Genomic DNA, 272,947 nt, shown 5'->3' on the forward strand with positions numbered 1-272,947 from the left:
TGGGGCCCGGCAGGTCTCCAGGGAGCCGTGGGGGCTGCTGGCTGGGGACACACACACGCGTCTGCGGTGGGTGCTGGGCAGGTTGTCCCACCGTGGGCGCTCCCACACATGCATGCAGTGTCTTGCAGCCCTGTGGAGGGGTCCCTGCTCAGGCCACGTGCTCATGCGTGTGACAGGACATGCGTGTGCTGCTGCACGCACCGCCACCAGCGTGTGTCTGGTCATGGCTGTGACACGGTGGCAGCTCCAGGTCCCTGTGCTGTGGCGTGTGCACGCTGGGCACACAGCTCCTGTGTGCCTGTCCCTGTGTCTGTCCATAAGTGTGTGTGCGTGTGTTCCCCACGCTGTGCCCGTGCTGGCGGTGCGGGCTGGCTGGCCATGCCAATGGTGGTCCCAGCAGGCCAGTGGGCCTGGCTGTGCGGCTGCACAGAGCGGTGGGAACTGGCGGGGCGCAGGGCTGGCGGTGGCAGCGTGCCCAGTGCCTGCACCGTGTCCCACAGTAAAACGTCCCGTGGGGCAGCCAGGGGCGACGCCAGACGCTGCCTGGCCTGGCCAATGATTCCGCCTGCGATTAGCTGCCCCGGGAGAGGCTGGCACGGGGGTGGCCTGGCGTGGGGCAGGAGGGGGTGGTGGAGCCGGGGCTGGGGAGGCAGCAGCCCAAAGGCCATGGTGAGGGTCCTGCTCCGGGTAACTTGATGTCCCTCAGCCGCCCTGCACCGAGAGGCACCTGGAGGTGCTGGGACCGGCTCGCACTGTGGGGACGGGATGAGATCCCAGGGGTTTGAGCCCCCTCCTCTGAGACAGTTCCCCCTATCCCTGCCCCACACTGCTCACACAGCCTGTGGGGTGCAGGGGTGTGGGGCTGAGGGGTCCTGACTGCACTTGAGCAGGCCTGGTGGGGTGCGGTTAAGGGGTCTGGGCTGCCCAGCTCTATACAGTGTGGTGGGGGCCAAGGCAGCAGTGTGGGGTTGGGTCCATCCCGTAGCGCGGAGGTGTGATCCCGCCAGCTGTTCCCTCGCATCAGCCTGATGGAAACGGGCCCAGAGCCGTGAGCTCATCTCCGGGGCTGGCCCCATCCGCCCCCGGCGGCGCGCAAACACGCCTGGGGACGCACGCACGTACAGCCCCTCACGCGTGTGCGTGCACACACATGTATGTGGGGCCGGCAGCCCCACGCTCAGCTCTGCTGCGGGGACCGGGGCCATTGTTTCTGCCAAGGCCAGGAGCTACGGGGTGACAAGGCCGTGGGGTGACACAGTTGCAGGGAGCAAGGGCTCCCGGGGGGGGGGGGGGGTCACTCGCTGTCATTCTGTCTGCAAACCCCACGGCTGCGGCTGCAACGCCCGGTGCGGCCAGCGGAGCCAGGGGGGAGGGGGGGTCGCCCCCCCTCCCCCCCGGCTCCGCTGCCCGCACCGGGCGTTGCAGCCGCGCATGCCCCACGCGTGTCGGCCCCGGGCCGCCGCTCCTACCTGTCAAATTAAAAGCAATTCCCCCCGGGTGATGCTCAAAGGCACTTTCAGGCTAAATCTCATTTCTCCCCCCCCCCCCTCAGCCGGGCGGCTGCGACGCGGGGGGGAGGGGCGAGACAATGCAATTAAAACCGGAGAAAATACCGGGGGGGGGGACGGGACACGAGGAAGGAGGGGAGGAGGGGGGAAGCTCTGCCTTCGGAAGTTTGCACCGGCGTAATTAGATCAGCGAGGGCTCATATGGATGCTGGAGGGACTGGCAGCCGCGACACACGCATAGCTGCGGTGACAAGGGGCCTCGGGGGACACCCCCACCACCCCCCCCCCCGCCAAGGGCAGGGAGCAGGCAGCTGCCCGACACCTCCAGCGGCCGCCCGTCACCGCGGACTCCGGGCGCCTCGCTGGGGCACCGTGGGGAGGGCGGGGGGCGCTGCCCGCGATGGAGCGGCTCATCGGGGGGCGGGGGGGGGGGGGGGGATGTGGGGCCGACCCCCCATCCCCCCCGGGGCTGCCCGCACCCCGCCATCCCCCGCGCGGGTCCCCTCCCCGCCCCCCCCCCCCTCCCCGGACCGCCCCGCTTATCAGAGAGTGACATCACCGCTTCGCGCAGTGACGTCACCGGGGCATGACGTCACGAGGGGCGGTGTGGATTCCACGGGCCGGGGCAGGTACGGGGGGGGTGAGGGAAGCGAGGTACTGACACCCGGCGCTGCCCGGGCCCCACTCGGGTTACGCGTGGGGCAGCGGCGCGGGAGTGGATCCGTCACGGGGGGGCATGTGCTGCTCCCCGCCTCTGGAGTGTGTCCCCCCCTCATACCCCCCCCCGGCGTCCCCGCGGGTCCTGCGCTCCCCCTGCAGCCGGCGTGAGGGTCTCCACGTAGGGCTGGAGACACGGACACGCACCAACACACACAGACACACCCCCACCCACTCACAGACACCCCATACACACCCGCCCCCCACTCCCCACCCGCAGCCGGGGTCCAGCGCCGGCTCGGTACACACGGAGCACGTTTGGGGGCAGCTGCCGGCAGCGCCCCCCTTTCCCCCCCACCCCGGCCCGGCTGCTCCCGCTCCGCGGGGCCGGCACCCTTCATCCCCTCCCCTCGCCCGGGCCCGTATCAAGTGACCCCCCCGGCCATTCCGGACCCGATGAGGGGCCCCTTCGGCTCTCGGTAGCGGGGGACACGGGGCAGCGCGGGTGCACGGGGGTCTGCAGCCCGGAGCGGGGGACGGGCGCAGCCGAGCCGGGGCAGCGTGCCGGGGGGAGTCTCTGGTGCCCCGTCCTCCGACGAGGCCCCCCCCGGCCCGGGTAAGCCGGCAGAGCAGAGCAGCCCCCCGGTGTGTGCTCACGGTCTGGGGGATGCGGGGATTACCGTTCGTCTGTCCGTGCGTCCGTCCCGTCCGTGCGTCCGTCCCGCCCGCCGCCAGAGCCCCTCCGCTGTCCTTAATAAGGTGTCGCCTTTATTCCAAATATTTACACCCGGGCGGGCCGGGCCGGGCCCCAGCTCCGTGCCCCGGGCTCTCGGGGCGGCGGGGCCGCGGTCGAGCCGGCGGGACAGACACGATAGAAAATAAAATTTAAAAAAAAAAAAAAAAAAAGGAAAGACGGACAAAAAAAAAAAAAGCGAAAAATTGCACCAATTCCCCCCGGGGCGGGGGCAGCGCGGCCGCCCCGTCCAGCCCGGGGGCTCGGTCAGTCTCGGTAGCCCCCCCGGCCTTCACCGTCGCCGCCTCAGTCCCCGACGTCGATCTCCTCCTCCGAGAGCTCGGCGGCGGCGGCGGGCGGCGGCGGTGCGGGTCCGGGTCCGGGTCCGGGACCAGGACCGGGAGCGGGACCGGGACCGGGTCCGGGGGGCGGCGGGGGTTCGGGCATCGCCGCCAGCTGCTGGAGGGCGGCGGGGGGCAGCGCCTGCAGGGAGGCCACGTCGGCCCGCAGCTCCTCCAGGTCCCGCTTGAGTTTGGCCCGGCGGTTCTGGAACCAGGTGATGACCTGGGCCGTGCTGAGCGCCAGCCGCGCCGCCAGCTGGTCCCGGTCCGCCGGGGACAGGTACTTCTGTCGCAGGAACCGCTGCTCCAGCTCGTAGATCTGCTGGTTGGTGAACGCCGTCCGCGATTTGCGCCGTTTCTTGCAGGCCGGGCGCTGCCCCAAGGCGCCCAGCGGCTCCCGACCTGCGGGGACAGCGGGCTCAGCGCGGCGGAACCGGCACCGGCACCCGGCACCGAGCCCAGCCGGGCCCGTCCCGCCCCGTCAACCCACGGCCGCCCGGCGACGGCCCCTTCCCAGCCGCGAAACGCCGAGACGGGTCGAACCGACCCCAGCCGAGCCGAGCCCCGGCACTGCCCTTGACGCCGCCCGGGGCCTGGTACCGGGAGCCGCGAGCCGCCCGGCCCAGCCCGGCCCGGCCCGGCGCCGCTGCCTCCCTCGCGGCCCGCCGCCCCCGCCCCGTTCCGCAGCGGCCCCGGTCCCGCCGGAGCCGCCGCCCGCTGCGCCGCGGGGCTGAGCCCACCCGTGTCCCGCCGGCGGCGCCGTCCGGGGCTCCCGGGGCTCCAGTCCGGCTCCTCCCCGCCGGCGGCTCCCCAAGACCCGGGCGCCGGATCGGTCCGTGATCCCGGCCAGCTGCCCCGCGGCCCGCACCGGGAGCCGGGAGCGGAGCCCCGGGCGGCGGGGCCGGACCGGCAGCACGAAGCCGGGGCCGCCGCCTGTGCTTTCGGCTCAACGATTTTCAGGAGCCCTGGTGCCGGCGGACCCGGGTCCGTGCGGGTCCCCCGGGGCCCGGTCCCCGCCGCCGCTCTCGGCACGGCCGCGTCGCAGCACCGAGGCCCCGATCCGGCCGCGCTCCGGCGGTACTGCCGGTGGAGAAGAAGAGAAAGCTCCGGTTAGACGCGGATCGTCTCCGCCCGCGGCGTCGGTAACGCTCCACAGCGGCCGCAGGCTCCCGGTCCCGGCCCGTTAGAACCTCTCTGCTGCCGGCGGGACCGATCCGCCGCTCGGTAACGCGGCTCCCGTTACGACGGGACCCGGTCGGTCCGTGCGTCCCCTGTTACGGCTCCAGCTCCCTCCGCCGCTGAGGGGTCCCAGGGCCGCCCAGCCCGTCCCTCTGCCCGCGGCGGGGGCTCCGCATCCCGGGGACCCCCGGCCGCCGCCCCGACCCGCCGGGGGCTGCGAGTGGGTCCGTCCGTGCAGCGGCCTGGGTCGTTCGTTACCGGCGGCCGTGTCCGTGGGTCCGCCGTGTAACGGGGCTTTGCCTCACTCACGGAACCCGCGCTGCCCCGTTTCTGTCCGTCGGGGCAAAGAGGTGTTTTTTTTCTCGTTTATCACGGGAGCCCCGCTGTGCCCGGCCGTGTCCGTCTGTCCGTCCGGGTAACGGGATTTTTTACCTTAATTACGGGAACCTCGATCTGTTCTCTTTCTGTCCGTGTGGCCGTGGCTCCCGGTTCATTTCGCCGTTAGCCGCGGGCCCCCCGCCTTGCCCGGCCGGGGAAGGGATTTTATTTTTTTTTCGCTAATCACGAGAAGCCCGTTCTGTCCGGCCGTGTCCGTCTGTCCGGCTGGGTATCGGGGGTTTTACCTCCATTCCGGGAGCCCTGCTCTGTCCCGTTTCTGTCCGTCTGTCCGGCCGGGTAAGGGGATTTTTTCGTTGATCGCAGAAGCCCCGGTCCTCCCGTCCCTGTCCGTCTGTCTGGCCGGACAACGGCTCTTTTCGTTAATTACCGCAGTCCAGCTCCGCCCGGCCGTGTCCGTGTGTCCGTCCGGATAACGTTTTTTTTCTTTACCATAATTCCGTGAGCCCCGAGCTGTCCCCTTTCTGTCCGTCTGTCCGTCCGTGTAACGGCTTCTTTTCGTTAATTACAGGAGCGATGATCCGCTCGGCCGTGTCCGTCTGTCCGGCCGGGTAAGGGCATTTTTTTTTTTCGTTAATCACGGGAGCCCTACTCCGTCCGTGTCCGTCTGTCCTTCCGGTAAGGGGGTTTCTTTAATTACCGGAGCGCCGCTCGGCCCGCTCCTGCCCGGCCGGGGAAGGGATTTTTTTTTTCGTTAATTACAAGAGCCCGGCTCTATCTGTCCGTGTCCGTCTGTCTGGCCGGGCAAGGGTTTTTTCGTTAACCGTGAGAGCAGTGCTCTGCTCGTCCCTCTCCGTCTAGGTAAGGGATTTTTTGGCTTATAACGGGAGCCCCGCTCTGTCTATCCGTGTCATCTGTCCGGCGGGGCAAAGGTTTTTTCGTTAACGGCGAGAGCCGCGCTGTGCCCATCCGTGCCCGTCTGTCCGGCCGGCTAAGGTGGTGGGGGTTTCTTCGTTAATTACGGAGCCCCGTCCTGTCTGTCCGTTTTTGTCTGTCCGTCCTGATAAGTTTTTTTTTCGTTAACGGCGGGGGCTCCGCTCTGTCTGTCCGTGTAAGGGATTTTTCGTTAATCGCGGTCACCGCGCTCCGCCCGACTGTGTCCGTCTGTCCGGTCGATGGAGGACTTTTGTCTGGGGCGGGCGGCAGGCGCCCGGTTGCCGCTCGGTCCGTCCGTCCGTCCGTCCGCCCTCACGGCGGGTTTCCCCGCTGGGGTCGAGCCGGGGACCGGCGAGGCCAGTTCGTTCCCGCGGGGACAGCGACCCGCCGCTCTGCCGGGCCCGGTGCCTCGGGGAAGCCGCCGCAACGTCCGTGAGCGGGGAGCGGCTGCCCGATCCCGCCGAGAACAGCGCCGGTTCTCCGGGCCCGCCGGTAACGGGTTTCTGCCCAAGAACCGAGGCCCGTCCGTATCCGCCGTTCCCAGCGCCGGAGCCCGCCGGGGCTCGGGGACGCCGGCGCCGGTAACGGGTTTTCGTTGCCGACGGGACCGATCCGCAGCTCTGCCCCTGCGCTCGGTCACGGTCACGGTCACGGCTCGGCGGGGCCGGGTGCCCCGCTGTGCCCGGTTCAGCCCGGCCGCCGCCGCAGGACTGATCCACCGCCCGGTACCGCGGCTCTCGCGGCCCGAGGCCGGGTCGGTCCCCGCGCCTCCCGGTAAAGCTGCCGGGCCCAGACCGGCCGGTCCTCCCGGAGCTCCCGGCTGCTCGCCCCGTTGTCTCGGTCCTGGTGGCAACTCACCCGCCGCTGCAGGCCGGGGAGCGGGCTCGGCCGGGGCTCGCTCGGGCTCCCGGTGCCCGGCCCCGGGCCTTGCCTCCCTGCGGGCCTCGGCCGTCGGTACGGCTCCGGGGAGCGGTGCCGGGGCTGCCCCGGCTGGGCTGCCGTGTACCCGCGGCCCCGGGCGAGCACCGGCCCCTTCCCGGCCTGCGGCCGCCGGGTCTCTCGGCCGACGTCGCCCCTCCGGGACACGAAGGAAACTTACCGGGACCGCGCCGGGCTGAGGGCGAGGAGAGACCCCGGCCCCGCCAGGGGCCCGGCGGCGGCGCAGCCTCGCCCCCTCCCCGCCCGCCGCCACCGCCACCGGCACCTGCCCCTGCCCCGTTCCCGTGTCCCCCCGGTCCCGGCGGAGACCCCGCCGCCCCGCGCCGCCCGGTACCTTCGGCCGCCTGCAGCACGCCCAGCTCCAGCCCCTGGAAGGTTTTGCTGGCGAGCTCCTCCAGCGCGCAGAGCGGCGAGGACGGGGCGCAGCCGCCGCCGCGGGGCCCGGCCGCCTTCTCGGGGAGCCGGGCGGGGGGCGCGGCGGGGCCGGGGCCGGGGGGGCTCCCGCCGCGGGGCCGCCCCAAGATGTCCTCGATGCCGAAGGGGGTCAGCGGCTTGTTGGAGTTGGCGGGCGGCGGGAGCTGGTCCAGGGCGCTCCGCCGGCGGCCGCCGCCCGGGGGGTGCAGCGGGGGGGAACCGGCCGCCTCCCGCGCCGAGGTCATGGCGCGTCCCCGCTCCCGCACCGGGAGCACCCGCCTCAGCACCGCGTCCGCCTCATCCCGCCGGGGTCCCCCCCCCTCTCGCCGCCGCCGTCCCGCCCGCGCATCAAGCCGCGGCCGCACTTAAACCCCGCGGGCGCAGCCCGCCCCCTCGGCGGGGGCCCGCCGGCAGCGGCGGCGGCGGCGGCGGCGGGGAGCGCTCGGCCTCCCGGCGCCGGGAGCCGCTCGGCGGGGCTGGGCAGCTCCGCGCCCGCCGCCGCTCCCCCCCCCCCCAGCCCCACCGCGGCCCCGGTGCCGCAGCCTTAAAGACCCGGGGCCGGGGCGGCAAATCGGGCACCGGGAGGAGGAGGAGCCACCGACGGTGGGGGGGAGTTAGGGGGTGAGAGGGGGGGCACTGCTCCCTCTCCGCCGCCGCTACCGGGATGTAGACGGGGCGCCTCGCCCTTGTACAGCGATTTTAATCCCCCCCCTCGTGGGGGGCGGACGGTGGGTGCCCGCTGCCCCCTCCCGGCCGCCCCCCCCCAGCCCCCGCGTCCTCAGCGGGGCTTTTACCGTCGCGAAAAATTTATTAGCTCCCCTGCTCTAAAATGCCCCATAAAAGCGCAGGGGCCGCTGCGTCTGGGAGTGATTAGGCCGCTTCGGGTGGGTTTTGGGTTTCAGAGCGCGGCCCGGTCATAAATCCCCCCCCTCGCACTGCCCTCCCCGGTACAAATAGCTCCGGGATCCCAATCGCTCGTAAAAATCCTGGGGACGCCCGCACACGCAGGTGAGCCCCGGCTGTCGACACTGGGTCCGTATCCTCTGGTGGGATCGGGTCCGGGGGATGCCAAATCGCCCCAGGGGGGTGATCCCACCCAGGGCCCCCATGGGTCTGCTGCTGGGATGCTCTGGGCCTGGCAAGAGGATACCGGGGGGGGGGGGACACAGTGATGGTGTGGAGGGCGCAGGGGTCATGGCAGTAATGAGAGAAAATGAACCTGTGGGTGGGGGGTGGTGGGAGAATCGTGCCGGGCTGGGGGAGCAGGTGCAGGGGGACCCGGCAGTGCCGGTGCCGGGAGGGGTTGGGGGCTTCCAATCTTGCTGACAAAGGCAGAACGCGATCCCCTGGCTGGAAATTGGAGTTAGACAAATTCAACCTTGAAATTTCCCAGCAGCCGGAGCAATTAAATGCCGGAGCGGGTGGCGGGCGGGGGTGGGGAGGGGGCTCCGGCAGCCCGGGATTGAACTGATTTGGGAGAGGTTTACAGGCGGCACCCGGGAAGTGCCAGCCAGGGAGCGCGGTTGTCCCGATGTGGTGTCACCAGACGGGCCATGCTCCCACGGGCACACAGGGCCCCTCGCTCGCTGGCGTGTGGGTCACAGCAGGCCGACACGGTGGCGGTTGCACGGCTGCCTCGCATGCGGCTTTTGTCCTCTCCGGAGGGCTCGCTCGCATGGCCGGTGGCAACACGATGCGGGGAGGCGAGGGAAGATGGTGGAGCTGCCGCTGCTGCACATGTGTCCGACTCCCACCGCTTCTCTGAGTCGGTGCGTGTCCTGGGGTGCAGGAAAGCCACATCCACTGCTCCCGTCCCGGCTGCCGGCCCCACAGGAGCTGCCAGTGGACCCAGGCTCAGCTGGACCCCTATGAGCCGCGGTTCCCTGAGGCAGCACCACACGACATGAGGGCACCGTGCCAGACATGAGGCCCCTGGCACCCAGCAGGCAGGGGCAGGGAAGGGGCACAGCCCGTGCACAGCCCTTCTCCCCCTGGTCCCAGCCCTGGCTGGCGCACGCGCCCTGGGCTCCATCCAGCCTAATGCCCTGTGACACGCACCAGGAAATTGCCGCTCAGGCTAATTCCTTGTTCTCGCGCTGATCAGGACTCCCAGCCATCCTGCCCCACGGAGAAAACCCCCCCTGCAACTCCAGCTGCTCGGGGACCAGAGGGAGCTTTGCTGTAGTGTCCTGGGCCGGCATTGCCTGGAGCATTCCAGCGGGCCTGGGCCCTGGGCACTGGGCAGGGCAGGCAGGAGCCAGGCTGGGACCCAGGTGGATCTCCAGCTGCAGTGCTCACCCTGATGGGATGTGACACCACCACTGCCCCATCTCCCCCGCCCCATCTCCCCTGCCCATCTCTCCACAGCAGTTGGGGTGAACCCCCTGCGCAGCAGCCAGGTGCCCAGGGATGTTCCAGGGGACCAGACGCTCCTTGACCCCCACTCATGCCCCCTGAGCTGCCCAGTGAGGCAGCCCAGGGCAGTGCCAGGGTGGGCTGAGCAGCACGGATCCTGCCCGGCCCCCAGCCAGCACTGAGCCCCCGGCAGCCACTATGGGCAGGGTGAGGGCACAGGCACAGGCACAGGCACAGGCACAGGCACAGGCACAGCTGGAGGGACACAGTGCAGGCGTGCCCCCCACCAAAGCAGTGCTCCCCACCCCTGTGGCAGGTTTGTCACCCCAGTTGCCGCAGCCACCCCCTGGCCCCCAGCCCCAGTGCGGGGTGAGCCTTGGCCCCCAGCTCACCGCCGGGCAGGGGAAGCGTCAGCTCCAGCTGCCGGGAACACAGGATGGGAAACGCTTTTCACCCCTAAAGCAGGACACATGGTGGAAAACAAAAAGAGCGCTCTGAATTTTTGCAGGAACACTGGAGCTTCCTGCGGAGCGGGGCAGAGCGCCCTGCGCTGGCCGGGCGCCCGCAGACAGCAGGGACGGCGACGGGCACGGTTGCTTGGAAGGAGCCGGGGGCACTGCAGGGCTGTGCACCCCGGCATGGCACTGCCAGCCCCCACCTTGGCTCCCAGACCTCCATCCTGCTGGGGCCCAGGTCCCCCGGGGGTGGTCCCTGTGGGTCCTCTGAGGGTCTGGGACTGCATGTAAGGCCAGGGCCCTTGGCTCCCTGGCCATCCCCCAGCCTGCCATGGCTGCTGTGATCTCAGGGGGGTAGGTGGCAGCACCTGGATGAGGCGCGGAGGAGGGTGTCCATGCTCTGGAGACCGTCCCTGCCAGTGGCTGGGGCTGCCCTGTCCCCCCACTCAGGACACCCCGTCTCAGGGGCACCCACGGCTCCAGGCACCGACAGCTCCATGTGCCCCAGCTCACAGGCACCCACGCTGGTGGCACAGGGGCCACCCACCCCTGTGTGCCCACAGCCCCACTGCAGCCAGCCCCGGAGCAGGCTGGCGGGACACCTCACACCACGCTGGGGTGCCTGTGCCGTGCCTGCAATTCCCCATGCCGGGGTAACATGATTAGGGGCGGGAGGCGGTGGCTCAGCCTGCTAATACGCTTATGCCCCAGTACCGTGCTCTGCCCCTGATCTATTATTTAGCGGATCCATTTCAATAACGCGGCTCCGTGCCGAAGCGCCTGGCAGTAACTCGATTAGGGGCGCTCCCAGCCCCGCGCCGGAGCTGGAGCTGCAGAGCAGTTTGCACATGGAAATTGCTTGCAAATGAATTTTCCTTTAATAAGGCGAATAACTCGGTGCAAAATTAAACCGTCAGTAGAGCAGGCAAGCGGGGCATCACCGGGGGAGCCGCCGGCAGTGCCGCATCCCGTGCCGGGGGAGGAGACCCGGCCAATTATTGGCAATAAATCCTGACCCCGCTCGCAGGGCCGGCGGCCGCGGGCGAAGCCACGACTAATGGGATTACACCTCGCCCCGGTAAACGGGGATTAATGTGCCGGGAGCTGGGGGACGCCGGGGATCCCCCGCCAGGGGTTGTTGGCAAATGATCTATTCATTAACACGCGCCGGCCTCACCATGCGCACCAGAGCGGGGCTGACCCCGGCTTCATTACGCAGCGAGCACGGAGGGGAGCGGTGGCGGGGGTGGGAACGGGGATGGGGATGGTGACAGGGATGGCCTGGGGTGAGGAGTGTCGGGGGCTTGTGCCCCCCGGGAGTGCTGGGGTGGTGGTGGGGCTGGGGACATGTGACATGCGGGGCACAGCACGCGTCTCAGCTGCTCCCACACGCGTGTGCCGGCGAGTGCAGGTGGAGGCGGGTGCTCACACTCGTGTGCCTGGTGTGTTGTGTGTGCACAACCACCATCCCCCCCCCCAGCAGACACCCCCCCAGCTGCGTGTGTGGGCACAGCCATGCACAGGCGTGCGCAGGCGTGCAGCGGCCATGCAGGGAGGTGCTCAGAGAGCACCAAGACGCCAGCTCACGTGCAGAGCTGTCACATGCCAGTGCAGGCATACGCACACGTGTGGTGGCACACACACCAGTGCCGAGGCGCCAGAGACCGGCCACACCGGGGGCAAGAGCAAGACACAGGCCTTGGGGGGGCATTCATGCAGGGACAATGGAGGATACCGCGGGGACCCCCACCCAGCACTGTGCCAGGGTCAGGGGGTCCCGCCGTCCCCATCCCCAGCTGCCACCCGCCCCCACCCTGCAGGACCCCCTCCCCACTCCAGGGCCTCCATATGGGCCTGGGACAAACTCCAGCCAAATGGGCCAGTGGGGGGGGTTGCATTTCAAAGCCTCCGGCTGGAGCAAACGCTGCTGCCCCCCCGCCGGGCTGTCGCCCGCCTGCGCCCCCTGACCCCGGCACGGCAGGGTTGGCGGGGACCGTCCCATCCCCTTCCCCAGGGCTGATGGGGACGGTCCTGTCCCCCTTCCCCAGGGGTGATGGGAACAGCCCCCACCAGGAGTCCTGGGGCAGAAGCCGGGGATCCCTGCGTGGCCCCACACTGGGACCCCCGCAGGGGTCAGGCTTCCTCCTGGTGTTGATCTGGGGCTCGCGGCTGTGCTGGCCAGGGGAGAGGAGCTGCGGGGGGACACGCCGGGTGTTGGCGGGGGGAGCAGGCTGGGGTGGTGGGCCGTGGGAACCCCGTCCCGCCACGGGGCAGAGCCATTGTGTGGGGCCGTGCGCCCGCTGGCCACGAAGGCAGGGGGGCTGTTTGTGGCAGGAAGCGGGCAGGCAGCACCGTCTCACCGCCGCCGCTTCCTTCCCCGTGCCGCAAATAGCCGGGATGGGGCGGCCGGAGCAGGGGCTGCGCCGGGCAGGGGGACACCGAGGGACCACTCTCCTGCTGTGCCACCCCTGGCAGCCCCTGGAGACCCTGGCCTGCTCTCACTGGGCACAACTGGAGCGGGGTAGGGGGGGTCTGGATGTGGTCCGAGGGGTGTCTGCGTGTGGGACACCCTGTCCCCCTGATGGCCCCATGGCACCAGGACACCTGGGGGAACCCAGCCTCCATGGGGAGTGGGCACGTCCCTGGCCTTGGGGGTGGGCGTAGGGTGGCGGGGCCGGCACGACCATGCGGCCAGGCCATGCGGATTCAATTAGGGCGTGAGCGCGGGGGGCTCGGCTCGGCCCCGCGCCGGGCAGCGCGGTGAGGAAATGGCTCGTCTGAGCCGCTGACAGCCCGGCCCCGCGCCCAAGATGAACGACCGCCGGATTAAAGCTCCGCACGCTGACAGGGCGCACCTGAGCGAGGAGCACGGACGGGGCGGACGCGGGGGCGGGGGGACACCCCAGCCCCGGCGCTGCCAAGGGGCCGCTGAGAGGCCGGGAGGAGGATCCTGGATGGCCCAAAGGGTAGGGGGATGTGACACCGGGGATGGGCACCCATGGCCTCACGGGACCAGGCGATGGGTGGGCAAGGGTGAGGGTGAGCAGGGCACCCTTGGCAGCGTCCCGCGCTGGGTGACACACAGGGATGGCAGGGCTGCAGCAGCACAGCCCATTCCTCTGGCACGTGTCACCCTGTGGGAGCAGGGACCCCTGTCTGGGGCCAACTGGGGTGCCCACCGTGAGAGCATCCCAGCCTGCGCCCCCAGACCCATCCATCGGCCGTCGAGCTGGCAGCGCACGGGACTGGGGGGATCGATGGGCTGCGGCGGGTTGGGTCACCGATATCATTAACCTCAGGGAGGCAGCCCGGCCGCGCCGCTCAGAGGTTAATTAAAAAGAAAAGTGCAATGAAACGCGGCAGCGGTGGCGGGGGGGGGCGGGGGGGAGGTGCGACGCGGCGGCACTGGTGCGGGCAGCGGGCACGGTGCTGCTGGGGCTGCCGCTGATTGCATGTCCCAGCACAGGCTGTCACGTAGGGGGTTGGGGGTGCGGGACCTTGTGGGGGGAGCAGGTGACACCCAGGCTGGCCCTGTCCCACGTGTGTGGGGTGCCCAGGTGGGATAGTGTGGGGGGCTGTGTGTCTGTGTGTGCGTGCGTGCGTGTGTGTGACCATCAGTGTACGCATTTGGGTACTTGACACACATGGGCATGGGGACACCTGTGTGCCCCAGAGCCAGGGGGACCCAGCCATCCTGGTGAGGGACATGGTGAGGGCCGTGCCACGCCATGCCACGCCACGTGGGAGGAAGAAGAGCCGTCGCAGAGGAAGCCCCATCCTTCCTCCTCCTCCCATCCCAGCCCAGCTCTATTCTTAGCCCCGGTCTGTCCTGCATCCTCCCTGCCCAGGCAGGGTCTGGCCCTGCGCTCCAGCGGGACCCTCCGGGAGGGAGGCTGGGGGGGACCCCACTGCAAGGACCCCATTCCTCCCCGCTCCCTGCCCCCAGCCACCACCGTAACTCTAGACCCGGCAGCTGTCCCACAGCCCCCACGGCATGGCACCACACGGCACGGCATGGCACGGAGGTGGGGGCCAGCCGTCCAGCATGCCGGTGCAGGATTAGACCCTCCTGCCCACTGGTATCTACCCTTGCACAGACCCCAGCATTGCCAGATGTCCCCTGGCCTGTCCCCGTCCTGTGGGCTGGCTGTGGGGAGATGGGGGGGTCCTCTGTCCCCCAGAGCTGGGGGCATGGGGAGGGAGGCAGAGCCCCTGGGGCGGCGGGAAAGGAAGCATGTGGTAGGGGGGACGGCACATCCAGGGATGGTGTCCCTCCTTATGTGGGGACAGGGGATGGCACCTATCCCCGAACAGGGACCATGGTGGGGGTGATGACACCTCCAGGGATGGTGCCCCTCTTGATGTGGGGACAGGAGATGGCACCTATGCCCATATGGGGACTGTGGTGACAGTGTCACTCCTGTCATGGGGACACTGGGGACCCTGCTTGTCCAGGCATCCTGGCGATGTGCTGCTGTGGGTTTGGGGACCTGGGAACGCTGCCTCACTGGGTTTGGGGGCCAGGGGGCTGTTCCCCAGCCTGGGGCAGGGGCTGTGGGGCAGGGCACCCACCATGACCAGGTCTACGGTGGCCTGTCTGTCCACGATGGTCCGCGGTGACCCCCGTGTGGTGGGGCAGTCCCTGGGCCATGGCAGGGGTGGTGGGGTCAGCACGGCAGCGCCGCATTCCTGCTCCCAGCGGGGCGATCTGGTTACTGGCTGGCCCGGCTGTCGGCCCCGCGATTAATCTTCCCGGGTGCCCTTTGGAATTTGCCGCCCGAGGCCCCACGGGGTGTGGGAGGTTCAGTTGGACACAGGCTGGGGCGGTGGTGCAGGGACCAGTGGCTAGCCCGGCACGGGAGCAGGAGTGGGCCAGGAGAGCAGGATGATAGATGGGGACTGGTGCGATCCCCTCAGCCCCCGCACCGTTCCTGGCACTGGTGGGGTGACGGCAGCCTGGCCAGGGCAGGTGGCATGGGCATGTGCCTGCCTGAGCTGGGGATGGGGACAAGGACAGGGATGGGGATGAGGATGGTGACGGGGCTCACCAGTTCAGCTTGCTGGGAGGACCCCTCCGCCACACTGGGGACCCTCCCTGCCCCCCCAGCCCCTGCACTGCAGCGGGTGCGCGGTGCCACCGAGCTGCTGGCAGAACCACCGGGTGCGGGTGCTGCGTAATCGTGGAGCGGGAGAGGGGCCCGCGCCGCCCGCGTGATTGGGGATCACATGCAATTAGCCGCCAGACGGAGATGCGGCGTTTCAATAACGCACTGAATTGATTTAGGGAGAGCGGGACCGGGCGGGTGGCAGCCGCCGCAAGATGAGCCTTGTCCCCACTGGGAACGGGGCTCCGGGGACACCCACCGGACCCTGCCCGCCCCGTGGGCAGCAGGACCCCCTGCCCTGGCTGGGGATGGGCTACAGATGGGTGCGGGGGGGCCTGGAGCCCAGCATGGGCAAGGGGCAGCATTAATGGGGGGCTGGAGGTGGGGCTCGCTGCCCTCCCGTGGTACCCTCAGCCTGGCATCGCCCAGGGGTCTTTCTGCCCCATGGGGGTCGGGCATCCCTCACACCCCCCCCGCCTAGGGATGCGCCGTGGCAAGGCAGGGATCTGCCTGCTCAGCATCCCCTACCCACTGCCAGGGATCCCGCTCCTGCCTTCCCAGTTGGACGGTGACGATGGAGCTGTTGTGGTGGGAGTGAGCCTGGACCCTGCCTGCAGCCCTGTCACGGCCTGGCAGAGCCTTGGCTGGACCGGGAAAGGGCACATGGATGCTGCTGGGCCCCAGCACGCCATGATGCCGGCACACTGGGGAGGGCATTGATGCCAGCACGGCTGCAGTGGGGCCTCAGCCTGGTGTGTGCATGGAGCATCCATGATCACTAAGCCCGGTGATGCCCTGGCAGGGCTGGGGGTCTCATGGCACATCCCAGTGCCCCATCCCCCCAGGTGGGCGCTGCCGCTGGTAGCTGCCAGCCAGGAGTGGGAATGCCGGGGAGCCGTCCGTGATTCTGCCTGTGGCGCAGCAGGGAGCAGGACGGGAGCATCGTCCTGCTGGGCACGGAGCTGCCGGCTCCACCGGGACCGAGGGCTTCCTGCGAGGAAGGTGGGACAAGGAGGGGAAGACAATAAAACCCAGGAAATGCTCTGAATAGCCAAGGTAACCGCTGCGCCGGGCCCGCGCTGCCGGCACTGAGCCCAGCCGGAAGCCTCGGGGTGCTGGGGGCGGCTGGACAGGGAGAGGGGCAGCAGGGACCCTCCGGCAACCCTGGCATGGGCAGCACCGCGCGGTGTATTGGGCTGGGTTGAGCCCTCACTGTCTGCCCGTGTTCCCAAATTTGCCGTGATTTGCCCTAAAAACCCTGACCGTGGGTCTCTCCCGTTGAACTGCAGCATGTTCTACTGGCAGGGGGTCAGTGTGGAGCAAGGGGGTCCAGTGGGGCTGTGGGGAAAGACCATGGCTGGTGTTGTCTGTTCCCGCAGTGCCGGGGCAGGGTGCCGGCACCGGGGGTGCGCAGCCCCACGTATGGGAGTATGCACGGGGCCAGGGGGCAGGGAGGCAGGAGCACCCATCCTGCGTCTCCCACCCTGCCTGGGGCTGTGGAACGCCCCCCCCCCAGCCATGCCCTGGGACCCTGCAGGGGAGAGGGGAGCATCCCTGGCTGGGATGGCTCCAGGGCAGCCGGCTGCCCGTGCCCACGGCTCCTTTGCTGGGGGCGAAGTGTGGCCGGTTGGAGCTGAGGGCACCAGATGCCATCCCACGGTGTGTGTCCATGTGCTGTCTCGGCAGTGCCGTAAGGTTCAGGCTGGGGTCCTCTCCTGCCCCGGGCAGGTCCCAGGTGAACATGGGCTCGGCCGGTGCCCCTCACCAGGGCCGTGTCCGTGGGCGTGCGGTCGGCCGCGCCGAGCTCCCCCGAGCCTCCCAGCGCCAAGTGATTTATGGCCGGGGGAAGCGCGCGGCGCAGACAGATCGGGCCATAAAACCGGGGCAGGAAGTCGCCCAACTTCAAAGGCTGCGCGGGGCTGCGGCCGCAACAATAGTGGGGCCAGTGAGCACCGTGCCGTGGCACCCACACCATGGCACCCACGCCATGGCACCGATGCTGTCCCAGCCCTGGGGACGTGGGTGGCACCTCCCTGTCTGCCAGCACCCCACACCTGCACCCTGTGCCCACCCTGTGCATCCCATGTGTGCATCCCGTGTGCATCCCGTGTGCATCCCATGCGCACAGACCGTCAGGGCACGGGGCTGGCTGTGGGGCCCCCCTGTGGGCGTTGAGACCCCCCCTCCATGGTGGTCCCATCCCACAGAGCCCGGTGGGGCGTGCCGGGGCGGTGGTCCCGTGGTGTGAGCACAGCCCCGGCGTGCATCCCCTCCACACTGTGCCCGACGGCACGCAGGAAGGCCGGGGGGGGCGCGGGCAGCCGCAGCCTCGCAGACAAAGGGCCGGAGGAAACGCCGCCGTCCAAGATAAACCGGGAAAGGTGAGGGGGTGCCCTCCCGCCCCCGCTCCCACGGCCCTGCCGCGCGTCCGCGCCTGGAGATTGCTGGGGGCACCCGCCCTGTCGCCACCCAGCACCTGGAGGATGCCGGGCCCGGGCTCTTCCTTGCAGCCGGGGCTGGGGACGCCAAAGGGGACACTGGCAGAGCTGGTTGCTGGGTCTGGGTGCCATGGCTGCTCCCATCACCAGCCCAGGCTGGCCCGAGCTCCCCTGGGTACTACACCAGTCCCAGCCCCCTGTCCCATGGTGGGGACAGCATGGCTGCGGGAGGTGTCAGGGTCTTGGGGGCTGGTGGGGGCTGCCAAGTGGTGAGGGGGCTCCCTGTGGCTAACGCCACTTTCCCAGATGCCCACAGCCACATCCCCCAGGGCCAGGACAGGACCCGCTGCAGCTACTCCGTCCACAGGAAGGTGCCCCCCTGCTCCACGTTCCCACGGTAGTGGGGCGTCCCGGTGCCAGCGCCGGTGCCCATATCCGCGGGAAGCCGGCAGGAAGCCGGGTACTGCTGTTCCGCCTGCCCCGGTCCCGCTGCCTCCGCGCTGGGCATGGTGGGGGCCAGTCGGTGCCGGCACGGTGCCGGAGGGCGTGCGGGCACAGCATGCCGGCCCGTCAGAACCGCACGGCGTCGTTTAAAGACGATCAGGCGGTGACAGGAATTAAATTGTGTTTTGATTTTCTCATTAGCCTAATCTCCAGCGTGCCTCGTTACGGGGTAATTTCCCCGTGCCGACATGACAGCTCATTCCCACCATGACAGCCATATGCCAGCATGCCTGTGCCATGCGTTGGTGGTCACCGGGGTGCCCGGCAAGGACGGCCATGTCCCCTGATGGGTCCGGTGGGCGCTCCCAGGGTGGGCTGCAGCATGGGACGGGGGTCAGGGTGTGGGGTGATGCTGTCTGGGCCCTGTCACATGTGTCTCCACGGTGCCCATCCATCCTGCACCCCGCAGAGAGGCACTGGCAGGTCCCGCTGTGCCGCGGGCTGGCAGATGAGCGGGGCCCTGCCGTGCGGCCCGGCAGCTGGCCTGGCAGCACGGTGCTGCCATGCCGGCAGTGCCTGGGCTGGAGCCGGGAGGCCATGGTGATGCCGTGTGTGGGGGTCACGGGGCTGGCCCCATGCACCGGGTCCCCGGGTGCTGCCCCACTCACCCCGGCAAGGGGGTGTGAAGGTGGTGGCAGGCGCGGGCGGCTCATTTGTCTCTGTCAGGAGGCAGCGCGCGGGAGACAGTGCTGCCGGAGCGTGGTGGGGACCGTGGAGCCGGGGATGCTCAGCATGCCTGTGGCAGCCCCACTCGCCTGTGGCACGACCGGTGCCAGCACCATGTGCCGGCTGCCCAGGTGGCATTGGGAGTCTGGCCCCTGTGCCCACCCGTGGGACCCCTGGGGTGAGCACTCATGGGGCAGCTGCTTTACATGAGCCCTTTGGAGGGGGCTGTGCTGTGCCCCTCTGCTGGGCACCTACAGAGTCTTGTGGGGGTCACCACCCCACAGCCTCCCCATGGGGACCAGCTCCCCAAGGTCCCACTGTCCCACCCATCACCTATGCCATGGGGCAGCAGGAAAGGGGGGATGAGTCCCAGCAAAGGGTGGTGGGGAGAGGCCGTGGGACAGGAGGGGGGCAGCAGGATGGGGTGCTTGGGGACCTTGGCATAGGTGATGGTAGTGGTGATGCCATTCCCCTGGGGTTTGTCATGCCCCCAGTGCCCCCTACCCTGGCACTCCATAGTGGCCCCCAGCCACACAGGCTGCAGGGCTGTGGGGGCCGTGGGGGTGAGGGGTCCCTCCGAGGGGTCCCTCCGAGGGGTCCCTCACGTCCTTCTGGCAGCCCTGTGATGAGTTAGTCCTCCTGCTGAGCTGCCCTGTTGCTGCTCGCCCAGGACGGGGGCTGCAGGACCTGTCTGCACCCACAGGCTCCTGGCTCGGCTGGAGCATCCCTGCAGCATGGTGGGCAACCCATGGCAGCACATCCCTGCCCTGGCGTCACCCCAGGGGCTGAGGTGGGGCCGTTTGTCCCTTCACCCGGCTCCAATCCCTTCACTGGACCCAGGACCCTCTGGGCTGGGGGATGCCAGTGTCCCCATTGCAGAGCCAGGGTCGCCCCAGGGACCTGAGGGCAGGTGAGTGGAAGCCCCAAGGGTGCCAGTCCCCTGGCCATCGGGAACCATGCTGGGGGCTGTGCTGTGACCGGGCCCTGCCCAGGTCCTCCCGAGCAAGGCTGCGCAGCCTGTGCCGCCCCCCAGGTTAGGGCCGGTGGAACGAGGGGCTCAGGTTTCCCTCTCTGCCGGGCTGGAGCCTGGGGCCATTAGCCCCCTCGGAGCATGACGGGGGACAGGATATCAAAGTGCCTTCACCCCGTGCTAAGCGGCGTGACCATGGCTTGCAGCTGGCCCCCACCGACCCCACGGCCAGACCAGGGGTGTGGGACCCCATCCTGGCACCTGTCCCTGTACCGCTGCCCCCTGGCACTGCCCGTGGCCTCAGCCTGTGCCGGGGACAAGCATCAGGGACCGGGGGCTCCCCACACCCCCAAGTCCATCCTCACCCCCGGGCTTCCTCTGCTCCCCTGGGCTCATCATGCATCCCTCAGCCAAGCTCTTCCTGCCCCCCCCACTGCGTTCCCCCTGTGAACCCCAATCTCCACGGCTGTCTGGGGCTTCCCCTGCATCCCCAGCCTCTCCCTGCCCCCTGGGCTTCCCCGAACCCCCCATCTCCCCTTGCAAACCCTGCACTCGGGGGTGCCCCACCACCACCAGCTGCCCCCAGACCCTGCTGGACTCCGGCACCCCACGGCGGCGGGGGGGGGCGGGGGGGGGGGACGGGCACGGTGCAGCCCCAGGCCCCGGCAGGCGATGGGGCCAGGCCGGCCTGCGGGCAGGGTCCTGCTGGCACCGACCCCCGCACTAGCCCCTGCTCCCGTCCCGGCAGGGGCTCATTTACCAACGTCAGCCCCGCAGTTGGTTTGAATTAGGCTCCTCCGCGGCCGGCGCTGATAAGTGAGGGGGGCGCGGAGCTGGGGGGGGGGGTGCGGGGGGCTCCCCGGCCCCGCTCCCGCTTCCTGCTCTGCCGTCTGTAACCGGCTGCCAGAGCCGCTGCTGAAAGACACGGGCATGGCCCCCGCCTGGCCGCCCGCCGCCCCCGCCGTCCCGCCATCCATCCATCCATCCGTCCGTCCACCCACCCGCCCGCTCCCACGCCCGCGCTGCCCTCCCCGCTCCTCAGCTTGCGACCCCCGCCTGCACCCCCACCCCGCGCCCCTCCGGCTGCCCCGGGGAGGGGGGTTTGGAGCCCCGGTGGGCGTCGGAGGGTGGTGTCGCGGAGCCCGGCCATCCCCTGTGCCGCGGGACAGGGTGGCGGCTATGCCCGGCCAAGCCGTACCTGGGTGCCGACGGGCGGCACCCGTCCTGGGGAGGCCCCCGGCACCGCGGGGCGTTTGTGGGGCTGGGTGGGGGCACAAAGCCCTCCCCCGCTCCCCACCAGCCCGGGGACCCCCGGCCGGCCAGGGATCCCCGTCCCGGGACGAGTGTCCCGCTGACCCTTGGCCTCTGCCCGCGTTTCACCACGTACTTAGCAGCGGCTTTCGGCACGGGGGGGCCGCGGCCGCCCCCGAGTGAGGGATGGCCGACAGCTGGGCCGGGGAGAGGGGCCGGTAACCGGATCCCCCAGCGGCGGCGGCGGCGGCTCGCGGGGTCCCGGGCGCGGGGTCAGCCCCGGTGCGGGGCTGGGGGTGAGGGACGGGCCACGGCCGCGGGGCTGGGGACCCCCGGGGTGGGGGGTTGCGGGGGGGGGGGGCGCGGGGCGCCTGTAGGGGACAACACGGTGCGGGGCTCCCCAGCAGGACCGCGGGGACGTCCGGCCCAGCTCCAGGACACCGCTCCAAGGGCACCCGTTGCCGGTGTTCAGGGCCCCTCCGTAGCCGCTTTCCAGGGAGAACCCGGGACAAGCGGGAGGCGGCACCTGTTCCTCCTCCGGGAATAGGGACGCAGCCGCCGGATCGTGTTTGCGGCGCCCGGGAGAGGGGGAGCACGGCGCCGGCTCCGGCCCCGCACCGGGGGACCCCCGCACCAGGGGACCCCGGAGCCGCCCCGCGCCGGCAGCTGGGCCCGGGGCCGCCGCACGCCCGACCCCGCCGCGCTCCGGCAGCGGCCCAGATGGCTGCGATATTGTCCCCACAATAGCGGGCTAATTAGGCGAGCGCTGGGGAGCTGGGTGGGGGGGGCGCGTCCCCCGTCCCCCCCCCCCTCCGCTCAGGCAATCAAAGGGCCCATGACTTTATTACGGCTCATTATGTGCGGGCGGCGGGGGGGCGCGCAGCCTGCGCCGAGGCGACAGGCGTGTTATTTCCCCATCACTCCTCATTGGGATTCTGGCACCGGCGGCGGCGGGGGGGGGGGGGGGGCGCGGGGGGCTAGGAGCGGGGGGGGGGGGGCCGGGACATGCGCCAGGCAGCCGTGACGGTGATTAATCTGTGCCGAGCGCCCGCACAACTGCGCTCGGCCGAGGGGCTGCGCGCCCCCACGCTACAGAGGAACGGGGGAGGGGGCTGCATCCCACCCCTGCCTCAAACCACGGCCCCAATACCCCCCCAAGTGCTGCACCCGCTGCCCTTGGTGCACCCCCCAACAGCCCAGCCACCCACCCCCAGAAAGCTGCACCCACTGTCCAGGGCCCCCCCCGCATTGCACACCCCCATAGTGCACCCCATAGCTCTTCCTCACCCAGTGTGGGTGTCCCGCCCCCAACCCTGCAGATGCACCCTACACCACCCCCAGCAGCAGCCCTGCAGGGGGGACACTGTCCTCCCCCCATACAGCCCCACTGCTGGGGGTCAGGGGGACTCAGCAGGTCCCCCAGCCCAGCCACATCCCCCGAAAGAGCCCATAGCAACCCCCCAGCACATCGCCCCCAGGACAGAGGAAGGACGCGGGGGGGATTTTCCACAGTTTTATTCAAAAAATAAACTCGAGGAGGAGGTGTATTAAGTTAGGGGGAGCGGGGCAGGGGGTGCAGGAGCAGGGCTGCGCTCCGGGGGGGCAGCGCCTGCCCCCAGCCCCTACCTCCTCTTGTCCTTGATGCTGTAGTGCAGCAGGAGGGGCGCGGGCTGCAAAGCAAGGAAGAGGGTCAGGGCTGCCAGCACCCCCACCCCAGGGCAGACACCCCCTACCCCAGGCCAGAATCCCGGGGTGGGGGGCAGGAGCGACCGCTCCCCACAGGGCATGCAGCATGGAGAGGCCTGGGGCTGCGCCATGAACTTGTCCAACCCCTTCTGGGACCCGTCACCCTCCTGACCCGTGCGGGAACCATGGGCAGGGATGGCTGCAGCATGGCCGTGGGCGCCCTGTGTCGCCGCTCCAGCGAGCGACATTAATCATCCTTGAGTCACCGATTCCTCGCTCCACCGCCGTGTCCCCAGCACAGCGCTGCCCCAAGCCACCCCTCGGGGAGGCTTCCCCCCTGCCGGATGCCATTGAGCCCCCCAGCCCAGGATAGGGCCCCTAGGAGCAAATTCCCCCTGTGGCAGGGCCACAGCAGCACGGGTAGCAGTCACGCACGTCCCATGGAAGGACACCCACCTTGCCAAACCAGCGTGAAAGCCAGAGCTGCTTCATCGTCATGTGGTCGGGGAGGGCCTCGTTGTTGAACAGGATCTGCACCTACACACGGGGAGGCTGTGTCGGGGGGGGGGCCCCATGATTCCCACCCAGGGCCCGTGACCCCCCCACCCGTTCCCCACCCCACTCACATGCTGCAGCTGCAGCCCCAGGCGGTGGCACAGGACCTTCCGCAGGTGCCGGATCTGTGCCCGCACGGAGCATCTCACGTACTTCTGCTGCAAAAGGCAGAGAGGGTCAGGGGGGTGTGGGTGCCCCCAGCCCCGTGGGACCAGCGCCGACGGGCGGCGAGGTCCCAGCTCCCCTCTGCCCACCCCACCTGGGACCCCACGCACCAAGCCGAGGCCAGAGCAAGGGCTGTGGGGCCAGGTCTGGGCAGAGCCTGGGGGCTCGGGGCCCGGTAAACCGGCAGGGCAGCCACACGGACCCCCGCTCACCTGCAGCACGGCCTTGCTCTTGTCCTTACTGGAGCTGTGGAGGGAAGAGAAGGGGCAGCCTGCCAGCAACGGCGCAGGGAGGCGGGGGGCGGCGGGACATACCCCCCTGCCCCTTCCCTGGGCACAGCCTGGTGCAGAGGTGTGGGCTGCCCCGGGCTGGGTGCCCCCCACCCACCATGGTGCTCCCCCTGCCAGCCCATCACGCACGCACGGAGCTGAGGCCGGCTGGGCGGCACGAGGCCGGCACGGCGGCCGGGACTGGCAGCTGAGCTGCAGCCATCGATCCCATTACAGCCCCCAGAGCTGTTGCTTATTGACTTTGCTGTCGGAGCCGACAGGCAGCTGTGCAGCGCCCGCTCCGACAGCTATTAACACTGGCAGCCGCCAGGCAGGGCTGTGGCCTCGGGGGGGGGGGGACGACACACAGAGTTTGGGCAGCTCCAGGGGGGTGGCAGGACCCTCCCTGGCTCAGGCGGGTCCCCCTTCTACCAGTGCCACAGAGGTGGGGGCGCAGGATGCTGCAACGCCCCAAGTGCAGGCCAGCTCCCGATGCCACCCCCGGCCCCCCTCCCCACCACGCCAAGGGGCAGCGGCGCTGCCGGCGTCCCCACAGCCCTGCCTGCGCTGCCAGCACTCACCTCTGCTTCTCCAGGCAGAGCGAGACGTGCTCGTCGTAGCGGAAGTAGTGGGCGCGGGAGTGATCGAAGGTGCTGTAGGGGAGCCCCATGGGGTCGCCCCCAACCGTGTCTGGGGAGATGTGGGGAGGGGGCAGGAGTCAGCCCGCCTCCGCCCCGCCGGCACCACGGCACTGCCTGACTGCCATGGCTGGCTCCCGGAGATGCTGCAGTGTGACCCCCCCTGCTCCAACCCCGCTCTCCCCCTGCAGCTGGTTGCCCCCAGACCCCTCCACGCCACCCCCCGAGCGTGCCCACCCTCGCCGCTGGGCTGCGTCACCCGGTCGAGGCCGCGGGACTGGTAGAATTCCCGGATCCTCTTCTCTTCACCTGTGGACGAGAGGCGAGTGCTGCTCAGGGACACCCCCTTGCCCCATGTCCCCCCCACCCCAGTAGGACTTCCCGCACCATAGTGCCCAGATGTAGGGGTTCCCAGGCTGTCCCCGTCCCATCCTGCTGCTCTGACCTCAGCTTGGCAACACAGCCAACAGCCAGCGGCTCTTGTGGCCAGACCCTTCTTCATTTGCCTCCTCTGTGTCCCCGGGGGTCTCCACCAACACCCACTACAGGCCAGCAAGCCCTGTCCCTGCCCATGCAGACATGTCTCTGCTGTCATTGTCCCTCACACGTTTCCCCATTTTTCCCCTCTCTGCTGTGGGGCAGGGCACCAGGACCCACGCTGTGTGTTTGCTGTGCCCCTGTGTCCCCTCCATCCAGCCCAGGCCTCCATCCCTCTGTGGCAGTGCCCAGCACCCCGCAGCCACACAGCAGGCTGAGATTTCTAGAGAGGTGTCCCCAGCGCCGTCCCCATCCCCATCCTGAGTGACAGTGGCTAATCTCAAGCCCACCGCTGCGCCTGCGGTGCAGGGGCTGCCCTCCCCGCATGCTGCTTTACATTCACCACCACTGACTGTCGGTTCATCGCGCCGTCACTCAGCGCCTGGCCCCAGGGACACTGCTTGTGGAGACAGCTCCGACTCACGCAGCTCCCGTCCCCACAGCCCAGCCCCGCTGTGCCGAGCACAGCCGGCTGCTGGAGCCCGAGCACTGACATCAGGGACCAGAGCCGGTTAAACACACCCTGACGAAGCACCCACCTCCCTGCTCCGTTCCCCACTGAGCTCTGCAGCTGCTCCACCCACCAGCATAGCTAAGGGAACGGTGCAGAGCCCCGGTCCCTGCACCTGAACCTCCCAAACTGCGCAGTGCCAGTGCTGAGCGTCCGCCTTGCTCCGCTCCCCATCCCTGAGAAATCTGGCATGCTTCCTGGGCACGGTACCCATAGCCCCCTGACAGCCGCCTCTGTGAGTGGGGGCCATTTGTCATGCCTTCTCCCTCACTCTAGGGCTATTTTTACATAGTAAGATGCCCCCACTTGGCCCCACCTCCCCAGCCAGGCTGCAGCAGCCACCACAGATACAGTCAGCAGCATTTTGAAGACCCTGACCCACGGACAGAGTGTCCCACAGCCAGCAAAGAAGCACCTCCCAAAAGTCCCGTTCCTCTCCCTGCCCTGGGCCCTTCCCCTCACAGCTCCTCCCCAGCCTCCACAGGACACCCGTGCCAGGGACACCAGATCCTGTTCCCCTCACATGCCAGGACACTCACTCTCCTGCAGGCCAGGCACCAGTTTGTAGACTATGTCCTGCATGACGCGGTCCAACTTGAGGTTGAGCAGCGGCTGCGTCTCGTGGATCTTGGTGTTGCACATGGGGCAGTACTTGCTGGTCTGCAGGTACTTCACGATGCAGCTCTTGCAGACTGTGGCCAGAGGGAGGGGGTGTCAGGGAAGTCAGGGCGGTGGCACAGCCCCACACCCCCAGACACCCTGTGTTGACCAGGAGGATATGTCCCCCTTGGCCCTCCAGGCAGAAGCCACAGACCCGGGGCAGCGCTGGACCCACCAGCAGGTAGGGGAGGCTCTGCTGGCCCCCGCCTGGAGGGGACCCCACACTGCCAGAGCCACACAAGCAGCTGCTGCCGCCCCATGGAGACTCACACGTGTGCAGGCACTCGGTGATGGTGGTGGCGTCGATGAAATACCCAGCGCACAGGCAGCACACGATGTGCTCGTTCAGCTCCTTCATCTTCACCTTCACCTCCTCCTGCAGAGATGCACCATCATCACCTGGCCCACGGGGCTGGCACCCTGAGGGGCACCCTGCACCGGCGGGCCACACCACCCCAGGCTTTTGCCCTCCGCAGAAGCCCCTGCCTGCCCCACGGTCAGCAGGAACCCCCTGGGACACAGGGGCAGGTCCCGCAGAGATAGCAGGGTGGGGGGCACACAGGACTGTGGGCAGCTCCCACCCCTGCACGGGTGGAGGGATCCCCCCAGGTCGATGCAAAGGGACCTGGCTCCTGGGTCAGCAGCCCTGAGAGCCACCCTGTCCCCAGCCTCACCCCGTGGCCCAGCTCACCCATGGCTTTGCCCCACGGCCCGGCCTCGGAGCCCGTAACGGAGCTGCCACTGTGACAGGGTGGGGGGACGGGGCTGGGGCTGGCCCCTCTCTCCAGCTGCGGGGCCAAGCACCTGCAGGGACGGGGCCACCTGGCACCCACCGTCGCCGGTCCCACCCCCGGCCAGAGCTGGGCGTAAATTACCTGTGCCACACCCCAGCCCTGGCCCCGCCCCTCCAGCGCCTGGCCCCGCCCCCTGCCCCCTTCCCCGCGCCTGGCCCCGCCCCTCCCACCTGACCACGCCCCTCGTATGTGTCCCGGCCCCGCCCCCCCGCGGCTCCGCCTTCCCGCGGCGTGGGCGTCCCCCCCCGGCGCATGCGCGGGCCCGGCCCGCACGGCGCCTGCGCGGCCCCGGCGCCCCCCGAGCGGCGGCGCGGCGCCCTCTTCCGCCCACGCATGCGCCAGCCCCGTGCCCGCCGCCCGCCGCCCGCCGCCGCTCGCCTCGTTCCGGAGCGGATCCATCTTGTAGACGGCCTGGAGCTGGTTCCGCAGCCGCATGGCGATCGCCATCGGGCCCCCCTGAGGAGGCGACGCCATCTTAGAACCTCCTCCGCCTCCCCGCGCACTTCCGGGTTCGGGGCGGGGCGCGGCCGGCACCGCCCGCGCCGCCGACTACAGCTCCCGCCACGCCCCGCGCGCCGCAAGGCATGCCGGGAACGGCCGGGCCGGCGCGGAGCGCGGCCGCCCTCTGCCGGGCGCGGCGGGGAGCGCGGCCCGCTGCTGGCACGGGCGCTGACCTTGACCCCGGTGCTGACCCTGACTCCCACCCGCAGGGCCCGTCCGGGGCGCTCGGCGGGAGGGGACCCCCGACCGGCCCGGTCTGGACCGGCGGGGTGCCGTCCGTCTGCGGGCAACGGCCGCGGAACTGCCCGCAGCCGCTTTGGGGGGAGGGTGGGCACCCCCAATTGGTGGCCAATGGTGGGGGGAGCTCTCTCTTGACAGACAGCAGCCGCCGCCAATCACAGAGGCCCTTGCGCGGGCGTGGTGCCACGGGACGCCGCCAGGGGGCAGCAGAGCACCGCGGGGGCACCGAGGGCGGGGGGGGTCGGCAGTGGGGGGGGTCCCGTTTCGCCTCCACCCCGGTGCGGGCGAGTAGGGGGGGCCCCGCTGTGCCGAGGGGCGAGTCCCCCCGAGCAGTGACCCCGGGGGCTGCAGGGTCCGCACGGAACCGTGGGGGGCGCGGGGGTGAGGCGGGGGGGACACGTCGGGGGGCGAGCTGGGGGATGGCGGGCGCGGGGGGGTTCCACTGGGGCGGGTGGATGCGAGGGGGACGAGAGGTGGAAGTGGCTGTGCTGGGGGCAGTGGGTGGAGGGGGCTCGGCGGGGGGCAGAGGGCTGGGTTGGAGGACGGGGGCCCCGGGCTAGAGGGCGGTGGGTGCAGGGGCTGTGCTGGGGGCGGGGGGGGTGCAGGGTCCCAGGCTGGGGGTGCCGGCGGCGCTTGGCGGGGCGGGGGGTGCCGGCGGGGCGGGCGGGCGGTCTCCCTGGCGCAGCCCGCCGGAGCCTGGAGCCGCGCTAATGGGGGGGTGATTGGATCAGGGCTCTGGAGGGGAAGGAGCGGCCCCGCTAATGCAAAGCAGAAACCGTTAAAGGCCGTAATGGCTCGTTATGGTTACGATTATTGCTCCAATCCCGAGCAACAAGTGCCGTCTGGGGAGACGGCGGGGGCAGCCGGCGCGGGCGAGACCGCGCGGCCCCCGCCGGGACCCCGGGGCCGGCCGGGCGGGGGGTGGGGGCTGCTGCCGGGCGCGGAGTGGGGGCGCACGGCGGGACCCCCGGGCGGGGGCTGGCACCCCCTGCCCGGATGATAATATCCGCCCCTTCCCCCCCCGGCGACCCGGCTTTTATCGGCCGAGGGGCCGAGCTGTCGCTCCGCGCTCCCGGGGGGGGCTCCCGGGAAGTGATTAAATGCCCGCGAAGCCGAAATGCCGCCGTCCCACCGGCCTGGCCCGGGCAAACCCCCGGCACGGTGCTCCTCGGCAGGCAGCTGCGCTCCGGCACGGGCACCGGGCCCATCCGGGCAGGGGCAGAACTAACGGGGGGGTCTGGTCCCCCGCGGGGCTCCATCCCAGCACTGCCCGCAGGAGCAGCCTGGCTCATCGTGGCCACGCCGGGGATGCGACCTCTGCTCCCCTCGATCGAGTGTGGGAGGCCGGGGTGAGGCGGCACTGTCACTGTCACCGCCAGCCTCCCCGGCACACCAACCAGCCGGCGGCAGCCTGACCCCTCGGCTCCTGTGCTCCTGGGTGGGTCCCGGTCCCGGACCCCGGTCCCAATCCTGGTTCCGGTCAGCTCAGCTCCTCCTGGTCCTGGTCAGAGCATCTGTGTCCCAGCCCCTGTCACCTCAGCTCCTCCTGGTCCTGGTCAGCCCAGTGTGGCCCAGTCCAGCTGGCCAGGCTGGTTCAGCCCCCCACGACTAACCAGAATAGTTCAGCTTGGCCTTGTACGGTGCAGCCGGCACCGGCTGAGCCCCGGCGTCCTCCAGTGTGTCCCCACAGTGCCAGTCCCTCTGTCCCTGCCTCCTGCTTGGGGCCAGGCGTGGTGCATGGCTGGGCTCCAGCACCTGCACCCCCTGCATCCACGGAGGGGACCCCACTAGGAGCTGCACTGGCCCCCTCCCCAGTGCTGGGGTGCCCGTGGGCGGGGGGGGGGCAGGACCAGCCCCCCTACCCTGGGGGGGGCCGCGGCCCCTGCAACTTGCCCACCCACTGCCGGCCGGAGCCTGCCCGCCCCTCCATCCCATCCTTGCCGGCAGGTGAGAAATGAGGCTGGGGCCAGGGTGACCCCCGTGTCTAGGGAGGGCCTGGCCCCATTTGTACCTGCCAGCAGCAGTTCCTGGGAGGGACGGCCGGGTTGGGGGCTGTGGGGGTCACAGCCAGGCCAGTGCAGCCCTGGGGCAGGGCAGCATTGCTCACTGCCAGCGCCGTGCAGCACCCCGCACCGGCACCGCACTGAGCACCAGCACTGCACCATATTGACCACTGTCACCAGTGCCGGCACCGCACTGAGCACTGACACCACAGAGAGCACCAGCACTGCACCGTATTGACCACTGGCACCGCACTGAGCACTGGCACCGCAGTGGAGCACCAGCACTGCGCCAAGCATTGGCACCAGCATCCCATCGAGCAGCAGCACCAGCACTGCACCAAGCACCAGGACCCCACCATATTGACCATTGGCACCACGCTGGGCACTGGCACCACAGCAAACACTGGCACCAGCACCCTGTCAAGCACGGCACCGGCACTGGCGCTGCACTGGGCACCGGCACTACTGAAAGCTGTGAGCACGGGCACCGCAGCCAGCGCAGCCTGCCCGCTGCCAGCCCCGTGCATGCCCTGCGCACGCCCTGTGCCACCCCCGTGTCCCCCGCTCGTCCCAGACCAGCAGGACGGGCTGGTTGTGGTGGTGATGGCAGAGTGAGGCAGCGCTGCTGGGAAGGAAGGACCGATCCCTGCTGAGGTGGCACTGGGGCAGGGATGGGCATGAGTGTGTGCCAGGCAGCACACGTGGCCAGTGACCCTTGGCAGTCACGCCTGCTGGTGCACGTCACTGCAGGACCTGCTCACGCCGGCACGGGGCTCCCTGCATGCCGTCTCCTTGCATGACCCCCCTCATGCACACCCCCACGCTTATGGCAGCGGGTCCCTGCACATCTGCACCCACTGTCACCTGCACTGACACTCCCTGCACAAAGGACCCATTTGTGTGCACAAGCACATGTGCCACCCGCATGCTGCCCCTGCTTGTGCCCCCTGCACGGTCACACCAGCCTGACACCAGTGTTGTGAGCCCCCCAGGCTGTGGGGCAGCTCTAGCACCATCTGGGCACAGGACCCACAGGAATGGGGGGCTGCAGAGGGGCTGGGGGTCCCACAACGCTGAGGCAGGGTGCCCAACCGTGCTCCCTGCTCGTGCCAGGCATGGTGGCCGGGCAGCCTGGCAGCTGGCACTCCCCAGGGCCATGCTTGCCAGCCTGGCACACGTGAGGCCACGCAGCTCCATCTCTCCGTAAATAATTAATGCCTGGGCGGCAGCCGGCACTTCTTCCAGCCTCAGAGAAGCTCCGGGGCTGGGCAGGCCGGTGCTTTTAGCAAAGACCTGCTCAAATATTCAGCTCCATTTCCGCTGCAGAGCTGCGTGGGGCCTGGGCGGCTCCTTCTGGTAAGCGTCTGCTGGGGGCTTTCCCGGCCGAGCCCCTCATCGGGGCCGAGTGAGGCTGGGGCTCAGGCCGGACGCACTCGTGACCACAGTGGTGCAGGGCAGCAGCGCACCAGCCCCCACTCCCAGCCCAGGCAAAGTGGGGACCGCAGCCAGACCCGGCTCAGGGCATCAGGGAGGGTACACCGCAGCCAGAGCCAGGATCTCACCCCAGCGTCCCCACGGGGGAGTCCCCATGGCTGGAGCTGCTGTCCCAGCCCCACGCGCAGGGTCCTGGCCCCACGGTGGCTCCAGGGCCAGTGGGACCAGGGCAGGGCTGGTGTCAGCGGGTGCTGGGGCCGGGCAGGGTGGGCTGCGGTGCGGGAGGCCGGGGGGCTGGGCGGTTATGGACTGAACTCCTGCCTAATGCACCTGATTGGATTTGCAGAATCCAATTACCTGCCCTCGGCCTTTGATAACGAGGTTCTGAGCGACGGCTTCTGTCAACGGCCCTGTGGCAGCCACAGCCGTGGCCACCGGCACCCGCTGGCACCCCAGCCCGCGGGGATGGGCAGCACCGGCACCTGCAGCCCCGTGCCGGGCAGGACCCCCCAGCAGCCCCCTGGCCAGCACCAGGCCCCAGGGGAGATGGGGCTGGGACTGGGGGCGTGGGCACCCCAAGGGCCACCTGTACCGGCTGAGGAGGCTGGAGGGTGGGAGAGGATCCTGGCGGGACACTAGGTCCAGGATGGAGCTGCCCTGGCCCAGCTCAGTGCGTTTGCCCGAAGCTCCCGCAGTTCCCGTGCACCGGCCCCGCTGTGCTGCAGGACCAGGGCAGAGGAGCCGAGTCAGGCAGTGGCGTCGGAGCATCCCGCCCTGCCAGCCCCCGTGCCTGCCCAGCTGCCTGCAGCCAAAGGGGCACGGGGACCATGCGTGCTCCCCACTCCTGCAGGACCCCCTCCCGCTCCCCACTCCCGTCGCTCCTGTGAAGGCCCGGGGACTCGGCTGTCACCCTGCTGTAAGAGCTGACCATGGCGGATGCCCCCCACCCGCAGGGCTCCCCCAGCCCGTGCAGCAACCCCTGCCTGTGCCCCTCCCCAGCCTCCCCATCCCCTTGCTCGCAGCCCAGGGGAGCTGCCAGAACCAGGATTGGTGGGTGGGTTTGCAGGGGGGGCTCACGCTGCACCCCCAGCCCGGGCTCCCAGCGCTCTCCGGGCCAAGGGGGCTGCCCGGACCCCCGGCTCCGCTGTCCCCCACCTCGGGGGGGCTGCGGCCTGCGGACACCCGGCGGGGAGCAACCCCCCTCCCAAGCAGCTCGGGGCCGGAGTCACCCCGCAGCCACCTGCGCGTCCCCGTGGCACCCGGCTCCTCCTCCCCGAGGAGGCCGCGCAGACGCCGACGGCCACCGTGACGTGCGGCCGGGGCGGCTCCGGCCGTCGGGGCCCCGGGAGCCCGCGGTCCGGCCGGCGGGGCCGCCTCTCGCCCTGCGCGGTGCTGCCCGCGCTCTGCCCCGGCAGCTGCACCGGCCCCGTCCCGGCCCCGTCCCGGCCCCACCCGCCTCACCCCGCGCACCCCGGCCGGGTGCCGGCGCCCACCCCGGGGCGGGCGGCGGGGGGCACCGGGAGTGTTTCATGCGGTTAAGAAGTGTCTGATTGAGGCAGGAGGCGCCAGCAGCTCCCCCGGGAGCCGCAAGCCAAGGACTGGAGGACCAAATGCAGGCTAAAGTAATCCAATCTGGGCTGGCTTCATCTAATTAGCCCAGAATTAACCCAGCAGCCAGAGAGGAGCTGACTGTCCCTACAGTTTGCCAGCGGGTTTGGGGGGAAGCAGGAGGAAGAAGGGGACGTCCAGCGGTAATGAGATTACAGGGGGGAGCGGGCGGGAGCGGGCGGCTTGGCAGCATCTTGCCGGTGGTAACGTGGGGCCCTTCCAGGCCTCCGCCGCTTAATTGCCGTGCGCTGGCCGGCGTGCGGGGAGCGGGCTGTCAGCGGTGAGGGGCAGGCAGGGACCCGTTTTAATAACTCTTGCCCCGGCAGCAACACCTGAGCTTGGCAGAAGTCCCCGCGGGGGACTGGGGACACCGGCACGGCCAGCCCGCGGGGATGGCTGTGATTGGCAGCCCCGGGGCTACGGGCACCCATGGGCACAGTGGGGGATGCGATGAGGAGCTGGTGGTGGAGGGGAGGGTGCCACGGGAGGCCCGGCAGCTCACGGGGTGGCTGCGGGGACAGGCAGTGCCGCCGACAGGTTCCCTGTCGTGGAGTGGGGTGGGAACCAGACCCCAATGTGCCCACCCCCTTGCCTCCCAAGTCGGCTTTCGGGAGTGCTGGGGGGCCCTGGAGTGGCGTGGGGGGTCCAGAGCGGTGGGATACTGGGATGCAGCTGCACTCCACACCTTGCAGGAGCTGGTACAGCAGGGCCAGGTCCCACGGTGGCCACAGGCAGAGTCTTGTGGCCAAAGGCTGATTTCCCACCTGGAATCAGGCAAATGCCTTTTCTTCTGACGTATCCCCTCGAGCTCTCCCTGACACCCAGATGCCAGGTCACACTCCTGCCCTGGCCTGGGGATAAGTCCTCTGTGCCCTGTGGGGACCCCCAGGTGCAGTCCTGTGGGCAGGAGGGAACATGAGCCAGGGACCACAGGGGTGCTCGCAGTGGCCAAGAAATGAGGAGCAGGTTTGTACTGGTGTGCTGGGGGGCTGCACCCCTCCCAGTGCAGGTGCGTGGGGGTATCCCTGCCCAAGGCCTCGCTGGCCATGTGGTGCCAGGCTGGGGGCAGAGCCAGGGGAGCCTGCGTGTCCCCCCCTGTTCAGGCTGCACTCTGGGGACCCTCTGGGGACCTGGGGGACAGGGAAAGGGAGATGGCCCTGTCCCGGCTGCTGGTGGTGTGAGGGTCACTGGGCAGACAGGGCCAGCAGCATGAGGAGGTGACAGCAGGGGGTCCTGGGGCCAGCGGGGTCTCTGGAAGAGTGACCCCCTGCACCCATAGCAGCGGTAGCATGGGGCTCGCCGACTCTTGGAGCACCCTCAGACCTTCCCCCTGAGCCCTCGGGGCTCTCCCCGCCCTGCGCCACCTCGGAGCGGCCCTAATCACAGTGCTGGAGGGAGCTGGGCAGGGGTGTCTGCCCCAGCTGAGGGACTGTGTGTGCTGCCAGCCCCCCTGCTTGGTGGTGCCCGTCCCAGTCCCCGGCTGCAAAGACCGCCCATCCTTCCAGAGCCAGTGCCCGGCGCTGGGGTCCCGCCCTGAGCAGGGGTCGGGGGGAGCACCCACCCAGTGAGGCCCCGGCTAGGGGTGCTGCCCAGCAGACCCCCGTGGGCGCGGGGCGGACCGTGGCGCAGGCAGGCGCCGCATGAGCCCGCGCCGCCCCCGGCCCCATCACCTGCCCCCCAATCCATCTCCTGGGATCGGCAGCATTCCAGCCCCTGGGCACGACAAACATCTGCCTCCTGCTCCAGGTTTAATTAACCTGCTGCCGCCTCCCTCCCCCAGCACCAGGCATTTCCTCCCCACCACTGCTCGGGGGCCGGGGCAGGCGCTGATGGAGCCTGGGCCAACGCCAGCACCAACACCAGCACCAGCGCAACTGCCAGTGCCAAAGCCAATGCTGGCTGCACCCCACAGGGTCACAGCGAGCCCCTCTGCCATGGCAGGCCCACAGCTGGTGGCTCTCTCTGGGTGGAAAAGCTACAGCCGTGCCGTGAGCACGCAGCTGGAGCACCAGGCAGGTTTCTCCCAGCACCCGCCAGGCCGTGAGCAAAGAAATGCCGGGAAACCCCCAGGGCCCAGCCCGGCAAGGCCCTGTCAGGGCAGGGTCATGGTGCTGCAGGCTGGAGTGCAGCGTCCCCCTCCCCTGCCGAGGCATACGGGGACCTGCACCCTTGGCATGGGCCTTCCTTGAGAGCAGTGGGAAGGGAAAGTGCCCCAGGCATGGACAAGGGCAGCTCTGCACCTGCCCAGCACTGCGAAGGGATGCAGGCATGGCCAGCTCAGCATGACGTGAGGGTCGGGCAGGGCAGCGTGCCCCCAGCCTGGGCAGGGATGGAAGTGTGTATGTGTGTACGGGTGCATCCATGCTGTGCAGTGTGTGTGCAGCTGTGCTGTAGGCTGTGCATACACACACATGTGCAGGCAGCTGTACCCTGCTGGGATGTGTGTTTATGCATTGCCACCCCATGCCGCTGGGTGAGTGTGCACTGCGTGTAGCCCCAGCTGCCCGTGGCCCCACAGCCCGGAGGAGCTGTGGGTGCAGGGATGGTCACCCAACACTGCGGCAGGTCTGGCTGAGCCCGGGTCCACCTGGTGCTCCCAGTGCGTGCGGTGCCTCTGGGACGTGCAGTACATTGTGTGCAGTGCCCCCGGGATGTACAGTGCCCCCGGGGCGTTCAGTGCCCCCGGGGTGCGGCAGCTGCGGCTCCCGGTGCTGCCGTGATTTACAGGCGTAGGCCCCGGTAATGTCATTTGCCCCAGACCGGTGGCGCCAGGGTGGCCGGGCGGCCGCTCCCCCCCGCCGGCCCCTGCCCCGGAGCCGTGACCCGCCGCCCCGAGCCACTGCCCGCCCGGGAGCCGGGACCCCCAGCCCGGGAGCCGCGAGGACCGACCCGCGGGGGCCGCCCGGCCGCCCCACAGCCTCGACCCACGGGCAGACCCCTCACTCACGACGTGGCTGTCGCGATAGTCTCCGGGAGGCCCGGCCCGGCCTCTCTCCGGTGGCCGTTACCGCCCGCCGGCGGAGCAGGGCCGGTCCGCGGGTCGGGGCCGGGGACGAGCCAGCCCCGAGCGGCACGGTCGCACCCAGCGCCCGGGCACCCGGTGGGTACGAGCGTCCCGACGGGGCCGGTCTGGGTTCCGTGCCCGGGAATGACGGGTCGGGGGGACCGGGGTGGGTGTCCCGGGAACGGCTGGTTAATAGGAACCGCGGGTCCGCGCTAACGGGAACGGTGGGTCCATGCTAACGGGAAAGGCGGGTCCGTGGGAACCAGAGTCCGTGACTCGGGAACAGCGGGTCGGGGGAACGGGGATCTATCACCCGGGAACGGCGGACTCGGTGGGAATAGGATCCGTGACCAGGGAATGGCGGGCCTCTGGTAAAAGGGGACCGTGCTACCGGGAACGGCGGGTCCAGGGGAAACGGGATCCATGGCCCGGGAACGGAAGGTCGGCACAACTGGCGTCGATGTCCCGGGAACGGCGGGTTCTTGGGAAGCGGGGACCATGCTACCGGCAACGGCGGGTCGGGAGTAGCGGAGTTCGTACCACCTGGCAGGGCGGATGGGTCCGTGCCCCGGGAACGGCGGGTCGGGGGAACCGGAATACGTGTCCCCGGGAGCGCGGGTCCCTGCTACCGGGAAGGGCGGATTGGTCCGTGTCGTGGGAGCGGCGGGGTCGGGGGAAGCGGGCTACGCAGCACCGGGAACGGCGGATGGGTCCGTGCCCCGGGAGCGGCGGCTCGGAGGGACCGCAGTCCGTCCGGGAGCGGCGGCTCGGGGCAAACCCCGTGTCTGTGTCCCGGGAGCGGCGGCTAAGAGGTCGTTCTGAACGGGGAGGTCCGTTCGCTCCGCGGTGCGAGGGATCGATGGGATCGGGCTCGGTGCGCCCGGACAGCGGCGGCTCCGGGGAACGAAGCCTGTGCGCCGCGGGAGCGGCGGGCGCGGTGCCGGTCCGTGCGCCCCGGGATCAGGGATAACGGCGCCGTGGTCGGCTCCGTGCGCGCCGGGACGTGCAGCCGTTTGCGCCCGGGAGGACGGCGCGGCCCCGGCTGGGCGCCCCGACGCCGCCGGAGCCTCCGACGGGGCCGCGGGGGAAGCCGGTGCGCGGAGAGGCGCCGTTATCGCGGCGGCTGCGGTGGTCCCCGCGGCGCCCTTTCGTTGCTGCGAGCCGGAGGACGTCCGGCGGCTGCCCCGGCGGCGGAGAACGGGGTCGGAGTGCGGCGGGGCCGGGGGGCGTCCCGAGGCCGTGCGGGGCGTCGTGCGCTCGAGGCCCGACGGGCCGCGGTGGAGCCGGTGGGGGAGCCCCGGGCGGGCCGGGGCCCCGGTGCCGCGGCGGAGGGGGGGCGCCGGTGGCGGGGCGGAGCCCCGGGATGCGCGAGCCCCCGCCCCCGGGGGCGCGGGGCTGTCAATCACGGGGGGCGGCCGCCAATCAGGGCGCGAGCGGCCGGGATTTTGGCAGGTCCAGATGGAGCGGGGCAGAAAAGCGCGCGCCGCCGGGGCCCGCCGCGCACCCGCGCTCCCGCGCCGGGGCCGCCAGCAGCCGCGGGCCATGCCCGGGACCCGGCCACTGCCCCGGACCCTGCCCCGGACCCAGCCCCAGCCCCGCCGGGCCCGCACCGGGCGCCCGGAGCCAGCCGCCCCCTCTCCCGTCCCCGCCCGGGGCCGCCCGCCGCCCCCCGCCGCCGCCCCCCGCCGCCCCCCGGCCGCAGGCGGCCCGGCCATGCCCGCGCCCTGCCGGCTCTGAGCGCGGCCGGGCGATGGAGGTGGCGGCGCTGGCGAGGGAGGGCGGCGGCCAGGGCCCCCCGCCACACGAGCCCATCAGCTTCGGCATCGACCAGATCCTCGGCGGCCCCGAGCCCGCGGGCGGCGGCGCCGGGCCGGCCCGGGCGGCGGGGGAGCCCGACTACGGGCTCTACGGCGGCGGCTACGGGCCCGCCTGCTCCCTCGGCTCCTACAACCTCAACATGAGCATGAACGTGAGCGTCAACGTGACCCCCGCGCCCGCCGCGCCGCCCGCCGGGGTCATCCGCGTCCCGGCGCACCGGCCCGCGCCCGCCGCGCCGCCCGCCGCCCCGCCGCCGGTGCCCGGGCTCTCGGGGCTAACCTTCCCTTGGATGGAGACGACGCGCCGCATCGCCAAGGATCGGCTCTCAGGTGAGCGCGGCGGGACGCCTACCGACGGCTACCGACGGCTACCGGCGGCTCCGGCGGCGCGGCGGGCGCGGAGCGGGGCCGGGGTGGGCGCAGACAGGGGCCGCGCCGCCCGTGGGTACCGGTCGGCGTTGTCCGGGGGCCGTGCGCTCCGCCGGTTCCTCGCCCGCCGGCCGCGGCTGCCCCCGCCCCGCTGCGCTCCGCCGGGCGCCGCCGTGCCCCGGGCCGGGCTCTCTCCGCCGCGCCAAGCGGCTGCCGTCGGGGCCCGCGGAGAGCGGCTCGGGGCTGGCGCTGGCTTCGGCAGCTCCGCCGCCGTCCCGCCCCGGCTCGCGGCAGCTCCCGGCAGGGGTTGGCCGGGGTCCGGCTCTGAGCAGCGCCCGAGGGGTCCCGCCGTGCTCCAGCCTCGGGCTCGGCTCCGTGTTTGGTCCCTTCCTTGGGCCCGGGGGACACCGGGAGCCGGCTCCGTCTCACCCGTAACAGGGAGGCTGCCGGGGGCTGTGAGATGCGGGCTGGAGGCAGCGGCTGTGTCGGGAGCAGGATGCAGGGACCCGCCGTGGGGCTGCGGGGCAAAACCCATCTGCGTGTGGGGCTGGTGTGGGGAGCAGGTCCCCCTGTCCGGTGTGCCCCTTGGCGACGGGGCAGGCGGTGGGGGTCCCCGTGGGGCCCGGACGTGGGAGGATGGGACTTGGAGGCCCGTGTATGTGGGGACAGGCGCAGGGCACGGGGTGCGGGTGCTGTGGGAGAGGCCGGGCTGGTGAGTGCTGGGGCTGGGGAGGCTGGGTGGCGACGCAGGTGTCAGAGAGGCTGTGTGGGGGCCCGGTGCTGCCGGCAGAGATGGGACCTGAGTGCCCGTGGTGGGGGCTGGAGCACACAGTGCTGGCGTGAGGGTGCTGGTTGCTGCACCCCAGAGGAGAAGGCGTGGGGTGCTGTGGTTGGGGTGCTGGGCAGTGGGGCTGCGTGCCGGCCGCGTGCGGGTGCCAGGGAGCCCTGACGTGGCTCGGCTCGGCTCGGCTCAGCTTGTCTCCTTCCCAAGATGGCGGCACTGCCACGTCCGCAATGCGCGGCTCCATGCGGGGACGAGGCCGGCGGCCACGCAGGGCTGGAGGCCGAGCGTTGGCTGCAGGGGCACTGGGGTCATGTGGGGTGGGAGGCTGGGGGCCATGGGGGCCCAGCCTGGGCGCCAGCAGAGCCGGGTTCGCCTCCTGGCCCACTCCGCCATCCCAGCGGTGACGAAGCACCGTCCCTGCGCAGGGGTGGCGGGTGACGTCCCCGTCTCCTGCCTGGCGCCAGCAGTGGGTGGACGGGGCGGCCCCTCCCCGGCACGGGGTCTCCCAGCCACAGCCATCACTCAGCGCCGCTGGCCTTGGGGTGGTCTGCGGGCTGTCAGCATCTGTTCCCGGCGAGGGGCCGCCCCGCGCAGGGAGGGGGCGCGGGGGCCTTCGTCCCCCCGACTGCGCGGCTCCACCTGCGTCAACTGTGTCCGCCCCCGCCGGCGGGCAGGCTGGCCTCCTGCCCGCGCTGCCTGCCTGGGTGCTGGCAGGAGGGAGGGTCCGGCCCCACGGGGAGGGTCTGCTGGGCGCCGGGCTGTCCCTGGGGCTGCTGTGGGGTCTTGCCCCACGTCCCTGCAGCATGGGGTGGTGGGGCCCCATGGTGGCCCCATTGGCCTGGCCATGTGCAGCCCTGCATGTGCAGTGCTGGCACCGACGAGGGCCGCCGTGCTGCGGGGCCGTGGCTTGGCCATGGGCCACCGTTGGAGCAGGAGGGGAGTGGGAGCTGGGGGCTGAACCCCTCCAAGCTCTCGCCTTCCTCCCCGCAGCTTGGCTGCCCTGATGCTCCCTGTGGCTCTGGCTGCATCTGGGGCTGGAATGTGGCACACTGGCCACGCCGTCCCTAACTCACACCCTGGCCGTGCAGGGACAATACGTTCCCCAGCCCCCGGGCAGCTGGCAGTGGCCAGACGGATGCTGCCAGCATGGAGGGATATGTCGGTCGCCTCCTGATGGCTTCTGGGGCCCTGTCTCCTCCCCAGGAAGGCTGGAAGCCCCGGCAGTGCTGCGGAGGCTCCTCTGGGGCCGCAGCAGGGCTCAGCACATGGGGAAGGGGGGGTTTGTGATGCCAGGAGCCTCGCTGGCTCCGCATCAGGTCTGGGACCGGGTCTACCCGGCCGCCCCAGGCTGGGGGAGCAATGGGGACATGGCCGTGGGCTGGGGATGGACCCTCTTGCCACATCTTGAGCTGCACCACGTGTCCCTGGTGCAGCTGGGGACGACTCGGGGTCTCCTCCTCCCCTCCTCTCTGCCAGGCAGCGCTGGCGGCCCCCCCGGAGCTTCCTGTCCCCATGGCCCCGAGCACCCCCCTGGGCTCCCGCCCTGCCGGGGCTGTGCCCGCTCCCGCCCTGCCCTCAGTGGGGGCTCTGCCCGTCCTGTGGCCCTCCCTGAGCCACCCCTCACCCCGCCTCTGCCCGCAGCCGCGCTGTCGCCCTTTGCGGCGACCCGGCGGATCGGGCACCCCTACCAGAACCGCACGCCGCCAAAGCGGAAGAAACCGCGCACCTCCTTCAGCCGGGTGCAGATCTGCGAGCTGGAGAAGCGCTTCCACCGCCAGAAGTACCTGGCCTCGGCCGAGCGCGCCACCCTGGCCAAGGCCCTCAAGATGACGGACGCCCAGGTCAAGACCTGGTTCCAGAACCGCCGCACCAAGTGGAGGTAACGGGGCCAGGCCTGGGGTGGCCGCCGCAGCCCCCACAGCTCCGACCCGCTGTCCCACTCCGGCACCACTGCTTCCCATGGCTGTCATCCCCCGGCAGAGGCTGGGCTGGGGCGAGATGGGGTTTCTGTCCCCGCTTCATCCCCTGTGTGTGGCTGGGTGAGGGACGGCGGTGCCGAGAGAGGGATGGGGCTGTGGGGCACTGCTGGACTGGTGCACAGCAGTGCCGAGAGAGGGATGGGGCTGTGGGGCAGAGGCTGTGGGGCACTGCCGGACTGGTGCACGGCAGTGCCAGCAGCAGGACGGACTGTGGGCAGAGGCTGCAGGTCGCTGCTGCGGGGCAGAGGCTATGGGGCATCGCCGTGCCGGCACACCATGGTGCCAAGAGAGGGATGGGTCAGCGGGGCAGTGCCGGACGGGCCGTGTGTGCTGGCAGGAGGCAGACGGCGGAGGAACGCGAGGCGGAGCGCCAGCAGGCCAACCGCCTGATGCTGCACCTGCAGCAGGAGGCCTTCCAGAAGAGCCTGAGCCAACCGCTGCCCCAGGACCCGCTCTGCATGCACAACTCCTCCCTCTACGCCCTGCAGAACCTGCAGCCCTGGGCTGAGGACAACAAGGTGACGTCCGTCTCAGGGGTGGCCTCTGTGGTGTGAGGTCCCCCGGAGAGCTGTGGACATGCCGGGAGGCGGCGGTGGGTGCCCGCGGTGGGGTCTGAGCCTGGCACCTCTGGCCCGCGGCGGGGAGGGGGCTGCTGCTTCCTGGGAGACCCTCCCCATTGGCAGCCCCCTCCCTGCCGCAGGCCAGCCCCCTTGGGCTCCCCCTCAGCCAACCCGCAGCTCCGAGTGGGCGGACGTTCCCCTGCCATTGGACTCAAAGCTCTGCCTGGAGCACTGCTGCGGGCAGTGCCTTGCCCGGACACCCCCGGGAGCCCAGGGCTGGGTCCCCCGCACCACGTGGGCCTCTGCAAGTCCAATTCCCCCTCCCCAGGGCCCCTAGCTCCAGGGGCAGCTCCTCGGGTGGTCCCTGCTCAGGACCTGCTGCCTGCCCATCAGCGGCTCTCCCAGCTGGGCCAGGCCCCTCTCCCCCGATGGCAGCCACAGCCCTCATCTCACCCAGGGTGGGCTGAGCGGGGTGCGTGGTGGGCCCCCGCATTCCTGGTGATGGGGGCTCCCCCTGCCCTCGCTGGTGGCCACCACAGGGTCTGCACCACCCGCACACACTTGCCTTATCCTGATTGGAGTTTGCGAGCTCTGGCTTCCAGCAGTGGCCACCAGGCTGGACGAGGAACCTGGCCCCGCAGCCCCCAGTCCCCCCAGCGGTGTGACAGACTGATGGACTGGGCTCATTTGCCCCGTGGGCTGGGCTCCCTGGCATTCTTGGCCCCCGCACCCACCAGTCTGACAGCTCCCTGCGGCCCTGGGCCTGGACGTGCCCCTGCAGCACCCCACGATGGACTTGGGGTGCCCCTGCATACCAAAGGACTGCACCAGCCCCCCCCCGAGCGGGGCTGCCCTTGTGCCTGCCTTCCCCCCGCCAGTGCCTGTCTGGCTCCCAGGACGCCCTTCACCTTGGCCTCGTGACTGAACCTTGATCTGGCGTGACCCACAGCACACTCGTGGGGAGGCAGAGGGGTCCACTGGGGGCTGAACCCCCCCCCCCCCCCCCCGCAAATGTCTTCCCACCCTCCCCCCCGCCCTTCCCTGATGATGCCCTGAGTGTGCCCAGCACTGGACGGGGACCCCCTCCTATACCTTAACCCCACTCCAGCTCCGGCTGGGGGCCCTGGTTGATGATGGAGGGGGTGGGTGGGGTCAATAGCGATGGCTCTGACCCTAAACTTGACCTTGACCTTGACACCACCCCCCGCCCCCACCCCCGACCCCGCCGCTGTCCATGGTGCTGCAGACGCTGCCTGGGGGCCGGCGGGAGCCTGCCCCCGTCCGCAGCCCTTGGGCTGCGGGCGGGGGCAGGCTCCCGCCGGCCCCCCACCCCCGCCCTGGCTACCGGGAGGAGGAGGCGGGCAACCGGTGCCGGTTCCCCGGCGGCGGGATTGGCTGCGGTTCCGTGACGTGGCCCCGTTTTTACCGGGGGTGTGTGGGGGGGCGGGGAACGGCTGCGGCGGCGCCGCCGCAGAGCCGCCGGGATGAGCGCGGCCGAGGGCTGGCCCCGGTCCCGGTGGGGGGGCGGCGGCGGCGGCGAGGCGGTGCTCCGTGCCCGTGCCGAGGCTGCCGGGTACCGGAGGCTGCTGCGCGCCCGCGCTGCCGAGGTGGAAGCGCTGCGCGGGGCCGTGGGCGCGTTGCACCGGCAACTGGAGGGGCTGCGGGACCGGCGCAGCGGGGAGCTCGCCAAGTACCAGGTGCGGGGTGTGTGTGTGTGTGTGTGTGTGTGGGAATGGGGTGGTGCCCTGGGGGGAGTATCTCGGGCGGTTTGGGAGGGGGCACATGGCTGGGTTGGGGGGAAGAGGGGGGCGAGACACCGGGATGCAGAGCCTGGATGCCCGGAGGAGTGGGGAGGGAGGGTCGGGATGGGGCTGGGAATCCGGATGGAACTGGGGAAGGGGGGGTGTGTGTACAAGTAGGGCAGGGGACGCCGTTCCGGGCAGGGCAGCGGGATGGGGGTCGGGATGGGGCTGGGAAGCCGGGTCCGTGCGATGCGTGGGTTGGGGTCCGGGGTTCCGTGGGGGGCTGGAGTCGGTGCAGGGGCCCGGGGGTCCGTGCGGAGCGGGCCGGGGGGGTCCCGGGCATTGCTGACGGCCCGGCCGGCAGGAGCGAGTGGCGGAGCTGGAGCGGGAGATCGGCGAGGCGGAGGCGGAGATGGCCCGGTGCCTGCGGGAGTACCCGGCGCTGCTGCGGCTGCGGATGGCGCTGGAGGCGGAGATCGCCGCCTACCGGTACGCGGGGCGGGGGGTGAGGGGGGGTGAGGGGGGGTGGGCGGGGCGGGGGTGGGCGCGGGGTTCAGCCCGAGCCTGTCTCTTGCAGGGAGATGCTGGAGTGTGAAGAGCTGCGCTTGGGCTGCCTGGCCCCACCGTGACGGGACCCCCGGCCCCGCTGCGGGACCCCACGCCCGGGCCACCAGACCTCGGACTTCTGCACCCTTGGGGTCCCCCGAGTCCCCACTCACCTGGGCCTTGGGACCTCCACCCCTGGATGCCCAGGGTATGGGACCCCTGGACCCTCTGGAATCCTGGTGCCCTGGTCCTTCTGTCCCCCTGTGCCATGGGACCCCTGGACTCCTGGGACCCCTGGCTACCTGGGTTCCCCAGACTCACACCCCTGGAGGCCCCATCTCCCCAGGAGGGCAGCGCCCACGGGGCCGCACACTCTCACCAGCCTCTCCGGAGCAGCAGCGGGGCTGGGGTCCCGGCCCTGGCCCGTGCGGAAGCACCTCAATAAAGCCCCGTGGCATTACCTGGAGCCAGCCTGTCTCTGGTGGTGGGGCAGCATCCTCCGGCCGGGCCCTGCTCTCGGGGCACCCCGCTGCACTCTCGGGGTCTGCAGCAGAGCAGGGGCCTGGAGTGGCTCCGTGGGAGCCTGGGTGCCCAGCCCGTGTCCCATGGGGGCTGCCTGGCTCTGGGGCCTTGACTCCTTCCCACCTGGCTGCAGCCCCTTACCCCCAGGCTGGCCACCCCATGGGGATGCCAAGTGGGACACATAGTGGGGGTCTGGCCATGTGGTGGAAGGGACTGTGCTCCACCAATGCTGGTGGGTGACACCCCCACCATGGCCGTGTCCTGCCCCAGGATTGGCATTTCTAGGGTCAGGCAGGAATCCTGCACCCTGGGATGGGGGGACAGGGTGCTACCCCCCAGGGCATGCCCCCTTGGTGTAGGGCAGCACCTCAGCAGGGGGTTGCCACAGAGCAGCCCCCACAAAGGAGGCAGACCTGGGGGGTTGATGAGGAAAAAGGGCATCCAGAGTGCCCGTGTGGCCCGGCAGACAATTGGGCAGGGATGTGGGGTCCTCCCACCCAGGATAGGACCATCTGACCTGGGCTGTCCCCAGCTGGGCTGGAGTGTGTGCGCTTGTGTGTTACATGTCTGTTTTCAGCCGTGTGTAAGGACCCCCCAGGCTGAGCCCAGCAGCCTCAGGGAGTGGGGGCCCCTCAGGGAGCTGTGGGGCAGTGGGGTCCTTGCACAAGCCTGTGGCTCACCGTGGGGCAGGGGCCAGTCTGGGCACCTTGAGCAGAAGGGCAGGGCAGGCAGGAGCCCTGCCTGTGGTGTGCCCAGCTGGAGCCCACAGAGTCTGGGGGCCAGGTGGCCCAGCACCCCCCCACCCCACACAAAGACTGACCAAGGTTCATCGTAGTAAAGCCCAACACAGCTCTTTTTATCAGAGGTAAAATGCCTCTTCCAAACCACACGAGAGAATGGGAAAGTTGGTGTTGGCTGCCTGTGGCTGCCACACCCGGGGGGTGCCCCCCCAGCCCTGGGTGTCCCCATGCACAGGGTGCAGTGGGGTAGGGGATGGGCACAAGGGGGAAGGGGGTGTCTGTGCAGGGGGTCAGCGCCCTCGGAGCTGGCGCTGCTGGGCAGCATCGACATCCTGCCAGGCGCTCCAGGGGCTCCAGGCGGGGTTGATGTAGGGGTCCTGGCAGCTGATGCGCACCCGCTGCGCACGTTCCTGCAACTGTGTCTCCTCTGCGCCCTCCACGTACTTGTCGACCTGCAAAGCGGGGCAGGTCGTGGCCTCAGGGAGCACCCCAGCACCGGGGGTATCTGGTATGGGTACTGAGGGAGGCGAGGCTGCGGGGAAGGTGGGAGAGGGCAGGAGCAGGGCTTGGTGCTGGGGGCAAAGGAGTGGGAGACACCGGCACCTCCCCAACCCGGGCAGTGATGCTGCCTTGCGTGGGCAGTGCAGGGAGGGGTGGGCAGCAGAGGTGACGGCCAGGAGTGACAACTCACCACCCCAAGGAGGGAAGCAGCGCAGTGGGGAGGGGGCCATTGCTGAGCCCCCCAGCAAGTCCCTGTTCCCAATGGCACCCCTGGGTGGAGGGAGGAGTCCAGGCTGGGGATGGGGCTGGGGCTGGGGCAGGGAGAGGATGGGCACAGCAGAGCGAGGACATGGGGTGGCACACGCAAAGACAAGCTAGGCACAGGCATCCCACAGTTACCTGGGTGCCGTTGGGGAGCTCGTACTGCAGCCGGTAGAGCAGGGCAAAGTAGGATTTGGGGAGCGGCCAGGAGGCCGGGGGGGCCCAGGCCAGGTAGAGCTGCTCCCCCCGCCGCTGCACAGTCAGCTCCTGTGGCGGGTCGGGCCGCACTGCGGGCAGAGCAGGGCTCAGCATGGGGCAGCACTGCCCAGCCCCAGGGCTGAGCCCTCCCACGGGGCACTCAGTGCCCCGAGAACCACCACCCACCCCCCCCCCACTGGTCTGAACTCACCAATGTCACGGATGAAGAAGTGGATGGAGAAGTTGAGGTAGGAGGTGTCCGAGAGCCCCTCCAGGTGCAGCTCCAGCGGGCGCAGCTCCTCAGCGAAAGGGCAGAAGGAGGGGTCCACAAAGCTGGCGCTGAACTGGCCATGGTGGCCGGTCGCTGGCACCCACTCCCCCGAGGAGCCGTCGCTGTTGGGGGGAGGCAGATGTGAGGGCTGGGTGGCCACGGGGCTGGGGCTGGGTTGGGGGGTCTCTGTGGCACCCACCTGCGTGTGAGGCGGGCGCGGAAGACAGCGGAGTGGGGGCCAGTCCAGGAGCAGTGGAAGGAGCCACGGTAGGATTCAGCCTGGCAGGAGACGTTCATCCTTTTCTCGCCTGGTGGGGCCAAGGGGCAACACCTCAGGGGCTGCCTCTTCCCTGGCACAGGTGAGGCTGCCCCATGGCTGGGCTCCCCCTGGCCCCCCTCAGCCCTGCCCAGTGCATCCCCACAGCCCCAGGGGCTGGGCACAAACATCTGCAGATGCCAAGAGCATCTCCTGGTCCCCAGCCTGTCCCCAACTCCCTGCATCGCCCTCCCTGCCCCATCACTCCCCATCCACCCCCTTGCTTCCTCAGTCGCGGCTCCCCCACCCGGCCATGCCAGCCCCCTCATGCATGCCCGGCTCCACGTACGGGGTCTGCTGACCACCAGGTAGGTGGCATCCAGCAGGATAGTGCCAGCCCAGCAGCTGTAGTTGCCCGTGGCTGGCAGGTCCAAGCCAGAGATGGTGAGAGTCTGTCCCTGAGCGTCAAACTCGGCCATGAGCTCCATGTCCCCGTTCTGTCTCCAGGTTACTTGCTGCTCCGAGGTGTTGCATTTCAACACCACGTTCCCGTTCAGTTTCCCCACCTGAACTGGAGGTGAAGGGCAGAGACTGGGGTCAGAGATCGGCTATGGTGTGGGCAGCCTATCTCCCACACCATCTTGTCCCAACACACCGCATCTATCCTTCCCCACAGTCCCCACCCTTCCTCATCACACCACATCCATCCCACCCTGCCCCATCACCCCACATCCACCCCATCCCCACCTTTCATGCGCTTTCATGCCCATCTTCTACCTCCGCACCCCACCAGAAGGGCTGCCCCGATGGGCTCATGTTGCCCCGTATCAGAGGGATGGAGGATGCCGGCGCTCCCCGCTCCCTCCAGCTGCTGTGGGGGTCCTGTATTGTCTGTCTGTCCCCCCGCCCCCCTCCCCGGGGTGTCTCCCCTCCAAGGCCTCCCCTGTGCCCAGGTGGGGCAGGACTCACACTTTGGGGGGAAGGCAGTCAGGGCGTCCGCAGGAGCGAGGCACAACATCAGCCCCACCAGCACCAGCATCTGGGAGGGGAAGGGCAGTGGTAGGGGAAGGGGAAGGGCAGCCTCATGCCGGGGAGCGGTGGACAGCCGTACCCCAGGGGAAGGAGACCCGGCCAAGATGGGATGCAGCCAGCAGGACCAGTAAGGGCAGGGTAAGACGGGGAGCGGTGCAGTGTGGGGAGAGCCCCACACAGGGCCAGGCAGCCGATGCGACACCCCAACCCTTCCCACTGTGGCCCCCTTGGGTGTCCCCCCTGGCAGGGGGCTGCAGTGTCCGCCTGGAGCAGCACCTTCCCGGGGGTCCCTGGTGCCCAAACCCTCCCGGGGCTGCAGTGCAAGCGCCCCCCCGGCAGCCCTCCGTGCTGTGTTTACCTTGTGGCCGTGGTGTGCGCTGCTCCGGTGGGCTCTGCATGGGCTGGGGGTGGCAGGCAGCTGGGTATATACTGAGCCGGGACCCCGCGGGGCTGCCCCAAGGTGAAGCCAAACCGCAGAAGCATCACAGTTCTCAGAAGAGGTGAAAGCTGCACGGGGAGGAGCTGCGAGCCAGGACCCATGCTCAGCCCCCGACCCACCCAGCCCCAGCCTTTCTGGGACTCACCATGGGTACTTCCCAAGCCGGGGGGCTCCGGGGACCCGCTGGCCCTGCCCTGACCGTGGGCATCATGGGGGCAGTGAGGATGGGTCTCCTCCCCAGAACAGCCGGGCACCTGGGATGGTGACGGAGCTCCGGGTGCTCCCAGCTCCCACAGAGCAGTCCTGAGCTTTTAGGGTTTTCACATCACTGCGTGCCACACGGAGCACCCACAGCCCCTTGCTGTGGCGGAGCAGGGGATGGGGCGTGGGGAAGGGACCACCGAAGTCCAGCAGAGCCTATCCTGGAGGTCCGAAGAGGGGCAGGCGTGGTCCTTGGCCCTGGCCAGTTGGGCTGCGGTGTGTCCCTGAGGAGAGGGGTCCCTGCAGAGGCTCAGCGTGCTGCACCCAGCCAGGCACGGGTAGCACTGGCTGTCTGGCCCTTTCCCTCCCTCCCAGGGCCACGCAGCTGCGCTGGCCGCTTGTCCCACAGAACGCTGTGCCGGGACAGGGACGTGGGGACAGAGGCAGCCACAGCCACCAGCCTTCTCTTCGCCGTCCCCGGGAGCACTAGCCCAGCTCTGCTGCACGGCTGCCTCCGCTCAGCCCGGCGAGGCACAGCCCCTGTGCCCACACTGGGCACCTGCCCCGGCCCCCAACGCCTGCGGCCCCAGCCCAAAGAAAGGGCACAGGGCAGCCCCCCCATCCCAAGGGCAGGCGGCCCGAGGGTGAGGAGGCGTGAGTTGCGCCCTGCTGCTCCCGCTCACGTACTTTCTGCAGTTCCTAGAAAGCGAAGGGGAAGTTCGGGCTCTGAGGAGGCTGGGGGGAGGCCCAGCCTGCACCTTTCCACCCCAACTTCGAGGCGCTGCGGGTAGGGACAGGGCAGCGGAGCCTCCAGGCCCCTTCCCGAGAACAGCGGAGCTCCCACATGTGGGCTGCGGGGAGGAAAGGGCGGAGGGAAGGAGGAAGGAAAGGAGAGGGACAGGGGGTTCAGCTGCTGGGATGGAGCAGCCCCATGCCCATGACAAGGGGTCCGTCCTGGGGTAGGGGCTGGAGCACAGCACCCATGCTTGGACCCCCAGCCCCCCAGGCAGAAACTCATCCCTTGGCTGTGGTGCCAGGGAGCTGCAAGAGGAGTGGGACTTGCAGGAAAGCTGGAGAGGACCCCAAGGCAGGCAGGGGGACCCTGAGGAGGGGGAGGGAGGGGAGCACCTCACCCCGGGAGACCACCCGTGCCTTGTCCCATCCTGGGGGGAGCAGAAACTGGCTGCACATCCAGACTGCCACGCGCCCCCTCCCGCCACTGGCCGCAGCTTCCCCTTCACTTCTGCAGAAAAGCGCGCGACCAGGGAGGGGAAGACCCACCACAAAGGCCAGGGCTGCCCCTCGGCGTGTCGGCGTGGCCGGTGACAGTGGCACGCTAACCCAGAACCGGAGGCGGGAGGTTAGAAAGACCAGGGATGCCTCATGTTCAGAAACCCCCCTGGGAGAAGGGAGTCTTGGTGGGGGCGGGGTAGGGGGCATAGAGCTGCCCCACAGGGGCGTGAGGGCTGGGGGGAGCACGCACTGGATCTCTTCTTGGCCGCAATCACGACGTGAAGCCAGGAGCAAAGATCACAAAACTTTATACAGGAGAGACCCACAAGCGGCCCCTCAGCCTCGGGGCGCTGCTCCCCCACCTCGGCGTGGGGGGAGCGGGACAGGCAGGGCCGGCAGCCCCAGCCCCGCAGCAGCCCCAGGGGAAACACGGGGTGAAGGAGCCCAGGTGTGGAGGGCCTGCACGACTCCCCCGGTCTGGGGCCAGCGCTCCCCCGAACTGGGCTCTGTCCCCAGGGGAGATGCCGGGGGCCGGTCCCGTGGCCACTGGCACGACGACTGTGGCGCAGAGCTGTGGCAGCAGCAGGCTCTACCTGCGCCTCCCTGGGCATCGGGTCGGCCCCCACAGCAGCACAGCCCCCCCGGGGCTCTCCTGTCCCTGGCGGTCACAGCCAAGCCCAGGCAGCCCCGACACAGGAGCTCCGGTGGCTCCAGCTCACTGCAGCACGCAGACTTCCCTCTCCTCATCCTCCTCACTAGCCACCTCTCCCAGCGGCTCTGGCACTGCCGGCACATCCTCCACGGCCACCACCTTCTCCCGTAGCTCCATCAGCAGGTCACGGCTCTCGCTGGGTGGCAGGTTGCTGAGATAGTACTGGGGTGCCAGCTCCACCAGCCTGCAGGGACAGAGGGTGTCAAGGAGGGGCAGCCAGCTCCAGGGTCCTCCCTAGAACAGCCTCCTTTGCTCCCCCACACGCTCCACCTGCCCACAGGAGAGGCCAGCTGGCCAATGCCAGCTCCGGAGCCATGCACAGACACAGCCCGGGCACAACCTGTCCCTCCCCATCCCCAAGATCCTCACATTTGGGGCTGGATCTCTGAGACTATGCGGAGGCAGTTGTCCTGCGAGATGGTGAACTCATGGTAGAGGACCCAGGGGGGCAGGCGCTGAGGGGGCTGCCGCAACAGGTAGCAGCAGGCGGGGGGCAGGTGGGCCACGTGCTTGTGCGTCAGCATCACGTAGTTGCCGGAGCCGTCGATGTCCCGGGCCACCTGGGGAGTGGAGCAGGAGGGGAGCAGGGCTGGCTGGCACGACCCCCGGCCCCGCAGCCGAGCCCCCTCTAGCGCCCCGGCAAACCTTGAGGAAGTAGCCAGAGATGAGCGCTCTCTGGATGTTGAGCACGTTGGTGTCAGTGCCGAAGGCGGGGGGTGAGACGGGCAGCTCGATGCGCTGCATCACCTCCAACAGCTCTGCCCGCACGATGCCCGCCAGCCGCAGCGCTTCCCCGCTCACCGCGTGCTTGCGGCACCAGCCCTCGTCCGCTTTGTCTGCGGGGAGAGCGGGGTCAGCAGCGCGGGGACGGGGTGGATGAACAAAGACCCCGCACGGAAGCAGGTGGTCTGGCTGGGCTGGGGGCTCCCAGGCCATGAAACCAGGCACCGCTGCACCCTTAGACCGTGTCCCCTCAGTGCAGCGGGGACAGGGACTGTGCAGAGAGCACGGCCCCCACGCTGGGGCTGGGACCCCTTCACAGCCAAGGCTGGGGCACCTGGATGGGGTCACAAATGTGGCTGCAGTGCTTGCTTGCTCCTAAAAGGAGCAGGGGACGCGCGAGGGAGCTGTGGGACACCCGCAGGGTGTGCAGCCCGCCAGCAGTTGAGCCCCTGCCTGGCACTCACGCTGCTGGAAGGCGTTGAAGATGTTGATGAGGGTGAAGTGGTCTCCGTCCGGGTGAAGCAGGGCGCGCCGGCGCATGGTCACCGCCTCCTCCAGGTGCGTGGAAGGGGGCACAAAGCAGGGGGAAGCTGGGGATGGCACAGAGCAAAGGTCACCACGTGCCCGCCAGCATAGACCCTGCCAGTGCTGGCTCTCTGTGGGCTGCATCATGGCCTGCGCCAGCAGCAGAGCAGGCTCCAAGCCCCTCGGCATGGTACCTGTGAGCATGGCAGCCAGGCTGACCATCTCCTCCACACAGTCGAACTCGCAGGAGGCGATGAGCGCCTTGGAGAGCTGGGGGTCCAGGGGGAACTCTGACATAATGATCCCCACCTCTGACAGGTTCCCATCATCATCTAGGGCGGCCAGGTAGTCCAGGTCCTCCAGCGCTTGCATCAGCGACTCCGGGGCTGGGGCAGGATGTCAGCCAGCTGTCAGGACCAGGCAGCCCATCCTCCTCCTGCACCCCTGGGACCTTCCAGCCCCTCTCCAGAGACAACCCGGGCTGCAGTGATGGCCACAGCCATGCCCAGCCTCCATCTCCTCCCACACGGCTTCCCCTATTGCACCTCTCTGCTCCAGCCCCGCCATGCCATGCACAGCCCCTCCATGCCCCGCAGGCGTTACCTGGCCGGTCGAGGAAGTCACATTGGCCCATGTCGGCGATGTCCAGGCGCTTCAGCAGCAGCACGAGGCGGCTGAGGCTGGTCTCACTGACGTGGGGCGCGGGGCTGGGGGGCAGATGCTGTTCGTAGAAGGCCTCTGAGTAGAGGCGCAGGCAGGTGCCTACAGGAGAGGGGCCGTGAGCCACGATGGTGGGAGGGATGGAGCCCAGGGACAGGGCAGCAAGCACGGGTGGGCAGGGAAGCGTGCTGGGCCACAGGCTGCCTGGAGCCCCAGCGGGGTGGGACAACAGCCCTCTCCCGCAGGAGGCACATTCAGGGGACACGCGGGCAGGGGCTCTCACCTGGGGGGCTGCCTGCGGCTCGCTGCATGCGCGACTCTGCCTGGCTCTTGCTGATGGGACGCAGCACCTGGGACTCTGCCCGGATGCGGGGGTTGTAGACCTGCAGGTGAGGCCATGAGAAGAGACACCTGCAGACAAGCCCCTGCCTTCTCCCAAGGCCCCTCTGCCCCACTGGTGCAGTGCTGCCACTGCCACCTCCCTGGGTCAGATCCTGCCCTCCACACAGTGTCCCCCAGCTTGAGGGGGGAGGCTGGCAGGATGTGGGCTGAGCAGACAACACAGACTGCTGCAGCCCCATCGCCCCCTCCCCAGACTCGCCTCAGCCCATGCTGCTGGTTGTGCCCCAGAGCAGAGCCACCGCTCGGCTCCCCGTCCTGGTACCCCTGGTGCAGGCTGGCACACTCACATTTCGCAGCTCCAGCCCCGAGTCGATGACAAAGCGCACTGTGCCCAGAGAGAAGGACGAGTCGGCAAGCCAGTGGGTGACGATCACCCGCCTTTCTCGGCTGCCCTCCTCCAGCACCTCATACACCTTCTGCGCTGCGCGGCCCACGCCGGGGTGCAGGGGCAGGACCAGCAGCGGGCCCAGCCCCGGGTTCAGCGCCATGGCCTCGGTCTGGATGGCCCTGCAGCACTCGTCAATCTCCTGTGGGGAAGGACAGGGGCACATGAGTCCGTCGATGACTGGAGCGGCCCCATCCCCAGGACAGGGTGCTGCACCGTGCCCTGCGGCTGCCTCCTGGTGCCCTGGGGAGAAAGACCCCACACGATGCGCATGGCACCTCTGCAAAGGAGCTCCAGCTCCTGCAGTTTACTCCCCAGCAGCAACCCCTGCTGTCCTCAGGGCTCCCCACACACAGCTGAGATAGATCCCCAGACCTTCCCCCTGCCCCCATTCCTGCCTTGTGGCATGGTGAGTCCCTCAGGAAACAAGCCTGCAGCCCACCTGCTCGCTGGCCAGGAAGAGCAGGATGTGGCCAGGCTCCTGCCGCCGGTGGATGTCCAACACAGCTTGGCAGGCAGCTGCGACGTGGCCACGGGCTGGTGGGTCCCTGTAGAGCAGCTGGGGAGGGGGACCAGGTCCTGGCACCCGCACCACCGGGGGGTCCCCGCAGAAGGTGCGGAGCCGCTCCTCCATGGCTGGCGAGGTGACCACCACCACCTTCAGCGCCGGGCGCTGGCGCAGCACGTCCTTCAGCAGCCCCAGCAGCACGTCAGTGGGCACCGTCCGCTCCTGTGCCTCGTCCAGCACCACCACCCCGTACTGCCGCAGCAGCGGGTCTGACGTCATCTCCCGCAGCAGCATCTCATCCGAGCAGTACCTGCCATGGACCAGCCCTGTCAGTGTAGGGCAGCCGCGGGGACCCCCAGCACCGTGGGCTGCACCCCCACGGGCATCCCTCCACACAGCCCTGGGGGAGCATGACTTGCCCCCTCCCCAATGGCAGGAGCCCCCACCGCAGCCCCAGGAGGGCCTGGGCAGCCAGCAGCCTAGTTCCTCACTCCCCAATGAGGCCAGGCTGGATTAAGAGATTACGTTGCCGCTGGGGAGCTCAGCAGGATTAAAGTGTGGTGCAATGGGCACTGTCGGCACAGGCAGCCCGGGGAGGGGGCACCCCCGTCCCTGTACCTGAGGATGGTCTCGATGGTGCAGCAGTCCTCATGGGGCACGCAGTAGCCAACCTCGTGGCCCAAGTTGAGGTCCATCTCATCTGCCACGCGCAGGGAGAGGCTGAGGGCGGCCAGGCTGTGGGGCTGGGTGCAGGCCACCAGGCCGTGGGCGAACTGCAGGGAGAGGGCATACTCCGTGCACCACTGCGGGATCTGCAGGGACAGAACGCCGGTCAGGGCACGCGGACAGCACGGCCACAGCCAGGAGTGCCAGGACGTTCCTCTCCCCATCATGGAGCAGCACCTGCCATGCCCCTCAAAAAGGGCAGAGGGACCCTTCTGATCACTTCTGAGCCCCAGCAACCCATGACACAGACCCCAAAGCCTCATCACCCCATCCCTGCAGCTTTCTGCCTTGATATGGGATGCCACGGCCCTGGCTCTTACAGCAAAGACATGGGACAACATTCCTCTCTGCCTCCACCTTGCCAGGAAAAATAGGTCTGGAGGGTACGTGCTGCGCTGCCTTTGCCAGAGCTGCCAGCTCAGACAGAGCGGTGCCTCCAGCTAACGCCTGCCAGGGCTCAAGAGGCATTTGGACGATGCCCTTAATAACATGCTTTAACTTTTGGTCAGCCCTGGAGTGGTGAGGCAGTTGGACCAGATGATGGCTACTGGGCCCTTCGGACTGGAGCCATCCTGATCTATTCTAACAGGCCCCCTACTCCTCTCCAGGGAAAGCTGGGCAGGTCCCCGGTCAGGTTCAGCACAGAGCACTGGTCACTGGCTAGGTCCATGAGACCCAGACCTTGCAGCAGCCACAGGCCAGGGCAGGGCCACGAGCAACCTCGCATGGGGCCAGAGGGATCACACACCACCCCAGGAAACCTCACGGTGAGAAACAGGGAAGGAAGCACCAGGGAGCTGCCTGAGCTCCTGGCCAGGTGGTGTGTGACAGTCCCAGGGCCGTGTGGATGTCCCTTGAACAGTGGGGACCAGAAATCTGCTGTTTAACTGCTTCCAACACACATGCCCCCCTTTCTCACTCCTCCTGCCCTATGTGCCCCCCAGAGCAGGTGCCGGTGCCCCTGTGTCTGCCCAGCACCCGAAGTCACAGTCAGGCAGGGTCCTGCCCAGGGGCTGCCTCCAGAGAGCCCACCTCACAGCCGGGTGGGAGAAGATGGGTCACCCATGTGCCTGGCAGTGACCACGGGTGGGCATGCAGCCTACTCTGCTTCTCCACCTGACCCCACAACTGCCCCGTGGATAAGCTGTGCTCAGCTGTGTCTCCGTGCATGGCTCTGCACCCTCCCTTCCACCACCTTGCTGCCTGCAAAGACTGGCGAGGGCAGCAGCACAGGACACAGCCAGCCCTCGGCCATGAGAACAGTGAAGGGACCCAGCTTGTGCATCAACTCTTCCCACTTTGGGTGGCAACACCGTGTTTGAGGGGTGCTGGTACACTAATGTGCAGGATCAGATGCTCCATGTGGATTAAGTCACATCCTCTGGTCTGCTCCGGGTACGGTGGTCCCAGGCCCCCGCAGGGATTGCAGTCAGGGTGTCTGCACCCAAAAGCAGCCCGACCCTGGGGCCATACCAGGCCAGGGCCCACGCAAGGGCTTTATTCCCCAAATCCAGCACCCTGTGGGTTGGCCGGTGCTGCAGCCCAGGCCCGTGCTGCAGCAGGGTTACACCCAAGGGAGGTGGTTCGGGCAAGTGGCCCCGAGCCCACTGACAACACCCTGATAGCCCCAGAGGCTGGCAGCTGCCACGCAGTGATCCAGCCCGTGTCCAGCGCTGCGGAGGCCATGGCTGCCCCCACAGCTTTCAGGTGATCCCTCCCCTGGTCAAAGTCTGCATGATGACGTCTCCGGCTGCTGCGCCAGGGGCTGTCAGATGGGAGCAGCTCCCTGGGGCGGGCAGGCAGGATCCTGGCACCCCGGACCCACCACTGTCCACCCACCGCCACCCTGTACACCTGGGCCCAGCTCTGGGAAGGGGCTGTTTTCCCCTCCCTGCACCACATCCTGCACCTGCCTGATACCCTGAGCTGCTGCAGCAGCCACTCCCGGGGCTGTCATGGCAGCACTTCCCGGCTCGTGCCGTGGCTTTGCCCGGGGCCCCAGCGCCTGCCCCGGCACATCCTGGCATGCGACCGCTTGGCTCCACACTAGCCCTGCCTTATGCCAGGCTCACCGCAGTGGCACGCTCCCAGGTACCGTGGCGGAGACGAAACCCTGTGGGGCCTGTTGTCTGCTCTGTCCCCCCCACAAGCTCAGATGCTGACATGGAGTCAGGGAGCTGCCTCTCGACTGCAGTCCCATCTCCATGCTTCTGCCCACAGCTGCCCAGGCTCCCACCTCCCCACTCCACCCCAGGGCCTGTCAGCCCACACTGCTCTGTCAGGGGCGAGAGCCTAGTGGCTCCTGTGCCGCAGGGTTTGTGGCTCGCTCAGCCTCGAGGCACCACCCAGCTGCTGCCTACAGCGGCACTGCAGGTGTTTTGAGAGGGAGGGACAGGACGCTCAGCTGGGAATCCAGCAGGCACGGCGAGAGCCTGTCAGCAGGACAGCTGGTACCACAGCCCTGTGCTGGGCTCCAGGCAGCAGCATGGCCCTGCCCAGCTGCACGCAGCCCCCAGCAGGGCCGGATGCCCTGACATGGCCCCCTACTCACCTGGGTGCTCTTGCCAGTGCCGGGGGGACCAGACACCAGGATGATGCCGCTGTTGCCTTCCAAGTGCTCCATGAAGCTGTACTTGGTGGTCCAGACAGGCAGCTCCCGGCGCTGCCGCAGGAGCTCATAGTAGCGGGAAGAGAAGGGCAGCCCATCATAGGGATTCACCTCCAGGTCACCATCGCAGCCCAGGGCTGGGTCATCATCTTCCTCCTCCTCCTCCAACGTGGAGCCAGGGCCACTCTGCCGGGGCGGGGAGCCAGGGGCCCCACAGCCGGCCATGGCGGGGATGCCAGCACCGGTGCTGCAAGGGCAGGCAGGAGGTGGAGCGGGACCTGGGGGAGTCTGTCACTGACCTACCCTCGCCCGTGTCCCTGGAAGGAGGCAGCCTGGTGCGTCCCACCGTCCTGTCCCGCTGGGGTGGGGGGGACCTGTGGGGCACAGGGGACGGGGACAGGCAGGCAGGTGCAGGCAGAGAGGGGCAGGGACAGGCAGGGCTTTGACACGGCCTGGGCGTGGGGAGCAGGGACAGGCAGGTGACAGGGCTGGGGTATGGGGGATCGGGGGCAGGCAGGGCACCGGAGGGGTGGTCAGAGGACTGGGGAGAGCACGGCAGGACCGAGCAGAGTGCAGGGGACCGGACCGGGCTGTGCGTGGGGGACCGGGCCGGGGGGCAAGGGGTGTGGGACAGGGCGGACACCTTGGAGGCGGGCGAGCAGCACAGGGCCGGTCCCAGCAGACGGACCCGAATGGCACGGGACGGACCGGTCCGGGGGGGCACTAGTACGGGACGGACCAGACCGGCCCGGGCACCTGAGCACCGGGACGGGACCGGGCGGACCACACCAGACGGGACGGGTCCCCCGACTCAGCCCCCCGAGCCGCGGCTCCGGTTCCGGTTCTCGGTTCCGGTTCTCGGTTCCGGTTCCGGTTCCGGCCCGCCGCGGCCGCCGCTCACCTGCGCGCGCCGCCACCGCCACCTCGGGCCCTGCTTCGGGAGAGCGTCAGGTGACCGCGGCGCCGTCACGTGGCCCTGCCCGCGGCCGCCAATCAGCGCCGCGGGGGCGTTCCCCGCCCGCCGGCGCGCGGCCCGTTGCTAGGCGCGGCTCTGCCTGCGTGGCGACCCGGCCGGGCCAGAACGGGCTTCGGGGCCGCTGGGCAGCGAAGGGACGAGCCTCCCGGTGCCCAGCCTGCAATGGTGCGCGGTGCCGAGCCCACTGATATCCCGTACCGGTGCCGGGCATCCCGTCCGCGGGACCCTGCACCCGAACTGGGCGCCTTCAGCCCGCGGCGGCTCCCGGCGTGCGGCCGGTCGGGACCGGCAGGTGGAGCTGCCAGACCGGCAGACGGCCCGGCCCGGCATCCCCCGAGCGCGGAGTTCCCGTCGGGGCCGTGGGGACCGGGCAGCGGGGCAAAGGCCGGCAGCGAGCCGTGCCGTCCCTGCTGGCCCCGGGACTGCGCGCCGGCGGGGTCCGGGAGTCCCGGCTGCCGGCGGAAAGCGAAACTGCGAAGCCGCCTGCAGTTACCGCTCTGCCCCCGCAGCTCCGGCAGTGACCCGCCGGCCCCGGCCCTGGGCAGCGGCTCTCCCGCATCGAAGGCCCCTGCTGCCGGCTTCAGCGTTGGCACGGCCCTGCGTGCTGCCCCAGCGCGCTGTGCTGGCACCGGGTATTGCCAGCCCGGGCAGGGAGCCCACCGTGCCACCGCCCGGGAGCAGCTGCCCAGGCAGCGGGGAGGGTGCTGGCGGAGGGGTGATCTCTGGGTTATCCCTGCCAGCAATCTGGGCAGAGGCTTTGTCCACAGCCTTTGTGCTCAGAGGCCCTTAAACCTCCCTGGCCACCTCTTTGCCTCTGGGTTCCCCTTGTACGCCCAGCTCACTGAAACCTGCTGAAGATCCCTTTCTCGTTGTGCTCCCCGTCTGCCTCCATCGTCTTTTCCTCAGGCTGGAGGGGCTGTGAGGGCAGCTTGGAGTGGGTTTTGGGACAGGGGTGACTGCCCTGGAGCTGGGCATGACCCATGGGATGGGAGAGCTGCACTCGAAGGTGACCCCGGTGTAGGCTCAGGCTGGCAGGGGGAGATGAGGGCCTGAAAAGGGGGTATGGGCAGCACAAGGAAGGAGCCTGATGCTGCCTCAAAGGGGCTGATGGAGATGTGGTTCAAGCCTGGCTGCAGGAGCCCTGCCTGGGCTGGCCATAAGCAGGTCTCGGGGAGCAGGGGGTGCCACAGCAGCATGGCCATGCAGGAGGAGAGGGCCTGGCCCACACTGGCTCGAGGCTGAGCAGGGCCAGAGAAGGAGCATCCAGACCCTGTGGAACCATGGGTGCCGGACAGATGCGGTTTGCAGCATGAGGAAGGAAGTGGTTGATGCTGAGCTGTTGCTTCGCTTACTCTCCTGGTGCCGCAGGGAACAGAGAGCTGGGCATGGGCCTGCGGAGGTCTGGGCACCATGCTGGCATTCGTGCTGCTGAGCCTCGTGCACCAAGGAACGAAGACGGGCCAGTGCCGGCAGAGGAGGCAGAGGCCTTGTCCCAGTGGTGCTGGTCCACAGTGGTGCAGCTGGCCTGAGTACACAGCTCCCTGCAGCTCCCTGTGCCATGGGGTCTCTGGGGCTGTCCTTGCTGCAGGCTCCAGCCCTGTGTCCCACTGGCTGCTGAGCTCTGGCAGCGGTGCTCAGCCAAAGGGGCTCAGTGGTGCTGCAGCATCACCCGGGGCCAGCAGTCCCATTGTGCCCCATGGGCAAGGCCAGTGACCTACCCAAGCCTGGGCCCCTAGGAGGGTGGCATGGTGGGATGCCAGGGACTCCATCTCCACCACCCCTGCCCTGGTGTGTGTTGGGGTGCAAGGCGGTCGGATGGGTCCCTGCAGCCCCCAGCTGCGCGTTGAGGAAGCGGAGGTTTGCACAAGCCGGTGAGATACACGTGACCTGGGGAGCGCGGCAGGAGGAACCAGCAGCCGCCCCACGCAGGGCCCCGGTCCCCTGCGGCACAGCTGGCCATGGCCCCGTGGCTGCCCACCAAGGAGGAGAAATATGGCGTGGGTGAGTGCAGGCTTCAGGGCTGAGCGGCCAACGGGCCTCGCTGGGCTCCTTGGCTTGGCGGAGGAGTGTGGGGCTGGCAGGATAGGGCGCTTGTGGCCAAGGTGGCACTGCTGTTGCCCCCTGGCTGCGGTGGCTCAGTGGCAGTGGGCTATAGAGGGGTGGGCGATGGCGGCTGGGTGGTGGTGTGGGTCTGCGGGGTGAACGGTGCTGGTGGTGCCGGGCTGGGTGGGGCTGGCGGCGATGCTCAGCGGTGCAAGGTGGGGGCTGGGTCCCTGCAGTGCCGGCACTGGGTGGGCTGGGGGATGCAGGAATGAGCTGGGTGGGCTTGTGATGGGATGCCCTGTGGGACCAGGGCTGAGCAGGGCAGTTGTTAGCGGGACCTGTGCACCCAGAGCTGAGCATGGTGTTGGGTGGGGATGAAGAGCTCTGGGGCTGAGCCAGAGGGGCTGAGTGTTTCCAGTGCTTGGCACAAAATCCTCCTGTCTGAGCTAGGGGTCTGGGCTCAGCCTGGCTATTGAAGTGTGGAACCCTCCACCCAAGGGGTGGTTAGCTTGTTAACAGGGATCGTTAGCTCATGTATGACCTGCTCTCAGGAAGGTGCCTGGCAAGCCCAGAGCCACCCCTGTAATTTGCCCCTGGTCCTGGCTGGGGCTTTGCTCTCAGCGTCTGCATCAGTCATGGCAAAGCCCTGGGCAGCCCTGTTCCCCGCACCACCCCCCAGCCCCTGGTGAACACACGCTCCCTGTACCTTGCGCCAGCTCTCGCAGCCCTTCACCTCTTCCCGTTTCTGGCCAGGGCTGTTTCCCGTGCCCCCCATCTTGCACTGACAGCAGCACCCAGAGCAAGGGCTGAGCCCCTGCGGGGTCCTGGGCAGCACTGGGAGCAGGGTCTCATCTCAGTTCCTGCTTGTGCCCGATGGGCACTAACCATCCTGTGGGGGAAGCCTGGCCCAGCTGGGGCCTGGGGGGGTTGGGAAGGGGCTGGAGGGGAACAAGCCTGGACAAGGGTTGGGTGCTGCTCTGGGCTAGCTCAGGGTCCTCCTGCGGATGGCAGGGTGGCAGAAGGGATACTGTGGGACCTCAGGGCTCCTGATGCTGCAGGGTGTGCCAGGCCAGCATGAGGGGTCTCAATGAGCGATGAGGGTCTGGGGGTGTCACAGTATGGGTTGGCCCTGTCCAGGGCTGGTGGTGGGCATGGGCAGTGCCCTAGCAGGGACCCCCGGGTGCAGGCATGGCTGCAGGGGACTTGTCTGCTGGTGGAGAACGCGGCCAGTCCTGGGGCCAAGCCAGAGCTGCCTCCACCAGACAGAGCTGTCACTGTCCCCAGGACCAGAAATAGCAGCAGGACTAACCACAGCCTGTCCCAGTGCAGCCCGTGCAGCAGCAAGAAGTGTCTGGCTGACAGCAAGCTCCTGTGTTGCCACCACCCCGCTGCCTCCATCACCCCACTGCCCCCACTACCCTGTTCCCCCACCACCAGCTCCTACTGTCCCTAGGGACTGGCCTGCATGTCCCTGAGCTGCCAGCCCCAGGAGGGCAGTGCTGCAGCTCCAGGCAGGGGCTCAGCTAGCATTTACCTCCCTGTGCCATTTACAATGGGAGCAGGACCACCAGACTCACATGGGTTGCGGGTGACAGGCAGCATGATGGGGACAATGCCAGGCAGGGGACCCCCATGCGCTGGAGGAGGGGGGGCTGACAGCTCCTGCTGTGCCTGGCGCCATGCAGGCTGTGGTGCAGCTCTCCTGGGGCCTAGAGTCCCCTCCCCAACCCTGCCCTGCTGTGGCCAGTGCTGCTCTGCCTTGCACCGCACCTCCTCAGGGGTCTCATGCCGTTTGTGTGGGGCTGGGACCCTGCACTGTCTCTTGGGGATGAGCAACGTTGGTTGAGGTTGCTCTGCCCCATGGAGGAAGGCCAGCTGTGGGGCACACTGCCCTGAAGGGCATGGGTACGCAGGGCCCCAGGGAGGCTGTGCTGGGTGAGGACGGGTCCAGGTGAAGGACCCCTACACACAGCTCCTGGCTCCTCTCTCCGCAGCTGTGTGGAACTTCCCGCGCACCAGCGAGCATCACCTCCCGCTGCAGATCGGGGAGACGGTGCACATCCTGCAGGCTTCCGAGGGTAAGGGGGTCCAGCAGCCCTGGCCAGGCCCCGTGCCATCCCCTGCTGGGGAGAGGCTGGGCTAATACTGGGGTGCATCCTGACATGGGTCCTCCTGCACCCTCTCTTGTCTGCGCTGCAGGCGGGCACCCAGCCCTGCCCTGCCCTGCCATGGGCTGCTGGGTCCCGAGCCCAGCTGATGGTGTCCCCTTCCCTCCCTTTGCAGGCTGGTACCGCGGGTACTCGCTCAGGAACAGGGCTGCCCGGGTAGGTGAGGGGCTGCTGGGGACTGTGGCATGGTCGGGGGGTGCGGGCATGGCTAGTGGTTCATCCTGCTGGGGTCATTGCCAGGCTGGGTCCTTCTGTGGGACCCTTGGTCCTGGGGTGGGGGCCCCTGGCTGTGGCCCCCTGTGGGGAGCTGTATTGTGCCTGGCCCAGCTCGTGTGTGCTGACAGCTTTGGCTCCCCCAGGGCATCTTCCCGGCCTCGCTCATCCACCTGAAGGGCGCTGTGGTAGAGCGCAGTGGGTAGGTACCTGTCACGGGCACAGGTGGGTTGGCCCCATCCACCTGCCTAGCGTGGGGGCCCGCATGGTGCTGCGGGGCTCCAGGACTCCCTGCTCCTCTCCCCAGGGCGGCGGAGAGCGTGGTCCCCGCCGAGATGCCTATGGTGCAGGAGATCACCACCACACTGCGGGAGTGGGCCACCATCTGGAAGCAGCTTTATGTGGTGAGACCCGGGGGCCGGGAGGGTGGGGGTCCTGGGCTGGTGGGATGCCCACGGTGACCCTGCACTGTTGCCCACAGGCAGGGCAGACGGAGCGGTACCAGCAAGTGATGCAGATGATGTATGAGCTGATGGAGCGGCGCTCGCAGCTGCTCTCAGGGACGCTGCCCAAGGACGAGCTCCTGCAGCTCAAGAAAGAGGTGACTGGCAAGATCGACTACGGCAACAAGTGAGAGCAGGAATGGAAAGCGGGGTTCCCCGAACATCTGCCCCTGCCCCAGGCACAGGCTGTGCGATGCCAAGAGGTGCTTGGCCCCTCTGCTGCAGTGTCCCTGTGTCCTCATCATCCTGGCTGTGTGTCCTTGGGGCGTCCTGTGTCCTTGCTGTTCTGGCTGGCTATCCCATGGTGGCTAGGGACAGTGAGTGTGCTGGTGGGTGTGCAAGCCACCTGGCCAAGGGCTATGCTATCGCCGATGAGCCCTGGCTGGGACAGGAGAGCATCCCTGGTGCTGCCTGGATGTTTTCCCTTTGCCAGGGCTCTGCTGCTGGGCAGGACCTATCAGGATCTGTCCTACCCCTACACCATGCCTGCATCCCCAGACTCCATGCCAGCCCGTGCAAGGGCAAGAGGGTCCCGGTGGAATGTGCTGGGTCCTGCCTCACCCCATTCCGGCCTCTGCAGGATTCTCGCGCTGGACCTGGTGGTGCGGGATGAGGACGAAAATATCCTGGACCCCGACAGGACCAGCATCATCAGCCTCTTCCAGGCACACAAGAAGGCTGCACAGACCATCACAGAGCGCATCCAGGAGGAGACGGTGAGAGCCAGCGCTGGCCTCGGTGCACCGACCCCTCCGTGCCAAGGCCCTGCTGCCCCCTGCGTGGCTGTGCCATGACACAGGCCGTACTGTGGGGCTGAGCTGGGGGGCTGAGTGGCCTTGTACCCCGCAGAGCCCGCAGCAGAGCGCGCTGCGCTGCAGTGCCCGTCTGGCGGCTTCACCCTCCCACAGCCTCTACCTCTGCGTGCGCAACTTTGTCTGCAACATTGGCGAGGAGGCACAGCTCTTCATGGCGCTGTACGACCCCGGCGAGCAGCGCATGATCAGGTGGGGCCCCAGCAGTGCAGGACTGGCCTCACTCCCCGACCCCTGCCACCGGCTCAGCCTGGTGCCCGTCACGCCGCTCCATGCAGCGTCCCCGAGTCTTGTTCCCCCTGTGTGGGGAAGCCTCTGCCCCTTTGTACCTGGCTGCCCAGCCCGGATCCCCAGGCTGCCCATCATCCCTAGCCCAGCTGTCTGCCCAGCTCAGCAGGAGCTGGTGTATCTCACTGAGGGGAAAGAGGGTTGTCCCTTCCAGCCAGATTGTCTCCTCTGGAGCCGGAGGATTTATCAGCAGTGTGCAAGGTGTGCAGCTGCATCCCGTGGGACAGCCGTGCTCGGGGCTGTGCATGCCCAACGTGCTGTGGCCTGTTGCAGGTGTGCTGTGGTGTGCTGCCCTGTGCTGATCTGCCCGCGGCCCCATGGCAGGCAGGAGCCAGCTCAGCCCACGCCAGAGCCTGGGTACCACTGGCACAGCATGCCCCCCTGCAAGGGGCCAGTGAGCCGGTGTGCCTGGAGCAGCTGCAAGCAGCTGCTGGGGGTGGCCAGACTTGGCCAGTCCGCGTGCTGTGACTGGGGCCACTGGTCAGACAAGGGGTCTGTGTGGTGGCAGCTGTCATGGACTGGGCACACAAATGGGGGCCCGAGCAGCGCCCTGCCCGTGGCTGAAGGGCTCCAGCCCATGTCGTTGTGTTTCCTTGTGGGCGGCTTGCTGGTAGCCCCTGCCTGGCCGGCCCTGCACTGTGCAGGGACCCACCGAGCTCCGGCTCTGCTGTCCTGGTGCCTGAGCCTGGCTGCGGGCTCCTCACTCCCTTGCCTTCCTCTTGCAGCGAGAATTATGTGATCCACTGGGCCAGCACGGGTGTTCCCCAGGACATCGAGCTGCTCAACAACCTCAAAGCTGTTTTCACGGTGAGCGCAGACCCCTCAGGAGCAGCGCTGCTGCTGCTGCTGCCTGCCCGTCCCCTCCTGCAGAGCTGCCTGCTCCTCCTCCCCTCCCTGCTGCCTGCAGAGGTGCCCCCCCACCCCGCAGCATTTTGGATGCATCCAGCACAGCGCACGGTGTCCCTGAGGCCCTGCTGCAGCCTGTATCCCCCTCCAAGCAGCCAAATCCACCCGCTCCTCCCAGCTGCTGTCTCCATGCTGCTCGTTTCTTTTGTGCCCCCCAACCCAGCCCACCCCACAGGTCCTGTGCAGACCCCAGTCCTGGCACCGGGAAGTGGGCACCTGGCATGGGATTGCCCCTAGTGGCCTCCTCTCCCAGGTGCAATGTTGCTGGGGATGTTGTGGTGCCTGTGCCCCCATTTCCTCTCCAACCCTCGCCCACAGCCGGGCTCAGTGGTCCCTGGCCGAGGGCAGGAGGAGGCGCAGGCAGTGTCTGCTGACCCAGCATTTTTCCCGCTGCCCCAGCAGAGCTCAGCTGACCCTCAGGACGGTCCAAGAGGGGCCATCGATATGCAGATGAGCTGGGAAAATCAATGCTAATGAGCAGCATCAGCACTTCCAGCCCCAGGGATCCAGCTCCCCCGGCTCTCGCCCACCTCTGACCCCTGCCTGCTGCTGGCTTTGGCTGCATGTCCCCATGCACTGACGTTGTGACCCTGCCCTGTGCTGCAGCCCCACAGGAAGGTTCTTGCACAGGGGCAGCACCCGCGGGACCTTGGTCCCCGCAGGGTCTCCGGAGCTGGGGTGTGTGGCCACCCCACCAAGCCCTACGCCATGTCAGACCTGCTCTCTCCCAAGGCAGTGTGCCCCCCTTGGCTATGCTGCCTGGTCTGTGAGTGCCCCATGGGGAGACTGGTCTTTACCAGCCCTGGTATTGTCCCTGTTCCTTGGGCTTGGGGCTTCCTGGGGTGCACAGAAACCCCAGGCTCCCTGGGGCAGCAGGGCTGTGTGCCTGCCATCTGAGCCCCTCTGTGGGGTACAGCAGCAGGGGGACTCCCCAGCTCCTGAAGGCAGAGCCGGGGTGCTGGGCACAGGGGCCTGTGGTGGCTTTGCACCCGCTGGTTCATCCTTCTGCACAGTCCCGGTAGCCTGTGGTTACCCGGCACCGCCAGAGGCGCATCCCAGCACAGTGCTGCTGGTGCCCAGCTTACACAGTCCCTGTCTCCCCCCAGGACCTGGGTAGCAAAGACCTGAAGCGGGAGAAGCTTTTCCTGGTGTGCCAGATCATACGGGTAGGACGCATGGACCTCCGGGAGTCCTACAGCCGCAAGCTCAGCACGGGCCTCCGTCGGCCCTTTGGCATCTCAGGTGAGAGCAAGGTCTGCCACAGGTGCTGGGAGGAGACCCCCCAGTGCTGCCCACACCAGCACTCCCCAGCACCCACCTCTCAGCCACCATGGGGCTCACTTGCCATGGGTACAGTGGTTTGGGGCAGCAACGTCCCAGGGCTGCTCCTGCTTCCAGCCAGGCAGCCTCATCCGAAGTATGGACACCAACCCTTGCTTGCCTCTGCATGGCCATGTTCTCCCCATCCCCCCAAGCTCGCTGCCCTGTCTCCCCCTCACCAGCCTGACCCACAACCCCCCATGGCGGGGCAGGGTCTTCCCCATGCGTGTCTGGTGCTGGAGTGTGGGCAGGGATGTGGCACAACTGCTCTGTTCGTCAGGAAAATCCGTGCTCCTGTGACAACTGGAACCAAGTGCTTCCCTTGACTCCATTGTGTCATTGCCCACGGGCTGGCCCTGCCCTACCCAGCAGATAAGAGGGACCGGGGTGGCCCAGCCATCCCTCCTTGCTGTGTGGTGCAGGGGACCCCCCAGCCCGGCACTGCCAGAGGTGCCCCCAGGAGCGGCCCTGGGCCCCTCCTCCACCTCCCATGGTCCTGCTCTGGATATTGATCCTCATTGGATGGGCTCACTCGGAAAGTATTGATTTTACTTGGCTGATTAGTGTGTGCTAGGACCTCAGCCACAGAAGAATTACCAGGTGAATTGTGAACATATCGGCATGTAATTGCACTCTGGGCTGTGCATCAGGACAGATGGATTGTCCTGGTGCCCACTCTGCAGTTCCCTGTCCATCCTGCACCAAACCCCCTGCCTGTGAGTGATGGAGAGTTTCTGGATGTGGCTTATTTTGGCTAAAATCTGCCCTGGAGCTTTGAGGTCACCTGTGGTGACTGTCTGGTGACTGCCAGATCCCACCCTGTGTTGGCAGCATGTCCATCCGCCATGGAGCCATGTGGGTGTTGGATTTCTTCCTGCTGAAAGCCCTGTGCAACTTGGTGCCATCTGGCGTGGGGTGGCAGAGGGGTCTTGGTGGGGCACAATGACCTCCCTGTGGAGCACCGGCCAGGGCACAGCAGCGTCAGTGCTGGAGACACAGGAAAAGTGGTGGCTGCACGATGTGACAAAACTGTCCTGGGTGCTGGTCCCAGGAGGATTTGGCACAGAGGGTTCTGGCGCTGGGGGCTGGGGCTGCCAGCACCCATGGCAGCCGCTCCACGCTGCCGCCTCTGTGCTGCTGCAGTGATGGACATCACGGACATCACCAAGGGGAAGTGTGAGAGCGACGAGGACAAGCAGCACTTCATCCCTGTGCACCTGTGAGTCCTGTGGGGCTGGGCAGCGGGCAGGGGGGGAAGCTTTCCATGGGCTGGGCAGGCACCGGGACAGTGTCTGTGAAGGGGCAAGAGGTGCTAGGATCAAAGAGAAAAGATTTCTCCATTAAATGTGGCTTTGCAAAGGGACTGTGGATCCTTGGGACACAACGTCACCGGGTCCAGGACCTCAGTGAGGTTAGAAAAGGGGTATTTCTATGGGCAGCAACATGCTCCGAGATACTGAAGCCCCCACTGGATCTCTGCCTCCCAGCCCCTTGGGGCACACATGGGCTTAAGATCCCAGGTCTGCTGTGGGTGCCATCCTGCACCTCCCTCCTGGCAGGCTGGAGGCCAGCAGGTTGGGGAGCCACAGCCGGATCCAGGCTGCTGTTGGGTTTGCTGGTGGTCGGTGCCAGGCCATGGGCAGCAGCCATGGGGGGTTCCCCGTCTGCGCCTGGCCAGGAGCCCCTCCGAATCGCCCTACTCTCGTGTTTGCAGGGCAGCTGCTGACAACGATTTTCTTCACAACATGATCAGGAAAGCGGTGGAGGCAAAGGACATCAACCACAAGGGACAAGGTAGAGCCCCGACCTGTCCCCTGCTCTGCGTGCCCGCTCTGCGCTGTTGTACATGGTGGGGGACGGGGTGAGACCCCTCCCTGACCCATCCCACGTTTTCCTGTGCTGCTGCTTGTGCTCAGTGACCTGGGCTGCCCCCTGGCCCCCGCACTGGGGCAGTCGCCCCATGCAGCTCCTCACGGGGTCTGTGGGCTTGCTCCAGTCCCTGGCCGGCCCTGGGCCCCTTCCCGCAGCAAGGGCTTGGTGTGCAAATTATCCCAGCAATCAGGATTGGAGCTGTATGGGGTTGTGACATCCCGCACTCTGTCCCGGCAGGCTTCTGGGTGTCCCTGAAGATGCTCTGGGGAGACTTGAGCCAAGTGCGGAAGGACCATCCCCACCTGGTGGACCGCAGCACAGTGGTGGCACGCAAACTGGGCTACCCGGAGGTCATCATGCCAGGCAAGCAGGGTGGTGGGTTGGACCATCCCTGGATGGTCTCTGGGAGTCCCAGTGTGGGGTTACAGGGTGCTGTGCTGCAGAGTGGACCCAGTCTCACTGACAGGGCTGTCCCCACAGGAGATGTCAGGAACGACATCTACCTGACGCTGGTACAGGGCGAGTTTGACAAGGGGAACAAGAAGACACAGAAGAATGTGGAAGTGACGGTGTGCGTCTGCGACGAGTCAGGCAACGTTGTGCAGGTATGGCAGGCACTGCATGAGCCTTGGGGCGAGGGACTGTCCTCTGCATAACCCTGTCTTGGGCAGAGGCAGCAGCTCCACAGTGTGCAGATGCTGGTGTTGATGCTGGCACAAACGAGGTGGCGTAGCCTCTTTGGCTACTGGAGCCCCTGAAGTTGCCCCAGGGATGCAGCCCCCACCTCCGTCTCCTTCCCTGATAGGGGCAGCATAGGCTGCCCCATGCTATTCCCATGGGGCAATGGAAGCCAAGCCATGACTGTGCCACAGAACGTTGCATGTCCCTTGCTGGCTCCTTTTGGAGGCTGAACCATGCCTGGTGGAGGTGGAGGGGATGGAGAAGCCTTTCGCTGCCCTCTGAGCCCAGCTGGGAAGGGACAGTCAGAAAGATGTCCCCATGCCGGCTGGGTTGTTGTAAAGGGGCGCCTGTGCTGGGGGGGCTTGGGCGGGGGCTGCCATGGTGTGGGCAGGGGACAGCAGCTTGTGGGGGGGCTGGACCGCTCAGGGGCTGGCCCAGGTTAGCAGGGGATGCAAAATTCTTCGGCCCTTCAAGTCTATTTGATCTGTAACAAGTAATGTCAGGAGCTGACTGCAAAGAATCTTTTCTGCTGCTGCTTTCTCTGCAGAATGTGATTTACCATGGCGCAGGGGACAAGCCAGCAAGCGAGTACCGCTCTGTCGTCTACTACCAGCAGCGGCACCAGCGGTGGATGGAGACAGTGAAGGTCTGTACAAGCCATGGGGCATAGGGACTGAGGTGGGACAGGGGCTGTGACCCACCAAGGCTGCGTCCCTCCCTCCTGCGCAGCAGGACTGAACTGCCACAGGGTAGCTCCCCACCAGGGCTGGCTTTTCAGGGGGAAAAGTCCCCGGCTCAGGGAAGACGGGAGATGCTGCTGATGTCATGGCTTAACTCCTGGATGGAGACCCAGGGCAACCTGCAGCAGGTCCCGCAGCAGGGAGGTGATGTCTGCCGCCCCTGCCGATAAGCAATGCAGGGGCTCTGGGTGCGCTGCATGACTCCTGCCTCTTCCTGCAGGCTCATGGATGTATGCCGCCAGCTCTGCACAGACACCCGTGTCTCTAATTCAGCCTCATTAATTGAAAGGAAAGCATGTGGGTTTGGATTTAAGCAACCGACAATTCAGCACAGCCTTTACCCAAGCACAGAGGGGTCTTGGCCAGCCAGGTCACTCAGCCCATGCCCTCCTGTCCTCATGCAGGCACGTGTTCTCTTTCTCAGATTGCTGTTCCAATTGAAGATGTCCACAAGACCCACCTGAGATTCACCTTCCGGCATCGCTCCTCCAGTGACTGTAAGTATCTCCTTTCTTCACGTCTTCCTCCACTAATGTTCCCAGCAAGGGCTGCGATGGAGGTGGGCTCTCTGCAGCTCAGGAGCTGTGGGAGCAGGAGGGCCCTGTGAGCAGCCCTCATCTCACACCGGGTGGGGATCCATCAGCGATGCTGGATTCATGTGTGGGGGCAAGGAAGCTGTCACTCCTGTTCTGCTCTGTCCCTGCTGCCCGTGGTGGGCAGCAGATTTCTGGGAAACCGCTGCCTTTTGCATGCAGCTGCTTCCCGGGTGCCTGTGCTTGGCTCTCTGGAGCCCTGGCTCTGCGTCCCACGGTGTTTGGCTGCAGCAAAGCTGCAGTGTGTGGCCAGGAGGACATGCTGCTCCTGGAGCAGGGGTGCTTCTGTCAGTGCCTTCGCTGAGCTGAAAACCACACGTGATGGGATGCGCTGTGGCATGTCCTGTGACTGTGAGGACCTTCCCCAGGGCCACTGTGGAGTCCTGCAGCTGAGGATGCTGCTCGCTGGTCTGATCCTGCGCAAGCCAAGCCTTGCCTGCCCCAAACCCATCTTGTTCCCACAGAGGCACCTCTCTGATGGCTGCCTGCCCCAGGAAGCACATGCTGGCAGCCCGGCAGCTCCTCTGGCCACCCATCAGCTTGTTGCTGCTGTCTCTACCCCCATGAGGTTCCCAAGCACCACAGCAGCCGCTTCTCCCAAGTGCCCTGGGGAGGGTTTCGCTGTGCATGGGCACAGCTGGTGGACTCCAGGAAAAGAAACACAATTTCCCCAGCAGCCCCCTCCCGGACCCACTCTGGCTGCCGACTCAGGAGGATCCCCCGGATGACCTTCCCTTTCCCTGCCCACACAGTGTGTCCTTGGGCTCCTCCTGAGCCAGCTTCACCTCGCCCCGTTTTTGTCTCTCCCAGCCAAAGACAAAAGCGAGCGGATTTTCTCCATGGCCTTTGTGAAGCTGATGCGACCGGACGGCACCACGCTGCGTGACGGGGAGCACGACCTGGTTCTGTACAAGGTATGGGGGTTCAGGCAGACCCCCATCCTCGAAGTGGGAAGGCTGCAGGATGGCAGCTCTCCTGGCACCTGCCTGAGCAGGGCAGGGGTCCCAGTCCCTGCTGGAGCTGCTGCACAGGTGACACGTACCCAAAGTCCCCCAGAGGGTTTCCAGTTCCTCCCTCCCTCCTGTCCTTTCTGTCCTTGGTGGCGGGGGCTCCTGCCACAGCTCCCTGCACACAGCATCTCTAATCTCCGTGCCGCTCCTTTGCGAATGACAAGTTTTGTTTAGAAAAAGGTAACTTAAACATATCTGACTTGGTAGGGAACGTCCCCATGAAGGTATTTGCTAGACTTTACCTGATTTCACCAGCGTTTTTCTGCTTAAAACTGCTTGGTTGTTCTTTTGAGAGAGCAGAGAGAGAAAGTGAGGAAGGAAAATTCACTATTCATTTGGCAAAAATGCAGTTGGCCTTGATGCCGGAGTGTGAAAGACCCCATAAACGTGCTGCCTCGCTTTGTTTTGGTGTCACCCTGGGCTGGCCGTGGCGAGGGAACCAGGAGGGTGCGAGCTGGTCCCTGCTGCAAGGGTGATCTTAGGACTCTTCCTCTGTGTGTCCACACTGCTTTATTGTTCCTTGCCAGCAATGGTGACCTTCCCACCTCAGCCCCTTGGCTGCTCTGGTATTTAACTGAAGATTTTTAATTTCCTTGCTGCTCTTGGCGATGAGACCACAGTTACTCGAGGTGGACCCATCTCCATTCCCAAGTTCTGCATCTTTCTGGGATGAGCAGGTCTGTCTCCCACATGCTGTGGCAGCTGTGCAGTTGGCCTTAGCCACTGCTTCCCATGAGCTTGATGGAGGAGCTCCTTCTCTTCATCACCGCATTTCCTTTAATTTTAGGGAAGCCCTCTTAGCACCCCAATGCTGCTTCTGCAGCTACGTAATGTCCTGGCAGCAGATGGGCTGCTGCCAGCACCTGCTGTGCTCACTGTCGTCCCATGTCAGACTGTGTTGTGGGTCTGACGCTGTGTCATCCTGGAGCACTCCTGCTCTGTGCTCACATAGATGCCTCACTGGGAGCCACCTGCATGCCCTTGCAGGTCTCTGCTGTCTGTCTGTCCATCCACACCAGGGCAGCCCTGGCCACCTCCTGCCCCATCCTTGCTCAGGCATGCTTCTGCTGACAGGACAGGCTCACCCCCACCCAGCCAGCCTGTCTGTCCCGGTGCTGCCCTTACTGGTCCTCATCTATTGCTCTTGTGATGCCCGACCTCTCTCCCGCAGGGAGCCCGTGTGCCCTGCCCAGCCTGGGGACAGGGACAGACCCGCGCTTTTCTTCCTCAGCAGTTCCTACACATTTGAAATTGTTATTGTGTCCTTCCTCCCTGTTCTTTTTGGGCAAAACACTCAAATTCTTTAAATAATGCTGTGGCCTGCAGAGCTGCAGACATGATCCCTGGCTCTCTGGGGGACTGTCCCCTCCACAGCCTGCATAGTGGCAGGAGCACTGAGCACCTTCGGGACTTGCCGGTTCAGGCTGGGGCAGCGAGATCAAACCCTGCGCACCTCCCTCCTGGATGCATTTCCTCCTTAAAGGGTTGTTGCTGCCCTCGCTGAACTGTCACATTCGCGAGCATCCTCCAGCCCTGAGCAAGTGAAAGCTGACGTGCTCCACTTTGTCTTCTCCCCGGCTGACTCCTGCTCTTCCCGGCAAGGACCTGGGCTTGATTCTGGGAGTCAGAAGCTATTTCATCGTTTTATCTTCGTTTGCCAGAGGAATGTGAATGATATGCTTTTAGCTCCTCAGACCTCTTGATCTCACGTTGGTCGAGAAATGTCTGAAATTAAGCCAGTCTAACCTACGAGGGTTTAGCTGCCCTCGGAAGAAGTGCAGTGCCTCCTGCGAGTCAGTTGGCTGATGTGGGTATGCTCGGTGGAGAGAAAACCCAACAACAAACAATTTTGCGATCTTTGTCTGACCTTCAGCAGAAATAAGTTTATTGTGTAAGGTTGCAGGCAGGGGAAGATAAATGCCCTATTCCAACCTGTAAGTGAGCACGGGCGAGCTCGGGGCAGCACAGCTGTGGTCCATCATTCGCCTGGTGCTGGTTGTGGGGCAGGGGGCCGTGTGGGGTACGTCCTGGCCCAAGACCCCCAGCCGCTGGTTGCAGCCGACCATCGCATGTCTGTCCAGCTCTGGACATCCACCGCATCCCAGTCTTGTAAACGACCATGGAAGGATCATTAAGAAAGTTACCCCAGTGAGTCCTCCTAGGTGTAATCTCCTCTTAATTCTTCAATTTAAGAGTAGAGGATACACATGGCTGTTTTGCCATGGTAAGGAGAGATCCAGGTGTGCCCATGCAGGCAGGAAATGAACCATTGGGCTGGTGATAGTGGTGCCGTGGGACTGTGCTGGCCACCTGGACAATGTCCTGCTGCAAGTCAGTCCCCACGGCAGTGCTCAGGTGCATGTTTTATTCCTGGCGCCCTGCTGCTTGGCCCCAGGCTCCTCCGTGTCGCTGGCCTCCCCCAGGCTTTTCCACCCACCAGTTCTTTTGTCCTGTCTGAGTAGCACCAGCTGGGATCCGGTGTCTCTCCTGGCCGGTTGTCCCAGCCAAGCGCAGGTCCCCGCAGAGTCCCGCAGGGAGCAGCTTTGTTGGATGCTCTGTTAAAATGAATGTCAGGCAAGCCGGCTGCGCTGCCTGTGCCGGGCTCTGCACTGCAGGCAGCGATTCCCCTGGGCCAGCTCCCGCATCCCAGCGGCTCCCGCAAGCTGGAGGTTACCAAGCCATAATGATGCCATTAAGTGGGAGCCGCCATTACCTGTGTGTGGCTCTGCTGACCTCCTTGCCCTGCCCCATTCTGCACAGCAAAGTCCCCCACTCAGGGGACTTGATGTGGAGTGAAACCTGAACCCAAGGGACAGTCTTGTCCCATGGGGCTCTCGCGGGGCTGTGCTGCCCTGTGTGAGCCATGCTCTGCCTTGCAGGGTGACAGCAAGAAGCTGGAGGATGCCAGCACGTACCTGACCCTGCCCTCCACGAGGAACCTGTCGGAGCCGAAGCTCCTCTCTGGCTCCTCATTCCGTGTGAGCGGAGGTGCATCAGGCTTAACTGTGTCGGCCCGGGACAGCTTCCAAATCTCGACGCTCGTCTGCTCCACGAAGCTGACCCAGAACGGTGAGTCCCAGCTCTCCATGGGGGTGGTGGTGGTTCTGTGCCCCCACCCCACCAGTGTGTTTCTACCCGCTACCGCACTTCTCCCAGCGGCCGGCTCTCTGGCCGCTGTCTGCTAGTATGTGCCAGCCACCGTGGGACATGGTGCTGGTGTTGCTGTGCTGGCACCAGCCCCCTCCGGCACATCGCAGCCGGACTGGGGCTCACTCCTGTCACAAACAGCACCAGGACAGCATGCCAAAAATGCAGGGAAAGCAGGAACAGCGAGCGCTGAATTAGCGTTTTGACGTGGTCAGGACTGCCAAGACTAGTGGCTGTTCCTGGTGGGGCAGCACAGTCCCGGGGGCTTTGGGGGACTGCTGTCCCCTGGAGAGGAGTGGCAGTGAGCAGGAATGCCTGTGGCCCGGATGGTGCTGCCCTGCAGCAATCCAGGTTCTCTCCCGGCAATCCAGGTTCTGCCCCAGAGCCCGCACTGCTCGGTTGGGATGTGGTTTGCTGCAGGCTCTGTTTGCATATCGCTGGGTCGATAACTCTGGGCTGTAACTCAGAGAGTTTCTCATTTTTTTCCCTCATTTTTAATGAGGTTGTCTTTTGGCTTATCTGTCTCCTGAGCCCTCCTGAGTTAGCCGCAGATTAGTTTTCCAAGGCGAGGGAATGAGAACAAACAATAACAGGCTGCAAGTGTTTCCAGGCGCTCTCCCACCTTGGGGGTGTGGAGCCGCTGCCAGCAGCGGTGGGTAGTTAGCAGTTTCTTGGCTGGTGCAAACCCTTGCAGATGGTAATTAATCTGCTCGTGCCCTCGGGGGACTGAGCCGCTGCCTCCAATCTGGGAGCTGGAGCGACTTTCTGAGAGTGGCTGTTGAGGGTTCCATGACCTTCCTTGGACCCTTTGAAATCAGAGTGGGAATTGGGACTCCCTGTTTTTAAACCCTGTGCTCAGTCAGCTGGTGTGGGTGCTTTGCGCAGTTCGTTGCAGGGCAGCCAAGAGCCTACGTGCCACCTCAGCACAAGACGCATCAGCATTTGCAGATGGGATTTTGCCTTGTACAACATGTTTTGGGAGCTGGCAGAACAAAGAGGTGTCGGCAACCTTGAGCGGGTGCTGGTGGTGACCAAACTGCTGCATGTGTCCCCCTGAAGCGAGCGGGGAGAGCGGGGCTGGCAGCGAGCAGCCTGGCACCGGCCCTGTGGAAGGGGAGGGCTGATGGGGCTTTCTGAGTGCCCTTGCAGGCGTCCAGCTTGGGGGAACCATGGCGCACACACCTCCACCGTAATGGGGACAAGCAGCCCGGCCCTTTGCCAGGTCTAACCACGCTGTGCTGCGTGGCAGTGCCAGCCCTTGGGCCACGGCCACCTTTTCAGTGTGGGTGTCTGTGTCACTGCAGAAAGCCCTGCAGCTGCCCATCCCTTAGGGTGGGTGACATGAATGCCTAGAGGTAATGTTTCCAGCTGCCTGGAGAGTTAAACACTGCACAGGAGCACTGGCAGCCAGCGGGCACCGCGCTCGGGATGCGAGTGGCAGTGGTGCTTGGCCAGGGGAAGAGCAGGCAGAAAAGCTGGGGTTCCCTCCCGGCCAGCAGCGCTGCCTCTGCAAGGCCGGTGGATGGAAGCACTTCATCCTGCTTTTGCTGAAGTGCAATGACACAGCTGGGGAAACCGCAGCCCTGGCGCGGGGTTGGGGGCTTGGGGACCGCAGCCTCGCAGCTCAGGGGACGCAGTGCACGGTGACTCATCGCTGCCGCACTGGCAGGGTCTGGGGCCTCTGCGGTTCAGTGCGAGTGGGGCTCAGGGCCACTGGTGTTCATTTAATTCCCTTCCTGCAGCACAATTAGAGCTTCTACAGTAACAATCTTTTATTTCGCCGAGTTTTGTGCTTTTATGGTACTGCAGTCAGGAAGTTTTCTGTGCTGAGCAGCAGTTGCGCAGGGAGTCGGAGGTCAGTGGGGTCCTGGCTGCTCCTGGCAGCGCTGTGCTGACCACCGTCCGGTCCGGTGCCATGGCTGTGCTCAGCATGTGCCGCGGATACTCCCCAAGAGTGGTGCTGGGCCGTCGGCACAGGGCCCCGTGCACATCTGGGGCCAGCAGTTGGCTCTGCTTGGCGCAGGAGTGGCCACTGTGAGCGGGCATATGGCTGGGACAGTGGGGCAGGCACAAGGGGTGCGGGAACCCTCTCTGGGTCCCAACATGGTCCAGCAGTGGAGGGCACAGGTGTAGGGAGGGCACGAGTGACCCATGGCCCCCCTGCTGAGGTCTGTTCTCCGAAAGGTTCATGGGTTCGTGGGGAAGCCCCAGCTCCAACGCCGAGTCCTGCTGTTTCGGGTCTCGGTTTCTCTCTCGCGGGGGATGTAAAGAGGGTGGCAGTGCCTGCATGTGCGGCCGCATGACAGAAAATTGGGAGTTCAGGAATGATGGGTGCTTACCCTTTGCTTCCCCTGGCGTGGCGTCAGCAGTGAGCGGCACCCAGGATGGGGCTTCTCCGTCTGGCTGTCCTGGGCAGCAAGGGTGGGATGGGGGAGTGGGGGGGGTCAGTAACATTCGGGTCTGGCAGCAAGTGAAGCTGTGCTGACTCTCCTCTTCCTCCCACCCAGTCAACCTGCTGGGGCTGCTGAAGTGGCGCTCCAAGCCCAGCCTCCTCGCCGGGAACCTCCAAAAACTGATGAACGTGGACGGAGGGGAGGTCATCAAGGTACAGCCAAGACCTTACCCCCCGCTGCCCATGCCGGGATCTTCCCCCTAGCTCCTCCCTTCCCTGCTCCTGTGCTCCTGTCTGTCTCCAGCCATGTCCTCAGGTGGCTGCTCCCTGCGGGGCAGAGGGATGTGAAAGCTCCCAGAGGCGACAGTTGACACCAGGGGTTTCCTGGCAGCCCGGGCAGCTGCTGGAGCGCAAGGAGCCACCCTGGGCTGGGTCTGGAGTGGGCACACTGGGAGCATCCTGCATGGCCTCAGCGCCTCTTCCCCAGGGAGAGGTGCTGCCTGTGCCTGTGGTGATTGCCCTGTTGACCGCGGGGAGCCCTGCTGGGGCTTGCTGGGGCAAGCAGGTGGCCAGAGAAGCGGTGCCGGGCTGCCTGCCAGGGGACAGGCCGAGCTGGGGTGTTGCTCTGGCAATGGGCTGGATGCCCCAGGCTGAGAAAGGCTGAGGATGGGCACAGGAGCTCTGTGCCCAGGCAGGTCAATCCCACGCTCAGAAGTTGGGTCTGGGACGATGCTGGGAGTTAACACTTGAGCCCTCACAGTCCTCTTGTATCCCCCAGTTCCTCCAGGACACGTTGGATGCCTTGTTCTCCATCATGATGGAGAATTCGGACACGGATGTCTATGACACGCTTGTCTTTGATGCCCTGGTAAGCAGGACTTGCTTCCCTGCACACACTGAGCAGGAGTCTGACCCCACTGACCAGTGCAAGATGGGCCCAGGTCAGACTAGGGTGGGTTTGAGATGGAGCTCACTGATATGACCAGACAAGCTGTGCTGAGAGCCATGCAGCACCTCCGGCTCTACCACAGTGCCTCGGAACAGTAAAGCCCAGCCAACGTGGCACAGGGTAGGGCTGTGGCTCTGCAGAGACACTGTCACTCTAGGGGACAATTCTAGCAAGATTCAAAGATGTTTCTCCTACACTGAGACAAAAATGACCCCAGTGATGTGACCAGGGGAGCACTGGGGTCAGGGTGGCTCTTGTGGGACAGCCGGGGTCGGTGATGGTGTGAACTCTACACAAGCTGGCCATGAAGAGTCCTGCAGCTGCTGGGCTTGGGGCTCATTTTGGGCTTTTTGCCTTAGAGGTGTGCCCATCCTGGCAGGCTAGCTGGGCGTGCAGGGGACTTTGACGACCCCAGCAGCCCCCAGGAGGGATCAATGCCGCTCTGGCTGTGGCTGCGGGCACTCGGCTGTTCCCGGGCATCCCGCTGCCCGCACTGAACCGTGCCCACTGCCCACTCCCCCCAGGTTTTCATCGTGGGGCTGGTGGCCGACAGGAAGTTCCAGCATTTCAACGCCGTCCTGGAGGCCTACATCCGCCAGCATTTCAGTGCCACACTCGCCTACAAGTGCGTATCTGATGGCTGTGGCACAGGGAGAGACGGGACTGGGATGGCAGGCATGGGGAGGGAAGGGGCCGGAGCCTGGGGAGTGCCTGGCGGGCAGCATGGCATGGCTCAGTGAGTGGCTGACCTGAAGCCTGCTGAGCCCTGGCCACACGCGTCCCTGTCCTGCAGGAAGCTGATCTCAGTGCTGACACAGTACGTGGACCAAGCAAGCCGGGGGGAGCCCTGCGAGCCGCTCACGCGCACCTTCAAGGCCTTGGAGTATGTCTTCAAGTTCATCGTCCGCTCCCGACACCTCTTTGCCCAGTGAGTACCAGCGATTTCTTCCACTGCTCCAGGTGCTGCGTTCTGCTGGGCGGCTGCACCAGCGCCACTGGAGTGTCGATCCCTGGGGATGGGGTCTGTGGGAGGGAGGAAAGGAAAGGTCCCATGGTGGGGCCCTCTGCCACGGGAGCAGTACACCAATTGGTGCCAACCATTGGCTCTGGGGATGCGGCATTGGCACCTTGACCTGCCTGTTGCTGGCCGCTTGGGTCAGCTGCGGCACCCAGGGGTGGCACCCATGGCTCCCAGCACGCTGCGGGCGTGCTGCTGTGCCGGCCGGTCCCCAGCCAGGCTCTCTTCCACCACCACGCTTCCTCTCCCTGAGGTTTCCGTCAGTTTTCTGCTGCACGCCGTCCTCTGGTTGCTGCTGGAGCAGTCATGGTCTGGCACGGGTGGCAGGCAGTGCCATCCATTTCGGGGCAGGAGAGCTCCTGTGGTGTGAGGCGCTGTGGCAGGATGGGTGGTGTTGCACAAACTGCTCTCTGGTTGACGAGCAGCATTCACAGCGTTTGCAAAGTGCCTTGGTGGTGAGGCAACGCACCCATGTTAGCATGAAGCAAGCCTGTGGTTTACTGGCCATCAGGCTAATTGCTGCTGGTTCCTCCTGCGTGTGTGCTGATCGAGAGCCTGGGTGCGGGGTACTGGTGAGATCAGCTTTGGTGCCACAGCTGCGGGGTTGCCCACGAGCCCCAGTCTGGCACGGAGCCCATGCTCCCTCCCTGTGGCACCGGTGGCTTTGCTCCGTCACTGTGTGGTCAGGCTCTGCCCTGGCATCGGGAAATGCCCAGCTCCTTTGAGTACAGCTAACCCAAATGCCATGTGCGTAAGGCCAGAGGGACCTGCAGTGACCTCCTGCCTAAGGCAGGGCTGGCTCTGCACGAGCTGCCCCTGGTGGGTGGGTTTTTCCAACGTGCTCTTAAAAACCTCCCACAATGGAGATGGCAAAACTTCCCTGGGCAGCCTGCTCCCCTGTGTGGCCGGCACTGTGGCTGGAAAGGTTTTCTAGCATCCAGCCTTGCTCTTCCCACTCTCTACCTGTGCAGCTCCAGTGGCACACGCAGCTCCTGGGCTGCTCTCATGCTTCAGACGCTCACTGGGCTTTCAAATCCTTTCCAATGCAAAGTGCGAATTTGGTCTTGGGGGGTCCCTCGTGCTGCAGCAAAATGAGGTGGCACAGTGCCAGCCCCAGGGCCTGGGGGGCCTGGGCCAACCTCCCGTATTTGTCTTGGCTCAGGTGCTCATCCTCCCGCTTGGCACAAGCTCTAAAGGGGGTTGTAAGAAAGAGAGAGAGACTTTTTACTCATCTGTCGCGGGCAGAGTGAATAACTTCACTTGTAAGAGAGTAGTGAAACGTTTATTAACATAAAACAGTGATTTAACAAAGTTAGTAGTGAATGCGACAGTGTTTTACGAGATTTGATGCCAGGGTACACTTGATTATTTACTGCATAGAGGCCAGGGTCAGACAAGCTCTCAGGGAGACCCTCCCGTTGAGTCACGAGGTTCAGAAAGGACCCCCTCGCTTTCTAAACTCCTTCTCAGAGAGGAGTCTAGGGGCGGCTGGATCCAATCCTAGTCCCAGTCTTGGTCAACGGTTTATGTCTAAAGGATTATATATGCGCAATCAATCCTTATATCACTTAGCTAAGATTTCAAAGTTTAGCATGCTATTAGTCACTCACCGAGAATCTGTTGCGGCAAGGAATCTCTCAGCCTCGAGGAGAAGAACCTTAAGCGAGCGTCCCCACTCAAGGGGAGATCCTGTCGTGCAGCCTGCTGCCGTGCAGGAGAGCTCAAAGGGCTCTTGGGCTGTCCGCTATTTATGGAGTAAGATAATTGACCTATAGTCATATTCTCATGGGAACAAGATACCTAGGTTCCCACTCCAGACAGTGTTTTGGTTATGTTGTCAGCCATCTTCCGCAGTTCAAGAGCAACTCATAACAACTGCCGCTGATGGCCATGGCTTGAGCAGGAGCCGGGGGGCGAAAAAGGGGAGAGCACACCGCCACATCATCCTTTAGTGACAGAACAAGTGGTAACGGTTTTAAACTGAAGGAGAGTCGATGTAGGTTGAACATAAGGAAGAGATTCTTTACTGTGAGGGTGATGAGACACCGGTTGCCCAGAGGAGTTGTGGATGCCCCATCCCTGGAAGTGTCCAAGATCAGGTTCGATGGGGCTTTGAGCAACCTGATCTAGTGGAAGATGTCCCTGCCCATGGCAGGGAGTTGGATTGGACAATCTTTGAGGGACCCTTCTGACCCAAACTCTTCTGTGATCCTGTGATAAGCAGGGTAAGGGGCTGGGAGCCTCAATGGCTCCTCGTTGCTGCTGGCGATAAGGTCAGAGTCCTCCCAGGACCTCATTTTGTTTGTTCCCTGTGGGCACAGGGTTCCTGTCCTAATTGGTGTAAAGGGACAAACAAGCCTCCCCTGGGCAGGCGTGGGTGAGCTCGGCTGTGCTGCTGGGCTGAAGTGGAAAACCGAAAACACAACCGATTAGAGTTACCAGAAAAAGCAAGTTACGTTCCTCTTTCATTCCAAGTACCTGGCACCAAAAGCTGAAGTGTCCCAAGGGAGAGGCGGGTGGCGAGTTCCCTCTGCACACAGCATCGCCAGCCTACACTGGGGAAACAGCAGGGTTGCCCTGTGATGTGGGGCCACGTTTCGGCAGGCGGGTATTTTCCAGGGAGCGGAGCAGGAGCCCAGGGTCTGCTTCCTCCATCCAAAATCCTGAGCGCTGCGCAGAGGTGCCAGAACGCATGTCAGTGTCCCCATTGGGAAGCTCTGTGCCCCGCTTGCAGTGAGGAGCTGTGTTGGGTTCCCGGCATCCACAGGGACTCTCAGACCTCGTTTTGCCCCCACTTTGTCTTTGCCATCTCGCTTTGCTGTCTGCCAAGTGTTCCCTGTGTAGCTCATGCTGCCGGGTCTGCCGGCGTGCCCTGTCTGTCCTTTCTCATCGCTCTCATCTGCCAGTCCTTCCCAGGGTCTCATTCATGGCCAGGCAGCCACTCCAGACCTCTGGGGTGCTCCAGAATTTGACCGAGGTATCTACCTTCTCATCATATATGAAAATACAGAGTAAATACCCCAGCTTATAGAATTTCTGGCAGAGAAAATTAATTATGTGGAGCATTTTCAAACAGCCCTGTGAATTAGTTTGCATTGGAATGAAGACATCCCTGAAGACATTTAGTGTTTTTATTCATCTTCCCTTTATCTTAGTGATCTTAACAGTGTGATAACACGGACTCCTCAGATCTTCTAAATACTTTAAACAGTGCTACAATTTGTACACAGTCTATAATTTAAAGAAATTAGATTGTAATTATAATAAGTTATTGCAGATTGCTGTATTTATTTGATTATGTGTGCTGCTGCTGGAATTAGATGAGCAGTAGCTCATCCAAGTAGCTCATACAAAGGTCCCAGGTTGCTCTGAGGATGATCGAAGCGGGGCCCAGCTGGTGTGGGGCAGGAGGTTCATTGCCCGAGCCCCTTCAGCAGCTCTGTGGCCACTGCGTGGGGAAAAGGCTCCCTGATTCCTCATCTGCCTTGGGCAGGAGGCGTGGGAGCCGGTGGGCTGTGAAGGGGCCGGATGCTGACACTGGCCGTGGGAGCTCTGTGCCCAAAATGTGGGAACGTGCCCCCAGCCCTCGCTCTGCAGAGAAATGCCATGCCACATCCCCAGCCACCTTCCCCTTTGGCACCTCCCACACTGTGCTGGGGCACATGGGGTCCGTCGGAGCCCCCCAAAGCTCCCTGCGCCCTTCCCGATGTTGGGGACCTCTCCTGTCCCCTGCCTGAGCGGTAGTAACCCCAACTCCCCTCAGACCCCCCCTGGCGCCTGTATGGCTCCACTGCCTCAGGGAGGGGGCTGGGGCTTTGACAGCAGGGTGACGTGGTCTCCTGCTCGCTGCTTCCTCCTTGACACTTCCTCTGGCTGCTTCTGCTTTTTTGGCTACCACCGAGGGCGGCAAAGTTTTCTTGAAAGTGCTTGTCGTCACCTTGGAGCTCGTCCCATGCGGGGGCCACTCTCCTGCTGGACCGGGGGGACCTGGGGTCACTTGCTCTCTCTAGCATCCCTCTACAGCCACCTGCTTCGCAACTTGCAGCCCCCTCGCCCAGCCTCGCTCAGGCCCCCTGCTTCCTGCAGGCAGCACCCATGGGCTCTGCTGTGGCCCTGTTTGTCCCCTCTCCTGTCCCCGAGGCAGCCCGGCACCCCTGCAAGGACCAGCCCCTCACCCTCCCTGCCCTCTAGCCAGTCACTTGTGCCGCGTCCCCACTGGTGTCCCTCCTGTGGGGACTTTGCTGGGGTCCCCAGAGGCTGCTGGGGTCCCCAAAGGCTGCTGGGCTCCAGCTGCTGCCTGGCTGGAGGCTCCTGTGGAAGAGCTCCGGGGGTTCGCGGGCAGGGTGTCCCTTCCTGAGAGCCGCACTGACCCTTCCCAAGTAAATCACATACAGCACGGTTTTTATTGCAGTCTGTGCTGATTTGCTTAGTGAGGCGGTGGCTGGATAATTTTTTCCTGCCACTTCACCGATGGTGCTTGCGGGATTTTTGTGCCGTGCCTTGAGCTCGGTTGTGTGCTGGAGCCCGAAGCTGCAGGAGCCGAGGCGGGAGCATGCCTGGTGTCTTTACAGCCAAGAGGCATCAGGCTCAAGGACCAGGCTCTGCCTGACAGTTTTCCTGATGAAATCCTCCAAACCAATAGGTCAGTGATAAATTAAAGACCGGGCTGACCCATGTCTGCTGCAGCGATGCAAATCAGCCGTTATCTTGGCTTAATTGAGCTCCATGCTCTGACTGCTTTATATGGTGCTGGTTTGAGCCATTACACGCTTAAAAGTTCAGAAATCAGTGTTGACAATATGTCTTACAATTGTTAAAATAGCGTATCGTACTCGTGCATGCCCTCTTTAAGATAAATACAGACTTTTGTAGGCAAGAGTTTTACGGTGGAGGTGAGCTGGAAAATCCGTGCCAGTCGGTCGTGGGTAGATGCGTTAAAAAGACGGACGGTGAAACATCTAACAAATCTCGAATAATTGATGCTCATTGCATGGTATCATTGCTGTGAGAGTAGAACCTGTACGTAGACCTTCATTTCCTTTTGCTCATTTTAACACATGCAGACTTCTTTAAATTTCCCGGCCTCTGGTGGGGCAAAGGCTCCACGGCTGCGGGATGGGGCTGCGAGGAGTGGGGAGCTGCTGGGGGCTCCCACTCTTGTGTAACTTAACATAGGGGATGAGAGGGAGGGACCTTTCTTGAGTGAGTCTAAGCTTTGCTTTGACTCGGAAGTCGTTGAAGGACCGTAAACCAGCCGCTGCTCAGCCGATGCATTTGTCTGAGCACATCTGAGACGCCTCGGGCAGATCAACAGGCTTGTTACTGCTGCCAAACCTGCCGTGTTTCATATGTTCCCTTGGGCTCGTTTACCAGACAGGAAAGATGAATTTGAAAGGAGAACTAGCCAACTGTAATTATATGAAACAAAGGAGCAAAGTTTTTACGAGGCCTAGACTCAATAAAAATAGCTGTTAAGCAAAAAATGACAGACCTGGTTTGTTCTGCTGCTGTACGCACAATTAGAAACCAAAACACAATTAAGAACTGAACACGTTTCGCTTGCCGCGGTGGTGGTCGGTGTGCGGGGGGCCAGCTCAGGCTGGAGGACATGTCTGTCTCCGTGGCCGTGGGGAGATCAGCATTTTATCCCTCATTTTCCCCCAGCTGTACCTGCAAACCTCTCCCCAGCAGGGCTCACTGCTCCATTCGCTGTGTCGATGGATGGGGCAAATTACCTCAAATACAACCTGTTTTCCACAATGAGTTGTTACGGTCCCTTTATTCTTACGGTTATGCATTTATTTAGCAGCTTTGAAACTTTCTCGCAGTTTTGTGGGTCTCGTGGCTAAAATCTCGCAGGTGTTTGGTTTGTTCTGCGGCTGGTTCACGCAGGTCTTGTTCAGGCTGGAGGGCGCAGGAGGTTTCCTGCTCAGGTGGGAAGATACTAACCTCCTTTGAGAGGACTTCAGTGTACAAAATCATGTAGAAGAGTATTTTTTTAAAAAAATGTATATATGTGAGTATGTATAAGTGGCGTATATAAATACTGCAAGCGAGCAGATAGCAGTCTTTAATATGGGTAATTCTGCGCATCTGAAGCGTTGCTTCTGGCCGGCCCTGGGGCCAGGCAGTGGCAATGTTGGGTCAGTGGCCACGCTGGGGCTTGCTGCTAGAGCCAGCTATGGAAAACGGTCACCGAGGAGTGTAATTAATTGGGGTTGCAGGTGACACCCGCAGTCCCTGGGGGAAGGCGTGTTGTGGGGTGGCAGTGCGGTGACTCTGGCCATTGCAGGCTCTACGAGGGGAAGGAGACGGCTGAGTTCCAGCGCTCACTGCAGCGGTTCTTCCTCTGCCTGAACCAGCTGATGAAGTCCCCACTGGAGGGTCCCACGCTGCTCTCCCAGGTACGTTGGGGACAAGTGCTGCATGGGGGGCTCAGCTCTGGTGTGTGGTGGGATGGACGATGTCCCAGCGGGGGTGACACCAGCTGTGCCTGTGCAGGGGTGACACCGGCTGTTCTGTATGGAGACGTCCCCACGCACGGGGCGTCAAAGCGAGCTGCCACCCTCTGCGGTGACTCGCTCCCCCTGGGGACCCCCACTTTTGCCCCTGGTGCAAAGCTTCCTGAGGCTGCAGACCACAAAGCCCTGCATTGTGGTCGTGCCAGGGACCACAGTGTAGGTTGGGGCCAGCAGCTCAGGCAAATGGTCTCCCGGCCATGGCTGTGTTGATGCCTGGAGAAGAGGGTCTCAGGAGGGCTCCTGGGCCTCATCCCCATCCCGGAGCTGGCTTGGCTCCGCTCCTGCACCCTGGGACCAGGGGGGTCTGGGGGGAGCATAAATGATGCCCTTTGCACTGTGGGTCCCCATGGGCACAGCTGTGTCCTTTACCGGCAGCCAGTGTCGAGGTCCTCCAGCTGCTGATGTGATGGTATTGGGGGTGGGAGCTGAATGGAGGATGTGATGGAGCCACGTGTGCTCTGAGAAGTCAATTAATGAGAGGAGGCAGGAGCTGGTGCTGGGGCTGAGTCGGTCTCGCTTTGGTGCTGTGCCAGGGGGTGAGGATGGGGCCACACGCTGCACCTGTGGTCTCCCAGATGGGCAGAGGCACCACAGAGTGCAGGCAGGGACCTCATCTGCAGGCTGGGAGGTGCGGTGGCCCCAGGACAGCTGGCAGCTCCTGTGTTGCATTATTTCATGGCATTCTTAGATAATCCCTTATAAATTAATCTAATTTTTTAAAAAAGTAGTTTGAAGACAAACACGACAGCTATCCTCATGGAGAGGAAGAAGGCTGTCCTTCCTTATCCCCTCTCTCATCTAAACACGGATCATTATTCTGATTTCCATCTCAACGCCGTTGCTCTAGAGACTCCGTGCTATGGTAACCCCACGCGCTGCCGTGTTCCCGACTGCTGCACATTCACCTGTGCCATTTCTGCATCTCTCAGTACCTTGTTCAGATCTGCGGAAAATAATTCTTGCAAACGCATTCAGAGTAGAGCGGCCACTGTCCGGGGCAGAGGGGAAAGGTCTGCCCCGCGCATCACCAGAAAAGGCATCCCTGCAGCTGCCCTGTGGCTAAGATCAGGAATAGCAGGCAATAGCAATGGCAAATAATAGCCCGGAGGCACAGACAGTGCCCCCTGAGGCTTCAGCCTTGGCATTAGTTGGGAGAGACGAGGCTGCAGTTACCTCAGCTGGGCTGGTGTCTTGGTGCTGGGGGAGTCCGGGTCAGTCCCCGTCACATGGCCAGCGGCAGCTGCCCGTCTCAGCGGGACAATTTTCCAGTTGCAGCACTGTTGCCGTTCCTCCGGTGCGCTCAAGGCACTGTGGGTGTGTGCAACAGCCGAACATCTTTCAAAAGCAGACTGGAAAACGGTATTTCCTCACATATCGTTGCACTGCTGTCACTTTGGGGCAGGATTCCTTAGTTCAGGGAGGTGATTTGGCAGGAGCCACCCTCTGCCCAGAGCAGCTTAGGGGAAGCTGGGAATGGGGCTTGGAAATTTGCCTGCTTCTGCCAGGTTTGTTGAGCCTGACCGCTCTTTCTCCTGGAAATTCTGTAGTGGGATCCCAGCTGCCAAGCAGGAGCTTTCCCTGTGAAAATAGGTTTTCTGGTTGCTATTACTTTGTTAGAGAAAGCAGGAGAGACTGAAGCTCTCTTGCATGTCTGTGCGTTCTCTTTAGGGGAAATGTCCCCCTTAGAAGCCCCCCAGGCATCTGAGTAGGAGATGGAAATGGTTGCTCAAGGTCTCTCCTGACTCAGGAAGGAGGGAGCGTCTCATGAAACGGGCAAAGGCAGTGCTCGTTTATCTACTGTGTGGTGAAGCTGTCGAGCCCCTTGTGATGGTCTGTATCTGCTCCTTGGAGCAGTGTGTGGGTGCTGAAAGTTTGCGCAAGTTTGCAAACAGCTGTACTCATCTGTGGAAGAAAAATCTACCCAAGATTATTTAAATATAAAGACATTTCTGACTCAAGAGGCCCTGACCGTGGGAAGCACCACTGTGGGCGTGTGAGCCAGCAAGGCTCCATACTCTTCCCCTCTGAGCCACAGACCAAGTGCCTGACCTTGTGCTGCCTGGCTCCTGGTGCCTCTGCCTGGCCTTGCCATTGCTCCCCCATCCAGAGGGTCCCATGCTTTCCCTGGTGTCCTGACCCATGGTCACCCTGGCCACAGTTCTTGTGCTGCATCCTGCACTGGTTCCTGCTGGACCTCAGCCACTGGGTCTTGCTATATCCAGCCTCTCCTGAACATCTTGAGCAGGTACTCCAAGGAGAGAACTTTTTTTCCATGTTCTCTAAGTGGACTTTGTGGCTGCTTTACGGAACTTGTGGGCCCTCTGCATCTCCATCTGCAACGACCACCTCCCATCTAGCAGCTGAAGGTGATACCGAAAGATCTGTTAGTGGCTGACGTAAGCTTTGCAGCTTCATCCGGTTCTGCCTACTCTTTTTGTTAAAGCTGCAATTATCTGATCAGCCCAAGGCAGAGCTGATAATAGCTCCTTAGCTGCAACACTCCTGCAAAGGCCACCTCTCTTGTGGAGAGAGCTGTTCCCCTGTTGGACTACTTCAGGTTTGGAGGTTTTGTACTATTTTGTCTACTTGGAGCCGTGGAGAGGAGGCTGAGTCTCTTTTGGCTCTGCTTACTAGTGTCAGGCTGGGGGCCAGGGAAGAACCCACGGCGTGGTCCTAGCCAGAAAGCAGGAGCAGCTCTTCAGCCAAACACTTCCAGCATCCCCAATAAATGTTGTGACCTGGAGGGTGTCCCTGCTGTGAAGGGGGTGGAAGGTACCTGCTCCCTGTGTGCAGCTGCCTTGCACATCTCCAGCTGGGACATGAGGGCTTCTGCTGCAACCGCTCCCTGACAGAGCCAGAGGGCCCTTGAGAAGAGCTTCTCTCCTGGAGCCCTGGTTTTCTCTGGACCCAAAGAAGTTGAGTTTTGAGGTGGGACTGCGGTACAGACTTAAGGAAACAATTAGGGTTGTTCCAGCTGCCAAGGCGCTGAGCAAAGTAGAGCAGAGCATCACGCTGCTGCCAGCACAGTGTGCTTCAGGGGACCCAAAATGGGTCTTGTGCCTGGAGACAGCCCGCACAGGCATGCAGTGACGGCAGGTCACTACTCGTGGTGGGTGCACATTTCCCCTTGTTCATGCCTTGACAAGGACATCCTGCTGCCCTCCGTCTTTCCTCAGTTTAGGTCCAGGCAGCTCAGTGGGGTAGAGCAGAGGAGATGGCCCTAGCCATCTATGGCCCCTTGGAGTATTTGGGTTTGGGTTTGCATTTGCATTTCACGGCCTGGATCAGGGCCTGTGTTTTCCTGGGGGGTCCTCACGTGCATCCACAGTTGGAGCTTCTCTGAGGTTGCTCTGACTCTTCCCCTGTGGCTGCTGGCACATGGGTGGGTTTCTGCAGGACACCCTGCCACCAGTGTCACGCAAAGGTGACAGTTGCTGCCACACACACCAGAGGCAGGTCCTGCCCCAGGCCGGTGACCGCTGGGCTCTGTGCCCATCCCTGTCTGCACTGGGCTCCCTGCCAGCCATATCCCTGCCCACGACCACCGGACCCAGCGGTCCATCATCCAGCTCCACCAGAGCATCACCGGTGACAGCATGGACAGGGCAGCTGGTTCAAACAAACATTGTTCTTCTGCAGCTGGAGAGAAATTGGACACAATTTGTATGTCATGGCCCGGCTGACACACTCGTGCCGTGAAAAATCAGTGAGAGGGGGCTCATCCTCAGCGGTGAAAGAAAGAGGTTTTCAGTTTCTGCAAGGCCAGGCAGTTACCTCAGGAGCTGCAATAAAAGCCAGAACCAGTTTCTGGAAGGAATCCTTTCTGAGGCATAGATGCCGATATTTAAGAAGTCTTGTAACACTAGAAAAAATCCTGGGGAGTGGGAAAAATTCTATATTAGCTCATTTTTTAAAAGGTGAATCAGATGACCTTGCTAACTGTAGAACAAAGAGGCTGACCATTGATCCCGGCTCAGTCATGGAGAAGATGCAATCAATTCAGAGTTAAAGGATGGCAGTATAATTAACATTAATCACTCCGGCTTTACTAAGCGTGGAGTTTAATAAAAAAAAATATCAAATGTAGCTGTTACTTTTTTGAAGTTACGAATGTGACTGACTAAGATAGCTGACATAATAGGCGAGACTAACAAGTGTCTGACTTTATACAGTGTTCTGATTTAAAATTAGCATTGTGTAAGTTTATTAAAATAACTACTTTTAATCTCCTTAATATATATCTTCTCAGTTCTAAAAAAAAAAAAAAAAAAAAAAGGCGTTACGAATGGAGAACTGTCGTGCTGGGATGGGCATTTCTTTTGGGTCCCAGGGGAATCGACTCCCAGCTCAGACGACCCTGTGTGTTTGCTGATTTGCCAGACGTGGCTGTGGCTGTGGCCAGTGCAGGGGGCACAAGTGACAGTGGCAGTGCCAGATAACAGGGAAGCCTCTGCTCTGTGCCCGGGCTCTGCAGGCAGAGAGGTGCCGGGGAGGGGGCTGCGGAGCCACAGCTAGGGGCAGAGCCAGGAGCTGCCAGCAGCGAGTGGCCAAAGGCGACTCTGAGCGTGGCGTCATTGCAAAGAAATAAGTCAGTCCCTGGGTTTCTACACAAAGAGGCATTAAATGGAAATATCTGGAGGAGCACACGATGCGGAGGAGGCTGTTGGTGGACGATGCACCCAGCCTTGTTGCCCTCAGCTCCAACAGGTATCTCAAGTATTGGAGAAGGGTTTGTGAGAGCCGCAGAAATGACTCGGGGTCTGGTGTGTTTGATGGAAATTAACGCTATTTCAGTCAGCTAGAAGAGGGTGGTGGAGAATTCAACCACAGTCTTTGCAAATCCAGAGGGAGAAGACATTGCTGGAGCGTCGCTTAGTGCCGCAGGCAACGGCGGAGCCCACTCCGGCAAACCGGGCTGGAGATCACTGAGCTCACTGGGAATGTGGCGCTGGGCGGCAGGATGGGCGACCATCACCACTAGAGCCGGCTCTGGGCTGCCAGGGCCTCTGGAATGGAGTTTTTAATTGCATCTGGAGATCTTCACAGAGCTGCCCCAGCTTGGGCCGAGGGTCCGCCCTGCCCATTACTGCCCTGACACGGGCGGCAGTCACCCAGCAAGGGGTCAGAGCCAAGCAGGGGTTTTGGTCCATTAAAAGTGCGCCCAGGGCAAACCCCTCCAGGGACTCGCCCGGCCTGTGCCCATAATCTCCGTGTTCGCTGTGCTCCGAGGGATGTGTCCAAGGCCAACTAGTCCAGGCACTTTTCAAAACTAGGTGAATTTGCAATAGGTGCTGTTCTCTCAAATTCCTACTGTAACTCAGAGGAAGATGACAGGCTCCGTGTCGAAACCACTGTGTAAAAATTCCTGGAGCTGAATCGTGTAGTGGTCGGCCCAGTGTGGATCTGCAGGCATCAAACCTCCTGATACTGATGCTGAAGTGCAGAAGTGTGTGGAGACCACCTCTGGCACCTGTCTGCACCCAGAGCCTGGACGGTTCCTGGCACAGTTTGAAGCCCAGGGAAGCCTGAAGGACCAGCTACCCTGGCAAAGCTAGAGACGAGCAGAGCTTGGCGAGTCATTTATGCAACTTAGTCACATCATAAACATAATGAAGTAGATTTTAATGCAGAAAAAAATGTGGTCGGTGTGGTTGCTGTTCCAAAAAACAAATAGCCATGTGTCCCCTACCCTTGTAGCCTTCCAGCGATGGCGTGGAGCTGGGCTGGGTACAGGGCAGCCCTGCTCCTCCAGCAGCCTCGGCTGCGGGGCTGGAAGGTTTTAAAAGCAATACAAGCCAGGGCCTACATTTTGTAGGAGTTCATGTGGTTTCAAAGTAAAAGCTGGAGATAGTTATTGACAATGGTAGGGGTATGTGACCGTACTGGTTCTGAGTGCTTTGCTGGATGCTGGTGGCTTGGCAAGAGGAAGCTGCTCCCGGCTGGATGCCCCTTCCCCAGGGACAGCGAGGGTGATGGGCTGCGGCTGGGGGCCAGGCTGAGCACAGCGCTGCTTTAACAAGAGGTGGGGCTGAACGAGGATGGTGCTGGCTCAGCACCCACAACCTTGGGGTAAGCAGGAGGGGTCACCTCCATGCCCGGGTGGCATCCATCTGTCCGTCCTGCCCCACAGGCACATAGGGAAGCAGGGCTGGCCGCAGACAGCTCTCTCGTCTCTTTGCAGGGAGCAGCCCTGAAGTACCTGCCTTCCATCCTCGAGGACGTGTTTGGGATCTTCAACTCCTCTGTGCTGGGGTAGGGTCCCTGTCACCCCCGTCATCCCCAGCCCTACTCTGTGGCAAGCTTGGCACCTGCCCCAGCCACCGCTGCCCCAGCTGTCATCCCACGGCAACCCCCCCATCCCGGAGCTGCCAGCAGGGATGCAGGCTGACGCTGTTGAGCCGAGGGCAAGGGCAGGCAGAGGGGTCTGGGTTTCCTGATGCCTGGGAATTGCCTCCTTATCCCCTTCTCAGTTCAAAACCAGGAGAGGGGTTTGCTCAATTTTAGCAGTAGCCTGTGCTTCAGGCAGGGACTGGGCCTGGAAACCCTCGGTCCCAGCCAGGTCCGTTTTGGGCATTCAGGCAGGGTTTTTACACTGGGTGTCTCCGTGTGGCCATCTGTGGTGGACACGGGCCACCTTGTGGCTTTGTGCAGAGGGACCACCCTGCCCTGCACCTCCCCGCACAGCTCTGCCCACACCCAGCGGCTGCCCCCTGCCCAGGAGCCCCGTCCTAACCGAAATGTGGGGGCAACCGGTACCCGACCCCCCGCTGCTGCAATTGTCTTCTGCAGAAGGAAAAAGGGGCTGCAGGTGCTCGGGACTGCAAAACAAGCGGGGTTCTTGCAAGCCCCCTATTTAACACTCATTAAATCCTCTCGCCTGGACGGCAGGGCCTTGCTGCGGGACTTCATTGGGAACCTGCCGCCCCAGCGCCTGCTGAGGCAGAAGCTGCAGTCCCTGACCGACATCGTCAACAGCAAGATCTTCCTGTCCTATGGTGAGAAGGGGCAACGGGGGGTCCTGGAGGCACTGCCCATACTGAGCTCTCCGGGAGGGCCAGGGCATCGGATGGGGACAAGTCCCTGCCGTAGGGACCCCTCCTCTGCTTCTGAGACAGCGCCCATGCCCGGAGCGGCTCTGCAGGGGGAGGCAATTCCCTCTAGCTTGTCATGGAACCATGCGTTGCCCAGTCCCTCACCAGGGCACAGCCGGTGCTGTTGGAGTGACCATCTCCTGCTGCCTGCAACGCTGCCAGGCTGCAGAGGGAAATAGGGTTTAGCTGAAGCAATGCGCAGTCAGTGTGAGGGTGGTTTTGGAGTGGTGTTCAGGGAGGGGGTGTCAGACTGGAGGGACGTACTGAGTAGGATTCCCCAGCTCTGCCCTGTCTCTGATGCTCTTTGGTATTATTGGGCATAATCTAGATGATGGAAAAAAGAGCCAATTTTGCCCTGCAAGGCCGAAGCGACTGGAGGCACGCTGAAGGACAGACTCAGGATTTAAAATCAGCTCAAGTTGGAGAAAAGGTTTTGAAAGATATAGACCATATTTAAGTTAAAAAAAACTCATGTGAAAGCAATCACTGAGCAAGCAGAGGACGGAGCCCAGGGTGGCGGCAGTGCTGCAGGAGGGGTTTGGGGCTGGGGGAGCAGGGAGAGAGGGGCTCGGCGATGCAGCCTTCATGGAGAGAGCATCCCTTGGACATGAGAGTGCCCTGCACCCTGCTCAGCATCAGCAAGGCCTCGGCTGGGCGTAATTCCAGGTGTGGTTTCGGGTGGCACAAGAAACTTGTGGCTAAACTGGAGAAGTCCAGAAGAAAGCAGTGAGAGAAGCAGAGAAGACAGGGTGAGGAAGAAACGACTGAGAGGTTCGGGGCAGGAAAGGGCACAGGTGAGATGCAATGAGCTTCCAGATATCCAGAAAGCATCTTCAAAGAGAAGGACCAGTGGGGAGCTGGGCTTCAGCCACAGCAGGGAGGCTCAGGGGAGCAGGGGAGCAGCTCATCTGTGGGCAGCAGGAGCCGTTTTGTGTCTCTGCCTGTGGAGACTTTGAGAGCAGGCAACGTGAATGTGTCTAACTCAGCCATCGAGTGCGGGTGGCAGGTCACCTCCTGCCGCCTGCCCCAGCTCTACTCTGAGCCACCACGATCCCGTGAGCGTTCCCTGCATCCTTCTCTGCATCCTTCCCCACATCCCCCCTGGGTCCTTCCCCGCATCCCTCCCCACACCCCCGGGAGAAGGTACAACACTGCTCCTCCGCACTCCACAATGGCAGGTGGTCGTGCCAGCAAGAAAACAGAGAAGCGTTTTCCCCCACTTTCCTTCCACTTGTCCCCACTTTAATGGTGCCGCCGTAGTGATAAGCAGCAACGTGGCACCATCAGTGCAGCGTTGCGCAGAGGAACAGAGTAATATGTAGTAGGAAGAGCACAGGTTTTTCATATATTCAGCGCCAGAGATTCTAGTTTATCTAGATGGTGTCCAGTTTAAAAAGTGTCCATCTATTTAGTTAAATTGTAAGCACCTTTAACAGAGCAGAGAAGCAGAAAAAAGTCCGTCGGCGTAAGCTGAAGCGAGAGGGGTTCAGATGAAACTTTTCTCTTTTTGTTTAGTTTATTTTAGCAGAGAGGATAAGTAGCTGTGTAACAGGGTGCAATGAATTCTCTGTGTTGGAGCCTTCCCACCAGGATTTAATGTTTTTCCAAAACCCCTGCTCCATCCGAGGAGGAAGCTGACAGCTCCGTGCGTGTGGGTGGCAGCCCAGAGCAGGAGTCATGCTGGTCCTGTCCATCCCCTTGGTCCCTTCCCTTCCTGGTCCTCTCCTGTGCTGGGGTGATGCCGGTGCCCGCCAGCCCCACGCCTCCCTGTCCGCCCCAACAGAGTGCCGGGAGCTGCTGCTGCAGACGGCAGTGCCCATCCTGCAGGAGTTGATCGAGAAGGGGGAGGAGGAAGATGCCTGCATTGAGCTGCTCAGCAACATCCTGGAGGTGCTGTACAAGGCCCGGAAGGTAAATCCTGTCTTCTCTGCTGCCTCCTTTTCCCTCTCCAGTAACCGCCTTGGAAATGACCCGACTAAAGCCATTTGAGTAGGGCTAAGCACAAATTACTGGCCACGAGATGATTGGGACTAGTTTTGGTCCATCCAAAGTCAAAGGGGGCTGTTGGTGCCCACCATCCCAGTGGGAACCTGCCCAAAATGGTGGTAAAAACCTTTGGATTCCCACCTAAGCTGGTCTCTGGCAAATTCCTGACAGTGCCCATAGGTGAGGAAGAGGCCTCCAAGCCAAGGGTCATCACTGACCTGAGGGCAATGGGGTGCATCACCGGCCATACCTCTTGCTGTCCCTGCTCTGCAGGCCCGGGAGAAGGCAGTTAGTCAGCAATTGCTTGCTGGCCCCTGGGCAGCATTGCACTCCAAAATTAGCAGTCCTGGCCCTAAATGTGAGCCAGAGCCCCGCACCATGGAGATCCAGCCCAGCAGCGTGCAGCAGAGAGCTGACCATGCCCAGGGTTGCGGGGGAGCCCCATGTATCCCTTTCCCCCCACACTGCCCGCGGGAGTGGGGTACCAAAGCAAGAGGTCACAGTAATACACTGGTCCAGCTGCACTTGGGGCTGAGCGTCCAGCTGGGCATGGTCCTGCTGTGGGTGCCTGACTGCCCAAACATGACTGGTCCCAGGATGGCCTCTGGTGGGACAGGGCTGTCCTTGCTGGGCATCTGCCCGACTTTCCGGTGCACTGTTTGTTGCAGAGAGCGGAGGAGCTGCGAGCGCAGCACGGCACAGGCGAGGGACGGCACAAGGACCGTGGGGATGCAGAGCTGGTGAGTGCCTCTCTGGTGGCCTTGGCACTTGGTGGATGGCGGGAAGGAGCCAGGCACCCCTGTGCATTCAGGAAGGGCTCATCTGCATCTCACTATGGTGACAAACCCTGTATGGTCACCTGGGATCAACACGTGGAGCTGGGCTGCTGGTGGGGATGCTGCAGTGACGGGGTCAGGCCTGGGAGGTGCCCTGCAGGGCTGGGAGGCTGGGGGCGTGTGTGGCTTTAGGCTTGCTGTGAGTCCCCAGTGCCTCATGTCCCACCCTGGGGTGGGGGGTGTCTATGCCTAGACCTTCGCCCTGGCCCCCTGTGGCCTCGGTGCTTCGTCGTGCACTGGCGGGTGGGCTTGGGCTGTTCCAGCTTCTTGCTCAGGTGGGAAGCAAGTGAGGTCTTGTGGCTCTCAAGGGGCAGCAGGGTGGTCCGATAGCTCCAGAGCTAGTCCACACTGGGTCACAGCCCCGCCAGCATGGTGGCAGCCCCACTGATGCCCACTGGACTTGCTGCTCCCCAAGTGCTGGAAGGATAAGGCGTGGGCTTACAAAACTAGAAGCAGCATACAAAAGAAAGAGCACAACCAGTGACTGCCGATGGCCCCGGCAGCATGACCCGCGGTTGTAGGTCTCCTTGTAGGCTCCTGCCCTGGCACCGCGGGTGTTTGGGCTGAGCAAGTGGAAGACACAGGCATGAGCACAGCCCTCGCAGCTGTGCTGGCAGCTCCCTACCAGGGTCACCCTTCTCCTCCTCTGTTTCCTGCAACATCCCACCCCAGCACTATGTGGGATGTTGGGTCATGTCGCTGTGGTGCCAGGCTGATGGCCGTGGGGGACCAGGTGTGTCCATACCTCAATAGCCATACCCCTTTCCCCGTGTTGCCTCCATCCACCTGCCTTTCTGCAGCTAGCATTGGGCCATGTCCCAACAGGCCACCGGTGAGCCCATCACCACCTCTCCCCGCAAGCCCCAGTCCGCCCACAGTGGGGCCAAGCGGCTGAAAGTTGAATGGCAGCTGGTGGTGGTGGCTGTTCCTGCAATGTTTTGGGAAAGCACAGGGATCTGTGCTCTTGCCTCACAGGATACTTCCTCCATTTCTGTCCTTTTTAGGCCGGTCTGTGCTTTGGGGTCCCTTTCTGGGGATCGGTGCTGTGGAAGCTGAATTAGACACATGCCACCATGTCCTGGGTGGGCAAGGTGGCTGTGGAGAGTGGCTTGCTTAAGTCCCATGGCACTGGGAAGCCCAGGAAGTGGAAGGCAAAGCTTGGAAATTGTGGTTGAAATGTCTTGGTTTGACCTTAACTTTTTCACCTAAAATAGCCCTTAAGGAGAGGATGCTCAGGGTGCTCATGGGTGAGGATACTGCTCTCGTTTCAACCCTGTGTGAGCTAAAACCCACCTTCGTCTGTCTAGTGCAGATGAAGCTGTCCCCAGCTGGGTGGACGGCTTTGCCAGGGAGGCATACGAGGCTGAGCTGTAGAAAGACCCCGAGCCCCATTTTTACACCGGAGTGCGTCTCCTTGTTCCAGCTCCAGCTCCAGCTGGTTGCCCTGATGCTGCCAGCCCCCCATGCGGTGATTAAACGAGCCGTACTTGCTGTGCCGGCGTGGGCAAGTCTTTTATTTCAGTATTTTGTATAAATCACAAATCTTTAGAGTCAGTTTGTGATTTCCCATCTCCCAAGGTGCCGTGAGTGCTGAGGAAACTTGTGCCCCCAGTCCCAGCTCCCAGTCCTCTGCCACAAATAACTGCAGACACTTTGCAACCTCCTTGCCTGCTTTATTTGCTGAGCCACAGTAACTGTGGTCATGCCATGGGGCTGATCGCTTGTGTCCAGGCAGGTGGCATGTCCCCAGCCCAGCCTGCCAGCACCAGGTACCGGTGAGGACTGGCAAACGTATGCCAGCTCTGTGCCGTGGGGGTGATTCCTGTTGGCTGCAGTGATGGTGCTGTCACCTGTGCCCTCTCTCTTGGCACCACAGCAGGCGGCGCCAGGTGCTCAGGCATGGCCGTGACACCTCTTTGCCTTGCAGGTGAAGGTGAAGAAGCACATCCAGCTGATCCTGGAGCGGCTGCTGCACACCGTCAATCGGAGGGTGATCGTCCTGGACCGGGAGAACACCCTGCGGGTGAGTACCACCACTGCTGCCTCGTGCTGCGCCGGGTATTGGGGCTGCGCCGCTTCCCGCAGCTGCCTTTGGGCGATGCAGGAGATGCAAAAGGCGTCGCTGCTTTAGGGGTCTGGGACCGTGTCACCAACGCTGCTCCTCAGCTGGCACTGCAGCCTGGCACCCAGCTGTCTGGGGCTGGATGAGCGGGTATTTAATGCAGCAGGATGCATGAGAAAGGCCAAACAAGGGAGGGGGAGCCGTGCAGGTGTGGAGCAGAGAGTGTGTTGGGAGGAGCAGGCAGGGTGTTGGTGATGCAGGAAGCCAACTTTGGAAGCAGATGAGGGGTTTGGGTGGTATTCGCCAGAAAAACAAGTGACTGGACCCGGTGAACCGTCACAGTTTTACATTCCAAGAACATATGGAAGGAACGTGCTGGGACAACCACCTCCCGTGGGAGGGGTAGGCAGGTCAGAGATCTGCTCAGCCAAAGCTTTGTGCAGAGCAGCTGCACCGGGTGCAATGATCTAATCATGAAGGAGGGGGAAACAGAGCTGTGGCCAGCATGGGTTCACGGGCATTCTGGTGTGAATGTGGTGGCAGACCCAGCGTGCTTGGCTGGGCAGCGAGGAGTGGGCCTGATGAGCTGCTCTGGGTTGCGTGGGTGGGCGAGGAGCTAGGTCCGACCGTGTCCTGGGAGCCCGGACCGAGTGGCGGGGCTGTTCAGCAGTGAGGAAGCGCCGTGCTGTGCCATGCTGCGCTGCGTGCCGTGCCCAGGGAGGTGTGGGCATCCACAGTGGCAGCTCGGCCCTTTGCTTGAGCCTTCTTGGGATAAGCCTGCAGGTTTGCCATCCTATTCTTTGTTATCGTTAACAAAGACCTAACTAAACTGAGGCAATAAAGCCAGAGGGCAGGACAGGACCTTTATCCTCACTGGTCCTGCCCATGCTCTCCAGTGGATGAGGCTGCCCTGGTCTGTGAGCATCCCAGGTGCTGAGATTGCTCCCACTGATGTCCCGAGGCATTGCTGCGCCCTGCCCCATGACCCCTTCTCATACCCCAAAGGGCAGGGGAGGCGCGAGGTCTTCCCTCAGGCTCCCAGCTCAGCTTGCCCTCCCCTGTTTGCTTGGCCAGTGCAGCCCTGGTGATGTAGCCCCGTGGTGACATTTCCCAACAGCGGCTCCGCTGTCCTGGGGTGGCTTTACTGCCTGAGCCGATGGCGGGTGCAGCCCCCGGGCACAAATGGCCTCGTAGCCAGGCAGTGCCGCTTCGCCAGACGTGCCCATGGCTCTGCTGCCGAAAGCGGCACCGCTGGGGCTGTGCTGGGTGGGCACAGCAGGCTCTTGGCGTTGGAGTATGATTCACGTGTGACTCAGGCAGGAAACGCATACAGGGTTGCACTTGGTATCATCTTGCTTTTAGCCTTCGTTCCCAGGCTGTGTGATGCAGTGCCAGAGGAAGTAAGAGCAAAAGGAGCCGCTGGGCACGCTCTGCCAGGCTGTGACAGAGGCGAGGAGGGACGCTGGGTGCTGAAGCGTGGCCCCGTATACAGTGCAGGAGGAGGGGAGCGATCCTTTGCCTGCGCCTCACTCCCACGGCTTGTTCCCCTTCCCACACACTGGTCCTGCTGGGCTCCATAAACACGGTCTGGCAGCTTTCCCAGTGCATTCATGATTTCCATACTGCTGCCACAGCCCCTGCTTTCACCCCGGGGTCCGAGGCCCCTCAGCCCAGGCTGCTCCAGCAGCTGTGGCTGCCAGGAAGGTCTGGGGGGGACCAGAGACCTGTGTGCCCATGCTGGAGGCAGCCTCCATCCACCCTGTTGCTGCTGGGCAAGAAGCAGAATTTGCGGGGGAGGAACGCCCCAGATTCACCGTCCCAGGAACTCAGACCTCTCCTGCCCTTGCCTTGACAGCTCGGCCCAGTCCCACAGGGCTCCCCAGTGCCCTGCTGGGAAGGGACGACCTGCCACAGGAGAGGCTGTGGCTGAGATTTGGGTGACTGCTGCCAAGCGGGGCCGGCGCTGGCCGCTGCAGCGTCTCCCATGGCTGAGCAGCTGGGACTCCTCAGGACCACTGCCCCCCTCGGCACTGCTGCAGCCCCGCAAGCACCAGGTGGGTCCCTGGCACAAGGGATGGGGTTTAACATCGTGTCAGCTCCTGCTTTGGGAGTACTGTGGTGTAGGGCATTGGCCAGGCCTTCCCGTCCTCTGCTCCCCCTTGCCGGACTGACCTCTGTGTCTGCAACAGCCGCTTGCTGCTACCCAGGGTGCCCAGTGCTTCCCAGAGAAGGCTGGGCAATGTCCTCTCCGAGGCTGGTGGCCCAGCTGGGAGAGGCGTGACTGCTCCTGCTGCCGTTGGAGGCTGAGGCGAGAGCCCCAGTGCGGCATGCATTCAGCATCTGGGCTCTGGGGAGCACTTGCCCCGCGGCTCCACGGCGGTGGAGGGTGGTCAGGGCACGGCACATCCTGGTGGGCTAGGGGGAGCGTGGGGAGCACTTAATGCACCATGCTCAGTGTTCGTTCGCCACCCACTGCTGCCGCCGCCGGCCACTTTGATCCAGGACCCTCATTAAACTGATGCTGAATTTCTCTTCTCGTGGGCAGTCTTGCAGAGGCTGGAATATTTGAACTGCTAATTTCATTCTCCCTGTAATTAACCAGCATTTCCTGCAGCCAGGGAGGCCCTGCCAGCCGGCCACGAAGCGGGAGAGGGAATTTCTAGCCCCCACGGCTGCAAGCAGCCCCTGCTCCCGTGTCAGCCCTGGGTACAGGCAGGATGTGCAGGGCTCAGGCCCTGGCACCCCAGCCTTACTCAGAGATGCTCGCTGGAAGGAGAGCCATGCTCCCTGGGACCCCCACCCAGCCTGCCCTCCCACCGGGAAGGTCTCGGGGCCAGGCCTCTCTCCTAGAGACTCCAATCATTTTCCATTGTCTCTGACCGGGGGTGCAGGAGAAATCCTCGGTGCTCCTGGTTAACCTGCACGCAGCAGCTGGGGGGGACGGGCGAGCAGCCCATGCTGTGGGGTAAAGGGCCAGGTGCTGATTTCAGCCGGGGCAGGCTGGGAGCACCGAGGCTGCAGACAGCCCTCAGGGAGCTCTAAGGCAGCCCTAAGCCCTGCTCTCACCAGGGGGCTGTGGGTGCCTGGGTCTGGGTGAACGCTGCAGCCCATGTAGAAGAATGGCTGTCGTCCCCCTCATCCTCATCCAGAACAGAAGTGCACAGGCGGGAGAGGATGTAACAAAAATAGCGTCTCCGTAGAATTTATTGAATCCTCATTAAATACAGCCATTGTTCCCCTCGCCTTATTTACACAGGGGCTTCGATACATTAAACTGAACGGTTAAAAATATAAAAGCTGGTGCTACCCAAACCCTACTGTCAGAGGGAGGGAGAGGAGGAAGGAGACATGGGCAGGGGGTCAGTGCTGGGACAGTGCCCCCGTGCTCCTGGCGGGCTCACAGGAACCAGAAGCATTTGCGCCTGGATTTCTTCGCGTCCAGCTTGGCAGGTAGCTTCGTCACCGGCGACGGCTCTTGCCTGGGTGTCAGGACGGCCCCCGCCACCGCCACAGGGGAGCTCGGCGTCGTGTCGCCCTCGATATGGCTCAGCACCCGCTGGAAGCGGCCCTCCTGCTGCCGGAAATCATGCTCCACACTGCGGGCATGGAAGGGGATGGCATTAGAGGGCATCGCCCGCCACAGCCCCCCTGCTTGCCACAGCTCCATGCCCCCCCGCAAGTCCCTGGGGACCTGAGCCCCCCTCACATCCCCAGGGCCCTCAGCCCCCAGCATGTCCCCAGGACCTCAGCCCCCCTGCGCTCCTGAGACTGCTGCACGGGGACGGCACGCGTGGCCAGCCTGGCTTCGGTGGCTGCCATCCTGCAGCTGGAGGGGATGACAGAGCCCCTGGGAAGGGCAGGGGCCTCATACGCACGCAGCTGCCGGCTGGGAGCCTGCGGTGCAGAGTGGCCCTTTGGTCTTTCTCTGGCAGTTTTTTCCAGGGCTCCCGGCATTCCCCGGTGGGCAGACTTCCCGGGGTCACTGTGTGCCACTGCAAGGGAATGTCCTGCTGGTATGCCCTTCAAACAGCTTCTGCCCACCACCCTCACCCTCAGAGGCTGTAAGAGGGGGGTGGGGGACGGATATGGCCCAAACAGCAGTCCCGCTGCGGTCTGCAGCTGGGCACGTGGCACCGCACAGCTAAACCTGCTGTGCCAGAGCACCCAGGGACCTCTCCTTCTGGAGGGACAGACTGACAAACAGCCCCTGACCTGGCGGCAGGGGGTATTGCGGGATGGGTCACCCTCAGGTGGTCCTCCTGCACCTTCTGTCTTATCCAGCCTCAAAGCCTGGTGCTACCTCTGCTTTTCTCTTGGGCTTGACTGTGCTTTTTCCTCTGTTTCACCCGCTCGCCAGAGTTCCTTCGCCCTAAATGAGGACAAACACGCCAAGTCCCTTCTGGGGAGCTGATCTGCTTGCAAGGGGCCTCTCGAAGTACCAGGAACTTGTTCCCAGCACACTGTGCTGGTGGCACTTAGGTGGCACTCAGGCACCAGGCAATTGGTGTTTCCTGCGGCAGAGTCCGCAGCTCAGGAGTGCAGCGGCTCCTCTGCCCTGATCAGGCCATCAGCGACAACGCCTGTTAGTGCCCCGCAGGGACCAGTGGCACTGCTGCAAGGGCTGGCCATCCTTGGTAAGGCATTGCCAGCACGGCAGGGAGGGCAGAGGAAGGCTCCGGACATGCCGGGCACCCTGTAATCACCAGCCATAGCAGTGTGTTTCCCTCGCTGCTGGACTGTGATGTGCTCCCCCGAGCTGGACACAGCTTCTGGTGGTGATGCTCCATCCCCCCGGGGACTGCGGGGTCCCTCTCAGCTCAGAACAACACACGCTGAGACTTTGCTTGTGACCTGTCCAGGGCAGGGTGCCAGCCAACTGCCCTAGCTGGGGACTGGTGCCGTCACAGTGGGGCGAGCCCAGGGCCCATGGGACCCTGGTTAGCACTCAGCCCCACCGGAGAGGGTCTGTGTGTCCCTGGGGACAGGGCCCCTCGTCCTGCCACTGCTGCCACCGGCACTGCACCCAGCCGCCATGGGCTGAGGGCAGGTGCAGCATCAGGAGGTGGCACAGGCATACAAGGGCTGTGCTGCTGCCTGTTGCACCACTAGTGACACGAGGAATTAGGGTGTCCCCCCACCATAGTCCTTAGATTTCCTGCAAGTGCGGGAGCCCTCCGGTGTCCCCGCAGCACCCCGCAGTGCACAGGCTGGCTGCTGGCAGCCACGTGCCATGATGCTTCCTCACACGGAAAGTGCTCTGATCTCCTCACACCAGCCACGTCCCATCAGATCAGCAAGGTGCCGTGGTGTGTGCCCGGGAACACGCACGTGGCACGGCCACCCTGCACACGGGGAGCTCCCCACAAGCTCCCCCATGGCATGCTGACACCTCCTCTCACCTCCCGTCACCTTGCTCTGCAAGGACACGGATTGTCCCCAGCTATTTCTAGGATAAAGGGTGAGCCACAGCAGACAGCCCCCTAGCAGGGGGGGCAGCATGGGGAGGGACCCCATGTCCCCAGCACAGATGCGGAGGAAGGATGCTCAGGGCTGCTATAGGGGTGCACAGCTGGCGCATTCCTGCATGGCCCTGGGATGGGACACAGACAGGGATTCCCAAGGGCCAGTGCTGGGAGTGCTGCCCCGGCTCCTTGCACCCCATGCACTCTGCACTTGGCGCTGCCCCTGCTCCCCCCACACCATGTCCCGTGTCCCACTGAAGCCTCTCTCCTCTCATCACGCGGACGGCAGCGAAGCCCAGAGGGAGTCCCCAGCGGGAGCCTGGCAATTACAGGGAGCCACCCCCCCCCCACATGTGACATCTCTCCCCGCCGCAGTGCCGCGTGGAGACAGGCTCGTCAGACCCAATTAGCACTGAAGTTCCCCACGAGCTACAGCGGGGGAGTCTGTGGTGTAAATAAGCGGAGAACAAGAGAGACGGACGCAGCACTGCCACGGTTGTACGGATGCGCAGGGGTTGTGAGGATGCTGATGTGCAGTGGTGGCCGGAGCTGGGCCCCCCCAGCCCGGAGATGCCTGAAGGAGAGCGTGTCTATCCCTTGCACGGAGGCTCACAAAAGCACAGCAGTGGCTACACCGCCCCATGCACACACCACAGAGCGCTGCTCGGTGCCAGCTCTGCACTACACATCCCGCACTTCTGAGTGCTAGTGGAGTAAACCTAATTAATAGCAAAATGAGAACATGCCTGGCCAGCTACCTGCGTGACCACAGAGGGAGACAGCAGGCTGCACAGACAGAGGGGCAAATGGACACCCATGGATGCCTGGAGGGGCGGGCAAAGACTCGGGTGAAACTGCAGCTCCTCAGTTCCCACAGGGCTGATGGGGAGAGGGACCCGGCCACATCACCGCCTACACTGGGAGGGTGTGAGACACCTTTTCCCGAGACCAAATGGGCTCTGAGGAGAGAGCACATTGGAGGAAAGCACATCCACACCCCGACCCAAAGCTGACACCAGGGAAGCAGAGCCGAGACCCTGCAGTCCCAGACCCCGGCAAAGGGCAGGAACTCCCTGCACAACCGGCAGCCCCTCTGCAGCATCTGTGCAAAGCTGGCACAGGGACAAAGAGATGCAGCCTGGACTCCGAGCGAGCGAGCAAGCCCACCCACCAGCCATTAATGAGGCTTTCCCCAATACATTGCTTTTATAGAAGATAAATGCTCTGCCATCCAACTGGAGCAGCATTCCTTCCAGCTGCAGCCAGTCAGCTGTCCTTCACGAAAATCACCCCAGCTACTCCTGAGAGCGGGAGCTGCTCTCCGCAGAGATAAAGCGACCAGATTCAGGCCAAGTAACACCAGGACCCTGCTCTGGCCTTTCAACACGTGGTAGGAGCTGGCTGCAGAGTGGTGAGGTGCCTGCACCCATGCCGGGAGCCCCGACAGCACACTGGGGAAAGAGCTGGCACCAGTGTGTCTGAGTCTGAGTGATGGAGGAGGACAGGGGCCCCACCGGGAACGTGCAGGGGGCCAGAGCTGGCTCTTACCTGTAGATGATGCAGGCACAGTCCCGGCAGGTCCCACAGTTGGCAATGTCTTGCCCTGTCCGGTACGAGTGTCGCCTGCGACAGAGCAGAAGTGCTGTGAGCCTGGATACCCGGCCTCGGTCTGCCTGTGCCTCCCCAGCTGCCCCCAGGCACCTCATCTGCGTCTTGAGTTCATGCTCCAGCAGCCAGGAGCTGCCAACCAGCTCCTCTCCTCCCTTGGATCCAGATCCTGTCCTCCCTGGGATCACAGCTCCTCTCCTCTTGAGAGATGCCATTTGATGCCCAGGCCAAGTGCGGTTCCTCTCAGCTCCGCAGATTTCTCAGATGGTTGCAAACCAGAGACAGGCACAGCAGAAGGCCCAAATCCTTCACACGTCCTTTCATCTCCAACACATAGCTGAACCTCACGCCCGTGGCCACCCCAGGCCACCGTGCATCTCCCCACACACGGCAGCACAGAGGGAGCGAGACTGTGGGCAGCGCGAGGTCAGTGCAGGGGCACTCATGGCACACAGCAGTGCCCTGACTGATGGGCAGAGGGAGATGCTCCAGCCTAATCACCAGCCTACGCCAAACTCGGGATTTATCTTTTTGATGCTTTTGCACCAGAGAAGCATCCTCCTCCAGGGAAGGTGCATGGGACTCAAATTAAGCCGATGAGCCCCAACATTCAGCTCAACCCCAAAGCAAGTCCTCCTCCCTGATCTCTACAGAAGGTATCTGCACCCCAAATGTTTCTGCTGCTGGTGCCAAACACCAGTCCCGATGCATCCCCAGGCCAGCTGCAAGCTGCGCAGGGAGCACATACCCTGCTGCCCCGCTGGGCGAACGCCGGCTGCCTGCCCTGCTGCCCGGGGGGCAGCTCTGTGCTCTTGTCCCCCCATGTATACTGAGTGCCCCCGCTGTCCTTACTGCCTGCCAGCAGCACATCCCAGCTCCTGCCACTCTGAGTGTGGGGTGTCCACCAGCCCCAGTGTCCTGGCGTCCCAGGGGGCACCAGGGACCGGCAGCAAACCTCTCGCCTGGCCACAGCCTGATGCTCCCCTGAGCTCAGCAGCCTCCATATTCCACCGCCGGCCCTGGCTTTGGCTGCTGGTAGGAGTGCCACCACCTCCCTGGGGAAATGGTCCACTGATATCTCTCCTAGCTCAGCCGCCTGCAGCTTCTCTGAACAAGCTTGTCTGCCTTTGGCTTTGCCACCCTCCCAAGCCCTCAGGGTGCCGGGGCTGTGCCGGGGAGCTGCCCATGGACCCCTGGCACCCAGCACTGCCAGTGGGTGCTCCCCAGTGGTGCCCCAACTCCGGTTGCTCTTAGAGCTGTAAGAGAAAGGCCCTATAAAATGCTTTTGGTCACCTTTGTGGACTCCATCTCCCCATCTCCATTGCCCCTCTTAGGCAGTGCAGGCTACGGCTTTTGGGGGACAGCTGAGAAAACACCCCCCCCGTCCCACATAGCAGTCACATTTTCCTGTTTAAATCTTCCTCCTATTACTCGACCTTGATCATGACTGTTCTCAGTCCTCGAAAACTAGGTCTTTCAATGCACCAAATTATGTATTACAATTGGGATTATACTCTTAGCACATAAATTAGATCATGTGTATATATAAAAAAGTACATATATATGTGTGTGCGGTGGGGGTTATCCAATGCTGTATAAACTGCGCCTCTCTACCAGGATGAGATCTAATCCTGGGATAGGTGTTTGGTGTGGGATGTTGCCAGCGGTAGATGCCTGGACCCTGCAAGGACATGTTACACCGTGAGTGGCATCGGGGCTAGTGGCACCGCTCTGGTGCATGGTGGGTGCCTTGGAGCCGGACGCTGACCCGTGGCAAATGAGGCCATGCTGTTCCTCAGCATCAGGACACTAGGATAACTTTTTATGCGATTTCCTATCCCATCCCTTATGTCTCCAGGCATCTTGTTTGCTCATTTGACTGCAAGAGTATACAGAGCCGAGATCTTAATTAAGCTGCCCGCAGTGAAGCTAAATCAGCTTCCCAAGCAGACAAACTCAATTCTGACCGCGGGAAGAAACTTGAGCTCTCAACAGGCCCTGCTCTGCACATGCCCTCGCTGTACCCCGCAGGGACGAGGCTCGGCATGGCCATGGCATGGCTGCAGATCTACAGGCACCCTGGAGGGCAGCACCGCATGCAGGGGGGGGATCACTCCCTGGCCCTTCTCCTCCGAGCAGCCACATAACCCATGGGGGCAGCAGACCCCCAGGCAACCCTGACAGGCGAGGGGCAAGTGGGCTGTGCAGGGGGCTGCATGCTGATGCCCAGCAGTGGCAGCAGAGATCATGAGAGGGGCGAGACCTCGGCTGGTGCTGCTCCTCTTTTGGGGCAAACAGGGCCAAACCCCGGACCAAGCTCTCCTCCCGGCGGTGCTGTGCCAGGGCTGGAGTGGCCAGGGCACCCACAAAGCCGACTGGGGCAGGCAGCTCCCACACGGGCAGGGAGAGTGGGTGCTCAGAGCACAGGGAAGGGTCTGTGGGAGCCGGCACCCCAGGGCTGCTGGCAGCTCCTGGCCGGGACAGGCACACACAGGCTGCACCCTTGGCCAGACAGTCTGTGCCAGGGATGGAGCATGGTGCTGCACACTCCGCCTTAACGCCCACGTGGGCTTGCACGCTCTTGCTAACCCTCTGTGGGATCCACACCACCTCTGTTGCTCCTAATTGGAAGGAGGTACTGAGCAGTCATTTGCTTTAGGTAAAACAATTAAACACATGCGCAGGCACCAGAGCCAGGACTACCAGGAGCTGCCCATCTGGCAGGTCCAGATCTCCTCCCGTGTGCCACCCTGCCTCCCCAAAACCGCATGCCAAGTCAGACATACCAATATCACTGCAGCACACACTAAGCTCAGTGTCCCTGGCAGGCTGAGCCCCTCTCCACCTGTGAGGCCAAACTAACGAGCCACCAAACTGACAAGCTCTCCTGTCCCAGTGCCCCAGGCTGTCCCCACGCAGCTGAAGCACAGCACGGCTGTACCTGAAATGCCACCCCTAAGCAGTGCGGGGGATTGTCCATGGCACCGCAGTCCCCACCATCCCAGGGCCACCTCGCAGACAGATGGGATGGGCCAAGCTCCCTCTGGCTGCCTCCCAGCGTGGGCGCCCGGGCAAAGCTGCTGCCTCCCTGACACTGACCCAGGGCAATCATGGCAGGAGCTTAACGGCCTGAGGTACAGCCACTGCTCAGTGTCACAAAGGCTGCATGCACGTTTCTCTTCACCAGTTCTTGCCCTGCGAGGAGCAGAGGGCATGAGCTGCATGAGCACTAGAGACTGGGAGCACATTTTCACCACGAGGGTGGTCACAGACTGGGACAGGGGCCCAAGAGTTGGCGGATCTCCATCCCCCTGAACACTAAACCACAGCTGGGCGAGGTCCTGAGCAGCCTGTCCTGGCTGCACCCACCTTTGGTGGGTGTTGGACCAGAGACCTCTGGCAGCCCCTTCCCACCAGCGCTTTGCCAGTGCTTCAGTTACAGCCAACGCAGGCTTCCTTAGATGTAATGACCGGATCATTGCACTGCCCTGGTGGGAGCTGGCTGTCTCGGGCCATGGGGAATATGCCCCAGTGGGTTTTACGGGAGGGTGCCAGGACTGGCACGAGGTGAGCGGCTCCTCACATCTCCAGGGAGGTTGGTGGCCCTTGTGTCAGATGAGTTTGGAGGGTCTCAGCTCTGGGCCATCACAGACTAACCTCTTTGCTCCATTTGGCAAATCTACCTGGAAGGCCAAGGAAAATTGGCCCAGGGGATGCCCTGCCCCACCACCCATGGAGCAGGTCAGGACAGGGCTGTGTGGGCACCTCCCCAGGGCACAGGCGCGTCAGTCATTGGGGCACTGGGGGCTGAATTTTTGCCTTGGATAACTCAAAGGATGGGGTTGAAAGCAGGCGTGAGAATTAGGGAGGCTGTCCCTGGGGAAAGGCAGTTGTCCCTGGGGCACCCACCATGGCTGGGCTGATCCTGCAGTTGGGATGCGACATCCCAGGTCTCCGCTCCTAGTGACGGATGGGCACATCAGCCGCATCAGAGCAGGGGCGGGGGGGCCCAGCTCTCCTCGTCCCCCTGGCCTGTGCCCCCCTGCACCCTTTTCCTGGGCATGGGGAGGGCACCACGAGCACACGCAGAACAAGCTGGGGCGGGTGAGACATCACATCAAGACATGGTGTCGCATAAGCGTGGATGGCAGCTCTGAGTTTCTCAGAGGCAAACGTGTCCGGGAGGCGGCAGCACCCAAATCTCTGTCAGGGCGCCCCCATTCTCCATCCACAGCCCCCCGGGGGACATCGCCCTCCCCCCCCATCCCCTGCCTCCATCCCCGCCTGCTCACCCATCCCGCTGGGCCTCCTTCTTCTCCAGGTCCTGGATGACGTCCAGCAGCACCCGGATGGTTTGTTGGCTGGTCTCCAGCACCCCTTCCAGAGACTGAAGCTGGGACTGCAGGTCCCCCTGCTCCCCAGGCCCCCGGGGGCCCTCTCCCTGAGATGTCCGGGTGTTCTCGTCTTCCGCTGGTGGTCCCAGCGGCCCCTTGGCTGCCACCACCAGCTGCAGAAGGTCCTGGACGTGGCGCAGTGTCTCCGACTGCTCGGTGGTGAGGCAGGGCTGCCCATGCCGGGGGACCTCCGGTGCCCACATGGCTGGTTGTGTCCCCACACCGGGGCCCTGTGGGGCCAGGGGCAGCGGGTCCCCGGGCCCCTCTGGTCCTGCCCGGCCGTGCCCAGGCTCAGCGGCACGTAGCCGGCTGCAGATACCATGGGGGTCTGGATGGCTGAGCGCAGCTGGTGTCTTCTCCGGCACGGCGGCAGCAGAGCCGTGCCAGCCTGGCGCTGGTGGGATGGGGGCTGGCGAGGTGCAGCAGGGCCCCCCCCATGGTGTGCCGCAGAGCTGGTGCTGGGGTGGTGGGGGGTCCCGCAGGGGGTTGCCCTGAGCTGGCTGGCGGAGGCCGGGGGTGTCCGTGGCAGGGAAAGTCTGCTGGCGGTATGGCAAGGGCTGGGGCGGTGGGCGCCCATGGGGCAGGCTGCGCTCTGAGTCGCTCCGGCCGAGCCCCCGCGGCTCGGTGGGTGGCCAGGGCTGACCACAGGGCACAGAAGCCGGGCGTGGGGCAGCCCCACGGCTGCCCCCGGGATTCCCACGGAGCCGGGCGCAGGCAGGGGACGGCAGGCAGGGCTCAGGGATGCAACTCTGTGCTGGGGAGGTGCAGCGGGCAGCGGGGCACCCAGCTGTGCCTGGATAAGGGGGACAGGGATCCCTGGGTGGTGGTGGTGGTGGCACACGGCACACGGCGGCGTGCTGGGCGAGGGCTGCGGCATGATCGTGCACGGGGAGGCTGCCGGGTGCCCGTGGGGGCTGAGCACGGCTGGCACCGGTGGGCACGGTCCCCGCTGGGCACCAAGCGCTCCCCGTGGTGGCAGGCAGCACCGCATCCCCGGCAATGTTGCAGACGCTCTTGCTGCGTGGCTGGGAGGCCTGGAAGGGCTTCTGGATGCTGGGGGAGGTCTGGATGGCGGTGCTCATGCACGCCTTCCTGGGCATGGGCAGCGTCAGCGAGCCCGGCTGGGCCTGGGGCCAGCTCCGCCGGGAGGCACAGAGAGCCGCCGGCTCAGGGGGGTCCCTGGGGGGCGGTGAGGCACGTTGGGTGTTGGGGCCGTGGGCGGCCGTGGGCCCCGGGGGGGGACTGGCTGCCCGCTCTGCACTGCCCTCCACGAGGTCCTTGAAGCGGACCTGCTGCGTGCGGTTGCGCCGGCGCTTGAGGCGGCTCTCGATGTCGGGCGAGTCGCGGTTGAGCAGCACCGAGCGCACCGTCATGGCTTTCTCCTGGCCGCCCTCGCCGGCGGGGGCCGGGCCGGGAAGGGGCTCGCGGCTGACCATGGCTCAGGGCCCCGGGGCCGCTGCGGCAGGGCACGGGGGACCAAGCACCGGCGGCCGGAGCCCTGGGCTGCACCCGTGCCCGGAGCTGCCCAGGGCAGCGGGCGGCCTCATCCCGTGCCACCGTGGAGAGGGGGTGCTGTGTGGGAGGTGGGCGAGGGACCGCTGGGCATGCTGCCCACCGCCTGGCCCTACAGCCCCCGGCACGCTGCCCTGACAGCCCTGCCCGCCGCCATGCCTCCCCGGCGGTGCTGGCAGCCCATGGTCCTGTCACCGTCTGCCCTGGCTCAGTGCTGCCCGCAGCGGGCTGCCCAGGGCGCCAGGCGCTGGCAGTCCCTGCCCATGGCTCCTGGGGTCCCAGACCTGTGGGGACAGAGAGAGATGGGTGAGCCCCGGCCCCGCTGCTGCAGCCCCCCGAGGACAGGAGCGTCCCCCGTGGGGCCGCTGGCCTCTGCCCGCTCCCTCCCAGCCCCGCCATCACAAAACGCAAAGAGACAAGCTTTGATCTCCGGCGCTGCCTCTTCAGCACAAAGAGAGAAGGAAAAAAAGAAACCCCTTTAGCATAAACACGTTACAAGTTCACAGCTCAAATCAAGCAGAAGCAGCTGTTAAAAATAGCTCTGCCTCACTGGGGCTGGTGCCTCGCGTTTGTGGGGCGCTGGCAGTGGGAGGGCGGGAGTGGGGCAGGCACAGGGGGGGCTGCTGCCTGTGGGCATTGGGCAGAGCTGGGCTGGCCACGGTGGGCTCCTGCGTGGGACGGATGGACTTGGGGCATCCGCTCTACACGAGGCATGGACTCTGCGTGGGGCTGGACAAGGTGTGGGGCGCCCAACCTGTGCGGGTCATGGCTGAAGTGGACACAGGACCTGTCGTGCATGGGGCAGGGCTGTACTGGGGACCCGTCCTGTGTGTGGGATGACCGGAATGGGGACAGGGGACCTGTCCTGTGGGGCACATGGCTGGACTGGGCACAGGGGACCCGTCCTGTGAGTTGGATGATCAGACTGGGTACAGGGGATGTGTCCTGCATGCAGCACCCACCGGAGGTGCGGCAGGGCTAGGTGGGCTGCCGGCGTGGGGGGACCAGCTCCGTGGGCAGCCGGGGAGACCGTGGCTCAGGGACAGTGGGCCAGCTCGGGCATGTGAGAACCAGCCAAGATGGAGAACAGGCATTGTGGCTAAGACGGTGACTTCGGTGAGACCAGGGGACTGCTCCCTGCCCACAGAGAAGGGCGGTTGCTGGTATCTCTCCAGCTCTCGCCCTGGCTCTGCTGCAGGGCTGCCCTGGAGAGCGAGGTCTCCCTGGGGCATCGTACCTTCTGCCATCGCGCGGCCCCAGGCAGCCTGCCCGACCGCAGCTCTCTGCCCGCCCTGCCTCATGAGCAGGCACATGGCACGGCTCCTGCTCACAGGGCTACCACCAGGACCTGGCTGGAGGACCGAGGTCACGGCTCCTGCCCAGGGTTGTGTCCCTGACACCAGCAGCACTTCCTAGGTGTCGGAGGGGCAGGACCTAGCGGGGGGCTGGCCCTGCCCCTGAGCAGGGGCTCTCACGCAGGGGGGATCACACCCAGCCATGTCTCCGTCCCTGCCATCGCTTGCGCACAGCTATGCAGGGCTCCTCTTCCCGGCGCAGGCAAACCTCCCTCCTCAGCCCCGTCCTGGCCATATCCCCCCACCACACCAGCGCCAAGCCCCCATGCCCGCCGTGCTCTGCCTCTGTCCACCCTGCTCACCAGCTGCTACCCTGGCCTGTCACGCTGCCGGGGCATACAACACTGCAGAGCAGGGGTTGCACACTGGGAACCCTGCTTGGGATCCCCTTGGGATGGAGAGGAAGGTAACGGCTCATTTTGGGAAGCAGCATCAAGGACAGGGCGACAGAGATGGAGACGCCAGCCTCGACGGGCAGCGGCACTGCTTTGCCTGGCAGTTCAGTCTCCCAGCATTCGAGGTCTGCAGACATCCAGAGGTACCTGCAGCATGGGCGAGCCGCAGAGCGATGTGGGCTCCCCCGTGGCACGGACTCCACCATGCCATGTCCTGCATTCCGCATCCCCACGGCTGGCTCTGGCAGACCCTGCCCCGGACCACAGCCCACTGCTCCCCCAGTGACCCCGCGCCCTCTTTGGCACACCGAGACAGGAGCCTTTGCTTGCTCCACAGCCCTCCTGCCCTCACTGCGGACAGATACAAGGCATCGGCCAGCCCCCCCAGCCCCCCTTGCCGTCTTGCCTTGCTCCTGCTGAAACGAAGCGGCTGACTCAGCACAGCGGCCTGGAGTCACCCAGTGCTGGTAACGAGCAAACTTCCCGAGTTCTAAGCACGCCGGTGTCTGATGCTTCCCCAGTTCAGTGGCTTGTGGAGCGGGGGGCTCACGCAGCCCCCCCGCCCCAGCCTCTGCCCCAGCACCGCATACCCCGGTGCCTCTGCGCCCCTAGCATGGCATTAGTCAGGATGCTGCTCCACATGCCGCCCAGCCGCCCGGCGCTTTCCTTTCCCGAGCTTGGAGCCGTGCCCAGACACCGGGAGATGTTTGTGAGGCAGGACGCGACGGAGACACAGCGGAGGGATGGGGCACCTCGTTAGTATGGACAGCAACAGGCGGAGGAGAGAGCTGGCTCGGGGATGGAGCCAACGCCACCTGCCCCCGCGCCCCACACTCGCCGCAGGCTGCGTGCGACTCCGGGAGGAGCAGCCCCACGTTGACACCTGACAGTGGGTGCCTGACCCGGGGCGTGGGATGGGGCAGAGCCCGCTGGGATGGCAAGGGGCTGTGGGGCAAGCCCCTGCCCAAGACTCTGCAGCAGCCACAGGGTCACCTCTCCTCGCCCGGGGCCACAGCACGGAGCTCAGGACCCACTGCCCAGGTCCCGCTTCAGCATCCCTGGCTGCATCTGTGCCAGGGAGGCAACACGCTGAGCAGCAGAGCAGGGCCAGCTGGCACATCTCTGCGCTGGACCAGCCTCCTGAGCACGGCTTGGGACCAGTGTGGCTGGGCTGAGCGCTCCTGGAGGGCAGCCTGCATGTGGCCAGCCTCCTCCGGAGGTTTCCTTAATGAGAGCGCTAATGGGCACGGGGCAGAGGGTACCAGGAGCCGCTCCAAGAGCCGAGCATGGGGCAGGAGCACTACCGGCATGGTCTGAGTGCAGATGCAGCCCCCCTGAGCCTGCAGTGGGGATCTTGTGGAGCCACGGCCCATGGCAGAGCGAGACGAGGCCATTCCACTGCCTATGCAGCAAACGCGAGGCTGTCAGTCAGCGGGGTCTCCGCTGAGGCACCCTCTGCCTCCCGAACCGCACCGCTGGAGAGATCAGAGACAAGCCACAAGGACAAAGAAAAAGTCCATAAATTATACATGCACTAACTCCATTTGGGAACGGCTCGGAGGATGTCAAACACCAAAAGCTAGGACCCTCCCACTCATCTCTCTGCGTACGCTTTATGGTACAGTCAGATTTGGTGCTGTGTTCGGGCGCTGTTTGCAGCGTGCCGGCATCTTCGAGTGCTGATAATGAGTCCCGCTGTAGGACGGAATCAGGACTGTGCAACCCAGCAGCTGCTGTATCTGATGGTCGTCCCCCGCCCAGCCCCATACAGTAGCTGAATCCAAGGAAACTGCTCTGCCGATGGATCCGTCTGGAAGCGCAGCTCCAGGGACATTTTGGATGCACAGAAAGGGCCACCGGGAAGGGGCTGTGCAAGAAGCAGAGGCACCCAGCACCCAGCTGCACCAATGTTTTCCAGCTGCTATCCTCAAGCATATTTACTTGGAAATGGCACTCAGCCCTCCATTCCCGGGGCCATGCACTCACCCACACCCCCCACGTATTTGGCTACCCCAGCCAATGTAACCGTGTGCCTGGCACGCAGCCACACTCTCCGCTGGCCACCCCAATACGGTGACCCGGGCTGGTCAGACTGGAGGAGCAGGAGTAGGGATGTCTCCTGCTAATGCCACCCTACCCCAGAAGAAGGTACCTATGGGTTTGGCCAGTCCTGCAGTGCCGGAGGCTGTCAGGAAGACAATGTTGAGAAACAAGGGGTCCAGAGCCTGCAGTAGCACATTCCAGGGTCCGGTCTATCGGGAGCCCAGGGGTGCGGTAGCTCCTCTTTCCTGGGGGATGAGGGGGATGGAGGACAGAGTCAGGCAGGGGAGGGGATGGCTGAAGGAGACCTGTCCTAACTACTGTGTGGTGGCCGATGCTTGTCCTCAGGTGCCCTGTGCAGGCGCCCTGTGCAGGCGGCTCTCAGGAGATCCCTGCTAGTGACAATGAGGAGCAGCGGCTCCTGCCTGCCCAGCCAGTGCTCAGCCAGGGAGCGGGGCTGCGCGACCTCCTGAGGATGAAAAAGGAGGCGGGGGGCTGAGCCCCAGTGCTCTGCTCTTGCGCGCCCTACGGGGCTCTGCGCCTGCGGGACAGGGGACCTCGGGGTCCCCCCTGGGGCATGTCGGTGGAGAGTGGCCTCAGGAGAGCCTGGGTACGTGGGATGGGCCCTGGCCCAGGGGGAGCCAGGAGGGTGCGGGTGGGCTAACACTGGCCGGGGCATGCAACCGCCAGCCCGAGGCAGCAGTGAGGGAACAGGCTCAGAGCTTGACTAGTAACAGCTGAAGGACGGCAGCATGTACCAGCCATGCCAGTCAGCACAAGGCCATGGAGAACACGGCTCATCAAACCAATTTGCTGTCTGTTTTGATGAGGTTCCAAGTTTGGTCGATGAAGGTAAAAGCCTCGATGGAGCAGACTTGGATTTCTGTGAGGCATTTGACATTTTGACGAAGAAAGCAGAATAATACGAAAGCAATGTGGCACGCATTAAATGGATTAAAAACTGGCTAACCAGCGTGTCTCAAGACATAATCATCCAGTGATCATCGCCAATTAGCCGTGCTTCTGCCCAGGTCCCGCGGAGGGGCAGACGGGCCCTCACAGGAAAAAAAACCTCGTCACTGGGCAAATGTGTGGATTATACCAAGGCTGAGAGAAAGGCAAGGAAGGAAAAAGACAAAGCCAGAGCCATGAGAGGAGCACAGAGCGGACGCTGCGCAGGAGGGGCCTCCACTGCAGGAGCTTCGGGCTCCTCTCCGGCCGAGCAGGCAAAGCGCAGTGAAACCCGGCAGCTGAAAGTCGGGGGGGGTCAGCGTAGTCGGTGGAGCGACTTTCTTAAAACACGAGGCCAGTCGGCACTAGAGCAACTTGTAAAGGATTTACATGGTGGTGGATCCTCCGTCTTGGCAATTTTTTAAGGTCTGAGTGTTTTTCTCCTCTAGTTCATCTGGGAATTACGAGCTCCATGAGTAAGGTGAGACAGCAGGTCACATCAGATGATGCATAGATAAAACCAGACGCCAACACTAAAATGCAATAGATGACACGAGTACTTCAGCTGGGCTCTCCGTTTCAGCTGGGTGCTCAGCGCAGTTGGGAATGACGTCTCCTCTGCTGAATGAGCCCAGGAGCCAAGGAAGCATCAGGGACCTCTTCCTATGACCTGGCCACGGACACCGCTGAACTTCAGGTGCCGAATCCCACACAGTCCTCAGATTGTCCTCACTCCCCGCAAACATCAAATACTCCTCAGAACGACAGGGATTTGTGAGTAGTGCCAGGGCTCTGAATGACGCATCAGCCCAGCAGCCATCCCCAGCCTGGAGCCCTTTGGATCCTGCCATGCCACTTTGGGTGGTGGGATCCAAAACCTGGTCCTGCATCACCAGCCTGTGCTTTGCGCTGTCAGCTCCTATCTGCAGCCTGTAAAGGGTTTGTGAATCTCCTCCCTTGGAGAGCCAATGGCTCCATGATTGGGTCACTCCTCTTTGGCCAGTACTGATTGATGGCGAATTTTGTGAGAGGGGGGCACTGAATCTTCTGGTTTTGTATCTTGAGACTCATCTCTCATGGGCTGCAGCGTTGACCTCGGAGGAACAGAGCCCTGTTTCACACCGTCCTGTCCAGAAAGTTACCTACATCCACCAAAAATCCTGCACAGCGGAGGGAAAGTCTCCAGCCCTGCCTGCCTCCTCCTCCGGGGCAGCAAGGCCCAGCTCAGCTTTTCCCCCTGACTCGATGGACATCAGTGTCCTGCGGGAGAGACCAGTCCAGGACTTATGAGGTTGCTGGGCAGACCCCAGCTATGGCCATCGAACAGCAGGACTGCAGGCACTGATGGAGGATCCAGTTGCCCCACACACCCATGAACATCCCTACCCATGAACATCCCTGCCAGCTTCGGCCCTTTCTCCACCCATCCTCCACCTTGTCCTCCTGGTAATGTCTGTGGCAGAGGGAAAACCAGAGCAGACACATAAATCTTCTCCTCAAGACGCAGGAAGCCAGGAGATTAGATTTATGAGAGGGGAAGTCATATTCTCCTGGAACCGCAGAAGAGAACAGCTAATTACCCAGCTCCACTCACTGGGTACAACAGCTTCTCTTGGGACAAAACCTTTACTTTTCCTGATCTCTGGAAAGGAAAGAGGTGCTACTGATGCTGAGAGGGGTGGCACCAGAGGATGAGGCATTTGCTCTCAGCGGAGGACCGGGCAGAAGCCAGGTTCATGATACATCACTCAGCAGCAGAGCTTAATCCTGCTTTGGCTCCGAGAGGACTCAACACGTTTGTACTCGGATTGGAGCATCTGTGGGACCTGAGGATGGAGGACTAAGAGCATCTCCTCAGGCAGCAAGCAAACCTGAAATCTGGTTCCTCGCTGAGGAAGCTCCACCGTGAAGCCAGCTCATGCTCTACCCTCATGGTTCTCTTGGAGGCTCTTCCAGAGCCCGGCTGCTCAGTGGCTCATAGACCTTCTAATTTCCTGCAAGCACTTAATCATGGCCAGTTTATATCCGACTGTGCTCATGCCAATATAGTGCTTCCGCTTGAACAGCTCTACCCAGCGTTCAGCCCTCGTGCGTTCACAGCGAGGACACACGTTCTTTCTCTGGCCAGGCTTTGCAGTGCTCAGCAAGTCCGGCTCTGCCAGCGTCCCCCAGGGCCAGCTTCCCCTGTCTCCGATGATCCTCGCAGCCTCCCCCCACACCTGCAGCCCTCCACCTCCTCCCTCCTGGGAGCGTTCAAGGCAAGGTCTTAGGCTCTGCTTGAATGCTGTGGGGCTCCACCAGAAACACCCAGGCTGGCCCGGCTAAGGACGCCAGGCGCAGTCCCCCTGCCGTCGGGGCAATGCCCTGGGTTCCTTGTGCTCCACAGCAGCCCAGCGAGCATCGCCCGGGACCTCCGGGGAGCATCGCCAACACACGGGTCCTCCCCTGTGTCAGCCAGGGCCCGGTGCAAACAGCAGCTCGCACGAGCCAAGGGATGTTCATGCATCTCTATTTAGGTCACTGGCTGAAGTGCTCTGCAGGAAAATTAGTCACTCTCACAGCCACAGGGCCCAGGAGAAGGCTCTTGTTGCCCGGCTGCAGCAGGGAGCCCCTGACACCCACCTCCCCGCAGCACCAGCGCCCCCGGGCACCCTGCAGGCACCTCTCCAGGGCTGCCTGAAGCTCCCGGCTGCCCTCACCACACCTAATGCCCCATGGAAGGGATCCCATCAATTAGGGAAGAAGTAACAACACCCTCTTCCCAGCACGCAGAGGTCATCCACTCTCACTTGCATCGCTCCTCTCTCTTTCAACTGCAGATATGCTGGTGCTGTCAGATGGAGACTTTATGTGGTCAGGAGACACAGTGAAGTACAAAGCCTTTGTACAAAGCCTTCAGAAGCCTGCAGAAGCCAAATTATTCCTCTGTCTCCCATGGATGCTAATACAGCTGTCATGACAGTAGTGTCTCTGTTCTTACTGTTACCTGCTTGCTTTCCCGCCTTTCTTTGCCAGGTGGAGGAGCACTGATCTCACCATTTTAAATGATACATGAAGAGTAGGGTGACCTACCCAGGGGAACACGGGCAGACCGTGGCAGACAGCCCATACGGAGTGGGATGAGGTCAGGAGGAGTTTGTTTCATATCCCAAGTCTTCGTGGAAAAGCGGGAGAGCATCCCTTGCATGGTCTGCAACTGCTGCTGGGTGCTGCGATTCAGCATCTTTCCTAGGGGCTACAGAAGAGACCACTGCGGGAGGAAGCAAACGCCTTGTTTGGCTGCTTCCTTCCCAGTGACCGTGGCGTGGGCAGTATCACATTCCTCTGAGTCCCGGAGACGATGCCTTGCACGGACGCAGGAAAACACTTGACGCGGAAATCCAGCCCAGAGAGCAGAAGAGCTCAGCTGGTGCCCAGCACCGAAGCACACGGGCTCTGCTGGTGCCTCCGACACGGGCTATTCCTGCAGCAATTACAGGACAAGAGAAGTAGGACACGGCCCAGAGACTTTCGGCCACGGGAGACGCAGCTCATCACAAGACTTCCCGCAGCTCTGCGCCTTCCTGGGGAGGAACGTCCCACCTCTTGGAGAAATGCTCTCAGGCACCCATCTGGAGTCAAACCGCCCCAGCGAGCGGAGCAGCCGGCCGAGCTGGGGAGCCCTGACAGACTGGGACTCCGTGTGCTCCTTCGCATGCCAGAAATCTTATTAGAAAGCCACAAGCTGTCCACAAAGCGCATTTCTGGAAAAAGCTGGAAAGGCTTCGCCGCCCAGCAGTTCAGAGGCAACTGCAGTGCCCTGGTCAACCCTGCATGCCCCAGTCCAGACTCCCGGGGGCTCACCCCCGGGCGCAGGCAGTGCCCCCCCCCCACCAGATAGCCCCCCAGTCCCACCAGTGTTCGCCCGGCCGCAGTCCTGGCAGCCAGCACGGGAGGCCTCTGCGGCTGCAGCCTCCCAGCACAGATAGGGAGAATGTCGTTTCAGAATACAAATTCCTGCCTTTAAGTGGATTTCCAATGCCATCTAGCAGCCACCCCCCCCCCGCCCGCCTTTATCTTTATGCGCTTTAGACAACACTGGCTACCAGGGGAATTTAGGAATTAGCAAGTGTCTGTCTTTGCCGTGTGCCTCGGTTTCCCCACCCACCCACCAAACAGCCAGGATGATACAGACCACACAAGAAAGACCCTGTCTAAAAGCACCAGTTAAGACTGAAATAGCATTGTTACTACAGAACGGAATAGACCCACTAATTATTTGTGGCCTCTGGATGCTACCATGCTATTAAATAATTATAATAATTATAATTCATAAAGAAGATAACCTCAGTCTAAAGGAGCTTCTGCGGGTAAATCCACTCCACTCCTCCGAGCGCACTGGAAGGACTGAATGCTTCCTGCAGAGAGGAGACACGCCGGGAAAGGACGGCAGGTGCCAGCCTAAGCCCGTCTCTGCCTGGGAATCACTTCCCCGGCAGCTCTCCGGCCCCTCTCCACCAGCAGGCAGGGAGCACAGCCAGCAGTCCCCAGCATCCCCTGCCGCCGCGGCTGTCCCAAGGGGCTCACTCCCATGCCCCCCAGGAGGTGATGAGACCACCGGGAGCTGCAAGCTGGCAGGGAGCACTCTGCGCCTCTGAGAGCACACAGGCTGATGCCCGCTGTCCCCGTGCAGGCACACACTGGCAAAGCCCCGGCGATTACTCATACGTGTCCACCTCGTGCTCTGAACAGAAAAACAGCTCCATGGAGAGCCTTCCTATTTCACGGGGAACAGCAGACGCTGGACCCGGCTCCGCTCCTGCCTCAGCGGCTGCCAAAGCCCCACCGACAGACACAAAGGCCTTGAACACAGAGCACGGCGCTGGGAGCTGCTGGGAGCAACGTGGGCTGAATCCCTCCAGCGCGAGCAGCCGTACCCTCAGCCGGCGTCAGCGCGACGTGTGGTACAGAAAGTGACATCCCTAGGATCGTGTGTGTGCGTGTGTCAACCAAACACAGCCCTGGCTGATGGACGCATCTCCTAACGAGGGGGAGCAGAGCGCCAGCCAGCCGGGCTGAGGGAGGCAGGCTGCTGCCGGAGCGCAGCTCCCTCCCCGCATCTCCCGCGCGGAGCTGCTGGGCAAGTGGAGGTGCCACGGGCCGGGGCGGCACAGCAGGGCAAGCGGAGTGGGCAGCAGGGCTGCAGCACAGGGACGCCTGGCCCTCGGGGCTCTTCGGCCCCTCTATCACAGCAGCTCTCAGCACAGATTTATCTCCCTCAGCTGCACACCACGCCACTGCCTCCAGCATGGCTGTGCCCCCCAGAGACCCCTGCCATGGCAGCCAGTGGCTTGGCTCGGTGCAGGTTGCCACCGGCCACCTTGGTGCAGGGTGCCTGCTGTAGGGTGCCTGGCATAGGGGTGCCACCAGCCACCCGGGTGCCACCACCTCCATACCTCCCGCACTTCCCCGGGCAGCTCCTGCTCGGCGGCAGGGCAGAGGGGGGGACTACCCGGAGAGTGCTGCGACCGCCGGCAGCACGGGGCACCGGGGCGGCCGAGACCACTCGGGGCCGGGCACCCCACGCCGGCGGCGGGGAGGAAGGGGCACCGCGGACCACCCTCCCCTCGGCCACCCGACCCGGCCACCCTTGCCCCGGCCCCGCCGGCCACCACGCATCCCGCGGGCCGCTGCACCGGGTTCCCGGCCGCGGCTGCCCGCACCGCCCCGGGGTCCCCGCACCGTCACGGGGTCCCGGTTTCGGGGGTCCCCGAAGCGCTCCGCCGTTCCCGGCCCCAGGGTCTCCACACCGCCTCGGGTCCCCCACCCCAGGTCCCTCCGCCGCGTCGCCCCCGGCCGCGGGGCTGCCACGCCGCCCCGGGTGCCCGCACCGCCCGGGGTCCCGGTGCCGGCCCGTGCCCCGCCACCGCGGCGCTCCCGGCGCAACGAGCGGGCGCCGCAGGGCCGATGCCCGCAGAGCCCGGCCCGGCCGCCACCCCGCTCCGCTCCGCCAGTCGCGGCCCCGCTCCCCAGCCCGCCCGGTACCTGGTGCTCGGCGGCAGCGGCGCGGGTCGACCAGCGGCGGGCGCGGGGCACGGCGGGGTGGAGCCGCGCGGGCTCGCCGGTACCGGGGCGGAGCCGGCGGGGGCGGGGCTGGGCCGGGGTGGAGCCGGGGTCGGCGTCGGAGCGGCGGGTGGGCACTGGCGGTGGTGCTGGCGGGGTCCGGGGTGTTCGGCTACGCCGTGACCCGGAGCCCCAGTACCTGCAGCCTTTCGGGCTCCTCGGGCCGTGCGATGGCTGCGCGTTCCCGGTCCCGTGGTCCTCTTCCGGCATCGCGAGTGTCGGGTGGGCGGGGAGGGCAGGATCGGGACCGGGACCGGGACCGTCGAGGCTCTGGGCAGCGCCTGCCCTGGGGGCGAGGCGGGGGAGTACAGGCACCATGGCCAGTCCGGTGCTCGGGGCCGAGCACACGGTGGGGCACAGCCCCTGTCCCCCACTATCCCCCAGCCCATCAGCGCCGGGCCGGGAAAAGCTCCTGCTCGCCCCGGGGCCGGAGGTGTGGCGACAGGCAGCGTGGCCGTGGGCACCAGGGGAAGGCGGCCTTTGCGCCAGGCAGGGCTGCGGGGCGGCAGGAGTCAGCAGGCAGGGTCCCCGACAGGTCCGTGAGCTGGGGAGCAGCAGGCAGGAGTGCAGCACCCCCCCAGAGACTGCAGACCCTCTTCTCCAGCCTTGAGCCTGTTGTTTCTGCGGCCCTGCCGGGTGTCGTGGCCCTGCAGGGTGTCCCAGCCCTGCTGGGGCTGCAGCAGCTGGTGCGGTGGCTCTGGGAGGTGCTGGGTGATAGGACTGTGACCTGGCTGGGGGCCATCTGGGACCATCCATGTCTGTGACCACCCAGTGGGTTTTGGGGCCGCACACTGTGCTGGGCTACCCCTGGGTTCATTCCCCATGCACGCGCCATCCGCAGGACAAACCACATCCCATATGGATGTATCAATGCCTGGCTGTGTGGCTCCCAGTAATGTAATTTAAATGTAAATGCAGTTTCTCTTGAAGAAGGTGTAGCAGGCAGTGCAGGGAGTTCACCTGGATCTAATTCCAGCAGCCACCAGCACAGCTGTTTCCAGATGACTGAACTAATCTCATCAAATCCCCAGAAAAGACTGGCTTGCTGCAAGAGTTTCCTTCCCTCGCCTTCCTGCCTTGCCCCACGTTCCCCACGGGGCTGTGCGGGTCATGCAGTGCTTCTCTCTGTGATGGTGGTGGGTGACATGCACCCTGGCTGGTACGTGAGAAATGCCCCCCCAGAACCTCAGCCAAGGCTCAGGCTGCTCCTGCTCCGTGTGGCTGCACAGCAGGCTCTGTCAGTGGGGAAGGCGACCCCGGCTTCCACCACGGGCTCTCTCCTGAGACCGGGTCTCCGTGGCATTGCACACACGGATGCTTAGGCAACATAGGTGCATTTGTGGCACTTTTCCCTGCTTTGCCAGCACTTGGTGCTTGCTCCCTTGTAAGCAGGGCACGCCCTGCTCCCGAGCCGAGCCCTGGGAGCAGGCTGTGCTGCACAGTGAGGAGGGACTCGCCTCCAGCTTTGCGGACAAGTTCTGCTCACTCAGACTTGTGCAGGCAGCTGCGGGCAACTAGCAACCTGGGTGTCTCCGCAGGATGGCTGTGGACTCCCTGCATGCAGGTGCTGCTGACCCTCTGCGTTACAGTGATCAGCAGGGAAACCTCAGGTCTGTGGCTTCACTTTGATGCTAAAAAGGACTGAGATTTATTGGGTTATTTGGTATATTAATTAATTAATTAATTGGGTATTCATTTGCTGCTCAAAAGATAATTCCCTGCAAGCCTGCCTGCGCCCTGGATGTCGGGCAGGGCTGTCCGTGGGGCACAGTGCTTCCCCACGGCAGTCCCTGCTGCATGCTGCAGCCCTTCCCAAGGACATTCCCGGCCACACTGCCGGGGCTGCCCAGGGACGGGTGAGGCGAACCCATGGTCCTTGGTCACAGGCAGCAGCCAAGTGGCCCCTTTGGCCTCTGAATCCCCTGTCTGCTGGCTGCTCCATGAAGCTGGGAGAGCTAGCCCTGGGGCTGTGCTGGGGCTCCATCACTGCCACAGAGAGGGAATGCTGGAGCTGGTGGAAAGAGCTAGGAGGAAGCAGTTTACAATCCTGGGTGCACCCCCAGGACAGCTTCCCGGCTGAGCAGTCACACGCGGGCTACACCGGACACTGGTGGAAACTGGGTCTTTAATAACAGGAAGCAGCGGGCGCTCTCGTGGCCAAGCGTTCACCCCCTTTCAGCCCCGGTGGTGCCAGGTTTCCCATCACGCGGGTGTGACCTGACCTACCCGGGGCTCTGCCCGTCCTCGGCACGCCAAGGCGCTTCCAAAGGTGGTTGGGTTGGTTTGTGTTCACTCCGGAGTGCGCGGCTCTGGTGGTGGTGTGTGGGGTGACAGCACCCCGGTGATGGCGGCTGGTGCCGAGAGCAGCCAGCTTTCCCATACGCTGACTCCGCTGCTGCCCTGTGGGCGCTGGACTGGAGCTGCTGCCTCCCTGGGTGACTGGCTGTGGGGAGACTCCCGAGATCAGTTCCCCAGGGAGTTTCCCATGGCTTTGTCGCAAGAGCAAAGCTTCCTCTTCACAAGCCAATACTCCAAGTGCTTTAAAGTCTATTGCAGGCTCAGATTTTATGTTAGAAGTATTGTCAAGAAAACGTTGCACTGAATTTGGGACCCTTTGCTAGAGGCAGTCTAGACACATCGGCCTCCAGAAAGAAGCTGCTTGCCATTTTCAAAATGTGCTTACATCCACATACTGCTTTAAATTACCTTAAAATTACAGATGTATGCTGCAGCAAATATGCTGTATAGTTATGTCTGCGTGTTCCCCAGCATCACGGCAGGTGTCAGAGCTGTCCCGCCCCTGGAGCGGGATGCGTGGGACCGGGAGAGGAAGGGCTGGCTGCAGGAGCTAAGGCTGAGTGGGGCAGAAGAGATCTGGAGAGGGGGGGACCACGGCAGGTGGAGGGTGAGGGGCCTCCAAGGCAACTGGGCCTCCAGGGTAGGGACCTGCTGGAGGAACACGGGTGGGCGCACGGGTCCCTTGGGACCACAGCACACCCTGTGGTGCTGGCCATGGGGCCTCGGCACTGCCTGACCAGCCCCTCTCCCCCAGAGTCACTATGTGGCCTGCATGGCCGCCATCCTGAGCCAGCTGGACAAGGACCACTACAGCTCCTACATCAAGGCGTTCCCCTCCCGGCCCGAGCTGATGGTGAGTGCTGCCCACGCACCGAGACCTGGGCATCTCTGGCTTCTTCCTGTCTCTCCACCCCATGTCTCAGCTGAGGCATCCCACTCGTCCCAGCACCCTGCCTGCATCCAAGCACCTGGAACTGGTGCCACCTGCCCTGGACCCTGACACACTCCATGGAGGTGAAGCTCTCACTGTTGGGTGGTGAGGGCTGCTCCCAGCCCGGGTGCTCAGCACAGCATCACCCCGGGAGGGCACCGTGGTTGAGCCCAGCTCCTGACATTATCTCCTCCGTGGCAGGACTTCCTCATGGAGACCTTCATCCTCTTCAAGGACTTGATTGGCAAGACGGTGTACCCCTCCGACTGGATGGTGATGAACATGGTGCAGAACCGGTGAGGACCTCTGGGCTAGGGGGGACCTGCCGGTGGATGTTGGGGCTGGATGTTAGAACCTGGGGAGCCTTGTTGGGACCTGGGCAGAGGGCATGCAGGCACTGCAGCATTACTGTGCCAGACAGCTTATGGCTAGCTTAGCTACCTCCAAATCCCCCTCCAACAGCCCTGGGTCAGTGCTTGGGCTGGCTCAGGGCAGCTCCAGTGGTTCCCTGCTCTGTCCTGGGACAGCCTGGCCCCATCTGGGAGCTGGCTGGCAGGGCTGCTCTCTGCAGTCCCATCACTGTGCTTGAGGGGCTCCTGGGGGGCAGCGGGAAGCCGATGCCAGATGCCACATCCCTCCCACCCTGGGTGTTTGAGCATGAGGGGGATGCCGGGAGTGCAGGACCCGTGCACCCGGGCAGCGTTCAGTGGGCAGAAAGGACCAGCTGGAGCATGGATGTGGGCAGGAGCACGCTGACAGCCCCAGCCCCAGGACAAAGGCCCCCAGCCACCGCTCCTTGCCTCGCCATCACTGGGACCTGCCAGCCCGGCTGTTCCCTGGCTGCCATCCATCCCTGGCTGTGGGAGGGGGGCAGGCAGTGTGGCTGCCGTCTGCTGAGCTCCCCACGGCCGCTCACCCCACAGGGAGTTCCTGCGCGCCATCAACCAGTTCGCCGTGACCTTGACGGAGATGTTCCTGAGCAACAGCAGCTTTGAGCTGCAGGTGAGGGGCTGCCTGTGCCCTGTGAGGGCTGGGGGGACAGGGAGGGGACCCAGCCTGTCCCTCAGTTCTGTGGGCTGCCCCCTGGCCCCTCGTGCCACCCAGCCTGGCATTCGTCCCTGTGTTTTCTCTGCAGCTTTGGAACAACTATTTCCACCTGGCCGTGGCTTTCCTCACCCAGGACTCTCTGCAGCTGGAGAACTTCTCCCAGGCCAAGCGCAACAGCATCCTGGCCAAGTGAGTCACCCTCGTCTGCGCTGGCCCTCCCTGGCCCCACTGCCCGTCGGCATCGCCTCGGGGCTGAGCTCTGCATCTCGGCTTCAGGTTCCTGCCCCAGCCTGATGCCACACAGTGGGATTTTGGGATGAGCCAGTTGGGCAGTGCTTATGTCCCTGGCCTGGACACTGCACCCCACTGCACCCCATAGCAGAGCAATGCTAACCAACATCTGCCCTGGCAGGTATGGGGACATGAGAGCCACGATCGGAGCTTCCATTCGGGACATGTGGTACAACCTAGGTGAGCCGCAGCGTGGCTAGCCATGAGGAGGCTTGGCGAGTCTCTGCAGGCTGGCATTCATCAGCACCGTCCCCAAAATGGGTGCTGGGGAGCGGGCTGTGGGGCATGGGAGCCTGTAGGTGTGAGCAGGGTGTGGGAGCCTGCAGGCCTGCGAAGCTGCAGGTGTGCAAGCCTGTGGGACATGCCGTCTGTGGGATGCTATGGGATGTGCAATCTGTGGGATATGTGAGCCCGTGGGCTGTGCGCATCTGCAGGGGTGTGTGAGGTGCGCATCTGTGGGTGTACGAGCCCGCAAGTGCCATGACCAGGCTGGCGTCTGCCTGCAGCCCTGCCTTCCCATTCCCTGGTCCTGCGGGCTCCTGCCTTGCCTTGTTTCCCCTGCACGGTGCAGGTTGCGCTGCCGGCAGCATCCCAGGGCCAGGCAGGCAGGGAGGACACAGCATCCCGTGTTTCTGCCCCATGCCCCAGCAGAGAGCTGGGAGCTGCGGGGAGCGTGTGGGGCAGCCCGCAGCGGAGCAGTGACGGGTGCCCGCAGGCTCCTGCGTGGGTTGTTCACATGTGCCAGGGCTCCAGGATACCAGCACAACCCCAGCTGATGGTCCCATGGTCGAGTGTTGGCCGTGCTGTCCTGGCCATTCAGCATTACCTGCCTGACAGCATGGCTGCTCCAGAGGATTGCCTGGCTCTGCCGTGGCCACCTGCCTCGAGCGTGCAGACATCTTCCCGGCACCGCTGCTCCTCCTCTTCCACATGTTGCTGCCCGTTCGCCGCCATGGGGCCCCAGGCCAGGGCTGGCCCTGGGGAGCAGGCTGCAGGACCCCAGCCCCACCAGCTCTCCCTGCCCTCCCCAGGCCATCACAAGATCGAGTTCATCCCGGGCATGGTGGGGCCCATCCTGGAGATGACCCTCGTGCCGGAGCTGGAGCTGCGCAAGTCCACCATCCCCATCTTCTTCGACATGATGCTCTGCGAGTACCAGCTGACCGAGAGCTTCAGCCGGGTGAGTGCCCAGGGCTGCGGCTGGATCCTGCTCCTAACCTGTGCTGGACCGTCCCTTTTTGGGGTGGGTGGAGGCGATGCTCAGCCCCCTGCCCCATCCTGGGATGTGAGGCTGCAGGAGGGAGGGACAAGGGACAGAGGGAGCTGGCGGGGACATGAGGAGCAGGGAGAGCTGCCAGGTGACACGGGATTTCCCAGGGACGAGCAGGGACAGGTCAGGCATCACCAACTCAGCCAGTCCTGGTACTGCCTGGAAACAAGAGCGCAGCGGGAGGGGGGAGGTCTGTGTAAACCTCTGCATCTCCACTTGTCTTCCCTCATCGCTGTGAGTTTTCTCCATGCAAAAGGCTTTTCCAGTTCGTGATTAGGTGGCATTTGTCTCTTCTGAGCTGTAAGCCTTTCACCCTGTTGGGGTGTCCCAAGGGAGGAGAGGGGCTGGGACTGCCCTCGGAGCCAGGGATGACACACGTCCTGCTGGAGCCCCTTCCCCAGCCCCTCACTCGCGCCCGGCTCTGCCGCCAGAGGAGAGCTGCGTTGGAGGAATGGTGTGGGCATGGCTCGGCTCAGAGGACCTGAGGCTTTTGCACGGCATGTCCCTGAGCCATCCACAGGGGCTCTGCGGCTCAGGAGCCAACCATGGCAGTGCCCCTGCAACTCGGGGGACAATGTCCCATGAGTTTGGGATGTGCAGACCCTGGAGGGACCCAGCGTGGAGGCAAGGGGTACCAAGGGGTACCAGCAATCAGATGTCTGCTCCAGAGCCCTCCATCCCATATGGTGCACGTGCAGGATCCCCCAGGCTTTTGGGACCACCAGCTGCAGCTGGAGCACAAACCCCGAAGGCTGAGCATCACCTGGGAGGTGGGGGACCCCAGGCAGGCAGAGCCCTGCCACTCCAGGCAGGGAAGGCATTTGCTTCAGGGGGCAGAGGGCACTGTCCAGAGACCCCCGGGGTCATCTGGGCCCAGAATGCTGGGGGACGGCGACCTGGGAAGCAGGTCAGGGACCCAGACAGCAGGATGGGGCCCTGTCTGTGCTGAGGCAGTGTGGGGACTCATCCGCACCAGTGACCAGTATGGCCTGGGAGGGGGGACAGGGACCCGTCTGTGCTGGGCAGTCCTGGGGGAAGGGGCTGCAGCAGCCCAGCCTGGGGGCTGTTTGGGGGACTGAGCTGGCTCCAGACCCCGCAGTCCCTTCTGTCCCAGCACTGTGGCCCCATGTCCTGGGGGCTGCAGCTGCGGCAGCCTGGGGCTGAGCTCAGCACATCCTCGGCTCCTTGGCCACGCTCATGCACGTCTCTGCAGTTTGAGGACGAGATCCTGCGCAAGCTGGACAGTGAGGTGGAGGGCGGCCGGGGAGATGAGCAGTACAAGCAGCTTTTTGAGAGCATGTGAGTGTGCAGTGACATCCCCGCAACCTTCTCTCCAGGGCACGGCCCTTTGCTGGCTACCGTACTCCCACCCCGGCTGAATCACAGAATAGTTAGGGTTGGAAGGGACCTTAAAGATCATCTATTTCCAACCCCCCTGCCATGGGCAGGGACACCTCCCACTACACCAGGCTGCTCAAAGCCTCGTCCAGCCTGGCCTTGAATCCTGGCCATCCAGCTCCTCCCCATGCTGTGCTCTGACCCAGAGCACCCCTCTCGGGGGAGCGGGACCTGAGAAGAAGACGACTGCTGCCCGAGCAGCAACATGTCTGCAGCCAGCCTGCCCCTGCTCCAGGCAATGCCCCTGCCCTCCGCAATGCCCCTGCCCTGGGTGATGCCCCTGCCCTGCCCAGGCTTTACCCTTGCCCTGTGATGTCCATCAAAAATTCGTGTGCAGTGAGGCTGGAGCTGTCAGGTCTGTCTCCCATCCCTGATGTACCAGTTGGGGGCTTGCTCTTTCTCGCTGTAGACCAGGTGTTGCTTTTTGTCCCTTGTTTGGGGAGCGTCCCCGCCTCACCACCCCCACATCTCCCTGCACCTCCGGGGAGCTGAGCCGGGGCAGTGGTGAGAGTGTTGTGGAGCTGAGCGAGCAGCGAGACCCGTGACCTCCTCTCCTCCCCAGCCTGCTCAGCTGCTGCCAGAGACACCCTGAGCTGGCCAAGCCTGGGGAGAACTTCGTTGCGCTGGTGACCGGGCTCCTGGAACGGCTCCTCGACTACCGGGCTGTTATGAATGACGAGAACAAAACCTACAGCATGAGCTGCACCGTCAACCTCCTGGTGGGCACCTGCCCTGTCCCCCTAGACCCCCCAGGGCTCAGCCCCCTGTCCCCCCAGGTCCCCCCAGGGGCTGCCGTGCCCCTAGCACAGCAGAGATGGGGTGCACGTGGTGACAGACCTGGTGTCCCCCAGAGGTGCTTGCTGGGAGGCACCGTGCAGCTCCCCGCTGCCAAGGGCAGCCCAGTCCCTGTGTGGGGATGGACTCGGCAGGAAGGTGTGGGACCATAAGGGGCTGTGGCATGTGCCCCCTCCTGGGGCCACTCAAAATGGCCTTGTCTGCTCTTCCCCAGAACTTCTACAAGGAGATCGACCGCCAGGCCATGTACATCAGGTGAGTGCAGCCCCAGGGAGACTGCCATCGCCCGGGGGTGATGGGTCCCAGGGCCCCGAGCTGTCCCAGCCCCCTGCTGCCCTGTCCCCAGGCACATGGGATGGGGACGGCGGAGCGGCCGGAGGGGCAGGGTGTCGGGGGCTCTGCCCCCAACCTGGCTGCCCTGTTGGGGGAGCACAGGGTGGACCACAAACTGCCCTGGCCATCATTCCCCACACACGATACCCTTGCTTCCAGGTACCTGTACAAGCTGAAAGACCTGCATGTCAGCTACGAGAACTACACAGAGGGAGCCTACACCCTGTTGCTGCACGCCCGGCTCCTCAAGGTGGGGCACGGGAGGCTGCGGGGGCCATGGGGGCTGCCCAGCTGGGGCCAGAGGGCTTGGTGTGACGGGCTCCCGCTGCCTCCACGCAGTGGTCGGACGAGGCGAACACGGCCCCCATGCAGGGCTTGCACAGCCCCAGCCTGCACACCCAGCGCCAGCTGAAAGAGGCTCTCTACAACCAGATCATCGACTACTTCGACCAGGGCAAGGTGAGCGTGGCCACATGCCCCCGACAGCTCCCTCGCCCTGGCCAGCCATCAGGAGCTGGGCTGTCCCAGGGCGAGCCTGGCTCCCTGGCCACCGCTGCCTTCTGCTCCAAGCTCTGAGCCTCCAGCCACAACACAGCCCGTCCGCCCTCCCCACCACTGTGGTGGGGCTAGAGCTGCCTCTCAGTGAGCCTGGGATGGATGGTTCAACCCCGCAACCGCCTGGCTGCCACGGCTGTCCTTCCCCCATCCCATCCCATCCCTTCCCAGCCTCAGCCCGGTCACCACCCCGGTGCTGGCAGCTGGGCCACCCCAGCAGAGGGTCTTGCCTGGGCAGGGGGCTGGGCTCAGGTGCTGGAGGCAGTGGGAAGTCCTGCTGCTGCCCACCAGCGCCCAGCTGGACCACTAGCCGTCATGCGGAAAGTCCTTCCCTCCTCGCTGAGGAGCAGGGGTGCAGGTGGCCCACAGATGGGGCTGGTCTCCTCTGGAAGACCCCGGTGCCCCTCCACCCCAGCTTATTCCACACCATGGGGCCCCTGCCCTGGCCCCATCTCCCGCAGATGTGGGAGGAGGCCATCCACATCTGCAAGGAGCTGGCGGAACAGTATGAGAGTGAAGTCTTCGACTACGAAATGCTGAGTGACATCCTGGTGAGTGCCTGGCCAGGCTGGGGGGGTCGGCTGCTGGTAGAGCAGGTGAGGGCACGGCGAGCTGTGGGGAGAGACAGGAGTTCTGCAAGGCTCCTGTCCTGTAGTGGAGCCCCATCCCGTCCCATCCCCACTCCTTCCCCTCTCCCCTTGCAGCAGCGGGAAGCCAAGTTCTACAAGAAGATCCTGAAGGTGTTGCGGCCCAGCCCGGACTACTTTGCCGTGGGCTACTACGGGCAAGGCTTCCCCACCTTCCTCCGGGTAAGTGGCTCCTGGCTGCCCTGTGGCCAGTGCCGTGCCAGCAGCTGGCATGCTTCACCTCTGCCCAGGCCAAGCTTTGTGGCTACAGCTGTCTTGGGGTGTCACCCTGCGTGCTCAGTGCTCGCCTCCATGTCTGCCACCTCCATCCCTGCTCGCTGGAAGGGGTTGGCAGGTTCTCAAATTAAACCAGCAGCTTCACTCCAGCAGCACCGGGGGTTACGGTCCCTGATTACAAACAGCTGGAGACAGACTTAGGGAAGAAAAGCAAGGCATGGAAGGGTGTGGGTCTCTGTAACACACGATGAACGGGCTCCTGGACTGTGTCCTCAGCACACGGGGACGTTGTATCCCTGCTGGGCTGCCACTGTGCCCCATGGTGAGGTGGGATCTGCTCCATCCCTGGTGCGTGGCTGTACCCATGCTGTTTCATGATTGCGGCGCACAGGTACGTGTGTCTGTGCCGTGTCATACCTGGAGTGCAGGGACAGATGTGTGCTGTGTCCTACCTGTGGTGCAGAGATGGGCCTGTGCAATGGTGCTGTTTATGAAGAGATTCGGGTCCCTCTGGGGTCACTGCGGGAGCCCCACCGACCCTCTCCCTGCCGACCCTCTCCCCGCCGACCCTCTCCCCGTCCCTGCAGGGCAGAGCTGCAGACGGGGGTTTGCTCAGCACCTCTCCCTTTTCCTGTGCTCCCGGTGAACGGACTCCTGGCACCCACCCGTGAGCGCAGGGCTCCTCTTGCTGGACGTGAGCAAAGTGTTTCACCCCCGTTCACTCCTATTACACTCCTTAGCATTTTAATCCGTTCACAGGCATCCTTGGTGGGCTGCTTCCATCCAAAGTGTTCATCCTCATTTTCCTACCCCCACACCTTGTCACAGAGGTCACGGTGGGTTTCAAGGGCTCCATGCTGTCTCCTGTATCCAGCGACCACAGCCCCTGGTCGCTGTGAGCCTGGCTAAAGACCTTCGCTCCAGAGTCCTGGCTGTCCAAGCCAGCCAGCCCTTTAATTCCTTTTCATTCCAGTTGCTGGGTTTGGGGAAGTATTTTTTCCAAGGGCGCTGTCTCCTGCTCAGCTCGGGGCTCAGCCTTATTGGCGCCTGCACCCCAAACGCAGCGGGGCTTGCTGCAGCCAGAGCATGGGGCCAAGGGCTCCCCAGCCCCGCTCCGCAGCACACTGTGACGGGCTGCCCTCTTCCTCCCCCACAGAACAAGGTCTTCATTTACCGGGGCAAGGAGTACGAGCGCCGGGAGGACTTCGAGATGCGGCTGCTGAACCCCTTCCCCAACGCCGAGAAGCTGAAGAGCACGTCTCCACCTGGCCAGGACATCACTGGCTCCCCGGGGCAGTGTATCCTCCGAGCGTAGGGATGGAGCTGGGAGGGCAGCTTGTTCCCTTTGCCGTCGCCCCCCCGTGCGGGTCCCGCAGCACCTCGCCACGCACCCCTGGGGCTGTCTCCTGCCGGGCCCTGGGGTCCCTCTCCCCTATAGCCCCTGTCCCCTGCGGTGTGTGCCTGTGGCTCCTTCACTCCCACAGATATCCAGTGTTTCACTGTGCAGCCGGTGGAGGAAACCAAGGTCCGGTTCAAGGACCGGAGCATCCCAGAGCAGATCACCAAGTGAGTGCCCCGGTGCAGAGGGGGTGCACCTGCTCTGCTCCATGTGGGAGGGGACGCAACAGGGACACCACTCCCATGCTCTGCCCCTTCCTTCCTCTGCAGTTTCTATAAAGCCAACCATGTCCAGAAGTTCAGCTACTCACGGCCCTTCAAGAAAGGCCCAAAGGATCCAGACAATGAATTTGCAGTGAGTGCTGGCAGGGGCTGCCGGGACCCCCATCTGGGAGGAACAGGGAGAGCTGGGGGGCCCCTATGAGGAGCCAGGTGTCTAGAGGAAAGGGGATGCAGGAGAGACAGGGGTCCCTGGGATGGGGAAGGTGGTGGTCCTGTGCCCGTAGGAGGGGGAGGTGGGAGCCCCCCACCCCACAGGGCAGCCAGGGGTGTCCCAGGGTGATGGGGAGGAGGGCGGTGGGATGACTGCTGCCCTCCCCGCAGACCATGTGGATTGAGCGGACGACCTTCGTAACAGCCTACCCCCTGCCCGGCATCCTGCGCTGGTTCGTGGTGACCTCCACCACCACGGTGAGGAGGGGGCACGGGGGGAATGGGGCCTCCCAGGGTATCCCTCCCTGAGCAGCATCACAAACCCCAGATCCAGGTGGGAGCGGTGCCCGCAGCCCCTTCCAGGCTTCCCAAGCTCTAGTGGCTGAAGCTGGGGTGCAGGGATCACATCCTGCCTGGTGTCCCAGCCCAGCCCCTGCCCTGGTCCCTGTGTCCCACCAGTCCCTGCTGTCAGTGCAAACCTGATCCAGCCCACCCAGCACTCGAGCCCCAAACCCCACCACTGCCAGCTCCCTCCCGTGTCCCTGTGGTCCCTCAGGTGCGTGGCCCGGGGCTGTGCCTGCGGCAGAGCAGACCCAGCTCCCACACGTACCCTCCGCCTGCAGAGCGGGGTGCGAGCATGGCCCCCTTCCCTCTGCCAGCGGAGAGCCCAGCCAGCACCTCCTGCCTCCTGCCCAGAGGACCCTCCTTTGGCATTGCTGCCCCAGCTCCAGGGCTTGTCTTGGGCCTATGCCGCATGGGAATGCTGTCCCACGCCATGGGGAAGGCTTTCTCTGGCAATACTGGGCATGGAGACCTGCCCCCGCCCTCCACCACCACCCCCAGCACTCAGGGCATTGCCACCATCGGCTGGTGACGGTAGCATCAACCTGGTGGCAGGGACTGGTTTGCTTGGGTCACCCACCAGGACGCACATCTCCTCCGTGGGATGCAGGAGACTGTGTGCAGGGAGCAGCAGACCCTCCCCCCCGCCAGCCCCCAGACGATGACATTTACCTGAGTTTCCCATAAGCTCACTGCTGAGCTGCCGCTGCCGCATGCCTGTCACCTGGCCTGTGACCTCTTGCCTGCAGGACTAACCCTGCCACCAGCCTGTGTTCGGAGCCGGGGACCAGCACGGCCCCTGTGAGCCCTCGGCTCAGTTCCAGGCAGCTGGTGCCAGGGGTCCGAGGTGCTTTGTCGGGTGCGATGTGCAGCCCTGGAGCCTCTCTCCTGTGGGGCCGGGGAGAGACCACCCTGCTGGCCCGCAGCAGGACGGGCAGGTCGCTGGGTCAGCCAGCTGCTGACCTTCCCTCCCACCCTGGGCACAGACCATCATCTCCCCACTGGAAAACGCCATCGAGACCATGATGAAAACAAATGAGAAAATTATGAGTGAGATCAACCGGCACCAGAACGACCCCAGCCTGCCCGTGAACCCGCTCTCCATGCTGCTCAATGGCATTGTGGACCCTGCTGTCATGGGTGGCTTTGCCAAGTATGAGACGGTGAGGACATGTGGGTGCTGCGCTGGGGCTGGCACAGGCACTCTTGGGGCTGGTGACCACAGGCACTGGCACCGCTTCGTGCCGTCCCCTCCCTGCGTGGAGCTGAGCCAGCCTGTCAGTGGGTCTGACAGGGGATCGTTGCAGGCCTTTTTCCAGGAGTCCTACCTCCAGGAACACCCTGCGGACAAGGGGAACATCGAGAAGCTGAAGGATCTGATTGCTTGGCAGGTGCAGACTGCAGCATCCCCCTGGTGGCCGGAGGGGACAGCTGCCCTGGGGTGCCAAGTGCCCAGCGCCCCCCTGCCAGGGGAGCCCCACAAGCCCAGATGGACCCACCCCTGTTCTCCTGCAGATCCCACTGCTGGCAGAGGGGATCCGCATCCACGGGCGGAAGGTGACAGAGGACCTGCGGCCCTTCCACGAGCGCATGGAGGAGTGCTTCGTGCAGCTGCGGGCCAAGGTGGAAAGCCAGTATGGGGTGCGGGAGATGGTGAGTGCCAGGGCGGTGAGCACGGTGCAGGCACGGCCAGTCTGTGGCACCTGTGGGATGGCATCGGACAGGCCAGGTCTGGAGCAGCAGGGAACAGCTTGATGGGGCTGGAGCTGCAGCAGCAGGGTGAGGGGCACTGTGCATTGGAGACCTTGGGGGTCCCTGCCTGCCCTGGGTGGGGGGACAACACTGCCATGGGGTGGCTGGTACTGCCCAAAACCAGGGCAGGGCAGAGAGGGCACTGCTGGCCCTGGCTGAGCCAAGGGAAGGAGAGGGAAGGCTCTGCACTCTCACTTCTCCTGGCTCGCTCTCAGGCTCCCTGTGCTCTCAGGTCTGCTTCGAGGACCGGCGGAGTGGACGACCCCGGTCCATGGCCTGGGGACCTGACTGGGACCGGCTGAGCCACGCTGGAGACAGGCAAGTGCTGTGGTGGGGAGCGCTGGCCCCAAGCCATCCCCTCACTGCCCTCACCCCTCCCTGCTGGCCTCGCAGCGCTGAGCCATCCTCACTCTCCTCCACCCCAGACGCTTCTCTCCCACCTCCCCAGCCCACTGCCCTCCTGGCTTCCCTTTACACCAAGCTGCATTGCAGGGGTCCATCCTGCCATGCCACCACAGTGGCCCTGTCCCCGTGGGCTGTCATGGAGTAGAGACACCCATGTGCAGCTCCTACGCTCACCTGCACACCGCTGTCACCTGAGCCACCCATGCTTATCTTGCTGGCTTGTCCACGCTAAGCATCCACCACAGAGCTCTGCCGGAGATGGTGCTGGTGCCTGGCTGAGGGCTGCCACTCCTGGCCACAGTCCCCTGGCCCATGGCGTAGCCCTGCTCCCCATTCCCTCTGCCGTCCACCTGCCCCTCACCAGCCACAGTTGCTTCACAGCACGGAGGTAACCGCGACCCCAAAGCCTGCCCCTCGCACCTCCGAGAGCGAGGACCGCAGGAACGAGCGCAAGGAGAACCGCTCCAGCACCTTCTTCGGCTACTGGCGGCAGGACACGCGCCAGTCCATCTCGGAGCTGCCAGAGCCCAAGGTGATGCTCAGCACAGCCCTGGTGCCTCCCCTCCTCCCTGGGTCCCTGCTCACGCTCCCCCAGGTGTCTTGCTGCACCTGCAGCCCCTGGCCCAGCTGGCAGCATGAGGCCTCAGGGCAGTTGGGACCCCTTGCGGGGCTGGTGGTGGCCTTGGCTGATGGCAGGGAGGGCAGGAGTGGAGGCTGGTGGGGCACAAGGCTGGAGACCCAGGGCTGTGGGCAGGGGCTGCCTTTGGGCTGTGGGCAGGGTGCTGGGGAACATTACACCTTGCCAGAGGGTCCTGCGATGCAGCCTGCCCACACCCCACCACCCCGCCACGAGGTGCTGAGCCTCCCCTCTGCATCCCAGGATGAGAAACAGAGACTGTCCCGCAACATGAGCGACAGCAGCCTGGGCAGCTCCGACGGGAAACAGCCCCCGCCAAGGCGAGACTCCACTAGTGCTCAGCCCAGCCCTGCAGGTACTGCCCACCACAGCTGCCAGCTCGGGGTGCCTTCCTAGCCCCCCTGGCATGGCTGGGGGGCTCACCTTCCCTAGCCCCTACAGCCCCAAGCAGCACCCAGCCCTTGGCTCCAGGAGCAGGGCTGTGTCCCCACCCCAGCAGTGCAGGTACCAACACCCCCAGCACAGGTGCCCTCACCCCGGGCCCCATCCCCATGATGGTGCAGGCACGTCCTGTGGCAGGGAGCACAGGCAGACCCCACACAGCTCCCATGACCCCCAAACGCTCCCCATGGAGCTGCTGGTCGTTGATCTCAGACCTCGTGTTGCTGGGTCTCGGTGCCGAGATCAGCTCCCAGCAGGAGCCTGCTCCTGGGGTCATGCCCCATGCCACCCCCAGCCCCATGCCACCCCTTCTGCCCAGCCCCACCATGCTCCCGCAGGCACGAGAGCTGTCCCTGGCAGCCCAGGGCACCCCAATGGGCCCCACGGTCCCCCCTAGACTGGATGATCGGTCCAGCCCACCTCCCCTGCCTGCACAGGGCTGTCCCTGTCTCCTACTGGCTTCGGTGGCCGTGTGAAGAGTGCCAGCAAGGCCCCGCCGCTGCCCCGCAAGATCAGCCCCACGGTGTACGAGACGTTCCTGGAGCAGAGTGATGCTGCAACTGGAGGGAAGGTACTGCCCAGCCCAGGCCCCCGGTCCCCGCTGCTCCCCAACCCCGGTAACTGTGCTCTCCGCTCGCAGGCATCCGCATCACCGACAGCAGATGGAAATAAAGGGCTGAAGTCACCACCGCCCCCGCCACCCAAGTCCAAGCGACTGTCACAGCTCTGACCTGGTGCCCACCCGCAGATGCACCATCCCCTTGCGGCCACCCCAACACGGGGATGGAGAAGCCTTTGGCGCCCCTGCTCCCAGCTGGCTGATGGACAAAGGGCCCTGCTCGGTCCCTGCCTGCTAGACCACCCCTCGCCCACCTCTCTTGCAGTATTACACCAGAAGCATCCCGCATGGCCATGGGACTCCCTGAGCCCCAGCACTCAGGGTGGCACAGGGCACCGCTCTGGCTATTGCCACCCCCCAGGTGCCCCGCCTGGGGCTGGGATCCAGCTGCCCCCGGATGCTTCCCAGCCCCCATGCTCTGCATCAGCCCCCAGGCTGGGCTCACCCTCCTGCTACAGCGAAGCAGTTACGTCCCAGCCTGTGCCAGGACGTCTCTCCCACGCAGAGCCGTGCTGAGCTCCCATCCACGCAGCCCCTCTAGCGGTGTGACCACACTGCACCAAAGAGGACTTTCCTCCCTCCACCCTGCACTGCCATGGACCACGCCATGTGCAGGTCCCCACCGGCTCCCACAAGCCAGCTCCCCACCAGCATTTGCTGAGCTCTTCCCTCCTCCCCTGCTCTCCACCCCACGGGCAGCTCCTCTCCCTCGGCTGCCCACCCCATCCCGCAGCACCGGGACAAACAGGCACTGGGACTGCACAGGAGCCAGCCAGGTGTGTGAGTGGGCCTGGGCAGTGTCACACATTGCACAGTGCCACCTCTACCGACAGTACTGGGCTTTGCAGCCCTGCCTGTGCCAGGCTCGTGCTGCTGCCTCGGTCAGCCGTGCTGGGCTCCAGCCCCTGACTCCCTGCTGCAGCAGGCCATGGGCCACTAATAAAGGACTAACGCATGAGCTGGGCACCCTGCAGCGGGGCTAAAAACTCTGTACTCATCCCTGCCCATGCACAGCCTGACCAGGGGCCTTTCCACAGCCAGGCACCATGCCGGCACTGTGCCCCAGCACCCCAAAGAGCCAGGATTTGCCCTCCTGCAGCCTGGAGCCCACGGCAGAGAAAGCCCGGAGGAACCCGATGCTGCTGGGGAGCACGCTTGCTGTCCCCTGGTTGGGCTGTGATTGGCGCGGTGACTACCGGCACGCTGCTCTGCCTCCCAAGCTGGCACAGGGCTGTTTATTAGCACGTGGTGTTGCAGGCTCAGGAGTCGTATTTACAGTCTTGTGTTAAAGAGGAGGAACCTGGACCCGTAACCAAGGGATGGGGAAGGCTGGGGCTGCCTGCAGCAGGGAGCTGCCATCAGTGGGTTCCTGTCTACATGGGAGGGTAGGACCAGCTCCATAGGCCAGGGCTAAAGAAGGGACAAGGGAAGATGGTGCCTTGTGCCACAAACACGAAGTCTGGGACCAGATGGGCTGCGCTGGTGCCTGGGCTCCCTCCACATGCCGAGCAGGGGAGTGGGGCGGCAGAGCCACCTGTCTCTCGCTGAGCCCAGCTCTTCACAGCGGGTTTGCCGAGGAGGCTGCCAGCCGCTTTCCAATGTAGATCCTGGATTGGAGAGAACAACTGTAAGGCACCTGCACGGGGACAGCCTGCTTGGCCTCAGCGAGCCTGTAGTGAGGGAAGAGGGCAGCAGCCACCAACACTGTGGCTGCTAGGAGAAGCAGTGTAGGACAGCACGAAAGGATGAGCAGTCCAACTCCAGAAGCACTCCTCCACTTCCCACGGGGATAGCCCTCTGGGTCAGGGCAGCCAGAGGCCCCTGGACAGCCCCAGACCACACAGGCACCCGGCAGCACAGGGCTCACCCTGCCTGCACCCGAGGGGATGGTTCTGGCCAAGGCCACTTGACAGCACACGTCAGGCCTATCAGAAACTCACCCCAGTCCCAGGGTCAGCACATGGCTGAGGAGCAGCGAAGGGATGAAGAGCAGCAGCAGCTCTGAACTGAAAAGTCTCTTCTTTCTCCCCACTGCACCTCCCTGCAGGCTCCACAGCACCGGCTGGGGGGAGCACACAAAGGCAAACTCCCTGGGAAAAGTGCACGGTTAAAGGGGGCATGAGGGCAGAGCACCCAGGAGGGTACGGGGACAGCAGGACGGGGCAGCAAGGCAGACAGCAAGGGCGGGGGACAGCAGGACATGCTGCTGGGGGACACGGGCCTTACTTTGGAGACAGATGCGGAGGGCGGCGGGCACAGGTCCAGCTGAGGGATGCTGGTAGGCATCGCTCCTTCCACTCGGCTTCCTCTGGCACATCCCGCTAGGAGGCATGGGGCAGGTGAGGCCATGGCACGGCCAGCACGGGCGCAGGGTGCAGCGCAGGGGGCCGGCTCCCTTACCTGCCGGGGGTGGGGGCAGCCCAGCTGGGGCTGGCTATGGGGAGGGAGCAGCTCGCCCTCCCCAGGCTGCTCACTTGCCTGGCTGGCTCTGTCGTCATCCCAGGCCGGGGAGCCCAGTGTGAGCAGGGCACTGCAAACACAACACCCTCGGTCACCCAACACCCACCCTGGCCAGGCAGGACCCCGGGTGCCTGGATGACTCCTCTGGACTCACCTGTCGCCGCTCTCTGTCTCCAGCTGGGCCTCCAACAGCATCTTCTCCACGTCAGCGTGGCAGGAGGAGAACCGCGAGGGCTCGGGCTCCGGGCACCCTGGGCCACACCGCAGCTCCACCCAGGAGCCTGGGGGGGGCTGTCAGCCCAGCACCAGCCTGGGCCCCGCGCTGCCCAGCTGCTCTGCCCCGAGCCCACCAGTGCCCCCCACCCTGCCCAAGAAGCCTCTTTGGCTTGGCTTGGCCCATCCCGGCCGGGAGCCCTCCCTGGTGCATCCCGCACCACCACCCAGGTTCCACGACAGCAGACTCCGACGTGGGACGTCCGCCCACCCCTACCTGCCCGAGCTGCTCCTCCGTGTCCCCAGCTCCCCCGGGACCCCCATCTGCCTCTGCCCAGCCCCCATGGTGCACGTCACCCTGCCTCTCCACGACCCCCACTGATCCAGCCTCCCCCACCCCACTTGGGACCCCGGCGGAATCAGCCCTTCCCGGTGCATGCCAGCCCACCCAGGGTACCCAGCCGGGCTCCCCACTGACCTCCTCCCCGTCCCGGGACTCCTGTTGACCCGGACCCCCCCCCAGGAGCACGTCGGCCCACCCGGGACCGCACTGACCCAGAGACCACCCCCGCGGGTCACGCCGGCCCGCCCGGGACCCCCCCACTGACCTCCCCCCTCGGTGCACATCAGCCCACCCGGGACCCCATTGACCCAGACCGCCCCCCCCGCCCCGGGTCACGCCGGCCCGCCCGACCATCCCCCTCCCGGTGCACCTCAGCCCACCCGGGACCCCATTGACCGGTGCCGCACGGACCGTCGTCGCCGGCGCACGCCATGGCCCCGCGGGTGCAGCCGCCCTCAGCCCCCGCCGCTCCGCCCGTCACGTGACGCCCGCGAGCACTACCACCCCCCCCCCTCCCCAATGTAAATAAAACCACCGGCACCGGGCGCTCGTGCCTTAAAAGGGCCCCGTCTCCCGGCCGCCCGCCCCTCGCCCGGCCCAGCCGCCGCCGGGCCCGCCGCGTTGCCCCTTTAAGCGGCGCCTACGTGCGGCGCGCGAGCGGGCGGCGGCCGCGGCGCGTGTGGATCCGCACGCAGCCGGGCTGGCCCCGCCCCCTCACGGTGTCCCCGCCCCCCCGCCCCGGTGCCCCCGCAGAGCCGAGGCGCGCCGCACGCTGCCGACGTTTATTTCCGCCGCCAGGGGGCGCCCCCGGCCCGGCCGCGCAGGGCACGATCGCTCCCGGGCCCCGTCCCGCCGCCCCCGATCAGGGGCTGCCGCCGGCCCGCGCCGCGCCGTGCTTCTCGGCGAACCTCCTGCGGGAGGGAGAAAGGGGCCTCAGTCACGGCCGGGGGCTGTCCCGGCACCGGGAACCTGCCTCCGCCCGGAAACCCGAGCGGGGAGCTCCCTCCGAGCCTTGCCCGGAGAGGGGATGGGGAGGGCAGGGAGGAGAAGACCCCCATGGGCCGGGAGGGCAGGGACGGGGTGACCCTCATAACCCCATCCCGGGGTGATCCTCACGCTCCCCACCCCGCTCTCCTGTTGCCCGGAACGGATGACCCCCCAGCTTTGGGGACAGAGGTTCCCTGTGTCAAGGTTTCCCTCTCCACCGGCCCAGGCACGGTACCTGCCCACGGCCACAGTGTCCCCCTGGGACAAGCTCACAGGAGAGGGGAAGTGGGGGGGCTGCTGGTGAGAAGCTGTGACTGTCCCCACACGCGGGACCGCGCGGGAGCTGAGCCTTAACGCCTCCGTTCCGATGAGACATGCAATGCTCCTGGCCTCCGAGACGGGAAAAGGTGCCAGAGCAAAGACAGACTCCGCCTGGGAGAGCAACGGAGAGGTGACACAAGGCCACCGGACTCCCGCGAGCACCACCCTGCACTGACAGCCTCCCCACTTCCTCCCGCCCCCTCCTGCATGCGCTGCCGTGAAACTAAGGAATGAACCCCGCTCAAAACGCAAAATCCTCCCCCAAAACCAGCCACCTCTCGCGGAACGGCCGGGGCTCTCGGCAGCCTGGGCAGAGGGCACGTTCAACGAGCCTTTTTTCATCTTGAAATGGCCGAGCGACAGGGACACCACCGCCTTTCCAAATCCTGCTGGGATCCTCTCAGAGAAGTACAGAGATCCCTACTCTACAACCAGAAGAGCCTCAGAAAAGAGAGACAAAAGACCGCTGCACGGAAGAACAGCGAAGTCAGGCGGGGCATCCACAGGAAAGGATTTCCGCCTCCTTTTCTTCGCTGTTGAACAGATCCTGCCCGGTGGACCCAGCAAGAGCCCTTGGCCATCTCTGTGCTCGGGATAACAGATCTGGGGGACAACTCTGAAGAAGGAGCCCAACACTCTCTATGGCACACGACTATTCTGAGGTCTAATTCCTCGAAACCGAAATGACCTTTTGGTAAAACAGACCTATTTAAATTAAATTCCTGGTGACCAAGAGCTACCCGCTCTTTAAAGTCACCTAGGGGGTGACTTTAAAAATGGGCACTTAGATTTTGCCTAGCTTCAACTTCCAGACCTGGGAATTTTTTAGGCTTTCAGTAGTACAAAGAAGCCGATGGAGTGTCAAAAAGCCACAGGATCTCAAAGGTTTAACTGATGCCTGAGCCTCCGCAACCTTCTCCCAACTCCCAGAGTGCTCTGGAGCAAAGCCCAGTGCAACGCCCGTCCGTAGCACTGGCTGGGTTCTCCCCTTCCCAGCAAGGCCCTACCGGGGGAGGAGACCCGACCCTGCAGCAGCAGCCCTCTGGTCACACTGGACTGAGACAAACGCTCCATTATCTCCACCATCTTCTACAGCATCTTCTAAGGAGTCATCCAGGCTCACCAGGAGACACCCGGGCACTGTGAAGCCATTGTTTCTGCTGGAAGCTTATTCCACCGATTAATCGATTTCCTTTACGGAAGCAACTACCCCATTAGCTGTGTAAAGTCTGTCTGTCAGCCTACAATTTCTAACCATTAGTTACTGTTCTGCTTTTCTCTGCTAGATCAAACAGCCTTTCAGGACCCGGTTCCTTCACCCAAAATTATATATAGTGTGCCAGCTCATTTACAGTAAGTTTAAGAAACTTAACTTCCCCTCCAAACTCATTCTGAATTTTCTGTCTCTTCTCTAAAAAAAAAGTCCCAGACGCCACAACTGGACGCTTGTTCCACTATTTGCCTCATCAAAACCACGCACAGAGGTCAAACTCGCTCCCTGCTCTCCCTTATTCTCCACTTACACTGAGGAAGATTAATTGCACTGTCCCTGTTGCCGAACAGCAAACTTCTTCCTAAACTGAGTGTTCCACAGCACCGATACGAATTTCAAAGAAATCTGTAGTCCCGTGATGACTTCTATCACACAAATCCGTTACACCAAACAACCAAATGAGGTTTTTTTGCTAAGCCCTATTCCTCAGCAGCTGTGTTTCTGGCAAACAGCTTCTATCCCACCTAGTCCCCAAAAACCAGATGCCCCGTGGCAATTCAGGAGACAAGAGTGCTTCTCAGGAATGACAAGGGGCTACACGTTTGGAAGAGGCGAGGCAGACGGACACCTGCCTCCTCTCTCCTGCAGCCCTCGTGCACTGCCTGAGCCCCACCGTCTTGGGCCGGAGGAGAGGAACGGGAGGACATGAGGCAATGCAAGAGCCGACCCTTTCTCGGGGCATATCTGGGCACTGCTGGGGATGGGGTTTTGGGACATTGAGAGGGTGAGGTGTGGGTGGACTCTCACCTCCTGGCGTAGTCATACAATGCTCGTTTCCGCTCCTGCAAGGACAGATGCCGCTCCACAGGGGACTTTGCAAATTGCTTTGTAGCTGGCTGGAACAGAAAGCAAAAGAACCATCATGAGACAGACAAATCCAGGAGACCTCCTTAGTGGCTCTGCAAGGACCTAGCATAGCATCATAGAACGGTTCAGGTTGGAAAGGACCTTAAAGATTATCTAGTTCCAACCCTGCTGTCATGGGCAGGGACACCTCCCACTAGACCAGGTTGCTCAAAGCCCCATCCAGCCTGGCCTTGAACACTTCCAGGGATGGGGCATCCACAGCTTCTCTGGGCAACCCGTTCCAGTGTCTCACCACCCTCACAGGAAAGAATTTCTTCCTAATATCTAATCTAAATCTACCCTCTTTCAGTTTAAAACCATTACCCCTTGTCCTATCGCTACACTCCCTGATAAAGAGTCCCTCCCCATCCTTCCTGTAGGCCCCCTTTAGGTACTGGAAGGCCGCTATAAGGTCTCCCTGGAGCCTTCTCTTCTCCAGGCTGAACAACCCCAACTCTCTCAGCCTGTCTTCATAGCATAGGTGCTCCAGTCCTCTGATCATCTTTGTGGCCCTCCACTGGACCTGCTCCAACAGGTCCATGTCCTTCATGTGCTGAGTACTCCAGAGCTGCACGCAGAACTCCAGGTGGAGTCTCACCAGAGCGGAGCAGAGGCGTAGAATCACCTCCCTCAACCTGCTGGACACACTTCTCTTGATGCAGCCCAGGATGCGGTTGGCTTTCTGGGCTGCAAGCGCACAAAGCATGCCAATTTGGACTCCAATATAAAATACTCTGTTCCCCTGACATCATGGCCTGAACACAGGTCATCATACTCTGGCTGACAACCCATCAGACCAGAGGAGACAACACAACCACCCAAAGTACCTTGGAAGAAGGCACAGCTACGGAGCCCTGGATGCCAGAAGCAGCTGCAGCCTGGGAGGTAGACGGGGCAGGAAGGTCAGTACCAGCCTCCTTACTTTCAGGGAAGAAGGGTACTCTCCCCTCCAGCAAATTGGCAATGGTGGTATCCACACAGTTGGTTTGGGCTGTAGGGACAAAGAGGATCTGTTAGAGAGGGAGCTGCTACATCAGGACACTCACATCCTTGCTGCCACCGTGCTTCGCAGTGCAGCAGGGACAAGGTTTCTGCTTTCAGGTATCACAGAGACCTGGCATGGAAGGTGACCCTGTATCCCTGCTAATGCCCCAGGCATTGCTTACCCAGGTCTACCCTGATGACCTCCAGAGGCACATGAGGCAGCACCTCCTTGACCCGCTGAGCCATTGCCATGATCCTCACGTCCTCAGGAGCGACACCAGTCAGGCTGGAAGGCATCCTGGGCCTGGCTGCCAGGGGCTGGCTTGAGGCTGCAAGAGAAAGAACAGCGGGCACAAGAAGGTGGCCTAAAGGTGCACGGCCTTCAAGTTGCAACAGCTCCGCTTTCTCGAGTATGAAGTAGTGTGTTAAGAAAGCCAGACTTCCTGCACGCCACCATCATGTCTGTGCTCAGGAGTGGCAGTCCTCTCCCCGCCAGTCAGCTACAACCCCCAGCCTAGAGCACACAGGCAGCCCCTGCCCCCCAGGAGGATGTCAGACATGCCTTCTCCTCTCCCTCCATGCACGAGTAACCACGAGCAGACTGAGGCCTCCCCAAAGGCAAAGCCTTAGTGGCAGTTCCATAGTCAGGATACTACCGAGGACACCTACCTGGGGCAAAGGGGAGAAGCGACGTGTGTCTCAGCCTCTTCATGTGTTCGGATTTATCTGCTGCAGTGAGCCGTGTGGATACCACACCCAGCTCCATGGCCAAGAGCTGCAGAAATGTAGAGAAGAGTCACATGTACATGACCCACAACATGCATGACCCAAGCATTCCCGTCTTGCAGGGGAGTGTATCAGATGTACAGGCCTGCATGGAGCCACGTCGAGGGGAAGAGGACTGGGAACTGATTTCTCCAGGGCCTCAGTGATGCATTTCAGTGTTGCATGGAGCACATGAAGGACCAGGAGTAGACAATATCATCCTGCCAAAACAGGCTGACAGGGAGATACAAGATCTTTGGTACAGGAGCCATGAAGCACCCAGCATATAAGGGAAAAGTGGAGAAACAATCGCTTCATTTGATTTATAGTATTATGAAAAGGGAGTGAAAAGTTTGAACTAGATGGGGAGAGCCTTGATAACTGGCAGAAAGGATAATGGGGCGTAGCAAATAGGCCATGGAAAAACTGAATAATTATAAGGGGCAATAAATACGGGCCAGAGTTCCCATCATAGAAAGACACCCATCCAGAAATGCCTTTGCAACTCTGCTTGCACCCCACTCTCCTCTGTGACCATCCCAAATTCCAGCAGTCCTACGCATCCCTCTCCCAAGTCATCCTCCTACCTCCTGAACTCGGAGCGCAAAATCCTCACTCAGTTCTTCAGCTCGTCTGGGGACAGACGGCATCCACCTGAATGGGGACAACAGCACTGGGCTGACTGCTTCAAGGGCTGCTGGCGGAGCCAGCCCCATCTGGGATCAATAGTGCAATGGTACTATCCCCATCTCAGCTCTCCGTGCTCACCCCAAATCTCTCCCCAGAAGACGAGCATCAAACCTCAACACTAGCTTGCAAAATTAAGGCACGGCTCAGAAGACAAAACTGGCTCATAGAATCTTTATTAGCATTCAAGTGTAACATGCCAAGTATCTCCTAATGAAGTTCCCAGAAAGGCCCAAAATGAGGAGACACTGCATTTACATGGAAGTAGAAAACAGATCAGCAAGACTTGAGCCAGATACGGCTGGGGAAAGCTACAAGACTTTTCCTTACTGAAATACCCAACCCATAAATGTGACTCCAAGCCCCTTCTGCTGCCCATGGACCCTTATTATAGCAATGCTACTCAGCCAGTCTGGGGTCATCTGGGCCCTAGACAGGTGTCTGAACCACCTCTGCAATTCACAAGGGATTGCAGGGAAGAGACAGACACTAGAGGACTGAGCTGCCTGCAGGGAATCACCCATGGGACCTGAGCAACCCTGGGGTGAATTACAGCAGAGCAGCTGGCTTCAAAAATATATCCAGCAAACTTAACATAAAAGCCCTGAGAGACTCCTCTCCTTCACCAGCTGAATGCAGGAACCAAGCGCCCTTTCTACTTCAGAAGCTGGCTGAAGTTGGTCCAGAAGCTGGACCACACATGGGCCCAATAATACTGAACAAAGCCAAGCTGAGATATCACAATGAGGGTGTGCATTAGCACATACCAAAAGATCTCTTACTACAAGGGCAAAAAAGTCAGGCTCCCTGCCCACCCTAAACCCTGCCCCAAATGGAAGAGAGAGAGAGAGATAGTACCTTACTTGATAAACTGTGAAGGGAACGAAGAAGGTCCAGAGCAGCTCTGTAATCCAGGAGGAGTCAGCCACACTCTGGGGAAGAGAGTCCAATGACATCACGGCCCACAAAACATAAGCTAGTCAGGTCTCCATCAGAGAAGTACGTGGGCAGACGCAGCTAAGCCACAGCAGGGAGAAACAGATACACCGGCAGAGAGATGTGGAGGACTGGGAAAGAGGGAACGGCAAACGCAGCGCAGAGTGAGAACAAGCCCCAGGTTTAGTCTTCACCAGGCAGAGCAAGAGAGTCAAAGTTTTCACTGCTCCGAGTCATTTTTTTCCTCCCACTAGGACAGCAAGATTTTCCCTCAATATCCCCACATTCTCTACCAGACTGTGCCTTTAGAAAGGACCGAAAATGCCTTAAGACCTACTAATGCTTCCTTGGAATGATGAACAGTCCTCCCTTATTGTGATGGGAACAGCCCATGTAACGTCTCAACTCCCATAAACTTTCTCTCTTCACTTCCAAACAGGATGCACTGTGAAGTCTTAAACAGCTCTTCTCTTTGGAGATAAATCACTAAAGCTGAGCTGTAACTTATTACTTTCTTCTTAGGAAAAGGTTATTTACTAATTTTTAGAAATAGGAAGTACTGCGATGCTTGCCAGCAAAGAGCACTGCAACAGGCGCTCCAAAGCGGTGGGCTCTCCATCCTTCTACGGGACACAGCCCCAAGTAGCTGGACCATACTCATGGTGACTGAGAGCAGAAAGCTGAAGTAAAGACCTCCAAAGACTGCCCCCAACCTTCACTGATTCTAAAGAATTTGCTATTGAATGGATGTTGTTCCTAGGATTTTTTGTAGTTGGTTACTTTTATCCTGCAGTGCCCAAACTTTCCACAAGCTGGTGAGAACACCATCTCAAGATCTACAGCTCACAACGTAGCCGCCTCAGCTTCTTTCACACATGGCTTTGTCCTTGACCAAAGCAGTGTGGCTCCAAGACAGGCCTCATACCTGGTTTATTCCACAGCCCCGGAAGAGGTGCTGTGAGAAAAGCCCAGAAACCACAGCTACCAAGGGCAACATAAAGAAGCCTCCTCTCCTGGATAAACAGATTTAAGAAACTTAAGATCAAATGCCTTATAGTGACGCCAACAGCCAGACTTCAGTTACAGAACACCACCCTCCTTCAAGATTCCAGCCAAGTGGAGCTGGAAAAAATTACTTCTTAAAACCAAATTTGGTGGTTTGCTCAGCCCAGTGTCTGATAAATATCACGTTAAGCATCTAAGAAAGCTTTCTGCAAAGCACTGATCAAGCCATTCGAAGTATCACATCTCCAGCCCTCAAAAGTTTGAAATTACATAAGAAATCCACCAGGATTTACTTATCCAATGTACGCGAAGGGCAAAAAATCCTGCTTGACCTCTGAAGGCAAAAATCTGAGCCAAGAAGTGACTATAACCAGTATCTTCAAGCAGATCTGCAGTTATGTGCGTGCTGTCCTCCCTAACATTCGTGAAGGAAGGGACACACAGACAAATATGCAACTTGTCACATCTCACAGAATTTCTCAGAGGAGCCAAAGCCATACAAAGATATTCATTATGAACAGTCCAGAACAGGACAGCTCTCCCACTTCTCTGGGATAGCCATTCAAAAATGTAAAGTATCCTCACTGTTAGAAAACCGCATCTTAATCTAAAAGTGAACTTGTGCAGTATCAGCATTTAGTCTCAGCATGTGCAGACTGCTGCTGTGTGCTTTGTCAGAAAAAAAATAAATAATTCTCCACTCTTAAGCCTCTTCTCCAACACGCAAGCAGCTATCCACAACAATCTCTCTGCCTATTCTGTGATAAGCTGATTAAGCTGAGTGCCTTTAAGTTTTGCTCTCTGGATTCTGCATCATGCTTGTGGCCTCCTTGAACTCTCTCTACTACTGTCCCACTTTCTTGGCAGCTCTTGGGTTACCAGAGCTTCGCATAATATTTTAGCCGCAGTTTTCACCATTGCACACATGCAGCCAACACTGTGTTCCTCACCCCACCAGATATTCCTCTTGTTATGCACCCACAGGCCACATTAAACTTACAAGTAACAGCTGTTCACTGGCAGCTCTCAGTAGTTCACCGGATCAAAATCAATAATCTAGCTGCTTTGTTATTCACTAACCCAAACTTTACCAGCAGGGATCTCAATATCATTATCTGCAGCACCGATAAAAGCGCTAGATAGCACTGGGCAAAGAACTAATTCCTAACAGAATCTCACTTCAAAAACACCTGCACGCTGATGTTTTAGCATGGGCAGTGATGTTTTATTACCTGCTGGTAAGTGGCTTTAAATCTATCCACTGTGTCCTACGACCTTAAAAAGATAGACAATAGAGAATCAACTAAAATACCTGACAAACATAAAATGTGTCTTTTAATCACGTAGATCCATAAATCATATCAAGAAACAGGAAATTCAACAAAATCTCACTCTGAAAATAAGCCAAGAACAATTTTATTGCAATCTACTTAGCTGCGCTAGTATTATCATGATGAACTTTGCCACTTTTCTGAAGCTAATATTGCATCATGGTACATATCTGCATTTGGGAGACATGAGTTGGAGAACCTAATCCAAAGAGCCTTGTACAACCTTTGGCACATCAGCCACTCTCCAAGGTGACTGGAGCTATTCTTCCAAAGCACTTTGAAATAAGTGGACTAACAAAGAGGAAGTGAGACACAGCGATGCTACGATCGTGCAAGCCAGACGGCACATTGTTAGGTGGCTGAGCCACTAAAACGTTTATCAAAATTGCTGGTGTAACTAAAAGAGTATTGACTTAGCAGAAGTTCCCTGTGAAAGGCACGTGAAAAACAGAAGCATAGCTAGTCCTTAGGGTGACAGAACACAAGGCCAGGCTGCACTACCCACAGGCTTCAAAGCAGAAGCAGAATTAACAGCATCACCAAGCTCCTCACACAGTGCATGCCTCCACAAATCCTCCTTGCCCTACGTCCCTGACTCACCACAGTGATCAAAGGCCTCTGAACTTGTAGGGCAACTGGCTGTACCACATCCAAGATTGAGAACGGCCAAGAGCTGAAAAGGAAGAATTCAGCAGTGAATGACCCCAAAGCTAACACAAAGTGACGCCAGCCCCACCGCAGGAATACCCATTCCCAGTACCTGAAGCGGAGCAAGCCAGCCCGGCCATTAGTCGCAGCCTCCTCTGGGAACAGCAGCAGTGGTGGGTTTTGTCTGTGGGACGAATACACCTTCAGGGACTCCACCAGCTCTGCTCGGCTTCCTGTTACTCCCAGCTCCATGAATCCCCGTGACCAGCAGATGAAGCCAGGGGCACCATTCAATGCAGGCTGCAAGGGAAAACAAGAGTAAGGAAGAAATGCTGCCCTGTCCTCCCCTCAAGGCCTACTTTCCCAGATGACAGTGTGAGACAAAGTTCCTGCTTATTAACAAAAATGCCTCCGGGGGCTGAGGGAGCAACCCGTCTGCTAAAAGCACTAGTAGCAGAGAACACGTTACTGCCAGGCTTCAGTAACTTCTCTGGCCCGAATTGCCTAGGAATTTGATTACTAATCTCCAGTTCAGACCGTACTCTGTCTGCCCGAGAAACGAACTGCCCCCTTGTCCTGGGCGACAACCGTGTTTCCCCATGTTCTCTCTAGTAGTTCCTGACATGTTTGGCAAAGGATACGCTACTTCCAGGAGTTACTTTTCTCCAGGTAAGGAGCAAATCTACTGCTGTTCAGGATATAGGGCCAACCAACTCACTCCCAGGCACATTTAGAGCCTGTTGATTCTCCACACATAAGGAATTTCACAAGAGTGCAGGGAAAGTTACACAACCACCAGCCTGGCACAATAACCCAAGCACCACTGCCCCACCACGCAGCACCCCTCAGCACTCCTCCGCAGCACAGCAGCCTGTCCGCACCCACAAAAGTGGCACCCAATGCTGTGGGAAAACCCCACAGCAAATGCTGCTTCTGGCACCACCTATTTGAAAGGCCAGAAAAAGATACAGATGCTAGGATTCACCCACTCTCTTTCCATAAAATCAAAACCCACTGTAACATTTCCTGTTCTTCCTCACCCTGTTTCCATTTCACGTGCAGAGCCTAAAGCGTGACACTAAAACATGGAAAAAAAACCCCAAAGCATGTGCAATTCTGGGTTAATAAGGAAGAACTGAAGAGGCTCAGGGCTACACCTAAACTCTGAATGAGCCCTCTGTGCTCATTTCTTGGTGAGAGGTGTTTCCAGATGTGCCATGCTCTGGCTCCCAAGTTACTCACCGTATTACATGAGGTCAGGAGGTTGATGACATTGTGATCAAATTGTGTCACGTGGTTGGCGATATATACCCTCACGTTGACATCTCGAAGCCGGGGATCACTTTGCCGCACAAATAAGCCCAGCACTGAGCACATCACACGTACAATAAACCTGGGGGTGGGAAAGTGGTTTCCTCAAGTCCTGCAGTCTGAGCCATTGCTGGCTTTCACATCCAACAAACAGAACACAGATTTAGGAATTCGTGTGACTTAAAAAAGGACACTGGTACAAAACAGAAATGATATGACAGATATCTGGGACAGGAATTGTTGGGGGGCTGCAGTTGGGGCTGAAGGCTGCCTGCAGAGCTGCTGCATGAAATACGGGGCAGCGAGATACACAGAGAATTTCTTATCAGAACACCCGGCTAATCCAAGTGTCTCAGATCAGTCCTCGAGCACTCAAGAGGCAATTGCCAGCTTTGGTCTTGGCAGAGAAGGCACCTTCGAGGGTCCTGAGGGGGACAAAGAGTCCTGAAAGCACAGCTGCCCGTAATCCTCTGCATGAACCAAGCCACCATAGCTACGGATCCTAAATGGGTGAGGGCAGCCCTCCCGCCCCACGCTGCCCCACAGCAGTGTCTGCACACCACATCCCCACCCCAGGCAACTCTGCACCCTGGGGAGAGCCAGGCTCACGCACCGTCGCAGCACGCTGTCAGGCAGGGCACAGCTGACCAGAAAGACGTGTACGCCAATGAAGAGGCGCAGGACGAGCAAGCAGAGCCCCACGGGTGCGTAGAGCAGCAGGGCCAGAAGCAGGAACCCATCAGTCGGAAACCTGTAGGGCCAAAGAGCAGCATGGACAGCCTGAGCACGGCTGGGACACACAGAGGACGGTCGGACGCCCAGCTGCCCTCCCGGGCCCTCCCCAGGGACCACCCTGCGTCCCCCACTCTGCATGACCTCCGCGGCCTCCACAACGAGATACCCAGCCCTTCCCGGGCCTCCTGGGCACACCCGGGACTCTCACCGGTCGCCCCCCAAGGGACACCACGACCTTCCCCACGGAGCTCCCATGGGATACCTCTTCTCCCATTGGGCCCCCGAAGCCTCCCGCCAGAGACCCTCTAGCTTCCTGCGCGGGCCTCCCACAGGACACCCCGTCCCCGCCCCGGGAGCCCGCGGCCCACTCCCGCGGTCCTTCAGACCGCTACGGCTCTCACCGGTGCGAGTCGAAGAGCCGCTCAGGGCCCGGGGCTGCAGGAGGCTCCATCCCCGCCGCTACCAGTGCCTCAGGGCCGCCCGTCACCCGCCGCCATCTTCCCCCACGGCCGACGCGCCTGGCCCGCGCGGGGCAGCCTGGGAGATGCGGCGCCTTCCCGGCGTGCACCGCGCCACCGCGCCGCCTCCCCGCCTTGTCGTGGGCCCTGGGTGATCAGCGAGGCGGCGACGGCGGCTGGTGGGGACACTGTTCCCGCCGCAAACTCTGCCTGTCCTCCCCCACCGGCGGCCGCGTGACAACTACCGGCGTGTCTCGCCAGCCGGACTACAGCTCCCAGCGCGCCCCGCGGCGGGACTACAGCTTCCGCTAGGCGTCCGCCTCAGGACTACGACTCCCAGCGTGCCCCGCGGCGAGACTCCAGCTCCCAGCGTGCCCCGCGGGCGGGCGCCGTAGCAGCATGGCGGCGCTGGCGCGGTGGGCCCGGTTCCCACTGCGGCCGGGCGCCGCGCGTTGGTGCCGGGCTCTGAGCGGGGTCTCTGAGGGCCCTCCGCCCCCACCGCCGCCGCCTCCCCCCTCTGCCGGGGGCCGTGCCTTGGCGGCGGCGCTGGGCGCCGGCACAGCGGCGCTGGTACTGCTATGGGCCCGGGAGGGCGAGCGCCGGCGGCCCGCCTTGCCCGCCCTGCGCGCCGCTGTGCCCGCCCCGCCGCCGCCGCCCGCCTCCCCCCGCGCCGCCTTCAACTTCATCGCCGATGTGGTGGAGAAGACGGCGCCCGCCCTGGTCTACGTGGAGATCGTGGGCAGGTACCAGCACCGGGCGGCTCCCCCCGGCTCGGCCCTCAGCCTCCCCCCGCGGAGCCGGCTTCCCCGCTGCCCGACGGGGCAGGTTCCCTCTTGCCCCTGTCCAGGTCCCCTCCCGGCCTACTCCTCCGAGAAGGGTCTGGCCCTATCCTCCCCGCACTCTGCCGGGGAGGGATCCCCCACCCTCTGCCGTCTCCCGGCCACCTTGTGTCCTAGGCAGCCTGAACCGGGCACGGCACCCGGGTGGGGTCCCACCAGTGCTGCGGCACGGACAGATCTGTCCCCTTGCCCTGCTGTCCGCGCACGCATCTGGCATGGGGTCAGGCTTTGCCACGGGGACACGCCACTGCTGCACCGCCACCTTGTCCTCCAGGACTGCCTCGGCAAAGCTGCCTCCTAGGCAGCGGCCCCAGGCTGTCCTCCAGCACAGGATTGCTCTGTCCCAGGAGCACGACTTTGCATTTACCTTTGAACTCCATAATGTTCTGGCCATCCTGTGCCTCCAGCCTCTGAGTAGTAGCTCTGCCCTTCATCTTGTTGACTGCTCCCTCCAGTGTGGTGTCACCTGCAGACTTGCCGAGTGTGTGCAGTGTCCCATCCTCTGGTTCATGAATAAAGACGTTACATGGTGTTGGCCCTTCTCTCAGTTCCTCGGGCACGGTGTTAGTAGCAGACCACCAACTGGCCTTGGACCTTGGTGGTCCAGCCAGTTTTCCATACACCTTATCTGATTATCGGCCCTCATGTCACCTAAGTGCCTAGAAGGGTACCACAGGAGATCATACTAAAAGCCTTCTTAAGGTAGACAATGTCTGCTGCTCACCCCTTATCTGCACAGCCATTCACCTCTGCAGAAGCCATCTAGGTTGGTTGAGCATGATTTGCCATTGGTAAGTCTGTGCTGGCTGCTTCCAGTTCCCTTCTTGTGTGCTGGGAAGTGTTTCTGGGAGTGTTTGCTCTGTAACTTCCCAGAGGCAGGGGCGAAGATGACTGACCTGCTATTTTCAGGACCCTTTTTCTTGGCAGTCTTGCAGCCTAGTGTGACATTTGCGTTTTTCCAGCTATCAGGAGCCCCGCTTTACCACCATGACATTTGAGCACTCACAGGGACATCAGCCATTCCCATCGTGTGTATCGTGTCTAGTGCCATGCGCTTGTTCGTGTCCAGTTGGCTTCCGTGATCCCTCCCCTTGATCTTCTCTGTAATGCTGCATTCCCACAGACTCTGCCTCTGAGCACAGGGCTTGGGAGGCCCAAGGAACCAGGCAAAAAGGCAGTGAACACCTCAGCTTTTTCTGTGTCTTTTGTCAGTAGGTCCCTTGCCTCACTCAGCACCAGGCCTTCCTGCAGAGGTCAGGGTGATTGACATCCCCTGTGGGGACCAGGGCCTGCAATCGTGGGTGTTCCTTTAGCTCTCTAAAGAAGATGTACCCATCACCACCCAAATGGTTATTACCTGCTCTGAGACAAGGCTCTGTGTGTTCAGGCTATTTCCTTGCACAGATCACAACCCTTCCTACTTGCCTCCTTGCCACTCTTTCCCCAAGAGCCTGCGCCATCCATTGCAGCTCTCCACTCATGTAGGCTTCCCACTGTGCCCCTGTAGTCCCAGTGGGATCATACCTTTCCAGTTGTGTTCGGACTCCTGATTTTTCCTGCTTCTTCCCCTGTTGCATGCATGTTTGTGTGGACTCTTGAGATGGGGACCTTTCATGGGGAAGTGAAGGAGTCTCCCTCTGTTGCACAGACGTGCTCAGTATCCCACGCTTCTTTCTGGGCCTGCCACTCTGAGCCATCCAGCCTGCCTGGCCTCTGCTACACCCCCTCAGGGTCCCTGCCACCCCTCCCTGACCTGTGCCCACCTTGCAGGCATCCCTTTTCAGGCCGTGATGTGCCCATCTCTAATGGCTCGGGTTTCCTGGTTTCTCCGGATGGGCTCATTGTGACCAACGCACACGTGGTGGCAAACCGGCGGCGCGTGCGGGTGAAGCTGGCCAGCGGCGAGCAGTATGACGCTGTGGTGCAGGATGTGGACCAGGTTGCAGACATCGCTACCATCAAGATCAAGCCTAAGGTGTGCAGCACGGCTGGGGAGACGCTCCCTTCATTCCCTCCCATCCGCTCACCGTCCTCTTCTTTTCCAGCACCCGCTGCCCACCCTGCCCCTTGGGCGCTCCTCTGAGGTGCGGCAGGGAGAGTTCGTGGTGGCCATGGGCAGCCCCTTCGCCCTGCAGAACACCATCACCTCTGGCATCGTCAGCTCTGCCCAGCGGGGCAGCCGGGAGCTGGGCCTGACCACGTCTGACATGGAGTACATCCAGACTGATGCTGCTATTGATGTAAGATGAGGTTGCGGTGCATAACGGGTTGGCACCTCATCCTGGCTGCCCTCTTTGGGGAGGGGGGAGCTGGGGAAGGGCTGTGGGTGCCGTGAGGTCAGAGGAGGCTAGACACAGAGCACTGGGAGACAAAGGGATTCTGGCCTGTCACCCGGGCGCTGGCTGCATTTCTCGGCCTGACCCTGTTCTCTGGATTCTGCCTCCCTGCCGCGGGTCCTGCTTTGCAAGGATGTCTCTTTCATGGCCTGTTTACTGCTCTCTCCCCTGCTGCAGTTTGGGAACTCCGGGGGCCCCCTCGTCAACTTGGTAAGTTCTCCTGCTTGCCCGTTCGCTGGCTGGGGCAGAGGTGTGCCAGGTGCCCTTTGGTCTATGCCCCTTGGGGCTCAGTGTCCCTCACTGGGAGCACTTGTGGGTGCTGCAGCTGCCGGGAGGGAGGGACTGTGCGTGCTCCAGGAGGAGGAGCAGGGGATCAGCCCAGTGTGGGAGCCCTATGCTGTGTCTGTTTTGGGGAGCCTGAGCTGATGGGACTCCGGCGTGCCTGGTGAGGCCAGCATGGCTGATGCTGGCAGGGCAGAGAGAGGGGCTACATGGTCTGCAGCCCATGGGACCGGTCTCTGGCCAACCTCATCAGGGTCGAGCAGGCTGCAGAAGCAGCAGGCTCAGAAGAGATGGGCAGCACAGGCGGGACTGCAGGCTTGCACAGTAGTTCCCCTCCTCTCCACAGTGATGCAGGCTGGATAGCACAGTGCCCTTTCCCCTGCAGGATGGCGAAGTGATTGGGGTGAACACTATGAAGGTGACATCAGGCATCTCTTTTGCCATCCCCTCAGACCGGCTGCGGAAGTTCCTGCAAAAGGAGGAGCAGCGCAAAAGTGAGTTGGCTGCTTCCCTGCATGGGTGTTGGGGGAAGGAGCACAGAAGGAGGAGGATGAAAGAGGGAAACTCTGACACAGCTGGGCTCCAGGCCCTTCTTCTGAGAGAAGTGCAAGCAGAGCAGGAGAAAGGGTCTTTGAGGGTAAGAAGATGTCTTCCATCTGGCATGAAACTCCCCTCTGCCGTGGGAAAGCTGTGCTGCCGCTTCCCTGCCCACAGGGGCCTAACAAACTGCAAGGAGGATGCTGGCCTGCATCCGCTGCAGACAAAGACTTCTAAAGTGTCCCAGGTAGCTTGCACTTAAGTCCCCAGAGGTAGGTGAGGATTTTTTTTTCTGTTCGTCGGTACTTTTTATTAAATCTCAACATATGGGAAAATCAGTGGACCATTTGTTGGTGTTCAAAGGGAAAGGATGACCTGGAAACTGGGAGCTACTTAGCCTTGTGTGTGCTAATGGAAACGCAGGTGCAGGATTCAGCTGTATCATAGAGGACAGGTAGTTAATTTAGTCCTGCAGAATACTGCCTGGTTTTGTTCCTTTGCATTTGTGATAATTTATGTAATGCAGGCTGTTGCTATCTGGTTCTCACGTTGACATTCTCTGAGTGATATTCTCAGTCAAAAAATGACAACTCAAACCAGGAAAGTGAAGTACGCAATACCAATAAAGTTGTAACTGGTCAATGGAACTTAAATAAGCTGTCGGTAGGGAATCAGAATGACTCCCTCCGCATGCTGTCTGCCTTGAGGTGTGTGGGCTTTGTGACTCGGCTGGCTCAGCCCAGCCCTATATTGAGTGCCTGTCTGTTTTCGGCCTTGTCATTTGATATCCTTTCCTTTGACAGGCTCTTGGTTTGGCAATACAGAGACAAAGCGCCGTTACATAGGAGTGATGATGCTGACTCTAACACCAAGGTATGTGTTCTAAGGTTGGGGGCCAACAGGCTGGTCTTGTTGGAGCATGGTGGCTGTGTGATGGGGCGTTCCAAACTAACTATGAGTGCCTGTTTTGGGGAGGATTGTCTTCACAGCTTAAGCATCTCAAGTCTCTTTGTGCTCGTGTTGTGTTTAGACTCTAGGCTGTGTCAGAGGTAAATTAGAAAGTTTCTACACTTGTGGCAGAATCTGCAAGCAGATAAAAAGTCCCTGAACCTACCCCCCAGCATACCACATCAGTCTGTAATTGTCATTGAGGGGAATTTGATAAAGAGCCCTTGCAGCACAGCATGAATGAAGAGCCACCAGAAGCATTGTGTAATTAATAGGTAGGCAATGTACCAATTGAAAGTTATGATGAGACAGCTGGGCAAGTTGTACTGTCTGGGAGGAGGGATCTACCAGGTGAATTGCTGTGGTGCAGAAACAGTTATAGAATATGGGACTTGCAGAATAAGAAATGGCAAGTTTCCCTGCAGTAGAGTCGACTGAGGGAGGAGGTAAAGAGGTAGGAGAGCGGTCTGTGTTGGCACACACAGCGTGGCTGCCACCCAGAGGGTGGTGTGAGACTCCTTCCTGGGTTTCAGGAGGAAGGCTGCATGCTGCCTCTGGAGAGAAGTCATCATGGTGCTGACCAGTACAGCACTGCCAAGTGGGAAGAGGATGACCTGTGTGTCAGACTCTTCAACCTCATGGCTGTGGCTTGGGAAGGGCATTGTGTTACCTCTGCGTCTCAAGGAACGCTCTGGTCAGCAACGAGGACTGCAGACAGGCAACCAGCTTGGGTCTGATAGAAAGATCACCTGCTGCTCTTGCTTCTGCTGGTCCCCAAGACATGCCTGTGGCCTTGCCAGCCAGCCAAGCACCCTGAAACAGGTGCCCTGCAGGCAGTGGCAGTTGTGCCCTGCTGAGGGCTGGACAGCCCTGGTCAGGCCTGCACGGAGCTCTGCTCAGGGCTGCCAGCCCTGGCAGGGAATTGCTGCAGGATTATATATACCTGAGCGCCTGCCTATAGCCTCCTAGGTGCAGCAAGCGCATGTGTTAGGAGTGTGCTGGACCTGCACTCTCACCTCTGAGAGCAGTGCTCCTTTTCAAGGACAGAGTGTCTGCTCTGGTTCCTTGGCTCTTGCAGCCCTCTTTCAGGAGTCTTTTAATTGACTTTTGGGGCTCAGCGTGGTAGTGGGGTTGGTGGTAGTGGTGTGCTTGGCAGAAACGCCTTTCAGGGCTGCGTTCTGCCCTTGCCAAAACTGTCATGGCTCTTGCGTGTTGGTTGGATTTTCAGGCTGCCTGTGCCTCTGGACACCAAGAGCAGTCTCTGGAATTCCAGCCTGGGACACAAAAGGAGGAGCAGATGCTCTGTGCCTCCTGAGATTTGGGGCAGTGGGGTGGGTGGGGGAACACTGTCAGCATTGCTGGCATGCCCAGTAGGTGCCCAGATGCCCAGTAGATGGTGCTGGTACTCAGAAAAACCCTGGGAGGCGGGAGCCCAGCTTCCTCCTGCTTCACTGGACAGGCATGCAGGAAGAAGTCTGTCAGGGAAGAAGCATGAAATGCTTAGGACCTGGCTCCTAGGAAGCGGGTCCAGCTTCAGCACAGCCAGCGAGCAGTCTGGCAGCTGGTCCTTGGAAACCATCTGAGTGCAAGTCTTGTTTGTTCCCAGTTGCTGGGAAGATCTCCCAACAAGGGATTGCTTGCCTTGGAATCGGGTGATTACACTGTCTGGACACGCTCATTTGAAAGGCCAGAAACTTGCCCTAGCACAGGAAGAAGGTGAAGCTCCATGTTGGGTACAAGCTCCTCGGCATCCTGGTCGTGCTGCACAGATTGTCTGTCAGGCAGGAGATTCCCGAGACACCAGGCCTTTGCTCTGCTGCCTGAAGGGAATGGAGGTGTGCCAATGGCTTTGAGCTCAGCTGTGGTAGAGCTTGTAGGTACCCTTGCCTTGGCCACAAAAAGTCAGGGCCCTGGCTAGCACAGCCCTCTGCAGTCATCTTGCAGCATGGAGTAAGTAGGGACTGAGCAAAAGACTTTGAAAACAGCAAAGGGAAAGACTCTGATTATTGGGTACGGGTTCTACATGAAACGGCTGCTGGGGTGTGTTGCTGGTCAGGGCTGTTACTAGACGGATGTCCAAAACATGAGTTGGTTCTTCATACATTGTGTGATAGAACTTGCTGATGTTGTAGGGTTCAAAAGAGCAACGAGAAAACTTTACAGAAGAAAAGTCTTACTGGCTTTCCAAATGCAGAGATGCAGCTCAGGAGCTTCTTTAGCCAGGCAGCTGGAGGCCATGGGCATCTGGGGAACTGTTTCATCTTCAGCTGGCATTGTAGGTGATAGGGTGGTAGGGAAGATGGACCCCTCATGTGACTGACCTGTGGACTGGGTCTGGCTGGGATGGAGTTTTTTCTTCATAGCAGCCCAGGTGGTGCTGTGTGGTAGATCTGTGACCAGCACTGTTGGTAACACGCAGGCGTTTTAGCCGTTGCTGAACAGTGCTTCCATGGCATCAAGGCCTGCCCTGCTTCTCACTTGGCACCCAGGGAGGAGGCTGGGAGGGGACGCGGCCAGGACAGCTGACCTGAACTGACCATGTCCTATGATGTCATGCTCAGCAATAAAACTGGGGGGGAAGTTTTTCCAAGGTAGGCATTGCCTGGGGATTGGCTGAGCATCAGTCTGCTGGTGGGAGGTGGTCAGTGAGTGCCTTTGCATCACTTGCCTTTTTTTTTTTTCTCTTTTTTTTTCTTTTCTTTCTTTCTTCTCCCGTTAAACTATCTTCATCTAGACCCACAAGTTTTCTTGCTTTTGCCCTTCTCATTCTCTCCCCCATCCTGCTGGGGGAGTGACCAAGCAACTGGGTGGGGACCTTCCTGCCAGCAGGGGTCAACAACCCACTACAGCCAGGTGCAACCGCTCTAGTGCTATGTAGCCTGCTCTGCCTCCCAGCTCCTTACCACGATGCTGATTTTCACTCTGCAGCATCCTGACTGAGCTGAAGCTGCGTGACCCCAGCTTCCCCGACGTCTCCTATGGAGTGCTGATCCACAAGGTGATCATTGGCTCCCCGGCCCATCAGTAAGTGCCCCCCTGTGTCTTGGGGGGTGGCATGGGAGAGCAACTATGCAGGATGGGATGCATTTAGCTCAGAGTGTTTTGCTCCAGAGCAGCAGGGCTTGGGCCCCACAGCTGTCAGTCTGCAGCAGAAACCAACTGGTGGCCCTTGCCAGGGCTTGGTGTCTTGTTGTCCAAGATGCCTGTGTGGCTGGAGGAATGCCTGGTGTGGTGTCCCCTTCCTTCTGGGAAGATGAAGCCGAGTGTCTGCTTCGCCTGCTGTGTGTTCCTGTCATCGTTCTCCCCACAGGGCAGGGATGAAGGCAGGTGACGTCGTGCTGGAGATCAATGGGCAGGCGTCGCGCCGCGCGGAGGATGTGTATGAGGCAGTACGGACACAGCAGAGCCTGGCCTTGCTGGTGCGGCGTGGCTACGACACTTTGCTGGTGAGCGTCGTCCCTGAGGTCACGGAGTAGTGGTGCTGTTGCGCAGGCCGCTGCGGGCGCTGGCTGGCGGTGCTGGCCGAGAGCCGAGGACACAGGACTGAGCCGTGACTGTGCCGGTCAGGGAGAATCAGAGAGCTTGTGAGGGACTGGAAGGGGCCAGGCAGAGGGGACCAACCCGGTGCTTCGGTGGACTCGTGGTGCAACCGCTCCCCTCTGTACTCAAATAAAGCACTTTTCTAGGGACCCCTCAGTGCTGTGTGGCGTCCTTCCCGTGGCAGTGGCCTAGGGGAGGCTGTGCTGTGTGAGACCCTGCCCCCTCCTCTCAGTCCTCACATGAGTCCTTCCAGCTGGGGAGGAGCACACTGTGTGTGCCTCCAGGGATCTCCTCGGTGTTAGAGGTGCCCTGCCACCCGCTCAGCATCCACACAGGCTCTGATCTGACTCCTCCGACTGTAACACACGGGCACCCTTCGAGCCGGGGCTTGTGAGGGCACCTCCTCCACAAGTGAGAGTGGCCCTGGAGCTGCTCTGGGGCAGGCTTTGCCAGGGCGGCCCTCCTTGCCTCACTGGTGTGCCTGCTGAGCTGGCCCTTGGCAGCACTTGCTGTTGTGGCTGTGTCCACGAGGCCAGAGGGATGTGGCAGATGTCTGCCTCGTCAAAGTGCTTCCCCTGGGAGCACTGCTCTAAGGTCTGCATCCACATCTGCACCCATGAAGCAGCTTTCTGGGCCATGGTGGAAGCGGTGTTGATGCTGGACTCCGAGATGGCTGGGGCAGCATCTTGCTGGCCCTGATGTTCAGGAAGGCTGAAGGTGGGAGCCGGTGCTGGGGCCGGGGCAATGCCTCATTGGCCCTGCCTGTCCCTCCCCCAGCCCAGCATCTGTCCATGCCGGAGCACTGCTCTCCCACGCATGCAGCACGGCCCCTGGGGACAGTTGGGGCCCTCCCTGTGCTCTGCAGCTGGTGGCCAAGAGCCAGGCCAGGCCTTCTGGGAAGGAGCAGCTATGGCTGTTCCTCGCCTTCCTGGAAGAGCTCCTGCTCCGTTCTGGCCCCTGCCAGAGGCTTTGGGAGGCAGGCAGCTCTGCGGCGCGGGCTGCCTTGAGGGCCTGTGTCCGGTCCTGCTCCAGCAGGGAGGAATGCGCGTGTCAAGCCAGACCCTGCTTGTGACGGGACTCCCGAGCCCTCGCCCCTGCCTGTTATTTTTAGGAGATGAAAGAAGCACAGTTCCTTGGGGGTGCTGTGGCAAAGGGCGGCTCTGAGCCGCTGCTCCCTCCCTGCGCTCTTCCCGCCCCGGAGAACAGACCTCCTTTCAGGCAGCCCTGGCCTCGCCAGAGGAATTTGCTCCCCTAGCAAGCCCCAGCTGGCTGCTTGAAGGGGAAATAGCTGAGACGCCGGCGGCGTTTCTCGCATAGCTGCTCCGGCAGCGCTGACCACAGTGCTTTCCACTGCCCGGAGCCAGAGCCTGCCCCAGCCCAGCTGCCGGCTGCCCTTCTCTTCCTCCCCGGGCACGGGGAGGAGCGGTCTATCCCCTAGCGATGCAGAGGTGGCTGAAGCTGCCTCTCTGTGCTGCTCTCTGCTGCAGATGGGCCCAGAGCGACTGGCGGAGGTGGGGTGTCCCTGCCTTTGCCCTCCTGTCATGTCTTTGTTCTCTGTCCCTGGCTCTGCTGGGCTCTGCTCCCTTCAGGCCAGTCGAGGCAGCCCATCTCTGCTGCAAGACTGCAACCCTCGTGGGTCACAACCCCGTGGTGGGATTTCTGCTCAATACCATTTGCATTGCATCTGGTGTGGGGGAACCAGCACTTCACCGCATCCCTGCCATGCTAGGGTGGCCCCGTCTGTTCCCTCCAGGGCCGTGCCCTGGGGGTGCTTCAGGCCAGAGCAGCGGTGCTGGGATTCCTGCTGGCCCCTTCCTCTCACCCGCCCTCCCTAGAGGGCCAGTGCTGTCGTTCCCTAGCCCAGCACTGGCTGAGGGTGGTGCAGCCAGGTGAGGGGGAACTGCTGTGAGGCCGGTCCTCGCCCAGCCAGGGCGGTGTGGGCTGGGGGGAGCTTCCTGGCTCCATGTGGGTGTTGGAGGTGGGTGCAGGAGATGGTGGAGGGGCAGCTCCTGCGCTCTGTGCCGGAGGATGCCAGCCAGCCATGTGCTGTGCCTCCCAGTCCTGCCAGCCTCCTCGTCTCACCCTAGAGAAGAGCCGGCAGCCATTGGGGAAATAGAACTGACAACTTTATAGAGAAAATAAAATTACAACTAAGAGAATGGGTGTGGGATCCGCTGCCGGGCAGCTGGAGGCAGTGCTGCCAGGGCAGGGGTGGCCACGCCACCCCCAGGGGACAAGGGGCTCCCTGGGGCTCTGCGGGTGCTGTGCAGGGGTGCGAGTCCCTGCGTGGGCGGTGGGTCCTGGGCTCTGCTGGGGCCAGCTGAGGGCAGAGCCCTGGGGAGTGCCGTGGGGGTGAGAGGAACCAGGGCAGAATGGGGGAGCAGGAGGGTGCAGCTGGGACGGCAGCGACCGGGAGCAAAGGGGGGGCATGGTGGGGGGTACAGGACCTCCTGGCCCATACCCATGTGCCGCAGCCCAGGGGACGTGGGCGCAGAGTCTTCTGGCCGGTGGTTGGGGTGGTAGCCCCAGGCTGGGAGGTGCAGGTGCGCGGTGCCTCCAGCATCAGCTCCCCGAGATGGGGAAGGGCAGCTGGTGACGGTGAGAGTCCTGGGCAGTCCCCGGCAGGGCACGGTGGTGGCGGTGCCAGGCATGAGGCCTCCCCGCCGGCCCCCCAGCAGCTTCCCCCACCTGTGCGGGGCGAGGGAGGGAGATGCCCGTCTCCCCGGGGGCCAGGGCCCTATGAAATCTGGTTGTTGAGCTGACCTGGATACTGCTCAAACCGCTTGTTGGCCTCCTCACTGAGCGCATCGCCTGGGTGGGCAGAGGGCAAGAGCTGTGGGCTCCAGCACTGAACATCATCGCCTGTCCCCCCAGCCCCTCTGTTCCCACCCCAGCTGCCCCCAGCCCCTGCCTCCCCATGGCAGCCTGGCCATCCTGCCCCAAGCCCCACAGCCTGTCCCCAGCCCCACTGCTTCCTGCAGCCCCCTCATTGCCCTCCTCCTGGGCCACCCCTGCCAGGACATCCCTTGCCCCGGCGTCCCCTCATCCCCGCAACGCATCCCGGGGCTGTTACCGATGTGGCAGCTGTGCACCCAGATGCGGTGCCCGTCGTACTTGCAGTTGCATTTCATGGCGTTGTTGGTGAAGTCGCTCTCCGCCACCTCAAAGTTGGGGTTGATCACAACCTGTGGGGCACTGCCAGTGAGGGTCGCAGCTCCCTGCCCCACACCCGGCAGTGCTGCAGCCCTGTGCTGTGTCAGCTTGGCCTTCGCGGCCTCGGTGGAGCTGCTGCCTGTGGCATGGCCCCCAGCACCCCAGCCCTGTCAGGACCGGTCTCCCCAGCTGCACTGGGATATGCTGGAGGGCTCTGAAGAGCCAGTGGCTGCCGCTGTGGTGGGGGTGGCCCTGTCACTGTGCACCATGTGCCCACGAGCAGTGTTGCTCAGAGCAGGGAAACCCGGGCTGAAGCATGCCCGAGCAGTTCCCGCATGAGCCCTGCACATCTTCGGGCGGGAGGACAGGCACTGTCCCTCACCAGCACACATCCCACCAGCCCCACCATGCTCCAAACCCGCTCAGAGAGCAGGGGAGAGAGGGCCAGGTGGCGGGGGTGGTGGGAGAGCTGGGGGTGCAGGGGCAGAGGGTGGGAGGGATGCAGGAGGGGCCGGGGGCGGCTCAGCTGCAGCACCTGCAGGATGTAGTTGCCTGGCTTGACGTCAGTGATGTCGATCCACTGGCAGTCGATGTCGTGCCGGTACAGGTCCCAGCAGCCCACAGTGATGCCCTGCTCCCCAAAGTTGGCACACTCATAACGCTTGGCCACGTCTGTGGGGAGGAAGAGAGAGCGGCTCGTCCCTGCTGCAGCCCTCTCTGCGCAGCCCCCGCGTCACCCCGCCAGCCTGGCCCCGTGGCTGGGGACAGGCAGCCCCACAGTGGGAACATGGGCAGGGACGGTGCTGCAAAGCCCCACAGCGCCCACCTTCTTCACACTCGGTGTCCTCGAGGCAGAAGCTGGCCTTGTGTCCCTCCGCCACCTTGGTGCCGTTGGGGGTCAGGATGTCGTAGTGGGTGAAGATATCCATGCTGTGGTAGTGCCTGCGAGAGGGAGTCCGCAGCATCCCAGCTGCACCAGTGCCCTGGCACGGGGGAGCTTGGGCGGATACTGGGGGCAGAGGAAGAGCCCCACGGAGCAGACGGGAAACTCTGCAGCAGGACCCCCGCCGCCTGCCCAGCCCCTCGCTGTTGGGGGAGGTCCCCACAGCCCCTGATCTGAGTCCTGCGAGGTCGGGCAGAGCTCAGTCGTGCCCTAGGAGGGGACATGGCTGTCCCCAGCAGGACGGCCCAGGCAAGCAGGGGGGCTCAGCTGCAGGGCACAGCCTGCAGCCCCCATCCCTGCTCCCCCCAGGCCCCCCAGCCCCAACACTGCTCATCTAGGGACAGCCCTGAGCCAAAGCAGGCAAAACTGGACACTGGGCAGCAGAAGGTGCCGCACCCAATGTCACCCTCACCTGGCGTCACCCTCACCCGGTGTCACCATCACCCCAGTGTCACCATCACCCAGCCCAACCCAGCAGCACCATCACCCTCTCCCCACCCTGACCCCCCCCCCCCCGCCTCCCCAGCCCAGGCTGTCCCCCTGCCTGCATGCCCGTCCCTGCCCGTGCCGCGCACGCACCGGTGGCACTCATGCCAGACCCAGGAGTGCCGGCCGGCCTTGGGGCGGAAGTCGGCGCGGCCGTTGTTGTGGATCTGGGAGGAGAAGCGGAGCAGGCGACGGTGCCCGTAGGGCCAGTTGGCCTGGCGGGCCGAGCTGGAGAGGCAGTTCTCCTCGGCGGCGCAGTACAGCATGTGCAGCGGCCGGTCCTCGATGTAGGCCGTCTCCTGCACCAGCGGGGCGTGCAGCAGCAGGTCGGAGGCGGCTGGGGAGCAGGCGGCTGCTCAGGGACAGACGGCTGCCCCGCTGCTTGGCAGGCGGCAGGGACGGGGCGAGCAGCCAGCGCAGGCAGGGAGGGCTGAGCCAGCCGAGGGAATGCGTGCCCTCCCCACCGGCAGGGCACAGGCTGACCCTGCAGCCCTGTCACCTGCGAACCCTGTTGCCCGCAGCCCCATTGCTCACAGCCCCTTTATCTGCACCCCCCGGCCCCATTGCCTGCAGACCCCACCGCCTCCACACCCCATTGCCCACAGCCCCCATTGCCTGCAGATCCCGCTGCCTGCAGACCCCATTGCCCACACACCCCACTGCCCGCAGCTCCCCCCCGCTGCTCACTCTCGGAGCAGATGACACCTGCGGCGAAGCGCGTGCCCGTGTTCCTGCAGTTCAGGCTGGTGCCATGGTGCTGGCAGTGGCTCAGGGACATCTCGTGGCCGGCGCACTTCACCCCACTCAGCACCATCTCCGTCACGTTGCTGGCGTCCCAGTACCACGTCTCCTGGAGGGCGAGACAGGCTGGGTGGCAGGGCTGGCCACCATGGGGCACCCGGCTTGCGCACACACCCAGGCTACAGCCACCACCCAGCCCTGCCCACGTACCCAGGCTGCCCACAAGGGTCTCAATCCCACGGCACGGAGCAGCCACATCCCTTTGCCCTCATAGAGCCCCACAGCCATCGGGGAAGCACCGGTGCCTGTGCTTGCCGAGGTGTCACCAGGGGCTTCCCCGCCGGCACCTACCGTCACCGCGTGCAGGGAGTAGCCCAGGCCGAGCTGGCGACAGGCCACCATTGCCTCCTTGGTGGTCCAGCCATCGCTGCACACCGTGCCCCACTTACTGCCTCGCTTCACCTCCACGCGGCCCTCAAATGTTGTCCTCCCGCCGGCTAGGCGGATCTGCAGGGAAGCCCTGGGGCCGTGAGCAGGGACCCCACGCCATGCCACCTCCCACCCCATCCCTTGTCCCATGTCCCATACTGTCCCTGTCCCTGTCCCCGCGAAGCAGTGGTGGTGGTGGCTCGCTGCCCTGGCCAAGCTGGCGCTGGCACCTACTTGTAAGCCGTGGTTAGCGAATCCCAGACCCAGCTGGCGACAGGCCACCATCGCCTCCAGTGTACCCCAGCCTTCGCCGCAGACCAGACCCCAGCGGGGCTGGTCCCCATCGCCAGCCCCCACTGCCACCTCGACCCGCCCCTCGAAGCGGCTCCGGCCCCCGCTCAGCCGAATCTGCGGAGAGAGGCAGTGGCAGCATCATCATCGTCACAACTGATGCTCCCGCTGCTGGGGCTGCATCCCACAGGATGGTCCTGCCCAGCACCTGGCTGCGCACCTGGATGGGCCCTGAGCCCAGAGCTTTGGGGCACGCAGGGAGGTGGCAGCCAGGAGCTGAGTGGAGCCAAGCACAGCTTTGGTCAGCAGGGACCTCACCAAAAACAGCGGGTTTGGGGCCAAGAATTTGCTTGTGAGTTTGGGAAGTCTCACCAAAGCAGGGAAAATGGTTCATTTTGAAATGGCATTCTCATTTCAGAAATGATAGGTATGAGAAAGTTAAAAATTATTAAAAAGCCCAAAGCAGATGAAATGACAGGGCAGGGCAAACAGGAACATGCGGCTCCATTTGCTCATTTCATCATCAGTAAAAAAAAAAAAAATCTCTTTTGGTTGGCCCACAGTGATTTTTTTTTCTGGTGCTTCTGCCAGGGAGCTGGCATGGGCTGGCAGCAGGGAGAGCAGCAGGGAGCAGCTGCCCCACACCATCCCACACAGCGGGATACCACGGGGCACCCACACCCCCCCATGGCCCTCCTTCCACCCCTCTCCTCACAGGGGCAGCTTGGGACTCCCACCGCAAAATCCCCCAGGGCAGCCCTTGCCTCACACCAGGGGCAAATGCGTGGGGTGCGATGGGGTGCAGAGAAGGAGAGATGATGGGCCACCCTACAACACGTCCCATGGGCCCTCCCCCAGCAGCCCACTCTGGGGGCCCCGATGCCAGGATCTGCCAGGCACCGTGGCCCCATGGATGCAGGCAGCCCCCCACGGTGCGCACCAGGTTCTCGTAGCCCATGTAGGGGATGTTGCAGCGGACAGCCGCATCCTCCGTGTGCTTGCAGTCCTCCTGCGTGATGTTCTTGAAGGGGCAGCTCCAAAGGGACTTCTCAGTGCCCAGGCACTGCACCTCGTTGATGTGGATGGGCCCCGTCCCTGCCGGGGGGACGGCAGGGCTCAGGGCCCATTGACATAGGGACAGCCATGGCCATGCTGTCCCCATGGCTGCCCTTGCTCCTCAGCGTGCACCGAGGGAGCTCAGCACACTCCTGGCCCCCATTGCTGCTGCCCAGGGCAGCACGGCTGAGTGGCCACTGTCCCCTGGAGATGCTTGTGGCAAGCCCTGCACCACGTGCGAATGGCAGCCAGGAGCCCACGGGACAAGCGCAGCCATGGCTCCCCCCAGCCCAGCAGAGCCTTGCGCCTGGACAAGCGCCTCATCCTCAGGCAGGAGGGCGACGCCTGGTCCCTCCACCCCAGCACCCTCACCTTGGCCCATGCGTGCCCCGGTGAGGGCCTCCTTGGCGCTGCCAAAGCCCAGCTCTCGGCACACCACGCTGGCTGACAGCAGGTTCCAGCGGTCGTCACAGATGGTGCCCCACTCGCTGCTCTTGAGCACCTCGACGCGGCCCTCGCCGACCTTCGCACCACCCTTCAGCCGGATCCGTGGCTGCGGGGGAGCAAGGTCAGGGCACGGTGTGGGACAGCATGGTAAGGGACAGCACGGTATGGGACAGCACGGTATGGCACAGTGCAGCATGGCACGGCATGGTATGGCGCAGAGGTTGCTGGCCATGATACCTGGGATGTGCAGGGACCGGACACTGCCCCCACCTCCTGCTCCATGTCACCCAGGGACCCGCACACCCGCACTTGGGTGCAGCCCAGGGACAGAGCCCTGAAGTGGCCGGCTGTGGGCCACCGCAGGACTCATCCCCCTCCCTGCGGGGCTCACCTGGCCCTGCTGCTGTTGACGCTGCTTCTTCTTGTGGCCATTGCCAGTGGCAAAGAGGGGCCCAGGCACACAGCTGACGACGGCGGGCATGCCAGCCCCGCAGGCGGTCGAGGTGTTGCCCCGGTAGAACTCGAAGGCGCACATGGAGAGGTGGACCTCTGTCCCCGTGCAGGACACAGAGTGCAAGCGGTAGTTGAGCTGCTGCCGCTCCGTGAAAAGCCTGCAAGGAGAGAGGAGCCCTGAGAGAGGACCGGCACGGCCAACCGGCAGCGGAGGTGTCGATGGCCACCCTGCCTGCGGCTACACTCGCTGTTCGTGTCCCTTGCACTGTCCCCAAGGGAGAGATGCTCTGTGCCTGCAGGGCGCCCACCCCTCGCCGTCTGCCTGCCCCACACCCCCGGCAGCATGGGGACATGCACGGCACTGGTGGCACTGAGCGGGGCTCCTGGCACTCAGGCTCTCCACTGGAGCCATTTACCTCTTCTTGGGCCCTACGTCCTCCCTGCGCTTTTGTTTAGGCTGAGATTTGGTGGCCAGCCTGGAAAACAGAAAACAACCGTCAAGGAGCCTGGGGCCTCAGGCTGTCACCTCCGCCAGCTGCAGTGACGCAGGGAGCACAGCCTGCCCCGGTTGTCACTGAAGACTGAACGGGGCACGTTGGCCTCCCAGGGAGACTCATGCACGTCCCCTTCGTGTCACACATGGGTGCAACGGCATCATCTGCTGCCAGCAATGTGACAGAACTGCCCTCCACAGCAATGATGCGGTTTCCTGCCCACATCCCACCAGGAAACTGTGCCGGATGCAGCAACATCCTGCGCTGCCTTGTCACACAGCAAAAGATCAAACACCAACCGGCAACGATTTGATCTGTGGGGTGCAAGTGAGGTGTGCCCACGTCCTCATCCAGACACCAGACAACGTCACTGCGCTGCGCTCCGAGGGGAGCGGGATGCCCAGCAAGCACAGCACCAAGCAAGCAGCGCGGGAGGCGGGTCCTGTCCCCAGTGCCATGGGGGGCACGGTGACACTGGCTGCAGGCTTGCAAGGACCCACAGCCAGTGCGGGGAGCTCCCCGGGTGCATGCTGAGCGGTGCGGGGAAGAGGAGGCTGCCCGGGGCCTGGCACACGCGTGATGTAGGTACAGTCCCAACAGGCTCAAATGCTTTGCTTCACGCGGGGAGGAAGATGCTGAGCAGGGCCAAAACCCCTGTGAAGGGGTGAAGAGCAGAGGGGACTGACACTGCCCCTCACAGAGAGAAGGCAAAACCAAGCCCGGCAACTGACCCCACTGGCCAGCAGGTCCGTGTCAGCCCACACAGCCCAGCGAGCCCCAGGACACGGCAGCTGACAAGGAACCAGGAGTCAAATGGTTGGATGGAGGACATCAGTGCTCATTCGTGCTCATGAAACCACGTCTGGATCCTGCACCCAGTTCTGGATCCCCAGTGCAAGAAAGCCATCAGCTCAGCAGTGCGGGCTCTGGGGATGGCCACCGGGGCAATCAGGGCTGGAGGGGAGATGGGGGCACCGGGCTGTTCCAGAGAGGGGCTGAGATGGCTGGACCTGGACCTGCAAGGGGCTGTGAGGGACAACGGCTCTTCTAGCCACGGGAGGGAAGAGCACGAGAGAAAACCGGCCCGACCGGCAACGTGAGGTTCAGACTTGGTGTAAGGAAAACTTTCTCCCCGTTGAGGGCTGCTCAGCTTTGGAGCAGAGGCCACGAGGCCTCTCCATCCTCGGAGGTTTTCAAAAGGCAACTGGATGAAGTCTGGGCTGACAACAGCTGGCCCTGCTCCATGCAGGGGGTCGGACCAGGACTCCCCGGGGTCCCTTCCAGCCTGGATCAGCCCGTGACCCCACGTATGACTGCAGCCGTGCAGCCCCAAATTGATCAGCCCCAGCAAACCAGCGCGTGGCTTTTAGGAGACAGCTCCTGCTGGGGGCAGAGGGAAGGGAACGGACTGCAGGCTCATGGACTTCGCAAAGCATTTCATACAGTGCTGCAGGGGAAATACCTGCCCATTGGAAAAGGGGCAGCCAGCACCAAACCAGATGAATTACAGCACACTGCAGTGAGCAGGACCTGTCGGGGGGGGGGTTTGAGGAGATCCCATGGGCTGACCCTGTCTGGATTTCCATCACCAGCGCAGGCACGGCTGCAGGAGCTGGCGAGGATGCCCGTTGGGGACACAAAACTGGGAAGTGTCCCAACGAAGAGCTTGGGATGGGTCCAGAGTGTGGGGCACCTTCGGCACCAGGGAAGGCGGTGGGACTGGGGCAAGGTCGTGTGCTGGGGGCAGAGCAATGTCTCCGTGCAGCGCTGGGCTCAGGCAAGAGGTGCCATGCCATAGTCCAGAGAGGATGGGCTCTGGCTCCCTGCACCCACCATCAAATCGGGAAGCGGGGTTCAGGGATGGAGGGAAAGGACAGTCAGACCATCCCTGGGACTGGCAGAAAGGCAGCAAGAACGAGTGGGCAGAGGGTGCAAGAGATCCCGAGCAGATGCAACACTCATGACAAGACCTGCCACATCGTGCCCATCACACCGGTGCCCAGCACCACTAGCACTCCTGTGCCCATCACCCTGGTGACCAGCACTGCTAGCGCTGCTGAGCAAGTGCTCTCATGCTGGCGCCAGCCCACCCTGCGGGGAATGGAGGGGTGCGCAGCCTTTCCAGCTTCCCCATTGCCGCTTTCTGCCGAAAGCAGCCCATTTCCACAGCCCTCCCTCCCCATCCGCCAGGAGAGACAGCTCTCTTCCAAGGCCTCCAGGTCCCTGTGGGGCCACAGCACAGGACGCTGAAGCCCCCTCTGCACCTCCCAAGGCATCTGGCCCACAGTGGGTCTGCTCTGCAGTCCCAGATCCCTGTGCCAGGACTCCTGCCTGGTATGTGGGATGGGGGCTGCTCCACCTGGGGCATGGCTGGCCTGGGAGAAAGATTGTCTCTCGTGGCGGACAGGGGACCCCGGTGTGGACAGGCAGGTCCCACCGGGGTGGGGTTTGTCCTGCCTGCCCAGCACAGCCCCCGGTCTGCTCCTTTCGGATCCATTTGCGCCAGGATCCATTCCAACAGCAGAGACCGGTGGGGACGGACAGCCCGGCTCTGCCAAGGGCTCAGCAGATGGGGCACCCCGGCCCCTTACCTGCTGCCTGGCTTCAGGCGCCGGCCCTTCATCCTGGCTGCACGCTTCAACCGCCTGCGGGAGCAACACCGCGGCTGCCCAGTCAGGGGTGGGTGCAGCACTGGGCACCACGCCATGGGCATCATGCCCATGCCCACACCCCTGGGCCCCTCGCTCCAGCCATGGTGCTGCTGGAGTATCCCTGCCTGGCTCAGCTGCAAACCTCCTCTCGTCACAGGGACCCCACACTCCACGCTGGGGGGAAATGTGGAGGTGCACCACTGCCAGGGAGCAAAAGCTGCCCTCTTGGAGCAGCCTCTGCAGTGGTGCATGGGGCAGGTGGGCAACCATGGCTCCCCAAGCCATGCCATGGACCCCCAGCTCAGTTAGCGGGTGTCCATATGGCCAGCTGGGGCTAGAACTGGTGAGCAACAGGGATGGGAGGGATGCTGGAGAGCCACGATGCCCAACAGCACACACCCCTGCTGTCCCCCCAGCATTGCTCCGTGTCCCTGGCACTGTACCCAGTTCTGCTCCAACACCCCAGCCCCGTGGGCTCCCTGCGGCCTCACTCACTTGTAGAAGTTCCTGTTCACCTTCTTCTCAGCAGGGAAGCCCATCATGCCGCAGACGACACGGCTGTTCTGGCTGCTCCAGCCCTCGTCGCAGATCTGTGCCCAGCCATCCTTGTAGCGCACTTCCACAATGCCCTCTGTCACTGGTAGCTGCCTCCGGGCCCCGGACACCACCGACCGCAGGCGGACCTCCTCCACGTGGCTCTGCTCCGTCTGCAGGGCACAGGTCAGCACAGGCTTCCACTGCACCCCGCCGTCCCAGATCCCTGCCAGCCCTTTCCCAGGGATGCCCCGAGGATGCAGGCACCCGCAGGAGATGGGGTCCCAAGTTCCAGGTGGGGAACAGGGACAGCCAGGTCCTGCATCCCTGCAGGCCACATCTGATAGCCCTGGGGAGCCAAGGACTTAATCCCATCCCGTGCAGCCAATGCTCCACCTCCCCCTGCCCCCCCAGATACATCTCCTGTGAGCGGTCAGGAGAGCCAGCGCTGCCGTCCCGTTGACTCGGGACCCTGCACCCAGAAGGAGGGTGCCCAGACTGCCCCATGCCCAGTCACCCACCCAGAGCAGGACAGAAGCAGGGGGTGCCGGGACACTGGGCACAGCCTGCAGGACACAGCTGTCCATACCTTGCAGGAGACCTGCCATCCCATACCCAGAGCTGTGCCATGTCCCCACATTCAAGCCACATCCTGAGCAGAGCTTTGTCCTCCACAGGTACTGTGGCTGGCGGGGGGGGACAGGGGCCCCAGCCAGAAAGACAAAGGCAGCCATGAAAGTTGGTCTGAGAGACAGAGAGCCTGGAAGAGAGGGCGGGAGAAGCCGAGCATGCCGGAGGAGTGCGGTGTGGAGAAGCAAGTCTGGGGGTAAGGGTGTCTGGCAGGCGGGAGAAAGAAGAAAACAGGCTGCAGGGGTGTGAGACAGACCCCCTGGCCCAGAGAAGCTGCTGGGGGAAGTAGCAGCTCGGGATGCTCAGGGGAGGCCATGGAAGTGCTGTGCTCCCATGCAGGGCAGGGGAGGGATACGCCTGCTGCAGGGTGGCCCACCACAGTGCCGACTGCTCCCTATGGCCCCAGAGCCTGGCTGGACTGGGCGCACCCCAGGGAAATAGGTGCTTACGTGACTCAGGGTCTGGGGGGCCAGGGCAGTGGGGAAGCCCTGGGCACATGGGGACAGCCCATGTGCTAGGGCTCAGGGAAGGCACCAACAGAGTCCCCTGGTCCTGCACATGGGAGCCTGACAGTGTGCAGTGGGGATGCTGCCTCCCAACTATTCAGGGAGGACTGAGGCCAGGCTGGGCTGCCCCACAGCAGGGCTCCTGGCAGCTGGCTCTGCGGGATCTCTGCCCACCCTGGCCAGCAGCTTCCTCACCTCGATGATGTTGGAGTCCTTGAAGCCTGGGATGCGCTCGTCCTTGCAGATGACACCCGCATCTTCCTCGTGGCTGCAGTCGCTGTTCCCCCAGCCCCGGTGTTTGCAGTCCCCAATGCTCTTCTCACCTCCGGCACAATTCACGTTGTCCAGCCAGATCCGCCCTGCCGGACATCGGGGGTGAGGGGGGCGCCAAGCCCATGCAGCTTCCCCCGGGAGCAGGGAAGGTGCCCATGGAGCACAGCCGGGGACCACACAGGTGTTCAACAGAAGTGTGGATGTTGAGGTGGGGGCAGCCCTCCCACGGCCCAAAGATAAGGCCGGGGAAAAACCAAGAGTAAAGCCCTGAGTGGGGCATCTGCAGATGGGGAGCTTCCACCTCCCCAAGGGGCTGCTCTGCCAGACTTAAAGCCCCCATGCAATGTGCACCGCGGGGTCTGTACAGCATCTCGCCCGCAGGACAACCCATGACACCCCAGCACCACATGCCCACACCAGCCCAGACCTGCAGCCCCCCTGCAGCCCCCAGGGGCACGAGCAGCCCCACTGCTGTAGTGCCTGCAGCCACCCTGGGTACACACACAGCCACTCACACGCAAACACACAGTTTCCCAGCCCGCTTTGCATGTGCAACACACACACGCGTGCACACACACACACACACACACTGCTGGGCACCTGGCAAACAGAAGACCTGCCTGTCCCCCTGGCCCCCCCACGACTGCATGCAAACCTGCTGTGGCAGGCACACCACCCCATGGCAGCGGGCTGACAGCCCCAGCACATGCAGTATAGGGGGGGGGGGAGCTGTGTCCACCGCCCCTCTCTTACCGACGCCTTTGCCGTACTTGGCACTGTGGGCCCAGCCAGTGGCAGCCACGAAGCCGAGGTGCCGGCACAGCACATGCGCGTTGGCCAGCGTGAAGTCGTCATCGCAGATGGTGCCCCACTCGTCGTTGTAGAAGACCTCGACGCGGCCCTCGTTGTGCTTGCGCGGGTAGCCAGCCAGGCGGAACTTCAGCTGAGGTCCGGGGCTGTGCGTGGGGCCTGGGGGGGTGGGCTGAGCACTGCCAACCCACAGCCACACGCTGCTCAGCAGCACCAGCAGCTCCTGCCGTGCCCACGCGCCGCAGCTTCCCATGGCAGCCTGGCTCTGCAGGGGCAGAAAGGGTCAGGGTATGTGGGATGGAGGAGCCGTGCCGAAACACCAGCTCCCCTCATCCAGCTGGGTAAACCCCCGAAACACCAGCTCCCCTCATCCAGATGGGTAAACGCCCTGCTCACACGCTCAGTCTCGTCCCCGGATGGAGCCAGCTGGCTCTTGCCTGCAGTCCCCTGCACCGCCCCTGCACCCCCGGGGCTGCCACCGGTCAGGGCTCTGCCCGACGCCTCCCCGGCACCTCGCACCCCTCCGCCAACAGCCGCTACTGAAATCCCACCGCACCACCGGGTCGCACCTCCTGCGCCAAAGGGCAGTGAGGGCAGACAGGCAAAGGGGTGTGCGTCACCCCCAGGACGGTCAGTCGGAAAGGAGGGGATCGGCTGCCAGAGCAGAGGGAGCTGGAACGGGACCAAGGCCCAGGGAAAGCCCAGCTGGACCAGCCAGGAGCTTGATCCACCACGAGCAGCGCGGTGGCCACTGGCGGTGAGGGGCTGCCAGCCCACGCTCCTGCCCGCTGTGAGGAGCAGGGCAGCCGGAGCCTTTCACATTCCACTCTGTGCGGCATTTCTCCAGCCCTCCAATAACATCTGTGGCTCCTTGAATACCTGAGGGAGATGTGGTATTCCTGCACCAGCCCCACCGGCAAACAATGGTGAAAACACTTCTCTGTGAACCGCCTTCCCATGCTCTATTCCCATTTATCCCATCAGGGACCACTTTAACCCCACGGGTGCCGCCGCAGCCCAAGAACAGCATTTCTGCAAGGGCAGCGTCAGCCCCTGCTCCAGGCTGGGCTCGCTGTGCTTTTGATGGCAAAGCTGATGCCCACCCAGCACCACCGGCACGGTGACCCGCCTGCCTCCTGCCACCACAGCCTCACGTCACCCTTCCAGCCAGTCCCTTCCACAGCTGGGAAAGCACAACCCCAAACCTGGGAGTCCCTCTAGGACAGGCCCACCAGAAATACATCTCTGCGTCCTACATCCCCCACCCCAAGAGCAGATCCGGCACGCTGCACTCACGCAGATTGTGTCACACGGTTTGTCATTAGACAGTGTTAAAAAGAATAAGGTCTGGCTCACACACAAGTAGGGGTGATTTAAGACTCCAACATTTAGCTGCAGGGTTACAGAGGAAGGAAAACAAATGCAAACCTCACACATGGTCCCGGCGTGGGGCTGTGCCCCCGGGACCTTTCTCGCAGACCCTCCCCATGGTGCCAGGACACTTCCTTAGCCAGCACGCTGCCCTGCGAGCCTTCATCCCCACTTTCTTATGACTCGCTGCCTACGTGCCAGTTCAGTGGGATTGCAAGCGTGTATTGGGGCATCTTTGGGGACCCTGGCTGCTCTCTAGGTGCCGCGCTGTAGGAGCCCCTTTCCCTGGTCTAAGGTCTGTCCACCTGTTGCCCCTTTGTTCCTGGTCCCCCGGCACCTGCAGGGTGACAGCAAGAGGGACCTTGCTTTGGGAAAGGGGTCCTCACAGAGCAAAGGGGCTCTCACAGAGCAAAGGGGCTGGGGAGTCCCCCCTTGGACAGCACAGCCTCTCTGGGGCCTCACCATCAGCCTGGCCACTAACACAGGGCTGGGGGCCGGCATAATCGACCCACTGCCCCACCAGCTCTCGGGGCAGCGTTTCCACAGAGGCTCTGCTAGCAGGAATTGGCCCCGTTCCTGCTCTGTTCACTCTTCCAGATGATGGAGGCCAGGTCACTCCTCCAGCCTGTGGGGATGCCTCCTGGACCCAAGGCAAGGACGAACCAGGACAGTGACCAGAGACAGCCCCTTTTCCATGCCCATCACACCAACAAAACCTCCTGAAGACATTGCCCAGCCCTGCTGCCTGCCTGCCCCTTCGGGCATGCGCCACATCGGAGGTGCCACCAAGAGCAGTAAGTCCTTTGGGATGAGTGCCTGGTGGCCACAGATGCTCAGGGAGAGCGGGGGAGGGCTAACAATGACCAACAACACCAGTCCAGGACAGTGCAAGACATCGTGGGTGGAAGCACATCAACCCCCTCAGGGCAATCTCATCAGCACCAGGTCCGGCTCTCCTGTATCACAGCCTGGGGCATGGAGGACACCCAAGTGCTGCTGGAGTGCGCCCCAGCTCAGCGCAGCCCAGGAGCCCTGGGGTTGGTGGGAGCTGGCTCTGGGCTCCCCGCACCTCAGCTGCCTGCTTTGGCATTGCGAGAACAAAACAAAGCCCAGCAGGACGCATATTTGTGGGCAGGCAGCAGGGAAACGCTTAGCTGAACCATTTAATCAGCCTGTTATGGCAGGAGAAAGAGGAGGGCAGGTGCAAAAGGCCACCCCAGCCCTGCCAGCAGCTCGGGGAAGGGGGTCTCTGGGCTTGCCAGGAGGAGGCAGGGCAGGAACGCCCTGACCACATCTCTGCTCTGGCTGGAAAGCAGCGAAGGGATGGGCTTACCATCTCACAGCAGCAATAAAACACTTCTTATTCTGCCCATCAGTCACGGAAGGGACATCCTCCCTGCCCAAAAGAGGCATTATAAATCTTCAGAGCCATACCACTTTGAATGACACACAAGTTTGGGCCCTCTCGGTGCCAATTGTAACACTCCTTGGAAGACTGGGAAAGCTGGAAGCGCGTAAGGACTAAAAGCTTCACCGGCACTTGCACTGAATGAGCAGGATGACCTCTGCTGCCGTGGGCTGCAGGCAGGCTCCGGGCTGTTTTGCAACGGGGTCAACACAACGCTGAAGGACAGCAGCACAATTAATGCCAATCTCCGCGGTTCTGCAGAAATAACCTGTGTCAGAAAGCTGGTGTGACCTTTTATGAGATCACAGGTTTGGTTAATCGGAGTAACTGTGTTGATATAACAGGCTGAGACTGGAAGGCATTCAATTCATCTTGCACCACCTTTTAATGAATAATTATCACTCAACAAAATCAGTGCACCTTCTACTAAGTGGATTAAAACTGGTCACCTGCTGGAACTAACATGTGGCTACAACTGGGAAGTCACCATTCAGTGGGCTTTCTGGTGAGGATCACATGCTTTTCAAAGCAAAACCATGTCTGGAAGAGGAAAAAAGTCCTCTCCTGGTGCAGTCTGCAAAGACAGAAATGGGCAGGCGCGTGCAGAACTGTGATGGGAACAGACCTGGACAGCCTGGTAAAATGGCATCATGTAGCCTATATCCCCCACTACAAGAAAAATTTAAGCCTTTGCATTTAGGAAAAAAGCATGTAGGACCTGAGACCAGAACACGGCACCTGAGAAAGTGCTTGGGCTTTGTGCGGCAAAGCACCAAGTCCCAACGGAGCCCCAGTCCCCACCAAGCCCCAGCAGTGTGACCTCCAGGATCTGGTATGCTCAGACTGAACAGGATGACCGAAATCATCAGTGTCGGTGAGACCACTTGGCTTGATGACAGGTCTCAGACCCAGCCCTGCAGCAACATGGGGCAGCCCCACATGTGCCTGCAGTCTCACGGCCCTGCCAGACGAACACCTGGCCCCATGTCCTGCTGAGCATGGGGCGCAGGCAGAAGAGCTGATGCTGGGAGGATGTCCACGTCCCGAGAATGTGGTGGTTGGTGCAAGAGTCGTATGGCTCCAACCCCTACAGCCGGGGCAGGAGGTGCCCTGGGACAGGGCAGGGACATCCTGCTGCAGCCCCACTCTGGCACCCCCAGCTCAGCTGCGTCGGCCTCTGTATTTAAAAGCCCACCATGAATTTCTCTTCCTCACAGTCCTTCCGTTGCTTGTGGACCTGCTCAAACTTCTGCCATCCATTCCTGCATAAACCCCAGCTTGCTGCCACGCTTAGCACTCTTCTCCCCGGTCATGGCTTTCCTCTGCTCAGGCTCCAGCGTCCCTCTTCCCCACCGCCCTGCCTCTGCCCTCGCAGCTCAGCCTGTCCTCAGCTCTTGCCGCTCATCTCACAATTTTCTAGTGAAATGCCCTGCTGAGGTCTGCAGGGGCCAACAGCACTTCCCGCACCCAGGATAACCTCCGATAGCTGTGGGGCTGGCAGTGTCAGCTCCCCGGGGCGCAGCACGAGCTGTTTCCCCGTTTCTGTACTGTCTCCCTCTCTGAACGTGCTCCGAGTCCATGTGCCAGGGAGGTCAGGCTAACAGGGCTCTCATTGTCCACATCACTTTTTCCACGGTCTGAAACGCAAGCAGCGTTGAGTGCGTTTGCTCTTCTCCAGCCATGTGGCGCTGCCCGACTTCCCCGCTCTGCTGCCAGGCTTGGCTCCGGGGGGGAGCCCACCCCCAGCCCCGGTGGGGCCGTCCCGGGGAGCAGCGGCACAGCTTCGCAGGTCAGCGGACGGGGCTGATCCCTGCGCAGCATTTCCTGGTTTCACACCTGGAGCCCCTTTCCTCCAGCCCTGGCACAGCCTTACGAGACGGCAGTCCTGGCACGGCAGGAAGGCACAAGATCCCTGACACGGCTGGGGCTCTTCGACTGGGACAGACAAGCCGGGGGTGGAGGGGGTCCCTCCACCCTGGAAGGGCTGATCAACCAGCACAAGAGTTCCAAAAGGGATTTCCCATCTCCTTCCCATATTCGGCCAGGGGAAGGTGCACCACTTTGCCCAGCCTGGCAAATTCTGGGCTACTCCTGCTGAGAGCAAAGGTCCCCACAAGGGTGACAGCTCCCACCCTGTCATGGAACAGCTGTGCACCAGCACAGCGGGAGGACATGAGCACTGGTGCCTTCAGAAGACCAGGAATCTGCAGGAGCCACACACATCCCCTGGAGAGGGTGAAAGGCAGAGGTGGCCAGCCAGCACCTGCGGAGGGGCAGAGGGCTGGGAATCAACAGGGACATGGTGTCCAGGTGTGTCCCCTGGCTGCTGCCACCACACGCTTTAACAGGAGCCGGGCACAGTCCTGCCCGGCCATGCCTGCCCCAGCGCCCCGGCCGTCCTGCTGCCAGCTGCCTGCTCCAGCCAGGAACAGTTTCCTCTTGGACTGGGGCTGCTGCCAGAGCCTCTGGCCTGTGCTGTGCCGTGCTGAACGTGCCCACCTCGGCACACGAGCGGGCTCAGAGGCACAGCAGCCCTCACGCTAAAAAGTGGAAAGGGCTCGGGAGGACGGGCTGGCCCTGAGCGAACGCTGGGCGTGGGAGCCGGAGAGCAGCCCAGGTCCTCCCCGCTGCCCAGGAAACCTCAGGAATGTCCCGGCCGGGCGTGCACAGGGCCCCGAGCCACATCCTGGCCTGCGGCGCAGTTGGTGCTGGCAGCCGGGCATCCCAGAGCCCTGCGGGGCTGAAACCGCGGGGCTCCCCTCGCTCCCCTGGCCTCGGCACCATGCCATGCTGCCGAGGCCAGCACGGGCACAGGGACCCTTCAGTGCTGAGGGCAGCCCTGTGTGGCAGCAGGGGCCACAGCACTGCTTGACCTGCTCCCACACCAGCTCCACCAGCTCTGCCTGTCCCAATGGACGATGGGGGCTCCTGTGCTCCCCCAGGACCCCCCATGGCTCTGCGTCCCCGACTGCGTCTTGCACAGGGGCTGCACCTCCCAGAGAGGTTCGGCTGTGCCAGAGAGGCTGAGTGGTGCTGATGAGGGGTGCACAGAGCCTGGGGGGTCTCCTGGCTCCCAAGGGCTGTTCAAACCTGATGTGCCATTTGGTATCCACCAGGCACTCAGAGGGATATCGGTCTGCCCCGGCAAAACCCCAGTGAAGGGCAAACAGACCTCGGGAAGGGGAAGCTCCTCATGAACTGGGGCCCCCAGCAAGTTGGCGTGTTTGATCAGTGTGTGTTAGGGCAGCCAAGCGCAGGGCATCCTTGCAGCACAGGGATGACATCCCAGGCCACAGCAGCAGGGCCATGGCAGGCGCTGCATGCAGCAGCAACATGCTCTCTTAGCAGCAGCTTTGGACACATGCACGGGGACATGGAGCAACCCAGGCACTGACAACTGGAAGGACTCAGAGAAGAGCAGCACAAGTGACCGAAGACCTGGGAAACTCGCCAGCACAAGAAGGAAGAAGCTCCCTCTGTTTATCTTTCCTTGGGAAGCTTAAGGAATGACACAGCCACACTCTGCCGAGGCCCACACCAGGACATCCCTGAGAGCGTGGGTCGCGTCCCCAGCACTCGGGACAGGAGAAGGTCTGGTGGGTCCCATGGCTTCAGGCGCTGGTCTCCATCCCTCCCCTTCTCCCCAGGGCCCCAGGACGCACAGCCCAGCAACGGCCCTTTCGCAATTCCGGCTGCCTGGATGGGCCTGCTCCGCTATTCCTGCTTCCCGGCAGCCCTGCAGAGCCAGGAGTGTGTGTGCACAAGCTGGGGGAGCCCTGACACCCCCACCTTGCTTGGGCCAGGACCGGCTGGCTCCCTGCCTGCCAGGACCCCATGGGATCAGAGCTCTGGGGTGAGCACAACCAAAGTCTGGAGGGCAGCAGGGCTCCGCAGCTGAACTGGTCCCAGAAGTACCACGGAGCAGCCCAGGGCTGCAGGAGCCTGGCCACATTGGCAGGCTTGGAGACACCTCCCAACACCTCCTGCTGGCTGGGACCTCGCTGCCCCACACTGCCGAGAAGGTGGGGTGCCTGTCCACACTGTCCCGCTGTGTGGCCCCATCCCCGACAGTGACACTGCTGTGGACAGTACACCCCAGCTCCCGGGGCTGCCCAGGGTGTCAGCTGGGGCAGAGCACTGACTGCACACTGGCGCTGTGCTCCATTGGGCTACCTGATGTCCCCCTGTCCTGCTGTCACCTGCTAAGCCAGGGCAGGTCACAGTACAGCTCTTTGCAGTTCCTAACACCACCCAGTTTCCCCAGGACACAGCAGGGCCACCAGCTCTGCCAGGGGCTGCCTGCTCTGCTCTAGGGCTGCCCTGGGCTCCGGAGGGGCAGCCCTGGGAGGAACCAGCTGGAGGTGGGAGGAAAAGACCCCAGAGGAATGTGCAGACGCTGCAGCCATCAGCCACAGGGTCTTGAGAGCCCAGACAGGCTGAGGGGCAGGCGGTGGGGTCTGAGGTGCCCAGGCACCCCACAGCAGAGCTGCAGCCTGCTCGGAGCTTCTGGGAGCTATAGGCTCAGCTGCCTGCCTGCTCCTCTGGAGAGCAGCTGGGAAGATGCAGGGCCAGCAGTGAAGAGGAAACGCACCCCCAACCCTCACGCCTCACATCCCTTCATCCATCCTCTCTTCCAAGGGCCACGGCAAATTCCATCTTCATGGAAATCCTGAGTCTCCACCGACCTTTGCAAACCACAGCTCGGCAAACAAGCCTCCCGAAGCCCGCTCGGGGGTACGGCGTGGCTGCACCAAGCCCCGACGCGGCACCCCACAGACCTGCTGGGTCTGCTGGGCGCCCCTTCCCGCCGAGGGGGCGGGAAAGGCAGGATGCCCGCACCCTCTCCCACGCAGGGGCAGGCGGCAGAGCGAGCACAGCTCCCCGCCGCCGGCGGAGCGCACAAAGCGAGCTTTCTGCAGCGAACGCCGGGCACCCTCCCCACAGCCGCGGGAAGCTGAAGCCCGCACCCCACAGACACGGCCCCGACACGCTCCGACAACCAAGGCGGGGGCGGGGGGGGGCGATCGGGCGGTGAAACCGGCACCCCCCGCACACTCCCACGGCCCCACGCAGCCCGCCCCGGCCCCGCGGCCGCACAGGAGACACCCAGACCCCGCGCACCCGGCCCCGCTCCCCCCCAGCCCCACGCTGCCACGGCGGCACCCCCGCACCCGGCCGCCCCCGTTCCCACCCCCGCCCGCGTCCCGGCACGGCCAGACGGGCCCCGCGGGTGCCGTGACCGGCTCGGCGCACCCAGCCCCGCCGACGCCGGGACGGTGCCGGGACGGTGCCAGCCGCGCTCCCCGCCGGTCCCGCTCGGATGCCCCGGGCGGTACCTCTCGTCCCCGCGGGCTGCGCGGCTCCGGCGGCGCCGAGCGAGACCCTCCAGCCGAGTACCGGCGGGAGCCGAGCCCAGCCGAGCCGTGCCGAGCCGCCCCTCTCCGCCCCGGCCCGCCCCGCGCCGTGCCCAAGTGTCCGGGGCCGGCCCGCGCCCAGCGGCCCCGGCCCGGCCCCGCAACCGGTAGGGCGAGGACGGGCCTCGCGCCCCCGTCCCACGCCCCGGCATGGGGCTGGCCCCACCGGGGCCCCCGTCCCGACTGGGCTCCGCTTCAGGGCCGGCACCGGCCCCCCCGGGAGTGAGATTCTGGGGCGGGGGGAAGGGGGGCTGTACCCTGCGGGGGGGCAGCCCCGGGCCTTCCTGCGCACAGCCCAGCACTCCCCGCCCGCTCGTGGGGGGTCCCCGAGCCTTGCGTGGCCGTGGGCACTGGGTTCCACCGGCCCCGGAGCACCGAGCTCCCCGTCCAGTCTGGGTGACCCGCGGCAGCCCCGCGTACAGGGACAGGGCTGCTGCCACCCTTCCGAGCGGCTCTCGGGGCACGGCAAGCCATAGTCCTGGCAAGGGGCAGGGAAGGGAAGGGCTGCCCGAGTCCCCCCCGCTTCTGGTCTCTTGGCCACCCCTGCCCCCACCTCCTCCTCACCTCTGGGGCCAGCCGGCTCTGGAGGGCACGGAAGAGAAACCTTCAATGATGATTTTCTCCTTCCACCCTTCCCTCCCAGCACTTTTCCAGAGGCTGCAGCAGCATGGCTGGACAGACGCCTTCCCCCTTGGTCCTCCTGGCCGTCCTGGATGTGCAGCGGCCCCCAGACCCACAAGGCAGCCGTGACTACAGGGAAGGCCCAGGCCCCAGGGGGTCCCATCCCTCAAGAGAGCCCTATCTCGGGGGGGAGCCTTGCTGGGAGCACACGCTGCCAGCTCCTGGAGCTCCTTCCTGGCGCTCAGTGCAAGGGATGCAGCTGGAGAGGCAGATGTGTGGGGAGCTGCCTCGTTTGGGGTTACACAGGACCGGCTGCAACGACAGCCAGTGTGAGGCAGACGGACAGGGCTGCGCGGCAGGTGGGCATGAGGGTGTGAGGGGGACACGCTGGTACCCCAACACTTTCCCTCAGGAGATGAACCATGATGAGAGTCCACCAAATGCTTTATTGCCAAGGACAGCACTTCCCTCAGCCCCTGGGCAGCAGTGATGGTGGCTGCCTCACTGTGTCCCATACCGGATTGGTCCATACAGACAAGAAGGTCCTGGGTGCCGAGAGCCAGCCCCAGCACCAGCTGCCCAGGCTAAGGCTACACAGAGGATGGAGAGAGGTGGACAGCCCAGCCTGTGGGGCAGGGATGCTCCCTTAGCGCTAACACGCTCTGAGACCACTACCCTAGATACTGCCTGTGGGGGTCTGCAGGCAGCCTGGGGGTGTTGCTGGCTCCCCAGCAAACGTGGAGGGTGCTCAGCACGCAGGAACAGTTGGGGAAGGAGTGGAGAGGCCCTGATGCCCAAATCACCTGAGATGGCAGAAATACTTCTCTGTCGCCCAAGGACCCTCACAGCCTCGTGCCCTGCACGTATCCCAGTGTCCCCACACAGGCCGTGTCCCCCATCACGTGTACCTGCCCTGCTCAAGGTGCCCCTCTGCTCCCACTCCCTCAGGCTGATGCTGTGCGGGATGGGGAGGCAGCCTGTCCCGTGGCACTGCCTCCCCGTGCCCGCACCCGACGCGGTGCGCTCAGAGGAGACGTCCCAGGAGCCGAGCGTCGGGGGAGTTGCCCCAGGCCACCGGCAGGGCGACGAAGCCCAGCTTGCTGTAGAAGCTCAGCTGCTGCCGGTCAGCGGCACTGACCTGGCAAAACACTCCCCGTGACCCTGGAAGGGAGGTGAGAAGACGTCAGGCCCCTGGCACCAGAAACCCAGCGCTGGGGCTGGGGGACAGTGGCTGGGACCCCCTCCACAAGGGAGTCAGCCTCTCCGCTGCCCTTTGTCACTGGGTGCCTTCACCATGCCCTGAGACACAGGTCCACGTGTCTCCTGGTGCAAGGGGAGGGCACGGTGCATGGGAGCTGGGGCCAGACTGCATCAGAGAGGGGACGGGGAGCCCCGGTGAGGGCTACCCCAGCCCTGTGCCGGGAGCTGGGGTTCAGGTGGAGCCAGCCCCCGGCTCTGGGGTGGGCAAGGAACAGTCAGGATGGGGTTGTGCTGGATCAAGGGGGCCCCAGCCCCCCCCAGCATGGGGAGGTCATGCTCACCATTGGCCCTGAGCGCGCTCAGCAGGCAGATGGCCAGGCTGCGGCTGGCCCCCACGTCCAGCACTCGGGGGGCCGTGCCCAGCTGTACCAGGGAGGGGAAGCGCCGCAGCACAGGCAGGGGCACAGCCGGTGGCTCTGCGTGGAAGAAGAGCAGTGCTTCCTCCAGGGCATCCTGCAGGGGACAAATACAAGTGAGGGAACCCCCTCCACCCTCGTCCCCCATACCCGCTTCCCCTCTGCTCCAGGTGCCCCCTCACCTGTCCCAGAGCTGAGGCACCTGCGCCCAGGTCTCGGGGGTATTTGTGCCGCATGGCCAGCAGCCAGCTGCTGTCTCGCTGTTGCAGGAAGCCTTCAGCGCAGAGTGCTCCGGCTGCGTAGCCGCACGGACCACCCTCATCCTCCAGCACAAACGTGTACTCGGGGCTCAGGCTCAGGAAGCTGCCCAGCAGCCTGCCAGCCAGAGCAGGAGCAGCGCTGAGCTGCTGCCCCAAGCCCAGCCTGCCCCCGGGAAAACTCAGACCAGCCAGATTGCTCCTTCCTGCCCCGGTGGGACAGCACTCCACCACCCATTGGACCATCCCTTTGAGACCCCCCCTGTTGAAGCCCTCAGCCTTCTTGCCCGCCACCAGCCATGGTGCAGGCAGAGCTGGTCCCCGCAGGGATGTGAGGAAAGAAGCCGCTGCCTCACACCATGGCGCTGCATCGCCCTGCACACGGCTGGGCTCAGCCTGTGCCTGGCAAGAGGGAGCCCCCGAGGGACCACGTCTCACCTGTCACCGAGGAGATCAGGGTGGGCTGCAAGGATCTCTGCAACTTTGGGGTCACAGTCCAAACTCTCCTGGCACATTCGGTAAAGCTCTCCCTGGAAGAACCAGACCCACCTCAGCCCTGTCTCTGCCTGCCCTGCCCAATTCCTGCCCCACTGCTGCCCCTCAGCTGCCTGCTGCCCTGCCACTGGCTCTACCGCAGCACCGTGTACCAGCAGCTGCCCCAGTTGACCATAAAGAAGGACCATAACCAGGGCTGTGGCCTCCAGCGTGTCCTGGCCAGGGGAAGGTATGAAGGTCTGTGCTTCAGCTGTCCAAGGGTGCTGGCCTCCATGCCAAGTGATACACCATGCACCACCTTCTGCTGGCCTCCGAGGCTTGTTGCCACAGGACAGCAACACTTCAAAATGAGAAATTGCCATTCCAGTCAGGCATCCCAGAGCAGCAGCAGCCGAGGAAACGCTGCTCAGTCCCAGGATGGAGCATGCTCAGAGCAGCCAGAACAGCAGCGAAACCAATACTGAAACTCAAGTCTCCACGGAGCATGTGCAAAGTGGGACATCTCAAAATTTCTCCGTTTTGGTCAGATTTGAGTTTGCTGCTGCTCATGGGGATCGGCGAAAAGAACATCCCGATAAAAGCATTGCTTCTCAAAGGAAAGGCTGCCCTGAACACTGACCGGGAAGGGCAGGACAGTGCCCTTCTGAACGCCATTCCCAGAATGGGCTGAAGGGCTTAGCTGGATTTTTCTCTCGAAGTTTCAGTGGACACAGAGGTTCAGCTTGTTCAAGTTTAGCCTGATCAGATGAAATCTGACAAGAGGCAATTGAAAACAAGCTCTTGCAACGAGAATTGCTGGCAGCCGCAGTCTGATATTATAATCTGCTCTCATGTGCTTGCAACTCCTCCTCTGTTATTTACAAGTGCTGCAGCTGGGCATTGCCGGGTACTGTATTTAGCAGGGATGTGCAGTTGTGTCTGTGATGGCTGGATTTGCAGCGTTAGCATTTCCTTTAGCTAGGAGAGGCAGCAGGCTGAGGGAGCAGGGTGTTCGCTGCAGACTCGGTGGTACGTGGGGAACCCAGGGCTCTGCTGGATTTGGCAGCAGTTAAACATCTGTGTTCACCCACTTCCAAATTCTCCCTTTCCCTCCCCATCCCATGGAACTGCTGGGATGTCAAACAGAGCTGGGGAGGTGGGGGGCACTGGCAGCAAGCAGGCTGACCAGAGCCTCTCCAGCAGGGAATGATCCTGTAAACTGGATGAATGTTCGAAGAAGGGACTGATTTGAAGATGAACCTCAAGAGGCTCAACCAGAGCTGCAGACTGATGAATGCTGCAGGAAGTCGCCATCCAGACTTGTCCTGTTCTGGATCTTTCCTGGCATCCTTGCGGCCACTGCTGGAGATCAGTGCTGGGGATTCTCTGGAGATTGCCCTCGCAACATGGTGACCCCAAGTCTGTGCCAGTTGATCTGTGGCTATGTCTGCTGCTCATTTCTGAGCCAGGTCTCCCTCTCCTGCTGCTGCCTGCCAGGAGGGGCTCCGCCAGGGCGCTCGTCGCAGGGAGGCAGGTGATGGTCCCTGCCAAGGCCACTGGCCACAACACCTGCTCTCCGGCCCATGGGGCTGACACACTGCTGGACACAGCCCTGGGTGACCTGCCCCACCTGCTCTGAGCAGGGTCCAGGCCCCAGAGATCTCTTCCCATCTGTATCGTCCTACACTGCAAGCTCAGCCTTGGGGGTCAGCAGTAGACAAGCATGTATCTTGTTAGCGCACATTCAGCACAAGCCATGCAAAGGTAGCTCTGGCCTGAGTGATGCGGGCCACCCCTTCGGGCCGTGACTCTCACCTTGTCCAGAGGCAGCAGTGGGCGCAGGAGGTACAGCTGGCTGGATGGAAAGAGCGGAGGTGGGTGGTAGAAGAGATCACAGCTGTTCCCCACAGGCAGCAGTGCCTGGAAGAGATACAGTCCATCAAGGAGCAGGTTGTCCTGGCTCCAAACCTTGTCCTGAATGCAGCAGGAGGAGTGTCCCTCTGAGGGACCCTAAACCCCAGGAGCCGCAGCCAAGGCGCAGGGGCCCACGGCAGCTCTGCCTTCCCAAGCTTGCAGCAGCACAATGACAGGGCCAGCAGCAGCAGCTGGGATCCTGGTTTCCCAAAGGCTCCTTCACCCCCTCCAGATATGGGCATGCTCTCACCTGCAGCTCTCCAAAGAGGCCCCCCCGACGCGCCCAGGGCTCAGCGTCTCCCCCCAGCAGCATCGGGGCAGTGATGCTCTGGCACCCTGTAGGCAGCAGGAGACAGACAAATGTGAGGTGAACAAAAACCTCCTGGCCAGGGGAAGATCAGCCTCCACCACACAGCCACATCACAATCACACTGGCCACAGCTCCAAGGACCTGCCCCCACAGCTGTGCAGCCTGGGCACAGGACCCTGCCTGGGCTCAGGCAGCCAGCCCCATGCACTGGGGTCGCAGCATGCCCTCCGAAACAGGGCTTGAAATGGGAGAATGGGGAAAGGTATGGGCTTTCCTCCATGAAAGGTTTAAGGTAAAGACACAGCTCCTGGCTACAGCTGGGAAGCTGCAGCCTGGCACAGACAGCAGCACCTGTGCCTGTGGGAACTTGCCCTGCGTGCGGCTGCTTCCCTGTGGAATTGGTTCAAGACACCCAGCCCCATCCCACACTGGGCTTGGAGACCCTCTCAGGTTGTCATCTGGTAACACTTCATGGTTTGTAAGAGGTCATGAGGCTCACAGAGCAACCAGGCAATCCTAAATGAGAGGAACGGGGTCTCACAAAGTGATGCACAGGCATTCAAAATGCAGCCTCACCTCTGTCTCCCAGGGCATTACTGCTCCAAATGGCCCATTGATCCCTTTTACCAGAAAGGCTAAGAGGTCCTTGGATTAAAAGGGCTGAGGAACATGCCTTAGAAATAGGCATTCCCTCTAGACTGTGAGAGATGGTGAAGAGCTACTCTGATGACCGCTCTGTCCCCAGCAGCAGTGCCCCATCCTGCCTCAGCATCTCAGGGCACCCAGGGCTGCCAGGCTTCCCACAGCCATTCCCACTGCTCGGCAGGCAGGGCGCGGGAAAGGGCAGCCCGATGGCAACTGCTGGCTGCTGCTGTGGGGCTGGAGGTGATGGAGGGCAGCAGCCAGGGCCCCACCGCCCAGGCGGGTGAGCCAGGGCAGCACTGGTACTTACAGCCAAAGCAGCTTCCCCAGGTGCCCTTGGGGTCAGGGTCGCAGAGGAGATGGCCATCTGCAAGGGAGGTGAGATGGTGAGCAAGGGTCAGCGGTGGGGAAGGTGTCAAGGGTGTTCACCCCTGGCTGGACATAGGGACCTCAGACCTCTCAGAGAGGGTCTCAGGGCACCTTCACCTCTTTAGGGAGAGAAACAGTGGATCACCACAGAACAAGCTTCAGATGCCCCGGGTGTGCCACAGTGGCCGGGGACCTCTACACTTCAACATGGCTGGATTTGGCCAGGGTGCAAATACGTGCTATGAGGCCACAGGGGCTGGCTCAGGGCTGGCATCAGCCACCTACCCAGCCAGCGGACGAAGGCACTGGCGGCCAGCAGCATGTTGCGGATGTCCCAGAGGTAAGGGTGGAGGTCGTAGAGCAGCGCCCGTCCGGCACTGCTGACGAAGCGGCTGTGCAGGCGGCATGTCTGAGCGCAGAGCAGCTGGAAGGACTGGGCTCGGCTGCGCCACCGCGTGCTCTGGGGACGGACCAGGTGTCAGCACTACCATGACAGGCACCGTCCCGCAGCAGTGCCTGGACCAGCCTTACCTCACAGGCATCGGGTGCTGTGGCTGGGATGCCCACGCTGAGGCTGTTTGCCCGGAGCCACCGGAAGTGCTCCAGGAGATGCTGTGCCTGTGGCCCATGATGGTAGGGCAGGTAGAACAGCTCCACCAGCATCCGCACCTCCTCCAGAGTCAGCTGTGCTGTGGTGTCGGACCTGGCCTCCTTGATGGCCAGCAGTGCCGTAGGGATGGACCCAGCCTCCTCTGGGCTCAGTGGTGCCATGGGGATGGGCCTGGCCTCCTCTAGGGTCACTGGAGCTGTGGGGCTGGACCTGGCCTCCTCTGGGGTCACCGGCACTGTGGGGCTGGTCCTGGCCTCCTTGGGGGTCAGTGGTACCATGGGGCCAGACCCAGCCTCCTCTAGGGTCACCGGTGCTGTGGGGCTGGACCCAGCCTCCTCTGGGGTCACTGGAGCTGTGGGGCCAGACCCAGCTTCCTCTAGGGTCACCGGTGCTGTGGGGCTGGACCCAGCCTCCTCTGGAGTCAATGGTGCCACGGGACCAGGGCTAGCACCAACCTCATTGGTGAGCAGTGCAGAGGGGCCAGGGCTGGCACCAGCCCCATCAGTGAGCAGAGCCATGGGCCCAGGGCTGGCGCCAGCCCCATCAGTGAGTGGTGCTGGGTGGCCAGGGCTGGCACCAGCCCCAGTCCCTGGGGGTGTCTGGGGCATGTCAGCCCTGCTGGCCTCAGGCTGGGTGCCGCTGGGGGGCTGGGGGAGACTGTCACCCCCTGTCATGGCATCCCCTGGCATGGGTAGGGGAAGGTTCTGGCTGGTATTCGCCCCATTGCTGCAGCACATTGTGGGGTCTGGGCTGTGGAGAGTCTCGGTAGCCACTTGGGTTCCTGTGGACTGGGCAATCCCAGCTGGGCTGGGCAGAGCAGAGGAGGACTCACAGCTCTCTCCGCTCCCCGTGGTGAGCTGGTCCTCGTCCCCTGTGGGGCTTTGCCGACCACCAGCAGAGGTCCTGCTCCCACTGCCCTTCTCGGGCTCCGAGGTCACCTTCCTCCTTGCCTCCCCTGGTGCCATGCTGCAGGGCTCAGGGCCATGCTGGTCTGCCTCACTGGGAACAGAGTCGTGGGGCTTGGGGTCGGGCACAACCTCCTGTCCTCCTGCTGTGCTGGGCTGCAGCCTTGTTCCTCCCTTGAGGCTGACGCTGGGGTGTCCTGGGGTCCTTCCTCCTGGTGGAAAGGATGAAGGGGGCAGCCCCTCTGGCACCTGCCTGGAAACTCTGCCTGTGGGGCAGGACAGCCCAAGGGACAGCCATGCCAGGAAGCCCCATCTCCGAGCTGGCAGGGACCAGAGTACTGTACTCTGAAGTTTGGGCCTCCGTGGCTGGGGAGGCCACAGGCTTTGCAGAGGCAAACTCTGCGAAACACCAAGCACGCACCGGGCTGAACCCCCTCTTCCAGAGACGTATCATGGCCCAGGCTCCCATGCTGCCAGACAAGGCGATCCCCTCTGGGATGCAGCCAGGGCAGGAGCACCCACAGGGCAGCATGGCACAGTGGACACGCACGCCTGCCCACCACGACACACAGACCCCGTGGCAGCACGAGCCACAGCGCCCCATCCAAACGGGCAGGACATGGGGGTCCCTCACCCCACCCAGCTCCCAGAAGAGCTGGTCCAGTGCTCCGGGGGCAGGGGAGGGTGAGGGATGCTGCACCATGTGAGTTCATCACCTACCTGGCTCCAAAGCCTGACGGTTTATCTCAGCCACCCAGTCAAGCAGTGCCAGCTCCAAGGCCTCCTGGGGGCTGTATCTCCCCTCCTGCATGCCTTGGCTGTCCCCCAGGGCTGCGGCACTTTCCATCCCTAAGGAACCGGAGCTCATCAGCCTGGGCAGCCCCACTCTTTGCTTGATGGAGCTATCCCATGCAACACCAAGGGCGGGCAGACCCCCCTCCCTGCCCCAAGAAGATGTCCCCAGGACAGATCCCACGGCCCAGGATGTCAGGTCGTGTCCAGCCAGGTGAGACTCCTCACCCAGGCTGCCGTGCAGGAAAGCCTGCAGGGCCACGGCAAAGATAGGCAGTGATGGCCAGGGCCTTGTCCTTCGTGCACAAGCCCACTGCCAGTGCTGGGGCCCCACGCACAGAGCTGCCTGGGGCGCCGGGGACAGGTACCTGCGTGATCAGTGTGGGCACAGCTCCTCAGCTCGCTCTGAAACCAGCTGCCCAGTGTGTGTATGGGGATGAAGTTGGCCTGGAGTTCGCAGTTGGGGTTGAGGAGCAGCCCACGGAGCCTGGGCATGAGGCCAGGGGCACGTCCTGTGTAGGGGCCCAGGAAGACGCGTCGGCAGTCATAGTCGTTGGCATACAGGTTGTCCCAGATGACAGGGCGGCGCCGCAGGACACCCTCCACCTCCTCCAGCAGTGTGGCCGAGAGCTCCTGTGACACCACCTTTGGGCCTGGAGCATCACAGCGCACTCACAACAGGGACATGCACACGTCTGGGCACTCAGCATTAAGGCGAGGGTCAAGTCACCCCAACCCACACTCCCCAGCCAGAAGGAGTGCAGACCCACAGCCCGACCCACTGCCTGCCTGGCCGGGGCTGCACACGTCGACAGAGCCAGGCTGGACACTCACCTGTCCAGATGACACCGATCCCTGGGAGCAGCTCCTGGCCGAGGGTCAGCAAGTAGCAGGACTTGGTGGGGCTGGGAGAGCAGAGAGAGCTGCAGTACTCTGGGGAGAAAGCACAGAGCATCCCTTGAGGGGCAGAGAAACCGGGAGGGGAGAGGCTGCCTGGGATCAATGGACAGGGGCCAGGGAGATGCGCAGTGCAGGGACGCTGAAGCACCAGCCCATCTGCAGCCTGGTCCTGTCCTAGTCCTGAGATCTCCAGGCCTCCCACAGGAGCATGAGGGGGCTGGGGGAAGCCACAGAGGCTGTCAGGGCAGTCATCTGTCAGCAGACACAGGTGCTGGGTACAGCCAGCCAAAGGGCACCCTGGTCTGCTGTGGGGTACCACGGCTGGCCAAGCACCGGGCTCCCAAGTATCTGGGGCCGCATGGCTGCAGCTGGTACCTGTAGGGCAGAAGAGGAAGACGGAGGGTTGGCCCAGCTCCCGGTACACCTCGTTGGCCACAGACGCCTGAGCCTGCGCCAGGGAGGGGAAGACGTCTCTGTCGGCTTGGCACATGCAGGGGTCGATGTCATCGAAGAGCAGCGCGAAGGAGTGGCACCCCATGGCAGCCACCTGCGGGCATGGGCATGGGCTGCTAGGATCCCTGGGCAGCAGAGAGAAAGGAGGCAGCGAGCCCCGGACAAGCTCCTGCCGCCTGGGCCCCGTAAGGACAGCAGAGGTCTGGGGCACCTGCACAGATGGGGCAGGCAGAGCAGCCCTCGCTGCATCCCCCATGCCTGCCCAGCAGATGCCACACACAGCCCCACGTCCATGATTCACCCCACTCCAAGCCCACGGGGCAAACCCACTGTGCTGGAGGCTCTTTACCCTCCCTGGGGACTGGGGGCTCCTCACCAGCCTGCAACCAGCCTCTGCTGCTGCCCAGCAAGCCCTGGGGCTTGGCTGGTCCCCTCCTGCCCCCAGTGCTGCCCACTAGCAGCCAGCCATCCACGGAGCCCTCGGCTCTCTGCCACCAGGCACCCCACAGGGCTGCTGCCTGATGCACAGCAGCAGGAGGGGTTTACAGCCCCACACCAGCCTTTGGGGTGGGCATGGGGACCACGCACAAGCACACGTGCCCCTCGCCTGGGAGCAGTGGGATGAAGGAATGGCCCCACGGTACCTGCCTGAGTTTTTGCTGCAGCAGGAGCCGATCCCCGGCACTCGAAAACACCATGTCCTGGCCGGCAGAAATGGCGAAAACAAACTCCACACCCTGTTCTTGGGCAGCTTCGATGAGAGACCGCATGCGGGCTGGGGACAGAGCAGAAGGGGTGCTGTGAGCGCTGGGAGGCAAGGGATGGAGAGACACAAGGGATAGAGGGAGGGGGAACCACAGTGGCCTGCAAGGAAGGAGCTGAGGGCATCAGGAGGCATGAGAGAGCCTCTGGAGGGGAGGCCCAGGGGAGAGAGTTCCCAGTCCCTTGGGACAGAGAGGGCTCTCCGCAAGGGTCCGTGGACCCTGGCATATTTTAGCATATTGCTAGAGACCCATGCAAGGAGCTCCCCATGCTGGGTGGGCTCCTAGGCGATTCCGTGTGATGGGCAGAGTCCGGGGAGGCTCCTTATACTGGGTAGGGTCTGGGCGTCTCCTTGCACTGGGCAGTGCCAGCGGGGATCCCTGCAATGGGCAGGTTCCTGGCAGGAACTGGCTGAGATGCAGATCACGCTTCACCCTTAAGGACCCGGGACGCCTGCGGCCCACCCGTGCTGGGGCCCAGCAGAGCCGCTACCTGCCTCATGCTCTGTGTAGGGCTCTCGCCAGAGCAGTCGGTGCTTCAGCTCATCCTTGGGTGCGTACATGTAGCAGTTCAGCCCCCGGTGTTTCAGCCTGTGCAGTAAGGAGAAGAAGGGGTCACCCAAGGCTCTAGACAGGCTCTTTGCAAAGAGGCATCCGGGCAATTGCCAGCCCACAACACCAAGAGCTCCTCAGCCCTCTCCTTCCCTGGAGCTGCACCGTGTCCTGCAGGCTTCGAGCCTCTTCTCGCACAGAGCTCCCCCCCAAACTGCAGAGCCACAGCTCCTCCTCTGCACAGGGAGCCCTGCCCTGCGTACTTTTGACGGCCACACGAAGACATAAATCTCACCCAGTGCTCCCAGTGCTCAGCCCAAAGATCCCCCTTTAGGGACCTCCAGAAAGATAGTGCATCTGGACGAGAAAGACATCCTCAGAGACATCCTTGTTGCCTCCTGGGAGCTGGGTTGAGTTAACACCCTTGCTGCGGAAAAAGCAGGTGGGAGGGACCAGCTTAGCCTAAACAGCCTGTCACCTGTCTGGAAACCCCCAGAGTGCTGAAAAACGGTGACTGCTGAAGCAGAGCTTTGTCAGGGTGGGCAGCAGAGCTGGGCAAGCGTGAACCCATTGCAGGATGCTGCACCCGTGCAGTTTGCAGGTGACAAAGACCAAGTCAGTGGAGAATAAAGGAGCAGATACAGCACTCAGACGCAGCAATTTGACCTGGCTGTTAAGCAGGGCTTCAGCAAGCAGTATAATTCTTAACACAGACAAGCATAAAGTCCTACCTAGGTAAAAGAATACAGAAGATATGGTGTCTGAACTTAACATAACAAGCAATTAGTTGAACGTGAGTGTCCTCTGCAATGCCACTGGTAACTCAGCATAACAGAGAGCCTCGGATGAATCACTGCAGAGTGTCAGGCAGGGCTACGGAGATTCGGTGACCTCTGTGCTGGCTGCAGATGCTGCCAGAGCAGTGGCCAGAGCGTAGGAAAAACACTGATAAACTAGAGTGAGTCTGTCAAGGAGCCACACACACACACACAGAGGTGGAAAGACTGCAAGCAACAGAGTCTTGGAGCCCAGTCTGCTCATCTCCTCAGCGCTCTGGAGGAGAGAAAAGCCACACCCGGCAGTCTGGGACATGGTGGGGTCCAGAGGTGACTCATGGGGGCAGGCATATGGGCGAGACAGGAGAGGAAAGCTCTCCAGATGCTCCACTACAGTCAGAGCTGAGAGGAAGCAGGTCTGAGAGACATCAGGGCCTGCCTGCTTCAGATTGCACCGTCATAAGGCCCTTTCTGGCTTCAAAAAGCACAAACTCCTTCCAGAATCTCCCCAGCAATCCAGGACTCACTGGAAATTATCAGGACGGGGCAGACACCTCACTAGACAGCTCTTTTGGCACTCCTGTATGAAAGCCATCTGATATATTCATTTATTTTTATTTATCCTCCTTAGTAGACGATGTTTTACATTTTCCCACGATGAACAGACTGGGAAGCACTTAGTGTACCACATGATACAAGTGCCTCATCTTGTTTCTTTCCAGAGAAGAAAAACACGGATGAACATACTGCTCACATGTACAAACATGTGAACATACATCCCCGTCCAGCACCAGACAAGGCCATCATTAGACCTTCTCATTCCTAATATATTTTAAAACATCGCACCTTGTTTTCCTTCCTGCACGTTTCCCCCAAATTTTCTAAGCTACGTTTTTCTGTCTCTGCATCTCTGGTTGCTGTGCGATGGTCCTTACTTGCATTTGTGACCACCCACCCTGTCACCAGTGCACTCTCACAGCGTGACTGTCACATTTCCCACACAGTACGTGGCTGCCACTGCCATCACCAGTACAGTCACCAGCACACGGCCCTGCTCTGGCCCACTGCCCGGCCATCACTGGTGCACTGCCCACACTGTCACCAGCACACTGCCCACACTGTGACCAGCACACTCTCCACCCTATCCCCAGCGTGCCGCCCATGCCATCACCAGGGCAGTACCCACACTGACCAGTGCGCTGCCCAGACCGTCACCATCGTGCTGCCCATGCCAGATGCTCCACAGGAGGCTCTGCGTGTCCCCAGTCTGTTGGTGGCAGGTCCTGCCCACATCCTTCCGTCACAGGGACACATGGTGACATACAGACATACACGGGGACTCACAGGGACACGGGGCCCCCTCCACACCAGGCAGGGATGGCAGCCTCAGGCTAAAGGGGCCACCTGTGTCCACACTGGAGTGATGCGGGTTTGCTGTGCCATCTGTTTCCACAATGATAAGCCTGGCTCCAGCGAGGCCGGGCTGACTGGAAACACCTGCTTGGTGCGCTCGCTGGGAGCGCAGGATGGCAGGGACAGTGGCCGCGGGCAGGGCGAGCTGGCCGCTTGTAGTGAGTGGTAGTAGGCACGCAGCGTGCTGTCCTGTGGCCAGTGCACCCACAGGGGCTGGTGCCACGTGGCGCTGCCCATGCCTGCGTGGTTCAGAGATGAGGCAATGGGTGCTCGTCCTGCCGGGTCAGCACCCAAGGTGGGCTTCCAGCCTCCTGAACACTCCCATGTTCTCTCTCATGCGGATCTGACTTCCCATTGCTAGCCCCAGCCCCTCTGCCTGCTCCCCAACACCCCCCTGCGCATGGGCTGCCATAGATGACCCACACCATGCTGCAGTCGGGGCAGAGCAGCTTTTCTGGTGCCTCCAGAGGCAGCATCGCCAGGCTCCCGTAGCCCCCACGCTCCTCTCCAAACCCTTCCCAGCTGCCATTGCTCCTCCCATGGCCGTGGACAGCAGGGCCCGACCCTGTCCCACCAACAGCTCCCTGTGGGTCTGCACCCTCACTGGGGCACCAGTGCCAGCTGGGCAGTGCCAGCATGCAGGGGCTGGTGCCCGACCAGCCTCTTCCAGGCCCCATCCCCCGACCCCATGCCCTTGGAGAGCCCAGCCCTGCCCCAGGCCCCCGCCAGGCACATCTGTCTGCAGCTGGGCTGTGGCAGAGTCCCAGCACCATCTGCTGGCACAGGGCAGCACAGCCCGCATTTGTCCGGGCGTCCTTGGGCTGCCTGTCCACCCCGCAGCCGCCAAATCCAGGCCCAGGGCCGGGGGGGCGTCTTTCCCCAGGCTGGATCCGGGGGTTTAGGAGTACTGGGACAGAGGGGCACTGTGAGAAGTCTGACCCGCCTTCGCTGCCATCACCCCGGTGTTCTAAAGTCAGGGCAGCACCAGAAGCCTCCCTCCAGCAGGTTTTCCTCACAGCTCCTGCCTCAACAGCACTCTGGCTCCCACCTTGTCCCTCTGCCGCAGGCTAGTACTTTCAGAGAGGAAAGTTCAGGTACTTGCCATTGAAAGAGAAGTTTCCTCTGTTCCATAGACCACGGTCTCCCATAGAAACCTGTAAAAGGGAAAAAAAACAACCAAAATGCAGCCGTCAGTAACTGCCTTAAAACAGAGTCCTCTGTACTATCCCTAAGTGGCTGGTCTTAAACCCAGAGACCCACCAGGTGTTCACCTCGGGGCACTCCAAATGTCTGTTGCCCTGCTATGGTCTTGCTGAGCATTGGTAATCAAACAAGTGGGTACAATGTCTGTGGTTCCATCCTTCCCAGAAAGAGACATCTGTGAAGAATTGCACAAGGTCGCATTTAACCTGGGAGGAACCGGCAGAGTAAAAGCCAAGCCTAGAGGAGATGGCTGAGAGCTGGCTAGGTTCTAAGGCACTCTAGCATGATTTTGGGGTGTGCCAAAGCACAGAGCTATTGTACATCTATCCTAGAGTTTCCTGCCTGGGGATTTTCTTCTTTACAGCGACCTGCTCTGTGTCTCTGCATCTCTCTGTGTCTGTGCAGTGTCAGGCTCTGTCAAGTAAAGCATCATCACTCCTGTATGGGCTATAAAAGCTGCTCTCTCTGGCCTTAATCACTGCGCCACCCAAACGGCACCAATGCTGCACTGACACAGCTCACCCCTACGCCCTGCCAACACAAACCTGCACTGCAGCAGGGCAGGACTTTGAGGCAGCATCCCTGTCCCACAGCAAGCCATTTAGATCAGGAACACACAACCAACCCATGGGGATGCCCACAAGTGCGGGGACTGTGACTCCACAAAACATTTCACAGGCACCTTGTCTGTCCCCCACTGGAAAACACCATCCCCACAAGCTTGCAAAGGGAAAATCCAGCAAGGGAGAGCACACCAGGGAGCAACTTCACCAGTTGTCTGCTAACAAAGACACTCATCAACGAGCAAAAAGGCTGGCCGCAAGGACATTGCCCTTCCAGAAAGTTCACGTCAACAAAACCAAATGCAGGAACTACAGATCTGGAGTCAGCAAATTCCCAAGTGTTTCTTAACGTTTGCACTTCTGCTGCTTGCAGGATTTAGGTGGTTGTTGGGTGGTTTTTGGGCATCAGAATCTGACACAAGCTTGAGGCTGCAGCACCGCAGCAGCTGACAGTCTGCCCTGCGCTCTGCATGGCAGGGAACCAGTCTGTGACCGGATACACGCAGCACCCATTCCCCTGTTGGGACCGCTTTCAAGGAAGGGCCCTTCCTATTTCAGCATGTAGGAAGACCTGGGAGGGGCAGAGTTGTCTGCAAAGGCAGCAAGAAAGAATACCCAGTGGAAAGCAAGCCAGTTCACTTGGGGGCAATGGGAGAATAGGCAGGTAAGTGGGTTTGGAGAGATGCAGATTTGACGGCTTCTTGAAGAGGAGGTCGAGGGGAACCTGTAAGTATTCCAACCCAGACATTAAATTTATCAAGAGAAGGACCTTCAGTCACTTCAATTCTCTGCAAGATCTGCACATCTACAATGTGAAGTCTCACAGAAAATACTTTACGTCTTGAACAGCGATGGCAATCAGCCATCAAGGCAGCTTCCTAGTTTCGGATGGGCTCTGCATCATGGGAAACTTTTAAATCAGTCAATGCACTTTCTGGCAGACAAAGCCAACAGGAGCAGATATTCAGGGAAGTGAATGCATTCACTGAACCGGGCGGTGCACAAGGGCAGACGCAATGACTCTTAATTTGGGAGAAAGGACCAGCTCTCAGCATCTGGCACGAAACCAGCATTGCCCAGAAAGCACCCACATTTCCCCAGAGCACCTGAGTGCACAGGAGCTCATCTGCCTGGGAGGGGACCCCAATGCCCTGCTCCCTTTGGCAGGAGCCCCCCCTGCAGCCCTCAACATCAACCTGGGGGGGCAATGGCGTGGCAGGTTGCACCACAGCACACACTGAACATTATCTTCTTTGCAGGCAGATCTTCTCCCTGCCTGAACATTTCTACATGTTTTTTCCATCTACTCTGAAACAATATATATTCACCTTGCTAGCCATGCCCCAACATGCGTGGGGCCAAATTTGTGGCCACTCAAGCATCCCAGCAAACATTTCACCCAAAGAAAGTATTTCCATCATAAATAGATTTTCCATTTCCCAATCCATAGGAAGCCCTGCTCAGCTCACAGGGAGGTCCAGGAGTGCCTGTACAGCACCTGCCTGCCAGTGCCTCACTCACACTTTGCTGTGAACTGACACTGCCTTGCAAGCATGACACTCACCCTCCACACATGCCCTGCCAGCAGCAGCTCTGTTGAAAATGCCATCCTCGTGTATTCTGCCCAGTAAACTGGCTTAAATTGTACCAGCAAAATCCTGTCTGTACCTGCAGCTGCATCTCCAAAGGAGTGACGTTGGTGCTCTGTTTTTTTGAAGACAGATGAGCACCGATGAGTGACGCTGTGCGTTGGCACCTCGGCTCTCCCATAGCCCAAATCACTACATCAGTAACCCATCAACACCATTACTTGCCAAACTCTGGGCCATCTGGGATGACCCTCAGCAATTTCTTCACAACCGTTAGCAAAGTCCTGATGGACGCATTGGGAAGTAAAGTCCCTAGCCCCAACTGTTCCCCAGCTCCTCCTCTGTCCTGGGTGATCCAGATCCAGAGGTCACCCAGAGACATCAGTCTGTCCGTGCACTCTGGCTGCTGTTAGCAACATCCGGGGTGACAGGAGGGAGCAGGGTGCTCTGTCTAGGACACGCTACCCCTGGCTTGCCTTGGCCCTGCTACAGCCATACCCTGCTCAGCAGCCTGCCCGCTGCAGGACGAGCCTATGTTCCCTGCCTATGTTCCTGTGCTACCAGGGTAAGGGACACCTTTCCTCCCTCACTCTCTAGGGACCTCCTCCTCCCGGAGTCACCCTGCTGGCAGCATCTGTGTCCTTCCCTTTCCCACGTCAGCTTTCCGATATCAACGATTCTTTCCGACTCGTATTTCTTTTTACTGTCAACTTCCCCATCCCTGCACTTTCTATTTATTTTGTGCTTATTTGCATGGTGCTTTCGCTTCCTCCCAGGCAAGGCAGTGGACAGTGTGCTTCAGCGGGGTACTGTGCTGCCAGGAAAAGTAGAGATGCTTTTGCCTAGTGGGTGCCAAGGCCTGGCCCAGCTCCAGAGGTGCCGTGCTGCAGAAACAAGAGCTGGGGGCGAGGTGGGGGGGGAGCAGAAGGACAGGGCTGAGCCATATGGAGCAGCCACGAGAGACCAGGCTCTTCTTGGCCAGCTCTGGGCACGACCCAAGGCAGCGTTGCACTGCGGGCAGGGAGGCAGGAGGAGCACACACCGGGATGCTGCCCCCATGCCCAGGGCAGGGGAAAAAAACCACTGCAGAGTGCTGGAGGCTAGAGTACCGCATCCCCATGCCCCAGTGCAAGGGAGGCTTGGCTGTGCTGGGATGGTTGTGGGGTATAGCGGTGCCCTGGGGAAGAGATGGGGAGCGTCAATGGGGGGTGCTGGTTCCGTACCCCTGGGCTGAGATAGGGTGCTGTGCAGGGGCCCGGATCCCTGCCTCCCCAATACCCGGGATCCCGGGGGCGGCTCGGGTCCCGGCGGCCCTTCCCGGCCCCTCTTCGCTCTGGGTAGACCGGGCCAGCCCCTGCAATGCCCGGGGAGAAGGGGGCGCCGGCCCCGGCCGCGGCCCCGGAGGGACCTACCTTCCACCACGCCGCAGAGGAAGCGCGGCCGCCCCGCCATACCCGCGCAGGAGCGGCCCTGCCGGTGCTGGGGCGGGCGGAGGGGTGCGCGGAGGGAACGGAGGGATGCGCGGAGGGACAGAGGGATGCGCAGAGGGATGCTTAGAGGGATGGAGGGATGCAAGGAGGGACAGAGGAATGTGCGGAGGGATGCACGGAGGGACAGAGGGATACGCGGAAGGATGAGTGGAGGGACAGAGGGATGCACGGAAGGATACGCGGAGGGACGGAGGGATGCGCGGAGGGACAGAGGGATGCGCGGAGGGACGGAGGGATGGGCGGAGGGATGGAGGGGTGCGGGCGGGACTGGCGGAGGAACGGCTCCGCCGCCTGCCCTCCCCCGCGGAGACGCGCCCGCCGCAGCGCAGGGGGCGGCCCCGGCGGGTGGGGCCGCGGCGGGGCCAGTGCGCGGGGCGGGGCGGGGGGGGGGGACTCCGCGTAGCCCCCGGGCAAAACCGCCCCGTGGTGGTCCGGGCGTTTCAGCCCTCCCCGTAGATCGCCCCGGGAGCAGCTGCCCGAGCCCTTCTGCTGGAGCGGGGCCGGGGCTCCGGGCGGGCCCTCGGCAGTCCCTCGGTAGCCCCGCCGGGCCGGAGCCGCCGCCGCCCTGGTCACCGGGTGGGACCGGCCCGGTGCAGAGTCTGGTCCCGACCCGCAGCCCGGTGCCGGCCCGGGCTGCTGGCGCTCCCGGCCGCCGGGGTGCTGCTGGCAACGGGGTCCAGCCTGGTGCCCGTGCCAGCCCCCCACACTGTGTCCCCTGGTGTCCCCAGCTGCGGGTGTTCTCCCCATGCAGGCCCAGGGCAGTTATTTCTCCTGCCTTTGCAGTTTCCCAGGACCCGACAGCCCCAGCGCTGTTCCCCGGTGGTCGGGTGTCATTATCCCCTTGTATTCATCGCTGAGCCCGCACCTTTCCCACTGGTACCCTCATGCTGGGCCCAGGGTGTGATGCCTCTCTGGCTCGCTGGGTCCATGAGATCAGGACTGTTTTGCACTTGACTCACCTGCTTGCGTATGTCAGGCTGCTATTTGCCTTTTGTCACACTGCTCTGAGCTGTTAACACATGTTTGGCCTTGTGATCTTCTCTGTCCCACAGGTTCTGGTTTGCAGAAGTGCTGCCACGTCATTAGTTCCCTATCCTGCAGCTGCAGAGTCACTGGTACCTGCCTACATGCAGGACTGTGACGTCACTGAGTTGCTCTGCGCTTTTTCTGACCACTTTCCTGTTTGTCAGTCTCATTGTAAGGTAGACTCATGTTCTGCAGCATCCCCACAGCCTTTCCCAGCCAAATGGTGTCATAACCCAGAGAGCAAGTACACGACTTTGTTACCATGCAAGTGTGAGGGATGGAGCCAGGAGAGAGCAGAGGTGCACTCCTCCTGCAGGAGGCACTTCCAAGTGCCCTCCCAGCAGATGGCACCACCTGTAGCCATTTCATCTGGCCCAAAGGCATGGGCTTGCACAGGAGAAGAGGGCATCAGAGGCCTAGAAAATCAGGATCTGTGGAATCTCCCTCTTCCCTTTGCAGGTTAATGTAGTGCTATGAAGCCAAGTCATGGTGTCTGGGCCATCAAAGCAGCAAAGGAGCCCAAGAACGACTGTCCAGCAGTGACCTGGCAGGGAAGAGTGCACTAAGGGCTAGCAAGGTCTGCCCAAGGCTCAGCAGCACGGCATGGAGGAGGCTGCACAAAGCAAGGAGAGTCCGTAGCACTTAAAGCCTCAGCCCCTCAACCGGGGTCTCATAACCAGACTCACACACAGCAATAAAACCAGACTCATCAATAAAAACTCATAACCAGACACACAGAGCAATAAAAATTGTGTGCTGGGTGCAGGACAGAAAATGATGCTGTAGGAAAGCCAGCTTGGAGCTACCAGGTTGGGTTATTCACATGCAGTGAGCAATGACCGGGGCTTGCTGGGCACAGGCCATGCTCGTGCCTGCTCTTTGCCTCACGGCCCGCACCAGCCCCAGCTGAGTTTTGCTGCTGGGGCACGCTCAGTTTGAGCCTGGCCCTTGAGAAGGCTGTTGGGGCAGACTGGAGCAGCTGGCTATGGCAGGGGCAGTGCTGGGAGCAGCCCAGTGCCCAGGCACATGGCACAGTTAGAGGTAGAGATGTGGGTGACATTACCCTGTCCACGAAGACTGTCAGAGAAGGAAGTCAGGCGGGGCTGTGCATACACAGGTGTGTTTGTTGTGATTCTTCCCCATCCCTCTTGTCTCTGGGAGCACCTGCTTATTGGTTCCATGGTTTTCTTGGACTTTGAAGTTGAGCTAAGTGGCCTCTAACTCTTCACTTCCTTTTTTTTTTTTTTTTCCCTCAGAGCCAGTCCATATCTAGGGCATGCCCAGCAACATCTTCCTCTTCTGTGTTGGCTCTTTCTTGACAAGCTACACCCCCTACTTCACAGGCCAGTCCCCAGGGTGAGTTATGCCAGTCAGATCATCATTTTAGACATCTACAAAGACCCCCCACCGCAGTTGCCCATTCCCTGCGGCACTTGCGTAACTGCACCAGTACATGGGGCGAGGACCATGATGTCCTGGGGGTGATGGCCCTGGATGCCCACCTCCCAGGGCACTCTATGGACTCTGCTCAGGGGCTGTGGCCCCCAGCGCCCGCTCCCAGCTTGACCTTGCTCAGCGGCTGCTCGCCGGAGATGTGAACGCTGCAGGGCAGGAGGGCCCCCATGCCGGGGGAAGAAGTGGCGGGGATAAGGCCAAGGCTCCTTCCCCTTCCCGGCTTCAGAACAGTGTGGGACATGTCCTGCAACGGGCCTGGAAGCCGAGACCTCTCCCGTGGGATGCACGGCAGGGGCCAGCTCCTTCCCCGAGAGGCCGCAGCTTTCCCGCCGCTACCGGGGCACGCTCGGCCGCCGCCCGTCCTCCCGCAGCTTCCGCACCGGCACAAGGCAGCCGGGGCTGGGGACGATCCAGCTCTCCCTGCCTCTCCCGGAGCCCCCCGTTCCAGCCTCCCCCACTCCTTCCCTCCCTCCCGCCCCGACACGTGCGGCCCCGCCCCGGCCCCGCCCCGGTCCCGCCCCCCCGGTGGCCGTGGCGGCGGCGGGCGGAAGCGCGCGGCGTGTGGCGGCGCATTCGCGGCGCGGGATGGACCCGCCGGCCAAGGAGGGGCCGCTCCTGGTGCAGCACAGCCACAAGTTCGGCACCAAGGTGCCTCTCCGCGGGGCGGGCGGGGGTCGGGACGGGGACGGGTCGGTTCGAGCCGGGCGGGCTCTCTTCCTCCCTGCCGGGGACCGGGCGGTCTCCGCACCGTCGCCCGGGCCGGGCCCGCCGTCCCCGCTGCTCGCCGCCGCCCCGGCTGGGCGCGCTGCCGGGTCGCTGGTGCCGCCCGGCGACTGGGGAAGTGGGGCCGGGGCTTTGGCGGCTCGCCGGCCCCGGTGGGATGGTGCGCCCGGGGTAGGGGCTGGAGGGGACACCGCCGGGGCCGCCCCCGCTGAGCTGCCGTGCTGGCGGAGCATCCCAGGCGCCCCCCCCGCTGCTGCCCGGCGGCGGCCCGGTGTGACCCCCCGACCCCGCTGCCTTGCAGAGGTGGAAGCGGAGCTGGTTCGTGCTGTACCCGGCCAGCCAGCACGGCGTCGCCCGCCTGGAGTTCTTCGACTGCAAGGAGCCGGCGGCGCCGCCCGAGCGGCTGGGCACCAGGCGGCTGGACAAGACGGTGGTGCGGCTGGCCGACTGCACCAGCGTGGGGCCCGTGGCCGAGAGCGGGCCCCGGCCCGGCACGGCCGTCTTCCGCCTGGAGACCAGCGACAAGAGCTACCTCTTCGCGGCGGAGAAGCAGCAGAGCGAGGAGTGGGTGGCGAAGCTGTGCGAGATCGCCTTCCCGGTGAGCCCTGGGGGCGAGCGGAGGGGGCATCCTGGCTACCTTGGCCAGGGCTTGGCTGTGGCTGCCCGTGCATGGGTGGGGGGCGCGGACCTCGGAGTGTGTGGGGTGGTGCTGGTGGTGTGACCCCTTCCTACATGGCAGGACGGCCTGGGGGCACAGGGAGAGGGACCCCAAGGCATGTTTGAGTGGTTCCAGGTGGTCAGAGCACCTGGCCCTGGGACTCTGGTCCCTTCTTGATAGCTCCTGCCGTGCCAGCAGCCAAGTGGTTTACGGGACTCTGGTCCCTTCTTGATAGCTCCTGCCGTGCCAGCAGCCAAGTGGTTTATGGGACTCCTTGGTATGCTGTCAGTAATTCTTGGTTGCAATTCCAAATTTCAAGTCGGGCTCTTCTCCCCTGGCATGGAGCCCATCCTCGCCCCCTCTAGAGGCCTGGCGGGGGCTGGGCAATGGCTGAGGAGAGTTTCCTCTTGGCCCAACCACTGCTGCTTTTTTCCTGCCGCAGCAGTGGCGGAAGTGGAGCCCTGAGAGCTTGCGGTGCCTGGCCCCGGGACCCACCTGGCTCCTGGGGCCGGCAGCGTCAGCAGCTGCAGGGCCAGTGCACCCCCTTGACCAGCCTCAGGGCTCGCTCCTGCCTGCTGCTGGGAGCACCCCATTGGAGTTGTGCCTGCGGCACAGCCCCCCAGCGCCCCGTCCCCTGCCTGCGCCCCCGTAGCAGCTCTGCAGCCTTCGCTGGGGCTGGTGGTCAGTCGGCGCGATGCCTCCCTGCCAAGGCAGTTTGGACAGTGGGTGGCCTACAAGTATGGTCATCCACACTGCTCTGAAGAGCAGCCTGCGCCTGCCCTACCCCACAGGTCCCCTGCTGTCCCCCCAGGAGATGTTCGCGCAGCCCTGGGTTGTGCTCTAGCCGATTCCAGGCTTGGAGTGCTGGGCAGGGCCGCCTCGCAGGATGGCTGGCTGCACAGCTGACAATCCCAGGGTCTTCCCACAAGGATCTGGGTGTTTGCTGAGTATGACTTACTGAAGCCATTTTTTGTCCCTGCTTGCGTCTCCCTGCAATCCATTGTCAAGCCAAATGTGTCTGTGCAGCAAGTGCCCTACTGACCAGGCCAAGAGGCACTGGTGTAGTACTGGAAATGACTCCATGTCCGTGTCTGTTTGGTGCAGCTTTTGTCCTGTAAGTGGCTTTCAGGGATGAGCTTGGGACACAGCATGTGCCTTTGGAGTGGTGCAGGGTATTGGCAAGGCAAGGGGAAGATCTGCTCGGAGCAGGGGTGTGCTCATACCTTCCTTCACACGGCAGCTGTCAGTTGTATGCTTGGCGTCCAGAAGTGAGCTGACAGTTTAGGAAGTGGTGAGCAAAAGGCTGCAAGGATGGCATGTGTTCTAGAAAGGCCTGGCCTGGACCAAGAGGCGCAGGAGCTGCATGGGACCTCTCTGTAAAAAGCTGAGGATCCTCAGCTGTGTCTTCTGGTCATTGGCATGAAGAGCGTGATTTTGTTTCATGTTGTTTGCTGCTGCCCAGAGGGTAAGCGGGGTCCAATAGCTTGGGAACTGGGGCCGGGGATTGTTTGGAGTTCAGAACAGAATTTCTTTGTCTTCTGAAGATGAGGGAAAGTGCAGTCAAACAGGCTGTGTCAGATCGGCTGGCCATTGACTTCCTGATCCCAGGCTGGAACCCTGCTGTGTTAGGTGCTTTATCTGAGCAGGAGCTGCTGCTGTCAGCTCTGAGGATACTAGGTTTTATCAGTCCATGATCTATTTAGGAGGCAAACAAAAGGGCCTGATGGCCCTTTTTGGGCCTTGCCTCTTGTTAAGAAGCTCATGTGGCTGGGTTTTAAACTGAAACTGTGACAGCTTGCCTTCTGCAAGACGTATGCTCTGCTGCAACCCCATCCCACGTGACCCTGAGAAACAGCTTCCAGCTCCTGTCCAAACCCTCACGCAACGGTGCTGAAGGGTCCGTTGAAGCTGCTGAAGCACCTCTTGCAGGGCATCTGTGAGCCTTTGATTTGCCTGGGGCTTCCCGCAAGGAGGATCTTCACTGTTCGGTGGTTGCAGCGAGGGTGCATCCCCCTGCCACAGGCCCCCAGGGGACCCTGCTGCAGGGACACGGTGGCTGACGGAGTGCGTGCTTTGCACTTTCAGTTCTGCATGCGCTAAAATAGTAGTTCTTGCTTCCCTTCTGCGGGCTGTGCGCTGGTGCTGGCACCGCCTTCCTGCCTGTCCAGAAGCAGGACACAGACCCTTGCATTACTGGGTCATCCCGTCAGCTCCCTCCCTTGCTCGTACCTCTGGGAGACTGTGCCTGGGCCCGTTGCGATACTTTGGGCACCGATGTCGCCTCCACTGGAGTACATCGCTGAGGAGGCAAAGCCGTTCCCTGCCTCGGCACCAGATCACCCGCATGGCTGAGCCATAGTGGCCAGACTAGACAAGCAGCAGTAGAGTGGGCAAGTGGGACCCCCAGGTGCTGCCCTGCAGGAGGCTGTGTCTCAGTGCTGGCTTGTGCCAGGAGCTCCACGGAACCCCATTCTGCGCTTCCTGGCCCTCTCATCCGTGTTCATGTTGCCTCGGGGTGGGGAAGGCTGGGGTCTGTCCTGGCTCTGGGCAGGGAAGGGCTTGGTATGGCTGTGTGGGGCTGGGGGGCGCTGGTGATGTGGGACTGGGGGGACAGTGGCTGCAAGGGGACCCAGGGGCTGATGTGGGAAGAGGGGACTGGGGCTGATCTGCTCTTCCTTGTCAGGGAAATGGCCCCAGCGATGCTGGCGTGGCGGCCCGGCGTGGCAGAGAAGGCAGCGGGGAGGCACCGGCCCTGGAGATGGCCGTGAACTCCATCTACTACTCCAGAGATGAAGGTGGGACCTGCCGCTGCTCTGCCTTTGGGCCACCTTCTGCGGGGCCTGTCCTGCCACTGCCCCATCAAGGGCTTTGGTGGGCAGGGTGAGGCCTTGCCTGGAGGACATGGCTTCCTCCGCCCTGCCCTGAGCATCCTTGTCCCCACAGTGAACACCTTCTGGGTGACGGTGCAACGGACCGAGGCTGCGGAGCGATGCGAGCTGCGTGGCTCCTACGTGCTCAAGGCGGAGCGTGACAGCCTTGTCCTGAAGGACCCACGGACAAATGAGATCCTCTACGTCTGGCCCTACCGTCTGCTCCGGAGATACGGCCGGGACAAGGTGGGGGTACCCTGTGTGCCACGTGCTGAGGCCTGTTTCCCTGCAGGCTTTCCCTTGCCAAAGGTTAGGGAGCTGATGTACTCCACCAGCCTGTGACAGCTGTGCAGCAGACCCTGCCAAATGCCAGAACTGCTGCAGCCCTTGGTGACCACAGCAGGGTCCCCAGGGGCATCTGTGATGCCATCTGTCCTCAGCTTCCACCTGTGCCACCATGCAGGAGCGTGGGCTCCAGGACACCCGTCCCTGCCGAGGGCATGGCTGTGCAGAGCCCCGCTCTGTGTGGTCCTTGCCCAGCTCCCATGGGGACCATCGCAGCCCCTGCTGGCCCTTCTGTCAGACATCCCTGCAGCTGGCTTGCCCCCGTTCTCTATCCCAGCACTCCCCAGCCCATGCCGTGGGCAGGCATGTCCTTCCATGCTGCATGCAAGCTCTCCCTTGGCTCCCTGTAGTCCTGGCTCTGCCCTGGATTCAGTCCATCCCTCCTGAAGGATGGTGGCCGGAGCAGGAGGGGCTCTTTGAGACACCAGTTACTCGAGATGTGTTCACCTTACAGGGTGTACTGCTCTTAGCCTGGCTGACCTATGTAGGTCTGTCACCTCTGCAGTGTCCTCCAGCAGCGGGTCCCTGATCTGTCTTGCTGCTAAATTGAGCACGAGAGGTACCTGATGCGCTGGATGGGGAGGAAGTGGTCACCCCAGGGCTGCTTAAAGAAGTGATGGTGTCAGCTGCAGTCCGCTGATGGCGCTTTCTGTGGCACTTTACCAAAACAGAAATGTAAACCGAGGTGCTCTTGGGGAGGCATCTGGCTTGTCCGCAGGGTCTGTGCCAGGGTCAGGATGAAAGCTATGTGGTGTGAGGAGCGGGCAGCTGCACCCACAGGTCCCCAAGCAGTGATGGCTTGGCTGTGCTTGTGTTTGGTAGCATTGACTTACAAAGGGAAGTCTGGCCCCAGAGGCTTTTGCAGCAACCCCAGAGACTGCTGCTGCATGCGAGAGAGAACCGGTGGGGCAGAAAATCTTACTTGGATTCGGGGACTGAAGTTCAGGGAGGGTGTGGGTGTCTGCTGGTGGGAACGTGTGCATGAGTGTGTGTTCAGGCCTGAGGAACACGGCCTTGGTTCAAGACTTCTCTTTAAAGTACTTCATACCATTAACAGAGTAACGCTGGTAAGGCAAATGCTTTGCTTACCATTGGTAGCCAAGCTGCTGCTTCTGGCTTTCTCCTGTGGAAAGCTTTCTTCCTCCATCTTCTATCTCTTGCCTCTGGATCGCTTGCCTTCTGCTGACTGATGCTGACTTATCCAAGATGCCCATAATAGTTTCCCCCGCTGAACTGTCACTCATCTTCTCACCCTACTCTGTTCTCAGTGCTAACTGCATGTTATTTCCTAGACTATCTGGTGCCAGTTGTTGACCCTGCTCAGGTAAGGCAGCCGGTCTCCAGCAGGACCTGCAGCTCTGACCCTGGGGCATCTCGCAGCGATGTCTGCGCTCTGATTTCACAGCCTCCCCCTGACCAGCTGCTGTGCAGCTGCTGAGAGCAGCATGCCCCTGGGGAGGTGATTGCTAAGCTGCAGCCCTTGCCACAGGGAGCAGAAGGAGCGGGATGTTCGGTGAAGTCTCTCTTGCAGGATGCTCAGGATCAGTGCCGCAACCGTGCGTCCTTCAGCAGGAAGCACGGCCCGCACAGTGCACTGGGCCGCCCGGTGCTGGGCAGGATGTGACCCTTCCGCTTCCCCTCCAGGTGATGTTCTCCTTCGAAGCTGGCAGGCGCTGCGACTCCGGCCCAGGGAACTTCACCTTTGAGACCAAGCAGGGCAATGAGATCTTCCGCCTGGTGGAAGCCTCCATCCGGGAGCAGAAAGCGCAGGTGGAGGAGAACCGGCAAAGCTGTGACTCGCTGGATTCGGACAGCCCCAGCGTGGTGCTGATCCGCCAGGCCCTGGCCGACTCCCTGAGCCTAGAGCTGCCCGCAGAGGGGGATGACGCCCTGGCACCCAAAGTGGGGCTGGTGCCCAGGCCCAGTCTGGCGGCAGAGGAGAGAGACGCCACGTCTCTGCTGAAGACCCGGACTCTACCAGAGCTCCCTGTGCCACAGCCCAAGCCGGCGGTCCCGAGCACACCCCCGCGCTCCCCTCTGCCAAAGGCGCCCCGTGCCGTGCTGCCAGCCGAGGACCCGTCCAGCGTGTACTCGGAGCCCCTGGACTCAGTGAAGGGCTTCCGTCCCTGGCTGGACCCGCTGTACTCGGACCCCATAGACAGCAAGCCTGCGAACGGGACCAAGGCGCCGAGCGGTGCCTCGGACGAGACGAAGCTCCGGCTGCCGGCGCCACTGTACTCAGGCACATACGAGCAGGTCCGGGCTGAGGGGCGCAGCCAGGCCCCCGCCATGCCCGGGCGGAAGGAGCACATCTACGATGAGCCCGAGGGTCGCGCTCCCCGCTCATTGCCACCCCCCACCTGCATCTACGACGAAGCGCGGCCCACGGGTGAGGCCTGGCGCACCCAGGGCCACGATGGCAGGGGCGGCTACGAGTATCCTTACAACCCCAGCACTGACGACTACTCGGTACCTGCCTTCCAGGCCAAGGCCAAGGGCCCCAAGCCGCTACCTGCCCCCAAGCCCCAGGCAGCCTTTATCCCCAAAGGTGGCGAGAGGAGCGGGGACCTTAGCAGGCGGCGGGGGAACCCCGCTCCTGAGAAGGTGGCTGTCAAACCCAGCCTCAACAGCAGCAACAACAACAACGTGGAGGTGCTGTACAGCCAGGTGGTGAAGCCCCAGCCCCTGCAGAAGAGGGAGCAGTCTGTGGATGAGTGCAGCTTGTCGCCTGTCTACGAGGACCTAGGAGAGATATAGCGTGCTGCTGCTCTGTACCTGCCCGGGAGGGACTGGGGGGCACAGGCACGTTCCTGAGCAGTTGCCGGCTGCTGTCCTCCACGGGTCACGGGGGTGGCTTGGGGCTGGGGACTGTCCTGGCTCAGGCAGAGTGCGTCTTGCTCACCAGCGCTTAGGGGGCTGCCTTTCCCTGGAGGTCCTTTCCACAGCAAGAGCAAGAGAGCTGTGGCTGGAGCAGGTGCCAGCGTGCTTCTCCTGCTCTGGAGCTGGCTCGGCTGCTGCCTCCTGATCCACAGGAGGGCTGGCCGTATTACCCTGCGCCTGTTGCTCTGGCTCGGCGCTGGGTCCCTCTCTGACCAGGCTGCAGGGCAGGGATGCCTGTTGCGGTGCACGGAAGACTGCTTGCCATCAGTCTCCAAAAGTATTTTTATACAAGATTATTTTAATATTAAAATCTTTATGTCTCAGAGTGAAATGTTTGCCTGTGGCATGTCTGGGCTGTCAGGTGTACCAATGGGGAGATGCTGGCGCAGTGCTGCGGAGCCAGGTGGCCCGGCTGAGCAGTGTTCACATGGTGGCACATTCGTGTCTGTGCCAGAGCTACTGAGCCAAGAGGAAACTGTGAAGAAAGGTTGAGCTGTGGCTGGGATGCCCTGATGCCAGGGGATTAATGGATACAAGGGTCGGGCTCACAGGTACCTTTATGTGCTGATTAGGGCACAAACTGTTGGGATGGCCTGAAAATGTGTGTGTCTCCTCCAAGTGTAAGGCTGGGCAGGGCCAGGCTCCAGCTCTGCTTCAGCTCAGTGACTGTTGATTAGTCTCCTTCCCCAGCCTGATCCCTCTGCTGATCTCCCTCTCTCCCAGGCTCTTGAAAGGCCTGGGATGGACCCAGTCTGATCCCATTGACTTAATGGCAAAAACCGTGATCCCTGCTGTGTGGTCTGAGGCCAGGGGTTTGGCTGCGGTTGCTGTGTGGCCGGCCTTGGGCAGAAACCTATGCAGGGGAAAACCAGGTTGTCCTTTTGGTGCTGGTAATGGTTTTGAGAGATTTTTATGTCCCTTCTGCATGGGACTAGACGAGGCACCTTGGCATTGGCTGTCCCCGAGTCTGCACGGCGCTACTGATGACTTCTGCCGGTTTACCAGCCTGATGGTACAGACAGCAGGAAAACAGCCAGCTGACAAGCCGTGCTAGGATGTAGCTGTGCAGAGGACTAAGCATGACTTCTGCAGCCCCAGCTCAGACCAGGGAGCCACAAACCATTGTGGAAGTCTGGAGGATCAGGTTCAGGTCCCCAGACTGGTGAGACAATGACAAGGTGGTGAGCTGACTGGGTATTTGTTTGATGCCCAAGTTGCAGGAGGGAAGCCCCAGTCCTGTAATATTACAGTGCAGCTGTAGCCAGGACCAATTTGTGGCTGTTCTCCTGTGCTGGGTCCTCTTCACCACTGGGGATTTGCTGCAGAAGGGAAAAAGCCGAAGGGCTGGGAATCTGAGGGAGGCTGAGGTGGTTTCTGTCTGGGATGAGACGCAGGAGCAGCAGGCATCTGCTGCTCATGGTTGGTTGCTGGGTGGTCCCGTGCTTGTGTTCCTGTCCGTGATGGGTCCATGTACGCATCCCAAGAGCAGTTCTGCGCCCCTGCTCCAGAGCACAGCTCTGGGCATTGCTTAGCAGGGGGCCCAGGCCACCTGCCCCTAATCTTGCTTGTGACTTGAGTGTGAGACTCCAAGACTTAAATGATGAAGAGCAGCCTCCAAGGAGCGGAGCCCCAGGGCTCTCCCTTCCATATGGCCTTGGTTATTTGTGCATCTCCATCACGGCGGTCACTGTATCTTGGTGCGCTGTGTCTGCTTCCTCCCGTGGAGCTGAGCCTAGCAGACGTGCAAAGGGGCTGACCCAGCTTTCACTGAAGAGGGTGATGGTGAGGACGGAAAATGCTCCAGCATCTGTGCCAGACCAGTGGTCCCTCTGCAGCCCTGTGCTCCTCTTGGCTGGGAGGAACGGATATTTATTTTTCTTGCTTCAGCAATGACGTCATCTCTTGTAACAGCCGACTTGGGACTAAGACATAAGTGCGCAAGACAAGAGGAAAACTCCTACGCGTGGCCTGCTTTATTTATGCACCCTGCCATGTGACAGAGAAATGCGTGCAGTGGGGAAGGCTCTTAGCCTCTGCTGATCAGGAGAAACTGTCCATTCTTTCCTGGCTCAGTGTTGCAGACCAGACCTGTCATCTTGCTTAGGCTGCTGCTCTGTGCTTCACCTCATCTCATTTCTGGTGGCAGTTTGGGGTGTAATAGATGCTTTGGGAAAGCATAAGAAATAAGGTAAATGCAGTGTGAGCGGTTGGCTGGTCACAGCCTTCCTGTTGCCGAAGCAAAAGTCTGCAGTGAACCCTGACTTTAGGACCAGGAGGTGATCTTTCTGGATTCTGCCTAGATTAGGATTCCTTCCATCTGCCTTCGCAGAATCATAGAATGGTTCAGGTTGGAAGGGACCTTAAAGATCACCTAGTTCCAACCCCCCTGCCATGGGCAGGGACACCTCCCACTAGATCAGGTTGTTCAAAGCCCCATCCAGCCTGGCCTTGAACACTTCCAGGGATGGGGCATCCACAGCTTCTCTGGGCAACCTGTTCCAGTGCCTCACCACCCTCACAGTAAAGAATTTCTTCCTAACATCTAATCTAAATCTACCCTATCACCCTCCCTGATAAAGAGTCCGTCCCCATCTTTCCTGTAGGCCTCCTTTAAGGCTGCTATAAGGTCTCCCCGGAGCCTTCTCTTCTCCAGGCTGAACAACCCCAGGTCTCTCAGCCTGTCTTCACACAGGAGGTGCTCCAGCCCCCGATCATCTTCGTGGCCCTCCTTCTTTCCCTTTCCTTTGTCTCACTCCCACTGTCTTCTTACAACTAATTTCCATGTGTTGAACAGTGAAGCAACTGGGTGCAGCTCAAATGCAGCCATGGCACCACGTCACAGCAGTTGTGTGCCTTGGCTGAATTCAGTCTCTGTACTTGCAAAATGGCATCCTGGCAGCCAGTCCTGAACACGGCTTTGCTGAGGTGCTTGGGGAGGCATGGCTTATCCTTGGCTGCTTGCTCTGCCCCTTTTCTCACAGTGCCGAAATGGTCCTGGATGAGCAGCTTGCTTTGCTTCTGCCCAGTCCAGGTGCTATTGGCCAAATTAGGTGGTGTGGGGGAAGTCCTTTGGATATCAGACTTCCTCATGTGGCAACAGCCTGTGTGCCTCCCTGTTCTCGGCTAAAAGTCCATGCCCTAGATTAGCTGAGAAAAGTCAGAGTACTGGCCTAGCAGCTGCAGCTGGGATGCAACAGAAGCAGAAGTCTTGGTCTCTGTAGGCCAGGTGGCAGTTTGCACTGGGAGAAAATGACTTGGGAGCTGCTCAAAGCACAACCAACCTCTTCCCCTTGGGGCTGCCTTTTTCTGTTTCCTGTTCTGAAAGATGTGTCCTTTTATAACTGCTGCCTCCTCCCCTTTAGGGCCTAGCGTGGTGCAGGCATGAGACAACTTCTGCTAGGATATCCGTTCTCACACTGGGATTAGGGAAAGTACCCAAGTTCCCTCTGGCTGTCAGGAGTCGGTCAGAGCAACAGCACAGTTACTGCACTGCTTCACACTGTGGTCATCGGGTGGTGGGCTTTTCAACAGGGACCCCAATTTTGTGATTTGCTTCCCCTGACAGTCCCTTTTCCCTCTTCCCAAGTTTCCCCTTTAGCAGCTTGCTTCTATCAGCAATAAATCACAAGCTCCTGTTTGTTTACCCCTATCCATCGGCACGGTGTTTCGTTGACTTTGTACCCGTTTGGTATTTATGATATGGTTGCCAAAGTAATTTCCACTTACATCACCAGTTCAGTCAAGCTAATCCCCTGTCGTGTCCCCCACCCAATCTGCCGGATTTTGTAATTTTCATATTGTTGTCTGATTTGCATGCCCCAGGCTGGGCCATTTGTATGTGCATTACTGCCCTTTGCTACTGCTCCTTCCCCAGTTCCTCATGCCGTGAGCTTGTTAGAGAGGCGGGGATTAGCCACCAGCTTGCACACCCTAACAAACCCATATCCCTGTGCCTGCAGGGGTTCTGCCCTGTCCTCAAGGTACCTGCCCTTGACATCTTACCCCAAGCAGCTGCCTGAGATGCAGCCTCCTGCCAGGCATGGAGTGATCCCAGGGCATGGGAAGAGCAGGTCTGTGCTCTGCGTGGCTAGCAGGGCCTGTAACTGAGCTGGGATCCCAGGGAAAAGAGATGGCAATGATGGCTCTGCTCTCTTGCTGTAGCAGTCACCCCAGGAGCACGGTGTTTGCATTGTGCCCTTGGTCAACTGCAGCTGTTTCTCAGGAAGTATGGGTCAGTGCTGGGATTGCTGCATGCAATACACACTATAAACTCCAGGCAGTAAGTGAGCATTATGGTGGATAACTTTATTTTGAAATAGCTTGTCAGAACAAAGTAGAACCCAATGCCCTGGTGGTGCTCAGCATCCAGGAAGCCCAGTGGGACCACCCCACCTTGTCCTAGTCCAGCTGCCCTCAGCTCCTGCCCTGCCAGGGGCAGCTGTCCTATGTTTGCCCTGAAAAACAGGCTAGCATCTGTGCAAGGACTGGGCAGAAGCTCTCGGGAAAGCTCCAGGCCAACGCCAACCCCATCTTCTGAACCCTGCCAAAAAGTACCTGCCATGTTGGCTTCCAGAACAGCCCCATAGGCACATACAGGCCATGAGGAGGAGAGTGTCCAAGCAGCAGCTGGCTGGGGGAATGGTGCTGTGCTGCAGCTCCAGCTGCAGTGAGCTGTCACTGTGTAGGAGCCAGCCAGGGCATTACAGCTGGCTTGGCACTTGCTACAAAGCCCTTCATGAGCTGGAGAGTTGGACAGTGAGACCGAGACCAATTATGGAAGCAAGCAAATCGGCGTCATCATGGGTAGTGTTGCTCTCAGGAAGGCAGCGTTCTGGGCTTTAAGATTCAATTCAAAAGCCCTGTTTTATGCATATTCAGACCCCCAGCTGAACATGCTCCTGGCAGGATGACGGCAGCTTGACGTTACAGCCTACTTTATCTATCCGCCTGACTTCCTCACCACCCCGCTTGCAGCTTTTCTGCGCTCGCTGACAGTAATCTGTGGTTTGTGGCCTGTACTAGCCTAGTCTCAGAAACCAAAATTTGAGGCATGCTGGTGGTGTGTGCTGACAAGAATGGAAAATACGGGGTGTTATGGGGAATAGCCGAATCTCTGGACAGAGGGCCCCAGAGTAACAGGCTTCCTGCAGACTGACTTGGTGACTAACAAAACCATAAAACAAGGAGGAACAAACAATGGGAAGTGCCTGTCTGACCAAGGCCAAGCTTAGTGTCTTGCCTGACCGCTTCCGGCCCTGTGCGTAAGGCTTGGCAGCTGAGCAAGAAGCCAAGCTGTGACTGCACGTGAGCAGCTCAAACAGTGCCCTGGGCTTCACTGCAGAAACTCATCATACTCTTTGGGGAGCAGGGAGTGCTCACAGGGATCTCTCCTCACCACTGCTGGTCTGAACACTTGGACAGGAGAAGGAGCCATCGGAAGGGGCGCCACTGTGGCTTTGGCTCTGCTTTGATGCTGCAATACAGGGACAAAATACGAATGCACCTTGTGGAAGGAGGCACCGGCTTTTCCAACAGCGCACTGTCCGATTGTGTCTGCATGTGCCAGCTGTTGAGCATCCCTCTCCTCCATTGCATCAGCTTATGCTACGCCCATCCCTCTGCTGCAAGTGAATGTTGCCCCTGCCATATGCTGCCTTCCCTTTATCACGAGGGTATCAGGGAGCTGCCCTCAGCCCTTCTGTGGGAAGCAGACCAGAAGGGCAGAGCGGAGACTGTCTAGGCTAGCCAAAGGCAAGAGACATACCTGCTTGGGTTGATGCCGCTCTGGTCGCTGGTCCCTGGGCTGGGTCTGCTGCCTGTGCAGAGGTTTGTACAACATACTCTTCAGGTATTTGTAGAGGTTGCTTTTTAGGTGCAAGGGGTTATAAGCAACTTCCACTTCCAAGCTGTTCAGGGCGCTCTGCTCAGACAGAAGAAAGAAACCAGTGGCTATGAAATGTGACAGGCAGAGGCTGGGGGTTTTTATTGTTTTTAGTGTCGAGGGCTGTTTTTGCAGGGATGAGCATTACAGACACTCCATGCCACCCTGCAGTGATGGGAGAAGGGATCTTCGGCTGTGCTGCTACTCACAAAGACCACTCTTAGCTGTGTGTAGAACAAGAGACACCTGCAACCAGGTTTTAATGGATTTAAGCATTCCCTTGCAGGATGCAGTCCTGTCCTCCCCCGTGCCCAGAATGAGACAACAAGCTGGAGCACCCTTTCTGGGCACTGTCACACTCAACTCTGCTTCATAAGGCCTCTTCCCCCTCTCCCCAACAGACATGCAACATTGCTCCAAAGGACAGGCATTTGCTGTCCATGAAGAAAGCTGTAGGATATATTGGCTGCTGGGAAGAAGTGCTCCATTATATTCCAGCTGTCACTAGGCATTTTCACAGCTTTTTCCTCCTCTGCTTATCTGCTTAGACCTACAGTGAGGGCTCTGCCATTCCTGGCATGACCTGAAGCAGAGGCAGACAACTCAGGAGAAGAACATATGGATGCACAATAGGAAATGCAGAAGCCTGAATCTATTGGAAGAAACAGAGACACTTTGTGTATTGATTTATCTCATGCCTAAAGCACCTCTCTCTGCAGTCTGAGGAGGTTCATGCAATGAGGGAGATAGATACATCTTCAGCAGCAGCTGCATGTCCTGTGCATAAAGGCTGATCATTACTCTGATCCCTGCTTGTACAACAGGGGTCCTTTCCACAGATATTCCTGCAGGGCTGTCAATGACTTACCTCTATAGGGCCATGCACTCTCTCAGGATGTTCAGCAAGGAGGGGTGGGAAGGTTGACGGCAGCAAGAGCTCTCTGATGGCAACTGCTTTGACAAGTAGAGTGGCAGAGTCAGAAGGGACAATGATGTAGTAGGAATGCACCACGATGTTCCAGTTGTTTTGTGGCTCACGTTTGGCCAAAAGCATCCACTTCCTTTTCTAAATGGCAAAAGCCAAAACCAGTGTGAAAAATGGGCAATAGCCACTTCCTTCAGCACTGAACCCTGTAGAGTTCAGGAGCAGAGACATTCATACACATCAGAATAAGAACTGCATTACAGTTGAGGATAGTATGTTGTTTGGTTTTTTTTTTTTAATTGAATGCCAGACAATTATTAAGAGAAACATGCAATTTTGCTTTATGACTTGTCAGTAATGGAAAGTCCTCCACATCCCAAGCGTTTGTTAATTATTTTCACAGTTAAAGATGCACATCTAACCCCAACCCTGACTTTTGCATTTCATACCTCCAACCACTGTATTTCTGATAGGCTAGAGTCTTCTCTAAGGTTTGATGTGCTGCAGCATCTTTCCAGTGGATACATTGGCTTGAAGGATTTATAAGCCCAACTCTGGCCCATGAGATGAAGCTGCAGCTTTTGAAACATGTTTTCTGGTGCAAGCTAGACAGATCTTACTAGATGTGCACTAACTATTCCTTTCTATGGCAATCCTGACTACTGAGACTGCAATTTTCACACACTCACCAGAAGACTATGACATAGAGCATGGAAGCTATGCTGGTTTATCTCCAGTTCATCCCAGTCTAGCTGCCAGCAGCTTGTGGGCTTAATGATGAAGGGCAGGCCGTATAGTACAGACTCACAGACCCCTTCATACTTCAGAGCCCTGCAAATATACAGCTCATGTTAGTGAAGCACAGCCAACATGAGACCAGCAAGAAGACTCTATCAGGAGATGACTAGCTCAAGTGGCCATGGCAGTATCAGCTGCAATACAGCTACAAGCACTAATGTCTGTATTGGTGCGGCCTGACACTGTGAAACCTTGCAGAAAAGTCCAATTACAGTGAAAAGAGGCTTTCTTGCTAATTTCCAGACTCCTTTGCATCTGTGTTGACAAGAGCATGCCAAGAAGCAAATCCAATCTTCATGTGTTTTATATACAGAATGGATTGTTACTCTTGCCTTGTGGGTAATAACTCACCCAGGAAATTACATCTCTTCCTAAGTGATTTTTACTGGATCGTGGTTATCCTTCGCTTAAACTGACACAGAAACTACTCCTGCACAGAGCCAACATCCCACCACAAACACCACTACAGACTTTACAGTGCTTGACATTGCCTATCCATAGCACACTTCTGCTTCGTGACAGGGCATTATTAAGTAGCTTCAGTGCTACTAAATGGCTGTGGGCCATTTAGGCACAATTACTGAGTGCTCTTCAGCTACTGACAGGATGAGAATCATTTTAAGAACAACTGTATAGTTTAGAAATTACACAAAATTTTTCTTATAAATAAACCCCAGAAAAGGCACCAGAGAGCGTCACTCTTCTTGTTATGGTCTGTGCTTACCAGCCCAAAGACTGCTGATGGGAAAGTGAATAAATACTTAACGTGAAGTAACACAGAACTATGAGGCTTTCCTTGCCTTTTTACTACTAGTCAACTAGTTAGCTCAGGCTCTGACATCCAGTTAATTGCTGCAGCCTCATTAGGTAGTGAGAGAACAGCAGAATTATATATGGAGCAATGGCTTCAATCTACAGAACTTCACACTGAAGGAAAACCACTGTTGCACGAATAACATTTATACTGTTACACTCATAAAGTGCTAGTGTCATGGTAACACTGTTTTTGGCTCTGCGCTTCTGTCTGCATGTGTGGGATGTGCTGTTCCATAACACTAAGGGTTATGGGGATTGAGGGTATCTTACATGAGAATTTTGCCCACTAACACTTTGAGTCCCCAGCACTTTATGGTGATGTTACTAGGTCCTAGCTGAAATTGCACAGAAAGAGCGTAGGCTGTTATTATAGCTGCCTTCCAGTTGCCAAGCACAAAGCATATAACAACGCTTACTTTACAACCTGGAGTTTATACAGCACTGTAGCTGGCCAGGCTGCCATCTGGCAGGGTGAATTCAAATCTGCTGCTCTCATGGTGCCATCAACCGTCCCAGAAAGTAGAGCTGGGTCGAGCAATCTCTCCTGCAAATCGCACTTCAGGCACACTAGGAGAAGGAGGTTGGTTTAGATTGCTGGAAATGGCGATGTTTAGCACATGACATGCTCAAAGCACTTAGAAACACTAAGTTAATGTTTTCTAGTAAGGCAACTATTAATGGCAAAACAACGCTAAAGCCTGTGACACAAGGCAACAGTCTATCCCCATTTTACTCATGTGGGGAAATACCACTGCTTGGCATGTTAATGAAACAATGGTTGGTTGGTAACTGGGAGGCGAGTTCCAGTTTTGATGATGAGTGGCCAGCTGTAGAGGGAGCAGAAGCTTGTTTCCCAATGCCACACTGAGTACAGGGCCACACATTTCCTGCCAGCTTTTCTATCTGTGTTTGTGGAGAAAACCAGCACACTGATGACACTAACTCTGGTATAATATGATATATAGCTGCATACAATTTCTCTGGCCTTCTACAGGTTTCTTGAGTGTGGGAAGGTGAAAAAACCTGACTGCAGCGTAACTTGGTTTGTCTTGTTAGCTACAATAAGACAATGCATCAAGTATGAAATTCAATATACTGAAGAAGGAAAATCTACCTTTAATAAAATATTATAATTGCCTGTGCTGGTCTGGAGGCTGTTATGGTAGCTACTACATAAATAAAAAGTCGCACCAGGCTTTCTGATCTGCTTGCTAAGGAGCATATCTGCAAAAGCCATCAGCAATTCTATATAAGCTTTGCTTCCAGGCTGGAACTGGCCTGTGGATCACCAGAAGAAAATAAGTGCACTTCTGCTGTGATGGCAATGGGAAGCTGCACATGAGTACCATATTGGAGTGGCATGTAGTACCGTATTGGAGAGGCATGGAAAGGGGATTGCCCGAAGTGCATGTGCAGATTCTCATGGCAGTGCAAATGGTGACAATACAGTTAACAGCAGCTTATGGGAAACACCTATTTCTGCTGTAGTTGTTGGTGTTTTCAGTGCTCACCCAAGGATGGATTAGAGATTTAGACTTACACTAGTAAAGAAAAAAAAATTACATATTCCTTATATTTTTTCCCATGCATTATAACTGTTGGCAGCTCCAGCTAGAACATTAGCTATTTTAGTGCTTAATCAATAGATATAAATACATGCCAAATCCCTTTGTAAGACAGCCTTCATTTAAGTGGAGTTCTGGCACAGACTTCTGGTATCAAATAGAAGGAACAAAATTTTTAGGCCTATACAACTGAGACAGAAGGTCCTTGGCTTTCAGTATGTGAGGGCCCTTTTACCTTGACCAAGTGGCTATAAATTCACATCTCTTCAAGGAACATTTTTGCTGCAGAATGGAAATTAATTATGGCATCAGCAGCCACAGGACATGGCAGCAACCTGGAAGTGTTCTAAGCAAATGACCTCTCTCAGCCCTCTAGGCCTGAGACACCAGAAACCCCAGACAGATTTCAAAGTCACCCAGAGACCTTACTTGGGTCTCTAAATGTGAGGAAACATGCCCATAGGACAGGTCTGGCCAATCTTTAAGGCTGTGGGATTTAGGAGTTCCCTGCAGAGGGGGAGAGAAAATAAAATACTTAGGGTGGTCTTGGGTGCAGCAGCATGGCTGAAGCCTCCTGATGGAAGGAGGAGGTGGAGGTGCTCTCTCTCTGTGCCATAGTCATTTAGCCATGTTTTAAACAGCATCTCCAAGCTGATGACATTGTCCTCTACGGTTTGTACATCAATGTCCATTCCCAGGATTGCAATGTCTGCAGGAAAAAAACGCGAAAAAGCACAAACATTTTTAGCACTAGAAAAGAACATTCTTTTGCATTTTCCACTAGACCACACTATCCTTAGTCCCTCAAGTATTTTTGCATAATTGAGAAGCCATTACCATGCCAAGCACAGCACAGCATTATGATGTCCTCTGAAAAGGACATTGCTAGAAGCAGAGCTGCTCCACAGGCCACAGCAACACCGTTATTATCAATGGGGTGGGTATCAACACTGTTCTTATCAATGGGGTGGGTGGACTGGCTACTGCCGTCTTCAGAGGACTAGTTGTGACTGATGCACACCATCCTCTGCTGTGGTCATCTTAGCACTGGCCTCAGAGACTCTTCTCACAATTTTAAACCATTTCCACCTTTTTCCTAAGCAAGGGACACTGGATATTTGGTGCTATAAGAAATCGGAGAGACTGAAATGCTACACTAATGGGGAATTTTGTAGTAGTGATGGAAAAGTACTACTCCTCATACAGAAGATGAACGTTACTTCGTTACTTTGCAATACTGCCCCGTGACTAAATTGCCAAACATCCTCAATGTGTGTTTAAAAGAGCAGCTAGTTACAGACCTGAGAAGAACAGAAGCAAAACTTGACCCAGACCTGACCAACACAGAGGACATATTTCAACATGTTACAGTTGACGTGCTGCTTGATAACAGTAATCCCGCAGTAGATCAGCCTCGCAGATACAACAGTCAAAACTATCCACCACCATTACATTTCATTTCAAACAAGTGAAATGCATAAAATTTAGAGACTTGTTTAAAAGAAATTAAAAGGACAAAGTAAAAATGTTTGCAAGGACATAGCAAGTATATAAGCCACGATTCTGGAGGTGCAGAGCAAATGTATATGATCTAGCAACAACATTTTGGAATGGAGAAACGTAGACCGGACAGCAGAGTTAGGGAGGTCATAAACAAGATTAAACCCTTGCAACACCACCACCTCCCCGGCCCCTTGCAATAGGAACTCAAAGGTGCATCCAAATGAGAAGCTAGCACAAAGTCTGGCAGATTAAATAAATAAATAACATTCTAAAAAGGTAAAAGTAAACACAGAAGGAAGAGACAGCCTTAATAGGGTCACCATACAGCTAGGATGTGAAACAGGTATTCTGAGATGAATAGATAGCAGAAATAGCCGTTTCCCCCCATTGTGTTTACCAGGCCAGCTGAGGACTAAAATACAGTGCTACATCCATCTGCAATGAGAAATCTTTTCTTTACGCATTAGTATTTATAGTTTGCAAAAATGACACTATGCATCCGCTCCTACATTAAAAAACAAAACAAACCGACAGAAATTCATTAGTCTCCCTCTACATGGCAAATAATCTAGGGCTAACATAATGACTGTAATTCTTTAAATGGTATGCAACTTGCAAACGCACTTTTGTAGTATGGCCATCACAGCAGGACATACATTCCAATGGTCCCCACCATCCAGCCTTGGAGAAGGCATTGAGATCATGTAGGTTGTGCCTCTGCAGCAAAGAAGATTCAACTCCTACTTAGGATGGGAGGTCCTTCACACTGTCCTTGTTACTGAAATCCTTTCATTCTTAATGTCCGGTCTGACTGTCCTTGGCTGCAAGGACATTTCATTCCTTTTTTTTTTCCAAGTTATTCCCAAATCTGTACAGTAAACTGATTATTCCCTTCATTTTGTAGCAGCTTTTAAAAATTTATCTTAAGACTGCTATCATGCCTTACCCGAGTCTTCTCTGAGCGTTATGGAAATATGAGTTTCTACCCCATGGAGCAACGCTGGAGGATACTCTGGTGGAAGGAAAAATCCTGCTTTTCTCTGGAGGCTGGTCTTCATGAACAGAGCTATTACCACCATCAGTCTCTTGCCCTGATGCTATGAGTCTTGCTCTCATCAGTGCAGAACGCACTGATGCACCTGGAGAGCATGCTGGCTGTGCTTCAGCTGAAATGTGCTCCCTACTTTTTTTAGACTTAGGTTTCTCTCTGGGATATGCACTGCAGATGGCATTAACAGTTCAGAAGACAAAGCACCAGGAAATGCATGTAATTTACTTTAACAAATAGTGTACACACAGGAAACAAGGAGAATTATCTTTGTTTTGAGAGACTGTGTTTGGGGGCTGGTAAATGTTTTAGTTCTTTCCTCAGTAAATATTTTCCTATTTTTAAGTTTTCTCTTCTATAATAGATATGTAGCCACTTACACACCTTAAGTTGGCGCAATACATGGCAATTGTAAAAAGAAATTCACTGCATTCATTGCTGTCCATTCTTAGGAAGAACAGGTCAGGATGCTGACATCTACTGTGTGTTGGGTCTTAAAATTCCTGGAGAGCAGATATGCAGAGCCATTTAGTGCTCAGCCATCTGCAGAGCACATATAGAAAAAGGTTTCCTGGAACTTGCAGAAGACGGATTTTGTTCATAAAAAATGTATTAGTGCTTTATCCTCAGTGCTTTTTTTTTTTTTCCCCCCAAAGGAGAAATAGATAGTGCCAATATGTATATCACATACAAATATTAACCTTCCTTAGCAAATGGTTTGGCAATGCTCAGATGCTTTTAAGTGTTTGTAATGGAGTAGGGGCAAGATAATAATAATTCTCATGTTATCAATTAGAGGCCAGTCCGCTCGATCCTACCAATTACTCCCACACATCATTCTCACCACAGATGTTGTATGCATTGCTCTCTTTACGGGATTTATGTTATATCGTGATCCCTGTTCCAGTCTGCAGTCTGACAAGTGCTAACATTTTATCATTAAAGAAACATTGCAGATTTAGCCCCTGTCCCACAGAGGAGCTGCTGTGCAATTTTGAAAAAGCAATCCTTGTTGCTCATCACATGGTCTGTCTTTGTCTAGAAATGCACTCTCCCAAGGAGGTTGCCCCTGTGAAGAAAACAGCAAGCATTTTTCGTCCACAACAGGCTGTTCTTAGCACATTCAAAGCTATTCTAAGACTTGCCAACTGCAGGGCTTCAAAATATTGGAGTCTTTTCTAGCTGCATTAACCTGGAAATAAGCCTATGAGAGGGGATATCCTGATCCTGCCTGCCTTCTTTAAGTACCATAGGAAATTGTAACTGTATGTTTCTTTCCTCTCACCTCCCCGAGCTGAAAAATCAGGTGCTTTCTCAGGATGCAGATTTTGCATCTCCACATCTTCTTGGCTTTGGAAGAAGCAATTTGTAGTATAGTACTATGTGACAGTAAAATAACACAGATGGTAACATTCATTAGTGGTCCAGTAGGAACCCTTGCAGTGGATTAGGATCTCACTGCAGTAGCTGCAGTATAAGCAAGGCAATGAGGTGATCTGAGCCTTGAAGGTTTTACAGTCCAACAGAAGATGCCAAAGAAGGAAGCAGGGTAATACCATTTACTCCACAGAAGTCTAAGAAGAAAATGCAAGCTTCTCACTGAATTGTCTGTAAGAGTATCTTGAAATCATGAAATACAAATTCATTTTGGCTGGCAAGGTAACTAAGTGACATGTCTCACTGAAAGCCTGACCAAAGTGTCACAGCTGCTGCCTCCCCAATGGCTAAACCTCCAGCTTGTTGTCTATGCCTTCCCCAGTGCAAGTGTCTGTGGAGTATCGTCTTGAATACGATACTCAGCAGCATATTCGATGCTGTAGGTATTTTTTTCTTGCATAAATGGAAATTTCCAGCCTTCACCAGATACTTAACAAGCCCAGTTTAACAAGGTTGGTTCTGTCTATCTGGCATTTGCCAAAGATGTCTGCTTCATAGAGACAAAGAACTGCACAAACCTGCCCCAAAACCTGTTTTTTTCTCATGTTTATTTATTAGAATTTGTCTTATGCCTTTAAATTTCACATCCAAAATTCCTTGGAGGGTTGGGGCAGGAGGAGGGAGAAAAGCGAAGTATTTAATTCCAATAGCTATATCTCAATATAGGTTCCTTACTCACATAAACGGTCTGCAGATCTACAGGATTAAAGACGAAAAGAGATGATAGACCCTATAGCACAGATTTGCAAGTTAAGTGAAAACAGGTTCACTTTTTCTTTTCCCAGGGTGGTGTGAGCACAGACCAATTTCCTGATATCGAACAGTTTTGATGGAGGAATGGAACTGAGGGGAGGGATTTAGGACTGTTTCTTTCAATAACAATGGTTTATACAGTACACAAAATCATAATTTTAGTTGTTCCTGGAAATTTTGGCAATTTCTCTCATTCCAGTATGCCCTGAGTACCAAGTCATAATTGTTAACCAAGTCTCAGAGCATCCAAACATCCTTTTATCTAAAAAAGAAAAAAATAATCAAATTTTCTTTTATTCCAGTGATGTTCTAAACATGGAAGATAGCAGAAACTCTAAACATAAACATCATTTATAAACACAGTTTCCAGCTCCATAAGTCTTAATTTAACTGTTTTCCTGTGGTATGGCTTTTATATATAGGTATATATGTCCAATAATCTCAGTTTTGTTATCAAAGTCTTTGAACAATAACTGTGTTACAAGCGTCAGAGTGCGTCGGATTGTTTTTCCCTATCACATTGTGACAGTAGTTCTCAAGCAATATAACATCTCTTGCTGTATTTGCTGAAACAATTTTGTTAGCTGTTGCAGGTTTCTTCAGTGAAGCAGATGATCTAGTAAATGTTTGCAGTTCATGTAGTAAGCTGTCATGATACTTCCATTTTGAAAGCAAGCTTTTGTGATGCTTTTCAAAATGGCATTTAAGAGAAGTATGCTGTGCTATTAAAACACAATAAAGGCAAAGCTTTGTTTCCTATTCAATCACTCCATGTTTCAGCATCAGCCATTCTTTGAAATCCCACATCCTGCATGGGATTTCCAGTAAGTTTATTCTTTTTTTTCTCCTTCTCCTAATATATTTAGTCTGTGCCATTTTGAAGGTCGCTAAATTAATACAGTTTGGTTTAAATACACCACTACCTAACTTATGCTGTAAAAATCTTTTCAAATTGTGCTTAAAATTTCACTCTCATGTCACCTTAAATAGAGTAATCACACATAGCGAAGGAAATTATTGGCTTGTTTTTGAGGTTTGGAAAGAATAAAACTCAGTGCTACTGTTGCATGCAAAAGAACCGCCTGACTGCACTAATGTTCTATCTGAGTACTTACCTGTTATTTCGTTTCAGGAAGTCTGCCAGTAACAAAACTTGAGTCCTAGGGTGAAAAAACCTGAAATTCTCATAATTATAAAGAGCTACAGCTCTTCATTGTTAGAGTCAGTCCATATTTCTATTGCTTCCAAACTTGGCATTCATGCTAATGGGTGGCTGTTGCTGGTCTGTAACAGCCTTATTTCTTCACCTCAAAACTAGATGTCTTTCTAAAGGTTCTTGATTCTCCAGAAACTGTGGGCTTGATGCAGAAATCTAATAAAACTGTACCCCCATGTTATGAAAGGAACAAAATTAGGTCATATTCTTGAAGTTTGTCAGTATTTAAAAGACAAAACAAAAAATCCTTTATTCCAGTTGTGTAATGGCCAAGAGAGTTATCTACCAGAGGAAATATGACACGCAGGCTGTTAAACAGAAAAAAATAACACATCCAAGTCAACTGGGAAAGAAAGGCGAAAGACCAAACAGACCATTCTGGCCTATTCTACCAAGGTCTAGGTCAGACATTACAGACAGATGGTGGATGCATTTATGAAAGATGGGTGAAGCTAGGAAAACAACATGTTCCTGTTCTTGAAATCAGGAGTCATGAATATTAAGACGTGAGAGAAACAAACCCCTGATTTTAAGTACATTTTAATGGAAGGTTCTGGAGAGGCAGAATGTTTGGCTCAGGGAAGAACACATAAGGATTACCGCAGTGAACGTCAGAAGTCAGATATGGAGGCACTCAGCCTCTTCATACCCAAGAAACATCCATACAAGATCAAGGGGAGACATTCCATAACAGGTGCCTTCTGCCAAGCCTCCTGCCTGACAGCCTGGCTGTTTTGAAAGTAATACTCAGAATGGTTGGATAAAAAAATCAATGTGTGGTCTGGTCAAAAGGTACACTGGACGGGAGAGCTTCCTGATTCGGGGACCAGATTTAAATGATCCCTTTTGAAAATTTGGGCCAGTGAGATGAAAGAACTTTGAGGAAGCTTGGCTAGCAGGACACAACTAACTGATCCTTACAAAGCAGACATGATGTCCAGCAGCTGGAACAGCAGCAAGAGACAGAAGCCTACAATGATGCAAAGACTTTTCATGAAACCTAGTCAGACAGTATTTCCACTCGCACTGGTACACACGGAGGCCATTAACTGTTAAGACCTCAAAAGAAGGACTGACAGGGCCAACCAAGAAGAGAGCTCAAATCTAGCAATCTAACTTTAAAGCCCTAGAGCATGTCAGAAGAGATTCTGAGAGCCATTTACCAAAGCCTTTACAAATAGGTTAGATTTTTTCAGGCTAATCAGGTTCACAGCATTTTAAGATCTCTGAGGTCTGTAGTAGAGCTATATAAAACAATAACAGAAGATTTGCTTCCAGTAAGCTGAGATGGAGTGGGCACAAAAAAAATTCTCAGGCAGAGGGTTTAAAAAGAGATGATTTTCTGATATGCTCCAAATATAAATGCAGGATGCAATGTCACAGCAATGCTCTGGATATTAAAAATGTACGCAAGTTCAAACAGCCACTAAACAAACTAATGGAAGAAACAGTCATGGTGGGATACCCACCTCATAATTAATTGCTGCACCACAATGTTTATTTTGTAGTGGGGGATGTGCTGGAGTTGAACACAGCACTAATTCTTGCACTTCCTGCATGCTAGATCTTGCAACTTTAGTGTTCTTTACTGTAATTTTTTTCTAATACCATGAATAGTTTTTTTTTTGCAGAAACAGAGGTAAAAAATCTTCTTCGTAAATCAGCTGGGCTCCTTTTTCAAATTATTTGGACTATCCGTTCCCTGAGGCTCCTCTTAGAGAGCAAACACATCATCTGAATCTTCTCATAAGTAGAAGATTCAGAAAATTACAATTTCATCACCTGAAATTTCAATGGCCTTTGCGTCCCCATTTATGTTTTCATTCAATTTACTGGGTGAAAGGGCTACACAGCTTCACTTTTAAAAACAATAAGGTGTGGTTTTACATGCTCTATAACAGTCTTGTGACCAAGAGGCACACAGCACCTCCTGTTTTGTGGTGTTTAGTTTTTCAAGGCTTCCCCACGGGGGAAGCAGTGCTGTGCAGCACCAGCTTGCTGCAAAGTCCTGGCAGTAATCCTCCTCACTCGAGAAGCCAGCATTTGCAGCCACCCAAAATACTGTCCTCTTCCCACATGGACAAGATCGGTGCTTTTAAAGAATACCTAAGCCTTGGAGCTGTAGGCAACAGTTCCTTCCACAATTTTGTTACTCGTGGTTTTGGTGCAGTTTTGGCATATTAAATTATTTCTAAAGTCATGTTAGAATGACAGAACTTTGATCTTCTTCCTTAGGACTCAGTGTTCCCTGTGTTAGTGGTAATGGTGCTGGTCAGAAAGAGAAGATGGTCCCTTTCTCTGGTCAAGCAGCTTTACCTGCAGAGATGAGCACTCTCCCCGAGGCCTCTGTTTTCAAACAGGCAGAGTCGAGAATAACCAGCTATGTCTCATTGAGGGAGACTGCCCCTTCAGGGCAGGAAAATTTTAACGGGTAGTAAGACGGTAGATATACCTCTATGTGCTTGATTATACAACTCAGTGTTTGATTCAGTCGGCCACCAGATTAGTGGGATGCAGAGGCAGCAGGGATAGCAGTCATCGTCTGTAGCAAGATGCACCTAGTCAGTGCTGTGCTGTAGACAGGGGAAAACCAGCGTAAACTCCTGCTATTTATCAGTCATTTTATCAGCCTTGAGAAAGAGCTGAAATAACTGAGCAGATTTGAAAGTTAGGTTAAACGAAATACAGAAATGAAAGTTGCAGTTACAGCAGCATTGCAATGTACAGGATTTTACCACTGAAGCACTGTGGTGTTGGACTTTTGATCATCATCTGGCTGGTTTATTTAGTGTCTGCTCAGCGCCTTTTGCTTTGAAACAAAAAGTCTCAAAGCAGGAGCTAACAGGAATTTCTGTCTGTGAATTTCTCATGACTATAGCTTAAATTCTCACTGCTGAAAACTGTCAGACTAAGGGAGGAGTTCTTCAGAGACATGGCCAGGAAAAATAACATTGCAGGGTCTGGGGTGTATTCTCTCTTTCACTAATGAAGGATGTGGCCAGGTGTGCGAGGGACAGAACAGAAGGGAATCTGCAATCCACCTAAACATTCCCAGCCCCTCCTCTGCCAATTGACCAGAAATTTGTTACTGCAACCAGAAAACAGAAATCCTCTGTAGGATTATTAAAGCTGTAAATGGCCTGCCTGCTTCTCCTTTCCTCCCTTCTTCCTGCTTCTCTCTCCCCCAAATACCTGCTTCAAGGATTTTTTGATCAGCCAGTCAATTGCCCAGGGTGGTGCTCAGCAGTATGAGTATGTGTGTGTCTGAGAGTGTGCTACCCCTATAAACTGTGTGCATTTTTCTCTTTAATCTCTCAATAAATCTGTGTTGCACATGAAGTCAATTTTAGGTAATACCAAGAGATGCAGTAATGCATCTAGTCCATATGCTAATTTTGCCCAAATGTGATAAAGCCCCAGAGAAGTGCTGTGGTACAAACTTTTTGCCATTCCTCCAGGCACAGTAGTTCCACTTACATGGGTGACACTAAATGACACAAAGGAAAGTGGCATATATCAGACCAAAGCAAGAACTAGTGCTTGTCCTGCTGTCCAAAGCCGTAATTTCCCTGAGTCTTACACTCTTACACTCACCACTGCTGCTGGGCTCTTCTGCTGGCATGCACTGTTCCACGTCTTCAGGCTCCAGAAAGTCTCTCTTTAAAACCTCAATGACTTGTATTCTTCGCAGACTCACAAGGTCTACATCTTTTAACTTCTTTTCCAAGTGATTTACCATTTCTTTGTTGGACTGGCTAGTCAAAATTGTGATCTGAAACACAAATCAGAGTGTACAAGATCTGCCTCTGACCCTAATACTTTCTTGATAAGCGATGATGCCAGGTCTGTTTGAATAGCACAGGTCCCACTATGGAGAGAGGAGAGATATCTTGCTAAAATATCTCATCTATTCAAAAGCAAATGTAAAAACTTTTTTTTTTTTTTTGTGCTTTGGCTTATATTTAAACCAATATGAAATGGATTGAGAGGTTCACTGTAGGAACACCAACAGGTTTTGTGCCACTGCTGGAAGAAGATGGAACAATCTATCACTGTCTTATATTCTGAGCTTTGCGCTTACAGTCTGAGTCTGTCTGTGTATAGGAGGGACTCTGCCTGAGACTTTCTGAGGAACGGCACCACTTCCCATTACTGCATCAATTATAGTTCAAGTAGATTAAATTGTTACTTCCCATTTGAGGGCTGAGCTGAATGGGAATTATTTTTTTCTTTTTTTTAATAAATATGTAGTCTATCCTAAAGATGTTTCTTAAGAGAGCAACAGTAGGTGTGATTCCCACCTCCCAGTTTTGATGTAATACTGAGTGACTGCAAAGAGTTTCTTCATCGTTGACAATCAGCAACAGTTTCTAGAAACGTCAGGCATTTTTGACACCAGCTTCTACCCTCAAAGAGTAGTTAGGTGAGAAAGTTTTGAGTTCTGGCCTTGCCTGACAGTTAGTGACGGTGAAGTACTGAGTCTTCTCAGCACATCTGCTCATTGCTCCAAAGGACTATTTAATAATTCTAAAGCATAAGGTGTGTTTTAGGTGAGGCTGCTAACCAATGTCCTGTAGGGAGCATTTAGGGAAACTTAATAGTAGAGCTTCACAAATGACTTCTACTATAAACAATGCCAACAGAAGTGACAGTTCCAAGAGTTAGGGATTGTTTCGTGGTTGGTTTATTTTTGGGGGGAGTGTGTGTGTGTGTGTGCTATATTCCTGCTAGTGGATCTCCATCTTGCTCAGACAGAGAGGGGGGCAGGCTGAGGCCATTGGTGCTGTCTGTGTTTGTGTAAGTGCTCTGTCTGTCTGTCATCTGTGTGACCAACCATGCATGTATGTATGTGTTATATACATGTGCTCTGTGTGCATCTGCCTGCTGGGAACACATGCTCATCCTCAACTGGTTGGGCCATGGAGCTGTGGCAGCCTTACTGATGTCAGATCAAGCCTGATTTCCCTAACAAATTATACCTCCTTCAACTGAACGTACCCATAATGTTTGCCTCTGAGTTACTGGGAATGAAGAAATTATTATGGGCTCCTTTCAGGAGCTAATGAAAATGGCTAACAGGGACTATTCTTGAGCTGGGTGTAGCTGAACTGTCAAAGTTATAAATATCTTTTCTAGAGCTATAGACAGAGCATTTGCTACACAGAAGCACCTTTATTTGATCGAAACCATAACGGCATTACATTTGTAGCCTATCACCTCCAATTTACCCTTTTCACAACCTGAATCACGCTAGCACATGCTGGTCAGAGACCAGGAGAAATATTTTACCACATACAAAACCAGCTACTGTGACTTCCCTTCATGTTACCACAGTTTCTATATATAATCCTTTAATGTCATTATACTTCCTAATCTAACAAAAAATGGGCTACTGGTGACTTGAAAAAAACTTTTCATCCTATAGCACACTGGCCACATTTCCTGCCCTATAGCTGCTGCTGAGACGTAGCTTCACTGATGCTGATGTTTTTCCTCCTCTGAAGTCAGGATCTCAAAAGAGTAAGCATTTTCAATACTTTTTAACAAATATCTGGGTTTTAAATGATTGCAGTTTGTAACAAAGTCTGCCTCCTATGCTTACTAGTCAGCTACGAATACTCTTGCCTCTTTGCGGTGTAAGTGTTAGGAAAATGCACATTTGCCTAAAGGCTACACCTGATTTGCACAAGCAAATTGCCAGTGGCACTCTTGTATAAATACCGGCCATCATGGTCTCGCACTAAAGAAACTGTACTTCTAATACAACTATAACGCCTCCTTAAGCGCTTGCTTTTCTGCTAGTTCACATGTAGGCATACGTCATTAACAGCTTTTGATACACTATGTTTCTTCATCCTACTGCTGTTCACAGTCCTGTCCTGTCCTTCCTGCCTCTTCCTGCTGAGCCGCAGTGTGCTCTGCTGATTCCACCCTCCAGGTGTTGCCTGCGATGCGGTGGCAGTGGGATGGTGCCGCAGGACAGCAAGCGGCCACGCGCTCCTGGCGCGCAGCTCCGGACTAGTCTCTTCCCCATGGGTGGAAGCATGGGGAAAGCTTTTCGGTTTCACTTGTGTTGCTTTAGAAGCGTAACAGCAAAAGCAAAAAAGAGTGCTTCTTTCAGAAGAGAAGACTTCACAAACAGAAACAGTAACTTTCTCTGCTGAGATGAGCCAGTGCATCTCAGTGACAGGTCTGGCCCCTGTCTGGCTGCCTTTTCTCCTCCTGCCCAGCTGTGCACACTCCTTCTGCTAAGCATCTTCTCTCTGCTGCAGGATTTCACCAATAATGATCTTACTTGTTCCCAATCATTTACTCCTCAGTTGTTTACTGACTGTAATTATACGCCTGTAATTTGCTGTTCCAGTTACTGTATCTCAGTAATAAGGCCACTGAGATGTCAGTTTGGCAATTGGGCATTGATGCACCAAAATGACATACAGAGCATTAAATTTTGATGAATAACAAACACTCCAGATAAGTCTTATGTTAAATCTTAACTGCAAAATAATGGAATCAACTGATTTATGAGGGCACTTATCTAAGGCATGAAGCTCTTGAAACAGAGGGAAGAAATTGTATTGGTAGAACCTGACATCCCATCAAAAAACAGATGGAACTAGAGAGTTTAAAAAATTTGATAAAGCAGGCCTTATTTTCTCTTGTCCATGCCTTATAGTTCAATGCAAAAATGTTTCTCCTACTATGTTTTCTAATCATAGAATCATAGAATGGTTTGTGTTGGAAGGGACCTTTAAAGGTCATCTAGTCCAACTCCCTGCAATAAGCAGGGACAACTTCAACTGGAGTTTGCTCAGAGCCCCATCCAGCCTGACCTTGAAAGTTTCTAGGGATGGGGCATCTACCACCTACCTCTCTTGGCAACCTGTGCCAGTGTTTCACTAATGCTTTAAAGTATCACAGAAACAGAATTGCTACTTCACAGTGGACTAAATAGAAAATGCTTGTGAGAGATGAGAAGTACTCCGTCACCACATATGGTCGACCTGACACAGTTGAATTTAAGAGGGTAAATGCCTACTTTGACTGGCTTAAGTTATCCCAGCTTCACTTCCAAGAAGGTTGTGGGGTTTTTTTTTCCTTCTTCAAAAGATACTGTATCTCAACAAAAACATTCAAATGCCTTCTAAGAAAAAGAAACAGAAATAAAAATCCAACTTACTCTGCATAAAAATAATGCTTGTGACGAAAACAAAATTTCAGTCACGGAAGTATCTGAGGCAGAAAGCTGCCTTTTTATAAGGGTGAAATACCCTTCTGCCTTTCTGTGATCACCAGCTTTTATTTTTCAACAAAGGTCTGAGAATTGTAGGTGTTCTTCTGCTCACTTCTTGGCTCCTTAGTGATCTGATGGTGCATATTCACCCTTCTGTGAAAGACCAAGGCCACCCCTTAGATCCCATTTAGGCCTGTGAAACACCTTTTGTCAGGATTTGCAGAAGACTGAATTTCATCCACAGGTCACATTTACGCAGCATGCCGAACGGCAACGGGAAGGATTGCTAGCTTGGAGAGAAGTCCTTTGCCCTTGAAATTCTCCACAGAACTAAACTTTGAGCTAAAATTTCCTCACGACAGCCAAGTATGATGTTTTACCTTTTGGAAGCTCTCAGCACCCTCTCCAGTACCTCTGCTAAAATTATGTGTACTATAATATTTCAGATCTCTATGCTATTTCAGTTTTCTCTCTAGTTTTATTTTGGATATTTTTCAAATGAAATAGGACCACTATAAATTGTATCCACTAACGAAGCTACAAAAAAAAAAAGCTAGTCTTAATTTAATTTTTCTTTCCCTTTCCTTTATAAAGCATGCATTCTTGGAAGAAACATCTGATGCCTGTTACAAACAGCTCAAAAGGAAGTAAGGCAGCAGAAACAGGGAATGAAATGTAGTTAGCATGGAGCAACTCAGAGGGAAGACTAGAGCTGGCACATGTGACTGATGTCTGCAGTATTTGCTATTGTATGGAAACCAGGAAAATTCAAAGTCTCCAGTGTGGACATTATTTGAATGTGGTGAAGAAGGGAAGAGGATTATATGTTCAGCTGTCAGTGAGAGGCTTCTAGTTTACGAGGGTGGCAAGGAGCTCCTCCTACCTGCTCAACTGACCCTCTGCAAGGGTTCTCTAATACTGTAGGAGATATTTTCTGTCAGAGATTCTCTTTGCAGCAATTTAAGTACAGTTTGCTGCATGAAGTTTCTGAAGAATGGCCACATGTCCTGGGTTATAAAGTTCTTCTCCCTAAGAAATCTTTCAAGTTAGAATCCATGCATATTTGAGAGTGAGTTTTTGTTTGCTTGTTGTTTGAGTGTTGTGGTTTTGCTATTTGTTTTTTTTTTCCTGTTGGTTTGGTTTTTTTAATTCAAAAATCTACTACATCATTCTCTGATTTGGGTAGATTTGGGTATACTGGAATTAATCATACAACTGTTGGTCAGACTGCTGTTCCAGCTAGGCATGACAGCCAGCTCTACATCTTCTCAGATTGCCCTGAGCATTTTTATAAGGACTCTCCTCTAGGATCTTCTTTGGATGGGACTGAGTATACATACCCAGGACCTTTGCAGGGTCAAGGATAGTATAACAAGCCAGGTGAACTTGCTATTTTCTGGTAGCAGGAAGAAAAACATTTGGTTACCTATCAAAATTATCAACAAAGTGGTATGTGGTCAGATTAATTCTGAAAGAGTGGAGGACACCCAGTTTTCCAGGCTGATCCAAGTATACAAGAGCAAATACACATTGGCAAATTGTCAGAAGAGGAGGAATTAATGTTGCATCTATGTGCACCACTCCTATGAGAAAATGGAAGTAGATTGTAAAAACGGTGGTCAACACTTTCAACTAAGTGTATAATACCACAGCCTATACTGCAGTAGGTGTCTTACATCCCCTTGCAATGAAAAGCATAATATGTTTTCATAATCTAGAGAGACAAGGATCGCTTAGCGGAGTATAAACTCCCTATACTCATGGATAACTCTATTTTATTCCTTCAACTATACTAGAATATGTCATGGATTTTTGTTGTGTGTCGAAAAAGCTTTTGTCTCAAAAGCGTACTCTGTTCCAACCCCCCGCTTTGAAGTTAAAGCACAAATCACATTTGAAACGGTCAGGAAAAATACCTCAAGGCCCTAAGAAAACACAAAAAAAAGCAGTAAATCAGGAGAAAGGCTTCCTGAATAGACACTAGAATTGAGTCTTAATTACAGCTGGGAGAATCTGCCTAATCACAGCATGAGACTGGAAGAGTTTAAGGAGCTAAATAAAGAGAAGGACTGGGAAAATTTCACTCATGGGAGTCTGGATTCTTTTTTAGGACTGACAAAGCTCCAAAACCAGGTAAACCCTGAGCCTGGTGAAGTCTGAAATGAAAGACAGTTTGGAGCTGATGTTTCTTCATGTCCAGAGGAAAACACCATTTCTACCCGAGTCCTTCCCCTCTTGATAACTGCCCGTCCTTTCACATCATTTGATGCTTCTTTAAAAAAAATATTTCTTCCTGTGAACCTTACCCTCCTTTCTACATTTGCACATATGTTCTCATGTCTTGTTAGCAGCTTCCTTCCCACTTACGCAAGTACACACACCCAGCTGAGAATACAGCCACTAGCGTGCACCAAAATCTATTAGATCCTGTCCCAGGACTGCTGTACCTATAGTTTTCCCTAGATATATCCCCTTTTCTACAGGAATCTGCCCAGAGGGATTTGAGGACTTGATATATTCATGCAGGACTTCTGGACATCAGATCTCTGAGACAGCTAGATTGCTGAATACCTTAAATTTTCTAGCATGTTCACTGTACATAGGGTGATGTCAGGGCCACTGCTCAAGCTAAACAGTGACAACACACCTATGCAATTGGCTCAGGAAGCACTGTACAGACCTGCTGTGTACAAGTTCATTGCACTGAGAATCCTGGGAAACAAGACACCAGTATGTATGTGTACTGAAATCCCAGACAAACATCAGGCTGTCCTACCATACCAACTCATGTCACTAACCTGTCCAATAAGACTTATTTAGATAAAGTCCCTGTTCTTTCTACTTTCTCCAGGCAAATTCTCAATAGCCAGTCCCAAAACTTCACAAAGCCTGAGCAGAAAGGAAATGTTTGCATGTGTGTCCTGCTTTGAGCAACACAGGATTCATTTTTCTATACTGTAAAGTCAGTCAGCCTCCATAAGCAACTCAAACCTGAATCTGTCTTGTTTCCATGGGCATTCAGATTGCTACATGGGGTTTTTTTGGAGGGCTTATTTTCTTAATTACTCTCTCCCTCCCATGGAGCCTGGATACCACACAAACTATCATCTTAATGTGCGAACGAGAGTCAAGTCTGGTGGATGGCTCCCACTACCTTCCCAACATTTTCTTACCTCAACAGAACTATTTGTTGAGCCTCCTGCTGCTGTGTGTCTGCTGTATTGTTTGAACTGTTGCAATCCATCCTGCACAGCTTGTACCACTCCATTTCCCCCCTGTGGGAAACAGCCTTCTCTTGGTAGCGAACGGAGCTCTGAAATGCAGGCTTGAATTCGGGCAAAGTTTTCTCTCACTTGCTGCAAAATAGTATTCAATGACATTGAAAGACTGGAAATGTCAAACTGGTAATATGAAATATTTTTCCATAATGTGGAAGGAGGCTTTTGAATTCACAGCACCTAGACAAGACTGGGGGCAGGACCCAAGTCATAAAGCAGGGAACAGTGATATGAATCAAAACCAGTTATGCTACTAACAACACACACAATCACTCCTCAAGTTTTCAGCTGTCTACCTGTTTACTGCTGCTAGACAAAATGTAGTAGTTTGGTATGCCCCTCTCCTCTGGCCCTGCATAACAGAGAGGTAGAACTTAAGACATAAATAGGAACAGTGAGGCAGTGAGATATCCCCAGGCCGTAGTCACCCCTGCCATATCTGTGCTCCTCGACTTCTTGGGCTGTGGACCTCTGGAACCTGTGTTCAGGAGAGTTTGTAGTCAGACTGTGGCAACAGGTTCAAAAACGGGCTCACCAAACTCATGGGTAACATGTCCAGAAGCAGGTACTAAGAGGAATAGCCTCAAATGTATCCTTTATCATTCTTAATACAACAGCCGTGGAACTAGGGGAGTGTGAGGAGAATGAACTGCATAAAGTGATTGGGCTGGGGCACTCCCCCAAAACAGCTTTCATTTTGAGACTGGGCTGATGGACTGTTAGTCTGACTTAGGAGGGCATTTCTCATGCTCTTATACTGCTCTTTTAGGACATTCACCACAGAAATTATTATCAAAAAAACAAACACTGATGGAAAGTCTGTGGACTTTCCTGCTTCAAAGATGAGCTAGCAGAGCAAGTGAATATGAACCAGGCTGGCCAGGAAATTAATATGAACCAGGCTGGCCAGGATCGTGGCAGACCCCTCTCATACTCTTTCTCTGCACAATATCAGTTGAGGCTACCTGGTATCTATTACCCAGCCATGAACTTTCCTTAACATAGACGTGTCAATGTTAGGGAGCACCCAGGATCCAAAGATGTGTGGAGCATCTCAGCCAGCATTTACACAGATGTCAACTCCCGTGAGCTTCAACTCAAAGGAGTTTAGACATACCTAGCAGGTAAAATGGCAAAATCTGGCCATAGGAGAGATTATTAGTGAATTCTACCAAATCTGTTTGAAGCAATATAAGATACTGCTGCCAGAGGTCATCTTCTTCACAAAAGAGGCAATAGACGAACATATGACTTGTTTGCTTCTGATGCTTGGACCTCTGACTCACTGAACCACTCCTGAGCAGACATGGTTTACAGCATGGTCTTTCAGTGTGACTAAGTTATGAACCAGGGGGCTCAGACATGTTTTCACAGACAGCTCTGATGGTTCTGCAAATAAGGTTAGGAAGAAAGCTGGGATGGCTCAAACCTTGCCTCAGAATGGTGAAGAGAGCAGCCTTAAGGAAAGACACCACACTTTGTACTCTACAGTGCAAGAAGTGTCTGGCCCATTATGTCAGTTCTGCTATGAGGTTAGCAATCTTCGATAAATGCACCAAGCAGATGCAGCCAGGAGCTTCTTCAGAGCGCTACAGCAAAATTCCCTGCAGTTCAGATGCCTGCCCTGCAATCCCAGGAGGCAGCTGCAGCTCATACAGATGTAAACCAGCTGTCTCAGGTCAAGTATTGCTCCTAACTGGGGCAGAATAGGACTCAGCACAGGCTGCAGGGCAACCTGAAGTCCAGCTAAGTACCTGCCCTTTGGAACTGGCACCAGCAAAGTTAAATTTCTCTTGTATATGCATAGCTACTTTAAATGTTAACTTAGGCAAGCCTACACAAGCCGCAGTTTCAACTCTGGAATGTGCTTGGGACATAAGTTAAGCTTCTAAGCACAAATTGTGTGTTTAACTATTTCTAACTGCACCCCTCTTCTAGGCGCTGATAGTCAGCCCAGTGCCATAGGCCTTGACACGTCTCTTCACATGTGACACCTCCCCCTTCATTACACAACCACAAGAATTCATAACTTCACACTGTGCATCCAGCAAAAGTTTTTAATCTGCAACATTACGTTGCTTGCAGAGAAAAGCTACCAAAACAAAAGACCAAAGCTGGCCACGAGCTGGGGTAGAAACGGTGCTCACTGCCCAGTTGGCTCCTTCCACATGTTGTACCCTCACCTACTTCACTTTCTTAATTTGCTGGTCCGCGTAGTTAATGCCTTTCTCACTTGTTTCTTTTTCAGCCCTTTTTGTCAGGGAGGCTCTGGGAGTTTTGGGGGATGGCTGCCCATCCCAAGGGAAAACAAGTAGGAACAGAGCCCATCAGCTGGAGGTGCTCTGCTCAGAGTCCTTACTCAGTCCCATGTTAAAATTTTTTGACGCTTTAATGCTCACTTCCCCTCTTGTCACCATCTGTTGTCCTGCACCAAATAACCAAAGGTTATTTACTTTCTTCCTGGTTTTGTTTTCTTTTCTTTGGCAGCCCCCTGCGCTTTCCAGTGAAGCTCTTCGGACTTGTCAGAGTTAGGCCAATAGGGGAGACCAGTAGGAACAGACACCATAAACAAGTGCCCAGGAAAGACTAAGAAAAGGGTAACTATAAATGACGCTTCCCCATGTACTCTCCCAATTTCTATTTTCAGCTCTGGGGCTTTCCTGAATTCATATGATTTGTCTAATAAGCAACCTTTAATATAGCTCTGTCTTGGTTCCTCACTGAGAGGTATCAAGTTGTTCTCTAGCTAGACCAGAAAGTCAGTGCCCTGTTGAGACAAAGGGGCAAATTCAGGAGTACAGAAAAATCAATGAAGCCCTGGTATTTCTGAAGAACAGATGTTTATCAGATAGAAATGTAAAACCGCTCCTGATTCCAGAAGCTGCAGAGGACTATTAGTCACTATTAGTGAAATTAGGTCCATTGAAGAAGACAGTCATCTTGCTATACTTTACTGTTCCTAATAAGGAAAGAACCATTCTGAAAAACAGCCTTCAGTACAAAAACAGATGTCTAAAATAAAAAGATGGCTCACTAGGCAGAACATCCAAGCAAAACTGGGGAGAAGGGGTATCAGGGCTCACACTAGAGCTGACCCTATCAACTGGGTATGCACCACTGGCTCAAGACTTCGAGTGTGAACTTTGCTGTCTTGGACAAGTCCCAAAGAAACACAATATTATGGTGAATAATAGTTGACATGATTACCGGTCATGCCAACAGGAGGGGGGAAGGTATTTTTTAGCTCTCTGTACAGCATTCCTGAGTCCAGTATTGGAATGTAGCATGGGCAAAAACAGAAGAGTGAATACCTAGAAGGCCTTGGAGGTTATTAAAGGCCTGTAAAAATGCCTTGCACTTAGACTTATACTTTGTTCTCTTTCATTTACCAGCTAGAAGATTGAGAAGGGACCTGATCATGTTCAGAGAAAGAAAGTATACAATACAAGCGGGTTCTTCAATCTAGCCAAAAGAGGAAATATATTAACAAAACCCTGGAAGCTAAAGCCAATAAATGCAAATTAAAAACCAGGTGCAAGTTTCACAATGACAATGATTAACCCCTGGAAGAAATTATCAACAGAAGTACTTGATTCTCCATCTTGTAATATCTTCAGATCAAAACTAGATGTCTTTCTCGAGGAAGTGCTTTAATGATATATGGGTACTTGAGTGAAATATAATAGTTGTAATATGAAGGAAGCCAAACAACGATCTAAGGGTTCCTCTGTCTTTAAAAACTGTGATTATCAAAATGAAGAACTGTTGTTTAAATAAAAAAGACAGCCTATGGTGAGCAGAAGAGACAAATGATGGGGCAAGTAGAGGGATTGTGTCAAAGTGCAGTTGTGGTCTGGTGAGCCATGATTACCAAATGAGATCTGAGGTTGCTGTCAGCCAGCACATGTTGGATCAGTGTCAGGATATACCTAGCAAATACAAAAGCAGGTGTTTGCCCCTAACACTTAAAAATTCACTTGGACATAATGCAAAATCACAGAAAACAGGCCTGGAACCAGTTGTGAAACAGATTACCTAGACCATCCTACAGTGACATGCCAGGATGAATTACATGTAAATTCATCCTAGGAAGCAAGACAAGTGTCTGTTCTTAAAGGCTCTAATCAGGGAGATTTCACAACATCTCCAGAAAATGCTGCTTTGATATCCCCTTAGTTACCCTGTCACATTGTCTATCACCTATTCTACAAAATAAACACCAGCATTACCACAGCCTTCTTGCCAATCACATTTGCTATGATTTTTTTTTTCCAGTTGGCTTCTACCTTTCCTGAGATGTGAAAACTTGACAAAGTATTTCAGAATGTTTTCACCATTGCTGAAAAAAGTGGAAGGGTTAATACTGTGTGTTTACACTACATTGCGTAAATGAGAGTGCTCAGTATGGCTATTTATAATAGTATGACTTCATAGATTCTTGTCAATTTTATGATGTTTTGCAATCCCAAACTTTTATTTTAGAGTCATTCTCCATCTATATTTATTCTGATGCATATCCCTACCTGAATGAAATACTTGTTCTTACTGTCTCAAATCTGTATTTTTAAAAGATGTGTAGATGTGGCACTTAGGCACATGGTTTAGTAGTGGACCTTGCAGCGTTGGTTTACTGTTAGACTTGATGATCTTAAGAGTCTTTTCCAACCTAAATGATTCTACAATTCTATGATTTCAGGATAGTTATCAGATATGGCAAAAAATATTTTGAATTCTGATCCTTTCCCCTTAAATGTGAACGCCCCCCAAAGTGGTACTATTTGTGTAATATACAGAACATTTCACCATCCAAATTATTACAGCTGTAGAGTTTGATATTTTTAGTAGAAAAGCAGTACAGACAGTGGAGAAAGTAGCACATGAAAGGGAGAGATACGACAGATGTTTTAGAAGGGAAGAGCACAAAACCTAATTTATGCACATGAGCAACTTCACAGATCAAAAATATGACACTCCTCCTTTTAAACATTATTCATTCATAAAATTAACCTCTTCCATGAAGTCTATGAAACCATGCTCTTTGAAAATTATTTTTTAGATATAAATTTGTAGTAAATCATAACTTTCTTTACTGAATTGCAACCATGCATTGCATTCATGTTTGTTAGATCCCAAGAGACATAATTTCACGCATACCGTAAAGGGAAGCAGACACTCCTGCTGGTTCTGCACCACGTAGAGGCTCAGCAGGGGAACACGGCAGGGACCTGTCAAACTGCATGCCAAACAGAGTGTGTTCTCCAGAGCTTCAGAGAGTACAGAACAAGTGTTGGTCCAGGAAGGTGATGTGACATCCACAATGAGAATCCGCGATGGCTGCTGGCAGTGTACCTTTGTAGCAGGAAATGTTCTCCGTGTTTCTGAGAGCCATTTTCTGGAATTCATGGCTTCTGAGCACAGGTATTAGATACCCAGTCATCCATCTGCATCTGAACAGGAAAAATTAACAAATAATACCAGTGAATGAGACTCTTCCCATTCACTTGAAAGCAACCTGAGACATAGCAGATAGTAATGAATTAAGAGTCCTACAGCGTTCTCCAAAGCAATCATTATCCATATTCTAAGATAAACCTCCAGAAAGACAAGCAAAAATGCATACGGTCAGAATACAGAATGGTTCAACTAAAGAAAATGCATGGCAGATATACTCTTACAGAGGCAAACGGAGCAGTTAAAAATGTTAATAGTATAGCCTTTCCCAGCTCATGGATGAGCTGTGTGGTATGCCACATGATCCCTCAGTATGGCTCGGGTGTGTGACATCAGCCTCCAGCAGAGAAATGATCTCCAGCAGCTGGTGGATAGCAAGACTTGAACTCCTACTCCTATCTCTGCAGTGGCCAAGTGATTGTACCCAAACACCCTGAGGAGAACACAATTCCCACTCCTTGGTACCCAGTATGAGACAAGTAGCTGTCATATCCGACAAAGGCCAGCATGATGCAGCAAGCAAATGTTGCACATACATAAATTTTACTTTGTGGACGGTGGAGAACTGACCTTTGTCCCTCAGAGTATCTAACAGCTGGGGCTAGCTCTCTGCACTGACAAAAGCCTCAATGCACTAAGGCTGCCCAGCAGTCTCTCATACTGTTCAAGAACACGGGAGTGCTTCAAGCCTTAAAAAAATCTGTCATGTCAGAAGCTCTGACAGAAAGTATTTTCAGCCAAACAGCAGCTTTGATTCCCAGAGCTGCCTGGAGGTGCTGGGAATGCTGTGCACGGAGGTGGCTGGGCTTCATGTGTCACAGAGCCGTGCCAAACGACACAGAGATTTGTTAGAACAGTTGGGCGGTGCCGTCAGTGTGGCAGGTGACAGCTTGCACAAGGAAGGAAAGGCAAGAATCGTGGTCCTCAGTTCCCAGGTCCTCCATGTGCGTAAAGAGAGGTGGTTCTCGTTGCAGGGCCCTGGGAGACCATGGATCCCTTAGGCACACGAACAGAGTGTGGTCAGGACATGTTTCTCCCTCACCTCTTTCTCTATGTTTCCTTTCAAATATCCACCCTTTCACCCAGCAGCACCGCTATGTATGTCTGCATGCATAAGGCTCAGCTGGTGCTGTTTTGAGAGACTTCCTCACAATCTTTAAGAAAATTTCACAGTTTCTGTGTAACAGTAAGCAGAGAAGACGCGAGAAGCAAACAGGAGGAGTGTACTGTCAGGTCTTGTGTCTTTCCTGTGCCTCACATGTACGAAACAGAGCAAAACACTCAGCCCTGGGCCCAGAGTGAACACCTCGTAGTTTGGCTCAAAGGTTTAGAGGCAAAGTATTCACAGGCATTCATCCTCAGACCTTGAATATGACGTTTGCCCCCCCCCCCATTTCCCGTCAATGCATACATCTTAAGCACAAGAGGCAGCATTTTCCTGTTAGAAAACTCTTTTTCTTCCTTCATCGTGAACAAAGATCCTGCCTAAAATCTTCTCTTCACTAAATCGAAACATGTTTGCACAAAGCACTCAGTGCTGTTTCTAAGGATAAAGAAATGCTTCAAAAATGTGTCTTGGTCTTGGTAGTAACAGTAGTGTGTAACCATAGAAGTCTACTTATGCCCAGAAAAGCGTTTGTATAATTGCACGTACCTTCTCAATATGAACTAGAATAAATTCTTTCTTCCTACACCTGTGTAAATCCCCAGCAGGCTTAGTAAAAATTTGAAGCCACCCTGGATTTACATAGCTGGGCTCTGGTCAGAAGCCAGGCCAGTATGCGTTCCTGTAATTTGTGTGGTATGTTCAGCTGAGACAAAGAACTCCTTTATGTTCACCGAGGAGACAAGCTACTATATTTTCTACAGCCTCCAGCACTTTGGAGTAAGAATTTCTGTAAGTGTTGAAAGGAGCAAGAAATGCATTTCTATTTGATTGAAGTACCATCAGAAAAAAACCTCTGTATTTCTAGGATGTTTGTCAGTGAAGGCCAAACAAGAGTGATCACAGACTGAATTTCAAAACTGAGGCTAACTTTCATAACTGGCAAAAATGTTATATATAGAGAGAAAGATCATGTACGTATGTGTAGGTATCTTGCTTGGACTAGTAACCTGATAAAATACCATTGGAAAATGAAAAACTGCCAGATACCACTTTAATCAGCGTCTCTTCTGGAGCTTTACAATTTACAGGAGAGTTTACTAAATTACTTCAGTGAATCTGGGAAAATATTTGTCTGTCTGTGTTTTTCATGATGAGGCTTCACACTACTGAACTCTGCAAGCCCCCAGTGCTTTCTCAAACAAGGAAACAAAACCTGTCCCGCAGTCAGAAATCTAGAAGAGTTGGGTCTTTGATTTGCATTGGTTTCAGAGAGAAAAATGAGCCTTGATTCTAAAAAAGACCCAGTTTTCCTAAATTTGAATGAATTCCCCTCATTCTCGACACTGTACAGGATGATGCTTATTTTAAACTGCTTTAGTAAAACAGATCCCTCATCAGTTATGTTCTTTATCAACTGAATTAATTTCATTTCTTCATAACTGTGGTGTCTTAATTAATCTCTGCTTAGCAATACTCATATGACTTATGCGCAGTTCTCTGTACAATATCTGACACACAGTGTAAACTGCCCACTTCTCTTACAGCCTACACCAGTTACACTTAGCTGTGATGAGGCTGGATAACTGAAGAATTCTGTAGAGCCTCACTGGTTGCTATGGTAAAATCGTATCTTTGTTTAAGCGGCAAGTGAACTGACAAAGAGCTTAGCCCAAGGGATTACATCATAATTGAGCGTGCATGAGTGAAAACTGTTAGTTCCAGCAGCTGATATGACATTAACTTATTGCTCAATAAAACAGAATTTACCAACCGTCAGAGCTAGTTGGTAACGGTGATGTACATTTTGCTCAATGCAAGAAGACGTACATTTTTCAGAACTAGATAGGCAGGGACAGAAAAAAAACCTTTGCCATATTGAGTGACTTCTGAGTTCTGATGACATTCTGCAGTTGCATATTATCCTACGTGCTTAATTTGTTCCAGTTATGCAAAACCTCTAAATAATATCCAAGTCTGAAAAAGTGTAAATGAGAGGCAACACCAAAGCCACTGGTTAAAGAATACTAAGGATAGTCTCCATCTTCTTTCTAACATAAGAACCAGCAAAACTTGGATCCAACCTCACTTTAAGTGGCAATTAAAGAATGACAAAACTGTGAATAACGAGTTTAACTTAAGAATGCCTTACTGGGTAGCTAAGCCCTACAGTCCTATAGCTATGAAGGCAACTACTTTGATAGTGGTCTGTTTACAGAGAAGTAGGGAGTAAAACCAAGAAAACCTTGAGATGCAATAACAATGAATACAAGCTATTGGCAAGGAAATGCACATAAAATGGTAAACAAAAGGCACCAACAAACAGTAACAGTCAACAGGTTTAAGGACAATAAAAACTTAATTAAAGAATAAAAGCTACTCATTAAACACATCAAGAACATAATATCGAAATCGTATAAAACTTCTATTAGCTTAGATTTTGGTAGGATTATATATAGGCCTAGGTGGTCAAGACGGGAGTGTCATTTGCCTCTATTCAGCATTCCATTTAAACACACTTGCTTTTAGTCACCATATCACTATAAAAACGAGTCCCCTCAATTAATAGATTAAGAGCTTGTTAATGGAGAAATTGCAGATATCTATAAATGAGGATTATTCAGTAAGACGTTTCCACAGCAATCTATTTTTTACTTAATTAGGCAGAAACCAGATGATACGTAAACATTTACCTCATAAAATTTATAGAAGACACAAACACTGATGTTGCAAAGAAGAATCATTTATAAGGGCTTAACACAGGTGCTTATCAAACTGGGCTCATTGGCATACTACGCATTTTAACATAGGCGAATGCAGTTAACCAAAAGAGCAGCAGAGGTAGCTAGAGGAAGACAGGAGTTTATGTCACCTTCAACTGAGGCAGTTCCCAAGCTGTGAACAGTTGGAGGCAGAGAGAGCGGTCTGCGGCAGCATCACTGCAAACTCACCCTCTTCCTACACCCTTCCCAAAGCATTTGCTGTGGGCCCCAAGTTCATGGAGAAGAAAGATCTTGGGTCTTAACCTGTGTCACTATTTTCATATATTTATCATTTGGAGTTTCAAACTAGCTGATTTGAAAACATGCCGTTTTCTGATTAAGAGTCAAGAGTCAAGAATATTCCAAATGAATATTCTCATGTGGAAAACAGATCAAGCTGCCTAAATAAATGGATTTACTAGAGAATAACCCAGCAAGCCATGGAGAAGCCTGAGCTGTGAAGTGGCTATGCAGTGGGGATGGCCTCTGTTGTGTATCTTTTTGTCTACCTAGCCTAGAAAGGAAAGCATTTATTAAAAAAGGTCAGGATGAATGGAAAAATAAAAACAAACAAACAAAAAATCAAACTACTGAAAACAAAGTTATTTGAGATCCTATATAACAGAAGGTATTACATGTTTTTCTATACACCAGTGTTATAACCAATAATAAATCAGGGGCTTTACGCTTGTCCTTTTATTGACATAAAATCACCAAACCTTAGTAAGAATAGTCACTTTATCATAGTGTTAAAGTCACTCATTATAACCTTTATAGTGTTTTTTTCTTAAAATAAGAGGAATCGTAATGTTATAGGAGCTTATAAAAAGGCATTTTCTAATTCTGAATCACTAAAAATGATGCAGCGAATGATTGTGAACGCTTATCAACCAGTGTGTTGACAGAAAAAAGCAAAACAAGGACAAGCTGATGCATAATGCATATGCCCAAGTGCCCCTATAGAACAACCAGCTCATAAAACCCATCAAGAATGCTCTGAGGAAAGCCGTGTTATCATGAGGGACTTCTGTTTGAGTGATGTGCTGGAACTCTCAGAATTAAAACTTTTTAGGTATTGTAATATCTTTTTGAAGAGATTATACGTATGATTAATGAAGCCTCAGAGGACATATACTCTATCTTTCTTGGCATCTTGATTAAGAAACTAGGATGATATGAAGTCAACATACAGATTAAGCAGATAAAAGCCTGCATAATTCATAAGCCTCAAAACATAACTGTAGACAGGCAGTCATCACTGAGGATGCTTTAGTGAGTGTCCGTGAAATCATGGGATACATGCACGTATCAGAGCAGACTAGAATTGCCCTCCACAGTAATGCCTTACAGATAGGCTCACTTTTATTTCTTTCTTTCTCCTACTCCCTGACACAAGGCATCTTGAATCCTTTTCAATGCAATGAAGCAGGATGGAGCAAGAGGGGACTGTTATTTCCCTTTCCTCACACCCTGAACTATGCTTTAACCTGATGGTCAGGGCACTTTTCTGATAGGTAAGGTATCTTACGTGAACTCTTCACCCTGAGAACAGCATTGAATCCATACCTCGCACGTTCTGCATGTCTTTTCTAGCCATTAATCCAGTGTACAGGCTGAGAGAGTTGGGGTTGTTCAGCCTGGAGAAGAGAAGGCTCCAAGGAGACCTTATAGCAGCCTTCCAGTACCTAAAGGGGGCCTACAGGAAGGATGGGGAGGGACTCTTTGTCAGGGAGTGTTATGATAGGACACGGGGTAACGGCTTCAAACTGAAAGAGGGTAGATTTAGATTGGATATCAGGAAGAAACTCTTTACTGTGAGGGTGGTGAGGCACTGGAACAGGTTGCCCAGGGAAGTTGTCAATGCCCCATCCCCGGAAGAGTTCAAGGCCAGGCTGGATGAGGCTTTGAGCAGCCTGGTCTAGTGGGAGGTGTCCCTGCCCATGGCAGGGGGGTTGGAACTAGATGATCTTTAAGGTCCCTTCCAACCCAAACCATTTTGTGATTCTGTATTTCTGTATGAAAGGATTAGTGGCAATAAGCACATCAGCTTCAGCAGAGGAGTGAAATCCTCTTGTTTTTTTGAATACAGCAATTTTGTTAATGGTGCCAGGAGAGAAAACTGGTATGTGCATCCTCAGTGGAAGCAGCTGCCTCACCGTAACCCAGACCTGAGCATTTACATGCCAAAGAGGGAAGGATTTAAGATATCACTTTCCTTTCTCTACTTACACCTGGACAGCTGAAGTAATTCCTTGCTCGAGGTTAGACCCAGAAATCTTACCCCGTAGTCTGGGTTCTGCTTTGGTTCTGCACAGGATCTGCCCAGCTGGGGCTGATCAGTGTGACTGAATAGGGTTTGTACCTGAACAACCAAAAGCGATGCTGAAATCACAAACATCAGACCAAAGAAGCTGGTCTTCTCTTTCTCCATCAACACCAAATTCTGCTGGACTGTGGACAGCAAGAAGCTGAATCAGGCAGAACTGCTGTGGGGAGGGTGATGGGAAAGAGGTTTGGAAAAGCTGTTCCTCTCAAATCTGCCCCGGGGGGAGGCAGAAGCCAGTAGAGGACAGCAGGAAGACATCCTCACAGATCTCGAGGCCTGCATCCTCAGGAGAAGTACGCACAAGCCTGCAGTGCAGAGGGACTCCCCAGATGCTACAGCCTCCCCTCCTATGCAGCTGCCCCACGAGCTGTACAGTAACACAGAAGACCTAGCAGGAGGTAATGCTGCTTCACAAGCAAAACTCATGACTAGATTTACAAAGGAAGTCTGCAGGTTGGCTGGGGACAAGGCTGTGGAGAGCAGTCAGTCCCCTGCTCCAATCTTTCCCGCTTCAAACTGCTTTCCTCTACCAAATAAAAATTGATGCAAGAAACAAAGAAAACACAAAGGAGCTTCTGTCAGCTCCTGGGCAGAATAACATAGCAGGGGGCTGCATCTCCTCACCCTTCCTCTTTCCTACCTCCAAAGCACTTGACATTCTTTTGAAGGTTGCGCATTATGGTGATGGCCAGCTGCAATTCATCTCAAGTGGTATGACTGTGAGAAGCAGTCTCATCACAGGATGTGTAAAACACTTATGTTATGCTGTATTAGGAATATGGGATTGGTTAGTGAAACTTTTCTTAACACCACAGTTAGCATGTTACGCAGTTTCCTTGTTAACTGGTCAAGGCTTGCTTTTAAAGTAGTTAGGGCTTCCTGTCCCACTTTTTCTCTTGACAGACTGCTCCTAAACCTCAGTGCTCTAGTGATGAGAAACCTTCCAATAATTTCCATCCACCATTCTTCTTGGGCCAAGATTATCCTCTCCTTCCACAACTTTTCTCCTGCCCCATTATTTGCACCTGTTACAGATTTGTGGACAAAAATCATACCCCTGCACAGCTTCACTGTACCTTTCAAGAGGCAAGGCTTTTCTAGTTGCAGCTCACAGGCTGCACAGGAAATACAAACAGGCTTTGTATTTCCCCAATTATCCCAGTAACTCTATTCTGCAGCTGCTCCAATTTGAACATTTCTGTACATATTTCACTTCCATTCACATTTTATTCAAATTACACAAAACATTTCAGATGGCATCTTACAAATTTATAACGAAACCTATACTTCCGCATTACTATTGAATGGCATTTGTCATATATGACAATTGGGAATAGGGAATACTTTAAACTCAGATGATAAACTGAAGCACATAATTTAGTATATGTATTCAATTTTCCTATGGTGTAGCTTAGGATTTTTCAAATCTGGAATTTGTCCTCAAGAGATTTTAATATACAGTATTTTTTATATTTTAATATAGAGTATTTTAATATACAATAAACAAATTTTACTGGACACAAATGGCAGAAAGCACAATTTATATGTTAATGATGTATTAATAACAATTCTTGTTAACCAAGAATAAAATCCCTACAATACTAATGTATGCTCACTGCTTACAAACACAGTTTTATGTGTTTAGATCATGTGCTATAACCCAAACCCCTTGTATCCTGGATGTGACGTCTGAGTCTCTGAATTTTCTCACTGTAACATTCTCATAGGTTCATATTTCCTGCACTGATTTTTTTAAAAAGCTTTAGAAAGAAATACTACTTCACTCATGAGCCCTGTGACCAGATACTCAGAAGAAGGGAATACAGCACATGGCAGCCTGCTGCACTTGTCCCCTGGCCCATCAGACCAACACAGTAAAATCTGCATGTTTTAACTGCATGTCCCACCTGGAATATGAGGAAGTGCCAAGGCGGCTGTGGCAGTTGCGGTCTCTAAATTAGGCAACCTCCCCCACTGCTCGCCAGGTCTGTTCTGCCACAACGCTGTGGTAATGGCAGATCCTCCCTGCTCTGCCCATGGCGGGCGCCCACGGGAGAAGGACGTGAGGGTAACACGGCAGGTTTCACAGCAAATGGGCAGGCTGGACAAAGCATGTGAAAGGCTGCCTGTGCCAGTCCTCCTCCAGAAACAGAATCATAGAATCATTCAGGTTGGTAAAGTTCATTGAGTCCAACCCCTAACCTAACACTGCCAAGGCCACCATGTCTACAGACACTGGGAGTGATGTCAACAGAATATGGTTAAAAAGTCACGTAAGCGCTTTATATAAAATTGTAATAGAACTTTGATCGAACTTTAGCTGAACTCCTGAAATTAAAATTTAATTGGGCCTTTTGCATCTGGCCTAGATGGAGAAACAATTAAACTTAAAATTATATCCTTGCACATCCACCTGGACTAGATGTAGAAACAATTAACCGAAATGTAGATCAAAGAAATTGAATTGCCGAAGGATTACCATATGGAGAGCTTACTGAAGGCGAACAAGGCCCACGGAGGGAGTACACTCCCGGTCTCTGATCTAAGTATAGGATGACAAGACATATAGTCGTTGGGATGGATTCCAGCTAAGAGTGTGTCCAAGAGGAGCCTTAGGAGATTATAATACTAAAAAAGCACACCCTCTTGTAAATAACGAGCACGCTAATTAAGGGGATCTCCCAAAATGTTTAACGCATTAACTTGAATGCATATGTATGATGAGGGGTGGTAAAGGAACTGTAGCTCACCGATCAGCTGTATCTTATCAATCACTATAAATATTGGCCTGTCAGAAGCAGTGGTGTGCTGGCTGTTGTTAAATGCCTGGCACCTGATTCTGCAGAACTGAAATAAAGACAAATATCTCAGCTCAGTGTGTTCATTGGGTTTTGCACACCAGGTGAAGAACCCTCATTTAGGGCCAAGAGGAGGAGGGTCAGGAGGGAGCTTCTCCCCACCCACGATGACCCTGCCTACAGGGGATGTGCCCGTGGCAGCCATGCTGGGCTGGGCCCTGCTGTGGGGGACGTGCCTATGGCAGCCACACCGGCTGGAAGGGCCCAGCCTGGGCCTACAAGGGGCCTCCATGGTCAGCCATGTTGGGCCTGTGGTGCGAGGGGAGCCCGGCCCAGGCAGATGGCGGCCGGTGGGGGGGTTACCTGCACAGCAGTGCCGTCAGACGTGCCCAGGAGCAGCGCAGCAATCCCGGCAGAGGGAGGGCTCTGGCTGTGGGGGCTCACGGTGGCCTCTGTCAGGGAGCCAGCCCCGGCAGCGGTGCTGGGCCGCAGCTCCCCTCCCTCCAGCTGGGGACGTGTTGCACCCCCTCCCCTGCACGCACAGGCCTGGGCATGGCCGCACGTGCTGCCAGGCACGCCTGGGTTTGCCCGCACAGTCCTAGGAGTTTATAGGCATGTATAGGCAGGCATAGGCATGTACAGGCGTGTATTGGCAGGCATATGTGCGTGTAGGCACAGGCAGGTAGCCAGCAGGAACCCATGAGGCTGAATGGGGAGAAGGAAGGTCCGACAGTCACTTCTACAGCCAAGTAGCCGTGGTTTTGGTCTGTGCCCTTGCCTTCTCATCTCTTAGGAAATGGATGTTTAAAGGAAAACCCATGTTTTTTCAGATGGGATTTTAGCCTAAGAATACACGCTGGAGATCTCATGCTAAAAATCAGTAGAGATCCTTGCCATTTCAGAACACTATATGCTAGTTTATAAATGAAATATGCCTGTTAAATAATAAACTTAATAAAACCATAAACTAAAATAAATATGCATTGAATCTCTATTACATTATGATATCTGATCAGATGCGTTTTTGATCAGATGCTTCAAAAATCTGTTATCTCCCATGTCTTTATCATTCATTTCAACAAGTGTTTCTAGTCATTGTGGATGAAGATTATAGCTAACACGTTAACCAGTAAATAATAATAGCTACAGGCCAGCTGGAATAGAAATGTGTAGGTCTTATTTGTGGGTTGCAGCATATTTGTAGAGTACAAGGAGAGAATTTGGACCATGGTGAAAATTATAGAACATCTTAGAGTGAGACAATTGTTAGGAGAGGCAGCGCTACCCTATTACGTAGTTAAGGAGATTTCAGATTAGAAGTACAGAAGTGCATCGTCTCTGTATCCTAGCGCAGAGGATTTTTTAATCTATCAGACTGAAGAAGGGCAAACCAGCATAAAGAATGTACCAGCCACTGGAGCGGTGCTTCGGCCTTGGGGACTCGTATGTCCAGACACCAGCAACTGGGGAGACTGGGATCCAGGAGCAGCTACTGGGCAGACTGTGTCTGAGCCCCGCTGCTGGAGGGATCCACATCGTATGTACGGAGATAGATGTGTGTGTATATACACACACATACTATAGCTATAGCTGTACATATATTCCTGTTAGTGGAGAAGATCATGATACATAAAAGGCTAGTGCAGAAATTATTGCGTGGGTCATGGTAGTATTATGGGCTATAGGCAACAGTAATATATTTGAATAGATTTGAATATCTGGTTTATGCTGAATACATTAGGTTAACAGGCCACTCAGTTGCCATGAAGCAACTCCCTCTCTCTGTTCAAGGCCTGTGTGGGAACTTGCTGGCCCAGGGAAACCTTTTCTTTGACTTTCCCACTAGCATTGTCCTAAAGGCTTTCCTTTCCATAGGTGCTATTCTTGTTTTACTAGGTTTTACGTACTTGGGTGATGTAACAGGTTTTCCTGAAGTTTCATGTTAAATTCATGTTTGTTAAATTGTGTTTTTTCCTTGCCAGGATTATAGGCACACTGCTCTGCCTGCTCTGGTACAGTCTATTCACTCACCTATGTCTCAGAAAACATTTGCCTTCTCGTCTCCCTTTCTCTCCCTCTCTCTTTCCTCCCCCTTCTCCCCACCTTTTCTCCCCTCTTCTACCCTATCTAATGTGACAATAAGAAAAAGTCGCAGCTTGTGTTCAAATACCAAACAAGGGACTCTGTTAGAATAAGGAACATACCCAGTACTAGGTATACAGCTGTCCTGTCTACTATGGAGATGTTACTTCCCTCTTTTCTGGGAGTTTTTTTAATTTTTTTTTCTCTGCAGAATTACAAAGAAAATATAAGAAAAAGCACCATGCTTGTCAGTGTCTGCACAATAGGAGTCCTTTTACAAACTACCTGCAAGCAGTTACAATGATCAATTTTTGACAGCTTTTGAAAACTAGCAGGGTTGTTTGGCATGTCTCATGGTCTGAAATGAGATTTAGCCTGTCTCTGTGGCATCTTTGATTAACCTTGGATATTACATCGCCTGTCTTTCTTACGAAAGTGAAAGTCCACCACCTGCTGTCTGTCATCCACCCTCCCTTTTACCAGTCTGCTCTGGTAAAAGGCCTCTGAGAGAAGCAGGAAGTATGCTGTTGCTGTACATAAAATGCTTCACATATTTTGGATGTACACATAAGCATCTAAAAATTATTGAAATCCTGTAAGACAGCTGTTGGGATTTGGTACCAGCGACCAGCCCCTTGTTACCCAGCAGAATGGAGATGTGGCAAGCCAAGCATCAATTTTATTATTTGGGGAAAGGCACTTTGCCGGGGTGATGAGGCAAACCACTTCTCCCATCGGAGTTCACTGGAGTGCGTACAAGCAGGGTGGCCAAGCTTCAAAGGGCTGGCAGGGCAAACCAGCAGCTTTGCTCGAGTCTTTCCCATCCCGTCTGTGTTTTTCATACATTATTCCACGCTGTCACAGCATCCTTCTCTGTACTTACGCTGCTCACTACGTGAAGCATGGATTGGGAAGATAAGCACTACGTGTTTGTTCCTTTTACGAGGCAGGGAAGCCATCCATTAGTCTCTTGCTGGTTACAACCCGTGCCAATGAGGACTGGTGTGCAAAGGACTCCCAGTTTGTGCTCCCTGCAGTGCAGAAGAGACGCAGTTACTTGGCTCCAAAGGGGTCCCCTTACGTCTCTCCAAAGGGGTACAGCTTTTCCCTGACCTGGGATCTTGAACGTGCATTTAGGCACTGCAATGAAAGCAAAAGCAGGAATGAAACCCTTTGCCTGATCTCTGCTCTTTTGTTTTCTTTTTAAGGTACACCTTCCACTCCTGAGGGTTGTTTTTTTTTTAAATTTTGTTTGTTTTTTTTACATTCACCCTCAAGTTTACCGTATGTTAATCAGTGCCTAATGCTGCTGTTCGTCAGGGTCTGGATGCCTTAAATGCATCTAAAGGGTAGGAAAAGTAACAAGTAATTATTAACTGTTCAGTTTCCATGGAAGCACAGATTTTTTTCTTTTTCTCCTCCCAATTCTGAAATACCATCAACAAGGCTTTCCATAAATAAGGTCTGCAAAGGAAGATCCTCTTTCCCCTCTTCCTTGTATGTACTTTTAAACTGGAGCATTGTATGTGATAGGTCTTCCTATCTATGAAAAACAGAAGATTGCAATTGTTCACTGCACAGCACTTGCCACATTGCTCTTTGCAGGGGCTCGGCACAGAGCCAGTGACCATAGAGCTTACTAATGCTGCTTCTGTTGGTAATAGCCTCATACTCCTGCATTTACCCCATTATTTTTCCTTTCAAATACTGGAAATTCAGAGACTATTAAAACTGTATCACCTCCAGTTTGGGTTTCCTTGGTTTTCTTTCAGATCAAAAATACCTGAAGTAATAGTACAAACTCTTCAAATGCATTTATTCATGACCAATGAAAATACCGTACAATACCCCAGAAACGCAGCAGGGGAAGGCAATGTATTAATACTTGCATAGAAGATAAACCTGTTATACACAACACAGAAATGTCTTTCCCCTTTTCATGGTACATGAAGGCACAGCATTTAACTTACGTTCACTGTTTCTTTGAAAAAGCCAGACAACAAAAGCATTCAAGGCTTTCTCTCCCCTGAGGACCAGATTCAAGACCAATTCTGTGTTCTGGGTACCCATACATACCTTAACATGCTGTGTTATATCCAGCTTTCCATCCCCTTTTTCCTCTCATTTTTTGTCCGCTGTCCTGTCTTTTTTGTTTCTCTCTTGTTCTGTCTTGCTTCCCATCCCTATCCCATTCCCCATCACTATTTTGCTCTCTCTTGGTTTTTCTTTTTAATAAGTTCCCTATGCCTTTTCTTTCACTCCCCCACTCCTCTGTCCTGTGCCACGTCCCATTTTTAAGGCCATAGAAGTGACATCAGGAGTGTGACAGGTTGCCAGAAGCAGGACCTCCAGACCATTTTTTACCTTCTCTGTCTCTTTTTCCCAATCTGCATCTCTCTATATGTTACTCAGTCCCTCTCCCCTGCTCTTTGGCCTACTTTTTCTCTCTCCATGTGTCCCACTCCCTGTTCCCGTCCTTATCCTTCCTTCCTTCCTTCTTCCTCTCCTTTTTCTCTGTCTGTCCTTTTGTCCTGCTCCCTTGACCCTATTTCTTCCTCCATCTCACTGTCCTCTCCCTTGTACCTTTCTGCCTCTGCTCCTCAGTCCTTCTCCCTCGTCTTTTCTCTTTATAATCCTCTGTCCTGCTCCTCACCCCTCTTTTCTCCACCCCTCTCTGCTGCTCCCTGCCCGGTCTTTCCCTCTCCCCCTGCTCATTATCTCTTTCTCTCTCTGTCCCTCTCTCCCTCTTGTGTCTCTGTCTCTCTGCCCTTCTTGTCTCCCTACCACTGTCCTGCTCCCTGACCCTCTTTCCTTCTGTCGCTGTGTCCTTCTATGTGTCCTGCCCCCTCTTCTTCTTATTCTCCATCACCCTGTCCCGCTCCCTGTCCCATCGTTTCTCCCTGTATCCCTCTGTCCTGCTCCCTGTCCCTGTTCTGTGTAACGCCCCTCTATCGCGCTGCCCGTCCCAGGTTTGCTCTCCATCCTGCTCCCTGTCCTTATTTTTCCTTTCTCTGCCCTGCTCCTCTCCCGCTCTTCCTGTCCCGGCTGCTTCTTTCTCCATCTCTCTCCTGCTCCCGTGTTTCCCCTCTCGCTCTGCCTCTGTCACTTTCTTGCACCCGCCTTTTCTCCCGGGCAGGGAAGGCCCCTCCCTCCCGCGCCACTCCGCCACCCGCAGTCCCAGCGCACGCCTGCGCCATCTTGTTCCCCAAGGGGCATGCCGGGAGATGTAGTCTTCCGACACGCGGCTTCCGGCGGTCCGCGCCGTGCTCTCGCCGATGCATGCTGGGAGATGTAGTTTTTGCGGACGTGCCCCTGCCGCCCGGCGGCCACGCCGCGCCACTGCCTGTGGAGCGCCGCCGCCCGCCGGTAACAGCGCCGCGATACCGCGCGGTGGCGCCGCCGCTGTCGCCGCCCCGGGGCCGCCGCGCGGTGGTGCAGCCCACCGTTCTCCGCTCCCTGCCGCAGTGGCCGCGGGCCCGTTCCTGCCCCGGGGATGCCGCCTCAGCCTCGCGGGGGGTCTCCGCCGCCTCGCTCCCCTCGCGGCGCGGGGGCCAACGGGGACAGGCCCCGGCGGCGGCCGGAGAGGCCAGAGGAAGGTAAAGGAGAAGACGCCGATGGGCACCCGGCCGGCAGCTGCTCCCCGCTGTCGGCAAGAGGGCCCCTGCCTCGCCCCTGGGGAAGGGTCCCCCCGCGGGCCGGGCCACCGGCTTGAGCCCAACAGCGGGGTCTGTGGGGGCCACCGGGCCCGTGTCCAGGAAGCCTCGGCTTGTAGAAGCTGCAGGACACCCACCTGTTCTCTCAGGTGCAGCACGGCCAAGCGACCCAAGTTACTGGCGTCGGTTCAGAGTTACAGATGAGGGAGGGAGGAGAGGAGGTGAAAGAATCAGAGAATCATGGAATGGTTCGGGTTGGAAGGGACCTTAAAGATCATCTAGTTCCAACCCCGCTGCCATGGGCAGGGACACCTCCCACTAGACCAGGCTGCTCAAAGCCCCATCCAGCCTGGCCTTGAACACTTCCAGGGATGGGGCATCCATAACTCTCTGACTCTTTGTGCTGCTCCCTCCCTAGCCCTTTTTGTTGTTGTTGTTGCTGTCTCTCTGTAGGGGTCCTAATACTTCTTTTTCTTTCTCCAACCCCCTGTGCTTCGCACAGTCTTTGTCTTTCAGTCAGTCAGTCAGTCTTGTCTGTCGCTCTGTCTTGCTTCCTGTCCCATTGTATCTCACTATATCCTGCTGCTGCCCTGATTTTTCTTCTCTGCCCTGCTCCCTGTCACTCTTTCTGTCTCTCTTCCTCTGTCCCTGCTGCTTTTTTCTCCATCGCCTTCCAGATGCCTCTCCCTTTTTTTTTTTCCTGTCCTGTTTCCTCTTGCTGTCTTTTCTGTCTTTCACTCTCTGTCCCACTACCTCTCCCATCCTTTCTAACTGTGTCCCCCTTTCCAGCTGGATGTCCCTTCTTCCCTTTCTCTCTTCCTCATATTTTTTTTCTTTCTTCATATCTCTCTCCCACTGTCCATCCCAGTTGTTTTTTTCCTCCAGTGTTGTCCTGCTTTCAGTCCCTTTTTTCATCATGCTCCCCATGTCTATTTTTTAATTACTGCATCTCTGTCCTGCAGCCCATCACTATTTTTTTCCCCTCTTCCATCCCTTTGTCCTACTCCCTGTCCTTTTCTCTTAGTTCTGCCTCCTATCCTTTTTTCCTTACTTGTTCCTTCTCTCTGTCCTGCTCCCTATCCCTCTCACTCTCTCTGTTTCTCTGTCCTTCTCCTTGCCTTTCCCATATTTCATCCGTTCCCTCTTCATTTTTTTTGTACTCTGTCCTGCTTCCTGCTCCCTGTCACTCCATCTCTGTCCTGCAGCCCAGTGCTGCTTTTTCCTTCTCCATCTCTCCCCTGCTTCTTAGGCTTTTTCTCATCTATCTCTGTCCTGCTCCCTGTCTCTTTATTTTTGCCTGTCTTTCACATTGTCCTGCCTCCCTGTCCCATTTTCCTCTCTCCGTATTACCTTGTCCTGCTCCCTGTCCCTGTCTTTCTCTGACAATCTGTGTCCTGCTCCTTGTCCTTCTTTTTCCCCTCTCCCCCATCCTTCTTCCTGTTTTTCTTTTTTTCTATCCTTCTCCCCAAATGCTTCTTTCTCCACCTCTGTCCTGCTCCTTGCCCCTTGTTTCTTCTCACTGTCCCTCTGTCCTGCTTCCTGTCCCTATTTTTTCTGTCTTTATTTCTCTGTCCCGCTGCCTGACCAGTCATTTCTTACTATACCTCCCCATCCAGCTGGCTCTCCCTTTTCCCCTGTCTCTCCTCCTCCATCCTGCTCCCTGGCTCTTTTTTCTCTTCCTCTCTCTCTGTCCTCTAGCCCATTGCTGTTTCTTTTTTCCTTCTTGGTCTCTTGGTACAGATCTGACCCTTTATTTCTCAATCCCTTTGTCCTGTTCCCTGTCCTTTTTCCTCTCTCTCTCTGTATGTCCTGTGCCCTGTCACCTGGTGGGTCTTGTTCTGCTCTGGGCTGTGTGGTAGTGGCAGCTGCATCGGGGCAGATGAGGGCCTGCGATGTTCAGTCTTTCCGCAAATATTTGCATTTTCTAATCCTAAAGAGGTTTCCTTTCCCTGCTGCAGCACAAAACTCTTAAAAGAAAAGCTCACAGATTTCAGCTAAAGCAGTGCAATCACCAGAGCGAGCTATGGCACTGTCCTGCCCTGCCCAGTACAGCTAGGCTCAATCCCGGCTAGTTCCACAACAGCATCCCTCTGGTGTTGTCACCTGGGGAACTGCAGTACACCCATAGCATAATAAGTAACATTGATTGATGTCAAATACGATGTAGTCAAGTAAAAAGAGAAAAAAAATGTATTAGTTTCCTTCTGAATACTCAGTCCTTCTCCTATAATCCCAGGAATTCTTGGTTGGGAGACAGAAGGTCAGTCAACAGGATGGCTCTTTTTAAGATGAAAGTTCATCTTTCAGATCACTGAATCCGAGAAAGTTTTAGAAAGCACTTATAACTGCTAATGATAAAATGTTTTGATATCATTGGCCCACTGTTTCCATAGGACAAAAACCACTTTGAATATCAAGATCGTCTCGAACTTGAACCTATTTCAGATAATAAGATGTTACAACTTTAAAGGGAGATGCTGTCAAGGAATACAGCAAGACTTAATTATGCCCTTACAATGTTTTAAATGCATTTAGTGTGTTATATTGGCTGGATCCAAAGATTACTGCACTCTATGAAAAGACTCCCATTGACACAAAAGGTGCTCTGAAGCAATTAGTCAGTTACTTGAAATTCTTTTTCTACTTGCAAAGCCAGCCGTTCAACAGATCTGTCACTTGTAAACTGTCAGCTTGCTGCGCGAGGAGCAAAAGTTCAGCATTAATATATTTTTACAAAAGTACGTAGTCACACAGAAAACATACGGGCATGATTGCTGCTATGAAAGACATCCAATAAAAAGAGTTTTGATAACTTTGCAAGCCAGTTGGCATGAATGGACCGTGGAAACGTGTCAGCAGAAGAAATGGGACTCGGGGATTAAGAAACCATGATGTTGTAAAACCAAGAGAAAGCAAGCAGGCATACAGTCAATAGCCAAGGTCAAAACTGTAAAATAAGAAATCTCTAAGCATGAACGGACAGAAGTTCTTTCTATTTTTTGCAAAAAAAAGGCCAAAAATCGAAATACAGCATTTTTAAATATATGACTCTGCTGCCAGACACTTTCAGCTAAATAACTTTACAAGAACAATTTATTAAGTTTTCAAGATATAATTGTCAAAAGTATCCTTCCCCACTCTAACTACATGTTAAACAAATGCCTTATTGATTTTAATGGAATAGCAGCACCATCATTGTATGACATTATACTAACGGTTTCATTAAGTTTCAGTATGCAACTTTGAGGTAGCCATGTGTAGGGGGGGAATGTGTTTTCTCTAAAAAACATTCAGCAACTGGGAGAAACTGAAAATTCTATTTCATGAAGACAACCTGAGGAGGTCTTTTGGCAAGCTTCAATTTTTCTCCCAATGGCAGGTAATCGGATTATAACATTCATCTGCAAGCTGTTTTGATTGAATTAAAAGCCTGATTTAATCTGTTACAAATGGCAAACTCCTCCTTTAGCTATCCCTGTATTCCCTGTAGTACAAATGACTACATTTCACGTTATCCTTGGAAGTTTTAAGTAGAAGCGAACAGAAGTCCAAAGAGAATTTTCTCCCTGGATATATAAACCGACAGTGCATAGATATCTAAAAGCCAGGTTTGTGAAAGTGCCCAGCAGGGGCCATTTATGCACCCAGGAGCACAACCCCACCGTCAAGCAAGTCTTAGGCTCCTTCCTTGCTCAAAAGGGCTTGCTGATGACTTCATATTCACTTCAGTTAACCTGTCAAAGGGCAGCCAATAGTGGCAGAAGGTTATTTATGCACTGTTTTCCTGAATGGAATAACCTAGACAGTCAAAAGGACTTATTTTGGTTTTTTTCCTTTTGGCTTGCATATCTCTGTTTCATTAAGGCCCTTGTGGTTGCTTTGTTTCTTTGTCAGGCACCCTAGCTTCGCTCTTCTTCCTCAATAAAAGCGAAGGCAGCCAGAGAATAAATGTCTAGTTACTCAAGCAGATCCCATCAGCACAAGTCAGAAGCAAAAATTATGAAAATAAATATGACCTCATATAATTCAGCCGTTCTAAGAAAATCTCCGAGTTTACTTTTGTGAGTGGCAGTTTGGTGTCTGAGTCCATTCTTCAATGATAATACAGATAATACAGAATTTTCCTGCAGATAATACAGACACCGTTATAAATTAATAGGCATTTGGAGACACATCATGATGATGATGAGCATACTAGCGCTAGACTCTGTAGCACTATTACACTCAGTAAAGTGCTAAATAATCTCCTGCCAAGGTAAAGAAACAAATCTAAGAATATTACTAAGGTTGACTCCTGCACTGACATTTAGAGTAAGATGTTAGACAGGAAAAAAGCAAAGAAATTAGGAACAACACCGAAATATATTCACAGCAGCACAGGTGGCACATTCACAGCAGCAAGAACCAAGTGTCCAGAGTTATCACCAGACATTATTGCCAATTACTTCTGCCAGTATACCTTTTTATTTAAGATGCTGTCTTGAATATATGGCATAGTTAAGGAGACCAAAACACCTCCTATTGTCAAAAGGCTCCTGCTTTTCCTTTCAAAGAAAGATCCTAGAAATATTATAATGATATGCACACAACTGCAGTTCTTTCCAAGAGTTAAGATGCATTATCAAAAGCATAAGGCATATAAATTTAGACCCGTAAAGCAATTACAGCTTTAATAACTTCAAGCAAATGAGGTTCCAAAATGTCACTAGGAACATTTGAAATAGCCCACAATAAGATGTTGTTATAACGTTTCATTCCAAATTTTATTTAGTTTTCCTGTAGTGATTGCTTAGACACTTACCTAAGAAAAAGTACTCTCATTTATAGTGAAGAAATATCAAGAAATAGCCAATATATTTAATAGAAAAAAAGTAAATTACTTCGAACTAGATTCTACTTATTTTCAGTAGTCCCACCGATTTCAGCAGAGGCTATTCATCTGCTTAGATTTAAGCAGGTACCTTGCTCCTTATAGAAGCTGGATATTAGTCACTGTCTCTTTTCTCACAAGAATGGAGGAAAGAAAAATGTGCTGCCGTTCATAGTCAAAATGGGAGCAGATATCATCTCTGACGTGGCTTGACTTTTTAACTTTAGTACATTTTAGGTTGACTGCAGCTTCTAATGCTGAGTTTGTCTCAATTATATCATTGTATTTGAAAGTACAGATTTCAGGCTGCTAAGAGAACTGGGAGAACAGTATTTTAATATCATGCTTTTAGAACATTAACTGTAATTTCCAAATAAAGACTGCAAGTTGTAAGTAACACAGGTTCTCCTGTTACCAGTTACTCCCAAGGAGGAGCTCACACTACAGAGTACAATTGCTAGATTATTAAAATCTCTCCTGTGTGGTTTCATTAAGTAACTGAAATGTTTTTCAGTGATTCTTTTAAACAAACCTCTCAATTTTTTCTCACATCCATATATACAGAGTACAACTACCACGCTGACAAGATCATGAAAAGTAACTAAACCACACAATTCCTTTAAGAGTGGGTTTGAGTCAATAATTTTGTCACATGAGGACACACATTCTCAGCTAAAAAACACCATGCTGATTTATATCACTGAGAAAGCTGACCCTCGGTGTGAAACAATAAATAACTTCTTAATTATTGAAACTTCTGGCATGATCAGCTGTAATTTGACTTTTTATTGTCAGCCTCATAAGAAAATATGACTGCTGAAAGAGGAACCCCTTTTGCAGCGGGTGATGCAGGAAAAGCAGCTCACGTGCAGCACTACACCCACGCAAATCATCCTTTGTTCCTCGAGACACACACTGAGGGTGCAGTGGATCAAAATGGCTCAGGGAAAGCAAGAGCCTGTTATTGCCTCTGGCAATGAATGAATTCTGCTGATCAGAATTCTGATTCTGATCAATTATCTTCTGCTGCCAGGTCCCACCATTTCATAAGGCGGCGGCCATGGCAGAAAGCTTTAAACACCATTCCTGACACTATTCAGATATGTCCTGCTACTGCACTAGTAGTTGTAAGAGGCATTATACTCCCAGTCCTAAAAGAATACTTTCAGTATTATTTTGGTCTCTATAGCAAAGCAGCAGGTGTTGCAAGGACTCAAGAGGCCATCATGGTCCTTTGGAAATTTCTTAGTACTGCTACGGAGAGATGGAAGACAAGACAATCGTACTGGTTTTCTAGAATACAGATATAAAATAAAGCATCTAAAGCTAAAAGTTTTCTCAACAAGTTACACCCTTGTTCCTCCCATGTGGTCAGATTTTAAAAATCCTTTACGATGATTTTTATTTTTTCTTTTCTTTTTTTTTTTAAAGTTTTTTGATTACAGCAGATCTTCCCGACAGAGGCAAGACGCAAAGAAAGATTCATCACATGCTGCAGCCACAAGAACTAAAATTTATTTAGAGAAAAATTTCAAAGGCATAAATATATCAGATGGCTAACATATTTTAAGATTTCCAATTGTGGCAGATAGCCAACACTTCATCTAGTTCTAAAGATATGTAAACGATGATTAAATGCTTCCTTTAAAAATCTCATTTAAATTTTAAATACTTGTATACCACAAGCCACTAAGGACACATCACAAGAATTTGAATATATGAGAATGTCACACAAGTTTAAAATTGCTTCATCTTACCAAAAACTTGGAGATGGTCAAATAAAATACATCAGATACTGGGTTCAACCAATCTGTCTCGCAGGGAAGTTTACTTTTTTTCCTTAGTAAACAGACTAGAACTTCATTCTTGCAAGTCAGGATGTAATCCCTGAAATATGTGGAACTGTATTTAAGCGGTCAGCATTGCATAGTTCTTATAAGGTATGGTTTTGCCTGAAATTATTTTTTTTTCCTATGCGTTTGTGCAGCTTTTATCTTTACACCATGGAAACACTGACAATGCAACTATGCAGCTTTATGAACTGAAGAAAAATTATGATGATCTAGTTCCAAAGCAAGTATGTGCCAGAATCTGAAATTGGTCTAAGCTGTACCTGTAACACACTCTAAATATAATTGCCCATTTATTTTTTTTTCCTTTATTGAGCAAACTGTCATTTGCTCAATGTATTCTCCATTTCCCCATTTCCCAGGATTAATAAAGATGATTTTCCATCTGCTGTAGTGGTTCTCTGAGACAGGGGAGGGGAGTGAGTGTGCATAAACACCTGTCTGACCAAAGGAGAAGGAATTTCCCACTTGCTACGGAAAACCCCAAAATACACCACCAGAGACAAAGCCCAGAAGCCGATGCTTTTGCAGGCTCTTGGCAGTAAACTCGGACACCTTCAATCTCTACAGCACCAGCCTTGTTTCTTGCAATTCTGTATATAATCAAATTACTGGCAATAAGAAATCCTGAGGAAACACAGGGTGACATTTGAAGAATATTTCAAGTTGCAACACCAAGAATTAATTTCCCAACAGGATTAACAATAGCAGCACAGTTTTAAGGAGAAATTATCCACTAGGGCTAAAGAAGAAAGAAGCATGGTTGGTTCTCTAAGGTTTTCTGATTTTTTTTTCTTATGAAAGTTTCCTCTTTGACGAATCCTTGCTTAAAATCAATTTATTGTGTAAAGACAGACAAAGGGATCAACAGCAGTGATTATGGGTCGTGCTGATCTGCAGGTGTGCTTACTGCAGGGGGCTTGGACTACATGACCTTTAGAGGTCCCTTCCAACCCAACACATTCTATGATCTCACTAGCGTGTTATTAACCCACAGATTTATTAGCCTGATTTGGGAGCCTGTCTACTTCCTCAGAGTGAAGAGTTTTACTACCAGTCCAGAACAGTCTGATTCTTTTTAAAGAAATGCTGCCCCCATCCGGGAGCACAACCTGGAATCTACTACTGCTTACAGCACTTTGTCCTGCCTGAAATGTGTAATTGTATTGGTAAAGTTACTAAAAATATCTTTTCCAGTATAACACACCTGAAAAATGCTTCATGGCTCAAAAATATTTTAATTCAAAAGTTACAGAGAAGTGCTTAAACCCAGTGATTTTTCTTATCAGGTACATACACACTGATTAAGTCTAAGGCAAATGTACTTTGGAGTGTATTACTAATACATGATGCTAAATATTTTTAATTCCAAATTTTATTTGGAATTTATTATTGAAAGCAGGTTCTTTCAACAGAATTATTCTACAAGATAGTATCAGAAGCAGGTAAAAAAGCACAGAAAGTAATTATATTTGATAAAATATATAGAATTTCGATGTATAATCAATCCAAACCCACATATCTTTATTGATTTTGTTGTATCTGTATTAACATAATGCGCCAAATTTTATCAATGCATCAATCAAGTCATTAATGGTCTACAGAGTTGAGCATTATTCTCCTGTGCAGGAAAAATGAAATGAAATCCTTTTTTTTTTAGCTTCAGTGTTACGAGCATGGCTCATGAATAGCTGGCATGAATGTTTACTAAAGATTTCATCAAATTTATCAATTTACAACATACTTCAATACTTGGATCATAATGTTGCATTTGAACTTACATGCTTACTCCTATTTATGTCTTTTTTTTTTGCCCCACCTCTTGCCTCACCTTAAGGGCCACATATGTTATCAACAGAGCCACAACCAGTGTCTGTAGAATGTGGTAGAAGAATCCCAGATCGGAGTTTTCAAATGGTCTCTGTACAGAAATCACATCGAAAGTCTGTTACGTTACACCTCAAAATTTTAGCAGCCAGCAGACAAGATTTCAGAAGAATGCAGAACAGGAGACCAAATCCAGTGCAGCCTTCATCAAGTCAGGTTAACTTGAGCTCTTCAGCACACACACAGACTGTATAGCAGAAACTACACCCGGCTTTTCCACAGGAAAAAAGTTTCTTGCGTTTGATCCGCGTTCACCAGAACCACCTTTCACTGCTAGAGGAAACCTGGCCATGTGAAGCATTACCTTTCACATTAACCTTCCTCTTACTGAATCTGGGGATACAAACTCTTCCCCCCACCGAAGTGCCAGTAAATGCATTACAGGACAGAGGATGGCCATCAGAGAGCTGATCACGCCGAGGCTGTTCCAGAGGGGTTGGGGTGCTGCCGCATCACACGGACAGATAAGCCTCGGGCTGCTCTTCTGCGCCACTTGGGCACCAAGCCTGAGTGCCGCCCGAGCGATGCACACGCGTGAGATCACACACTGATCAACCTGTCCCACTGCCTGCCCTGGGACAACATAGAGTAGTTGCAACGCGGCAAGAACTCACCGGTGCATTGTTCAAAATAAGTCATTTATGAGCTGAACAAATATTTAACTACCTGCAGTGGGTACGTTCAAGGACTGGATTAATTGCTGTGGGGGTGTACGCTGCATGAAGGGCAGTACCGAAAATAAGGAACAAGAGGTACAAGCCCACAGCTGTCTCTTGTGAAGTGCATACAGTGTGCTTTTCTCACTTGCACGAATGATCGAACTTGTTACTGCCACAGTCACAAATAACTACAGATGAGCAAAATATCCCTTTACGTTGATACCTCAGGTAAATATATCAATGTCGAGGCCATCCTTCAGATACCTTTTTCCAAAACATAAAAAACATTGCCTGCCTTTGATACACATGCGACATCTCCCTTCTGATAGAGTAGGCCCTGACAGTTAAAGCTTAGCCTGAGAACAGTCCATCCAAACTTCTACGAATACCCATGGATAAAACTACCAATTTTTTTTTTCTATAAAACAAGACAGCAGAATACTGCATCCTGAATATTTTGTACTGTGACTAATCCATTGTTGAACAGATTTCTTTTGGCTCTCATGAAAGCCTAGCTTTTCATTGCGGTATGAGTTCATTTATTGCTATATTCTAAAATCTACATAAAGCTTGTGGCTTTTTTACTTATAGTGTGACAAATATTTGGTACTGCATTGTAAGATAGCAAACAAATGATAATTTTACCTTCTGCTCTGTGCTGCTGTAGTTACTTCCCTTAGGAGTACAACCTAGCCTTTTGTCACTTTGATTGCACTGTTATTCTCCAAGGGAGGCAGCAGAGCAGCTAAAGGGGATGGATGCATATGTAAAAAAGCTTTCAATCACAGGCATGAACACACCTAAATCAGCAGTCTGATTCTTCTTCCAAATAATGTGTCTGTGGCTTCAAATCAAACATATTCTTAATTTTTCTAAACTACTGAGTAAGAAAATCTGCGTTTTGGCTCTGTTTTAGACACCACCACCACACCACACCCCCCCCGAACCCCAAATAAACTAGAATTACAAGCATCAAAGAACCAGCACAACTGCAGTAACAGAACTGGGAAAAGCAGTCATCTATTATATACACAGTACATTTACCCCTTGGGGTTATCACTGTGGGGTCAAAATTACTATAGAATATGGATAAAATGTAACAGAATCAATGTCTTTTTCACTTCTTGCTATTCCTCCTTTCCCCAGGCCAATACAATTTACTGTAATATGACCATTACGCCTCTCTCTACTACTTAACTCTGCTTTGAAAGGGGTTGTGGAGAGAGGGGACACTGCAGAAATGTTAGATATCACTTGATGGAACTCTGCTACCATAAAGTTACAGTTTTTAGCAAAGTAATTATTCCCACCTTTACCCCCCACCCCTCCCCAAGATGCTGGAGATCACACGAAACACTAGTGCAGGACTGCAGGAATAAAGAGAAAACTATGAAAAGAAATCCACCTTGCATACATTGAGTGTGAATCTTCATAATTTAATCTCAATCATTTTCTTTAATCACGGGGGCATTTTCTAAACAAGATACATAAAGACTGAAAAGCATAGCACATGTACCCTCATTATATAAAGTATTTGGGAAAGTAAAAGATTAATTTGAACAGAGTTTATAAAAGTTCTCTCTAGAGAAAAGATATATTTTTCCCTCTAAGAAAGATGTCTTCTCACATTATTTGAATTCTTTACGCTATATAGGTTATTTTTGTATGTACCCATGGATTTCAAATTATACAAAGAACAAAGGCTTGAAAACACAATCTAATGAACAAATTAGACAGTTAAACATCATGTGGCATCATCTGAGAAAAAGTACACATTAATTTAATTAGGAACTGTGATGTTACACATCCCTAAGACCAAGATTTGCCATTTCCGGTCTTCCGAATCCTTAACTGAGCAAACTTAACATCATTTTAAAGTCATCTGTGCTGTTAACACATTAATAAGCAAAGACCTGATTTAATAAATATTTCACCCTTTCACTGCAAATTTGGCTCATTGACTTCCTGTTTTAATACAACATAATTACTGCTTACAGGAGCATCTAGTAGATAAGAGATCAATTTGTTTAAAATCCATGACAATACTGCCACTCATCTCTCCGTGAAAGCCAAAAATACCAGCACTTGGGATCTCAGAATACTGATGTTTTATGACCTTTTGGGGGAAGTCAGAGGGGGACAGCCTTTGGCATTCTAGTTGCTACTCTAGTTTCGTTTCCCAGAAGACAAGCATTTATAGCTTCAGGTTGATTAAGCACTGAAGTCAACTTTACACAGTAATTTGTTTTTCATTCTGACTTGCTCAAACTTTGGAGGAAAGTTTCCATTTGATCCAAATACCCCCAGTCAAATTCCAACGTTACCAGAACCCTAAAACCCAATTACTCCCACAATTACACTGTATTAGCATTATTCTCCTGATAATACTGACATTCTTGATATCAAAGTTAGGAATCTCAGCACTAAGCTACATGAGCCTCTGAAACTTGAGGTTTCAAAACTCACTTGTGGGGCATTTACAAATGCTCACATGGCTCTGCTCATGGAGAGACAGTGTCCTTCCCTAGGAGTCAATTCATAACAAAACTTGCCTTTAAGCACTTTAAATCATTAACGGAAGGAACTTGTCTCTTTGCTAGCAACTGAGAATTAACAAAGTCTAAGGCCTCAATCTGACCAGCCTGAACCTGTCCTTCGGAGGACTTAAAAATCAACTGGGAATGTTAAATTACTGTCCTCTAAAACCAAAAATAAGAGAACTGCTAAATCTATCCCAGACAAAACTATGACAAATGGTAAAATGAGGTTTTAAATAATAAAGACTTGTGAAGACATAAGGGAGGAAGTCATACGGAGCTAAGGGAATAACTGAAGTCTCTTAATGCAGGCAGTTTTTTCCCCTGAAATACTACTGCTGAATATACTGCTGCCTTCTGTGCTGATAAAAATAAACAAAGCCCCTCTGCGTAGTGTTGCAATATTTTGACTCCTATAAGAAGTTGCAGAGCAGCTGCTACCCTCATTAAATTAGACAGTAGCAAAATGTAATGGATCTTAATTTGTGTAGTGATGAGCTCTGAATAGATTGCTAATTGTCTTGCTAGATGTTAATTTTATATTTCTCCTATGATTCTTCATTCCTTCCTTAATCTTTTGACAGACATGAAGCACAGGAGACCAGGAAACTGCCACCCGAGGATATGGTGAGAGAAGCCTGACTAAATTCAGGCTGGTTTATTGTGTATTTTATAGAATGCATTCTCCAAAGAAGAAACATCTCCATTGTTTTCATGACCATAGCACATTTACTCCTCTACAGAACAAATTCATTTTGCCTGCAGCAACCTGCCTTATGTTTCAAAGTATTGCTCACATGAATGGAGATATTTTTTGTTTCTATTGCACATTACAAGTTAGACAGGTAAGTGATCGATTTAGACATTTACTATGAGACTATGAGCATCTTGGGTTTGAATGAGGTGAAAAAATAGCTGTGGAAAATGTGCATAAAGACTGGCATGTAAACAGGTCTTCCTAGATGAGATGCATATTATTGCACAGGTAACAGGTATTATTAAAAAGATACGCTGGGTTAAATGTGAAATCGTAAGCCAATTCCTATCAGTTTCATTGGGGTGGGGATTTGATCACCATGATGCCTGCCTCAAAAAATGGTCAAGCTACATGCCTGTCATGTATTTATCAAGAAGCAGAAGATGGAGAAGGGAAAAGATATATAATGACCATTTAGTGGTGTTTGTAGGAATAAACTTCCTTCCTTGTGCAACATGAAAATGGTAGAGTCATTTGGATTCAAAGAATAGCAAGAGCATTTGACTGTTAGAAGTCCTCGTGTAAAACTCACATCACCATCATAAACCCTTTGCCACACCGACTTGCAGCCATCTCTGAGGAATACAATGACAACCACACTGAGTGCATCTGCGCACAGAACAGATAATGGGAAAGGGATGAATGGCTTGGCCCTTTCCAAGTAGGAAAAAATCTTCATGCTTATGTGGCACAGGTGCACCAGGTCAAAAGTTAATTGAATCTAGGTGCCTCCTTATTTTCAAAGAACCTAGATACAGCAACGCTTAGAACTGTGATATTCAATTTTATACATCTTGAAACTGCAACAAACCGCACAACCGCTAAGAGCTTTTTCTGTTTCTCCCTTAATAACGCAGGTAGTATTTACAAATACTTAGGAAGGATTAACAAATCTCCTCATGCTAACCAGAACATAGAAAAAGTAAAATAGACAGCTTTACCCTAAACCCACCTAGCAGTGCAATTCAGGTGTCTTGCAAAAAAGGTGGCCTCCCCCACTTGAAATTCACAGCTCTTAAATGTGAATTATGTTTTGAAACAGTTCAAAAACAAAAAAACCCATGCAAGTCTCTTCATTTGAAGTATGGCTGGCAAGTGTTCTAGCTACTCAACTACTACAACAGTCCAGCTTGGCTTGCAGGGATCTTTCTAACCTACCAATTGCTATGAAAAGCAAAACTCTTCAGTTGAAGCTGCTGCAATTCAGAAGAGAATAACAACTTCTGCAAGCCAAAACCTAGAAGTACACATCACAGTTCTACTGGTTAGGGCAGAAGAGGGGTTCCAGTTCCTGCTTCAGTCCATGCTTTTGTTTCACTGAACAAGGAACCCTATATAACCCTCCATCCACAAACAATAACAGACATCCAGTTTGTGAACACCAAATTATACTACCAAGAGAGGAACAGCTTCAAACCCAAAAAAACCTCACGTCACAAAACATCTGTAACTTTGCAGTCAGGAACTTTCACTGAGAAAGGGAATGGGATTGTGCTCTTGAGTACTCCAGTAAGTGGTCTAACCGTGCCTGCCAGGCAGCTTCCTGGAGAGAAGTGTGGGTTTTGAACAACAGCCAAAAACCACTGCCACAAGGTGGAGGTAGGCAGCCCTACAAGGTAAGGACCCCAACAAGTACTACGGACAGAAATAGAGCCATCAGTCATTTAGTCACAAGTTTGTACCCCAGGATCCCATCCTCACAAGCAGGGAAACCCTCCCCACACATTGTACGGGATACCTACGTGTCCAATTTGGGATAGCGAATTCCAGAAGGCAGCAAGAAGTTTATAATTACGTTGCTAATACTTTATTATGATGTTAAGAGTTGTGACAACTCAATCTTTTAATCGTTTTGAACAAAGTATTATTTTTTTCCAATATTTTAGAAATGCCCAACTATTACTAAGTAAGCACGAACAAGCTTCATGATGCTGTCTTCCCCAAAGGACTCAGTAATATCAGAAAGAATGCAACTTACTTTATCAATAATCAAAGGTCTGGAGTTTAGAAAGTTTGTACCGCATATCCCTGAATACCTATAGCAAGTGAAGTAATGCATTCGGTGCAAGAAATGCAGTGTTTGATAGAAATGGCATCATTGAATGAGATCAGTATGAATGCACTTGTAAATACATTGTATAACCCAGGAATCACAAATACAGTGTAACTTACCATGTCTGGCTCCAAATCAGGAAGATCTGGTTTTAAACAAGCTGTCAGGATACAAGAAAATATATGACTTTATCTGAAATCAGATAAAACCAGATTTTTCTCATCAAGTCATTGCATCAGTCTTCTATAACGCATTATAAGCCTTTCTCTCAATGTGAACAAGCCATTGTTTCAACAACCTTTTTAGACATGCCGAGAAGCATTTTTTAAATAGCAAGGACATTTTAATTGTGGAATCAACTATCTGAAAGAACAGCTGCATCTTCAGATGACATGAAGAGAAGTGTGATCTGGATGTAAAGTATAAAAAGAGAATATTTTATCCTCTACTATTATCGTGCAAGTTCTACCTCAGAAATTTTATTTTAACTCTTCACAAAAAAAAAGGTAGAAAAGAAAATAAGGTGGTAGGGAAGAAGCTTTTATGTGCATCTAAAGCCTATCTCAATCTGTGTCAAAGATTACCTTAAAAAATGATTTGTTTTCTGTTCACTGAACTACAGTGAACCCTGCTTCACTGAAGTTGGGGATGAGAGAACTCAGTGTTAAATAACTCTGATTTCGTGAGTCTAAAAACTGAGTCTTCTCATTTTATGCTTTATAATTGGAAGCAAACACTGGAGTTCAAACAGCTATAAAATTCCGCCTTTGCAGTTTAGACATATTCTAATCAGTCTTGTAGGATTATTACTCATGTCTTATACGAAAGACCTCAAATACAGGAGGAGGCCTCAAGAATTTAGACAGAAAATGAATTACAAAGCATGCCTCAAACACAAGAGCTGACATCCAGCCTCTGGCTGGCTGACGATTCAATACTCTTATACTTCACTCACCGATCAATAGTCATCAGTGCTTGGTACTTCAGACACCATAACAAATGCAAACCAAGAAGTTAGGGTATGCATTCCAACTAATATTTTGCATTGTGTATTCTGTTTTTCCAGCTACTGCAGACACCATTTGCTCCTAGGCAGAGAAATGACATAAGGCCATCGCTTCAGATCTTTGACAAGTTCTGAAGATGAAGAAGCTTACGGGATCTTTTAAATTAATTCTTGCGTGGACTACAGAACAATTTATAAAATAGCGAGAGAGCTTCAAACCTGAAAACTCAGCAGTTCCAGTTCAGTCTAATCTGGGAGTTGACAAATTATCATGACATGGCCACAGTACAGCCAACAATTATCTGGTGAATGAAAGCAACGTAAATCAGTCCAGAGGGATGAAGAGAAATGTTACTCAAGCTGCGTTAAATCAAAACTACCAGATACACTAAAGTTAGTATCAGCATAAATGGAGAAGGGAAAACTATTCAGACAATTCCAAAGCCTCGTCAGAACAACAGCTTCTTAGGAGACTTTTTCTAAATCAAGACATTGCTGGGAAGTCAGCCCATAAGGCAGACAAATGCAATAGAGATAAATGGCAAAACTTTGAGAGGGTCTTTGTCAGGAGAGACAGTTATAGCAAAGTTAGTGTTTCACAAAGCAAACATCGGTTTTGTCAATGGTGTATTTCTGAGGGGAAGGGTGTGAAATATCTGCAGAGCAGACGGGGAAGAGTTTGCAAAATGAGTTATAAACAATATTTCAATCAGGATGAGGGAGTTTATCCTCTCTTCTTTTGGAATTTTTCAAAATATTCTTATACTTCACTCAAATATCAAAATCTTTCATATAATATTGGATTCTGCA

The 272,947-nt window shown here is 58.4% G+C and overlaps 15 protein-coding genes across 27 annotated transcripts; 5 read left to right on the forward strand and 10 right to left on the reverse strand.

Annotated features, from left to right (window-relative positions):
- Positions 1-2,913: 2,913 nt before the first annotated feature.
- On the reverse strand, positions 2,914-7,462 carry LBX2 (ladybird homeobox 2). Its single transcript, XM_054202375.1, has 2 exons — positions 6,964-7,462; positions 2,914-3,641 (listed from the first exon to the last, which is right to left on the reverse strand). Exons 1-2 carry the CDS (start codon positions 7,286-7,288, stop codon positions 3,205-3,207), a joined length of 762 nt encoding a protein of 253 aa, XP_054058350.1. The 5' UTR covers positions 7,289-7,462; the 3' UTR covers positions 2,914-3,204.
- A 14,824-nt stretch (positions 7,463-22,286) lies between these two features.
- On the reverse strand, positions 22,287-27,422 carry PCGF1 (polycomb group ring finger 1). 5 transcript variants are annotated; one of them, XM_054203864.1, is made up of 9 exons: positions 26,981-27,421; positions 26,079-26,184; positions 25,688-25,840; positions 24,338-24,409; positions 24,044-24,152; positions 23,304-23,439; positions 23,100-23,186; positions 22,930-23,010; positions 22,287-22,457 (listed from the first exon to the last, which is right to left on the reverse strand). In XM_054203864.1, exons 1-9 carry the CDS (start codon positions 27,074-27,076, stop codon positions 22,410-22,412), a joined length of 888 nt encoding a protein of 295 aa, XP_054059839.1. In that variant the 5' UTR covers positions 27,077-27,421; the 3' UTR covers positions 22,287-22,409. The 5 variants fall into 5 exon arrangements, with proteins under 5 accessions (XP_054059839.1, XP_054059841.1, XP_054059840.1 ...); XM_054203866.1 differs by having other exon boundaries at positions 23,100-23,183; positions 23,406-23,439; positions 26,981-27,419; XM_054203865.1 differs by having other exon boundaries at positions 23,406-23,439; positions 26,981-27,418.
- A 9,720-nt stretch (positions 27,423-37,142) lies between these two features.
- TLX2 (T cell leukemia homeobox 2) lies at positions 37,143-40,895 on the forward strand. The gene is made up of 3 exons (XM_054203137.1): positions 37,143-37,539; positions 40,004-40,241; positions 40,679-40,895. The coding sequence occupies exons 1-3, from the start codon at positions 37,143-37,145 to the stop codon at positions 40,893-40,895; spliced, it is 852 nt and encodes a 283-aa protein (XP_054059112.1).
- A 1,490-nt stretch (positions 40,896-42,385) lies between these two features.
- LOC128910188 (alpha-internexin-like) lies at positions 42,386-43,326 on the forward strand. Its single transcript, XM_054203139.1, has 3 exons — positions 42,386-42,598; positions 43,008-43,132; positions 43,221-43,326. Exons 1-3 carry the CDS (start codon positions 42,386-42,388, stop codon positions 43,270-43,272), a joined length of 390 nt encoding a protein of 129 aa, XP_054059114.1. The 3' UTR covers positions 43,273-43,326.
- A 1,372-nt stretch (positions 43,327-44,698) lies between these two features.
- Positions 44,699-47,430, reverse strand: LOC128910328 (interleukin-12 subunit beta-like). The gene is made up of 7 exons (XM_054203400.1): positions 47,329-47,430; positions 46,908-46,977; positions 46,288-46,509; positions 45,882-45,990; positions 45,623-45,804; positions 45,352-45,500; positions 44,699-44,903 (listed from the first exon to the last, which is right to left on the reverse strand). Exons 2-7 carry the CDS (start codon positions 46,975-46,977, stop codon positions 44,742-44,744), a joined length of 894 nt encoding a protein of 297 aa, XP_054059375.1. The 5' UTR covers positions 47,329-47,430; the 3' UTR covers positions 44,699-44,741.
- Positions 47,431-49,134: 1,704 nt separating this feature from the next.
- Positions 49,135-57,043, reverse strand: DQX1 (DEAQ-box RNA dependent ATPase 1). Of its 2 annotated transcripts, none has more exons than XM_054203598.1 (12): positions 56,994-57,043; positions 56,036-56,339; positions 53,377-53,570; positions 52,693-53,068; positions 52,153-52,392; positions 51,747-51,846; positions 51,407-51,565; positions 50,998-51,189; positions 50,743-50,868; positions 50,201-50,391; positions 49,925-50,115; positions 49,135-49,739 (listed from the first exon to the last, which is right to left on the reverse strand). In XM_054203598.1, exons 2-12 carry the CDS (start codon positions 56,315-56,317, stop codon positions 49,559-49,561), a joined length of 2,232 nt encoding a protein of 743 aa, XP_054059573.1. In that variant the 5' UTR covers positions 56,318-56,339; positions 56,994-57,043; the 3' UTR covers positions 49,135-49,558. The 2 variants fall into 2 exon arrangements, with proteins under 2 accessions (XP_054059573.1, XP_054059574.1); XM_054203599.1 differs by lacking the exon at positions 56,994-57,043 and adding an exon at positions 56,736-56,970.
- A 1,918-nt stretch (positions 57,044-58,961) lies between these two features.
- LOC128910374 (dedicator of cytokinesis protein 2-like) lies at positions 58,962-136,787 on the forward strand. The gene is made up of 53 exons (XM_054203502.1): positions 58,962-59,069; positions 61,106-61,189; positions 61,395-61,435; positions 61,639-61,694; positions 61,800-61,896; positions 61,974-62,122; positions 62,576-62,711; positions 62,845-62,999; positions 63,821-63,902; positions 65,108-65,243; positions 66,465-66,540; positions 67,036-67,115; positions 67,431-67,556; positions 67,674-67,798; positions 68,422-68,520; positions 69,039-69,111; positions 70,018-70,121; positions 73,097-73,286; positions 75,872-75,969; positions 76,535-76,624; positions 77,230-77,330; positions 77,499-77,633; positions 84,016-84,127; positions 90,426-90,496; positions 91,133-91,239; positions 93,119-93,246; positions 93,990-94,061; positions 96,085-96,180; positions 123,091-123,189; positions 123,469-123,563; positions 124,191-124,269; positions 124,403-124,503; positions 124,727-124,785; positions 125,637-125,785; positions 127,089-127,174; positions 127,836-127,992; positions 128,283-128,323; positions 128,561-128,651; positions 128,741-128,860; positions 129,418-129,507; positions 129,661-129,765; positions 130,976-131,117; positions 131,304-131,385; positions 131,488-131,572; positions 131,821-131,907; positions 132,978-133,154; positions 133,299-133,382; positions 133,507-133,644; positions 133,976-134,061; positions 134,530-134,680; positions 135,029-135,140; positions 135,664-135,797; positions 135,867-136,787. The coding sequence occupies exons 1-53, from the start codon at positions 59,027-59,029 to the stop codon at positions 135,954-135,956; spliced, it is 5,502 nt and encodes a 1,833-aa protein (XP_054059477.1). The 5' UTR covers positions 58,962-59,026; the 3' UTR covers positions 135,957-136,787.
- LOC128910375 (INSYN2B protein-like) lies at positions 99,617-109,119 on the reverse strand. The gene is made up of 3 exons (XM_054203503.1): positions 107,582-109,119; positions 103,230-103,304; positions 99,617-99,815 (listed from the first exon to the last, which is right to left on the reverse strand). Exons 1-3 carry the CDS (start codon positions 109,117-109,119, stop codon positions 99,617-99,619), a joined length of 1,812 nt encoding a protein of 603 aa, XP_054059478.1.
- On the reverse strand, positions 136,769-139,387 carry LOC128910376 (BCL2/adenovirus E1B 19 kDa protein-interacting protein 3-like). Of its 2 annotated transcripts, XM_054203505.1 has the most exons (6): positions 139,273-139,385; positions 138,460-138,586; positions 138,246-138,375; positions 138,072-138,166; positions 137,786-137,935; positions 136,769-137,452 (listed from the first exon to the last, which is right to left on the reverse strand). In XM_054203505.1, the coding sequence occupies exons 1-6, from the start codon at positions 139,292-139,294 to the stop codon at positions 137,404-137,406; spliced, it is 573 nt and encodes a 190-aa protein (XP_054059480.1). In that variant the 5' UTR covers positions 139,295-139,385; the 3' UTR covers positions 136,769-137,403. The 2 variants fall into 2 exon arrangements, with proteins under 2 accessions (XP_054059480.1, XP_054059479.1); XM_054203504.1 differs by having other exon boundaries at positions 137,786-137,907; positions 138,072-138,375; positions 139,273-139,387.
- Positions 139,388-139,622: 235 nt separating this feature from the next.
- Positions 139,623-151,389, reverse strand: AUP1 (AUP1 lipid droplet regulating VLDL assembly factor). Of its 2 annotated transcripts, XM_054203572.1 has the most exons (12): positions 151,092-151,389; positions 150,569-150,706; positions 149,887-150,037; positions 148,757-148,944; positions 148,597-148,669; positions 145,583-145,656; positions 144,625-144,691; positions 143,942-144,047; positions 143,455-143,601; positions 143,116-143,279; positions 142,190-142,278; positions 139,623-139,772 (listed from the first exon to the last, which is right to left on the reverse strand). In XM_054203572.1, exons 1-12 carry the CDS (start codon positions 151,139-151,141, stop codon positions 139,724-139,726), a joined length of 1,296 nt encoding a protein of 431 aa, XP_054059547.1. In that variant the 5' UTR covers positions 151,142-151,389; the 3' UTR covers positions 139,623-139,723. The 2 variants fall into 2 exon arrangements, with proteins under 2 accessions (XP_054059547.1, XP_054059548.1); XM_054203573.1 differs by lacking the exon at positions 144,625-144,691 and having other exon boundaries at positions 145,588-145,656.
- A 141-nt stretch (positions 151,390-151,530) lies between these two features.
- Positions 151,531-159,942, forward strand: HTRA2 (HtrA serine peptidase 2). Its single transcript, XM_054203401.1, has 8 exons — positions 151,531-151,891; positions 153,758-153,962; positions 154,033-154,227; positions 154,501-154,533; positions 154,991-155,099; positions 155,946-156,015; positions 159,019-159,114; positions 159,401-159,942. Exons 1-8 carry the CDS (start codon positions 151,548-151,550, stop codon positions 159,564-159,566), a joined length of 1,218 nt encoding a protein of 405 aa, XP_054059376.1. The 5' UTR covers positions 151,531-151,547; the 3' UTR covers positions 159,567-159,942.
- A 1,797-nt stretch (positions 159,943-161,739) lies between these two features.
- Positions 161,740-181,783, reverse strand: LOXL3 (lysyl oxidase like 3). 5 transcript variants are annotated; one of them, XM_054203923.1, is made up of 16 exons: positions 181,643-181,783; positions 173,471-173,792; positions 172,640-172,803; positions 171,270-171,481; positions 168,046-168,105; positions 167,568-167,787; positions 167,102-167,282; positions 166,614-166,768; positions 165,617-165,790; positions 165,305-165,460; positions 164,900-165,062; positions 164,306-164,549; positions 163,610-163,725; positions 163,319-163,455; positions 162,704-162,815; positions 161,740-162,441 (listed from the first exon to the last, which is right to left on the reverse strand). In XM_054203923.1, exons 2-16 carry the CDS (start codon positions 173,778-173,780, stop codon positions 162,368-162,370), a joined length of 2,478 nt encoding a protein of 825 aa, XP_054059898.1. In that variant the 5' UTR covers positions 173,781-173,792; positions 181,643-181,783; the 3' UTR covers positions 161,740-162,367. The 5 variants fall into 5 exon arrangements, with proteins under 5 accessions (XP_054059898.1, XP_054059895.1, XP_054059894.1 ...); XM_054203920.1 differs by lacking the exon at positions 165,617-165,790; XM_054203919.1 differs by lacking the exon at positions 165,305-165,460.
- A 1,060-nt stretch (positions 181,784-182,843) lies between these two features.
- On the reverse strand, positions 182,844-200,126 carry LOC128910109 (protein O-GlcNAcase-like). The gene is made up of 17 exons (XM_054203002.1): positions 199,853-200,126; positions 196,188-196,239; positions 192,838-192,935; positions 192,228-192,358; positions 191,506-191,677; positions 191,065-191,163; positions 190,599-190,883; positions 190,159-190,287; positions 188,455-189,650; positions 188,209-188,383; positions 187,865-187,921; positions 186,853-186,938; positions 186,504-186,608; positions 184,653-184,744; positions 184,140-184,332; positions 183,883-184,054; positions 182,844-183,502 (listed from the first exon to the last, which is right to left on the reverse strand). The coding sequence occupies exons 1-17, from the start codon at positions 199,890-199,892 to the stop codon at positions 183,366-183,368; spliced, it is 3,219 nt and encodes a 1,072-aa protein (XP_054058977.1). The 5' UTR covers positions 199,893-200,126; the 3' UTR covers positions 182,844-183,365.
- A 2,814-nt stretch (positions 200,127-202,940) lies between these two features.
- On the forward strand, positions 202,941-214,113 carry DOK1 (docking protein 1). Of its 2 annotated transcripts, none has more exons than XM_054203227.1 (5): positions 202,941-203,059; positions 203,436-203,732; positions 206,476-206,634; positions 206,672-206,908; positions 208,652-214,113. In XM_054203227.1, the coding sequence occupies exons 1-5, from the start codon at positions 202,997-202,999 to the stop codon at positions 209,762-209,764; spliced, it is 1,869 nt and encodes a 622-aa protein (XP_054059202.1). In that variant the 5' UTR covers positions 202,941-202,996; the 3' UTR covers positions 209,765-214,113. The 2 variants fall into 2 exon arrangements, with proteins under 2 accessions (XP_054059202.1, XP_054059203.1); XM_054203228.1 differs by having other exon boundaries at positions 206,476-206,587; positions 206,736-206,908.
- A 1,073-nt stretch (positions 214,114-215,186) lies between these two features.
- On the reverse strand, positions 215,187-256,059 carry M1AP (meiosis 1 associated protein). Its single transcript, XM_054203230.1, has 11 exons — positions 254,942-256,059; positions 253,749-254,005; positions 241,496-241,788; positions 236,237-236,419; positions 229,424-229,601; positions 220,408-220,581; positions 218,724-218,874; positions 217,383-217,524; positions 216,637-216,834; positions 215,652-215,807; positions 215,187-215,360 (listed from the first exon to the last, which is right to left on the reverse strand). The coding sequence occupies exons 3-11, from the start codon at positions 241,742-241,744 to the stop codon at positions 215,220-215,222; spliced, it is 1,572 nt and encodes a 523-aa protein (XP_054059205.1). The 5' UTR covers positions 241,745-241,788; positions 253,749-254,005; positions 254,942-256,059; the 3' UTR covers positions 215,187-215,219.
- Between the last annotated feature and the right edge of the window lie 16,888 nt (positions 256,060-272,947).

Source organism: Rissa tridactyla, chromosome 5, assembly GCF_028500815.1.
Source record: "Rissa tridactyla isolate bRisTri1 chromosome 5, bRisTri1.patW.cur.20221130, whole genome shotgun sequence".
Lineage (NCBI taxonomy): Eukaryota > Metazoa > Chordata > Aves > Charadriiformes > Laridae > Rissa > Rissa tridactyla.

Bases quoted from the DNA above. Each gene is read 5' to 3' on its own strand.
- LOC128910376 (XM_054203504.1), bottom strand. From the start codon at position 139,294: ATGGCGTGCGCCGGCGACGACG. The intron at 137,908-138,071 runs GTAAGGCCCGTG...TGCTCCCCCCAG, and splicing joins CCTCCGCATCTGTCTCCAAA to CCGGTGCTGTGGAGCCTGCA. The intron at 137,453-137,785 runs GTGAGTTTCTGA...TCTCCAATCCAG, and splicing joins GTGCTGACCCTGGGACTGGG to GATCTACATTGGAAAGCGGC.
- TLX2 (XM_054203137.1), top strand. From the start codon at position 37,143: ATGGAGGTGGCGGCGCTGGCGAGGGAGGGCGGCGGCCAGGGCCCCCCG. The intron at 37,540-40,003 runs GTGAGCGCGGCG...CTCTGCCCGCAG, and splicing joins CGCCAAGGATCGGCTCTCAG to CCGCGCTGTCGCCCTTTGCG. The intron at 40,242-40,678 runs GTAACGGGGCCA...GTGTGCTGGCAG, and splicing joins AACCGCCGCACCAAGTGGAG to GAGGCAGACGGCGGAGGAAC.
- LOC128910374 (XM_054203502.1), top strand. From the start codon at position 59,027: ATGGCCCCGTGGCTGCCCACCAAGGAGGAGAAATATGGCGTGG. The intron at 94,062-96,084 runs GTGAGTGCCTCT...TTTGCCTTGCAG, and splicing joins ACCGTGGGGATGCAGAGCTG to GTGAAGGTGAAGAAGCACAT. The intron at 131,908-132,977 runs GTGAGGAGGGGG...CCCTGGGCACAG, and splicing joins TGGTGACCTCCACCACCACG to ACCATCATCTCCCCACTGGA.
- LBX2 (XM_054202375.1), bottom strand. From the start codon at position 7,288: ATGACCTCGGCGCGGGAGGCGGCCGGTTCCCCCCCGCTGCACCCCCCG. The intron at 3,642-6,963 runs GTACCGGGCGGC...CTGTCCCCGCAG, and splicing joins CGTGCTGCAGGCGGCCGAAG to GTCGGGAGCCGCTGGGCGCC.
- DOK1 (XM_054203227.1), top strand. From the start codon at position 202,997: ATGGACCCGCCGGCCAAGGAGGGGCCGCTCCTGGTGCAGCACAGCCAC. The intron at 203,060-203,435 runs GTGCCTCTCCGC...GCTGCCTTGCAG, and splicing joins GCCACAAGTTCGGCACCAAG to AGGTGGAAGCGGAGCTGGTT. The intron at 203,733-206,475 runs GTGAGCCCTGGG...CTTCCTTGTCAG, and splicing joins TGTGCGAGATCGCCTTCCCG to GGAAATGGCCCCAGCGATGC.
- LOXL3 (XM_054203923.1), bottom strand. From the start codon at position 173,780: ATGGGAAGCTGCGGCGCGTGGGCACGGCAGGAGCTGCTGGTGCTGCTG. The intron at 166,769-167,101 runs GTGAGGGTGCTG...TCCCCCCGGCAG, and splicing joins CGGGGCACGCATGGGCCAAG to GGACGGGGCCCATCCACATC. The intron at 165,791-166,613 runs GTGCGCACCGTG...CTCTCTCCGCAG, and splicing joins ACATGGGCTACGAGAACCTG to ATTCGGCTGAGCGGGGGCCG.
- AUP1 (XM_054203572.1), bottom strand. From the start codon at position 151,141: ATGGAGCCTCCTGCAGCCCCGGGCCCTGAGCGGCTCTTCGACTCGCAC. The intron at 144,692-145,582 runs GTACTATCTCTC...GTCCCCATTCAG, and splicing joins TTCACAGTTTATCAAGTAAG to GTGGATGCCGTCTGTCCCCA. The intron at 144,048-144,624 runs GTAGGAGGATGA...ACATTTCTGCAG, and splicing joins TTGCGCTCCGAGTTCAGGAG to CTCTTGGCCATGGAGCTGGG.
- LOC128910328 (XM_054203400.1), bottom strand. From the start codon at position 46,977: ATGCTGGTGCTGGTGGGGCTGATGTTGTGCCTCGCTCCTGCGGACGCC. The intron at 46,510-46,907 runs GTGAGTCCTGCC...CTTCACCTCCAG, and splicing joins GACTGCCTTCCCCCCAAAGT to TTCAGGTGGGGAAACTGAAC. The intron at 45,501-45,622 runs GTGAGTTCAGAC...CTCTGCCCGCAG, and splicing joins CTTCTTCATCCGTGACATTG to TGCGGCCCGACCCGCCACAG.
- LOC128910375 (XM_054203503.1), bottom strand. From the start codon at position 109,119: ATGGTCAGCCGCGAGCCCCTTCCCGGCCCGGCCCCCGCCGGCGAGGGC. The intron at 103,305-107,581 runs GTGAGCAGGCGG...GCTCTGTCGCAG, and splicing joins AAGGAGGCCCAGCGGGATGG to GCGACACTCGTACCGGACAG. The intron at 99,816-103,229 runs GTAAGAGCCAGC...CCATGCCCGCAG, and splicing joins TGTGCCTGCATCATCTACAG to TGTGGAGCATGATTTCCGGC.
- LOC128910109 (XM_054203002.1), bottom strand. From the start codon at position 199,892: ATGGCGGGGCGGCCGCGCTTCCTCTGCGGCGTGGTGGAAG. The intron at 188,384-188,454 runs GTAAGGCTGGTC...GTCCGTCCCCAG, and splicing joins CAGCACCCGATGCCTGTGAG to AGCACGCGGTGGCGCAGCCG. The intron at 186,609-186,852 runs GTGAGAGCATGC...TATCTCTTCCAG, and splicing joins GCCTCTTTGGAGAGCTGCAG to GCACTGCTGCCTGTGGGGAA.
- M1AP (XM_054203230.1), bottom strand. From the start codon at position 241,744: ATGAATTCCAGAAAATGGCTCTCAGAAACACGGAGAACATTTCCTGCT. The intron at 220,582-229,423 runs GTGAGTGTAAGA...TTTTTCCTGCAG, and splicing joins AGAAGAGCCCAGCAGCAGTG to ACATTGCAATCCTGGGAATG. The intron at 218,875-220,407 runs GTATTTTATTTT...TCCTTCTCCTAG, and splicing joins TGCACCCAAGACCACCCTAA to TGTGCCTGAAGTGCGATTTG.
- PCGF1 (XM_054203864.1), bottom strand. From the start codon at position 27,076: ATGGCGTCGCCTCCTCAGGGGGGCCCGATGGCGATCGCCATGCGGCTG. The intron at 26,185-26,980 runs GCGAGCGGCGGC...GCATCTCTGCAG, and splicing joins TGGATCCGCTCCGGAACGAG to GAGGAGGTGAAGGTGAAGAT. The intron at 25,841-26,078 runs GTGAGTCTCCAT...CTCTGGCCACAG, and splicing joins CACCGAGTGCCTGCACACGT to TCTGCAAGAGCTGCATCGTG.
- HTRA2 (XM_054203401.1), top strand. From the start codon at position 151,548: ATGGCGGCGCTGGCGCGGTGGGCCCGGTTCCCACTGCGGCCGGGCGCC. The intron at 155,100-155,945 runs GTGAGTTGGCTG...TTCCTTTGACAG, and splicing joins AAAGGAGGAGCAGCGCAAAA to GCTCTTGGTTTGGCAATACA. The intron at 156,016-159,018 runs GTATGTGTTCTA...TTCACTCTGCAG, and splicing joins ATGCTGACTCTAACACCAAG to CATCCTGACTGAGCTGAAGC.
- DQX1 (XM_054203598.1), bottom strand. From the start codon at position 56,317: ATGGCCGGCTGTGGGGCCCCTGGCTCCCCGCCCCGGCAGAGTGGCCCT. The intron at 53,571-56,035 runs GTGAGTAGGGGG...CTGTCCCTGCAG, and splicing joins GCACTGGCAAGAGCACCCAG to ATCCCGCAGTGGTGCACGGA. The intron at 50,392-50,742 runs GTGAGTGCCAGG...CTCTCCCCGCAG, and splicing joins CTTCAACGCCTTCCAGCAGC to ACAAAGCGGACGAGGGCTGG.
- LOC128910188 (XM_054203139.1), top strand. From the start codon at position 42,386: ATGAGCGCGGCCGAGGGCTGGCCCCGGTCCCGGTGGGGGGGCGGCGGC. The intron at 42,599-43,007 runs GTGCGGGGTGTG...CCCGGCCGGCAG, and splicing joins GGGAGCTCGCCAAGTACCAG to GAGCGAGTGGCGGAGCTGGA. The intron at 43,133-43,220 runs GTACGCGGGGCG...TGTCTCTTGCAG, and splicing joins GCGGAGATCGCCGCCTACCG to GGAGATGCTGGAGTGTGAAG.